At 45.6% G+C, this 210,239-nt stretch overlaps 1 protein-coding gene and 1 non-coding gene across 3 annotated transcripts; both read left to right on the top strand.

Annotated features, from left to right (window-relative positions):
- The first annotated feature begins 59,928 nt into the window (after window positions 1-59,928).
- Window positions 59,929-60,001, top strand: TRNAS-GCU (transfer RNA serine (anticodon GCU)). The gene has a single exon. It is a non-coding gene; the product is annotated as a tRNA-Ser (tRNA).
- A 33,186-nt stretch (window positions 60,002-93,187) lies between these two features.
- Window positions 93,188-207,310, top strand: LOC119176332 (uncharacterized). 2 transcript variants are annotated; one of them, XM_037427558.2, is made up of 7 exons: window positions 93,188-93,340; window positions 147,900-148,000; window positions 157,856-158,122; window positions 193,176-193,291; window positions 201,145-201,301; window positions 201,926-202,232; window positions 202,709-207,310. In XM_037427558.2, exons 3-7 carry the CDS (start codon window positions 157,862-157,864, stop codon window positions 203,449-203,451), a joined length of 1,584 nt encoding a protein of 527 aa, XP_037283455.2. In that variant the 5' UTR covers window positions 93,188-93,340; window positions 147,900-148,000; window positions 157,856-157,861; the 3' UTR covers window positions 203,452-207,310. The 2 variants fall into 2 exon arrangements, with proteins under 2 accessions (XP_037283455.2, XP_037283456.2); XM_037427559.2 differs by lacking the exons at window positions 93,188-93,340; window positions 147,900-148,000 and having other exon boundaries at window positions 157,545-158,122.
- Window positions 207,311-210,239: the final 2,929 nt, after the last annotated feature.

The following is a 210,239-nucleotide window of genomic DNA, read 5'->3' as shown; positions in this document are numbered from 1 at the left end:
TCACCTCCATGGAATTTCGGCCACCACGTCCTGGATTATTGGGACACTTACATGAAAGAATCACTTGATTTAGACCGAGAAACTTTATTATGAGAACTCTGATGCCACATTCTTCACCATCATAGGCTCATTACTAGTGGAGAAATTCAAAATTCAGTTTAATTTTTAAATCTAGCGTCGAAATTTTCGCTCCTGTGTCACTAATTTCGAAATTTAGTTTCCGTAGTTTCGCGACATGGGCTCGACGAAATTTTCTGGAAGTTGGTATATAAAGCCTGTGGCACTCAGAGATGGCAATCTACTTCATTTTTACTGACTAGAAACTGCGCAGGGCTATGCAGACGTCATCGAAATCTATGTCGTCAAGGTGTTTGGTGCGGGACTCCCAAGATAGCGCCTCCATCCGCATTTTCTTTTTGCACATTTTCTGGCTTATAAAGCGTCGTGTCGCGGTAAGAGTGGTGTTGTCTGGACTGTGACATCGTACTTTACTAAAGCGAACAAACGTTTTGGTCTTTAGTGTCCTTTCAAGCTGTCCTCTTCAGAATCATCAGCCGAGCACAGTAATCACTGTACCACCAAGGCGTACAAAGTAATTAGTAATCATTCGAGAGATGATTAATAATCCTTTTGATAGCTGTGTGGGCATTGTAATTGCACGTGTGTCTTCGACTCTTGAGGGTAACAAGTTGAAACTGAAAAAGTTGAGCGACGCAATGCGTCTGTTACCATTTATGAAATGCACATAAATACACAAAAATAGGCGAACACTCTAAAACGTATGTGGGCGTCCTGGAAAATGCACCTAATCTTCCCAATGTACAAAATAATCAGGTCTGTGTAATCCTATTTGCCTATATCACCTGAGCGTGGCCACTTAATTGACTGCGCGTAACATACCAAGATACTGGAATCTAAAGCTAGATAATTTGATTTGTGGGGTTTAACGTCCCAAAACCACGATATGATTTTGAGAGACGCCGTAGTGGAGGGCTCCGGAAATTTTGACCACCTGGGGTTCTTTAACGTGCACCCAAATCTGAGCACACGGGCCTACAACATTTCCGCCTCCAACGGAAATGCAGTCGCCGCAGCCGGGATTCGAACTCGCGCCCTGCGGGTCAGCAGCCGAGTACCTTAGCCACTAGACCACCGCGGCGGGGCTCTAAAGCTAGATAAGTCATTGTTGCTTGCGAATATTCCAGAAAAAGTAAATCGGAACGAAATTGGGCAATGGCACCAAATTGCGTACGTTTTGCATCTTCCCAGTATTATAGAACAGAGATTCTCATTCGATAAATATTCTTTGTTATGACTGTGATGTAATCAACAGAAAGCGAAGCCTAAGTAAACAACAACAAAAAAAGCGTACGTAAAAGAAGGAGAAAATCGAAGAGGAAGGGACCGAAACAGAAAGGAAGAAGGAAACGAGAAACAATTGAGGGGTAAACAAAAAGACACATCGAAAGGGAGAGAGAGAGAAAGCGTTGGAAAGAGCGAAAGAAGGAAAGAGAGAGAGAAAGTAAAGAATCGACAAGAACGGCAAGATGCTTGGCGCAGTCTCACAGAGATGGCGCTAGGCGTCCTGCGACGAGCGCTTTCTGGGGGCGGAGAGTGGTGCTGAAGGGTGGCCGGGGTTCGCGCAAAAACAGAAGTACGAGAGCAAAAAGCTGGCAAAGACGGTGGGTGGGACACGCAACCGCGGCAGCAAGTCAAACCAGTTGTCTGAGGTGACGTCGCGAGTGACATTCCACCGCACGCAGCTATCGCCGAGACGTTTTCGCGCTGTAATTAATAAATGTCAAAAGGTTCTTTTCCCCGATAACAGCCGATAGCCTTGTCTGGTTCCCGGGGCCCCGCGAAACGAGAGGAAAAGAAAGAGAAGAGAATCGGGAACGACAGACGTGCCACTGAGTCTGCGTACCTGGCAGGTACGACGGTGGCCTTAATGATACTGCTTTCTCTCCCAGGATGTCTCCGGGGATCGATCTTCTATCGTTATGACCTTAGTGGCGCTGAGCATCTTTCCCGCTTGCTCGACGGCCCGCTTATCTCGTCTCTTTATCATAGTTGCGTCCTGGCTCCTCCAATGTGTGGCAAAGATCGCTTTTCGTCCGGGGACGAACCCCCCCTTCCACTGACTTTAAAATAAAAGATTGCACCTGAGCCAATACTGGCCTCGGCGCCGAAGTGCACAGCGACGTGAGCCACATCACTTAGCGTCCCTTCCGAGTCTGTCAGACGGCAGGAAGAATTGAGGATGCCACTTCTCAAAAGGTAATAAACTGGGCCTGCCATTAGGAACGGCGAATCAGGCGGGACCCCGCCGCGATCAAGCAAATGCACACAGGCTTCATGCCGTGACTCATTCGTCGCGTACTTGATGAATCTTTGCTCAACGCCGAAACACTTCAATCCAATTCTCTCCCTTCGTGCCCCTGTGGATGTAAGCTGATATGAGGAATACGACACGCAACCTGAGTGTTTTACAGCCGGTCCACAACTTCGGGGCATCATTCGTCATTTCTCTAGCGACATTTTCCGAAGAACGCGAGCACGTCGCTGTAGGCAGGACATGCCACCTACACATGCTGTCTGTTCGGTGTAAGATATGCTGCTGTGTTTGGTGTCCTTGACCACCTGAGCAGCATAATATGACGCTGACACTGGTCGCTCATTTTAACCATCATTTAGCGTGGTTGTCATGGAATCAAGCTGTATTTTACATTTATATGTCGCACCATTGCGAGTCTACATTTGTATTCACGGAGAACAGCCGTTGGTTACCAGCGTTGCCGAACAGGATATTATAAAGGGCAATTATAATTTCTTTTTAAGGCTTCTCGTGATGGAAGCAATTTGTGACTTTGGCACTCACATGTAACATTTATTCAGCCATCATTTAATAGCAGAAATGTCATATTCCAGAGTCGTTCAGTATATAAAAAGATAGTTTGCAAAATATTTATCTTATCTTGCGTGAAAATACAAAAGTTCACGGATATGCGTCGTTACTTGGATGTGGTAACATTGTTCAAGAAACACGCAGGGAACACATTTAAACTGCGGTAACAGCAAACAACAAACCTGTAAAATTTTAATAATAAGAATAAGTCCAGGTATATACCTCTGAAAATACGCTATCTTGACTATCACTTGCATCGTCGTATGGTGAAAATGTCGAGAAGTGCAGGCTGAAGCTTGTTTGGAGGGCGCTACTCTGGAGGCTCACTCACGTTGTCAATTGCACTATTCGCCCCGGCACGGAAGGCTTTCATGAACAATGGGAACAGCCTTGACCGCATGGTTATAATTGTTGGTCTGTTGGAGTTTGCTTTTGTAAAATGTGTCTTTTTTTTTCACCAACAGTTTGTGTTCTTGGCTGCATCTGTTTCACCCTGTTTGAAGGAACTTCAACTGTCTTCATTCATCTGTATAGCGAATGTGCGCTCAAATGCAAGTGTGACACCAAGCGACGAAGAAAGATATGAACTCGCCGAGTTACGGTTGCGAAAGTAATTTTGTCAGAGGAAAGCATGTTTGAACGCTTTTTTTTTTTCATCAAACACCATGGGCGTTATTTAGCAACATGCAAGTTTAGCGCCAGTGCATGAAGTTCGCTAACAGGAACCCGCTTACGCGCAGTGTTAGAGGCATCTACCGGGGGTAACTCGCAGCGGGGAGTTCAAGGAATAATCGATCGCCGCCTAGCTTTGTCACTAGTCTCGCCATCTCGTTATTCGCTCTCAAACTACGTGCGTGCTGCCTTCAACTTTAACCAACACCTTCGGAAGGCTGGCTTCAGAGGGCACGGCAGAAGACGTGCCTTCTCATCACACAGTTGCGATATACCCATGTCGGAATACATCACGCTCAACAACAGATGAAGGTCGAGTTATGTGCGTAACAGGCGAAATGCAGAATGCAGGGTCGAAAAATGACAACGCACTTACAGCTGCTGTGAGGTCGAAGGAAGAAAGAGAATGTATGATCGAAACTGGCATGGAGGTAGCTCATATTAGGCGGATATTTGACTACTGCAATGAGCTTGCAAACAAGGCACGCCAAATCACACTGAATAAATGCAAAGCTTGAACAAGGTGCACAAGCGTGCCTGATGAAAAACCCTCAAAAGTAGCAAATACTTGGATGAGCTTTCATGCACGAAGTTCTCAAGTCAGAATATTCAGCATTCATTGCACGCATACGCATCGACTTAAACCTGTTTAGTCTCTTTAAAAACAAAACAGGGAAGTAGGCACAACTCAATGGCAATATTTTACTTGTAACCAGTCTTTTTATTGTTTCCAATCATCTCAAATCGTTATTCCTCGCAGGCACGCACATCATAATGTCTGCAATGGCGTAGCCAGTAGGATGGTTCGGGGACTTCAAACCCCGCAACCGGAAAACAAGAAGAAAAAAATTCATCCTCGCATAAAAATAACACAATCGGCATTTTGCGCAATCGGCATTGCGTTTGTGAGCAGGTACTGCTGTGGACGACCGCTGACTACTTTTCAAGATTGGGCAAGCTGATTTGTCGTAATTCAACGAATAGTATCACGGAAGAAGCAGAAACCGCCGAGGCCACCCAGACGAAACGACAGTAACGACAGTTGGAAGTGTGTGCTTTGATTGATTGATTTGTGGGGTTTAACGTCCCAAAACCACCATTTGATTATGAGAGACGCCGTAGTGGAGGGCTCCGGAAATTTCGACCACCTGGGGTTCTTTAACGTGCACCCAAATCTGAGTACACGGGCCTACAACATTTCCGCCTCCATCGGAAATGCAGCCGCCGCAGCCGGGAATCGAACCCGCGACCTGCGGGTCAGCAGCCGAGTACCTTAGCCACTAGACCACAGCGGCGGGGCGTGTGCGCTTTGTCCATTCGTCCGGCCAGCTCACCTGTTTCTTCTTTTCCCGTGACAATCTACCAGTTGAAGTGCGACATATTACAGCGCGAACGACAAATGCACGGAACCAATTACACGCTTCACTGGAAAATATAACTTCAAACGCATGATTTTGAGACTAGTCGTAAAGGGAGCCTCAAAATTGATTTCGACCAGTGCATGGTGATACTTTAGCGTGAACCTAAATATACGTATTCAGGTGTTTTGACGTTTCATTCCCATCGAAATTCGGCCGTTTCAGCACGGGGGTCAAATCCGCTCTTTGGCACATAGCATTGCAACGTCGTACCATCTAAGCCCAAGGTCGCAGCGGGCCAGTTGGCTCTGTGACATGATGAAACACTGCATAAACAGCAAAAATTCTGACACGAACGCAAAAAACAAAAGAACACAAAGACGTAGAACAAAAAGTGGGGTAAATCCGGGGGTACTTCTCCACGTCACATGCATCATTACAATTAAGGGTGAATGAATGTGGAAGTGAAAATACCTAACGCCATAGTTTTGCATGTACAGACGACCACTAATAGTGATATCAGAAGGTTGCGGACTCAAGAATTTGTGAGCTATATGTTATCTCTCCTGCCAGGGCAAGCCCAACAACATCCGCATGGCATCCGTCAACACCTATTACGCGCATTGTCGCTATGGTACACACAGAGTGAACTCAAAGTGAGCTGATAACTGCAGCGACGACAGCCGCCAAAAAGCATGCCACCGCCGAGGTGGAGCCACCAAATGCACTCGGCTTCGTGTTCACCGGCGAGCGGAAGACCCGCGCAGATAGAGCGCGTTTCCGCTCGGCAGCTCGTAAACATCACAGCCCGCTGGCCCTCCGTTCGCACGCGTGGCCTCCTTTGTACGCGCACACGCCTCGTATCTGCGTCCCCGAAAGCATTCTTACACTGCGGGCTCGGAAGAGCCGACAAGTTTCGACATCCGCAGCTCGAGAGCGACCTCGACGACACTCGAAACGCCGTCAGCGGCTTGAATCTTTGCCGTCACCGCGTGATGTACGAACAGAGAAAGACAAATGTACTGCGTTCATTCGTGGTGGTGCTCGCGTAAGCCTTAATACAAGAGCTGCTGATAGCGCCTAGGCGAGCAGCTTGTCAGAGTGGGACAGTGCGCGCTCGACGGGCTTTCAAGTTCAATACCTGCCACAGATAAGATTCACATGTCATGTGGGCGTATGACGGCGGTGCACAAGCTTCCCTTCTCGCGAGAAACCTCATCCCTTTTGACGTCGATCAGGTGCTAAGTAAAGTTGCCGATAAGCCCCACTTCACGGCTCATCTCCACGCTGCGGGCGCTTGCTCTGTGGCCACGCAGGCCCACAGATGAGGTAAACAGCAGCCTGCCGTTCCTGGTGGCGTGTCCAAGAGCTTCGCTTTATCTATGCCACAGCGACGCTGTGGCGTACAGATTCGCGATACCCTTTCCGTTAGGTTATAACTGGCGATTTTCTAAGCGAGGTGTCTCTTGCAATAAAGGTAACACGTCGTTCGCAGATATTCCTTCAGTGTTAATAAGTTTGACCTATTACTTCGGCTATATGCATGAACTCTCAAGATAAGAGTTCGAAGGAAGACCGAAGTTCAAGGGAAGATGTTGTTGTTTGGCGTTGTGCAAAGTCGACAAATAAAAAAAAAATGTCGCTTGCCTTCGTCAGGCGACGAGTCCCCTTGTAAAATTGCGTATATTTAAGCTCCAGCGACATACTTTAATTAGGATCAACACCATCCCCGTGGTGCACCAAGGCCTCCAGGTCTTCGTTGCCAAGCGCAGCACGTGCAATACCGTCACCTCTGCGTATTGGGCAAAATGCCGTCAGGTCTAAGGATGAAGACTCTTCAGCCAGCAGTCAGCTGATGCTTCATATATACCACCCAGGCCAAACGTAGCCGTGCCTACGTACGAGGACACTTCTACCATCAACGTGGTTGAAGAATGGCCTGAACTCCCGAAAGTACTTGCACCTGACGAAGGACATCATATTTTAGCAGTAATGGTGAGCTCATCTGCACCTGATAAACTGACGAACAAAAATGGACAAGTTCTGGGCATGGTCAGCACCCTATAGTCAGTGCTATTCGTTTGCTGCTGAGCAAGATGCAGACGCCGATAGCTCGGAGAGTGTTGCAACTGCTGGACACCATCACTCCACTTCTCACAAGCTTACAGAAGTCTATTGCTTCAGAACATCAGCAGGACCACCACGGCTTCACGTGGCAACATGATTTTGGAGGTATAGGGCTGCGCATACAAGTTGCGTAAATCAATGACCCTTGGTAACCATTATGTCGCTCTTACTGTCCACCCGTTGTCTGTCCTACGCATTACATAGCCAGCCCAAATCTTTTTTTTTCGCTTGATGTGAACTATCTGCAACTCTTTTTTGTTTCCTTAACCATTCTGCCATACTTCAATCTCTTAATCTTATTTTTATCATTTTACGTTCCATTTCACGCTGCGTTGTACACAGCTTTTGCTAGCTGTCTTGTATTCACCATGTTTATATGTTAGAACTGGCAGTATACGATATTTGTATACATTGCACTTTAATTATAGGCACCTACTAAAAAAGTACTTGCAGTTTCGATCACTTGGGTGAGTATTAATTTATTACACTAATCAAATAAACTACTAAGAACCTAATCCTAATTAGATATTCGCATATATAGAGTCAGAAAAAAAGTTCTATGCGCAGTTTTTCTGATGCGCGTAGCCAGAAATATTTTTCTAGGGGGGGGGGGGCACCACTTAAATTTCGGGAAAATCACCCCCCTAAAATGGCCATTTTTCCCTTTCTCTGCCATGGCAAAAGAAAATTTCAGGGGGGGGGGGCACGTGCTCAGTGAGCTACCCCCAGGCTTTTTTGGCTTTTGGCTGCAGTTCAGTTCTATCGTTGCAACAGGGTAGAGCTCCGCGTCAAATATCAGATCTCTCTTTCCTTAGCAGAAGCATCTTTTCTACGTCACCGGTATATGCTGAGAGTGCTCTAATATTGATGGATTTGGCATAAGCTGCACCGCAAATTTGAGCGTCCACAGCTACACTGGGTTAAGTAGGAATGAGTGGTTCGCTTATACCCAGCTGTCCTGTACCATATCTTTACCTGCTCAACGAAGCTCACCGGGGCTACAGGAATGATACGTCTATAGCATATGTTAATGACATCACGTCTTCAATGCAGCCGCTAAGAAGCATAGAACGAGCAGCGAAGTTGTTAAAAAATTGTGCAGGATAATCGTGCCCTGTGATGTCCTATTTTATGCTTGTTTTTTTTTTGGGCTGCTTACTACGAACGTAATCCAGCTGTCCCACTTTTCCCTCCTTATTCCATACGATATTTGGTCTCATGAGTGTCCCCATGTGCTCCTTTGTGAACCCACCCAGACTCCTCAGAACTGAGCCTTGGGGAAAATGAACCAGGAACTTTAGATGCAGTTATGAATAATTTTCGACTATTGAGGGCTCACTAGTAAATATATTAATCTGTTACTCCCGTGTATGCCCTTTATGAACGGAGAGAAAGAAAAAAAAACGGGAACTGGACGAACTGTTGAAATGAGATGGCAACGTCGTATTGCCACGTTCGCCAATTATGTAATACGCAATAGAATGACAAAAAGTAACAAAGTTTCACCGATTTAGCCAAAAACTAGCTCTTCTGGTTGTTCTTCTATTTAAGTACGTTTCGAGGGCCAATGGAATGACGACATGGCGTTCTTCAAAAAAAGGCAAAACACGGACATCATTGTCATCAGTATCACGTTTGCTATAGGGCTTAAAAGAGTGAAAAACTCGAAGTCATTGTGAGAAATCTCGGTAGCAACATAGTAAAATCTCGTATGCAAAGGAAACGTAGATGTACAGCGATTTTCGGATACGCAGTGGGAATCTCACCATTATTTTCCGTGCGACGCCTGCATTGGCGTTTTATGTATACCCCTCCGTCCACGTGCGCATCGCCAGCCGCTGGCCGCTTCACGTTCGACAGTGCTTAGCAATGCAACTTCCTCGGAGCTCTGAGAAAAAGGACCATGTAGCTCCCTCGTCTCACATCAACTCACACTTTGCCTCACGCCACATTGTCTGTTCGCGACGAAAGGCTGGAACAGTGAAATACGACGCGAAAGAGTACCATACACGAGAGCTACTCGGTAACGTGTTTTACAGCCCCGCAGTCCACACAAGCCGCTGCGCGGCCTATTTACGTCGCCGGCTGACAAAACTCGGTGGAGGATGGCCGGAAGTCTCCTGGTGAACAACTGGGCCCGGTGAAGCCTGCAGCACGCAGAATACTTTGAGAAGGTGTTGCAGTTGTTGGCCTCCGCTCGAGTGGCAGCTTTACGACAGCGGCGAAGACTTCCACTATTTCCTGCGCACTGCTTGGGAGCCGCTCGCGGAAGCCGAAATGGCACACGCGGGCGCAGAGCTTTCGCCTGAACGCTAACGCTCGCGTTTCAAAAGTCTCGAGCAGCATTCTTCCTCGCTTGCTTGTCATTTATTGGACTCATTTCCCTGTGTAGTCGCCCTTAACTTGACGTCCCTATAGCGTGAAGAGATGTCACCTTCAGGTGCGACAAGACTTGTAATCACACCCTAAGTGTAATCCCCCCCCCCCCCCCCACCTGGCATGCTAATAATTTGCCTATGCCAGGTCGAGTAACTTGCCTGTACATACAATTTTTTTTTCAGTGACTGATATTCAAGGGAGCTCATGTCGTTCACTCCTTGGCCTCATCACCCTAGCAGTCTTTAAATAGTTAACACTGTGTTTAGTTCAGTACTCGCGCTGCTTATGAGCTGACCTAACTTTACTAAAGTGTTTACTTAGAGCACTGTGGGTGAAGTGGTAAAGGAAAATACATAGACCAATATGACAAAATTCCCGCTAAATGAAAAATGCATGGACTGAGTACAAGTGCACTGTTGGCGTAACGACACATGCACGCGAGCGGGGAGAAAATGAAAGTGAGAATACCGCCTTGTCACCTTGCTTCTTCTCGACGAAAATTGAAGTGCCCTCTCGTCCTTGTCTGCCTTGCCAACGCTCTTATGCCCCAACCATTCACTGACAAAAAAAATTTGGCAGATCCCTCATACAGAGGGGATCGATGATACGCGAAGCACGATTGAGGAAGGTTGATATGTCTCTTTAAAATCAGTACAACGTCACGAGGTGGATGAAAATAATGTCATACATGACTTCCGTGTCATGATTATCATGTTTGCGCCTGGAATTTTGTGTTCATCGTCCATTCACGTCACGTATCACGAAATGTGGTATATGTGAAGCTACCGAAATGGCCGCGAGCACGCTATGAGTGTAGCATGTAGTCATCTTTTACATGACACGCATAACATGATTATCATGTTTGGACGTGTCATTTACCTTCGTAGCCTATTCACGTCACGTAATACCAAATGTGGTATATATGAAGCTAGCGAAACGGCTGCGAGCACGCTATGCATGTAGTCTTGTTTTACATGACACGTATGTCATGATCATCATGTTTGGACGTGTCATTTACCTTTGTCGTCTATTTACTTCACGTAATACCAAGTTTGGTATACTTTAGGCTAGCGAAACGGCCGCGAGCGCATCATGAGCGTGGTATGTTGTCATGTCCTTACGTGACACGCATGTCATGATTATCATGTTTGCACCAGTGATATACTTCATTCCTTCACGTCACGTAATAGCAAATTTGGTATATGAGAAGCTAGTGTAACGACCGCTAGCGCACCATGAGCGTGGCGTGTAGTCATGACTTACATGACATGGATGTCATTATTTCCACGTTAGGGTCTGTCGCTTGTGTCCGCCATGCAGTCATGTCCTACCATACCAGTTTTGCAATATGCCATGTGAACGAAACCACCACAACATAGATAGATAGATAGATAGATAGATAGATAGATAGATAGATAGATAGATAGATAGATAGATAGATAGATAGATAGATAGATAGATAGATAGATAGATAGATAGATAGATAGATAGATAGATAGATAGATAGATAGATAGATAGATAGATAGATAGATAGATAGATAGATAGATAGATAGATAGATAGATAGATAGATAGATAGATAGATAGATAGATACGCTCAAAATCGCCGAATTTTGCTAAGAAATGCTTCGCACTTAATGCCACACAACGTTTTTGTTGTTAAATTTGTAGATTTGCTCTATAGTATAACTACAGTCTTATCCAGCGCTTGTCCAGGTTTGCCACTCCTTCCTGGTTTACCAAAGGACATAGCACTTTTTCACCTTCACTACGGACTTTTTAACTTTCTGGTTTCACCAGACGATTTCGGAACGCCTGCGCCTTCTTTGTTCAGGAAATCAACCACATCTTTAGCAAGAAGTGGTCAATGGAATGATTTAGCCGGAGTAAAAAAAAGTAAGCACTCTCTTCAATTTGATACTTGAAATAGATCACCTGTCCCGACGGACACTTGTTATCTGTGATAGGGACACAGAAGTTCAGCAACTGTTAGAAAAACAAAAGCAGAGCACAGCCGCGCACGCAGAACCGTAAAAAGGGATCCCTTTTCGACTCCTGATTGCGCATTCACATGAGTGCTCCCGGACATGCACTCGACGAAGGCATTCAATTAAACATGTTGGGTGCTGAATCAATCAGGCCGCTGGCTCGCCAAGCATGCGGATACGGGACAAAGGCGGGCATTCCTCGCCAGTGTCGCCCACACGACGGGGCTCATCTGTCAAGGCGGCTGTATGGCTCGCCTCGAGACGCGCTGGCGAGGAATGCGTAAACGGTTGTGAGACAACATGAAACTTGCTTGTCCAAGGCGTCGCTATGGGCGCTTGAGGCGGACGAGGAGGAACGGGGGAGGACAACGCTATTCGCAGCGTTCATGGGGACGAGACCAAGCGAGAATGGTTTGGATTCCAGCGCCTCATTTCTTCCGACACTTGGCAGCACCGACCGCTGCCGCAGCCAAACATGCTTAGTGGAGCAGGGCCAGCGCAAATGAAGAAATAATTCACAGACAACTGACTTGTTCCTCCGCGTAGCGTTCGTTAGACCAGCACTGCGTTACAACCGAGGGAACACAGGCGACTGCGAAGCGGAGGGGTAGTCTGCCAAGATTTACGCTCTCCGAGGTAGCTCATCAATCCATCTATGGGCTCCGTCGCGCGAGAAATACACGTCGCCCCGGAGGCAGCTCGGTCTATATAGCTGCAGCAGCGCGCGGCACGCCGCTTTACATGCATGGCGCCACCGGCCCTGCCGCGGCGTCAAACGCCGTTCCGAGTGAAAGGTAAAATTAGCAGAACTTTTCTTTTCTAAAGCCACAAGCGTGGAGGAGTGAGGCGCTCGCGTTCAACAGAGAAAATATATAGATCTCAGCCTGAACGTGAGCGGGATACATCAGCGAACGGAACCCGCCCGAAATGGGCGCTAAGAGATGCCGCCACTATTCCTGGACAGGCTCTCTTGGAAACCCTCCTTGAGTGGAACGAAGCGCTGATTTCATCACCTTGTTTTCTGAACCCACTTTCAAACGCCACTGCACTGCAGCTTCTCAGTACAGCGAGAGCTGTGATGCCGCAGTTCAAAGCGGCGTGATTTTTTAAGTGGGCAGATTTGTACCCGTGCTCCTCGTTTTTTCCCCTGTCGATTTCAATTTTCACCTGTTCTGGGGTCGTGTTGGATAGTCTCGATGGCACTGCATTTTTTTACGTTTCAGCGTACTGTACTATATGTTTGATTACGCCTGTCTTTTCCTCCATCTTGCTAATATATTGTTTCTCCTGCTGGTAGTGATCTGCTTTAAACACAACGGCATCATGACCAAATTTGTGTCATTGTCTGAATCCGGGACTAAATCCGAAAACGTCTTATGTGATAGTACTTTCTTCCAATGGCGGAGAGGCTTTTCTAATGACTTGTCCATCATTGGGATAGGCTCATATACTACGCAGAAATCATGCGTAAGACGTGTGTGTGTGTGTGTGTGTGTGTGCGTGTGCGTGTGCGTGTGCGTGTGTGTGTGTGTGTGTGTGTGTGTGTGTGTGTGTGTGTGTGTGTGTGTGTGTGTGTGTGTGTGTGTGTGTGAATAAGGGCGCTATAGGTAGGAAAAAGTAGTGCACACCGTTATCCCTCTGCTTTTACGTATGTGCCCCGATACGACAAAAAAAAAAAGAAAACATAGAAGTGGAGTGGTGGCCTTGGCGTGGTATGAAAAACAACCAGCTTCAATACAATGTAGGTTTCAGACCGAATTCTAAAGTGACTTTCACTCAGTCAACTCCCTTGCTTCAGAAAAGAAATACTGAAGCCTAAATGAATGCTAGCCAACAACTGCAGAAAACAATGCTCGACGATGAGTCAGCTGTTCGTCAAAGTACAGGGGACAGCCGGTGGACAAGCTGCTCAGCGGCACCAGCCCTGTAAGAGCTGGGGCCTTCTTCGTCGGTGCCGGAAGTGATAAGCGCCGAGTCAAGCGCAGCGCGGACATTATGCCTGGCAGTGCTCACCACTAACGTAGACGTCCCTCCGAAAATAACAGAACAGAGCGTTCACGTTGCAATTGCGAGCGTGGCCCCGAAGACTGGCGGCCACGATACATGGAAATCCTTTCGGAAGCTGCCGTCGAGGGATGGGCGAAATTGGGCGCAGCTCGACGGGGAGCGCGTCTATTCTGGGACAGCGTCAACCCGCTGGCGCGACTAGGACCCGCGCCAGGCTGCCTGCGGGACGAAGGAGGTGTTGGACAAACGCTTAACATTTGTTTTCAGCGTGCACCACCTACACACTCTGGGCTGGCCGATTTTCGCGGTTCGCGGCTCAATTCCGGGAAACCCGCAGCGACAGCGCTGTTCAGTCGAGGGCCGCACTTTGAAGGCCGTTAATCACGCGCTGAAAAGTGAGCTCAGCCGGTAACTTTGGCGTGAAATGTATGTCCGCCCGGGCCAGCCCTCCGCGCGCGCCCCCCTACGGCTCGTTAGGCACGCTGCTGTTTCTCGCCCTCTGTTTGCTGGCGCGAATGCGCGTGTATCCGCGGCGAGCGTTATTTATCACGTCGGGAATGAGCTGCTCCGCAGGTAGCGCGCCGTGTTGACGGAGGCCTGCTCGGCGCACCGCGGGCTGGAGGGGCCGCGTGATAATTGGGAAGTTTATGTGGGCTGCGGCAAGGAGCGCTCAAACTTTCCCTCCCGTCGCTGAACGCAGCCCGTGGGCCGCGGAGTTATAGGGGACGAAACCGGTCTGGCGCCGCGCACGCTCGCGTCAGAACTCGGTAGAACACCGCCAGAGTTTAGCGACTCGGTGACTAAATGTTTCGCACACCGGTACGTGGACTCGCTTGCCGACGAGTTGGTGACAGACAAGAAAACGCGCAGCAATAGCGCTGTGCCGCTGCAGGAAGTTACTCGAGACAACGGTGTCTAAATACTGCTGTGGGAACTAGTGTATTGCGGCATAGTGCTTCGAAGAGCTGAGGTACGTTAAAGGGGCCCCTCCACAATTTTTCATCGTGGTCAGAAAACGCTGATAATAGGTAGTCGAGGCTTCTGAGAAAACCCACACCAAACATTATAGCACAACACGTGGTTTGGTCTTTACAATTAATTCTCCATGTTAGCTGGAAATATTTCTCTCTTTTTTCTACGAATGATGTCTTATACCTGAATTCACTGCAATTGGCTGATTTGAGCATGGTGGGATAGTTACTGCGACCGCCGCGGAAGGCCACCACGTGCCCGCGCCTGCGATCACACGATAGACTGCGCGTTCAATGAAAAAAAAAAGAAGACAAAATAAATGTGCTCAATGATTATGACGTGCGTGTGACGCAACTTCTTTGCCCCGTACTACCTTTCCCTGCTTAGCTTCCAGCGCGCTCGTCAAAACTATAGAAAATAGAAAGCAAATACAGCGTGCGGCAAACCTCTCCAACTTTTCTCGTGCTTGACGGATTCCAAAATAATTTCCGGCAGTCAATTCCTGAGGCAATAAACTGTTTTAGAGAAAGAGAGAGATAATAAAATGACACAAATGCAGGGAGGTGATCAAAAACTGTTTTAGAGAAAGAGAGTGAGAATAAAATGACACAAATGCAGGGAGGTAACATCCGGTTCGCTACCCTGGTCTATGTGTGAGGGGAAAGAGAAATAAAGCGGGGGAAATGTTGCAGTGCTCCTTTAGGTCTGACTGTGAGAGCGTAGGAAAATAGATCGTTAAAGCACACCAGAAATGACAAATTACGCAACAGAGACGCACTCACGCGCACGCAAACGCGCTTGCACACGCACGTATAAGGGGCCTGGTGTTAAAATTTTTGCGTTTCCAAGCAGAAATACTTGACTCTTGTAAACGTGGTATACCACACAGTCATGCGCGGGACAGCTTCGTTCTGTCACATAGTCATATATATGTTGAGAATGGGAGCACATGTCAGGCCAGGAGATAACACAGAAGAAAGATTGATGAGAAGCTATGCCCGTACTTCAACCGCTTAGTACATGTGCTATATTAAATAAGAAAGAAATATCGAAGCCTACCATCTTCCGTAATGAAGTTAGAACTACTGGGGAGGCATACACCGTACTAAATAGCGGACACATCATGTTCTATAGAGGACTTCCTGACAGGAGAGAATACAGTGGACAAGTTGGGAGGGTATAAAAAATTGGAGTGTTTTGATAGCCGCTCAAAAACATGTCCGATCACTCCACTGCAGAGTGAACCAGGAGCATTTTGTATCGATTGTTCTTTTGAATGAAAGGCATGTCGCGGTGTGAAATTTCAATATACTTTATCGGAGCCCCAACATGCTGTTCGCCTTGAGGCGGTTGCTAATAAAGATACATCCAGTGTATTCAGCACGTTCACACGTCGAAGGCACGCACGTCGAAGTGCAGGGACAAGTATCGCGTAACTTATCACAACGCAGGTCGCGCATGAAGTATCCGCACACCGATTCCTTTCGTGCTAAGTGAATACCTTCAGCATCACGCGCCACGACAGGGAGAGTAAGAGCCACGCCGTAAAATCAGGAGTGAAGAAGCACAGGACGGAGGCCGCCCGGCGCGCAGTCGTAACCGGCGCGCGAAGAAGGCCCGGCAGGCCTCGCCCCTATCTCGGCCAGTCGGACCGATTCTATCGGCACTGCTGCCCTGGCGCCAGCACTGTCCAGCCGATGGAATGCCCCGACGAAACACGAGCCCCCTGTCCCAACTGGCTGGGGAAGGCCCCGGTGCGAAGAGTCTGTCTGGTTTGCCAAAAACAAAACGCCAAGCGGAGGGGAGGACGCGCTCCATCGGTCGGGAGCGTGCTGCGTGTTAACGGGGCGCCGCTGAGACGGCGCCGAAGTCACGTCGCGTGGGAACACAGATGCGACGCAGGGAAGTCGGGCCGCGCGCGAGGAAGCCGGCTGTCACGCTGAGTCGCGACCACAGCTACGCCTGAGCTAATCCGTGCAGGAGAGGGGGGCTCCTCCCGGCCCACAGTGTAACCTTCCGCTCGGGGGAGTCTGGGTGCGCGATTCGTATCGAGCCGCCTTCGCTCGTCGCGGGGGTAATGAGTGCACACTGATTACGGAACGTGCTAATCCATGTGCCCTGCTCTCGCGTAGGGTTCGCTAAGGCACGGAGCTGCACGGAGTAGTCCGTCCTACACCGCTCCCGGCGCGTAATTAAGACCAAGCGAGTAGTGTTTTAACTGTCTGCGCCAATATAGGTGCGTGTATTTGCGTCCAGAACTGCGCGTTTGAACTGTGCAAAGGAGATGGTCAGCGATGCTGATAAATATACACAGCTCACACCCTGAATCATTGGTCAGCTCGATGACAATATTATAGAGTGCCTAGACACGATATATGCCGCCGGATAAATGTTTATTGGTATATTTGAGTTAGTCAAGGACATTGCCCTCGTGGTTAATATTTATCGTGACTCACTCCAGTTGCAGACACTTTGGCACTTGAAGCTTCCCGTTAAATGTCCCCATATACTGGCGTTACTGCGCACATAGAGTTTCCTAAAGTTAACTGAAGGGGACTCTGGTGCTGCGATCGTTCAGCGACCGTGGGAATGATGGGTAGTAGACGGATTAGCCTAGTCTTTGTACTTGTGGGCTTTGTTCATTGCTGTGTTTTGGTTTTGTTTCGAATTAAAGAACGAACCGTTCTGAACTTCTTGGCCCGATTTTAATTGGTTAGCCTAAAATGTTAGTGGGGGGGGGTGAAGTGGAAGTGCAGAACATTTGTCGTATCGTGACAAAACAGCTCCAAGCAACATGAATGCAAACAAAGTACGAAGATTAGACAAGTTCGTGCACTACCCATCATTCCCATGCTCGCTGAAGCGCCGTCGGCTTTGCAGCTCCCATAGACACTAATGCCAGAGTTCCCTCTAGGGTATTTATCGGAAACTCTATGACTGCCCATTTGTTTCTCTTCTCCGATTATGCGAAAACGCCTTTTACAGATCAGCAATTCCTGTGTATCCAGTCAGCTCCAGAGAATGTCGAGAGGTATAGAAAGACAGCGGAGCCAAATGATGTACGATGGGAGGGAGCAAAGCGTCTGCAAAAGAGTTTTACCTTGCTCAAGATCTGCTCTGGATTTGCGGCGGTCACTTCGCCGATTCGCAAAGTCGATAATACGGCAGCGCGGTGCCATCCTACGCTGTATAAGCTGCAAGAGTCACCTGCTACGATGACGTCGGGAGATAAGTCGACGGTCTGACTCCGTTGTGGGAGAGGGATGGAGGCGGCGGAGTCGGGGCACAGGCGCTGGCGACATGCGATGGGTGGGCCCGTGACTGGAGCACGGCAGTGAAACGATAACACAGTCCGGATCACGTTTCCGACGCGAACGAGTGTCAACAGCTGCACTCGGCCAGACACGGCGCCGTGAACACATCCATTACTGTTTAGAGGGGAGCACCGAAAGGACGAGCAGTAAAAGCGCACGCCCCTGCCACAGCGAGCAAGGAAGCGAGGAGGACCGCTGTCGCCGCACAGTTTAGGCCTCGTTTAGGCGCTCTCAGATAGACTACCAGTAGTGCGAGGGGCATAGCAGAAAAGGCTGTGGAGAGTGAAGTATCAGCGCACTGCTGCGTGACTCGGATACATGCCCGAAATTGATTAGACTTAGAGCTCACCGCCCTTAAAGTGCGGTATGGACCACAGAGGGTTGCGTATAGCATACGGAGGACCTTGAAAATTATCCCTAGTAATATAGCTGTAAGAAAACGCTGTTGAGGCCGTCGCTTCGTACACACAGAACAAGAACAGAAAACAAATTCAGAGGGAAAATTCAAAACGAGAAAATGGAAGGACGATGGTCAACGAGACAATAAATCTAGTCGGAGATAGTATCCTCGACGTGCTTCTAGTGTCTTTTCTGGAGGTCGCTGTTTGTTTATTCTTTTACGGCCACTAACCTAGAAAACTAGTCGGTTGGTTTTTAAAAGCAAAGGTGATTATAAAGTGGTGTTGGGGTTAATGAGATCCTGTCTATGTGCTAAAAATTTATTCTGTTCTTTTTCTATCTGTCTAAGCACATAGCGTAATACATAACTCCTATTGGCTACGCTATTAGAGTTCTCACAAACCATACACTTAAGCTTTGTATTTGGCCCAAATTCAGTCAGATTGTTGGTGCCATTTCATAACCTCGTTATGGTTGAAACGATACGTTGCACGATCTATGAGATAATAGTGCCAAAGCACACACATCTGTTGTGCCTAATCAACACGAAAGAAAATAATGGAAACTATTAGGGGCCAAGCTACTTAAGGCGTGGGTCTGTCCATCCCCCGTTGTCGTACCTAGCCACCGATGGCACATACCCGCTCTAGAGCGGGTATGTGCCACAGGTGATGCGAGATTGGAGATGGCGGTGTTTCAAGTGTTCACTAGATGGACGCATGGACGGACGTATGGACGGATGGACAGACAAACTAGCAGACAGGCGGATGGATGGGCGGACGCGCGGAGCGGGTATGTGCCACAGGGGATGCAAGATGAGAGATGGCGGTACTTGGAGTGTTCACTAGATGGACGTACGGACGGATGAACAGACAGACTAGAATACGGACGGACAGATGGATGGACGCGCGAACGTACAGACGGATGGACGCATGGATGGACGCACGGATGGACGCACGGATGAACGCACGGATAGACGGAAGCAAGAAATAACGGGCTGACGGACGCTTCGCCCCACCCATCATCATTCACTCCGTGGATATACTGTGATTTTTTTTTTTTGTGGTATGCTGTTACGCGCAATAAGTACGTTTGCTCGTAACATGTTTTTTTTTTTCAAATGTGCAGCACACTCGTGCACTCTGTAAAAATATACCATAGACAAAGAACACCACAACAGCACATTCACTGTTTCACCCCCTAAGCCATCCCACATCTGTGAAAAGCTCATCCAAGAACCCAAATCTACATCTCTCTCAATTTCCACTCGTGTTGCATACTTGCCTATCTTCTTGGACATAATCTGGTCGGTAATGACAATCTAAGGTGACTGCTGAGACAAAGGCTTAAATTATTTTCACTTGTACTCTCTCAAGCTTTCTATCTTTTGTGCATGGTTAAAACATTCTGAAATAGTTTCAACGTCTCGAGATTTCGCAACCACAATATTTGAAATCATTTAGAGGCAAGCTAAACAACCACGGTTTGTTCGAAGCCCCAACATGTCCTTTTCAGATTTACATTAGCCCCCTCAATCACGAATCAAGATGGACTGTCAGAAACGCGTGAAATTTCCATGGGATAGTTCCAAGGCATTCAGTATTATATTCCAAGCAGTGAAATGAAGGAATGTGTTGTTTTATCTGACTTTCAGTAATTACATTTAATAAGTGTGTTACTAATTATATCATTCTTATGCCACCCGTAAGCTTTAATTCTTGTATGAAAAAATGTGCTATTAGGCTAGAAATGCATGCACAGTTTGTTTTTTGGTTGTATTTGTTGCGAGCACAGCAAACAAATAGTTTTCACGTTGGTCCTGGAAGGCGGCCCGTCGAACATGGTAATGTCTGCTGCGAAGTCATCATCTGCAGGAATACGCAGCATAAGATTAAGTGATCGCTAGTTTTACACTCAGGAAGTCGGCAGGAATGGGCTCACCGAGTTTCAAGCTATTTGAAGAAACAGGCGGTGTGATACGCGCCTTCGAAGTTTGCATGCACAATTGTGCATGACGTGACTGAAGGAGTTAGGGCACAAAAAGCCGATTTTTTGCGTTCCCATGTAGCTATATGTAAAACGTTTGGTTATTATGTGAGTTTCTGGTCATTGTTTACTATTAATAGTGGGAATAAAGTGAAGACGTGTTTACTGACGTGCTTAAAGTTAGTCTATTTGAATTGGAAGTGGGTGTGCTATGAGCGAGGAAGAGGAGGAAGAGGGGCAAAAGGAAGGGAGTTCAACCAGACGCGTTCACGGTTTGCTATACTGCACTGTGAAGAAGGAATGAATGTATGAAAAGAAAGCAAGAAGGGGAAGAAGGTGCTATGAGGAGGTACGGTCGATCGCACGACTATAGCGATCGCTTAGCTCGACCGATATTAAAAACACTGCAAGGCCCGCGTTACTTCGCTTGTCTGTGATGCGCGGAGCAATGGTACGCGAATATTTTTTTTCTAAAAATGGACTATAGTCTAGCTTCAGCGCAACGCAAAAAGCATCAAGTTCAGCGTCAAAACAAACACTAAACCGGGCATTTGTTCTTTCGTATCGTCAACGTTAGGAGTCACATCTGGGGATGTCCGAAATTCCAATGTGAAATGAATCTGCCGTTTCTGACCAGAGGTGGTACAGCATGGTTGCCTCACAGCGGGAAAGGTGCGATGGAATCCGCACCCGTTTCTCAGTGGATCGATATTCACAAATTATAATTCCAGACAGAGGTTGCTCCACCATGCAAGCTTGCAGCATGGTGTCAGCTCAGTAGAGAAGGAAGGTTGCGTCATCATAACGTAGTTCGTTATCAACGATGCCGCAGTGTCCCGAAAACCAGTGGAATAAGACATCTTGTTCCCTTGAAGTTCAACAAAACTTTATGAAACACTTCTTTTCTGTCGCTCACTGACTGTTCGTTCATCGTGCGTCGCAACACTCCGAAGAGGAGCCTCGGTTAATCAATAGAAGAAGTGAAATAGATCCCTGCTTTTTGTTACACACAACCATGTGATGCCAAGGGCTTATGAAGCTTATGAAAGCATACGTGACCTTATTTGCAGGAATGGAGTGATTGTTGAGTGCATTAGATAACCATAGCATAAGACACTAGTGTTATTAAACAAAGGGAAAGTCAAATAAATTGGTTTACAAAACAACCCGAACGATATGGATCAGTTTCTTCGTCCATCAGAGCTCCATATACCTCGGAGCTATGCGTAGTCTGGGGGTTGCGCTGCTAAGTTTGAGAAGGTGACTCAGTACTCGGAGACGGCGGTCAAATTTCGATGGAAGTGGAATGCATATGAGCTTCGATTAAGGTGGGCATTCACGCAACCCAAGGGTTAAAATTTATTTGGAGTCTCTTAATGAATCACGCGTCCTAAGCGTGCCGAGGTTTTGACACTGACACTTAAAATGTACCTTAGTTTTAATCTCTAAGGTAGTGCTTCGTTTTTGTGGTGGTGCCGCGAGTTGGTGTCCAGAAGAAAGCGAGAGGGAGAAAGCCTGCATGCGCACATGCCTGCTACAGGCGTGGACCATGTTATCAGCTTTCGCACGCACCAATGCACCATACATTGCGGTGGACAGCCACCGCCCTTGAGGAGTGCTGTAAATGGCACACCATGTCCAGAATAAAGCGAGAAACGAGGTCACCTGTAGTACAATCCTCGCAAGTATATGACGCACTTGTCAGCGATGATACGCATCAGTGCGCCAGCACCTCAATAATGGCCATGTATGGAATTCCCGGCAACGTTGCCAGGTGGTGCAGTATGTCCAGGTGGTAGCGCGAGAAAGGAGCCTTAGCACGGTGCACGCGTCTACTCCAGACATATTTCGGCTCTGGCAACATGTTGTGTCGCCACAGTGCCTTCTAGGGCTAGCCGCATTACCGCCGGCATTCTTCGCGATTCGGAATTTTCGGAATTTTCTCAACAGAGCTGTTTGATCCGAGCATCGGCCCGCGATGTGTGAACAGAAATGGCATTCATAATGAACCGGTGCGCCCTGCCTTCTTCCTCTTGGACTTTTTCATCGTTTGCTTCCCTACCAGATCAGGTGCGCGGCTTTTTTCAGCATGGGATGCGATAACTCTGGTGGGTGAAAGAACGAGTACGGAGAGATAGAGAGTGAAGAAAATAGATAGAAAAAGAAACAGAGAAATCTTTGATGAAAAAAAAAATTATTGGCAGGATCTTGCGTACTCACGATTCGAAGGAAAGCATGCTATGCACTCGGCTCTCCAGGCAAGCTAGCAGATCATAGCACAGGTTCTTATAGTATATCAAGGGGGTAAGAAAGGAAAGGGAGCGTGAGGATAATAATAATAATAATAATAATAATAATAATAATAATAATAATAATAATAATAATAATAATAATAATAATAATAATAATAATAATAATAATAATAATAATGTATGGGGTTCTACATGCCGAAAGCACGATATGATCATGAGAGGTGCCGTAGTGGAGGGCTCCGGAAATTTTCAGCGTCTGGAGTTCTCTACGTGCACTGACCCCACACAGTGCACAGGGTATCCTTTAGCCTCCATCGAAAGGTGACCGCCACGGCCGGGATCGAACCCGCGACCTTTGGGTGAGTAGCTGAGCCCCGTAGCCACGGTTCCACCGAGGCTGACAGCGCGAGGAGCCGGGAAAAGAGAAGGGCGGAGAGGAAAGCATAGCACAGAAAGAACGAGAAATAGAGAAGCAAAAATAAACAAAGTACAGAAAAAAAATGAAAAAAGGGAACGAAATAAAGACAGCCAGAAAAACATAGAAAGAAAGAGGAAGCAAGCGAGAAACAAACAAAGAAGGAGAGAAGGGAAAGAAAGCGACATAAATAGAGAGTATACATAAATAAAGATATTGAATAAAATTATCACAAATAGAGAGGAAAGAAAGAAAGAGAAGGAGGAAAAGAGAAAACTTAAGAGAACAAAGGCAACCCCTCTCCACGTTTCCTTCAAGCTTGGAATCACTAGTGCGAAGGTCTGTAAATTTTTTATTATTATTGACTTTTTTTTTTCATTCGTGTCCTTGCCCGCTTTCTTCGGGCAGGCTCTATGCCACGGCATGCCCAGCAATGACGCAGCAACCACGATAGCGATGGTATCTTTTCCCGCACGCAGGTTTGCCGGGTCTTTACGGTTGGCATGTACACTGTTGTTCGCCAAATGGAAGTTGTTGCTTGCAGCCTTTTGAGTACTGAGCAATGTGAGAGGAAACACGCGAGTGCGTGGCGGATAGCCTATAAGACCCAATGCATAGGTATTCGCGGCGCCCCCTGTCGGCAACAAAGTGGTAAAGTTTCCGCGGTCTCCCTAAATGTCGGCAACCCCGCATTGTCATAGGAGCTAAAAAAGCTGCAGCTGATTGCGTATCGCGGGACACTCGCGAGAACTAGGTGGTTATGCTAATCAGATCGTGGTAGTGTGCTGTCTGCAGCTTTGCGCAAAAGGCTGCCATTCCACGCACCAGCTTGTGTGTGCGTCTAAGACATAAAATCAAGGTATACATGTAAATATGACTAAAAAACGGTATGCGGCTCCTTGTTGTGCGTGAGTGCTGCAACAAGCGCTACGATGTCAGGCTGTTACCCGTGTAATATATTTCGCGCATCGTATAAAAACAGACGCGTCATGGGAATGATGACAGTTTACGGAAGAGCATCGCCCTTCCCCCTTTACTTTGACAGCGCGGAAGGTATATCGGCAGAATTGGGGTTTGAGGCTATTTGGCACGAGCTTTCAAGGTGTTCGCGTTAGCAGACAGCATGTGGAAATGATACTCTCAAATGAATTCCCGAACCAATTCTCCTTTGTAGTTCAAGCCTTTTGAGTTACTGCAGTATAGCTGCTTTCTTTATAAACGTTCTCTCTATAGTGTCGTGAATGAAAATAGGAAGATGGATCGTCGGGATAAAGGACGCTCTTTAAATGATTAAGGCTTGTATATACTACGAATAGTCCGAGGGAAGAGCAGCGCTACCAAGCTTTAAGAGAGACACAGTAAGAATATGAGCACCAATCAGGATGCAGTGAGTTTTGATAGAAGCAAGCAATCAATCTGCTTTTGTTAGGTCATTCTTCACCAGAGCGGATAAAATTGTTTTAAAACAATAAGCAGCACACTCAAGAGACAGGCACTAATTTTCTAAATCGAATGTGTCGCATCGTTCTTTATCAGTGCATCCCCGAGCAGCATTTTTTCGCAGGCACAGTGCATGTTGTACGTGGTATCTAGCTTAGGGCTCTTTCTAGGGCGCTTTCCTTGATTTGTACAGAACGCGTCACACGAGGAATTCTTATATTAAAGCGACACTATATATGTGGACAGTCCCGAGTATTTTTCCGGTAAGTTAAGAAGAGCGCATGTGTCACACTAATTGGACAAGTGCCGCTACTCACCACCGGTCCAATAATAATGAAGAGAACGCACGGGCGACAAACACCAATTAGGATTGTTGTCTAAATACTAATCATGCATGCGCCAAGCCCGACAAAACGACACGTGTCACAAAATGGCGGGTGTGGCCAAAAGACCAAGTATATACCATGCTTCTCAAATGGTAAACTTCGAAGGAGCGCACGACAAACTCAGAAGGAACTTCCTGTGCAGATATTTCGGTTTAGTTGCAGGGTGTGTGAATGGCCGTGGTTTTCATACTCTGTGTAACCTCTCTGTCGGATGCTAAATAGCTTCGTGGGTCATCCACGTTCAAACAGTGGAATAGCTCACAATTTTCACTTTCCAGTAACATTTTTTTTTTCAGTTTATAGCACCGAAGACCAATATTCACTGCTTTTATCAGACAAGTGTTACCTCCTCTATACCTTGTCATTCTCACAAACCTCAAAACATATATATACACCTTTTACCTCGCACCTGAGGGGGCCTCCACGTTTGGTCACGTGGTTTATGATTCAATGCGCGTGTGAACGGGTGCAAAAATGTTCCAAAAGCTGGGTCAAATCATAATGAAATATACTGCCACTAGCACAACAAATTAAAACAAAAACTACACAGACGTTTCGCCACCTATGTGGGTGGCACCTCAGTATGCACTGGCAAAATTATGCACTGGTGCCAGTGCATAACTGAAGATGCCGTCCGCATAGGTGGCAAAATTTCTGTGTAATTTTTAATGCATTTTGTTGGGTTCAGTCGGAGCATATATTTTAATCAGTGAAAAGGGGTTGCACACTGGTCCCGTGCCGCCCCCCCCCCCGCCCAGAGATGTTTTTCGCCATGGCATAAAAAGCAAAAAATGATCATTTTAAAGGAGTGCTATACCCCCCCCCCCCATACAAATTTGTGGCTATACGCTCCTGCCTTCCACGTAGGAGTTCCTCATAATTATCTCTCAAGTTTAATTATCTCCCAGAGCAGCGTCTAAAAGTATTGGGTTCCTTTGGTTCAAAGGAATACAACGAAATACGAATTGCACTTGCATTTTGAGCCGACGATTTGATTCTCTGTAGATGTAAAAATGGAGCGTGACTGCCTGCAGAATATTTAAAAATTTACTTACACGCTTATTACAAATATTTACGTGATTAAAACAAATGAACTTGTTGATTCATTATCTTTTTTGAAATGTAATATCGTGTGCCTCAGAATCGTGTTGCACAAATTTAACACGTTTGCAGTATGCATCATATTTCGGGCCAGAAGGCGATAGACATGGCTCACACTCTCTGGAGAGACCGTTGTTTAAACCTGCATTACTGTGTATAACAATTTTTTTTATTTTACTTACTATAGCTTTGGAAAGAGAACTTGTCGTTTTACCATCGATGTTACGTAATCGTGTGCAATACAGCCATATTAAAGTCGCCTGATCACTTCCGACCACCTTTTTTTTTCTGTAATATGCCAAAACCCAACTACAGGATGGTCAGTTTCTCATTTTTGCGCTTCACACCTGTTTTCGTGAGCAGGAAGCGACTTCGATGCCTCCAATATACTACCGTTAATTTTGAGGCATTGCTGATCTCGAATTACTTACTGTACAGCAGCAGCGTAAGCATAACGATTTTATTTTCGAGGGGTGGGTGGGGGGATGAGGGGTAGTTAAACGATACTTTATGTTTGTTCTTCGCATGTGGTACGTGTGCGCATATACACATGTATGCATGCCTACGTATATATATATATATATATATATATATATATATATATATATATATATATATATATATATATATATATATTTCCAAAGGGCCAAACGTACATATACCTTAGAGGTGTGGCAGCTTGTTGGGCTAGTTGGTAGTTGGTATGACACGACGATAGTTATGGCGCGAGAACAGAACGACGACACAGTCCTTCGTGTCCTTCTTGTTTCTGTGTCGTCGTTCTGTTCTCGCGCTATAACTATCGTCAAGTACATATACCCCCTTTTCTTTCTTCACATTTACATTACAATTCGGTCAAACACCTTCCCCCGTACTTTCCTTGGCATTCTTGTCTGTTAGATCTAATTATTCTTGTGTCAAAACATGGTAAAACGAGCCCTTAAGTATACACTTCTTCTTCTAATTCATTACTGAGGGTCTCGTACTGGCAGACTTGGTGCCTTTAGGTTGTATACGAGGGACTATTGGTCAGCTGCCATCTCGTAATAAGTTCACGTGCTACGTGACGCCAAACAGGCTAATAAAGAGTGCACTACACTCGCCGCCACGGCTACTGGTGGCGCTGACTGGCACTCCCATGTTTAACTTTACATATATACACAATAAAAGTGACTGGAGAAATAACCACCATGGTAGCTCAGTGGTAGAGCATCGAACGCGTTATTCGAAGGTCGCAGGTTCGGCTGCCCACGGCAAGTTATGTTTTCAACCACTTTTCTTTCTTCACATTCACATTACAATTGGGGTTATAAGTTCCTCTATACTTTCTTTGGCATTATTGTCTGTTAGATCTCATTATTATTGTGTTAGAACACGTAAAAACGAGCCCTGAGGTATTCAATTGTTTATCATATATATATATATATATGCGTGTGTGTGTGTGTATGTGTGTGTGTAAAAGTTAACTTTTAAGGGGATGAGAACCGCTTTCTGTCCATTTCAGGATTGTACAGTCTCCCTTTACGGAGCCTATATATGCTGTAACTCGAGTCTGAGAGCGCTGAAAGGCTATCTTCTTCGTACTTTACCGTACTTGTTTATTTGTGAGCGGCTCAGGTTTTGTAATACAACATTTAAAGCTCTTCAGATGTACTTCAGCCAACCAGACAGACTCACCCACATGTGGATACCACCGTGTATGTAGAAAATGCGGCGTAAAGATTCCCAAGACTATGGCAAAAGCTTCGAGTGTTTTCACATTTAAATGAAAGAAAATGAAGGGAATCACCCTCGTTTATTTTGTTGTTCCCCCACCAATATTTTGATACTGCGCGATGATTCTTGAAAGAAAAATTAGTTATGTCGTGTGAAGTACTTACACGCGCACACAGCAGTTTGACAAGTGGGCGGCAGAGGTACACGCATGCATACCTACAAAATGTATATCAGCCAAGCAAAATGCGTGCATGCGTGATTTTAACAGTTGGCCGCATTACAGTCATCCTACTTACATGCAGACCCCCCCTCCCATCCCCCCAATAAAAAATCAATTTTGAAGTTTTACGTCACAAAGCCATAATATGATTATGAGGAACGCGATAGGGGAGGGCCCCGCAAATTTCGACCACCTTATGTTGTTTAGCGTGCACCAACATAAGATTACACGGGCCTCAAACATTTAGCCTCCATTCAAATGTGGCCGCCATGGCTGGTATTCGAACCTTCGGTACACACAAGACACGTGTGTCTTTTTTTGAAGAAGCCATGTCGGGAGCATTTGCCTCGATGAGCGGCCGAGTGACCCTCCACACTTGCCGGTTCCTGTGTGTGGCCATGGATCGAGATCTCTCCCCTCAGTTAATCGAGATCTCTCCCCTCAGAATCCGAACTGTTTGTGATACACGAAGAAGAGGCTCTCATTTATGAACAAACAGTGAGCGTGATTCAGCTATAATTCTCAGCTACGTTCAAGTATGCACCGACCTTTTCCTCCAGCAAACCGGATGCCAATATCTGGTTAAACTTTCGGCAAATCTCTTCATCTCTTTCTCTTTTTCTCACACCAACCGCTCTGTTTCTTGCCAAGCTCTTTATTTGCCGCTATCACCGCGGCCAGATATGTCGTTATCAAGTTTGCAGTGTACCACACGCAGGTACTCATTATGACTCAACTTTTCGTTGTGTCGTGTTGATTCAGATGTTTCACTTTATGAAAGTGTCCATAGATCAAGGCATGATCTGAAGTAAAAGATCGGTAATGGGATCGTGAAACGCGCAACTTATGCATGTTAGTCTGAGAAGAAAGCTCGCCATGGTGCAAGAATATGGCATCGTTTTTTGAAAGAGAGGGAGAGAGAATATGAGGCAGTTGCGGGGAGGCTTACCGGAAGAGAAGCGTCTGATTTGATACCTTACAGTATGAGATGAAATAAAAATGGGAAACACTGATGGAAGGAACACGGGAGAAAAAAAGCAGGCGCACGAGCAAGAAAAGTTAAGGAAGCTTAACAGCGCCAAGCCTCAAGGAAGTACGTAGGTGGGTAGCGTTTGTTTCGCTTCGGTTCTCTCTTTCCTTCTCCTTTTCTTTCTTTTTTCAATTTTTTATGTCACTTGTCTCTTTATTTCTATTTTTTTTCCTTTTTCTCCCTGTCCATTTCTCACTTGCTTGCCTCCTTTTGTTTTCTATTTTAGCACGTGGTTTTGCCTGTCTTACGCCAAACGACGCCGACTGGATACAACAGCATACTGCAGCTCGGGCCCCTAATGAGCTCCGCACTTCCAATGATGCGATGAGGAACAGGAGTATTATAGTCTCTCTAATAGGCCACTCCGATGCAAAAACTTGCATGCACAGGTCATGGCAGCGTCGTTTATAGTGATTTGGCCGGCTGATTTGCCCCACGATGATACCCTGACACCCTGAAGGGTGTAAGGCAGGGGGACACAATTTCCCCAATGCTATTTACCGCGTGCTTACAGGAGGTTTTCAGAAGCCTAGAATGGGAACAGTTAGGGATAAGAGTCAATGGAGAATACCTTAGTAACCTGCGCTTCGCCGATGACATTGCATTGCTGAGTAACTCGGGGGACGAATTGCAACTCATGATTACGGAGTTAGACAAGGAGAGCAGAAAGGTGGGTCTTAAAATTAATCTGCAGAAAACGAAAGTAATGTACAACAACCTCGGCAAAGAGCAGCGCTTCTAGATAGGTAATAGTGCACTTGAAGTTGTAAAAGACTATGTCTACTTAGGGCAGGTAATAACCGCAGAGCCGAACCACGAGATTGAAGTAACTAGAAGAATAAGAATGGGGTGGAGCACATTCGGCAAGCACTCTCAAATTATGACAGGTAGATTGCCACTAACCCTCAAGAGGAAGGTATATAACAGCTGTATCTTGCCGGTACTTAGCTACGGAGCAGAAACCTGGAGACTTACAAAGAGGGTTCAGCTTAAATTGAGGACGACGCAGCGAGCGATGGAAAGAAAAATGGTAGGTGTAACCTTAAGAGACAAGAAGAGAGCAGAGTGGATTAGGGAACAAACGGGGGTTAAGGATATCATAGCTGAAATCAAGAAGAAGAAATGGACATGGGCAGGGCATGTAGCGCGTAGACAGGATAACCGCTGGTCATTAAGGGTAACTGACTGGATTTCCAGAGAAGGGAAGCGGGTTAGGGGGAGACAGAAGGTTAGGTGGGCAGACGAGATTAAGAAGTTTGCGGGTATAAATTGGCAGCAGCAAGAACAGGACCGGGTTAACTGGCGAAACATGGGAGAGGCCTTTGTCCTGCAGTGGACGTAGTCAGGCTGATGATGATGATGATAATGATGATGATGATGATGATGATGATGATACCCTGACAGTTCCTAGCAGTATTTCTGCATCGAATTCGGCAAAATACTAAACTTCACTCGTCCGTAATATTCCACTTGTATACAGGACTTACTGAGTGCTACCCCCATAACGCTGTTACGTTATGGTGTCAGTATGTCAAATGTGACATGCTCTCCTTATTCCTGACAGTTGGGCAACCGATAATGAACATAGGGCTGTGTCTGTTGTGGATCTTCTTCCACTAACAAATATAGTGCTATATCACGTGTTAAAACGTGCCAAAACACTACAAACACTTTTTAGGAGAGAAACTATACACTGACAAAGAAAACAAACAAAAATATGTGTTATATTTACAGAACAATTACACTGTACTATTAATGCGTCGCACACATCTTTCAGGTGTCTTGCGCGTTTATCTGCATATTTATTAAGCAATACATCAAAGGCCGCTGGTAGCAAGAAACGGTATTGCATTGTCAACAGAAATGGCAAGATGATAATAATATAAAATATTTTTGTATTTATATGTGGTGTGTAATGTCCCAAAACCACCATTATTGGGAGAGACGCCGTAGTGGAAGGTTCCGGAAATTTCGACCACCTGGGGTTCTTTAACGTGAACCCAAATCTGAGCACATGGGCCTACAGCATTTCCGCCTCCATCAGAAATGCAGCGGGATTCGATCCCGCGACCTGTGGTATCAAATATTTTTACTTGGCCGCTACATGAGACCTCTTGTAGTTTCAAAACCACTACTGGTAGAGACCTCTAAAATGTCAGCGTGAATAAGTATTATGACCATGGAGTTTCTTCACTCAGCGAATAATTTTCATGCCGTATATCGTACCCTGAAATCAAACATAAGGTGAATGTAACGTGCAATCACGTTACAAATGTCGAGCGTCGGGGCACCTTTAAAAATGGAAAAGGGCAATGTGAGGAGTACAAGCTATAACTTGAGAAGTCTGCGTTTCAAATCGGGTGAGCTTGTATTGGAGGCACATTTGAATTGCTTCAACCACTCAGCGGTCACCGGCCTCCTTGAACCCTCCTTGCTAACGGTCAGAGAACAAATACATAGCCTTGCAATGATGGCATTCAGAAGCCGTCGGAGGTGCTTGTTTTGCTTCCGGAGTACTGCCAGTGCGGGGCACTAAGTTTATCAAATAGACACTTAGGTTCACACCACAGAGAGAGAGACAGAAAAAAAAAAAGAAGTGGGAGGTTGCTATCGGGTACATTAAAACTGGAGTGCTACAACCGTGTTTCTGAAAGAGCAAGCTTATCGGTATCACGCTCTCTCTGATAAGGGCGTCCCAAGCGCGATGTTTCTTGCTCCGCAATGGGCACGCCGGCGCAACCGCCCAGCGTGCTCAGTCTGCGGATGAGCCACTTCAGCGTATCCTTGCTTCTGCTGATTAGAAAGCAATTGACGCGTCCATTACGCTTTTAGGGCGGCCCTTTTTGAAGCTGGGCGCAGTGCTATCACCCTTCAGGAGTGTTATGACGAAAAAGCTTGCTTGGCACCTTCTCCTCGCTCTCATCCTTATCATGTACGTGACTCTCCCACACCGCAGTTGAGCGCTCAGGTCCTACCTTATCGAGAGTGTTTGGAGACACCTACTTCTCACTGAACACGCACCGCAAGCAGTCGGATCTGTATCAATGCTTTTGAGCGAACACGACTGTGGAACAATACCCCTGCAGAGATAAGGGTGGTGCGAAAACTACAACTCTTCGAGAATCATGTGCTGTTGGCATTGCTCAATGCACCAGTAGCCACAAGCAAGCGTTATACTTTTTAGCTGAAGTTATAGATTCAAATTGGTTCCTGATTTTGTTTTAAGATTCTGTTTCAGTTGCAGTTGTTTAATAAGCGCAGATGCACGTATGATTATCACTGAGAAACTCGACATAAGATGGCAAGGCAATGTGAAACCACTTATGACCATAGGCATGCAGAAGAGAGAGAAAGGAAGTATTTCTCTCCTCCTCCCCCTTATAATTCTGGATACCTTTCGTATAATAAGCTACACAGCTTCATTTTTTCACAGTCAAGTCCCGCCTATACGTCTGAAATGCTGTTCAGTACAGTCACCCTACATTTCAAGTTATACACCATTACTAATCGTTCCGGCCATGCGACGGCACTAACAAAAAGGCTGCCTGTGCTGGATGCCCCCCCCCCCCCCCCTAATCGTACATGTTTTCTCTCTCACTCTATGATCAGCGGGAAAAACACTGCCGGAAGGTTCTCCTCTCGTTTGCACAAGCTTCCACACCCCTCCGTTATCCCCACTGTCCATTTTTCACCTGCATACACTAAATTCACTAAATGTAGCACAGTGAGTGCCATCGTTTAAGCTTCAAGTATTGAAAGCATCCGTGCTATGTTGGCTACAGTGGGCAAAACGCTTCACGTATTCGCGATTCGGCACAACAGTGATTTCACTGTGGCCCGGCGAATTTTCCCGCCAGTCAGGTGGACGACCCTGGCGCCACTTGGCGACATCTCTTTAGAGCAATCTGGTTCGCACCAAGACCTCGAGATGGCGGTAGCAGTCTCAATAAGGGGAGCAGTGCGGTGTTGTTTGTCGGTGACTTGAACGCTTGGCTACTTCGGTTGCTCCGCGGCTGTTTAGTCGACTCCCTTGATCCGACGTTGCTGTGTGCTCCGACAGTGGACGATACGTAGGAGTCGCTGTCACCTATCGCGTGTTTTGGAGCGAATTGAAAAGAAAGAAAGTAGTTCGTCGAGCATCGTTCGCGAATGCCACATAAAATAAGCTCAAAAACTACTGATGATCCTTTCTATGCCTCCGATTCACGCGAAATGCGCGTGCATACATCAACTCTCAATGCTGACTGCACACCAATTCTACTTAATAGAAGACATTTCCTCGAAGCATTAAAAATGCAAAACAATTTCTCTAAGTCACCTTGAAAGCAAATGGAACTTGAACATCTAGTGTTAGTTGAAAGATTCAACTCATGATATGCAATACTAAACGTGTGCTTCCAATTGATAAATCCTTCTTTTTAATTGCTGAACGGATACAGTATATTTTAAGAGCTGTTGCACGCAAAAGGTGAAGAAAGACAAAGCAGATTAGCTCAATTAAAAACTAAATTCCTTTAAGCCATGTTGCTGACTCCACATTTGAAAGCGAATGCCTTTTCTTTATATTTAAGTTGTATATGCTCCCTCTAAATTGGGTACAAGGGAAACCTCCAGCGTCTTGTCGACTCCCTAGAGGGGCAGCTCCAGCGGGAAAGGGGGGGGGGGCAACCTAAAGTTTGTGTCTACTCCCCTTTGCTTCCTTAAGGACAAGCACGTTCAAAACATAACGCATAAGTTCCACGCTGGCCTGCCACCCTGAAAAAATTGGCATGGGTGCCTCCCTCCCATAAAAAAATCTTGACAGCGTCCCTCAGTTCCAAATGGGTTCCTGCAATGGAGATCTCGTACTGTCGCGTGCACCAAGATTTTTTTTTTTCACCCGGGGGGGGGGGGGGGGTCAATTCGTTCAAAAGCACTGCTAGTGAGATGAACGAAAGAGAATAACTTTTTTCGGAGGCACTCGTTTATTTGTTGCACACAACCAAATGAATTGAACATACAATAAGACTAAGAAAAGCAAAGCCGACATTAATTTCAAGTGCGTAGCACCTTAAGTACTAAGCTGCTCGGCGTCCCCTGTCATCATAGTGCTTCGTGTAGTCACAGGCCACTGTAAAAACGGGTATGTGCCACAATCGGTGAATCCTACAACTCGCTACTGGTCCACTAAAAGGAAAAAGGCAGCAGTTAGTCTAACAAATAGCCGGCGATGGCAATCGTGCTAGAACACCCATCACTACATGCTTCGCCCCCCACCCCCCACGGATTTTGTCTTTAACTGTATAGTGTGGCATTGTTTAATTATAGCTTTATTTGGGATGACTAGCTCCCCCCCCCCCCCAAACACACAACTCAAATAAAGTTAAGATAAATAAACATTAAGTTGAGCTGCAAACAATTGCAGGTTGATTTCATGTAGGAGTGCAATGCCATTTCAGATTTGTTTTGTTTGCGTAAGTAATACGCAGGGAAAACTTTATACAGGATGTTTTTTCACATAGCTTTTAGACAATAGAGATTTTTTTATAAATATCATACTGTTACGGTTAAGGTGGAAGTGTGTTTATTAGCAGGGTGAGGTTGATGGTCGGGTAATAATGGCGTCGGTAGGCTGCACAAGTTCACGTCCTCTCCCTCTTCTCTTTTCTCGGCTCAAACCCGTTTCAATATGACAGTAAGGCTCCTGTTGTATTCACACACAATGTCTACGTCAAGGCGGAAATACTTTGCCGCAGCTATTATAACACTGACGTGATTGATTAACAAAAGTGAATAAACTTACATTTTCGTAATTGACTTGAGTTCAGTGGTCGGCCACGGTGGTGTGGCGGTTACGGTGCCTGGCTGCTAACCGGAAGGTTGCGGGTTCGATCCCGGCCACGGCGGTCACATTTCGATGGAGGCGAAAAGGTAGAGGCGCGTGTTCTATGTGATGTCAGCGCAGGTTAAAGAATACTAACCCCTGTATTCGCAAACTCTCCTCCACTCGACTTTCACCCTTTACTTGACAGAGTTGGGCCCTGCGCCACCACTCGGCTGAAAATGACGCTGCGCTACTCATGAATCACAGCAGACTATCGCTGATATGCAGAGACTTGCCGTGCCTAGAAATGGCGCCGCCATCGGCTTTCTCAAGTGAAGGCGAAGCGTTGAGTGAAGGGAAGAAGCTCTAGAATACGGGGGTAAAAGGTCAAAATTTCCCAAGTTCTCCACTATATGGCGTCTCATAATGATATCTTAATTTTTCTTCGTTCAACCTCAGATATTATATATACTTGAGTTCTGTGGTTGATATTAAAAGTTGTACAACATAACAATTTATAGTATACCCATTTTCTAAAAAATTCGTAAAAGTGGCACGTCATTTCAAATATTATTCATCTAGTTTTAAGGGTGACATTGAAACTTGTCGCGCCCAGCGCTCAAAAAATGTGACCCCTTTTTTTACGTCAAATCGGACCTGCCCATGATAAAGAAGTGACCAAACTTGAATGAAGACGCGTCATGACCATATCTTTTTGGGAAAAGCGACAAGTTGACTGGCTCATACCTGCATGTCGCCTTATCACTTCCTCTGGGGTATTCTGTGCTTGTCTGTTTCTTTCGAGCTGCTCGCAAGAAAACTACACTACCAACATTTTCTTTCTCTGTGAAGTATGATTGATATGTGGGGTTTAGCGTTTCAAAACAACCATATAATTATGAGAGACGCCGTAGTGGAGGGCTCCGGAAATTCCGACCACCTGGGGTTCTTTAACGTGCACCCAAATCTCAGCACACGGGCCTACAACATTTCCGTCTCCATCGGAAATGCAGCCGCCGCAGCCGGGATTCGAGCCCGCGACCTGCGGGTCAGCAGCCGAGTACCTTAGCCCCTAGACCACCGTGGCGGGGCCTCTGTGAAGCATACTCTTCAAGGGCAGCCGCTGCGGTGGTTTTTCTGGCAGACAGGCGAAATATATTTTCCCGCCTGCTTATAGTTTAAGAAAAAAGTACAGATAAACGTCACTCATCGGATGCAAAAGAAAAAAACTGTCTATTTGTGAATTTCACTATGATTGCCAATTTTCCTGGTCAGATTTGCTGCGGGCCAGATATTTGTAAAAAAATGTTCTTTGTCTTAAAAAAAAAACACCACGTGTACTTCTAGCTACCTATTATACTAAGAATGATAGATTTCTTCGAGAAGGAGAAACAAGCTTCTGCAGGAAAGCTTGTGGGGTAAATGAAGGCGGATGCTTCATATCAAGGCGATAATATCATGTCAAGGCGATAACCCTCCATATCAAGGCAATAATCACGTGCCGTGGGGGTCTTGTAGCGCTCGACTGCTGATTCGGAGGTCGCGGGATCGAATCCCTGCCCTGGCGGTCGTAAGTGGATGGAGGCGAAATTATTGAGGCCCGTGTACTTATAGAGTTAGGTGCACGTTAAAGAACACCAGATAGTCAGGATTTCTGGATTCCTTCTCGACGGTATTCGTCATGAACATGTTGTGTTTGGAAGCAGAATTAGAAACTTTTTCACGCTTTCGCAGAACGGTTCGATGGGAAAAATAGAAAATTTGAAGGGTGTAGTATAACAGCAAATGCATAACGGCAAATGACAAAAAAAAAAAAAAAAACTCCAGGCCTGCGCGGAAGACGTACCGCAGTCACAGCGAGAGCTAGAAGAGCGGCTTTTCAGAGCCTTGCAAAACACTCATTTGGTAACTACTGCAAGCGCACTTGCTTGATACCCACTAGGGCATTAATGACTAAATTTTTTTTGGGTAGTAGGCCTGCATTCACTATGCTATTTTTCGTCATTCTTCTGAGAAGCGTGGTATTCGGCAACACTTGCAAGGAATTTTTTGCCAATGGTTCATGCATTGGCTGGCGACGATGAGGAATATGGCTGAAATGGGTATGCGCCACAGTTAATAGGGAAACGAGAACAAGCTGTTGTGATGGTTTGGAGCATTGAACGACCCATTCGTTACGCTATTCGCATTGTGCGACGACTGGTTGCTCTTTCGCTGTTTTAAAACGCTTTATAAGTTGTAATAACGCGATTTCTATCCCGACACCAAGACTGCCTATGGCAAGTTTGCCAACAAGTCCCGAGCAGTGTTGTCGAGACTTTTGACCCCGTTCCGGAGTGGCTTCCCGTTCTTGACGCTTGTGTGTGTTTGTCTGAATTCTGATGAAGTATGTTCTGTGTACTTTACTGGTGATAATGTCATTCATTAAAGAAAAAAAAAAGTAGCGATGTGGCTCAGTGGTAGAATTCTTGGCTGGCACCCAGCGGACTCGGGTTCGAGCCTTACGCCTTACTGTGTCACTAATGCTGGTCTTTTTTCTAAGTTCACGCGATGTGGTTACGGACACCGGCGGCGGCGGACAACTCTATCTCAAGGTGTTGGAGAGAGCCGGTTCAAGAGGAAATAAGGAGGGAAACGGGTATCGTCTTCCACCGCGTACCTCACCAGCCTTAATTTGCGGGTGAATTTTCTTCCATGTACGTTAAAACAATGTTCGAATTATCCTACTGTAGACAAATTTCCATCACAACAATGACAGGTGTATTCTGTTAGTCCGGCTTGGACACTCAGCCCTCCGGTTATTGGGAAAACCTTCGCCTCTGCTTGTACGAATGAAAAGTGTAGTGCATTGATGTTTGTGTCCAGGTTGTCTATCCCGTTTTTCTTCGAAATTCAGCGCGAGGCAGTAATTGCATTAATGAATAAATGAATCAATGTGTTCCATATAATAGTGCTTGGCTGTTAAGTATCTGCATTGTTTCTAGGAGTACACCAACAAGGTATGTAATTCGCGTTTTGCTTTAGCTACTGGTAAAATAAATGTTCAGTTGCAATTAAGTTACACCTTAGAAGTGTGGAAGCTTGGGCTAGTCTTTCGTGTTCTTCTTGTCTCTGTATCATCGTTTTGTTCTCGCGCTATAACTATCGTTAAGTTACACCGCAATGTAATGAGCGAAATTGCGCAGTCTGGGCTAATTAATATATTACGAAAATAGAAAAAAATCAACTAACTACTGTACCCCAACGTTTTCTCACAGAGGTTAAGCTTCCCCTGAAGTGACTATGTGTCAAAAGCAAGTTTAAACAATAGACAAGAAAAGCCTAAAAATATGTGGCTCTACACGAAAAAATAAGCACCACCGTTGTTTAAAGTGTACCCGTTCGGAAATATCAAGTTAATAAATGTGCTACGTGAATTCAAAGAGTGCGCGAAATTGTTGTAAAATGTGTAAAGCATTTTCCCTGCCAAGTTAAATTTTTCCAAGCTTGACCGATCAGTTCTCTAGAACAACTTATAGAAAGTTACAAAAGAGCTATGTCATTGACGACCTACAAAAAAAAAGTGCGGCTATAGGTCTTAGAGATCAACAATTTTTAAATTTCATCAGCAAATCTCATGATGTTTCCTTCAGTGTATCCTTTAATTTCTCATTTCCTGTGTATTTCGATAGGAGCTACTGAGCAAGAGATTTTGAATATTGTGTGTTTAATTTAAAAGTGTTTCGGATGAGACACAATGAAAACAAGGTAACTTCTTTATGGAAATGTAGGTAATAAACTTTAAACACAACCATAAACTTTTTTTTTCAAATGTTTTTATGGTTTTGAATCTTCTGAGTATTTTTGTGAGGCAACTGGGACTAGGAGCAACATTTTCGAGAGGGAAGTGTAGACTGATATTCCAGCTAAGTTCCTTCCTGCAGCATCTATTGCTAAAGGCTGCAGCTATTGTAGCCTATAAGTACGCTTTGTACCTGTATATCATGCCAGTATTGACGTGCATGTGCGATCTAAAATAATTACATGGACCTCCACAAGACTTCGGGAAAACAAGGAATTGCTTTTAGCATTCTATCACGCTCTGCATTAGTGTATCTTGCCATCGAGGTGCAATTGGACACGAAGTTAAAAAAGAACAGTACTTAGACGGAAGAAAGAAAGAAACAAGAAAGTTAAGAAAGGGGGTTGTTCTTTTGTCTCAACCCGGAGCAGTTTTTTTTTACCTAATGATATCTACCAACTAACTCACCTTTTGACGCTAGTTCAGTGCAATTAGAACTGCAAGTGTACGAATCGTAGCGCTCGATGCATTCTGCCTTTACGCTCCAGTAAAGCACGTTATCAGTGTGACGCATACAATCCGCATTCGTTATAGTTGTCAGACTGAGCCTCAGAGGTCTGTGCAGTGTTGTGTTCATTATTAGGAGGAGGTGGTTGGGGGAACAAAGCTTTAGAGACAGTGCCCTCCCCCCACCCCGCTGTCATTGGTAGAGTCAACAAAAGAATATGTTGCATATTGGGTAAAAAAAGAAAAGTATGTGATGAAGTGCTTCTCCTAACGGCCTGCATTTGATCCAGGCATTTCCTGGAGTAACAATTAGAAGTAAACAGTTATTCAAATCCAACATCAGGCGACCTCGTCAGCCATTATTGCCACAACTTGCAAGTCATAACCCTGCTTCTGAAACACTGACGCAACAGTTCCTATGCTCAGTAAAGCTATGAGGCAGACTTTGGGACACCTTAATAGGTGGTTACTATCTTCATAGCATTCTCTCCCGTCTTTCTTTCTTTCTTTCTTTCTTTCTTTCTTTCTTTCTTTCTTTCTTTCTTTCTTTCTTTCTTTCTTTCTTTCTTTCTTTCTTTCTTTCTTTCTTTCTTTCTTTCTTTCTTTCTCTCTTTTTTTGCTCACAAGCTTGATTGTCGACATTTGGGGGTTGAGTATAGAGCTACCGAAGCGTACATAAACAAACTGCTATGGAAGGCAGTTGCCGCCTTGACGAAAACAAGTTCACTTGTTGAAGCATTGACTCCCTGTTATTCGATTTTTTCGTCGCTTCTAGTATCGACTTCTTTGAGGCAATACTTCGAAATCCACGCGATACGTATTCAGGCTATGTTTTTGAGCACTAAAATGAAACTTTTCATTCATTGAATAACTGGTCAATCAATAGAATGATTTATAGATATGTTGATTGATTGCTTGGTCAATTGATTGGTCAATTGATTGATTGACTGACTGATTGTTCATTTATTTATTGATTTATATATCTATTTACAGTCACTGTAGCCTTATTCATTCAGGGATATTGCAGGAGTGAGAACTTTCTTTCTCCTTCGTTCTTTCTTTACTCATTTCCGATGGAGGCGGAAATGTTGTAGGCCCGTGTACTCAGATTTGGGTGCACGTTAAAGAACCCCAGGTGGTCGAAATTTCCGGAGTCCTCCACTACGGCGTCTCTCATAATCAAATGGTGGTTTTGGGACGTTAAACCCCACAAATCAATCAATCAATCTTTACTCATATAATTTTAAAACTCCCCTACTCCTCTCTTCAGCGTAGGCTCGCATACAACATTCATTCAAACCTGGTTAACACCACTTCCTTTCCTCTATCTCCTATTCTTTCCTTTTTTTATATAATACCAGTGAAATAACTAATAAATGCTAATAATAGTTAAAAAGAATACCGACACCAAAGAACAATTATTAAAAGTGAAGTATTTTGCACGTCAGTAAGGAGCTTTCCAGAGTCAACTAAATTTTTTCAGTGGTAGGGAGCGAGTGTGAGCGATGAGAAGGAAAGAACAAGAGAGAGAATAAAGGCGGGGATGTTAATCAGTCTGGAAAAACTGCTATGCTATCCTACACTGGCACCCCGCCGCGATAGTCTAGTGGCTTAAGTACTTGGCTGCTTACCCGCAGGTCACGGGATCGAATTCCGGCAGGGGCGGCTACATTTTCGATGGAGGCGAAAATGCTGTACGCCAGTGTGCTCAGATTTGGGCGCACGATAAAGAACCCCAGGTGTTTGATTTTTCCGGAGCCCTCCACGACGGTGTCTCTCATAATCATATGCTGGTATTGGGACGTTAAGCCCCACATATCAATCAAATCATCAATGCTACACTGGTGAGAGGAATAAGGGAGAGAAATACAAAGCTCTATTGTACGTTGCAAAAAAAAAAAAACTCTATTTCAGTGCATTTAGTACGACCAAAGAAAGGTGGGTGTTACGTGCAAGGCGTGTGACCTACAGATACAACTTTCGTTAGTAAACAAGACAAAGTTGCCACCAGGAAGGCCGGATGAGGATTTAATCATGACATATGAAACTTCTAAGGCTCCGATTTTCTGGTTCAGTTTTTCTGGATAATGTATGTGGGGTGACAACTTGGATGATCAAGAAGCTATAAGGTAAGAATAGAGAAATGAACCCTTTCCCTCCCGTCGAACGAGTATAGGGATCATGAGATTTTGCAGCAAAATGACCGAAGACGACTATACTCGTCATCGGTGCAGGCCTGGCGTTTTCTTGAAACCAGATGGCCACACTTGTCAATGTTCTGCCGTATGTGTCTCGGATTTGATTGTATTGCCATTGTTCACTGTAATGTCATGCGGAGAAACTGTGTTCGAGCTATGTTTTTCCCAATATTAATGAAATAAAAGAACCCCACTGAGTTGAAATAATGGTGCCGTTTCATTCACTAAAAGAAAGAAACAAAGAAAGAAAGGAAGACCGGAAGACAGAAAAAGAAAAGAAAATGAAAGTAAGCTGAGCGAATAAAATTTCGGCAAAAAGGACACTTCTTCCCCGTTTTTACATGGAGGGTGAAGTTTTAATTTATGAATGACAGAGTTCGTATGAACGCACGTGACCTAATTATGCCAAAAATGGAAGTTCCTGATCAGTTTTTCGAAGAAAGCTATTCACGTGAAAGAACAAATGACAGTTCTGTGCTTGTGATTTAAAAGAACTGAAATAAGTGAAAGTAGGAGCAATAAGGTGCAGTTTTACGTTAACTATCGGTAGACATGTCGATAAGAGACGATAGGAATATTAAGACGCGTGGGTGGTATACTATTGCGCGTAAGGGCAAGGAACTCACAAGACGCCAAGAAAGAAGGATGGTAGAGGGAAATAAGCACAACCAACGTGAGCACGTGGGTATGACCATTACTTCTAAAATTGGTCATTTAGGCTAATCGATGTCACAAACACGTTGCTTCCCTTTGTAAAACTGCAGCGCATGTGGTCCTTTTCCTAGAAGCTTTTCGTTCGGCAGTCGTGTATGGTCCCGTCAGTTTTACAAGGTGTCATCCTGTTATGCTGACGCCACAGTGGGGACAAATAGATGATTCGTGTTGGATTGTCTCTTCACATTTACACGAGTCACAGATGTATATGCATGTCTAAAGAAACCAACAGACAGCGAGGAGGATAACAACAACACGAGAGAAGGCAGGGAGGTTAATCAGGCACATGCCCGGTTTGTTACCCTACACTGGAAGAATGAGAGGGGAGTGTATAAAAATGAGAGAGAGGGGGAAGGGAAGAGAAAGATACAAAAAAAAGTAGAGCTAAGAAAAGTACAGGGCACGTTAGTTGTAGAGTAGTAGTTGGGGCATAAATGGAAAATAATAAAAGAGAAAAATGAGTTTTTCCCAGGTAGGGGCGACATATATGCCATGATAGGCATCGCAGCTAGACGGGACAACAGAAACGAACGGCCGAACCCGTTCGCCTGTTTCTTTGTGTTGAGCTGCCTATAGTTGCGCGTCTTACGGTAATATTTATGTCGAAACATAAAACCGCCAAACACGGGGACCGAACCTACAACCTTCGGATGACGATTGCGATGCTCTATCATGTAGGGTTACAGCAGCGGTGCACGGCTCTCAGATCAACTTTATTCGCTGTTTATTTTTGTGAGATCCTGGGAGTGCTAGCCAGCGACGCTTGTAGCTATGGTAGCGTGTGTTAGCAGCTGGTGTCACGTAGCACGTGACAAAAGAAACGAGCCCTCATCTCTAACCCTCGTTTCTAAACCATCGTTTCTAAACCCTCATTTTTAAAGTCTAATGGAATAAACGAGTCCTCAATAAATCCCCCTTCTTTCATTCGTTCATAAAGAGTGTCTTGTTCAGGCGACCTTTAATGTCTTAGGTGAAATACAAGTATGTACAAGTCAGTTTACAGCTCGTATTAAGATCACGTGCTACGTGGCGTCAGTTGGCAACACAAGGAGTGTTCCACACTCGTCGTCATGACTGCGTTCGGCGCTGGCTAACACTCCCAGGATTACTCATGCCTAAATGCACTATAAAGTAGACGGGAAATTGGCTACCACTGTATCTCAATCGCCAGACTCGAAGGTTGCAGGTTCGGTTCCTACCTATTGCAACTTGATTTTTCATTATCATTAGTTCATTTCTACCTGTGTCGTAATTACTACGCTACCGTTAAAATATGTAAAAAATATCGCTGGCACCTTGATTGTCTGTTGGTTTCTTTAGGTTGCGTACAACAAAAGAAATGAGCCCTCAATCAATTCCCCCCCCTCCCTCGCATGCACGCTCTTTCCATCAGACAGATATGTCTGGCATTCCATTAATGATTGCGTAGGATGCTTCACAGTTGGATATGTGCGATAGCATTCGCAGCTTCAATAAGGGTCAAACACGTGGAAAAGACAGTTCGAGCCAGCCGTGGCGTTCCACGAACGATATCGCCGCTGTCTTCTTATCCTTTTGTTCCTGCCCATACCTGGGCTCTATAGATTTCCCCATACATCTATACTGGCTTGAACACCGACTTCCAAAGCGAAGAAATATAAAAAAGGAAAAAAAAAGAACGAAGGTTGACATACTGTGCATTTAGCGACTGTAGGATATTGTCAATATGAGGGTCGTGCATGTACCTTTGGCACTTCAGTTGAGCTGCCTTCAGGATAAGCGCGCGTTACAAATACCATCAAAGCTCCTACGATGACACACATCGTTCCCACCAACATCTTTCTGGGCCAGTTGCTTACTCCCGTATTCTAGAACGCCCTCAATGTTCCACCTTAACTTGAGAAAGGCGATTGGAGCGCCATCTCTAGGCAGAACAAGAAACTGCATATCAGTGATAATTAGTTGCTATTCTTAAGTAGCGCAGCGACATTTTCAGCCGAGCAGAGGCGCAGTGCTCAACTATGTCAAGTGAAGAGGGAAAGTCGAGGCGAGGAGCGTTTCCGAATACGGGGGTTAGAGTGCGTCGTTACTGCGCAAACAGACGACCACAACTTGTCTCTATTAGACGCACAGAAGCGCTAAAAACTGCATTAGTATCGGTAAACGGCGCGCCTGCATAAAATTCTAAAGTGAAGCATGGAATATAGGTGCGACAACTTGATAAACAGGGTCAACGCTTAGCCAACGAAGCAGAACACGGCAGCCATGCAAGGGTGTAATATATAACACGTGTGTATTTTCTCATACTTAAATCTGACAGTTTTATCTCCTGGATAAAACTATCGACTTTATGAGTGCAAATATGAACTAATGAGCATGATTTGTCCTGATACAGCTCGAATGGATGTTTTTTCGTCCTCCTTTGTTGGCTGGGTATCAACCTATTTCAACCGCGAAGCTATCCTTTGTCAAGTCTTTCATGCCCGGGATTCTTTGTGACGCTTGCTGGCACCATAAACCGGTATGTGCCACAGACATTGGGTGAATTTCACTACTCCCCACTGGTCCACCAAAATGAAGACAACAGCTAAAAAAAATGGGTACGTGCCACAGAAATCTGTGCAGCCTATATGAGAAGACTATCATCGTCACAAACGCGTATTTGCTGCAGAAATCGGGTGAATCCCACTGCACGCAACTTCCACTTAAAACGAAGAAGGTGACAGTTAGCCCAACAAATGGCATGCGCGCTTTATCATAGTCGCATCACTGTCACGTGGTACTTTGTAGTTACAAAGGGTGGTGGCTATATACGACCACTTGAAAGTTCAACCACCATTTCGACTTCATCGAAATGCGACCGCCGCGGCCGAGACCGAACCCACAACCTTCGGGGCAGCCGATGAACACTGTACAACCGCTACACCACTCCGGCAGAGAATGAATTACATCTTTTAACTAGCTTATTAAATATCGTGTGAGGCATTTGACACATGCTCATCTTTATCGTGTATTAAGCAGTTGTACTCGTGGCTTCTTGTTTTTCTTTATTCATATAGTAATAAAACATGCCAAAAGAGCAAGTCATAGTATTAGACAATAATGTTCGACAAAACGACGTCAACAATATTAATAGACATTCAACGGATGCGGGGGTACACGCACGCACACAAACACACACACACACATACATGCACACACACACATACACGCGCGCACACACACACACACACGCACGCACACGCGCACGCACGCACACACACACACACACACACACACACACACACACACACACACACAAGTTAAATGAGACAGAACTGTCGGAATACAAATCGGTCAGTCTTCTTACCATACGTTTACTTATTACAAAAGATGCCTGCACACGTTCCTTATCAAAGGACGTTTGCGATTAAGAAAGAATAGAATGAAGTTTGTAGCACATTAATGAAGCGGCTGGTCGAGTTTAGAACGAAACATGGGGCGTATCGTCATCAAATGCAGTAATAAAGTGGTTTTCATCTCGAAGCCTGGCAGCTACACATTATAATTCATACTTGCCAACCAGAAACGCGATGCGCCACCGGTAAGCCGTGCATGCCCCTCGTATTATCACAGTACCTGGTAAGCCAAGTTCAAGAAAGATACACGCAACATAGATGGCGGCTATACTCATTTGCCCAGATAAGCTCTGATTGACTTATATGCGGGGTTGAACATACCAAAATCATCCTATGATTATGAGAGACGCCGTAGTGGAGGGCTCCGGAAATTTGGACCGCCTGGGGTTCTTTAACGTGCACGCAAATCTCAGCACACGGGCCTACAGGATTTTCGCCTCCATATAAAGTGCAGCCGCCGCAGCCGGAATTCGATTCTGCGACCTGCAGCGGGTCAACCTTAGCCACCAGACTGTCCAGATCAGCTCGAAAAGGCGAACATTTTATTATATTCTCTATGAGCTACATTCATTATATATATATATATATATATATATATATATATATATATATATATATATATATATATATATATATATATATATATATATATATATATATATATATATATATATATATATATATATATATATATATATTTATTTATTTATTTATTTATTTATTTATTAGCTTTCACGGGATGAAATCGCCAACTATATTAATTCCAGAATACGTGGGAGAACGTTTATGAAGATGCATTGTCTTTCCAATTAATGACAACCACCTTGAATGAAAATACATGTTGTTATACATTACATGATGGCCAATATAGGCATCCGAATTGCAAAGCTTTAGTGGAATTTAAGACGTAATACAACGTTCGATAATTTCCTCGTAAGAACGAGCACTTTGCTAGTCAATAATTATGTCAAGGTAAAAAAAAAAATACTGCGCGTAAATACGAGATATCACCCTTCTAACGCTTAAAACTATCGCTGAATGCATTACTTTTAAAAGAAAGAGAAGCAGTAACATCAGTGGTTTGAAGTTATTCGGACAAGTCTCGCGGTACCCATACTTTTTTAGTTTACTTCGTTCGCAAACTTGTATAGAAAGATGACGTGCAAAAGAGCTGCAGTGTCACCCACGACGCTAGAGCACGCATATACAGCGGCCGTTTCATCAAGGAAGGTGAGTAGTGAGTGTCACATAGCGGTCGACAGAACATCACCTGCGCATATAAAAGCGGGGAAGGGCGAGCGTTAACAGAGCGTAGGCAGAGCGCTAATATTCGCCCGTCGCTTGGGAAAAAAGTCGTGGAGCTTGCGTATCGCTGTCGGGCCTTGCGGTGCAACGCGGAACTGAGCGCAGACAAGCGGCGGATAGCGGCCCCATTTCATTCATATACGCGCCGCCAACAGTGCTCCTCCGACAGGGGAGTAAAGATTTCCATTCCGTCAGTGCGAACCCGGTAAAAGGACGCCATGTACCTCTCGAATTCTTACTGACGGCCAAGAAAGAAATGATCCCTTAAATGTCCATTGAGCGCGGGCCTTTCTTCCACAAAGGACGCAAACGTTTGTGCAACCAAGAAGAAAAGAAGGCGTCCAGTGAGGAAGAAAGACTCGGAGGGGGACACGAGCGATGGTGACGATTCATCGGCAACTTTCGAGAGAACTGGGTTGCCGCAGCAGCGCTAGACCGATGCGCGCTCCCAAAACGAGCAAATGGTCCGAAAAAAGAAACCGGCCCGAATGATTACCGACGTAAGCAGCGCCAAAAGCGATGTTCGGGATGACTTGGGTGGGAGGACGACGGCGATCTTTTTCAGCGCCATCCCCGGCGCGCCGTAAAGCGCGCGGTCCATTTGTGCGCGCAGGCGATAATGAAGCGCCGGCCGGACAATGCGCAGCGGCCGACCACGCATTCTGTATACACACGCCATTGTCCCGAGTCACGCTCGTTTTCGGAACATCGCAGCGGGTCCGCGACACTCGAGGCGCGACCTTCTCTGGCTCAGAATGTCCTTCCGCGCGTTCGCGCCCCGGGTGGCAACCGACGCGACGTTGTCCATTGAACACTTCCTCGCGGCGGTCGCCAAAAAAGAAAAGCTACGCGGCCTACAAGTCGTCCACAACGCGCGAGGAGCCGGGATGTGCAGCCGTCAAAAAGTGCGGCTAGATAATAAAACTCACCACCAAAACGCATAAACCAACCTGTCAGACAATGTGGGCCCGAGCGAGCATAGCGTATACGGCCACGTAGGCGTATATATGGACGCCAACGCGCTCACTACTTGCGTGTGTTTTTTTGACACCCGGCGTCAAATCTGCCATCTTATACCATGAAGAAGTGGGTTTGACAGGGGCGCATCGTTTTTACGCCCCAATTGTCCATGGAAGAAGCCACATCTATACCGCTGCAACGAAGTATCTGGCGCTTCAGACGCGAAATCACGCGTCTGCGTGCTATGTATTCGACACGTGTGCAGCCACGAAAGAGGACCCGCGACCCTCAAAGCATCTCGAGTTTTGGCTCCTGCAGGGTTAACTCCTCCTTGTGCACGTGCCAGACAAAGCGGACGGAGCGTGTACGCTGATGCGTAAACACTGACTTCCTGAGCTGACCCGCGAGATTCCACAGACCAACAAACTTCGTCCAGCACTTCTGTGAAAAGAAATTAAAAAAAAATGGAGGCATGGCAGGCTCCTTCGCGCGAACTCTTGCAGCCGCAGCCCATTAGCCTATACAGCGCATGCAGTCCGTGCCAGGCTCCCTGCATGCGGCACTTCACAGCGTATTTTGATCTTCAGCAGCAATTTATGACGAAAAGGTCGTGGCGTGTATATTATACGCGCCGCAGGAACGCCACGTCACCTAATGCATTACGTGCTTCGCGAGGCGTTCGGCTCTTTTTTCGCGGAGAGAAGAAGCAAATGCGGAAAATTTAGCGCGCATGGTCAACCGCGGCTGGCAGCTGCGGGTATAGTGCGCGCTTGCTTGCGACAGGGCTGAGGAATCGTCCTCGGGGGACGCTCTTCAGCCGTATCGAAGCCGTGGGTCAGCGCATTACACTATGTGTAGTATAAGCCTGGACCACCGGCTCACGCACCTCGCAGTGGCGCAGAACGCCGCGCCCCGTGCTATACGCGTAATCACCTCATCCACTCTCTTGCTCCGATATATATATATATATATATATATATATATATATATATATATATATATATATATATATATATAGTGCACTCTCTCCACCTTAGTTTCTATAGCCCAGATCTACTCAATGGTGGGGCCTTTCGTTATTTTTCTTTTTTATGCGCGTCCTCTTACGCATATATATATATATATATATATATATATATATATATATATATATATATATATATATATATATATATATATATATATATATATATATATATATATATATGCGTAAGAGGACGCGCATAAAAAAGAAAAATAACGAAAGGCCCCACCATTGAGTAGATCTGGGCTATAGAAACTAAGGTGGAGAGAGTGCACGGCTGTATGAGGTGTTTGTAACGCCTGCTTCAACAACATGCAATACATGTGAAACACAGCGTTCTTACATGTTCCATATATTCAGTCAGGCGCCTCAAAGCGGCCCATGGGACCCATTCTTTTCTTAAAGAGTCGCATTTACTGTATACTTGTTTGCTTCTATTGGGCTTCGGCACTGTTTTCGTGCTGCAAGCCCAGTACTTTGTGTGAACGATGCAAATGTATTAAAGCTCTTACCGAGTAGACCAAAAATCAATGTCTGTTGCGCCTGAGCAAAAAAAAAAAATGGAAGGGAAGAAGGCGTGAGAGAGTGCAGGGAAAGAGACTTGGGGGCGAAAAAGAGACAAAAATCTATTTTCCTTCGTGGATGGCAAGAATTTACCGCTTTCATTGCCCATCGCGGGCTTAAAAAAAAAAGCAAATCACAATGATGACTTACGTTGCTTGCTGACGCACAATTTACTTTATATGATAAAGAAGTATCAAAGCTAAACAGAACTAGAACGTAAGTTCAAATAACAGTGTCAGATGTAGCTCTATTAAGCGAGCCTCATAATATCATCCTTGTGCACCTGTGTATCGGGTGTAATCATAAGGCTTTCAATACCCAGCAATACAGGACATCGCTTTTAGTTCACTGTTTTTTTTTTTTACACCACGTGGCGTACAGACCTTCATGCTCTACATCATAATGTACATCATAATGTACATCACATCTGCAGACTCTTGCTGGGGTAGTACCATGATAAACGTCCACTTTCTCATCGATTTACTGACAGGTGATTTTTTTAGCCCTGTAATGCTAATGCTGCTTTTCTGCAGTAATATTTTGAGAAAGCTCTTCAGGAAAACATACATCGAGCACAATCCGACGACATTGCAAACAAAAAAACAGGTTGCCCTACCGTACATGCCACTAGAGTACAATTAACGAATAACTTATCGTTACGCTACAATTAGCTTTTCAAAAATCAATCAATACATTTTCAATGGATACACAGAAGTGTCTTGGGGGGAAAATCCAGCCGGCTGATGAAACTTAATCGCTTTCTACAGCATAAGGGCGTTGTCTGCATTAAGTGGCTGAAGTGTAATTAGCACCATAACGACAAAGCGAGCGTTCCTTCTGTTCCCACTCTATGTCACCCGTTTCTTTCGCCGTTTGGAGGCACCATAACAACACGTCAATATTCTATATGTGTGCCTTTGTACTAGAAAAGGTATAAATAAGTAATTCTAAAGACCGTATTTTTTTATTTCACGGGCATTTGTAGTTAGCAGAAAAATACTAATTAATAACACGTATCAAGTTCGAAACCGTCTAATCAGCTGTTTTGAAAGCCAATCTACAACTTTCTCATTCAATCTTGTTATCCATCATCGTGCCTTCAAAGGTTAGTTAATTAAACAGATCTAACTAAACAATATTTAGAGCACAAAAATAGTCTGGCTAACTCCAGGCAATGGTCAGCAACATGCATTTATTCGTGTTGTAATTGGCTGTATCGGCATATTTTTAAACTCTGGCTAAAGATAGCGGGGCACCCTGTATACAGGTGAGGAATTGAGTTTTTGAATCTGTAGAAATTACGATTGCTTTTCATTAAGAAGCTGACCTTTACTACTCTACATATATATGGGAATTTCCTTTCTATCTTTTGAATTGCCTTCATTCAGTAGTTATTCGGCTCCCAAACATGACCACCTTCAAGGAATGCTGAAATGATGCTTATAAAGGAAAAGCTCAACTACAAGCGTAAGGGGTTGTGTTCTGCTAACTGATGTTCTGACAACACTTAATGATCTATGAGCAGTTGATCTGTGATAAAACTATACGAAGTCCGTTGAGCTCTTAAAATGTCGCATGTCCAAGCTGATGGCGACGACGGCAATTTTGCAGTCATTAAAAGCAACAGACCTGCACAAAGTGCATGCTCTAGTCTGCATTGTTTTTTTTGTTATGAACAAGTCATAGAGTTTCTCACAAAAATACCTAGAGGGAAATGTGACGTCACTGTCTACGCAAGTTTCATAAAGTTGGAGCGCTGGGAACGACGGTACAAGTGTCTGTGAGGCTTGTGTTGGGGGGGGTGGGGGGTGAGCGAGGGTTCAGCTCAAAAGTAAGTACAACTGTGTAAATAAAGCCTCTCTAAACAAAATGTTTAAAAGCGGATCTAATCCCCGCGTATTATATACTAAGATAAAAGTCCAATTACCGTAACGGCACAACCAAACGGCGAAAGAAACTGGTAGAGTGGTGGCAAAAGGAACGCTCGCTTTGTCGTTTGCCTGCCAAGTTTCGCGTATATTGGTTACTTCTTACGCGTCTTAAAATTCTATATCGACGCAGAAGATTTTAGCGTTAAATAAATCACGTTTCTGCGCAATGACAAAAAATATATAGCTTATTACTTGCCGTTTTAGCACGAAATCAACCATTTTAACGTAAATCCAAACGCATCTTCTAGATATACAAATCCGAGTCAAGTTCGAAGCTCACATATCCCGGCATTCTCTTGCACCCGACAGCTCACTAGCGCCAAACTCTCCTCTAGGAAATTACGTGAGAACCTCCATGGAAGAAGTGCTACACAGAATTGGGAAGGGACCGTCAGCTGCAATAGTAGCCGAGTATAAGGGTGTGCTTGTGCTCCCTTTCTCTTTTAATATCTTGATATCTTTCAACTTCCTCCTACTTCCCCCCCCCCCCCCGTACACACACACTTTAGTGTAGTGTATAGCAAAGTGGATTTTTCTTTCTGGTAATTCCTGCCTTCACCAATGTTTATTTCTCTGCCCGTAGTATACTGACAACATATTAATCAGAAACTATCACTGACAGTTGTCAGTGTAAGCCAATAGCTCAATGTTTTAAATGCAATTCACGTTCCTAACAGGGCTGCTCACTTGAGGTTTGCATTTGTTTCCCGAAAAAAAAATAATACAACGTTTATTGCTTCACGCATTGCGAAATTTCGTAGCGAATAAAAGATCAACTGGGACATTTGCGGCGGAGATATGCCAAACGGCTATACATGCGAACCGATTTGTGGCGCGTGTATCGTCTCAAGCGGCCATCCTGCTCCTCCTCAGCCATTACGGGGGAGAGGATGGTTGAGTAGGATGAAAGCTGTCAGACCTGAGGGCTCCACAACAGCAAGTAAACCTTTGGACATCTCGCAACTCTCGCGCGACAAGGCTTCCATCATCAAAGAGATGAATGTTTTCTGTACCTCGATTCTATCCCCTTTCAGTCACGGCGTACACAAATGTGTGCGCGAACTTCGGAGGAGTATCACAAGTCGCCTGTTTCTTCAAATGTCCTGAAACTCGGTGTGCACATTCCTGTGGGCTTCCTGAGTGAACAACTAACGATACTTTAATTTCATTGTACTACGTATTGCTCCAGAGGATGACTTCGCTGCAGATACTACCATGTTCGACATTCGTTCGACGCGCCATGTTTCTGGACCAATGTGAAAAGTTTTTTTTTTTCTGCACTCGAAAAGAATACAGATAAAAAACAAACTGTGGATGCATCTCGAGCCTAATGGTTGATTCTTTTTAAGAAAGTACTGAAGCTGACTGGTGGCAGAATAATTAGATAGTTAGTTGCACACTCGTTAACGTTAATTATGAAGACTCACATAAAACAACACATTTCTTCATTTTCTTTCTTTGAAGATGGATATTGAGTGCCTTGGAATTAAGGGATGTGAATTTCAGCCGTTTCATTTTAATTCGTGATAGCTATACAAAGGCGCCCTTTGTACCGGTGGCTTCAGCCCGACCACGATTTATAACCAATAACCAACTATTGAAAGGTTAAAAAAAACTAAACAAACCATCCGCTACATTTTCTACACTGCACGTTTCGAAGCTTTAACGCTGCGCTTAAGGCCTCATTTTCCGAAAATTGTGAACATCATCAAGGCGGTCGTCTGTCAAACTGTACCCCAATGAGTATGTCGAACTTCACGTACATTGGGTGAAAACTGATGACAAAAGGCCAGTCGCGTTTGAAGATATGTTATAAACTTGAAGAGGATGCCTTTCTTCTAATAGCATCCGAATTAGTCACGTCTATTTGAAACATTCCGCCTGCGTTACAGCATGTAGTGTTTTGATCAGAACCAAATAAAGAAATTGTGGCGAATGTGGGATTGTGCGTTATACGTGTTCGTCAACTTATCTTCAACGCTTGTGCCCTGTATCGGCAATTATTTATTCATCTCTTCATAACATGATGCAATAGACAAATCAAGCGTGAAGGAAACATTGAATGACTAGTGCTTATATTGCGACAGCCTTGTCTGATATTTTCGTATTTTTGATGATGCAGAAAAACAAAAAGAACACTTATATGCACTAGCGATATATTATGTTTGGTGTATATGGTCGGTATTCTATGTATGGGTGTTTTCTGATGTACCTTCTGGATGAAGTATGTGTCATTCGGCGGCACGAGTATAAGGAAGTCTTTATGTTTAGCAGTCTGTATATGTTTCCACAGATAAGTGAAATAAGTTAGCTAAACAGAAAATTGCGCATGCCACGAAAAATTCTCTCACAGACCACCAAAATATTTACGTCAAAAAAGACTGATACAGCATAACTAACTCCTCTAAGCAGTCGAGGAAAACGCAAATATGACTCGGCAGTTTTCATTTTTGATTCTGTTGACAGGATGCGCCTATAGTTGTTCACTGCGGTGCGTGCACCCATAATCAGCAGAATACAATAAAGACGAAACACTTTATTTCAGCGCTTGCCGTTGCAACGATGCCATAAATAATACACATGTATACACTGTATACATTACAACGATTCCCAATAAGCTTTGCAAAAAGATAGCAAGTATGGATGCGTAGTTGTTTTTCTTTTTCAAAACACTCCTAAAATAAAATAGCCCATGGCGTGATTCTGCTTGAAAACAACTGGCCTTTTGGAAGGCTCAGTTATGTTTTATACACGACGGTACAAATGAAGCATACGTGCATAAAGATTCTCCCTGCTGTTGGGGCCAGGAAGCGCTTATGCCGTGCCCCGCCACGGTGGTTTAGTGGCTAAGGTACTCGGCTGCTGAGCAGCAGGTCGCGGGATGGAATCCCGGATGCGGCGGCTGCATTTTCGATGGAGATGAAAATGCTGCAGACCCTTGTGCTCAGATTCGGGTGCACGTTAAAGAACCACAGGTGGCCGAAATTTCCGGAGCCCTTCCCTGCGGCGTCTCTCCCAATCATATGGTGGTTTTCGGACGGTAAACCCCACAGATCAATCAACCATCGCTTATGCTGTACAAATAAAAAAAAAACAGACGATAAGAAAATGAAATCATGAGGTTCCTCTCTTCTATAAATTTAAATTAAGTTATGCACTTGCTGTCTTATTCCATATATATATATATATATATATATATATATATATATATATATATATATATATATATATATATATATATATATATATATATATATATATATATATACTGAAAACAATTGTACAGGCATATGTGCATATAAGAAGTAGTTAATGAGGCGTTATATTTCGCAAGGCGAAACAAAAGGTGTGTTGCCTAGAGCGCGTGGGCGCTTCTAACTTTGGGCACCCAAGTGAAACTGTTTCACGTTAAATTATTTATATACTGTTAGTCGTTCGAGCAATCACTCCGAAACATTTTTTTCTTAATCACAAGGTGCTACTTTTTCATGATTATATTAGTTTATTCATCTTTCTCTTTTAAAGGAGCTCTGAAACACTTATTCCATTAACCAGGAAATGAATTCAGTGGTAGAGCTTATTGCCTCACGAATTAATCGCCGCAAAAATTTTAGGAATCCGTCCAGTGCGAGTGGAGTTAGAAAGGTTTGTCGCATGCTGCTATTGCATTCTCTCTTCTCTCGTCCCGACGAAAGCGCTACAAGCTAAGCGGGGGAAGATGGCAGGACCACCGTGAGAAAAACGTCACGCGCACCTCGTGACCTTGAGCACTTCTTTCTTTTTTCTCTTCGAATGCGCGCGTCTTTTTCAGTGTGATCGCGCGTGCATGCGGGGACAAGGAGCGGCCTTCCGTGGCGATCTCCGGGGTGAGTGAGCGCGCCATGTTTGAATGGCGCCATGGTTTTTCGCCATGACAAAAAATTGCAACGTCCTGCATGTTTTTTATTAAACAAATTTTTCGGATTCAATGTTTTCTTTTGTTTTATATGTTCCTATATTACGTGGTTAAAGTATTTAGGAAGCGAATGAAACACGAAAGTTGCCAGATTACTGTGACAAATCAGGGGACAATAGCATTTTGACTCATATTGCGCCCTAATTTTCACCAGGTAGCTTTCCTGGTAAAAAATGTGCTTCATATATTGTGGCATAGTCTGTTTTGTTATTAAGACTACAAGTCGAAAGTTTCAGAAGAGTAGTTTTCGTTTTAAGTTAAACTCTTTTTTTTTTCATCTGAACAACCACAATGTATTAGAAAGCCTGTTTTCCTCAACTTCACTGCATAGCACTTCAGCGCAAGTTTCCAGCGGGGCTTTTCGGCAGCGATTAATGCGTGTCATACAAGTGCTTGACACTTGTTGTGGTAGTACTGCTGTATAAGACATCGAAAAAGGCAATCGTGCTTATTTTACGCCATGGTATTTCAATTTCTCCCTTGGACCATCAAAGGGCAGGTCATATTCAACCAATTCTTTGTCGAATTGGGCAGAATTATAAAGCATTAGCTGCTTTGCAAGACCGTATTAGGGCGTTGTGATTGGGTTCTAATAATTATTACACGTGATCTTAAAGATAATTTATGACATAATTTAGGTAAAGTTTACTTGAGGTGTTTTTCTGATATTTTAGGTATGGAATGATTCATGATTTTTGGCTACTGGTGAGCAAATTAAATGACGTGTCCTAGGTGTACACGTTGGAGATTCGATGTCGTGCCCCGCCGCGGTGGTCTAGTGGCTAAGGTACTCGGCTGCTGACCCGCAGGACGCGGGTTTGAATCCCGGCTGCGACGGCTGCATTTTCGATGGAGGCGGAAATGTTGTAGGCCCGTGTGCTCAGATTTGGGTGCACGTTAAAGAACCCCAAGTGGTCAAAATTTCCGGAGCCCTTCACTACGGCGTCTCTCATAATCATATGGTGGGTTTGGGACGTTAAACCCCACAAATCAAATCAAATCCGATATCGTGCTCATAAATGACATTTCTTCACCATTTCCGGCTGCGATTTAAAATCTTCATGCGCCTTTTTTGATTTTCCTGAAGTGTTGAATATGCTAAAAGCTCGTCACCGCCCCCAGATGGGCTTTCAATTAAACATTTTCAGCACTTTCGGATCATTAAGAAAAGGGGGAATTAAAATGCTAAAATTCTTCGGAAGTAGCGGTGGAAGTTTCATTTATGGACAAGATATCACATAATCTCTAACGCGGACAACTAGGATACATCCATAGGTGTGCAAAAGGTTCCCGTTAAAGGGGGGGGGGCAACAACGGCTTGTCTCAGTGCCCCCCTTTTCTATTAGAGGGGCCCTGCAACACTTTTTGAGCATGGTCAGAAAACACTGCTGATCGGTAGTAGAGGCTCCCGACAACACGCGAGCTAAATATTATACCACAGCACGCGGCCTGGAATTCACAATAAATTATGAAAGTCAGCTGAAAATTGCTTTCTCTTCTCTCGACAAATCACGTTATATACCCAAAAATCACGCGTCAACGACCCATCTATCAACCATTGGCTGATTTGAACCAGCGCCTCCTCTGTAGAGGAGGCGCTGTTTGAACAGTGCACACTCGCTAGGCACAGAGATCCCCGCGGGAGGCCGTCACTTGTCCACGCATGCACGCGCGATCACACTGAAAAAGCTGCGCGTTCAAAGAAAAAAATGAAAAAAGTGCTCAAGGTCGCGAAGCACGCGTGATGGTTTTCTGTGGCCCTGCCATCCCTCCCTGCTTAGCTTCCAGCGCTTTCGTCGGGACGAGAGAAGAGAGAATGCAATATCTGCATGCGACAAACCTTTGTAACGCCACTCGCACTGGACGGATTCTTAAAACTTTTGCGGCGTTGAATTCGTGATTCAATAAGCTCTTCCAGTGAATTCATTCCGTGGTTACTTGAAAAAGTGTTTCAGGGCCCCTTCAAATCAATGTATGATGCAGACTTTGCGCCCCCCCCCCCCTTCTTAGGTGACTAGGGGTGACGGCCCTCTTTGCGCGCAAGCCCATAGATGCATCATTTCGTGATGCTAACCAGGGCTAAAAGATCAAACATCAGCTCATACCTGAAACATCATAAAAACACCCTAAGTATTCTGTGCCAAAATTATGCAGTTATTTATTATTAAGACCATTTGCATTCATAACCAAAACTCCAACACAACATCATAATACTGTCTTGCAAGCCTTCGACAGCATTATAGTTTGAACGCCTTGGGACTAAGAAGCGGTTGAATATAACCTGCCCTTTGATGGTCCAAGGAGGAAAGATTACGTTCCATAAAATAAGCACTATTGCGCACTTTTGACGTTTTATACAGCAGTATTACTAAAACAAGTGACAAGCAGTTGTATGACAGGCGTAATTCGCTGCCAAAAAGCCCCCACTGGTACCTCGCGCTGACGTGCCATGCAGTGAAGTGCAGGCAAAGGCAAGCTTCCTAGTGCCTTGTGGTTGTTGAGATGGATAATTATTTTCTCCCTTTAAGGAAAAACGGCTCTTCTGAAACTTTCTGCGTATCTTAATAAGAAAGTATCCTATGTAAGAATGTATAAGTCATATTTTTCCTTGGAGCGCTACTCTGCGAAAATTGAGCCGCGTTATGAGTCAAAATACTACTGTTCTCATTTTGTCATAATATCGTGGCAACCTCTGTGCTTCTTTCGCTTTCAAAGTATTTGAATCACTCGATATAAAAGCATATAAAAGAGAGAGTGTGAATGCATAACTTGCGAAACTTTTTCCGCTTTTTACAACAAATGCTTTACGAGTAGCATGTTGCCATTTTTGCGAAGACGAAATAGCAAGAAAGTTAAAACAAAAATGAATAAACTATCATATTCATGAAAAAGTTTTGCCATGAGATTAAGAAAAAATTCTTTTGTAATAATTGCTCAAACCAGCAATGGCTCGAACGCTGTAATTGCTCTACGTATATAAATAATTTAGTGTGACAGAGTTTCACTTGGGTGCCCAAAGTATAAAGCACCATCCACAGTTTTTTTTTTGCGAAATATAAAAAATATAACACCTCAATATTACTTCTCACATTCATACCTGCAGTATTTATTTAGAGGGATCGGAAATGATCAAAAATTGCAAGGGTACCACGGATATAAAACACAATATACATATATATATATATATATATATATATATATATATATATATATATATATATATATATATATATATATATATATATATATATATATATATATATATATATATATATATATATATATATAATAACTTGGCACTTGCCCATGACCCGCAGGTCGCGGGTTTGAATCCCGGCTGCGGCGGCTGCATTTCCGATGGAGGCGGAAATGTTTTAGGCCCGTGTGCTCAGATTTGGGTACACGTTAAAGAACCCCAGGTGGTCGAAATTTCCGTAGCCCTCCACTACGGCGTCTCTCATAATCATATGGTGGTTTTGGGACGTTAAATCTCACATATCGATCAATCATTAGCACTTGCCCACGGCAAGTGCTAAGTTAAAAAATTGGCGTCTCAGGACTTCACCACTTCACCTGTCGGCACACTTCCACAGGTATACCGTGGTACAGAGCCGCACCAGCAGTCATTAAATCGCTGCATGCGCTATGAAATAATCGGAAAGCTATAGTCCGACATTTTCCGAAGTGTCGACAACGTCTTCATAAGTTGCGTTGTCGTAAGTGTCTTTAATTTGCAAGAACATTGTCTCAGATAATCTCTGAAGGTTTTTTTATGTGTCAGTGATTCTTAAAAGAGAGAAAAGAAGATGAAAGTGAGCCCCGTAACTGTCTCCATAATAAATAGCGCGACACCTCAACAGTGGCTCACGAGGGATGGTGGTAAAGAGGGATTAAAAGGGATAAGAAGGATTAAAAGGGATAGGGATAGAGATAGGGGCAGGGACAGAGAGACACACGGACGAAACAAAGTCAGTGACGTTATCTGAAGAGAATCGTCTGCACCGGAAGCCGTCCCTATATAGCTCCAGCGTGTATCTCGTAGCACTCTATAGAAGCCACTCTATAGAGTCGGCATCATACTCCATATCAGCTTTTGTGGACAGCTTGCCAATATGCGATGAAACAACCCCAGACCAAGTCCCGGAGTTTTTCATTTTGTTTGAGCAGTGGGTGTACATGTGACTATGCTTGCAAAAAAAACAAAGAATGAGAGGATACTAAAATGAACTTTTGTTTACAGATGATCAGTATGCCTAGCCAATGCATGACCGCTCACATAGCCCGTTCAGCGAAAAGCAAGCACCGCCTTAAACCACTCGCAGAAAGCAGGTCGCCTTCACTGCTTTAGTATGCCAGATATAAAGCAGAAAAAAAAAACAGTATAGTGTCTCCGATTCGCTAGTTTGCCATTTCGCAGCCAAGCCATCCACGCACTGCACGTGTATTAGAGACAAGGGCTCTTCAAAAGCGCTCAATAAACGCTTCAAGGCGGAAGTATACAACATGATCGAATTGGACCCTAAGAAAGGTAAGCCGAGCCTTTACCTTAAGCGTTATTGCGTGCGTAGTAAATATATTATACAAATGCTCTTCTTTTGATATTCCCTAAGTAATATTTTGTTAGAATGAAATCGAACAGAGCTGGAGACCATGCCAAGGGAAGACGGTATGTCCGGCGCTTGACTTGTTTTCTCTGAAATGTAGTTCGATTCGCATTACCATCTCCCAGATTAGCACTCTTAGGTCATTTTTTATAAAGAATGACAGTGCAGATGCTCACAGGAATCATCTTTAGGGAACCAATGCCTTGCATAGAAAGTATAAAAAAGTTTATCTAAGAAATCAGCAAAAAAACTTTATAAACATTCCTGTCTCACAACGCCTAACAATACGACTAACGATCTGGAATCCGAATCATGTTAGCCGCCATTTTATAAAAAGCATGATGCGATCTCTTCCACTAGGTGAGGTAAGAAAATATATACAGCCAAAAATAAATGTAGACTGGAAACTGACAAGACGACAGGAAAGCTGTTAGAGTAACAACTGTTTAATCATGAAAGCGAGGCTCAAACACATACACTCACGGGGTCACGTGGTCATGTGACAACCACCTTACCAAAAAAGCAAAAAGCAAGCCCCGCCGCGGTGGTCTAGTGGCTAAGGTACTCGGCTGCTGACCCGGAGGTCTCGGGTTCAAATCCCGGCTGCGGCGGCTGCATTTTCGATGGAGGCGGAAATGTTGTAGGCCCGTGTGCTCAGATTTGGGTGCACGTTAAAGAACCCCAGATGGTCGAAATTTGCGGAGCCCTCCACTACGGCGTCTCTCATAATCATATGGTGGTTTTGGGACGTTAAACCCCACATATCAATCAATTACCAAAAAAGCAAAATGGAATAAACTGATGTGCAATCAGTGTGTGTCACCTTTGCATTAATATTCACTCTTTATTATTATAAGAAATATTGTGGGAAACTTGTTCCTTTATGCACCACGCCACAAGGCTATCACTGCAACAAGCTTCACCACTCTTTGCAATGGGAAATGTTTCAAGTATTTCACGTGCAATTTTGTAATTACTTCTGCCCGAAATCCTCATTTCGTTCAGCACTGCCTCACATTTGCACTGTTTACAATGAAAAGACAAATTCGCGCCTGTTCTCTTTTAAAATGATTTAAAATGTTCCCAGACCCTAATGTTTACACAACGAGCCGTTTTAAAGCCTATGTTAACCATCACGCATGTCAGTAGTATTTCATACACGACGCCAACAACACATTTCGTGAAGATCTGGCCATGCTTCGTCTTACATTGTGGCTTCTTCTTTCGCCCAATGCGTGCGCATAAAGGACTCAGATTTTTTGGTGTGGAGAACACCCGGTACGCCAAACCTGAAAGCAACTTTTTTGCAGGACATGCGCAACATGGTGCGTATAGGGAACCACTTGCGGTTTCCTTTGCTAAGGCCGAGCCTGTGTGATTTAAATGCGAAGCAGCTTACGGTGGAGTTTAATCCGGTGGTGTGCGGCGGGACCACCCTTACCTCGCATGCGCAACAGCTGGCCCAAGTACTGCCAGAACGTGGTCACGCGCTAGCGCGTTCCGGCCTGCTTCAAGGGCTGGGTAAGATGCTGTGGCCTCTCTCTCTTACACTCCCTCAGCCATCACGTGATGGCATCGGGGAACAAGATTCTGTAGACGCGCGATGAATCCACGTGTTCCCGCTTGGGGTACGTAGCGATGGACCCGCTTAGCGTGCCCCAACAAGAATTCGGGACGAGTAACAGCAACATACTACAGCGAATTCATGGTGTGCTCCACTTGCAAGGACGCGTTAACATCGGGCAAGGCGTCCGTAATGAACGGATTTGATTGATTGATATGTGGGGTTTAACGTCCGAAAACCACCATATGATTATGAGAGACGCCGTAGTGGAGGGCTCCGGAAATTTTGACCACCTGGGGTTCTTTAACGTCCACCCAAATCTGAGCACACGGGCCTACAACATTTCCGCCTCCGTCAGAAATGCAGCCGCCACAGCCGGGATTCGATCCCGCGACCCGCGGGTCAGCAGCCGAGTACCTTAGCCACTAGACCACCGCGGCGGGGCCGTAATGAACGGAATTTTAAGGCAACCCATGCGCTGCTTCCCATGGTTCCAATGGTTCCATTTAGTGGGGGTATGACGTAATTTTTTTCTTTTTTTCTTTCATTTGTTGTAGCAAAGCTTTTGTTACAGCAAACACGACAGATCCAGAAAAGCTGGCATTTTTCATTCTGTCAATCTCGACCTAAAAGCTCGTCTCAACCATGTGCTCACAGGACTTGGTCAGGGCAGATTCAAGGCAGAGAACTGATGACTCTCTTGATAGTTTTAGGGGCGAAGCTCCTTAAGCAGTGGGTCTGTACATGCATGTCTCTCTTGGTTCGTGACCACCTAGTTCTGTGACTTACTCAGCAGGTGCAGATGAAGGGATGGACAGACGAACAGACAGACCGATGGACGGATGGATGGACGTACTGACGTACGCACAGAAAGACAGACAGATTGAGAAACAGACAGACAGACAGACAGACAGACAGACAGACAGACAGACAGACAGACAGATGGGCGGACGAGCAGACAGACAGACAGACGAACGGATGGACGGACGGATGGGTGATTCACGGTTTACCGATAAACCCCTCTGAAGCTTCGCCCCCCTCATCATCATTCACTCCATGGATATGCTGTATTTTTTAAATGCGAATGCATTGCTTAGTCGGGCTATGTCAGTCATCCGGCGTTGTCCGCGGTGGTGTCTGCGCACCGGTATTTGTTAGCTCTCCACTCTCACTCCCTCTTCCATAGCAACAGCTGCGGGCGCGCGTGCTTAACCTCGCCTCTAGCAACCGCAGCATGTATTGCAAGAGAGTGTAGGAGATGGTAGGTGCAGTGCTTCGCCCCTCCTTCTTTCGCCGTTCGCTCTCTCTCCTGCCTGCGCCAATCTCTACCGTCTGCTCGCTCCTCACTCTCGACCGTTCGCTGGCTGGGCGCCTGTCAAGAACATCCGGAAATGTGTGCTCGAGACGGCGCTGCGCAACGCCAACCTTGAGCCGAGAAAGCCTGCGCCTTACATTCCCGGCCCCTCTCTCCTTACTCTCGACCGTTCGCTGGCTGGGCGTCTCTCAAGGCGATGGCAGAAATCGGTGAAGGCGAATGTCTGACGGAAATGGTACCTTCTCTCGGCGCAAGAAAAGCCTTCGCATTTCTTCACGATTTTCGTCAGAAAGGTGGGGGCATTTTTAAGAGTATGCCGACCCATACGATAACACCTATTTCTTAGTTCTGGGTAAATATATTTAACACACGTGCCTTTTCAAGACAGCTGATATTTATGTTTGAAAAAAATGCCGGAAATCGTTCACCGGCAGCTCATGCATGAACTTCAGGCCTTTACACAGCTTTCTAAAGAAGCACAATACGCTTTGCACAGTGTTAATAGGCCCCTTTGAAATCAGTTCCTAAAATCACCAAAGAATTATCAATGTGATTAAAAATGCGTGAGACACCACCGTTTTCGAAGGTGGATTCTAAAGCCCGATCTATAGAAGATAAGAAATCACCGCATACCCATGAGGAGAATGATGATGAGTGGGTAAAACAGTGGGATCGTTCGGCGTGACCATAAATCACCCGTGACATTCACCACTCACGCATTAAAATGAGCGCCAGGCAGTGTACAGTTGTATACAATCTTTATTGGCCATAACTGGTATGTGATGTTGAATTTTAATTTTCATTTTTCCATTTATTATTCCTGCTTTGTGGTATTGAATCTAGCCTGAAGTTGGCAAAGACGCGGTCTGGGGACGTTCCTCTGGTGGTTTTTGATTGTTTCCAGTCATATACGAAAGGCATCGTAGAGTATGCCGAGACGTCATCTTCTGCACAAGCCTGTTCGTGATCATTGTCATAAGCGCCTTTATCATAGTCATAGCGTATATTGGGTCCCTTGCATGTGCTGTGCCGCGATTCCAGAAAGAGAAGGTGTGGTCTGTACCGAGCTTGTTCTTCATCGTCATGAGCGTCATTGTCACCGTCATGACGTATAGTGGGTACCTTGCATGTGCTGGGCCATGATGGCAGAAAGAGATTATGTGGTCTGGAAATCGCTCGATCTTCACCATCATGAGCATCATCGTCAGTGGCGGCTATGGCACGACAGAGGACAGGCCTTCTTCATGAGCTGCCTCGCATCTAAAAATATCACACGAGACTGGTTCAACACAGGTGTCCCGTTGTCTTTCCGCTGAGACACATGTAATAGCTTGAACAGACTAGCCCCACCTGCTCACGCTGCGGTTGTCTATGCCCTGATTCGATGAAACAGCGGCATCAACCGTAATTTTTCTCGGAAAATAAATCATATCCAATTCGTGTATTCGTTTGTTTATATTTGTTGTATCTTGCTTTGGTGTTTCTTGTTCATGTTGTAAATAGCATCAATTTATGGCAGCACGTTCTCGGTACATGCAGTTCATATTTGTTTTAGCATGCCATATCATTTGTCTTAGCATACCACGAAGCATACCACATCGTCTGTGGCGTGCTTCGCATGCCGTGACACTGTCAAGTCAACGTAATGTGGCTTGTTACTTCGCTGTAAAATAATTTCGTTTCTCATGTATTATGAATGTTCGAACGCATGAGGAACATCGTGAAATGAAAAACCCATTTTCGTGTTGCCTAGTTCTGTTAATAATTGAAGGGCAATGCTAGTTTTGCATATCGTGCATCTTGAATTCCAAGATGGTCCTTGAAGTAGAATTGGTTGATATGGCTGGTGACGTCACGGACGACAGAATGACATGTGCAGCGTTCAGTGAACCTTCACTTGATTATGTTACTTTGCATAAGTGCCGAAGTCTCGGTGCACATATCTGACAGCACATGTCCTTATTCATGGAACTATATTCGTTTACAAATATACATTATATACATGAGCCATGAATGTCATGTTTATGCACCATATCATTGGGCTCTTCGGTTATCTATCCAAACTCCCCTATCCAGTGCCTTCAGCCCATCTGCGTTGCATATGCAGAGTCTCGGGCAGCCTGACACAGCAGAAAAGGAATAATTGAAAAGGCTCACCGTCATTTACTTGTAACAGAGTTAAGGCATAGATGTCCTTATTCCATACTTTTTTCAAAAGGGTGTACGGATGCTATAGCGTCCTTGCGAATAGGACCTCTGGAAGAGCGTACTGCATGGTGGTGAAACAACCTCAGTAATGTCTCAATACTTTTGGTTATACCCATTTTATGAGCTGTATAGGTGAGAGTTAGACATCTAAAAAAAACAGAGGATTTCAAGTGGGTCATAGTGTAGGGAAAGCATCAGGACGTGACACCTCACGCAATAATCTGTTCCCAGCGTTGATTTCACTTATTTCTTCCTTTTTGTTCTTTTTCTCGCAGTATGTTCTCTGTGATCCGAAACCAAGTGATTCAGTTCACTCTTTAACAAAAAGAAAGCAACCGAACAAGATGTAAGATTACGTTGAACGACTATAGAAAGAGTACCATCACGTATAGTTGGCGAACATTGGTCGATGCGACAGCGCAAAAATAGCAAGCGACTTTCTGGTGCTTCACAGCGACTTTCAATGTGAAACCAATAACCGAGAAGCATACTGCCCTCAAGCACTATTGCATTCTTAAATATGTCCTATGCAATGTGCTAGCTCTATACAAGAAACTAAACATTTTGGTATAGTTTCAAGCTTATAGCTCGCACTTTACGAATGATCAGGTAAGAGATACCACGGAAACATGCTGATGACACGACGCCCTTCACCACGCGACTAATAGGAGGGGACACATGTTCGACTTCGTGATTTGCTAGCTCCTGCAAACAGTGCAAAATACCTCGACTCAAGTCACCGACTCTGCTTAACATGAAGCTTAATCTCAGTGGAACCGAAATGTACACGGTAGAGCGAGTGCAACTTCGATTCAATGACACGCGGACTGCAAGTCCAATCACACAGCGTTCTTTCTTGCACAAATAGGTGAACCAAATACGACCCTATTATCGATCACTTTTAGCAACCTCACTGTCCTGGAGTCCATAAGACTTGCGTGAAAAGTCGTCTTACCACTACCCATGCTACCGGCTTATACTCAAGGCCTAAAGATTAAAATCGCCACTATCTCATGGGATACGATCAAACTAACTTGACATGAACAGCTTCAGTATGCCTTGGGAGGCTCAGGTGTGAGCTACTCAACGAACGACGCTATCAGACAACTACAAAAGCACAGACTAATCACTTCAGGCTGACATCTTCGTGATTCGGCGCCCCACCTGTGGCATTTCATGACATAGATCAATGCCAGCCCCAATTAAACGCAACCGCCCACACAGCGAATGTAGATGCTGTACGAGGAACAACCCAGGTGTTGCTGAAGTTCATTCAGCCGCAAAAGGACTGGAAGCATCCACCAAAAGAGCCCTGCATTAGTGGCTTCGACAGACAACATCGACAAGTGAACAAAAGGTTTACTATCTCTCTTTCCGCCACTCAGTGGGCAACGGCGATGAGCAGTGAGCCACGCTATTTAGTATACGATAACATCTTGCGAATCAGGTTTTGCAAAACGAAAATAATCGTTGTGACGTATACATTCCCATTTTTTAGTATGCGTGAGCAACTGCCGTTTTGAGAGGCCAAACGAAGACGATGCCGTGTAAAACTATCTGATCTTACATCATCTCGATCAACGCGATATGGAAGTGCCACATCCACCTACAAAGTCTCTAATTTGATTATGTAACTAAGATCACGTCCCTACCTCAAAATAAAGAAACCAAAACATGCGCATGCGCACCACTAGGGCCTGATATGATAGTCTGGTGTTTGGGAGCAGTTAGGCCAAAACGAATACGGTGTTCTGGTAAACTGCGAGGTCAACATTGCCACGATTTCACGAAACTAGTCATGGACAAATACTTTCTAATAAGGGAGTGTCCAAAATTACATAGCGCTGCGTCAAAACAAAACGATGACACTAATAATAAATACTAATAATCCTGGCACATTCAACGTATTTGACATTAACGGTAATTGAAAATGCGTTGAATCTTCTTAGTTTCGTTGAATGAGACGCATTATGCCTTCAGTGTGTTTTATTTCAAACTAGATGCTTATTTACAGCTACCTCAATACCAGGACAAATTCACACGGCACCACCGCGTATATACGATACATGTGGATGCTGCGACGACTCTCTTGCTAATAGGAATTTTCGGCAATGTTGAAGGCAGTCTTGTAAGTAGCAGTGTATCTACAGAGGCATATGTAACATCTAGCATGTCATGAATCACACAACATGTAGTCTCAGAGACCTAGAAATCACACTAAGTTCACCCGGCTAGATGTCATAGTCTCATTACAATCAGTAAAGGATCTGCGTACTTTGCCCCGCCACGGTGGTCTAGTGGCTAAGGTACTCGGCTGCTGACCCGCAGGTAGTGGGATCAAATCCCGGCTGTGGCGGCTGCATTTCCGATGGAGGCGGAAATGTTGTAGGCCCGTGTACTCAGATTTGGGTGCACGTTAAAGAACCCAGGTGGTCAAAATTTCTGGAGCCCTCCATTACGGCGTCTCTCATAATCATATGGTGGTTTTGGGATGTTAAACCCCACAAATCAATCAATCAATCAATCAATCTGCGTACTTTCCTTCTGAACGATTGAGCTATGTGGAAGAACCTACGTTAAGTGCAGATGGCAAGACACCAACGAAAAACATGAAAGAAATGATATCCACTGCCCTTGTTGGTTTGTCATTCATTACTCGTAAACTGTCGCACGTAACAGACGTGGTCACTAGCAAAAGAAAGGGCAAATCGACACACTACATCTGAGTGATTGCAATGTGATAGCATCATAAGGGTCGGAACAATATGAGGCGCTGCCTACGGGATAGGGTGGACTTGCAAACCCTTCTAGAATAATGACTAAAAATCACGTAAATACGACACGCGGCTTACATGAACATAAATAGCGTGCTGATAACACAGGTTGTTCTAGTCTCTGTAAAGCAAATTAATCGTGAAGTAGTTGCTTTTTTTACAAAGTAAATGCATCGCGTTTCACTTTTAAGATCGAAGCCGTGTAAGATCAAAGCCATGTGTAATCTCACAAAGTTTCACCACTAACGGGATACGAGCGGACAGCGCTCGTTGCCCATTCAAGAGCGGATCAGGCGCCAATTCTGTCACCGATTAATCTCGCTCTCGTGAGAGGGCGCCAGCTGTTCGCAAAAACGGCGCTCTTCAAAAGCTATGCTAAAACGCGACCCTCTGATGCTACTGTTAGGGAGAATGGAATACTTGACACACTTCTTAAGTTCGATATTAGCCCTTTAAGAAAGACGGCCAGAGGCACACAACACCTGTTCACGGATTTTTTTTTTTAAAAAACTTTTCTCTTCCCGTTCCTGCTACTTTTTGATTATCTTTTAGAAAATCATTTCATCATGTTCCGTAGAAATAACTACTTCAGGTTTATTTATGTGTCATCAATATTCCTTCTAGTTAAGTGACTATGTTAACCACACTCTGGCAGTTCACGTTAAGTATATTAAGCTCCTGCGGCTATGGCTTACAGCATCGATTTCGATATATTTTTAGCTGAACACGTGCAGCTTTGTTTTCATCCCAGTCAAAGAAAACATCTATCTATCTATCTATCTATCTATCTATCTATCTATCTATCTATCTATCTATCTATCTATCTATCTATCTATCTATCTATCTATCTATCTATCTATCTATCTATCTATCTATCTATCTATCTATCTATCTATCTATCTATCTATCTATCTATCTATCAGTTTATTGTGCACATGTTTTACTTTTGACGCTTTTAGCAGTTACTTCTTTATAGAGTGGAACTGCTCCAAAGATTCTTTCAAATTCCTCGAACTCTATGCACGAAATATTCCGATATTGAAACAGCCTTCAACCTAAGAAAGCTTTAAAATTCACATTTTTTCGCAATAGCTGAGCAACGTAAGCATGACTGGTCGAGCATGGTTAGCATTTCGTTTTTTTTTTTTATGGCATCTTTCTGTATTCGCCACAGAAACACACCATTTGCTGTGAAACTAACCTTTTACCTGCTCTTCTACTCTGAAAAGTTTCATTGCTTGGTTCATCAAAACCGTAAATAACTGAGCTATTTCTTCGACTATGATTTTCTAGATCATCGCCTTTGTAGATTGAAGGCTAGATCTGCTCTGACTGAAGATATTGTTGTCTCCATTTCTTGGACCCACTTAGTAACCACGCCTTAGGTTGCTTGGTTGGCGCTATGAACCATGAACCTAATCGGATAATGAACTGACTTGTTTGCTAATCTCCTTCTGAGACGCCTGTACATTTTTAGTGGCTGTCTTTAATGAATTTTGACCAGCAAGAAGTTCCATCAATATCTCCTTCTCGTAAGGGACAGGGTTGGCCTCAATGCCACCACAAAGCAAGATACTTAAAGAAACACATTTGAGTCATAGTAACATACAAATGTACAATATAGTTGGAAACATAAGTTCGAAGACCATAGGCCATAACAAAATCATTATTTTGGTATATTTCAATGTCTATAATACATAAATTTTCCTTTCAATGAGGAGTAATTCAACCGAAAAAATATCTCTGGAGGCAGCCATATTTAACACACCCACGTGCAGAGTAAAGATAACTTTGCATGGAAGTACACACCCGCGATCAAAGTAACGTGGTAGTACTCCAAGCATTGCGGGCAAGCACCTCAGTTAGCTGAAGGAGATTTTTTCTCCACATAAGTTAAAAACAGGATAATAGTAGACAGAGGCTAGGGTCAACCTAGGAGCAGACCTTAAACCCGCATTCAAAGTAATGTCGAAGCGTTCCAAGCAGTGAAGCGAGGTAAATTATTTCTTTCAAGGAGAAATATTTAGTTCCACATAGTTACGAGAAGGCCACGCGAGCTACGATGAAGGTCAAGTTGAGAACTGATCAGCAGGCAGTTTGGAACTAATGAGTGCTGAGAAACTTTGGCAGAACCAGAGGTTCCTGGTTTGAATCTTGAAGCCGGAAGATTCGCAACCGGACTTTTAAAAATCCGGGTGATGATTGAATCGCGTTTTTTTAATTACAATATGTCAACAGAAGTAAATTATGATGAAGAAGCTTGCTCCTGTATTTAAATCCGGTAAACCGTAAATCATGTTTCCATTCCCTCGATTATCATACAAAGACTTGACGTGGGAAGTGTGGTGTGATTGTATACGCACACACTATGGACGCAATGTTTTATTATTTACGTATTGTTGCAGTATGTACCTATTTTTCATATTGTTGCAATTATTTCTACGTGATTTCACAGATCACAAGCTTTCCCCAGATTCTTGTTATTTATATGACCTGAAGCTCAGGGTCGTTTTCCTTTGAGTATGATGTCTTTGTGGTCCGTGAAGTATACAAAGCTAATGGATCTTGAATTATAAGATATAGTGGAAAGGTGAAGACCGCAACGTCTACACAAGTTCCCCTGATGGTAGTGGGGTGCTTTTATTCATATGAACTGCACCAGAGATCGTAACGCGACATCCTGCGTTAGACTAGCCAGTCGTCACGCTCCAAGAGCGCGCGCTCAATACAGGTGTGGGCCTCTGGTGGTCTCCTCTAAAATTAGAGCACGCGCCCATTCTGACTCAAACAGCAGATACTCCGGTTCTGACCTCCCGTTCTGACCTCCTGAATACTCCCGTTCTGACCTCGAACGGCAGATAACTACACCGAGAATCATCGTAGATCCTTTTTTTTTTTGCAGTTTCCTGCTTGAACGTTTGGTAGGTGTCCAGTGATGATTTCGTATGCATTCTAATCTTCCACGTCTCCCTTTCTGTTTCTTTCACCTTTTTCTTAACCGATGTTTCCTTTTGACTTGGTATTCTGCTGTTCTCTAAATACTTATATGACAATTTTCGAGTTGGCTTCTTACATTTCGTATCAACATTCTCCATGTGCAAGTAGCTCAAACCTTCCCTAGCCCAACGCTCCTGTCCCGGTTTTCTCAATCGCTCCTCAAATTCTATCTTGATGCAAGCTTCCCTGCACTCAAACGATGTCCATCCCATGTCACCCTGGACCCCCTGATTTGGGGTATTCCCGTGTGCTCCCACAGCAAGCCTACCTATGCCACGTTGTTTATTTTCCAATCTTGCTTGAACCTCTGTCTCATGCACAAGACCGCATTGCCGAACGTCCAGCCCAGGACCATGACATCTTTCCAAATCCCTCTCACAACGTCATACCTGTTGTAGTTCCATAGTGCCCTCTTTTTCACTACAGCTGCATTCCTGTTACCTTTAGTCATTACGTATCTTTAGTGCTCCATTAGGTAATCAGCCCCGTCGTTTACGCACACGCCCAAATATTTGTATTGATCCACTATTTCTAGCATGACTTCCTGTATCTTACGCCTGAATCTTACGCCTTGGACGGTGGAATCTTACGCCTTGGACAACAATCCTATATATAGTGAGCATTGTTGGAATCGCCGGAGAAGGGACCGGAGAGGTGACCTCAAGTGGCGACCTTAGAAGTGTACAGTGACAACGCTGGTGCACACACCTGTGGCCGCCGGACTAAGAGCGAGCTTTAGGAGGAGGCTCCTAAAAAGCCTTAGAAGGAATGAAAAGAGGCAAAGCCGCTGGTGAGGATAAGGTAATACTATAGCGTCACACGGGCATTTTCAATCGCAATGAGTGCCGATCCGGACAAACCACGATCCGGATTAAGTGCTGCTACATGGTCAGTTCATTCGCGATCATGCCCAATCGGGATCAGGACTATCGCGATCCGCGCATCGCGATCTGGCTGAGTGATCGTGATTTCTTGTCGTCTTCACCCGCGGCCGAGCTTGGTGAAAGCAAAACAAACAAGGAAATCAAGCATTGTTCTGTAAAAACATATTTAAAAAGCTAGATATTTATTTTAAAAAGAAATTTTAAACTGTTTCAATTGAAAAAAATATATGTAATATTGCATATTTTAATATTCGTATTGACCGCGCATGTAGTTATGAGAGAAATAGGCGATAAGCAGACGACAGGTTCAACTCTCGCGCCGTCGGTGCAGTTGGAGCACCCTGAAGCAAATAGATTATGAGTGTCGCCAGCCTTTCGACTACGTCACAGTACGCGCACTTCGTGGTCAAATGAAGACACCTTCAGAGGAATCGACCGCTGGGAGGAGCAACCGGGAGACTTGAGACGCCAGAAGTGAAACTCCAGCGTGTACAACGAGATTTCCGTTTCTTTGCGACCAGACGGTATACGAGCAGGTGCCATCAGAAGTAAAAGTGAAGATTAACATTCCCACACAGGGATACAGGTAAGTGGAAAGAAAACTGTACTGAATGATGGATTCATGAAATTAATTTTGTAGTAGCATGCAAAGTTTTTGACGTTCGAGCGGTTGTTGCACGAATAACATATTGCTGATAAATGGCTCTATTGAAATATCGTACGCTGAGTTTTGTCAACGGCATGTTTTACGGCGCGCAAGTGCCACATGGTGCATTTTATCTGACCCAAGCTCGAACCGGAGTAGCTTGGGCCGTGTAGCAGCGGTCATAAAGTTGATCGCGGTCAAGAAACAAATCACCCTGATTGCGAACAAAAGTATACCCGTGTGAATCCGTTATGCCATCAGACCTGTTGAGAGATGGTGGTGAGATTGTGATAGAAAAACTGGCCACCATGTATACGAAGTGTCTCTTCATGGGAAGGGAACCACAACCTTCAAAGAATGCCAACATCATCTTAATCAAAAAAAAAGGGGGGGGGGGAATTCAAGGGCTCAAAAATTACAGGCCGATTAGCTTACTGTCCTTTGTCTACAAGCTATTTACAAAAATAAGAGGTAATACAAATAAGACAACTTTAGAGTTGAAATAACCGAAGGATCAAGCAGGGTTTCCTACAGGCTACTCGATACTAGACGACACTCATGCTGTCAGTCGGGTGATAGAAAAATGCGCGAAATACAACCAACTCCAATGCATATGCTTCATAGAATAAGAGAAGGCATTTTATTCAGTATAGATATGAGCAGTAATGTAGACACTGCGTAATCAGGGCGTCGATGAAGCATATATAAACATCCTGGATGAAATCTACAGCGGATCATAGCCACCACGATTCTCCATAAAGAAAGCAACATAATACCAATAAAAATGGTGTAAGGCAGGCAGAAACGATCTCTTCGATGTTAATCACCACTTGTTTACACGAAGTTTTCAAGCCCCAGACAGAGAAGAGTTAGGAATAAGAGTTATTGAATAGAAGTCACCAATCTGTGATTGGCTGATGACATCTCATTGATGAGTAAGTCAGGGGACGAATTCCAGCTCATGATTACTGAACTGGACACGGAAAGCAGAAGGGTATAGTCTGAAAATGAACATGCATGAAGAATCCTGACAGAGAACAGCGCCTTGCGATAGATGGCGAGACCCTGAAATTTGTAGAGAAATATGTCTATTTGGGCCAGGTATAGTAACCGCGGATCCGAACCATGAGAGTGAAATGACCAGAAGAAGAAGGTTGGGGTGGAGCTCTCTCGTCAAGCATTTTAAAATCATGAATGAATGTCTACCACTCTCCTCTCAAGAGCAAGGTATATAACCGCTGTATCTTACCGGTACTTACAGAGCAGAAACCTGGAGGTTTACAAAAAGGGTTCATCTTAAATTGAGAATGACGCAGCGAGCGATAGAAAGAAAAACAGTAGGTGTAACCTTAAGCGACAGGAAGATAGCGGAGTGGATCAGGGAACAAAAATGCGTGTTAAGAATATCATATCATATTATATATATATATATATATATATATATATATATATATATATATATATATATATATATATATGTGTGTGTGTGTGTGTGTGTGTGTGTGTGTGTGTGTGTGTGTGTGTGTGTGTGTGTGTGTGTGTGTGTGTGTGTGTGTGTGTGTACTTGAAATCAAGAAAGAAGAAGAAATTGACATAAGCCGGGCACGTAGCGTATAGACAGGATAATTGCTGGTCATAAAGGGTTACTGACTGGATTTTAAGAGAAGTCAAGCGCGTGAGAGAGAGACAGGAATTTAGGTGAGTTAGATCACATTAAGAAGTGTGCAGATATATCGGGCAGGTAAAGTACAGGACGTGGTTGATTGACGGAATATAGGGGAAGCGTTTGCCCTGCAGTGGGAGTAGTCGGGCTGGCACACACACACACACACACTCATATATATATATATATATATATATATATATATATATATATATATATATATATATATATATAAATGAGATCTAACAGACAATGATGCATGGAATGTATAGGGGAAGTTATTAGAGCCAATGTAATGTAAATAAGAAGAAAGAAAAGGGGGGGGGAAACAACTTGCCGTGAGCAGTTTTTTCCCCACTTGTTATTTTTTCAACCACTTTTCTGTCTTCTTATATACATTACATTGGCTCTAATAACTTCCCCTATATATATATATATATATAGTGAATGCAAAATCACGCGACCCCCCCCCCCCCCCCGAGATAGAATAAGAAATAGGGAATAACGACTTTCGTTGGTTTGGCAGTGTACATTTTCACTAACGTTTCATCTGGTAAATCAGACTTTGCCAAAGTCTGGTCTACTAGACGAAATATTAGTGCACCCTTCGATAGCGCGATGATTCGTAAATACGATAACTAACTTTTCTAGCCGCTCTGTTTTATGTCGCCTCCTTTTTCCCCGTCACACTACTCCACCCCTGTGCGCCCTAATAGCCTAACTCTATAATCATAGAGTAAAAGTTAAACATTGTTTGTTTTCAACAGCCATCAATGAAGGAAAGAGAGAAGAGGCGCGGTGGAGGCAAGTGACAGTTTCCAGTATTGCTACCTCACCGTATATATGCATAGTGGTCAATGAATGGTTTGAAAGACGTAAAAAGACACAAGCTTCTGCTCCTACTAAAGAGTGTTATAAGTAATCACCTACCTAGCTTCGCATCTTAAAGATATATCATTAATACAAATATTACCAGGGGTCTGAAAACCACGATATGGGTATGAGGAACATTGAGGTGGAGGATTCTGTAAATTCGGATCATGTGCTATTTTCTAACGTGTACTGAATTTCACAATACTTGCGAACGGCTATATCCTATATAGTATATGTGAAAGGCTTTGTTGTGTCTGCCGTAGACGTGCATGCCCACCAATAACCATATTTTTTCTTTTGACCCTTTTCCTAATATATTTAAAATCTTGTTATTTCCTTTCCTAATTCTGAATTTACCACGAGCTTTTATGCCTGTCTTCTATCAGCTTTACATCTTCCTCATTAAAAAATAATTAAGGCAGCTTCGCAGTAGTGGTTCGAAGCCCGAGGCATATTTGGAGCTGGGTGACCTTCTTTGTACTTCATTATTTATCTCTTTCTTTGATCTCTATCTTGCATTTTCTCTGTTCTCTCAATTTCTTGTGTCTCTTTTTGTCTCTGTCTATTTCTTTCTTTCTCTCCCCATGTGTAGATATTTATCTCTTTCTCACTCTTTCTATCTTTCTCTCTCTTTTTCTCTTTTATCCCTCTCTCTATCTGTTTCAGGGCTTCTCTTCATTTTTTTCTCTTTCTATTTATATATTTTCGTCTCTTTCTTTGATTATCTCACTTTCTGTCTTTCTTGCTCTTTCTGATTTACCCTCTGTTATTTTCTGTATTCCTTGTTTAGACTTCCTTTCTACGCCGTGCTTTACAATCTCCATTACTTCTTTCCATTCTCCTTACCCTCAATGTTCTTTCCCATGCCCCTTTCTGTACATATATAAGGCTATGTCCTTCTCTACTAGGTGTCTGGTTTCGATGCTCAACAGTCTCAACTTTGTATCATGGGTTCACGGTTTGGGATCCCGCCTGGTCAAGAACTTTTTTTTTGCAATAATTTATCTCTTTCTATCACTTTCTTGATTCCCTTTCTCCCTCTATTTATACATTCAACCGGCGAAAAGCGCGCCGCGGTGATAGACTGCCAGTAGCCCGTTCTTCAGTGGAGCTGGGAGGGCGCCAACTCTGCCAGCGATTGACCTCGGCGTCGCAAGAGGGCGCCAGAGGTTCGTGAAAGCTAGAGTAACTGTATAGTAAAAGCCGCGCATGCCTCTCGTTGCGAGTCATCCGCGGCGCGCCTCGGAGATCCTACTGAAAACTTGCGCGCTTCTGCTGATGCTGCCGTTTGACGCAACGGTTCGACTTCCGGCGGCAAATTGAATTGCCCAGCCAAAGATCGTTTCCCGTCTATTCAGCGTTCGGATCCTGAAAACAATTACGAGGTCAACGTTTGCCTTCTTCTCGTCGATCCACTTTATCGTCTTATCCAAGACACGGCGGCGCGTGTCCAAGCTCTCAGTGTGAGCTTTATCGCGAAGAGTTATGCATCGCCGAGATCGTGCACGCGCGCGCTCGACTCTTGCGTTGAATGCTTGTGAAACACTTTCATCGAATACAGACATCAGACAGCGCGAGGGGAGAAGAGGGGGGGGGGATGTGCTCCCTGGGGCTGCTGCCGCTCGGACGTAATTACGCGGGATAATGAGCTTTTCTTAGCTAGGGCACTCTTCTGTCCTGCAGCACGCGGTTGTGAAACGACACTTACATGACTGCGCGCCTTCAATTCGGAGAGGGAGAAAGAAACGGAGGAAGCGAGGACACGTGACTACGGAGCTCGGGGTGTTTAGTGGGCAAACGGAGGGTGAGGTGTCCGGCGCGCCTTAATTGACACGCGTGCAGCACTTTCGTAATAACTCCGGTCCAGATATCGGTAAGGCCCATCGCTTTGCGACTTCAAACACCGAATTGCGATCTCTGGCCGCCGCCAGCACGGGCAGTTTTATTCAGCTATGAACATTAAATAATTCGCTTTGCTTTGCGGGTACCGAACTCTTGGCATTAAATTATAATAGTAAATGCTGAAAATTTTTCGCTGCAGGACGATGAATCATTGGAGGCGCGCCGAAGTGGGAATACTCCGCATTAATTTTGACCATTTCAAGTTCTTTACCGTATATGCACCTAACAAATATGTTTTGCGGATCTTGCCCTCCACCGAAACAGGGTCGGGGAAGCTGGGAATTGAAATCGTGTCCTTGGCAGCCTTGTCACGATCAGTTTTAATATTGCTATAACTTAATTGCAAGTATAATATTAAGTTATATGACAGCTTTTTCTTCATTTTCTTTCTGTTATTCCACGGCTAAACGCAGCTCTTTGCTAGTAAACATCGAGGAGCACCAACAAGGGCATCCAATTTCGGTGTCAGTCCAAATTTGTTTCACATTTTCATCAGTTGCCTGTTTATGGGACTGGTAAATAAATACTAGCATGAAACAAATTACTTGCTTCTCTTTTTGCACTTTACGTCACAACAAAGGAATAGAGGGTAGTAAGATTAGTGCGAAAGCAGTCATATTACACGATCAAATTAGCCTAATTTCATAGCTGTGGAAGCAGTCATGAACTATGCGATATCAGTCATAGTAAAGACGAAAGACTCAGAATTATTGCTTTCGCTTTATATATCGGAGCAACTGCCAGCTATAATGTCATGGTAGCATCGTTGCTACTGAGAGAACCTGACTGTATGGGCTATGGCGTTTATTTTCCACTTGACATACGTATGATACATATTTCAGTTCGTGTTTTATAAAATTTTAAGTAAAGCGTCAAAACAATTCTACTTTCAGGCAAGACGCCAACACATTTATAATCATATTTATGCAAAGCAGCTTTGAAAATTTCTGCGTTATTTTAACTATTTTTGTATGAAGTTAGTCCTTATTCCGGGAAGCGCAGTTCAAAAAGACGATGAAGGAAATATAATCAAGTGCTTTTGTCGATTTTGCTCGTAAGCTATATGCATACTTGAGTGGTACCTGATTGCAGAACTTCAAAAGAAAACTCATATATTTCCTACACTTTCATCTGACCTTGAACTCTATCGACCCTCACAGAACAATGCAAATAAAATTGCTACATATTATAAAGAACCATTCGCGACTACTGCGCGCATACTTATTCCAAGCCAACGACTGCAGCTACATGTTTTCCTTCCATGCTCTTACCTCGGCCCCGATTGTGGCACCATCAACGGTCGCTGCAGCTGCAGCCAAATAGTGCACCCCGAGTGCTGACAAACGCAGAGAGCAGAGGCGTAGGGAGAAATTTTTATCGGTGTGCGTGCGTGCGTGTGTGTGTGTGTGTGTGTGTGTGTGTGTGTGTGTGTGTGTGTGTGTGTGTGTGTGTGTGTGTGTGTGTGTGTGTGTGTGTGTGTGTGTGTGTGTGTGTGTGTGTGTGTGTGTGTGTGTGTGTGTGTGTGTGTGTGTGTGTGTGTGTGTGTGTGTGTGTGTGTGTGTGTGTGTGTGTGTGTGTGTGTGTGTGTGTGTGTGTGTGTGTGTGTGTGCGTGCGCGCGCGGGGGGGGGGGGAGGGACATGGGCCCATTTTGCCACCCCATGACTACGCCACTGGCCGAGAGTGGCTGCTACTGTCTGGTTATGTACTTATTCATTTTCTTTATGAGAACAATATCTCTAACTTCTCCGGGTATCATCATCATCATCATCATCAGCCTGACTACGTCTACTGCAGGACAAAGGCCTCTTCATGATCCACCAGTCAACACGGTCCTGTGCTTGCTGCTGCCAATTTATACCCGCAAACTTCTTAATCTCATCTGCCCACCTAACCTTCTGTCTCCCCCTAACCCGCTTGCCTTCTCTGGGAATCCAGTTAGTTACCCTTAATGACCAGCGGTTATCCTATCTATGCGCTACATGCCCGGCCCATGTCCATTTCATCTTCTTGATTTCAACTATGATATCCTTAACCCTCGTGTGTTCCCTAATCCACTCTGATCTCCTCTTGTCTCTTAAGGTTACACCTACCACTTTTCTTTCCTCCGGGTATACAAGTCCACGAAACGTCTCGTTTCGTAAATCTGACCCTCAAGCTCAACCAAGGCCATGCCAGCGTGAATGAGCTGATTCGGCGCCGCAGAAAATGGTTCCCACATTGCCCTCGAGATGGCGCAAAGTCCGCAACGGAGAGTGCACATGGAATGCACGCTGAAGTTTCTCCGGGATATCAGCGCCTTGATCCGAGACTTCGTTCGTTTCACGCGCATGCGCCGCATCACGTGTTGTCGGGGAAAAAAAACCCTTTAGCGAAGCGCCAGCCGTGAAGAAGAAGAAGCACATTCATACGCGTGTCCGCAACCAGGAACAACGTGCAGGTGCGTGTGAGACATGCTGCAGGTCAGCGCCAGAGGTTACTGATTTTTATTTGCTGATAGGACTGATGTTTATTTATTTATTTATTTATTTATTTATTTATTCATTTGTGTACTTTAGGTCGGAAACTTCGCAAGCGTATAGCTGCCCACACCTGTGGTGACAAAATACTGACTACGTCTAGCGATATGATGAAAACTTCACGATGTTCCATATGCATAAACTTAAGACGGCTTGAAGCCATCTTCTGATTATTCTTTTGAATCAATCGTACTGATCGTATCCCGCCTTCCTCCGAGATATTTCTGCCCCTATGGTTTTCCACTGCCCATGAAAACAAATGCCTGCACTTGATGTTGCAATACCTCCTTGATCAGACCACCGTTCACCGAGCGACGATGGTGTTGATGGTGTCATCACGTGAAGTCAGAATGATGTCACAAGTTTTGGGGATTGGTGGTGTCGTGATGACGTCTTACAGTGACGGAATCACATGGCGATATTATTTTGGCACCGCTCGTATTGATGCCAACGCCGTGAGGCGCCCCGGTTGATTTTTGCATTTGAAGAGGCGTCTGGGGTGTTTGCCTAAAGATATATAACGGAAAACGAAACGAAAGAAACACGCCGAAGGAATGACCAAGTTCAAATAAATTTAAAGGAAAAAAAGGACATACATTTTGTCGGATGCGATACACATTGCAAAATGAACGATTGAAGCCGCAAAATAATGAAATGCAAAACATTTCGTCAATTCGGTGCCATGCCATCACCGACCTGCTACTGGGGCCTGGAAGATTGCGATATTAGCCATGAACTCCTCCAGCGCCACGGGTACGCCATGCACGAACCTCGAACGACAACATCAAGGAATGGGGGTACGCCTCCAATTTATCAATCGTTGATGTCCTGTGTCACGGACACGACAAGCCGCAAAGCATGAACTATTTCACGCTCGCTCAAACGTTCTTGCAGTATACGCTGTCATTTCCGCTCTGTACTAAAGGCTGATGAGATTTGCAGAGCGTACATGCGGATAGGTAAAATCGCCCAGCACATGACACAGCGTTGTTTACAGACAGGCATCTTGTGCACAACATACCTTCATGTTTTGCGTGTGCGTGCGGGTTTATCTTTGTGGTGGGTATCGTTCTAACAACTGCCATTTTTCGGTTCGCGTACGAGCGATATGCACCTTTGGTGTTAAAGACGGGAAGTATATATATAGTGGGTATCGCATTCCTCGCTTGCATGTATTGTACTATGCTGCACGAATTCTTCAAGTATAGTTATTAATTTATACAGCCACGTCGAGGTTCATCTAGCGCTCCTGTTTTACGAATAGAAACCTACTTGACATCCCTTTTCCAGCTTTTTTTTTTTTTAATTTCTCCGGTGTTTCGCGGGGCACGAGCCGTGGAATATTGTCGTTTTTTTTTTACGTTTGTTCCGCCGCATGACTTACAGCAGTTTTTTTTTTCCTATTTCTATTGCCACATCCGAATTTTTCTTGTAGCTGTTTTTTTAAATGTATGATCTGTAATCTTATTCCTTCCATTGTTTCTTTTTTCATTGCTTTTTTTATACAATTCTACCGATCGTTGCACCCCTTCTACTCGGAAAAGTAGTGTTAATTGTGGCCCTTGCGGTGTAATAATAATAATAATAATAATAATAATAATAATAATAATAATAATAATAATAATAATAATGGTGATGATTTATTTAACGTGCCCTGGAACAACCATGAAGATTTAGTGCAGGTGCACGTAAAATTGAAGCAATACAAATACACAATATAATGCAGACACCCTTCTGAAACATTAAATAAAAAAGAGAAAACGCACAGCCAAAAAGAAATTGGCGAAAAATGGGAAGAATAGAAAGTCTAGACGAGAATCATGGAATGGGAGTGAAATATAAAGGGGAATATACACAAATATGTGACCTCCCTGATGGAGGCGAAAATGCTGCCAGATTTAGCGATTCCGTTCCAGATCACAGATGCATATTCAAGTTGAGGAAGACATATTGCGGTGTGCAATTTCTACATGGCTACAGGAGAACTGAATTGGCCAGGGATTCTGTAAACACAGTCAAGAGAACAAAGGCCATGCATGAAAGCACATTTAGGGTGAGCAGAAAAATTTTGCATGCTATCAAAAAGAACACCAAGATCACTGAATTCGTAAACCTTACATAACTACATGGTATTAACGGTGTACGGAAATGACACAATGGATATTTTTAACATACACTCATGACTTTGATCTTCGAGGTATTTAGAGAAATTTATTGTTGTACTACCATTCTGAGAAAGAACACAAATCTGAATGCAGCAAGCGACAGTCGTTAATTAACTGAATGAATTTCTCTAAATATCTTAGTGTCATCAGAATACAGGAGAAACGAACAATAACGAATGGCAAAAAAAACATCGTTAACGTAAACTATAGATAAGAGTGGTCGTAATATACTAACTCTTGAGGGACTCCACTATTCACTTTGTACGAGGAAGACGTTTGGCCATTTACGCTAACATAACATGAGCTATTGAGCAGATATCTGTGCAGGAGATTCCCAACAGATGAGTCAACATCAAAGTTTGTAAATTTAGCAAAATAATAATAATAATAATAATAATAATAATAATAATAATAATAATAATTGTCTGCCCGTATATATGTGAATATCTTGAGTCTTCGTGTATCTTTTCAGCTCCATCAATCCATCCTTTCAATTCACCCTTTTAGGGTATAAAACCGGCTATATTTTGTTAACTTCCCGGATAAGTTTGGGCATCCTTTCTCTTGTGAATCCACATATTAGGATAGTCAGAAGTTTCATAATGAAGTGCTTGGTACGTATAAAATATTTCTTTTTAAGCCAGCTGGTTGCATTGGTAGTGAACCTATATTTTTATTCTATCTTCAATTTATTCATAATTACTGCTGTCTTTTTACAAGACAGTGCAGGAGAGAGTACATAAAAAACAAAAAACTAGATGGTTGTAAAGTTAGAATAGTGCACACAAAAACTAAAACACTCAGCAGAACCGAGGTCAAATTAAATGTTACGAAACAGAAAGTATAAAGCTGACTAGTATAGAGAAAGTTGTGATGTTAAAGCAGCAGTATAGCGATGTTCGTATGTGGAACTATGGCGGAAATGACATTGACAAGTGATTCGTTTGACAATTCACGTAGTGTAGAGGTTGTTTCATATATAGCTCTGCAGTGTGAGTGCTAGAAAATATGCTTAAAGAGGTCCCGAATCACATTTTCGAGTAATCATAGAATGATCCCTGTGTTGAAGATTATTGCTTCACGAATAAATCGTCCGAAAAAGTTCTCGTATCCGTCAAAAAACGAGGAGAGTGAAATGATTTGCTGCACGCCTTGAGCGCCTCCTTCATTCGTCCCGACAAGCACGCTGGAAACTGCAGGGATGACACGGAGGAGACAAAATATGAGAGCGCTCGTGCTGACCTTGAAACTCGGTCACTCTTTCTCGTTGTGATTTGCGTGCGCGCTATAGTGTTGCTGTGTAATGTGAGCACGTGACTTCTTGGCAAGAAGTGTACCACCTGATCCAAACGCTGCTCCTGATTTATGCCAGCTATCAACCAATGACAGCAATCTGCTGTTTGACGACATACAGCTGATCGACGCCCGGACCATCGAGGTGAGCGAGGATGGGGCCTCTGCATGAAGATAGTGCACTTGATAAGGTGGCTACTTCGCGCTCCACTTGTAAACGTGCCGCGCACGATTACAAGGTTACGACGCGGCCGAACTGGTCCCAACCGTGAATTTCATTCGTAGAAGTTGTTTTCCTTCACTGAGCCCGAGAAGTGGTTCATGACCTATTCAAAAATAGCTGTGAAAGGGACGCAGTACAGCCTGGACTGATAATTTAGTTATGCAGCTCACATTGTTGTGGAGGCATTCGACTGTATAGAGTGTTACACAAAAAAATCTTACTTTGTATGTTATGATATATATACGGCAACAGTCAAACCCCGATTACAGCCTGCCGGGGTAGAGAAGTGGTTATGGGGCTCAGCTGCTGGTCGGAAGGTCGTGGTTCGAATACCGGCTATGGCGTTATATAGCATTTCCATGAAGCAGAAATGCAGAAGGCCCATGTAATGTGCGATGTTAGTGCACGTTAAAGACGTAAAACCCCAGATGTTAATATATAACCCCGATTACTATTCTTTGCTGTCTTACTTTTTTGAATATTTCGTAATTTGTGAAATTTATTTTTGTGCTACTATTTAGAACATACTGTCGACCATAAATTAACACAACGTCCGAAGAGCACCAAAAAATATTGTGGAAAGCATTGGTTTCATCTCAAAACGTGCTCAATGCTTTTATATCGCACTAGTGTTAGCCTGTCATGTCCTCCTAGCTGGAAGACATGAATACATACGTATAGGGGGCATGCAACAGCCTGAACACCACTTCCACTCCCTTCAAAAGACAATAGCTTATAGAGGCCGACAATAGCGACCTGATCTCACTTTTCGGTGAAAAGCATGGAAGAATTGAAGAACTATAGTCGTCTAAGTACATTTCACGAATTATAGTGTTTTACTTCTCGCGTTGCGTCGATTATTGTTAACTTGTTTTAATATGGCACTGCACACTATTCCGCACAGGAAAATGATGAACTTAATTCCTGAACTCAGCAAACGTCGTGAAAGAACAAGTATATTGTGCTTAAATGACACGTTCATCGGGAATAAGCAGATTGCACTTCAAAAAAAAAAAAAAAGAAACGTAATAACTGCTGTGTACTTGTTAATTAGTTGTGGCTATTTTTGTCAATGTTAAAATTTGGCAAAAGTAAGCAAGATTTAACATGGTAAATAAATGGTCGTCGGATTTCTTTTAAGGGTACGAATGATTTCACTGTACATTTAAACCCGTAGACAACTTCTCTAACTTCGAAATTCGGTTATGTCTATACGCCATGTTGCAATCGGAAAGCATGCTAACGTTGCGAGGGTGGCATGAATATAGAAGTGTGCGTGTGTGTGTATGTATGTATGTATGTATGTATGTATGTATGTATGTATGTATGTATGTATGTATGTATGTATGTATGTATGTATGTATGTATGTATGTATGTATGTATGTATGTATGTATGTATGTATGTATGTATGTATGTATGTATGTATGTATGTATGTATGTATGTATGTATGTATGTATGTATGTATGTATGTATGTATGTATGTATGTATGTATGTATGTATGTATGTATGTATGTATGTATGTATGTATGTATGTATTTATTGGGAGCAATTGTTACGCTATGTCTACAAGTGCTAGGCCTCTATTCAGCAAAATATATCCTTTCAAATTTTACCCTAGCTGTCCTCTCCGTATATTGTCTCTTGCTCCAATTAAGTATTCCATTTTGTAATATACATTTACAACGTCTCTACAGCTTGACAGTTCAACGAACAGTCGCTCTCTCTTGCTTCCTGCGCTCGTCACACGATGCACTCGAGCGCAGGTGAACGAGGCACGCTGGCGACATTAAGTGGTCGACGTTATAAATATACAAATGAATGTCCATAAACTCTGAGTTTCTGTTCCCCGTTGTAATCACAAGTATAGAGAATCGTAAAACATGCATGTCGCGACCGATCGCGTGTTCACGTCCGTAGCAGCAGCTGGATGGTTGCAGTGTCGTCGCATAGGCCATGAAGCCGGCATATACAGCTTCATGCTTCATCGGCCGGTGATGTTTTTACCGCAGAATACCTGGTATACAAAGCGCCAATATTGTTTTCATAGGAGCTCCGAAGAAATTCAGGGGCCGCCGTATATGGACCTGCTCGCTTGCTCACTCATTATACGAGGCATCCTTCAATGAAAGCGCACTGCTTCTGACAACCAAATGCAGTGAATGCAAGTTTTAGCGGTCCCACAGCCTTTTGTTGTAAGCCATTCATGAACGTAACCTGTAGTTGCACGCAAGACTAGCGCACGAAAAAAATAATAATGGGCGGCACAACCTTAATCACCCGTGTGCTCAGATTTGGGTGGACGTTAAAGAACCCCAGGTGGTCAAAATTTCCGGAGCCCTCCACTACGGCGCCTCTCATAATCATATAGTGGTTTTGGGACGTTAAACCCCACATATCAATCAAATCAACCTTAATCAGAGGCATGAAAGGCTGAATATTCGTTTCTGCAATAATTCATAGGTTCCAGTAAATGGTGACTTAGAGCCGAAGGACAATACTCGCGGTTTCATCATATCTTTTCACATTTCCTCCGTTCCCCCTCTTGCGATGACATTGAATGTCCCGGTAAGCGACACATGCATTGAGTGAAATGTACACCATTCGGCATCAAGTGCATGGCCGTGGAAATGATGTTACTCCGTGTTAAGACCGCAAATGTCCGATGGGAAAACTCATTTATTGTGACATGCGGAAAAAATAAAATACGTTTATTTGTTACACGTATCTTTTTTTTTTTAAGACGTTACTTCCCAGTGCCAATTACCGAACACCGTCGACATAATTCACAAGACAGAAAAAGTTGCTGCATTAGTGTATGCAATGATCCTTCGTACTGGCGTATGTGAGATGCTCAGTATTTGGCGATATTTTTTTCATTAAGATGAGAGGATTTTATTTCTGTGATGGCTTCTCGTGTGTGCCATTAAAAACTTTGTCGCCGCTTCTCGCTCGTGCAATGACGTAATGGTAAGATCCGTGGCCCCGCCAAGGGCAAAATTGCCACTAAGAAAATTCATCACCGGTAAATAAACTATAAAGTTAAATTAATAAGTGGGGTTTAACATCCCAAAAGCACCATACAACTGTAAAGTTAGATGTCATGCAAAGAACGGTGGTGACATGCACATAGATTATCGCTACATAGAACAATGACAAAATGAATTGTACGTATCCATCAGCTATCGGCACAAAAGCATAGCAAATACGTTTCTTTTTGCACTGAATGTTCTCTTTTGTTTTGTTTTTTTGTGTTGATGTACTTGAGTTCAATCAAATAATGAATCAGTGTTTACATTTACATGCAGCACCATTAAATATTCAGATGTTCTTCATCATTTCAGTTTGACGAAAGCAGAATTACAGGGCGAATTGTTTAGCCATGGTGCGCGCGTATATGCCTTTATGATCTGCGGGTTCGTGTCTCGAATTAATTCATGCATGCTTGGGGTAATTTTCCAACGGAAAATGTGATCTGGCTTTGTCCATAGGTATACTGTGCGCAATCGACATGCAATAGACGCAGCGATAGTTAAACCCTTCGCCGTGCATGGAGGCCGCTAATATTGCCATGTAATATATACGAGCAGCCATAAATAATATAGTTTTGGAAGACGATAAGAAAGCCGTTATTAGGGCTAACAACTTGCTAGGAGGCATGTAAAATTCTGACATCATTCGCCAAGTTTACTAACAGGTATCAGAATATTGTTTCTCGCAAAGTTAACTGAGTTTAATTTTTGGTTTAAATGTTATGCCAGGAGCACTTGTATTCCTCATCATTGAGGGCGTGGGTGTACGTGGTATTTAATGTGACAATTGACTAATTATGTGACATGAAGGCTCCTTCAGTGTGTCTTTCAGTGTGCGTTTGATCCAGCCCCGACAGTCTCATTTCGATACCATCTACTGCGTCATGTCAGTGTCCGTATAAAATACGTCAGGTGGTAGGAATCACCCGGAGCCCTTCACTGCATTGTCCTTGATAGCATGAGTCACTTCGGGGCGTTAAAACCCCGAAAGCCAAGCCAAAGTGAAATATGCTTGCTTTGGACCAACACACGAAATACTTTCAGTGTATCTAAAACTCCAATATATAGTTTCGATTTTTGAGGTCGACGAATCAAACGTTCTGAAGATTAAAAAAAAAGAAAAGAAAAAAAACTTGGCAGACGCTCGAGCTTCGCCTTCAAGAGTATAGGCCCCGATATCGCGTAATCAGGCCCGCGCATCGCCTTCTCCGTATAATGGCTGACCTCGCTGCGGTTCTCGGTGCATGCTCTCACTTGTGCCGTGACGCAACAAATGACTGTGGGCGTAGACATTGGCCTTTTCAAACCACCCTGCAATGTCTACTGCAAGTACAGTTTTTGAAAGCCCACTAAGCCATAATTGTACCTTCTGTGAATCGGCGAAGGGCCCACTGTGCTCTGTAATGTAATATAAATAGGTGGGTCTTAAAACACCTACTCGTTGCGTAATTCATTTGTTTTCACACTTCCGTGGCTTGATTTCACGCTTCTGCCACAAAATATTGCGTGGGTTAAGGAGACTGCTTCCGCCGCATGCCATTCTTATAGCGGGGTGCTTTTTTATCTTATTTTTTTCAAGCGTATCGAGCAGTATTGTGGCTCCGTGTTAGCACGCCCGCTTAACACGCTGCAGACTGCCCGGGTTCGGTTCCCACGTGGACCGAAGTGTTCTTTATTGTTTATTTTATTGGCATCCTTCCCAATTTTTCGGCCACGGGCAAGATGAAGAACCAATTACGCCGACAACGATGCCGACTCCGGAATTTCTGCGAAACGAGCTTAACAAAAAGGTTCATGGTGCATTTATCATCATATAGTCACCTTAGCTAGGAAACTATATATCTTTCGCACAATAATTTTTGATATCAACACTATGCATCGCACTTACTGTCATATTGGACAAGAACTTGCTATTACCAGCCACACATATTTTTGTCGTACATGTTTACAGTTAAAATCTTGTGCGCGCTATGCATGACGTGACACAAGACACGTAGCCATGGCATATACACAAACGCCCTATTTTAAAGCTTCGGCTCACCAACAGAACTTCTCCCCATCTTCTTGTTATTATTTCTCCCCTTTTTTTACCGAAAAAAGTAATTATTATTAGGATGATAAAAAAGGCAGAAAATACTCCAAAACGAAGCCATAAATTCCAGAAAAGTGACAATACCGCATTGTTCATAGATTTTTTTTAACATTAACCAGCCTGGACAAGGCACATTAATCACTTGAGTTGTTTTTGTATTTGGTACACTCGAATGAGAACTGGAGGGGCTTGATGAACGGTGCTTTAGCATGTCATCATATACAAATACGATGACAAATTGGGTGCTAATTCATTTTCACATCAAATGCGTACTGTCATACATAACGTATACATATTGCGGCACGTACAAATCCAGCAGAAGAGCATCACGTTTATCGTGCAGGTATACTGCGGGAGATGACAAAACGTACAGATAGGTCAGCTGTGTTCATGCCGAGCTCTCTAAATAGAATTTCTAAAGTTAATTAATCACAGATCTGGTAGCGAGGATGTTATCTTACTGCGCTCGTCGCTTGACACAACGTATAAGGTTTGACACCTGTGCTTCGCGATTATTCTACGACTTGGTCTGTTATGAAGCTTTCATTTCCTGATGTCAACGTCACCTGAGCAGACGCCGTTGAGCGCCGCAATAAGTGGGTTCAGCAACGCAACTTGCGACATGCATCGAGTATATATTGTTAGAGTGCGCAGTAGAAAAACAATGCTTATAATGCTTGTGGTGCATCGATCCCTTTAACATCTGATTCACCTGTGTGCGTCATGTCGATGTTGTGGTGTTTCTAGCTTTTCAGAACGTCCTCTGGTACTATAACAGCTGTAAACATTTGACAAATATTGCAAAAGTACCAAACCACATAAGGTTTCTTCACAGGGATGTATTTGAATAATGCTATTCTGATTTTTTTTTTGCTCACCTCACTGCTGTTCTTGTTCTCACACGAGCCGGAATGTACAGGCCTTGTCAGAAAACAGTTCTGTCTCTTTCCTCCTGCCGTATATTGGTGACTTGTGAAGTTGTCTTATGCACACACGCAGATGAAAAACATTATTTTATTTGTTTATATGGCCACGTGATTAGCAAGCCAGGGAGCATGAGAAGCATTAAGAGAAGAAGGAGAGCTACGGAGGTCAACAAGACGCACGACCAGTCTGCTACCCTACGCTGGGCGAAAAGCATTAAATTATGCCAAAGAAAAAAAAAAGACAAGAGAAACGTTCAAGTGGAATTCGCCAAAGCACGAGTGAAAAGTCACCAAAAGTCAGCATTTCTCTTCAATTTCACCACAAGTGTCACCAATCTACATGCGCGACGTTCCTAGTAACAAAAATTCCTAATTATATATCGCCCCGTGTACGCTACTATCCATAAACCCTAAATTATATTGTCGTTTTTCAGTGCTAGTCGCATCACGTGCTCCACCATATAGGAGGGCATAGTGAGCTTCGAGTCACATCCCTCGCTTCACCATGGGGGGCACAGATAAAGGGAATGGGTGCACCATGCAGCGTCCCTGAATGCTAGCGCCTCGTAACAAATGTTTGTGATGGTTTAAATTGTAGCGAATACAGGGCGAAGCAGTCGCCACAACAATATATAAAGAGATGGTGTATACGTCGCCTTCCAGCAGATTTAGAGCATATTACTTCAGTGGAATCATGTGTCCAATAATAGAACAACTTACTTCGAATGCAACGGAAATACACTCGAATGCATACTGCTCGCACCACGCTTTCTGTGCATGCCACACATACGCTTCACTGCAGCTTCTGAAGTCCGCACAAAGAGGCTGACTTCTTGGTCATGCCCGAAAAGTATGTTAAACACAAATTTAAATTCCACGTACCGAATTGAAGGGTGATACAGTAGTGAAAATGTCGACCAGATAATGAGGACAATCGGAGCTGTAGTTGAAACACGCGGCGTAACCACCACCTTGCCACTTCAGAAGCGAAGGTTTAAAGAATAAAGTTTAAAGCTCTTAAAGGACGTAAACAACTTTGTATAAAACCAACACCTCGCAGCACGCGAAGCAGTCCGCTCACCTGAATTTTGCTGGGAGGTTGCTGGCGGACGTACCAGGACCTCCTGGATTTAGGTGAGTTTTTCGAGATACTCACGAGAACGAGAAACAGGACAGACGCGTACTGAATCGCGCGTAAAGTGTGCCATCTACTGGCGTGTCTGAAACTACGAAAAGGGGGAAAGGTTGTTGTGGTTCATTCTTTGCGAACACACCGATTATAGAAAGCATAACTCAGTCGAAATCTAAGCCAAAAAATCCTGAAAAATTCGCCGTATCACCATTTATACTTTTAGGTCGCCAGGGGCCTCTCAAATTCGCCAATTTGTCGAAAAGTAGCCACCAGTGACAACCCTGATGTGCTATCAGCGTGGAAGCCCTACGACAGCTCTTTGCGTATACAATCGGTCACTGAGACATGTCGCAATGCTCGCGTCGCATTGTAAGACTGCGACGCGTGGGGCCATGGTCATATTGAGTGAGGATCGTTCATTCCGAATGTGTTCTGCGATCTCGTTCGTTCATTTTTGAGGCGGCAAAACCTTTACGCACGCATGCTGTGCGGTATAGCGCAATACCTCTCTCTTCCGTCTCATCTCCCATTTCTCGCTTAAAAGTGTAGGGTAGATAACCATGCTCAGTCGTCTGCCTCGGTGGAAAAGCGGTTATATGGTGCTCGGCTGCTGACATGAAAGTCGCCGGTTCGATCCCCGCCGCGACGGTCACATTTCGATGGAGGTGAAATGGTAGGGGCCCATGTTCTGTACGATGGCAGTGCACGTTAAAACAACACCAGATGGTCGAAATTTTCGAAGCCCCCTCTCTATATACCACGGCGTCTCTCATGATCACATCATGGTTTTGAGACGTAAAGCCCCGGATGTTATATTACTGTCCCCCTGCTCAGTATGGTTAACCTCTTTGCATTTCCCCAGTGGTTTTGCCTCCCGCTCTTTTTACCGAGCAAAAAAAGAGGCAATGACAGTCGCGCAGAAGACCACTGCGAGTACTAAGTTCGCAGCAGTCGGCAACAAGGACAAGATATTTCAGCGTTCTGGCTTCTTTCTCTTTCAAACGTTTAGTGAATGGAAGTTGCATATTCTGGTTTAAAATAATGCAGCATGAACCCTTGTGCTGATCTCACATGCTTGTCATGAACTTTAAACAGTGAACAAAGTCCACCAGTCCTGCAGCATGCCTCGCTTGTCCGACAGATGCCAGGAGGAGTCTGCCAGATCATCATCGTCAACATTATTATTATTATTATTATTATTACTATTCTTATTATTATTATTATTATTATTATTATTATTATTATTATTATTATTATTATTATTATTATTATTATTATTATTATTATTGCCATGCTTAATATTAACCATAATATTGATTGCCCAGTAAGGAGCCCGGCAGCCTCAATATATACGAAAACAAATGTATAAAAAAAGAATTAAACAGAAATGCACCAATAAAGAAATGTAGTTTCAAAAGTTAACTGTCCTCCCCGCACTACGCAAAATGCACATCTATGTTTTAAACTATATGAGAAAAGCACGGATATGAAGGTCTCATGCATGAGAGAGAGAGAGAGAGAGAATTACTTTAATGGGCAGCTGGAGAGGTTTGTCCGGCTTTTCACCTGACAGGCTACTCCAGTTGCCGGGTGATGACAGTGATATATACAATGATAAACACACAACACATACAGTTACATACACACATAACAGTCACATAACACATAGTCACTCACATGCACTGTACTATTTACAACGTTTCGTTCAAGCCTGTGGCCCGTAAGAGCGTCAATAGCGCTTTAGTAAAGTCTAACGCACAGCAGGTGTTCTGCCATGGGCCTAAAATATTTTTTACCTTCAAGTTTGCGTCCTCCGTTGTATATTTAAGGCCATCTTCAGAGACTGCCTCTCTGATGCGTATTTCGTACACTCACAGAGGACATGATTGATGCCTTCAACGGCGTTACATTGGGCACAAAATGCTGACCGCTCAGATCTTTTCTCTGCTGGTCGCATCATTCTTTGGCTTCATGCATGAGTACGAGAATGTACTCACCGCATATGAGCGACAGCACGATAAAAGACTCTGAGAATGAAACTTTGCACATGGCTTTATGTAGGCGCGGTATCCTACTAAAAACCTACGATTCTAAAGAAAAAGTGCATGGTGGGTGGGGAGAGGGTTCTATATACAGCATTACTTTCAAGCATGCGAAGAACTGATATGTGGAGTTTGCATTTCAATTGAAGGTTGTTTCCTTCTAGATTTCTTTTTCGTGTGCGTGTTTGAGAATTCATTATGAAGACGTATCGTCTAGCGCATTTCCCCATCTGTTTACTTATTACATCATATACTAACGCAGTTGAAGTGTATCACCTCAGAAGATGTGAGTACCTGCGGTAATTAATCTGTCCCAGAACATTCTTTCCCGCCTCTCTTCTCTTTTTTTAAGTAGAGGATGGGCGAAGGGGACACCACGAGGTCTCCTCCGGTTAATCTTCTTGTCTTTCATTTATTTTTCTGTCCTTTTCCATGACGGAAAGGTGAATCAGCTAGTTTCTGACCACTACGGAAGAATCAATAAGAACAAACTCAACATGTCTCCTCTATCAGCTCCTGAAACGTATGTATACTTCTTTCATATGCTCTCTCAGGATGTCCGCTCTCGACAAATGTAGGCGCCATGTTCTCTAGGAAAGCTCCAGAACAAATGTGAAGAAATAAAGAAGAATGAGGGCAGCGCGCACGCCTCGACGTAATCCGAAAGGGAAACTGAAGACCATGGAAACAGGAGCCGAGGCTGCGTTTTATTAGGGGCTGCTTTTCATCCTGCGACAGAGCGGTGCGTGCATGGAAAAAGGGCATCTGGCCGACCGAAAACGCTCCCAGGCAGCAGCGGTTGGCGTGTACACATGGGGAGCCCATGTAGACGAGCTGCCGAGTTATCTTGGCTTTGTCGGAGGAGAGGACGACAGTGGTGCTAGCACCCGCGTGTACCACGGGGTCCATGAGCACACAAAGGCGTCGCGGCTGAGACCTAAGGTATTTGCACAAGTTGGCAGCACACTGCTGGTATAAACAGGGAAACCCCCGTCACGGGGAGCAAACCCCAGGACAGGGGCTCGAGCTAGCCCCCGGGAGAAAAGTCCCCCTTTGTGCGCGACAGCCCCCGAACACAGGTCGCGGATGCCCTCTCGGCGGTTGGTGTTTAACCGTGGAGGCAGTAACAAAAAGGAGCCTTGGAGGAGGAGGACAGCCAGGATCGGTTTTTGACAACTGCGTACCGATGTTGGCGCGGCTTGTCGACAGCGATGCTAATTTGTTGCCCTCTCTCTTGCGGGGCTGCTCCGGGGCCGGCCCCTTGTATTATTATTACTTGCCAGACTAGTGCCGGGATAATAGTTACACCGCGACCGGCGCCAACTGAGCGTCGGCGGGCGGGCGCGGAGGCCGAGGCGGAGTTGCGCACAAAGCGCGGGCCGGGGCCGCCGGCGAGGCGGAGTTGAGCGGCGCGGAGGCCTGCGCTGCTGGCCGCGCCGGGCGGCCGCGCGCTGCCATTGGCCCGACGCCGCGCCGCGCCGCCGCCCCGCGGCTGGGCCGCGAACTGGCCGCAGGGGAGAGGGAGCGCGCTCGTCAGACGAGATCGGGAGACTGCACAGCGCGCCCAGCGGCCGCGTTTCTCTGTGCGCGTGCGTGTGGCGTGTGCACGCGTGTGCCAGACCGACCCCGAGACGACAGGCCATGGCCCTCCCTGGATTGCCCGCTGCCTGAACCGCGGCGCGGACCAGCGTCGACTGCCAGGTAGGCCGACGGCGCTACCTACCTGGGCCTCCACGTGGACAGCAGCAGCCTGCACGCTGCTATTTCGGTCGCCAAAATAGCAGTGCGTATGCAGCCGCAGTGTCTTGGCGACGACGTGCGATCAAGTGCCCGCTCGGCCTCGTTTTCGCTGCCCCTCGGGCGCTTGTCGACCGTTGTCGCTGCTCGCGAACGCGCTCGCAACGCGACGTGCCAGCCGGCGTGTAAACAGCGCTTCTTTCGAGCCGCTGTCTGCCTCGTCGGCATCAGATGATGCATTTCAGTGTGTGTGATTAGGGCTGGACAAGCGTGGTCGTAAGCGGTTTAGAAGGCGTTGGAGGAATGTGGATATACTGCCACGTGATTGTGATTACCGTGCAAAGCCTAACCGATGTTGGTAGACATGTGTCATTTCTAGGTTATTCCCTACCTGTCATGTTTGCCCGAGGCGTGCGCGCATGAAACTGTGTTGCCCGTGACTCTCTGTGGCATACTGCGTGATATCAGCGTGCCCTTCGCAAAGATCCGTTGCATGGCGGTTGCGCTTGACGAAGCGCACGCTCCCTCTTAGATTAAGTGGCCCACGTGGGAAGCTCTCCTAATCAGTGACCCATATTCGAGTGCTTATATGGTTATCTTGGCTTGTTCACTCATTAAGTGGCATTATGTTTCGAAATTTGTGGTGGAAATAAGTTATATAAGTAACACCAGTGCGCATTCTCATGTGACTTCCATGATTCAGATGCTCTTTAATATGTTGTAACAGTATGACTGGTATTCTTATGTGCTGCTAATGTGGAAGCCAAGATAGACCAGGAGAAAATGACATGTCTATATCTCGCATTCTTCGGTGCCGTGCTTGTTGATGTCTGTGTGGGTTCTTGTAAGTTTACACAAAAATGTGGTTTTCACGGATTGTAGTAAGCGTCAACATGTCACGAAGTAACAAGCACCGGACGTCCTTATCTCACCCTCTTATTGAAGTCTGTGACGCCAAAAAAAAATTAAAAAATACGTGCGAAAAGTATAAATCAGCATGCAGGAGTACCGTCGACAGCTCTGTTCAGCGCTTGAGCAGTGATGTCCTAATGCTTGGCAGACATGACAGTGTGATCATGACAGTTCCTCAAACGTTTCTTGATTTACTGCTGACGAGATCAGACGCGTATACCTTTTCTCGCGCTCTGTCGAGAACGAAATGTCAAAGTTCTGAAGCCGTGCATATGGACCGATTGTCCTCGGATATCAGTTAACAGCGTGAACTCGGAAACTTTAGTACTGGAAGTACTAAGTTTAGCGCTCGTCTCTGTACAGAGAATCAAATAACAGTAAGCTTACCGTTTATAATCCTAGTTTCTTGTCACGATTGTTATTCATCATGTAATCCGAACCACTTTCACCGAGGTCATCAAGGTGTTCATTTCTGTAAAGATTGTGTGCACAGTATCTAAGTGAACACAGACTTTTCACACGTTGGAATTAATGTCAAACAGTGCAATGCTCAGTTGCGTTTTGCATGTGCCAAAATGTTTTTAGTATTCTCATCCCGATTCGAATATCAGGCCTCACACGAAAGAGCAGTTCTTTGTGTTTCTTGTTTGCAGTTTCTTTCAAAGAACTACCAATATTAGAATTCTCTCATCCCAATTTCTTTTACTCCTTACTGCACTATATATGTAGTTAAACATACCATTCGCAACAAAGTACACATGTTTGAGTAGTATAGTGTGAAGCAGAGCCTGTAGCAACACACATACATGTGACAAAGCAGCAAACATGTATAGCGTGGAGCAGAGCCTGTGGTGACAAACAAACATGTGACAGATGCGAAGTAAACTGCTCAGTTACCGCGTTGAGAAGAGTGCAACACATAAAGAATCTAACTTTAGTATTGTGGAACGACACGCACAACCACATTCTACAGGTAGACCGGAATTACTCCCACAGATGCGTGATAATGAATTGTGTCTGCATCGTAACCACGTTTGTGTTTCGAATAGTGTCATGTGTTGAATACTTTGGAGGTAAATATGAATCTGCGTGGCGCATGCAAGATATCTCCACGTAACTATCATGTTGTCAGTTGATTGATTGATATGTGGGGTTTAACGTCCCCAAACCACCATACCATGTTGTCAGTTTGAATGGCGTGTCGATACGTTTGCAAGAGCATCGTTTGTGAGTTTTCGGCGTAAACATATATCCGACTCTCATGCAGTTCACTGGTACGCATACATCTGAGACGTAATGCTTTTCCATAACGCACATATATACACTGTCAATAACAACCCAATTCAATTCAGTGTTCGTTGATGTAAACCAAACCTAGTTGATGTAGGTACACCACGACTGCAGGCGTAGAATAATTAACATGCGCCGCATTACGTCCTCTGAAAATGAATGCGCAAAACACTTGCAGGACTACACTTAAAACGTTTGTTATAAAGTAAAAGAAGCGGCCAATGTGAACGATCCTATACTGACATAAACCAATTAATTTGACTACAGGTTTAACCAGCATCATTATGTGAGTTTCAGAGGGGGGGGGGGGATTTCAACTGCTTAAAAGGAAAGAGTTCCGCATACTTCCTCTTATCGTCGAAGTCTTTGAGAACCATTTTAAAGTATAAGGGCTTTATGAGAGATCACCAGCTTACTCTCACATTACTCTGAAATATCACATTATGTCTACCGAATTTTTGAAAAACAGTTACGTGCATGTACATTTTGCGTAGTAGCATTGTTTATTACACGTTTGCGTCCACATCTCATGTATCCGTTCTTGTACAGCAACTTGAGAACTAACGTATGTGGAAACGCACACATGAACATGCCTGATACTTGTTTTGAGCGTAGTTTACAAAATATGCGTGACGTATAGGCTGTGGGCTCGATTTACCACAAGACCGTGCCCACCTTAGAGCACGCCATCTATGTACAGATGTTCGTACCGTTACTATACTCCTAAAGCTTATCGACTAACATTAACTATGTCCTTTCTGACTTTTTTGGCAATATAGACGACCCGGTGAAGGATGGAAGGGGAGTATAATTGCAGTCTGCAGTAACAATAATGTTAGCGTTCTGGCCGCATGTCTCCGTTAATTTCCCATTTTTGTTTGCGAATATAGTTCACTTCTGCTGTTGCGTATACTGACGTTGAGCGGCAAAGCACGCGTGGTCTTTCGTGGAGCACAGAAACAGAGCCTGTTCAATTTTTTACCATATTTTTTAGTTATATCGAGCATAATATCCATGTCTGGGTCCGGGACAAATTAACAAATGCTGTACAGATGGCTAGCGACATGTACATGTGCGAGCACTATGGGGAACAGCTGTTATTACGTCCGTAACATGTGTACGCACTGGTATGACATTCCCCGGCAGAAGGTCGTCTATTTAAACGACGAGTTCTGCGTCATATTTGCTGGAAAACAAAGGGTGGGGGGGGGGGGTTCAGATGCCGATATTCGTGATGCAATAACACGAACGCATAATGAATCTGCCAGGCCACCGACGTAGTTACTCCACTGTATATAGGTTTCCGAACGGACATTAACAACCTCAAAACTGAACGACTGCATGCACCGCATTCGGGCATATGTGTGTGCCGGCTTCATGTTATATAGTTATAGCGGCAAAACGAATCATATGAATGGACAAAGTGTTCGCAACTGACAAGCGCGAAATTATTTGTTTAAGGATGTGAAGAGGTATACTATTACGTCAATACGTGTTAACTTAGCGAAATCGTGCTAGTATATAGCTCACATAGTGCAACAAAAGAATCTGTAGAGTATGTGCGTATAACGAAGATCATCCTAAAAAGCGAAAAACTCTGTTTAGCGGGCGACAAAACACGAAAACCTTGCGCACATCACAGACACACAGACAAGTTTGCAGATTATCTATTACGTGTTCAATTATCGCGTTTCTATTTTGAATCAAAGTTTAAAGTGAGATCCGAAGTTACCTCAGGAGAGTAGCTGATGCAAGAGTGCGCTTGGTTTACTCCGCTTGTTTGATTCGTTTGGCGGTTTGTTGAGCTGGAAGCAGGGCATTGGCTTGCCCTCGAACGAAATTATTCAGCAGCGCCACGAAGCATCGTCTGCTACAAAACAGCTGTTTATCCGTGTTTCGAAAGTCTGTACGAGACCTCAAACAGGAAAACGCATGAAGTTTGTGCCCAATTTATCTACAAAACAAAAGCTTCGACGACATCACGCGCAAAGCTGCAAAGTGCCCTCTGCAATCTCGTGGCTGAAAGAAAAAAAAATCCAAGAAGAAATAAAGCGTGAGAGACGCTAACGACATGATCCCCATAACACCTGGCAGGCGTGGCGATGCGATGCTGCAAAATATTTCCGGTCAGGAGCGTACACGTAGTATGTGCGGGGGGCACCACCCGATAAGGTATACGGCGTTCATATATATAGTTTCTGTCCATTTTATTTTTTGACAGCACCCGATGCTACGCATTTTGACGGCTGTCATCTGGGCGAGAAAATGCTATACAAGGCCTCAACAGGAGTGTGTCCACATAGCGACACTGACTTTCTGCTGCCGCTTTTTATAGTATTATAATCTCTGCATGCTTGTGTCGCGTAGTGGGAAAATCATTTAAACGGTGAGAAGGGACGCTGAATAGAGTGCTATGTACGCGAAGGAAACATTCTGAGTTGTGCAAAGCATTGTAAGCCTTTGATTGAGAAGCTTTTTTATGCATCATTAAGCATAACATCTGGATGTTTACGTGCCGCAATGCCATTATGAGGCACGCCGGGATGGGCTCCGGCATCTAAAGCATTTCGCCTCCTTCGAAATGCGACGGCCGCGGCCGGAAACGAACCCGCATCTTTCGAGTCAACGGCTGAGCACCCCGACCTCATGCACCACCGTGGCGGATTACATTATATATTAAACACTTCTCGGTTGGCTTTCAGTTTTATATTGAAACTATAGCCGAAATAGTTTACAATATAACGAGCGTAACAAAAAATATAGATAAATACGTATACTTGCACTGCCCCGGACCCCGTCCCCCATTTTATTTTGTTTGTGTGTATACGGAAGAAGCACAGATATAGCGAGTGGTGTGCATCCTGGATTAGTGATGCCTTGAGTCAATTATGAACGAAGGAATTTGACCCGCTCGTTGCGCGCTGTGTACGACTTACTTGGTGCTGTCATGTATTCTTTCGGGCATTTCGAGTTGTACATTGTGTTTCAGTCGTCTATATTCTTTCCCAGAGCATACGTTTCAGAGCGGGCAATATTTTACTTATTCACGGCAAAGCTACATCGTCATGGAGGCATTGCTTACATAGAGGGGCAGAAAACGTAACCAACAGTAACATCAGAAAAGGTATTTTACGCAGATATGCTCGTCATACACGCAGTGAACACTGGAATGCTATTTAGCGAATTACTTGTGAGAATTGTGAGGAAATGTAGTTGACAAAATTCAGCACATCGGGTTAGAATCTCAGTTATATTACCAGCATAAAATATGTGTGTTGGGTCAGTTGGCATGAACATGGAATGCCTTATTAAACGTATCTATATGCTCGTATTCGCTTTAAGGATTATCAAGCAAATCTATACCTTAACTGTAGCATATCCATTATCATATTCTCGTTATACTTTCCTGGGCTTGTTTGTTGAACGCGTAGTGGACGTGTTTACAGCTATAGTTTGCAAGCGGTGAAATTCATTTGACATGCATGCGCTAACGTCCTCGGGATCTTTCACGTGTTTGCGCTGCAGTGCATGCGTTAAATGAATCCCTGTAGAAAACAGTGTCGTACCTTTCTTCTTGTTGAACGGGTGTGCGTATGCCACTTTTGTGAATCGGAAACATGGGCACTCGCCTGTGTAACAGTCAATCAATGGGCAGTATTTGAAATTGTTGAATGCATCAGGAACTTTGATAAGTGCACATGAGAAAATTAAGAAAGTGCACAGGCCTCATCGCTATATATGCGAAACTTCGTACTTTCTAATTTAATTTAGGCTTATAGGTCGGCGGTGCCGGTATACATTGCAGACATGCCAGTTCTTTGTCAGCAGTTTAAAATGAATAGAAAAAGTAAAGTAAGAAATCTCAAGAAAGCAAAAGAAAAAAAAGAAAAACGTAAAGCCTGAGCATGAATTTCAAAATCGGGCTCGCAAAGTTTCAGCCGTAGGTTATTTCTTTTCAGGTAGCCCCTTTAGACATTTTTTTTCCCATTTAATTAGGCGTGCCTTGACCTGTTAGAGACATAAGTGACACACACTTATTAAATTCACCTAAACAACATAAACAAAACAGAGTAAAGGTAGGCAAGAAACAAATCCACTGCTGACCTTGTCTATTTGAAATTACTCTATATGTCTACCAGGAGTTCCAATCCGTGGTTTCCAGTAAGGAACGTACACTCGCATTTTGATTTCTTTATCGTACTGGGTGCCCCGCCGCGGTGGTCTAGTGACTAAGGTACTCGGTTGCTGATCCGCAGGTCGCGGGATCGAATCCCGGCTGCGGCGGCTGCATTTCCGATGGAGGCGGAAATTCTATAGGCCCGTGTGCTCAGATTTGGGTGCACGTTAAAGAACCCCAGGTGGTCGAAGTTTCCGGAACCCTCCATTACGGCGTCTCTCATAATCATATATGGTGGTTTTGGGACGTTAAACCCCACATATCATTAATGTACTGGGTGATGCTCTCGCTAGATAGCAGGCATGTGGGTTGCCCATTTATGCCGTGTAGTGAAAGTCGACCGACATCTTTTTATCTCTCTCTTTACATTCATTTTAGCGCTCAAATCACTTGACGGAAGCAGTAATAAACGTGCTAATGAGACGTTGATACAAGTACATTAAATGGAGAAGAATACCAGGAAGGCAAAATACCGCTTGTAGCTGAAGCCACGCCTTTTTTCTAGTCTATAAACTATGCAAATGTAGTGAGCAAATGTAAATGAATCTGTACTGTTTTTAAAAGCAAACAGTAATTAAAAAAGTAGCATGAAGAAGAGTCGCGTGTTTTCGCTTATTTGTCCAATACATCTTTCAGAAGTGATGAGATCAAATCGACAATGAAGAGTGCTTTATTTTCTTGTGAGGTTGATACCTCCTGCGCGGATTATATTTTTAGACCATTCGATACGAGACAAAACAATGCGAGGCTTTCTGCGCGTAACACTGAGGATCCAACTAAGTAGCTTCTCTGATTCGCAATCTGCATGAAACTATATCGTCGTTCATCTTTCTTTTTTATTGAAATAGTGAAATAGGAGATGTTGGTGCCATTATTGTTGTACCGCCAACTAATTTTCTCTTAATAGCAAGATACGCCGTAAGGTAAACAACAAGAGCACAAAATGCAAGACAGTGCCACGTACAATGTGGAAGTACACAATAGCCAAACGTCAGAGGTCAGTTCAGATATGGCTAATGGGTTCCTATGTACACAAGTTCCACACACAAGGTCAGTTATTCACACAGAGACAAATGATTGAACATATGAAACACGCTATCTACGTACTACACGTTTTATTTAGCATGAAGGCGACATCGCATACGGTTAGTCAATATTATTATAAAATATTTGATTCTTCAAGAAACTTCTTGAAGGCGACAAGCGCTCTGTTCTGTAACGAATATATACCTTCAGATGACCATGGACTTATAGTATTTTCGTCATTGTTAAAGGCCTCCTATCTAAAAGCTGCAAACTTGCCCGTAATACTTTTGTTTGTGTCTCATAGTTCGGGCACTCGAGAAGCAGGTGGCGTACATCTTTGTCAGGGTGGCCGCAGGGACACTCGGTACTAGAGGCGCACGTTTTATCCTGTGTTTGGAAGTGTCGCGTAAATGCTGTACCAAGACAATGTCTCAAATATCCTATTTAATCTTAACTCTAATGGAATGCTTAGTTTTATGCAAGGGTTTATTAAATAAATGTCTGAACTTTTAGGGCTTTGTAACACTTCTAGAGAAACAAGTTTTATCAGCCTACGTTTACATTAAAATGGAGGCAGCTGGTGACATTGACGTATACGTCAATGTCACCAGCTGCCTTTGAAAAATACCAAAGCCACAGCGCCTAAATGTTTTGTGTTGTAATGCTGTACAGAGGCAAGCGCACACAACGCAAAAATTAAGGCACATGTTTCATGCCCGGCTGTTGTGTTCCCACAAAGATGTGGTTGTTGCTCGTCGATATGATTAATAATACATATAAATAGAGATCAAACATATTTTCGGAATGGACGCCTGTGACTGACTTATATGCTTGTAATTATATAGTGAGAAGCGTGAAAAGTTGAACCGGTTGGTTCAAGTCTATAGATGCGAGAAAAACCAGCGAAAACTAAGACAAGGACAACGAAGGAGCGCGCATTTATGAATAAATGTGCCTAAACGAATGTGCCTTCTTCGCCTTTATTGTGAGTTTTCGCTGGTTCTTCTCACACCTAAGCTCGTACAGTAGAATCAAGTGAATCAGCAAGAAAGAAGCGCTAATATATCTTGTTCATTTCGTCTCCCTATGCCGCCCCCCCCCCCCCCCCGATTTTTTTAAATTTTCCTTTTCTTTGCGCACCGTTCTAGGCGATAGGTTAGGTAAACTATATAGTTCGAAAAGGCTGCATATAGCCTTGTACACCTATTTACTAAAATAAACAATTCTTGATATATAATTAAGCCTAAATGAGTTTGCGCAATGCATACTTTCCTTTTCTTGTTGAATTCAACATCAAGTGCTGTCACACAGGCAATGACAACCGCACGTATACGAGCGTCTAAGTTGAAGCTGCACCATTGACAAATATGCTTTTAGGGTAATTGTTTCTGTAACCTGTTCTCCTGCGAATAACTTGCTGCCAGAACAGAAATCCCATATGCTGCTCTGTGGATGCACGACACGACGAATTCAGCCGACAAATGACAGAAACGGCAAAGAGAAAGCACACATGACATGCTGCTTTCGGTATGGCACCTTCTTTCTTCTATTAGTGCTGCCTGTACAGAATTCGTCGTTAGCTGAAAAAAAAAAGGAAAACGAGGAGAAAACGGTGGGAATCCATGAGGGTGATTGAAAGTTCTCGGCTATACAGGTTAAAAAAAAATATTTTTTTTGTGGTGTCTGACTATTAGCACGCACAAGCTGCCTGTCAATGCATCCAGGAGCTGCCACATGCCTGCTTATACAATTGCTACTCCATGCACTGTGTATGTCTGTCTGTTGACTTCCATCCTAATAGTGCATGGACGGACTCAGTGCGGTACGTTGCTTCACTATTCATAATTATGCGAAGAAATGCAGTTTGTGTGCGGGTTTTCGGTCCGGGTTTTCGACGTCAGACTTTGCGTTAGCGTCAACGGATCGCCACAACAGAGATACATTATAAGAAAACGATAAGGTTGGTCAACCAGAGCAGGGTAGCTGTTATACAGGCGCACGTTTACTGCTGAAAGTGCCAAGTGTGAGCTAATTAGGCAAACAACCATCAGGATACAGCTCGAGGCTCTTTGTTTCATGCCTATATTCGTATACATAGTGTTTTTATATGTTTCGAATTACTGCCATTAGGAACGCAGTGCGAGCGCATAGAATAAGAGTCAAAAGCGTATACAATAGCTTAATATGGCTGGTATATTTATTGGCAGAGATATGAATTACTGCGATATTTCGGATATGTCGCGATCGATCTTTTCGTGATGTCTCGCTGTGTTCAAGATGCAGAGGCATGCCTCAAGTTTTCGTGCGGGGCTGTATAAATGCGATTTCACTCACTTATGCAGTGCCCTTCTGTGGTGATAAGTGCGATTGCTAAATACATACAAATTAAATAACAGAATAAGTGAGTAAGTGAATAAACAAACACATACAAAAGAGTATCGCTTGTTCGGCCGTGTTCTAAATCGCTATATATCGCTTACGAAAAGCACATCCTGTGCATTCTTATTCAGTTCAGTGGCTGTATTTTTTTTTTTTCATTTCAAGGACAGGAGCATCCGGTAAAGACTACTGCACTTGGTCGCCTTAACTAAATTGGTGATTTCGCCCTCTGCATGACAGAAAAGAACACAACAAATACACAGTATACTAACATAGGACACACACAACACTGTAATCAATAACAACACACTGAGGCAGAGGTGGAATAGACGAGTAAAACGATGAGCACGTGAAATTACTGCGACATACTAATACACGCAGATGTTTAAAACTGCGCAGCAGAGAACAGCCATTAAACGCAATAAGCATTTCGACAAGTACTATCGAAATACAAGATAGCTCAGTCAAATGCAGGCACATTATATTTCCCGTGCTGTATACAAAAAAAAAAACAAGTTACGTGAAAGACGTCGTGTTCAAGCCATACACTTGTGCTCAAGTGCAAATTTGTCGTTTTCCGCGCTGGGCGGTACCAGCGAATTGTCGAAAAACTACGGCAACTTTTTGATGGTGCGAGTCAATAATCAAAAAGGTCAGAAACTGAACACAAGAGTTTCACGAGACGTTCGTTTAAAGCCCTCGATAAAGAATTGTGGACACCAAGCAAAGCCTGCATTTGTTTTGTTCAGCACTGCGGGAATGTAGTTACGATTCCGATTCCTTTCGTTCAGAATAAACACATAATCCACAAGACAGATATGTGTGCGATTGGGCGTAATAAAAATAAGGAACCACGTTAGCGAAGAGTGTGCACAAGAATTATTGGTATAAAATTATAATACGAAAATATTAGTACATAATACACTGCGATGCCCTAGAATCTATAGATAGAGTGTCATAGCACACCATGACTTTCCGTTTTTTTTTTTCAATAACGTTTATTTGTCTTCACCTTCTGTAGTGAAATGTTCTTTTTGTGTTACTGCGAAAGCAAACATAAGTATAGGCACAAACCTGTATAGCACAAAGAGACTCTATATGGCTAAATAAGACGCTTTGTTGCATCATAATGTCAACTCCTTCAACCTATAGACTCATACCACACGCCACTGCAACATACATACTGGCCCACTCAAGCTGTACATAGCTGTGGATATAGCTTAGAAGTGATGTTGTGTTCCTGAAAGGCATTTGAATAGTTTTAGACAGGTCCAGTTTCTCCACCCTGATGAACGCAAGGCCCTTTTCAGTGTACAGTGGAGTGAAGATACAAAAATTAATTAAAGCAGCTATAGTTTCTCAACGCTTTTTTCTTTTGCAACCTGATTACAGGAGTACTAACTTGTAGTAAATTTTGTGCGGGGCTTTTATTTATTTATTCGTTTTTTTGTGACCACGAAGAGCGCCTATGTTACATGTGTTGTACGAGTCTTTTTCTTTTTTTGTTATCCCCGCAATGTGTTCACAGGCAGATGAGCTAACAAATGACTTCGTCTTCTATTCTATTGACACAGAGCGTATACATTGCCTTCCAGATAAATTCAGCATATTTACGGCAGTACAGTTAACTGTGTGAATTGACGGTGAAGAAAAGCGATCGAACTGGACTTTGTAGTGTCTATATCACGTGAAAACGAGTGCCGAATATCCAGCAAGTAAACTGCAGTTACGAAAGACGTGAAACGCGACGCTAACGTCCTGAAGTTGGCTTACACATGCTCGAGTTGTTTTCAGCCGTAGCGTCTGTCACGCTCGGTAACAGAAAGATTATGCAGAATGGCAGCGCGACGCAGCAGCGTAAGTCCTACAGGCAGACTGAAACGAGGCTCATATAAGGGCCGAAGTCGCAGCTGTCAGTCAGTCGGAGCTGAGCTTAGAAAGAGAGTAGAATAGAGGTATAGGTGTTCACGCTCGAGTCATCGCCCCCTGCATAAGCATGCCACATAGGCGAGTTTTCAGAGCAGATAGGCAAGTTTCCAAGGCATTGAAGAGTAGCTTTGTTTCATCGCAGCGTTGGCATTAGAGCTTTTTGTGCTGTTGGTATTGTTGCGGCTCTATAGGGACAAAATACTGTGCGCGTGCGTTTGTGTGTGTGCGTGAGAAAGAGAGAGATTGATTGATATGTGGGGTTTAACGTCCCAAAACCACCATATGATTGAGAGACGCCGTAGTGGAGGGCTCCGGAAATTTTGACCACCTGGGGTTCTTTAACGTGCACCCAAATCTGGGCACACGGGCCTACAGCATTTTCGCCTCCATCGAAAGTAAAGAGAAAGAGTGAGTGAGTGTGTGTGTGTGTGTGTGTGTGTGTGTGTGTGTGTGTGTGTGTGTGTGTGTGTGTGTGTGTGTGTGTGTGTGTGTGTGTGTGTGTGTGTGTTTCGCATGGTACACATTTCGCGGTATACAGCCATCGAGTGTATACGAATGCTTGATCGATCTATATCAATGTGTTCACTGGAACAAACGCATGTAATACTGCTAAGCTGAAAGTGTCTCAGGGAGGGTTTCCGCCAGCCTATCGCTTATGTGTTGATGCTCCGCCACAGTTGCACATGACCCGATGTTCAATTAGGATGTCGCAGACAATGACGAGGTTAGCTCCGAGGATACGAACGCGTCTTTATTTCGTGCTTCATGAGGTAAGGATCGCGCGTCTGTTGCGAGTTCCCTTTTGATTTCAGATGTGATGAACTCGTGTGTCCCCTCGTTTGGTGTTATTGTTTTTCCCGTCTTGCCTCTTCGTTTTTCTTATTTCCGTCGTTAATAAACCCGCGTGCCTGCCCGCAGCTGCGTCGCACACGCCGAGCCTCTCGACCGAGCATATTGTCTTGGCTGAAACAAGCCGCGACGCTATATTGAAGTCAAGCGAGCTAGCCGCCGCGTTCCCGACACCTGTAGGCGTGTTTATAAGTTTGTCTCGGGGGGGCAAAAATGATATGCGCGCGCACCGTGTATAACGCTAATCTAGCGCTCGCGCCTGGCAAAGGGCCAGCGCTGTCGAGCAGCCACTCGCGTCGCCGCGACGCTTTTGTGTTGCGGGCTTTTCTCTCGCGTTCAATTTTTCGCCGCTGCTCTGTCTTTCTCTTTATCTTGTTTCCTGCCTGCAACCTCATGTCACCTCTTTTGTTTCGCCTTCCTCTGCCCCTTCCCTTTTTCCCTTCCCATTTCTGCGTTGTTTCCCGCCGATGCTGCCCCCCCTAACGAGCTCAATGTCGCTGTCTTTTTCTCTTTCTCTCTCTCGTTTTTCTCAGCCCGTCATGGTTTCTTCCTAGCGCAGGGACTGACGTTAACGAGCTATGTCACAGCGGCGCCCAAAATCGGCCCGCCTTCGCTCGAACCGAAACGCCCATGTATTTGGGTGAGGAGGGGGGGAGCAGGCACGGCTTGCAAGCCGCGCTTTACACCTCGCGCGGCGCCTCCGGTGCTGCTGCTGCGCCGTTCTGGCTAACGCACCGCCGTCGTGCGGGAGGAGGCGAAAGCATGGCAGCCGCCCGTCGTGAACAGCGTAGGGCGTGATTCAATTACACTACGCCTCGAAAGTAAGCGCACAACTTGCGGAAGTACACGGGCTTGCACATGCTCCTACTTAGCGCCAACGTGGCTGTTGGAAAGGCAATGAAAATGACAAGGTTAATAGGTGGAAGAACGCGGGTCGGCGAAGTTTAATTTGGCGTGAAAGCGTTCATGTGCGCGCCTTGAAAAGCACCAAAATGATGACGCGTTCGTGTTCTCATTTTTTTCGTCGCATGTTCTTGGCCGTGCTTTCAAGCAGCAGAGGCTGTCAGCCTGATTTTTTTTTTTTTTTGAATCAGCGAGGTATCACGTTCGCAGCATTACATTTTGCTGAGATGTTTTTACGTATATCGACAAGTTCACTGATAATGATAGCGGAACTAGTTATGAAAGGATGACATAAACAAGAAATGATCATGTTATCTTTTGTGTAGTGTTATGGCGGCCGAACCTATCTCATTGTTTTGCGCAATGTAACGTCTTTCATGAGTCAGTGAGTGAAAAAAAAAAACATCACGTTCTTCACAAAACAAATACGAATATGAACTTGCGTTGCTGAGTGCCTCAACCGACTTCAAGCTTGATGCAATATTTAGTTATGCGTGTAGCTCTCAACTGTGCGCCAGATTGGAGTATTACATGCTGCTCGAGAAGGACAGGATGAGAATGTCGTGATTTATAAGTGGTGGTCCACAATTCTTCTTGATGAGTAGCATTAATCCGTTACGGATATCGAATGTGTACAGTACGTCGAGTGTATCCAGTAGACATGCACGGTACAAACGCAGCTGCTGCGTCCAATGTTTCAATATAGTGGACACGACGTGTGTGACGCACTTTTGCTGCCTAACAGTAATGATTTAGTGGGCAGAGAAAGCCAACTTGTACGTGTACTATATATGACATAATATACGGGTGGTAAGCGGTAAAAGAGAGAAAGAAGCACGTGAACCGATATTTCTCAATGTGATAATGATAATGAAAAAAAAAACACTTTTAACGCGTTCTCTTGATTGAAATAATATTTGCAGTTAGTGCGCGCACTAAGGATTCGGCGGATACTTGAATTCAGGAAGTGCCACGTAATTTATGCATGTTGCCCCAGAGCTCTGCAGTTCCACTCAGTGGTCAGACCGCATATTTGATATCGAACTTCTGACTTTTATACGGCTTATAGCTTGAGGTGAGACAGAACATCGTATAGGAATTCCGTCAATAGCGCCGCTGTAGAAGAAACAACGATTCCTCTTTTTTTTTTTCCTCTCCCTTCTACGAAAATGAACTATGGAATAGCTCTTATTTGCATGAGACAAAACCACGGGCTATAGATACACTGCTACATCGCGCAAGTATATATGACGTCTCTTTTGAAAGTTACTACAGACAAGACTAATGAACCTATGCGAGACTGCGGCGGCATGCACGCTGCTGCGCTCTTGCGAGAAGAGCATCTGCACCCCTGCTGGGCGCGCGGAGGCTTGCAAGGCGACTTGCGTTGCTGGCCGCGTTGGTTCATCTGCTTTCTTGGCACGCTTGGCACTAAGCGTAGGAGCACGTGTTGCACCGAGGAACGTCAATTTATCTTTCTAACGCGAGCTTTCGGCGTCTTAACTATTGTGTCGTGGAGTATGCTGATCTGTTCCGGCCTCCCAGCCGTATGTGCGCTTCGGCATGAGAACGTAGCAGGCTGGCATGTGAGTGGGGACCATTTATATACATACATACATACATACATACATACATACATACATACATACATACATACATACATACATACATACATACATACATACATACATACATACATACATACATACATACATACATACATCATCATCATCAGTAGCAGCAACAGCCTAGCCAAGTCCACTGCAGGGTAAAGGCCTCTCCCTTGTTTATTGAACTAAACGCCGGTCCTGTCCTTGCTGCGACCACGTTATCCACGCAAACTCCGTAAATCTCGTCTGACACCTAACTTGCAGCCTCGCCTTCACGCGATTCCCTTCCCCATCAATCCAACCTGTTTCTTCTGTTTTTCTTACTGACAGTGATTATCTTGTGTTAATGTGATAGCGTTTAAGGATTCGCTTCGCAGACATTATGATGTCGGGTTCGGCATCATGGGTTACGTGCGAAAAATCATCATCTTGCTTGTCATCGAAGAATTGAAAAAGATTCAAAGAAAATAAATAATAAAATGGCTCGAGGGAGTATAGAACCCAGGCCATGCCGTCGGCGCGGTGAGCAGGTTTTCTGCCATAGAGCCACACTTCTGCTTGAAACAGCTTAAAAAAAAATCTGCATATGAACGACAAATGTGAAGAATAACCTCCTTAACGCACGTAATATTCCGTGGCGGAAGCATAGAATCACGCCAGGAGTCAAATCATGTGACTTGTGCAACGAGTGGGTGTTTTGAAGGCCCACCCATCACAATATGCTTAGACATGTATGATAAATTCATTCTAACTATAGTATAATTCACTAGTCACGTGATTCTTATGTGATCACTTTTACTCATAAATTATTTGCTTCTTGGCCAATCTCCCTGAATGGGTGTGAGTCCTACATAGCTGCCATCCTCATCATCATCATTATTGTGACCCCCGCTGTGACGGACGGACGCATCTTCTTGTCCCCGTCTCTGCGTAGTCGTGAGCGCGCTCACTGATACGAAAATGAGAGAAAAGTGCTTGATAGCATGCGACAAATTGCTGTAACTCCGCTCGTACTTCGGATTCGGGAAAAAATCGCGGCAGTCTATTCGCGAGGCAATGGGCTTTTTCTTTATAAAACTATACTCGATGATTACATGAAAAATTGTTGCGGAGCCTTTTTTGAAGATTTCCACTTTAACAGCATGCGTATACTTCTGCCACGACATGCACCGTCTTTTCTGGTTTATACCCCACACGCTTGGCGTTTCGTGCACGACCTTAAATGGTCTTTGGTCCTGTTCCCTTCTGTAAGTTTGCCGTAAGATTGGTGAATGGTGATGGCTGGACAAAAGAACATGGGGTCGCTCCCATGTAAGGACCGAAAGACCAACCCTGCCAGCCGCTTCGCGGATCCATTGGACTGCCCATAACTGTCCTTCTAATGTGGGCCTGCGTATACTTCTGCGTCCCACAGTTCCTTAGTATATTCCTTGTCGCCGCGTAACGTGCAGCAACACCGTGAGTTTCGCGCGATTTCTGCGGCGCACAAATGCCCTACAGGAGCTTTCCACTCAGGCGAATGCCCCAAGATATATGCGCGTTTCCTATATACACATAAAAGAAAAGGCAGAGGGGCATCAAACGCAACGCGCACAGTCAGTCCGATTCTCGAAGCCTTTCTTTCATAAGCACATTTCGTCACGGCTAAAACCCACCCGCCATCTTATTCGGTAGCAGTGCTATCGTACGAGGTCAAAAGAGCTGCTGCTTGGGCTGGTTGGTATTGCATTTCTGAAAGAAACATATTTCTTAGACCGCAGGGAACGTTTCGTGCACCCCTTGTGCACGAGGAGAGAGAAATGCAATACCATGAAGTGTTTTTGATTCGCAAAGCAAGGAACTGAGTGTGTAAGTGCCCCGCCTGTTTGTATGTTGGACAACGAATAGAAGTACCTTTTCAGTTAAAATATCAATTCAAGATTCGGATAAGATGTTCTGGCGCATATGCCATCATTTTTTTCTTTTTCTGTGTGCCATCTCCTCGTCCTCCTAACTGTGTATTGATATACCCGCCATCTGTGCAATGAAATGGTTGTAAGTGTGTGCAATGTGCTGTCTGTCTTCTTTCTTAAACGTTCTCTGCGCACTAAGAAAATATATTTCTTTAAAAAAAATTGTACGAACGGTTTCTACCCGTGCGATTTCTTTAGAGAAACGGAGCTCCTCTTTAACACTCCTTTACAAATGTACACGAGAGACGTGACATGCATGGTTGTTTAAGACCTGCGCCAGGTTGGCCGGGTCTAAACTCCCTTGTCCTCTGATCTGCGTAATATTTATTGGGTAGCGCTACACATTGGTAAACACTGTTGCGTGTCTATATGCGCTCTTAAGAGCGTTTTACTCCGCTCTTCGGCTTGCTTTAATCAAGTGGCAGAATAACGAGCTGTATAGGACGTGAATAGCCCCCTTCCCCCCACTCTTTTTCGCCACCCTCAACGAGAAAAGTGAGGCTGGAGCAAAACTTAGGCCGTCCGCTCGTTCCGCGCAAGCAAGCGTGCACGTAAAGCTAATAATCATTTGGCGCCCCGCGTACATGCAAAGAAGCACAAAATGCTAAAGCGTGAAACCGTAAAGGCGAGTCCACGGCGGCAGGCAAGGCAGTCACGTTTCTGGCGGCAGAAAATAAGCGGAGGAGTGGCCAGCACCGTTTTATTGATATTGCTTTATCACCACAGCCGTCTTGCGATTGTTGTGTGCGCCCAGTCGGTGTCTCTCACGATGGCGTCCGAAGAGGCGAGCTTCTTCGGTTCGTCCTTATATATAACGGGTGTTCGTAGCACGCGTGTGCAAGAGACGCGGGCGCCCATGAGCCAGGCGTTCTCGCTCTCTCAGTCTCTGACGGGGACAGTGGAAACAAAAAGAAAAAGGGGGAGGGTAAGAAATAACCGAAAGAAAGAGGTGCGATGCACAAGTATACACAGACGCAGCAGATGTCGCCAAGCATTGTGTCGATCGATGTTGCGAAACTGAAGCCTGTATCAAGATTTTGCGCTGACACTGAGTTCGATACCGCGTCGTGTTACGCACATTGTAGAAATATATAAAATGTTTCTGCGCATAATAAACATTATTAATAATAATTCTTTGAGTTCAACGTTCCAAAATGACCATTGACTATACGAGATGCCGTATATTGGAAGGCTACGCAAATCTTGACCACCTGGGGTTCTTTAACGTGCGCCTATAGTGCACTGGTTTTTAAGTATTTTTCTCTCCATCTAAAGTGCGGTCGTCGCGGACAGGATTCGAACCCGCGTCTTCCGGGTCAGCAGTCGAGCAGCGTAACCACTGGGTAACCATGACGGTTCGCGCAAAACAAACAATTCACCGCCCAGTGAAGGATCTTCACCGTGTGGCGTTAGCTTTATACACACAATGTATATCTATATTCGTTTATATCACTAACTGCATATAACGCAATGACGTGTAGCGTTATCGACACAGAATAGCGAAATGGAGGTCGTAAGTGACACGGGGGGCCGCACTCCAAGTATATACCTTTTCAAGATCATAGTGGATAAACACAATAAGCCACCGCGCAAAAGGGTGCGCGACGCTAAGTACTCGAGCGACTATCTCTGGCAATTGAATGCATCAAATTCACATCCGTACGTAACGCTTAATCGTTGGAAAATTCGGCAGATCCCACGTGATTAGGGAATCGACGTTATGCGAAGCATGTGGATGGAAGGTGACCATGCTGTAAATTTTTTTATTGAGCGACTATGAAATGACGCTAATATATGTAGAAATGTTGCACGCACAGACTTATGTTGAAAAGTTACAGATGCTTATGTAACCAGTTTTTTGCACTTGCACAACGATGCCAACATGAACTTGAGCATTAGCAACACCAGAAGCTATAAGCTAAATAAAAAGCGCTGGTTCTCGCGAGGATGGTAGCCCCCCCCCCCCCCCCACCCCTGGGCACTTCTACACAGATCAACTTAAGTGAATGTCGCCTAACTACAATTGATGTTAGCCCGACGTGACGGCTATATCAAAGGAGCACGCATGTAATGTTCATAAATTTCGATAGCCAGCACTGCAACCACATGACGTTTCACGAACATTATAGGGTCTATTCGAAAAGTAGTTCCGAGACCTGGTGTGGCTCTGTTGTAGAATGCTTGACTGCCATGCAGATGTTTGGGTTCAATTCCTGCTGGGACATTATATATTATATGCGTTCGTCGGGTCAACATTGTCCATGTCAGCTTTTTCTTAACGCCCACGCCTTGAAATTACCCATGTGTGCTCTCGCAGATCCGGGATACTAAGTTTCAATCACCTGTGGCACATACCCGCGTACCAGTGGCACATACCCGGCCGCGGTTATGTGTCAGTTTTGCGCGAAGTGTTCGATGATATGCGCGACGAGATTGAGACATTGTTCATGTCTTGACCAGCGCGTCATATTCTTCAAATGATCTTACCCTCCCATACTAATTTTGGTTCACGCCAAGTTTAGGGGGTGATCACGAGAGCACCTAGTCGTAAGCGGATAGATAGATAGATAGATAGATAGATAGATAGATAGATAGATAGATAGATAGATAGATAGATAGATACGCATATAGACGCCAAAAGTGTTTGCAAAGATATGCTTTGCATTTAATAAAAACATTAATTGGATATTCAAGCTCATATTGCTCACGATGGTACATTGAACTTAAGCCATGATCATCATCAGACTGAGTACGCCTATACTGCAGGGCGAATACCTCTCCCATGATCCGCCAATCAACCCAGTCTTGTGCTTTCTGCTGCCACGTTATACCTGCGAACTTTTTATCATCATTGGCCCATCTAACTTGCTGTTTCCCCTTCGTACGTTTGCCTTCTCTGGGAATCCAATCAGTTACCCATGATGACCTATGGTTATCCTGCCTACGTGCTACGTACGTGCCCGGTCCATGTCCAATCTTCTCCTTGATTTCAACTATGATATCCGACATAGTTATCAAGAAGTGTGTGCTGCTGACACAAGTATGTTATTTAGCACAATATTAAAATGGAGACCACTGCAAGAGAAAACAAAATTTTTTGTTTCACAAAAAGCTCTTGTGACACAAAAAGCGGCGTTTTCTCGCACTGGTGTGTATAGTCGCTCATAAACTTTATGGCCTGAAAAAAATGTTAGTACTGCGTCTAGAATAAACCATGTAGCCCCCGTGGGCGCATCTACTGACTGCACTGCCGGTATTTATATTGGTATATTTGGCAGTGGTTCTTAAATATTCTAGGTTGAAGTTGAAATCACACACCTGAAAACCATTTAGGAAAGCGCTTTACCGTAATCGTCAACAGGATCTAAAGTTCAAGAAAACATATTAGGCGAAGGTGCTGGCGAGACTGGCGCAAAATTATATCACCGCAATAAAGTGGCTGGAACACCGCCAGGAAAATACTATATGCAGAAAACTGATGCACTAAGCAATGCAGCAGCATTCCTTCCTTTTTGCCTCAACCATATAATAGGGGGTAATGCAAGAGGTCCGCGGTGCGAATTGCCAATAATAAAATGCCTTTCGACGATAAAGGAAAAAGAAACCTGTTCTGAAAGTTATTGCCACGTGCGTTTAATATTTTAATGCCAAGGCTTACGCTAACAAGTCAAAAGCACACACGACACCTTTATTTTAGAGCAAGAACGAAACATGGTAGAGATGGTGCCATCGGAACGACTTCGAGATATGTAGTACGGACACACGTACCTTCGGGTCACGAAGAAAACGAATGTCGACGTCAGCTCAGCGAACGACACACTCACATTTCGTTCTTCGGTTGTCCTTAGGAAACGAGAACACTCGCAACTTCGGTTTATTTGCTGCGATAATTCGCCCAACCGTCCGGATTTGCAGCCGTACACATTGCGAATATCCAGTGCACAAAGCGCACCACATATCCACCCATGCTGCAGACCGCGGACGCAGAAAAAAACGGTCTTCTCGAGTTGCCAACAAGCTCAACAGCACGCCATGCAAACTTTCGTCATGCACGGCAATCCATGTCTGTCGAGCGACGAGAGCAAGCGTATCTCCTGTGCAGCGAAACATGGTGGTCTTAACGGAGTGACGTCAGAGCCCGCGGCAGAAACACGGAGCAGGCCTGAAACTGCTCAGCGGCAAAGCAGGCCCAACGAACGAGCGGAATGCACACTGCGCATGCGCGGCACACTGAGCGGGCTATAGCAATTACGGAGCGAGCCACTCGCCGCTCATTTCGACCTCTCAGCGGAGCGTGCGGAGCGGACCAGCGTACGAGCGTTTTCCAAGCAAAGCCACTGCTCGATTGACAGTAGCTTTAACCATGTTCAACAGGTGGCGCAGCAATGCACTCCACTGTAGGGAGCCTACATACGCCGCGCCTTCGTCGACGAAGGCGCGGCGTATGTAGGCTCCCTACTCCACTGTCTCTGCTGAAACAAGCAGAGCCATTCTTTATCTTGCATTCGCTCGCAGGATTTCAAGCTGGACGGTTGTGCCCTCGCGATCTCCGACTTCAGCGTAGCTCCCGCCGACTGGTTCGCCCTCCGCGGTCTCCTGAAGCCGTGCAGCTCTCGCATTGTGGCACCCCGCCCTTGGACTGCTTCGACCGGATCCCCACTTTCCTATCTCCTTCTTTTTCTCTCTCGTTGGCTGGCTTCTTCTCCGTCTATTTTCCTTCTATTCTTTTTATCCCTCCTTCTTTTTCCCTATATCTTTTATTCCCCATATCCCATTCCTCTGCTGACCTGTTGAGGTGTCCTCGTAAGGAGAGACAGTTACGGGTCGGCACCTTTCTTTTCTTTTCTTCTGTTATAACCACTTATATATCTTTATCTTGCGCTCCGCTCACCCATCCGCTCCACCGCTCGGCCCGCTCACCTATTACTCTCTGTTATCTATGTGGCATTGGTTCGGTGCGTCGACGAGTTCAAGAGTGCGATGACGTCACGGCTTCCTGCTTTTTCTAGTGACATAACTGAATGCTATCCGCCAAAATAAGTTGTTCATTAGATGGATACATCGAGAATAGCTTCCCTAAAGCTTGAAATCGGTGACAGACAGGGACGCGTCTCGGACCAAGCATTTGTGACGAAAATCGGTATCGCTGAACCACGTCATACTCGATCTTTCAGCTAGTATAAGCTATATCTTAGGTCATACGAGACCGTATTGCAGTTTGAGCATGTGAACAGAGGGTCCCAGCTAGATATATGGTGTAGACTGGACCCAAGGGCTTAGAAACGGCGGCTGAGTCACGAGTGGATGTCTATGCTCTGCCGGCTGTCGTTAACGACATGCACATCCCCAATCTCGACATGCTTTACTTTAATGTTTTTTTCTCGTGCATGGCATTTTGCTTTTCAGTTGAGAAAATGTAAAAACCTCAGCAAAGGAAATTTTCAGTTAAGACAAAGAGAGAAACTTACGACGTCGGTTAACATTATCGATACTGTAATTTTTTTTTTGCAACTCACAACACTGTAGCGGGAGGGTCATTCTAAAAATATCATTCGGTTATACATACGCATTGATTTGGCAACATATATTCGAAGATGAAGGCTTTTGTTTGCCGGGGGGTTCAACCCGCAGGCACAGGCGTAGGCAAGTTTTACTACGCGAAACCTCTTTTTATCTCAAAGCCAAGAGCAAAGCAATACGACCGCACGCATTTGATTGTTATCACATCGGCCCCGTTCCGATGAGGATGGAACGTAAACAAGATAACTATCAAGAAAGCTGCACACTTAGATTTAAAGGTGCGGACGAAACCGAAACGGGGCGTTCAGAGCTCGAGGCAGCCTTACATGTTTGGTTAATGTGACGTTAGCTTGCGCGTATTGCCCGATATCTTGCTCCGTTCATGCATGTCCTCTCATCGATACGTGCCTCAGCTAGCAAGTGCGCCTTTCGAAAAAAGAAGAGGGTCGATGGTAATTTCGCTCATCGTTACGTTTGATCTCCCCGACGTGCCCTAGAGCAGATACCATTAAGCGTCTTCCCCCCCACAGCTTCAAACATTCTTTTCGCGCACGCGCGCACTGCGTCTCACAACACGACGCGCACGTTTCCTGAACCGCATTCACTGCGAAGTCAGGGAGACCCGGCTATCATTGTTTTCGCGGCGGCCCTCGTAATCGCTGCGCTTCCTGTTGTACCTCTCACGTGAAACGGAAGATTCGCGCGTCTGGTCGGGAGCGCGCTTCCGTCGCATGAACTATGAGGAAGGCAAGGTGTAGCACGTCGCGCGTATACAAGCGCAATCACATGAGCGTCGAGTATCTTGGAGATTGCGACGACGTCTCTGTTTTTCTGTTTTTGCCTCTCAAATTGGTGTGGATACCCGCTGTGGTGCAAGTCCTGCCATTGTTTGCCGGCCGCGCGAGACGGGCGGTGGACGTGCTTCTGACAATGACAGGCGTCCGGCTGTCGTACATGTGTCTTCTGCCTCAGCACGATCACGCGTCCTTGGCTGTTCGCGCGTCTCCGCCAGAGACAGCGGGGTCCGGTCGCAGTTGAGCGACGCTATAAAGACGACTGCGCAATGTGCATGCGCCGGCTGGCTGAGGCGCGGCCGCCGGAAAGGAGGCGAGCCTCGCGCGGCGTCATAAAAGCGTCTGGCGCATTGTCTTCGACAGCTGTGCTTCCCCGTCCAAAGAAGCCCGACATCACGAAAAATTTCCGTATTCCCTATATGACGCGCGTATTCCCTATATATTCCCTATATATGACGAAAATTTTCGTATTCCCTATATATATGTAACAATGTGCACGGCGGTCAACGCACGGCTGCTCAGATGAGATGGACTAATCGCGCAAGGTTGAAACCGCGTGTGGGCGGATGTATGATTACGAATAGGCAGCAGTGGCAGCACTCGTTGGCAGTTGTCTATAAAAGGTTGTCGCTTAACGCCACAAACGGAGGAAGGTTGCGCAATATCTGAATGACGTGAATGGAACCGATATAGAGCGCGAGTCGTCAACATCTCGCAGTGCTTACACGCAGCAGCACAGTGTCGACGTCGTTGCCCGTCGCTTACCTCACAGGCATGGGTTTTTCGGAACAGTTTGCCTCTATCCACAAATACAAAAGATGCATGCAAGTTCGGAATGGGAATCAATTATATTTCCGTCTCAAGCATTCTAATGTGCTTGCTCTCTAGATAAAGCTAATGCAACGCAAATGACTTCGGTATTCTTTGCTCCTTATCCAGTGTTGTTAAAGTGCTGCATATCGTGCGAGTGACTGTCACACTGGCGGGTCGCGCGAGCACCTAAAATTTATTCTGCGTGCACAGACCAGGCTGATTTGCAGCTGTTCTGGCGATCTGACTGAAAGATACGAAACGTGACTGCGGACGAAAAAGAAACGTGCATGGCCCGTACAGCACGTGCGATGAAAATTCGAGTATAGACACAAACTGACAATTCCATCGACCATCCCGGATTTGCACGAGATAACGCCGGGTAAAGAAGTCCATGAGTCTTATATACATCGGCGCAAACAAATTTACAGCGCTGTTTTGGTTATCAAGTGACTAACCACACGTATGTGGCTTAGTGTAATAAATAACGACATCACTGTTTTCGGCATGCGCTGTGTAAACCCACATTGCACCCTGCCCACCTCTTCCCAGGACCGAAAGTTTAAACAAACGTTTTTATCCATCCTATCCACGTCACGAACTCTATATGTAGTAAAATCAGGTGGGAATAAATAACAGCCTGTGCGTTGAGAAACAGAACGTGAGTAAACAAGGTATACACACCGTGTGAGTTACTTTTTAACATTTCTTTATTTTTATCTTTTTCATCGCTTGTCACTCGTCTTCAAAGGAATAGTTCGGCATTCACTCGCGAAACGAGCTGCCGTGCACTTAGCGATACATATTCGTTTACATTATTCAGTCGATGTACGAAGTTGCAACGGAATTAATTATTTTCTTTTTCACGGCAACCTCTGTTAATATATCTGTTTGTTGCGCCCATCATTCTTTATAGCGCGCTTTTTTTTTTTCATTTCCTCACATTTCGCCTAAAAAAATAAGTTTCGCGAACAATAACCATCGGTAACAGGGCACTTTTTTTATGACGACGTTCACTTGCTTGTAGAATGCGCTAACTATCTCAGCTAAAATTAGAACTTGGGAATTCGTTTCAGGTTGTTATGTGCCACACAGACTTTGATGAGTAGCGGAGTTTATGCGTGGATACTTCGCCGCGGCCGAGTAAGGAAAAGTGTTCGAAGGCGTCGTTCTGCACGCGTCCCAAGAAAGAAGATAGTATATCGCGATAATAGCGCCGTTACTTAGTGAGCGCATAGAGTGCATATATGTCAGTCAATAAGTTTGCATATGACGAGCGTAAAACCGAGTATGCATGGGGGCGTGCACAGTTAGATTTCACTATTATCACACATAAGAGCCAGAGGAAACGCTGTAAAGTCTGCTTTTGAGTTCTCTATCAGATCATTAGATTGATTGATTGATTTGTGGGGTTTAACGTCCCAAAACCACCATATGATTATGAGAGACGCCGTAGTGGAGGTCTCCGAAAATTTCGACCACCTGGGGTTCTTTAACGTGCACCCAAATCTGAGCACAAAGGCCTACAATATTTCTGCCTCCATCGGAAATGCAGCCGCCGTAGCCGGGAATCGAACCCGCGACCTGCGGGTCGGCAGCCGAGTACCTTAGCCACTAGACCACCGCGGCGGGGCAGATCATTACATCTATGCGAACTGAAAGTTTTCCTAACCGTATAGTGTGCAGTGCACACAACGCTATATTCGCATAGGGTGAAAGACCACGGCCGCACTACGTCACGCACGTCCCCTGAGCGAGTGACAGAGAGAGAGAGAGAGAGAGAGAGAGAGAGAGAGAGAGGATACAACCAAAACACCAGAAAAAAGAGCAGGGACTTCTCCGATATGTATTGAAACTTTCGTGTGGGAACATGAGACGACGGTGGCAGAAATCGACCACTTTTCCGTGCAGCGTGTTCTTGTTTTGTTTCGTTTTTCGTGATGGCGCGGTTGCTCGACATATTCGCACCTTCGTTTATATTGGTTAAGTGTCGAAGGCGGGCGCGATTAGAGCACCCAGGTGAGCGTTGCATGCCACGGAATCGCGGCTCGAGAGATGTCTGCGCGCCGAAACATCCTGTAAATCTCGCCGCGATAAGTTATTCCGAGGTTTCGGCGGGTCGATAGCTCTCGCTCCCTTCGGCCGATGCGAGCGCACTGTGTGTACGTATGGCTTGGCCGAGGGTATACAGACAAATACGGGTGCGAGAACTTGTAGCGCGGTCATAGAGCCGGACTTTTTGCTTCTTTGTCGCGGCTTTTCGAGGAAATGCGCCGATCGCGGCTGCGATCTTTTGAGTAGCCGAGTAAAACGGTGCGCCTCGGAAGAAGTCCGGGCACTTGTTTCGCCGCTGCCTGCGCAGGGCACCGAAAGTGTCCCGCGGCAGCGACGCCGAAAAACCTCGCGGCGCTCACCTGTTTCCCTGCCGTCGAACAAGTCTGCGGCGATAAAGACGGGCGCTGCAGACCAAAAGGATGGGGCTCCTGCAGGCGCCTATATCGTGGCCAGACATCTCTGCAGCTTCTACGGCGCGGGTAGAAAAAAAAATGACCGAAATCAGAGAGAGAACGAGACGGAGAGCGAGAAACAAAGCTTGTCTCTACAATAAAGGCAGCCGATGAGCGATGCACGTGGCCGAGCGTCTTTTTTGGTTCTTAATATTATCACCACGCTCCGTAGGTGATTCAGATGCAGCCTCCTGAACGATCGACTCGCTTGTTGTTCAGGAACATGTATGTCCCTCAATTCTATCTTCGACGGATAAAAGGTGAACAGCAGCCGAAGAAATTGAATTGATCGAGGGAGGTCGGGTCTTTTCGTTTGCGAACGTATATCATACCCGGTTTTTGAAACATGGAACTAGTTCCCACTTGGAGCCCGGGCCGGTATTCATGAAGACGATCACGGTTTGAAGCGCTTGTTTTAGTGCTTCTTTCTGCTTTCTTTTATTTTTTAGTCGGTAACGATGTGCTCAGAAAGCGGTGCTTTGAAATGATTGAAAAAGGTTATTAGCGTTCAGGCGTATCGACGTTTATCTCAGTTGCTTTATGTACTACACGCACATTTTTCGTGTCAGTTTCAAATTATGCATTGAAGCCCTTCAGTGCGAGTCATGATTGATACAGGCTTCAGCGTGATATTTCCTAGAAAGGGGCAAAATGAATAAGGAGTGTAGTTTACTAGTTTGTATACTCTCATGGAATGGAATACTTTGTGTGAAACAGGCTCATGTAGATTCCGGAGAGTGAAAGTTTATAGCTTTTATAAGGAAATGGAAAGAGAGGGACATTGTATCTTTCATTCGAGAAAGTAAATATATATATATATATATATATATATATATATATATATATATATATATATATATATATATATATATATATATATATATATATATATATATATATATATATATATTATATATTTCTGTGAACGGCAAGAAAGGGTACACGAAATTGACAAAGTATATGTGCATTTGAGACAATGCAGGTGACTCAACAACTCTTGTATCATTCGCGTTCAATTATAATGAAAAATTACTAGAAAGAGGACATAAAATAGATTGAATGGAAAATTGCAAACAGTTTTGTTGTCCTCTTCAATCACTTTATGAGAACGATAGAAATAATAAAACGTCTAAAAACTTCAAAGATGTGTTTAGTCTGATAATATCGTAGCTTAGGTGCCCACACCAACAGCTAGCAAATAGTATAACTGCAGAAGGGAAAGGAAGAAAGACACTTACGCTATAAATAATTCTTTACGGGAGTTATTTTCATATCATAGCTTTTCTTTTTTTTTGGTTTCAGCGGCTTTAGTCATGTATTTTTTGTGGGATTTGCCATAAAGTAGGATACAAGCTTCTATTCGGGCATGAAAGCATGACACTGCAGCGGCTTACGCTTGATAAAGAAGCACATATTACGTAACGTTCAAGACGTGCGATATCATCTTGTGCTTCCATTTTTCTTTACCTTATTACTTGGTCATTTGGCTTATACGTGTCATTCATTTGCCCTTGTGCTTCGTTGCCTGTGTAATTGCGTATCTATTAATAAGAAAACGTCGATCTTATCAGTTTTCACTGATTGTCTAGCATTGAGGATTGAACGAATTCCGGTACTCACAAATGCACGGTATTATTCAAAGGTGATCTTAAAATTTTCTAAATAAAAAGTATATAAAGGAGCTCTTGTCGTCATTTTCTGGTGAAGGCTACTTTTGTGTATTTTTTTCAATTGCTTATTATACTGAGATAAAAAGCGATATTAAAAATATATAGGTTTGCTTTTGTTTACACACTACAGATTTTCAAGAAAATTGCAATGAGAGCATAAGGCACCTGTTGTCTTCACAGATGAAGTCAACGTTCAGGCTGAAGCATCTTGTCGCAGCTATGGTTGTTTTGAACGGATTAGCAACTGCACTTACGTTGACAGTTGTAGTGTTAAATAGCAAGCTTTATAATTAGGATTTCATTATGCCTCTGGTTGCAGCAGAGTATACGAGTATTTCCGCGTCTATACGTATTGCTCCTCTGCGAATACGACTGACGCCGTTGTTTATTGTTTAATTACTAACGTCTTGTATTGCGAAAAAAAGGTGTTTTCTTTATATAGTTAACGTCTTGCTTTCGAGAAGTTCGAAAGTTTAATTTTCATGGTATAAGCGCACTTCGCTTGGCTGCACTTCCGCAGAAAAATGACCTGCACTCCTTCGGCGGCAAAGGCAGCTGAATGTCGTTGTTCGCCTTGCAACTTATTTACGTGGTTTCCTCCACAATGCTCTTTAAGCCACTGCAGGGCACTACAATCGCTTCGTGAGCCCATGGCGGCGCTCATGAATCGTTCACAAGGCGGCTGGAAGCTGTCAGTGCAACTGCATGCGTGTGTGCACACGTTTCACGTGTAAACAATTGCGTGTATTCCACTGATCGAGATATGGCTTGGCTTGCCGGCTAGCGTGTCAGTCTGCCCATTTACGCGGTGACGGATAACCCCGCTGTATGCACAAGTCGTATCGGGCGAGACCTCGTTGAAAGTGTTTGTCTTCGGTGGTGCTCGAGATCTGTAGTATTCCAAGAAGCCTGGGGTCACTTACTGATATTAGAAGGTATACTGCATTCTATATACAACTTTTGCTTACATCGTTTTCAGTCACTGATTACGCGCTGTCATGCGTAGAGCGCGACCGGCGTTGGGCGATTGGCTTCTTTTGTATGTTTCCTCTGGCTGCTCAATCACGCACGCACGACGCGCTGTTAACTCTAATGTTTTAGTACTGCGGTAATGTGGGAAAGTGCCATTAGCTTGCTTCTGAACTTACGCGCAATTATTGCTATGTGCTTGTTTGTCCCAAACATTGATTTACCAACGTGGTCGGGCGCAACGTAGTTTACGTTCATGCATTAAAAACTATGTGCTGCGTTCAGATGTCGTCAAATCTTGTCGAAGTCAGTCAGCCTCACTCATTAAATATACTTTGCGCTTTGGACTCAGTCGAACTCAAGCTCACCAAAACATTACTCACGCGGACTCAGTCCCACTCGGACTCACTGCTTGATCTGAGTATATAAGTGTGTCCGAGTGATTGAACTCATGAGTCCGTTAGGTTGGAATTAACTTTTTGAAACCTGGTGTCAATGCTCTTTAACGCCGATATGTTATGTAATCAATGCTCGTCTTGGGGCTGATTGATATAATTCTATCGAATATGGGTTATAAATTATGGGTAACGTCATTTTTTCAGTAACGTACGTCATCTTTAATGTCAAATCTCTGAAGCAAATCTCTAAATCTCTAAAATTAAATCTCTGAAGCCAGATAGCGCAGCTGGATTTGATGAGATCAAAGTGAGACCGATCATTCATGTTGCTAATTTATTATGTGCCCCTCTTCGTCATGCGTGCAATAGCTCGCTGGTTACCGGGATTTTTCCTATTAATATGAAAATAGCCCTGGTAGTGATTTTGCACAAAGGCGGATCTTCAATGACCTAAGTAATTACAAGCCAATATCTGTGCTACCCGTTTTTTTCTCATAAGTATTAGAGCTAATTTTTCAAAGATGAGGTTGACCCGATTTCTGGATCAAAAGCAGGCCCCTGTCGACTGTCAGTATGGTTTTTGAAAGAATAAATTGACTGAAGAGGCACTGTTGGCTGTTGAAGAATAAATATTGGATAATTTCGAAACTAAACTACACACTGTCGGAGTTTTTCTTGATTTAAAAAAAAGCTTCTGATTTAATAAAGCATCACATTTTATTTCAAAAGTTTTCTTGAAATAATATCAGAGGAGCTGCCTCAAATATTTTTAATAGTTATTTTTCAGACAGATTTAAATTTGTAAGTCATAACAGCTGATGCTCAGAGTTGAAGGAAATAAAGTGTGGCGTACCCCAGTGGTCCATTTTGGGTCTCCTATTTTTATCATTTATATTAACGATATCGTGAACATACCCCATACACCTAAAATGGTCCTCTATGCTGACGATACTAGTTTGTTTTTCTCTGGTAAAAATTTTGCTCACTTAGAGTTAAATTTAGCTTACGCTTTGTAGAACTAAATACGGAACTGATAAACTTAAATGCCTGATACCTTCTTTTATAAATCAACATCCGCAAGTTCTAAATTATGTGATGAAGCCATATCAAAATCTGTGTTTACGCTTGTCGTTTAATCTTATTTCTTGTCCTGTGTGCTGTCATAGTATGAACAGGGCCTGAAGTTATATGTAATGTACGACATTTGTATATAAAGAATAGTACTTTTGTTTAAATTATTTTATGTGTGTCATGAACTGTTCCTGATAGCATTGCGTCATGTGTTTCTTTTCTCTTAGTGCTTCCACTTACTGTTTACTTATATAACTTATATATGTTCTAAACCCTGTTGAACAGTGGTTGGGTGGTAGGGCCATTGTCAGGCATGCAGTTAATCTGCCTTTAACCGTACCATCCCTTGACATGTAACAATTTGAGATGTAGCATGTTGAAAATAAACATTATTATTATTATTATTATTATTATTATTATTATTATTATTATTATTATTATTATTATTATTATTATTATTATTATTATTATTATTATTATTATTATTATTATTATTATTACGAGCTGCAGTAATAGACTTAATGGACAGATGGCAAAGTTGGGCTAAAGTACTTTGTGAACCGTAAGCCGCCTGCGTTTTTATTTTACACAGCCGCACTTCTTTCTTGTGATCTTTAAAAGGCTGCCCCACCGTGGTGGTCTAGTGGCTAAAGTACTCGGCTGCTGACCCGCATGCAGGTCGCGGGATCGAATCCCAGCTGTGGCGGCTGCATTTCCGATGGAGGCGGAAATGTTGTAGGCCCGTGTGCTAAGATTTGGGTGCCCGTTAAAAGAACACCAGGTGGTCTAAATTTTTAGAGCCCTCAACTACGGCGTCTCTCATAATCATATGGTGGCTTTGGGACGTTAAACTCTACGTATCAATCAATCAATCATGATTCACTGTATGGTGGAGGCTGAAAACATGAACGTCATTCGTATATATAGTTGAAACATTGTATAAAAACCTCAGCGAGTAAATTAGTATGCAAAATGCGTTTCGGTAGTAGTGCTGCGTCCTCTTAGGGCATGCTTCGAATATTTCAGCGCCGTATACCAAACCAATATATATGTATAAATAAATAAATATATATATATATATATATATATATATATATATATATATATATATATATATATATATATATATATATATATATATATATATATATATATATATATATATGTGTGTGTGTGTGTGTGTGTGTGTGTGTGTGTGTGTGTGTGTGTGTGTGTGTGTGTGTGTGTGTGTGTGTGTGTTGCGAGCGTTGAAGTGTAGAAATTGGGTGATTTACATGTCAACGATCAAGTACATTTTTTCAGTGAACTAGGTTTGAAAGAATTTCTAAGCCAATATTTGAAAGCTGTTTAAGCTTATTTTTTAATCTTGTGTTGCTTACTTTGTGTGATTTAAAAAGATTTTTCTCTCAACACTTACGTGCTCTCTCCTTTCTAATAATTTCACCCTTTTTGTGACAATTTCGCAGTTTCTTGCAATGTGCAGCAGAGTTTCTCTTTTTGTCTTTGTCAGTCATATCTCAATTTGGGCTTCTTTTGTATGTATGTATGTATGTATGTATGTATGTATGTATGTATGTATGTATGTATGTATGTATGTATGTATGTATGTATGTATGTATGTATGTATGTATGTATGTATGTATGTATGTATGTATGTATGTATGTATGTATGTATGTACGCTCACACTCGCGCGACACCGGTATTGACCATGAGTGGAAAAACAGCTGTGCCGTAGTGGATTTGCATGCATTTTGGAACAAACAAAAGGTGCAGGGAGGTGTATGTAATAACACGGGGCTCGGTGAGATATGCGCGCACGCTCGCGAACTCTGTGACACCTTATTTTCAGCGTCAGTCGACTCGACCCGCTTGGCTACTTCCGCATTGCGAAACACGACTGGGTACCAAGAAAACTCTCGAGGCGTCAGATAGTGTTGCGATTGTAGGCGACAGCGCGTGAGCATCATTTCCACGAACAGCGAGGGCCCTTGTTTTGTGAGGCGAAAGGCGAGGACGCGACACCCTGCTCCGCCGCAAGTCAACACCGTGGACACGAGATTGACCCTCTGCTAGTGGGCGCGAAAGTAACGGCACGGCGCGGCGTGCCTCTTGACCGGGCCGATAAATCAGGGCGGCAACGCTGCAGCGGCCCGATCTGTTCGGTGTTTTGTTCCGTTCGCTCGACCGCAAGAAGAGCTTCTCGAGGCTTCTTTCACCCTATCGCGGCGTCGTCCTGAATATTCATGGGCCGAGGGTTGCCGGAGGGTCGCATTCTGCGGGCAATAAGCTGCTCGCAGCAGCCGGCTAACATCCCCAGCGGACACGCTAGGTGGCGGCCGACAGTCGCTCTTGATAGCGGGCCGGGGGCACGTCGCCGTGCTTCCGCTTTGGGTAAACAAAACCTCGCGCCGAGGGGTCGCTGCACAATGAGCTCCGCATAATAACGTTATAACAATGCGAATCCAGAAAAGAAAAGCGTTTCTGGCGGAGCGCCTTCAACACCTCGCGTCCCATCGATCGCCTCTGCGCCCAGCCTCAGCGAGCGCCGCGCCGGAAAGCAATTAATTTGCGACCCCGGCCGCCCCTCACTTTAGGGCCCGCATTATTCCAGCGTGCGCGGCTGGGACCCGACTTTCTTGGCAAGCGGCGAAAGTCAGACCGCAACCTCGAGAGGCTTTCATTTGGGAAGACGTCGTGGCGTGCTCGCGCTTTGGGCTGGCTGCTGTCGCTCGGGCCCCAGAGGGTGCTACGGCGCCGTCTGGTGAATGGAAGTCGTCCTGCAAACACTACACGACTCACCGGTCTGTGAGCGTGCTTGACACGTACTATGCCAGTGACTTAAGTTTCTGAGGTATACTTTACACTGATGCATATGCCTTCATTACTGGCTAGCGCCATGACTGTTAAAGAAGACATGATGTAAGCGAGTTTATACATATACGATGCGTGTCTGCGCTTAGTATCATCGACGCGCTTTCTGGCACGCGGACTGGGGCGTCTCTCATCCAGCATTTCTTTTTTCTCTTGCACCCAGTCCTACTGAATATGTGCATATATGCGCCAGAAGGTAAATCTGGACTGCTTGAGTAACATGATCTAATTTACGATTCAGACCACTGAAGTGGTGTCTTGGTTTCCGACCAGAAACATATCCACCGTGCCGCAGAAGAAGCTATAGAGATTACGTTGGTTTGCGTGCCAAAATCACGATATGACTTGTAGGATTCCGGATCAATTTTTACCCCGTGGAGGTCTTTAACGCAGACGTATATGCAAATAACCGAGTCTTTCTTCATTGCGCCCCCATCCAAGTGCGGCCGCCATGGCGGCTAATCCAACCAGCATTTTAGAGCAACACGACATTATGCGCACAATCACGGGCGCCGAGGGATTCGCGTAATCAGCCGTTGGTAGAAATAAAAATTTGTTGAACCGGCAGATCTTGCAAGGGGGCATTGATTTATCTGAATTAGACTTGTCAGTGTGATGGTCCACATACATACTTTATTGTATGGCCAACACTTATAGTACACTTAATTAAAGTGATACGATCTCTCGCTATCATTTTCCATTTTAGTTCGGCAGATACTTATTGGCGTTTACTTTTATCGGGGAATTCGCCACATTTTGTTTTTCTTATACACTTTCGCATCCTCGACGCAGTACAAAGCGACAATACAAAGTGTTGTATCGTGCCGCCAACACAACCAGTGCTTGGGAAGGTGACCAGCTCACCCTTATTGTGCGAGAAATGTATTAAAAGACGTGGCACGAGTAAAGAAGATTACTTCACTCAGCCCAATCTTGAATGCTTTCAATTTCAGTTGTCGATGAGGGCTTGTAAGTGTACGTCCTATCAACCGACACGACAGTTCTACGGCCTAGGTTGACCGACGGTGGACATTATATGCTTGTAAACAGCCAAGCGGCCGTATTCGTCGAATAGCTGAGCCTCAAGCTCAGTACAACCAGTCACGTGATCACGCGACGAACATGATCATGGCGCAAGGAATAGGCACGAGTGAGAGCAAAGAAAGCCTGCATAGTTTCGCAGGCTGGCTCAAATTTCCGCATTCGCTGCACGTCTGGGGTGATCAGTCTCATGAGCTGCTAGTCAAATGCAATATTATGATTAGAATTGTGATGTTGTACTTTTGTTGCAGATATATCAAAAAGAAAGAGCAAGATGGTGTAGAAAATACCGCAGATCTGTATAGGCGTATACGTGTCGTGTATCAGCGTATCAGCTTTAAACGCGTGCGACGCAGATATAGATGCTCTTTTTACATATACAGCAACTCCCGTGTGTTTGAACTTAAGTGCATTATGAAAAAAAAAGTGTCCGGACTACTTAAGGAATCCACTCCTACGGTGTCTCATGATCATTATATAGAGATTTGGGACGTATAGCCCATATAATACAGGCGCCCATCCGAAAGCGTGCGATGACTTCTACTTGCGACCCAGTGAGTAACACTGGCATTTCACACTTTGGAGCGTCACAGGCGCCGATGCACACGCTGAGGCGCTTGTTCGTCCGATTGTATTCAGATATTAATCTGCTCCCGACAGACATGAGCTAACGAAGTCGCCCCTAGTGCATACACAATGCTTCTTGGTTAGTCAGCGGTGCAGTTCCCGTGTGACGCTCGCAAGCTCCTTGAAGAACAAGCGCATTATTTTGTCATGGCTCGACGCGCCTCATGCAAAGTAGGCAAGAGGAGAGCGGTGTAGTCTCGAAAGCCCAATGCAGGAACAAGTGCATGCGTTTGTTTTGCACATACCGGGGCCGATGCTTCTCCCGGCGGCGGCGCAAACAAATTGTGAACAAAGGTACTTTTTTTTTTGCCCGTATGTCTTTGTGCTTTAGGCGCGAGAGGTCACGGGGCTGCGGCGGCAAGCCGTCCGCGCAACATTCGAGCAGTTCAAGCCCAGCGCTTTCTATACAGCCTGTCGACAAGAAGCGTATACCTTGACGGCGCTGTCTCTAGTGTATCGCAGCCGGCTACACTGTATAGTCGCACATAGTCGTAGGGAAGCACTTAGTGGGCCCTTAAGTACGAGCAGAAGGCGGTCCTGTACGATCGCCGGCCACAAAACATGCACTATATAGCAGTCTTTACGGCTCCGACTCGCGCGGACGCGGCGCGTTGCTTGCCCCCGAACCGTGAGAAAGTCACTCAAGTTTACGACGCTTTCGGAGTGGATTTGTTTTGAGACGCGTTGGCTGGCGCCCGTGTTCGGAGCCTAGGCGCACAACACGGGCTTGCGCGCCTTTGGCGTAAATCGCGCCCGCGCAACAGCTGCGGCTGCCCCATTCCAGGGATGGCACGTCGCGAACAGCGACGCGTCTGCGCTGTTATTGGCTGCTGGGCGCTACTGTCGGACCTCGCCATTGGAAGAGATGGCGCAGCGCGCGATTTATTGCCAGCGCGTGCCACCATGCAGCGCGGCAGAATTCCGCAATCACTGCTCCGATGGCTGCTCCGGCGCGGCACAACTTCTGATCCCTCGCCCCATCTCAAGTGGCCGCCGCTGCTTCCTGCAAAGACCCGTCATTTTTCATACGCGCTCTCCTTTTCCCCGACAGGCAAACTCGCCGAGTCACCGATGCCTACGGTGCGAGACGCCACCGCGTGCGTGAGGTGCGGTAGTGGTTGTTAGATTCAGCGCCCGCGGTGCATAACTGGTCGACCGCCGAAGGCGGTGAAATCCGTGTACAGGAGCACGTAACAACATGACCACGACGCATACACTCTTGACGTATGGTCGTATACTTTCTCGAAAAGAAACACTGCCACGCATGGTATATCCGCGAGGAAAGCAGAGCCCGGAAAACACCGAAACAGCGAGCAGTATACATCTTATAATTGACGGTCGCCGTTGGAACGCTTGCTCATGCAACGAATAGTGATGATGACGTCGCGCTTGCAAGTCGAGCTTCGCTGGCTGCACTTTTTGACGATGCATGTATACGGACGTGCAAGAGAGGTTACTGTGTTACACTTACATTGCATCAAGTGACAATTATTTAAAAAACAGCAGGGAAAAAAGAACTCTGAACGAATGCGTCATGCGCGACTCTGCACTGTCTGCACGCAGTATGGATGGACGCATACAGCTGCTTGCATTCAAGAGGCTGAGTGGCTGACTTACTTTATCAGAAACGTAAGTTTCTTGTCGTTCTTGTTTTGAACTGTGATAAATACCAAGTCGGTGTAAATAATCGCGTATCTGTAAATCATCAGCAGGAACGAAAGAATAAAATACAGTTCAATAGCGGGTGCGTTATTTGGTATTTAGCGCACACATTCAAGTGGATAGGTGTGACAGGTTTAACTGGCGTGTTATCTATAAATGACAGTGTTTGTGACTCTTTCTCTTAATCATTACTTGCGTTTACCCGTAATGCACCACAATATACCAATAAGTGTAGTAATACTTATCATGCACAGATATCCGCTTAGAACTCACACGGCTATTGCTTCGCGTACTTCTTTTTGTATTCTTGTGTAACTGCAGCTGCTACTTTGTAACTGCTACATGGAACCGCTGTTACACTATAACAGGCATGTTAGATTTGCGATCTCTTTCATTTTAGGCTTCTGGGTAAATGTTGGTTGGAAAAATTCTGCAGGATAATTTAGAATACTTCGAAAAGTGCTACGAGGCGAGCAATGCGCAAATGCAATCTAGCGTTTTCTATTCACACTTATAGTGGCGGTGACACTGATAATCGCTCTAAGTACTTAATAGCGAGCTCCTTGCTAGACCACCGGAGCCCTGCTTCATAGTACATGCAGTTACCATAAAAGAGTCCTATCATACTGAGCTGACTTAAGCATTCTCGTTCGCTTTGTCTGAATGCTGCATGCGTATTCCGGTCGCAAGTACGAACTTTTTAAAGACGTGTCAGATTGATCACTCTATAGGCACGAACTGTAGAATAGTGTAACTGCATCATGTAGTGCGCTGCTTATATTCGATGGCAGTGTTAGTTCTGCACAAAGTCGTGAATTCTTTTCAGGATAAATAAATAAAAACCCAGGAAATGCTCTAACAATGCAGCACCGACCCGAGCACACCCCTTTCATTTAAATGCAATAGCAACAGGATCCTCGGGCTGTACCATGGAAAGGTATAGCTCAGTGGTATGTAAGGCACTGCTGGCTTTTCCTTTTTTTTCATTATTAACTACTCGGTCTCAAGTGCACGTGATAGACCATTATAATATGAACACTTTTCGTTTTGGTTTCATGTTTTTTTCTTTCTTTAACCTTTCTTTCTATTTTGACGATGCCTTTACTTTGTTTGACGCGCACACGTCCACGAAGCAATATTTTATAACTTCATTCCGTAATATGGCGCTGAAGGACAAGAAAGTGGCAGTTGCACACAATAGCTAAAGTTTTGGCCGATTGTAGTACTTTGTATTCTGTGCGTGCCCTAGACCTATAGCGTACGAAGTTTCGGAAATTTTAATTGAGGAAATCTCGCCAAATTACGAATAATACATTTTGAAATTTGCTACGTGACGCTGGGAAATTCTGGCGTGAACTTTAAAAATGAAACTTCAAACATTAACTTTTCCCGCTAATAATGAAATTCTGACAGTGAAGCTTATCGCATTAGAATTCTCAGACTGCAGTTTATCAATCTAAACCAAGTCATTATTTCTCTTTGGTGTCCCTGACCGCCTCACGCTATCTGATGTATTGGATTTTCTTCATTGCATGTTTACTTCAGGACATGTTTTTTAAACATTTTCTCTTTCATGCGCATATGAATACATCGCAGATAGTGTCGCTTAGATTGCTATTTAATGAACCAGTCTTCACAAAAAATAGTGGTTGTGTTCGACCCTAACTGCTCAGCGTTGTGCAGAAAACCTAAGTTGACGACATTTCTGTCAAGCGAGTTTTTTCCGAAGTCTACTGCTGTTTATTATACCCGTTGACCGAATAATGCGAAGTCGTTGTCTACCAATGTAGTTTTTGTTTGTTTGTTTGTTTGTTTGTTTAATAAATAAGGCCTTTGGAGAATATTCGTATACATTGTACGTATGCATAAAGGGCATGATTAATAGAAGGTTGAGCTTGTTTAAAAAAGTGGAAAATTTTTATAATCGTTTTTCCGCATTGTGTAGTTCTCTTTCTATCGAGGTAAATAACCAGATACAAATTATATCTATTTATTCAACAAAATCGAGGTAAATAACCAGATACAAACTATATCTATTTATTCAACAAAACAGGCACGATGTGAAAAAAAACAAATATAAAAAAATTACGCCATCTCCCACTAAAGAGAACCATGAGTAGCATGCGAAGCAGCGCATAGGTCGACTTAAAGTTCTTGTCATCACGAGCGCCTTGCCCGATAGTAATTAACGCATCCCCTTAAATGGAGCACGCCCGGAATTCGTTGTAGTTTCTGTTGCCGTTACTCGTCTCGAACTCTTTTTGGAGCACGCCACGCAGGTCCATCGCCACCCCACGCGGGAGCACGTGCGTTCATCGCGCGTCTGCAGAATCTCGTTCCCCGATGCTGTCACGTGATGGCTGAGAGAGCGTAAGGAGGAGAGGCCACAGCGTCTTACCAAGACCCTTACCCACGCCGAAACGCGCTAGCGCGTGAGCACGTTCTGGCAGTGCTTGGGCCAGCTTTTGCGCATGCGCTGTAAGGGTGGTCACGCCGCACACCGGATTGAACTCCGCCGTAAGCTGTTTCGCATCTGAAAGAGTAAAGCCATATGTGGTTACGTTTTTGAAAGAGAATGTATAAGTACCGCGGACACCACATTGTGATTACGAAGTTCGTGCGCCGCACGTATCACTAGAGGTGAATGCTGTCTAATCTATACTCATACGCAGTGGAACAAAACGTATTGGGAGATCTTAATATTGAGTTCACGTTAAACAATAGTCACTTGCATAGAAAGTAGAAAAATAAAACACAATTGCGGGTAATTCGGCTACCTTTATGTACTTTATTCACTGCATTCAGATTACTAAACAGACTACGTTTTAAATGCGCAGCATTTGATAGTCGCACGGTGTCATGCGTCGGCGGCGATGTCCACACCCCCACTGCGCATACTCGTGCCTCGCGTATCGGGCCGCATGCCTCCCCTCCTCCGCTCTCTCTCCTCGCAAAGCCGACGCAGGCAGCGTCTGGTAGCAAAATACCGACTGCCCGAGCTGCACAACCGTTCTCTGGCTACCCCCTATAAGTAGGCACTGAATCGCACATCATCGTCCCACCATTCTTTGAAGGCCACACTTCTCATTCATTTAATGAATAGTAATAATAAAGACGAAGTAACAATAAGCATTCTCAAACAATACCCATTTACGCAGCCTTCACGCGAGTTACAGTTTCGAAGAAATTGGAATCTCAGTGACAGCCTGAACTATATATATACGGAGCTTGCTGAACCTCGTAGCGCAGGCGATATGATTCACGAAGAACCGCCACTCAAGTGGGGTGTGCGTAACGTTTTTAAAACAGCTTTGAAATTTATGCTATCTGTTCCGCGGCGTCGCACACAGTACCAAGTCGTAGTGGAAGTATAATAAAGAGTATTGTCCACAAGCATCAATAGAAACATGCATGTATAGGACTTAGAATCCCTAAATAAAGTTCTTCATATTACACCGCATGTATAGCGTATTATGTAACCTTTCATTTACTTTCAGGCCATGCTCTGTCACGTCAGTTCCCTTAAGATGACACCAGAAGCACATATTGCCTTAATCAACAATTGCAGCAACAAAACTTCGCAGGATCATGAGTCGTATCGCTCCAGCATCTATCTGGGGCGAATCAGGTTTTCCGTCATACTAGTGTGCGCCGCGGCCTGGACCCATCCTTCTCAATGAGATTATCTGTAACCGAGAAACCTGGTCTGTATCGACTGAGGTACTTACAGAAGCTGATCAATTTTATTGCTTGACGCATTCGAATGGCCGACAGCGCTGCCTAAGGGTAGCGAGAAAACTGTGGAACATATAATCTACCATTGTCCTCGCTTGAGCTTTCGGCCACAGCCTCGCACATTGGCATTACTCGACCACCGACTACTTTCTGAGCCTGGAGATATGGATACGGTAGTCACATCAGAAGGCCATAAACGCACTACTGAAATGTCTGTTCGAGCTTCGAATAGTTGGGCCGGTCTGACTGTCCGATGTTCTTTTATGTGTACGTGTGTGTTCACCCTCCCTTCCCCACCTTCTCCCTCATCGATCTCCACCGTCGATTTTCGAAAGTTTTGTTTCCCTTCTCCCTTCCTCAATTTCTGGTGTCTTACTTCTGATGTTGTTTGAGGACTGACATCAGCTTTGAAAAGCACATGATTGGCCAGATGTGAACTACATATACCTGCAAGGGAACGTGAATATGTAAGTGTCCGATCCTCTTCCCCGCCCTCGACCATACGCCCCCAGGGCGCGCACCTGTGCCAGACAGTGGTGTCCCGGCTAGCGCGCGTAACACGCGGAAGCGCTGTTAGAAGGCCTCTGCGCGCTTGCCGGCTGCACGGGAAAAGGCGGTGGCCTTTCGCACAATCAGCAGCCAATTGATGTTCTTGAACTGGCCACTAATTGAAACCGCAACGGCCCGCACAAAGGTGCTCCGAACGGCACTGATACAGCGACCGTTCGAGCGTTGACGCAATCGGACAGCTGCCGCGGAGTGAGCGCGAGACATCTGGCAGAAGAATTTACATAACCGGTTTACGGCGGGTGAAGACGTGCAGCGGGAAATCGGCGGCCCTGGCCGAGCATTTGCATGTGCTAAAAACAAGCTCTTTAGGCGCGTGAAGCGGACCAAGAGTCAATACGGCCGCAAGCATGGCGAGCACAGAGCAAGATGGATGGTGGCTCGTTAGCGGGAGGGCCTCCCGTGCCGACGCCGGAATACGAAATGTCCCTCCTGTCCCAGGTCGCTGCCACCGGTGATGGTAGGACCCGATAAGCAGGACAGATCGCGTATACTTGCCACACAGTCCAAAACGCCACACTGAAAATGCATCGGATCCTTTCGTCCTGATACAGCGACCGACTCCGCCTGCCTCGTTGCGTGCCTTTGCCAGCGCTGCGTCATAGGGTTGGCTAGAAGGTGGCCATTGAGCTGGGCAAATAGACCTGCTCCATGTCCGCGGATGAGAGGGCCCATTCGCAGCGCGCTCCAGCAGCAGCAGATTCGACGCCAGAGGCGCTTCTCTTTCACCCCTGTAATTGCCCTGAGCAACATTCATCACTCTTGCATAACCGCAGATTTGTGCTATCATCTCCTCCCTGCGAGCGAGGTGCGGGTGCAGCCTGCAATTTTCCGGCAAGTCAATGGTACAATGAAAGACAGTTCAGCCTGGTAATATTTAAACGAACAGCGATCGTTTCGAACTAATGGCTTCGAGGTAGTATCTTCGATAATGTGACGCCGTTTACTGAAAGTGATATGCGTGTATAGGGAATAGCGGCGTATAACTTGAAGGGCTATTTTGCTGGCGTTGCGTTGACATGCATAGAACGTGTCTAATTGACTTTAAGAGACGAAACAATCAACATGATATGTTGGATAGTGATCTGACAGAAGTGATAAGCGGGCTACACAGAACGTGCCTAAGTGGCGCCAGGACCTGAGTAAAGCGACAGAACTAAATAACCTGTCAGGGTGGTCTGGTGATTATGGGGCTCGACTGCTGATCCGAAGGTCGCGGGATCGAATCCCAGCCGCAAAAGCCGCATTTTCGATGTAGCCGAAAATGGACGAGGCCCGTGTACTTAAATTTAGGTGCACGTTATAGAAATCCACGAAGTCAAAATTTCCGTAGCCCTCCACTATGGCGTCCCTTGTAATAATATGCTGGTTTGGGACGTTAAACCCCACCATTGTTGTTATTGGTGGATTGAGTAGCGCTTCATCTTCCCACTTATTTAAATCTACATAACTTTTTGTGCTGCTTGTAATTTTAAATGCAAAGTTGTGGCGACAGTCTTCACAGTGTATAATTCCTTAAATTATCAAAATACCTTGTATTCGAGCAAAAGCTGACAGTAATCGCTGACTTATTTTACATGGTGCTAATAATGTCACCATCAAAATTAGTATGTCGTCGTCGACATCTCCACAATGTTAAAACGCTGTAAGAGGGAACAACGCTGCACAACCTTCTTTCACAGTCTGCAATAACATACCTTACCGGCTGAAGGCGGCCCCCAGACTGCAATATTGCCGTCTTCTACAGCTTAACATAGCTTAACAATATGCTTCTGTATAATGCTCTTTTCGTATCAATAGTTAATTTTGGACTGCTAGTTTGGGGTACTAAACCACAAAACACTCACAATCTCGCAGTCTTACGAAAGCGTGTGGTTCGACTAGCAATGTTTCATACCTCTCAATTCTCACACACCAGTGATCTCTTTATAAGACAAAACATTGTCACGTCAACTAATTTATGTCGCCATTATAAATCTTGTTCAACGAAAAAAATAGTCTTCTACAATCTCTAGGAGGAGTACAGGCCACCTTGATAAACTAGAATATACGCAAACCAGAATAATGGCTTATTAAACAAGCTCGCACTAGTTACAGTAAACAAATGCTTTGATTCACGCTACCAGCATTGCTAAATAGAATAAGTAAATAACAGCTTCGTAGCCTAACACAATTCTAGTTTAAAGAACTACGGAGACTTTTTACCCCAATATCCTTAACCATGAATTCCCCTTCAAAACACCATCGTCTGTTTGTTCTCGCTATCGTTGTTTTTCGAAGAAAAATGTTTTAAAAGTTTCTTTTTTTTTGTCTATGTACGCACGCTGCTTTCTTGCATGCGGATTAGCCATGTGCTGTATATATTCTGTGAGCATTTTTCTTCTTCTTTTTTGGTTTGCAGCCATCGCTTACGCTAACTTATGTGTTGGGTGGCCAGGTCATCCTCAAGCGTACTGATCAGCTTGTTTCTCTTTCTTGTCTCCCGCAACATTATTGGTGTAAATATGTCATATTATTGGTGTAAATATATCAAACTTGTGACCGGGTTAACAATTTCAGTCTTACGCACACCATAACAATATGTTTGTAGTGGTTTGATCTGCTGAATTGTCGGCTGAGTACTTAAAGCTGCCAGAGACATCGTGCCTCATCATCTGAATTCGAAACCGCGTCGCCACTATGTTTCGTTGATATGTCGCCATTGATACACGAATGGAAGAGAATTATTTGTGCGTGCAGCCGCACCATAAGGTCTCTTTGGTTCCATCGAAAACTAATAAGATGGTAAAATTATACCAGTTGTGAAGGTTTTTCTGTTGATTTCGCCCCGTCGGAGTTGAATTTTTTTGTTTCTTAAGTTTGTCAGGCCATTATATCGGACGCGTTGTCACTGGCTTTTCGAAACTGCGCTATAGTCACACTTTACGACGCGCTAAGCCCGACCTGTGCTCCACGTGCAGAAAAGACTAAGGAAATTTTCACCGCGTCGTTGCACGTGTGCATCGCATTGTATGGAAGCGCGATGCCCTTGCATCACGCAAACACAAAGCGAGAAGTGGAAGTGCAAGGCTCGCTGCTCCGAAGTAAGGCGCACGGTATATACGTGCTCAGATTAAGCAATAAACGTGCAATACTCGACGGCCACCAAGCTTTGTTTGCCGTTGATTGTCATACAAATCGGTTCTCGTCCTCGGTTACTGTGATTACTGACGTTTAGCGCTCCTCTTGAATATGCTTAGACAGTATACAGTATACATGGTGAATTGGTGAGCTTGGCTTGTAGCAATGACTTCCGTAACATTTACTCATTAGCGAGTGACTAGGGTCCAATTCTTTGTTTTAATGGAGAATGGACTCCACGTCAACAAAACTGAAAGAGCAGAATGTCTTGTCTCTGAAATGTCGTTCGAAAGATCACCAATATCACCAACAATCGTTTTCGTGCAAAATAATCTGAGCATTTTTATTACTGCGTTGAAAATAAACATGAGTTATTGTGATATGTTTCTAATACTGCACTTTTTTTTTGCAAGATTGCGTACATGCGGGATGAAATTCCGAGAAGTTCTGCAGTGTCGTTCCTTAAGAAACGGGAAAGCCTGCAGACTTCCCAACGCAGCTGTTGCCACCTGCTTCTGAACAATGACGCGCATTGGAATAATGTTACCCATTGCTTGCTCAATGAAATGATATTAACCCAATTACTTTCCCGACATCAAGCCTGCCTAAGGCAAGTTTGCGAACAAGTCCCACGCACCGGCATGGCTGGGTGGTAGAATGCTGGGCTGGCACACCGCGGACCCGGGTTAGAGCCGTACTGTGGCCTTGGCAGTAGGTTTTTTTTTGTGTGTGGTAGTGGTTACAGACACCGGCAGCGGCGGCGGCGCGGACAACTACGGCGCCACGCGTGACCCCTGTTTTGATCTCATAACAGCTTTCGCTGTAAAAAAAAAAAAAAAAAAATATGGCTGACCCCACGGAATAGGTATAACACGAAAGGGAAACGTGTCTTCCCGGAATTCTTTGACTGTATATTGTGCATTGATGTATGAGGGCTTTACAATGTCTATAGGTGCCTGGCAGCTTTAGCAGCGTTTGACGTGGTTTCACCCATGTTGACGCCTAGTGGCCACAGGTCGGCGAACTCACTCATTAGTCGAATCACATCGACTCAGATCGGTTCGTGCGTCTGGGTGAGTAATGTTTTAGTGAGTCTGAGTCCAAGCGAGTTCGGTTGAACAAAATTTTTCGTGGGTGTGAGTCTGAGTTAGTTCGGCTCCGGAAAATTTCGGTGAGTCCGAGTCCGAGTGAGTCCAAAGCACGAAATATATATTTCTTGAGTGAGTCTTAGTGAGTTTGACTTTCTTTTGCAGACCTAAGGTACTATGTAGTCATGTTAAGCATTATTATCAGCCTTACCTGGAATCACTTTTATACTGACGCCTACTCACATGTATTCCAAAGCAGTGTCGCTCATAAACTGTTTCAATATTTAATCATTAGAGGCGTGAACTACGTCGGAGGTGGGGTAGGTGCCTTTACCTCCCCCCACCAACTCTTCCAAGGAAGTTTTTGATGATTATATCCTGTCATCTCTTTCAAGAAAAAGGACCTTACTGGTCTGGAAGCACTCAGAACTCGTTTTCGAAGATACTATGTCAAATGGCACAAAGAAGAGCACTGATTACAGGAGATATTGGTGTTAAAGAGCATTGGTACCATGGTCGAAGAAGTTGATCATAGGCTGCCGGGCTCATGAGTCGACCCACCCAGACTTACTGGCACTCAGATCAAACCGTGAGTCTGAGTCTGACTGAGTGTGGCTGAAGAAAATGTTCGTGAGTGTTAGTCTGAGTGAGTCCACTGCTCATAATATATTTAATGAGTGAGTCTAAGTGAGCTCCACAAGTTTTGCTGACCTATGCTAGTGGCACATGTCCATCCCGACGACTAACGCCCATCATGGCCATGATTTAACCGCTTCGATAGCTGAAGATTGCATTATACTTCGACGCAGCGTGTCGTGAATACTGCGCAAAGATGACATCTACAAACACATAATGAACACGGGTACTTCATATGTGCTCCTTCAAAGCATTGTCAATTGAAGAGTAAAATGGTTAGGTGTTCACTCCCGAGCAACGAATAACATGAGCCCGAAACAGTGCTCATACCGTACACTACCACGCTGAGCTTCAGATACATGAGGGGCAGAGGCTCGCAGCTTGAGCCATGAGCGCTCGAAGGCGTTCCACTTCCCACTCGCCTAAGTCTCGCTCCACCAAGGCACTGCATTCGTCCGTTGACATAGTTACCTTTCTGCCGTGCTTATTGTGGTAGATTTATTAGTCGGTGCTATCGCACTCGAAGCCGTACACGTAGGGTACAAACACCGTTGGTGCATCTGCAAACAGCACTATTCCGACAACGAACCGTTACACGCTTGCACGAATCGAAGGGCAAATAATGTAAAGGCGTCTAGAACGACTCGTCTATTAGCGCCGCCAGCGTTCCTCGATCGCCTCGAAACGCCCTAACTGCGTTGTCACCGAATCGCTCCTTACCCAGCGAAACCATTGAATACCATCTTCGACACTATTAGAAGGTTTAGTAACTGCAATTATGGAGCGCTACGTTGTAAAATCACTATGAATCACGCTCTAATGCGATGCTCCGGATTAATCATGACCATGCAGGGTTCGTTCATGTGCACTGAATTCGAATTTTTGTGCATTTTGCCCCCACCGAAATGCAGCCGCTGGGACCGAGAGTCGAACCATCGACCTCACCCTTAGCAGCGCACAGCCACAGCCGCTAGCAGCTACCGCTGCAAATTAGGTCAGGGCGCTTGAAATATTAATACATGAGGCAACTGCATGCACAGAAGTATACAGTTGCCACATACTGTTTTATTACGCAAAGTATAGATGTACCCGCTGGCCCCGCCGTGGTAGTCTAGCGGCTAAACCACTCGGCTGCTGACTCGCAGGTCGCGAGATATAATCCTGGCTGGGGCGGCTGCATTTTCTATGGAGGCGAAAAGGCTGTAGGCTCGTGTGCTCAGATTTGAGTGCACGTTAAAGAACCCCAGGTGGTCTAAATTTTCGGAGCCCTCCACTACCGCTTCCCTCACAATAATATGGTGGTTTCGGAACGTTAGACCCCACATATTATTGTTATTACATGTGCCCGCTGAGAATACTCTGCGTCTCAAGATACCGTGCTACATACGCCAATTCGCTTGGGCGTGCATTGCCTGAGCATAGCTAAAATTGCAGTCTTTGTCATGCTGAAGGTGGGAATGTGTCTGACTGTTGCCGAGATAAAGTGATAAAACGATGATGACTCGATCAGGACGCCTACAGCCATTTTCTTTCTTCGATTGGGCACAGCAAGTATCAAGCCTTCATCTGTCGTAGTAAACGCTAAACACCTGAGAGAAACCAGAATTCGTTATTCTACGCATATACATGACACGCAAGAAGGAGTTGCTTGGAGTTTATTCGTCTGCATCGCCACTATTGTCCGTTTTAAACAATAAAGAACAAGCCTTTATTCAAAGCTTAGAACATCAGGTCGTAGGTGTGTTTCGCCACCTCGCAAAATTGATGACAGGAACACTTGATTTCCGAGACCTCGTGTTTTGCGGCTTCTTACTTATGCAAATGACGAAAGAGAACCACGAAGAGTTTCCTGAAAGTAAATGAAGAAACTCTTGTGTCTCACTCCTTTAGGCTCTAGCCCCAAAGAAAAGCGAAACAGACAAAACATAATAATAAGGTAGGCATGGAGGGAAGATAAAGAGTGTGCAATAAGGGTTTCGTGAGTCAAGCATGGAGTCATTGCAAACTTATGACGATAATGTGGTGGTCTAGCCTGCGAGCTTTATTATTGTGTGGCATAACCTGCGAGTTTTTATGCGCGATCTGACAAGCAAGTTTTTTCTCTGTAATGCCCGTAGCATAAGACGCAAAACACAGGCGCCGCCTCGTATGGCGCCTCGTAAGGAGGGGGAAGCGTGTGGCCGACCACAACTGAGCTTTTTCTTTCGCCCGGCCTTGGGAGAAGAAAAGACGACGAGCTGCGGGCTCCTGATCGCGTGCGCCAACCGCTCCAAACACCCCCAGTGTTGGAATCAGACGCCGCCGGAAAAGTCATTCGCATTCATTGCTTCCTTGGCCAAGGAAAGAACTGGCTCGTTCTCGAGTAGAAGAAGGCCGCGTCAGAACAAGTGGAACGACAACTTCCGCTTGCTAATGGTACGTGAGCGACGACAGCGCCACCGCATAGCGGCTTCCGCTTCGTGCCTGGGCGCGATTAATCTCGCCGCCAAGATGATTCCTCGCCTTCGTCACCACTAACGACGTTATTATCGTGTGTGAGGCAGGAAGCCTCCCGCGCGCACGAGCTGTCTTTTTTTGCATTGTGTGGACACTGGGCAACGTATATACGAGCAGCGCCGTCTACGAGCGCGCGCACATGACGACTGTCGGGTGTGCCGCTTTGTTTTTCCATGTCACATCGCCACTCGATTCTGCTCGGCCGCATTAAGTGTGAAAGGGCGGAGCACCGGTCGGCCGGCGCAGCACGAGGTGCGTGACTCGACGGCTCATGAACGAAACCACGGAGCCCCCTCTCTGAAATCCTTGTTGCGGCTGCGTTATCGCCCGCTCCCAGTGAAGACGCAAACAACGGTGGTGGCGCTAAAGTGTACAGCAGTCAGATCGGGGCGCCCCGCCGCGGTGGTCTAGTGGCTAAGGTACTCGGCTGCTGACCCGCAGGTCGCGGGTTCGAATCCCGGCTGCGGCGGCTGCATTTCCGATGGAGGCGGAAATGTTGTAGGCCCGTGTGCTCAGATTTGGGTGCACGTTAAAGAACCCCAGGTGGTCGAAATTTCCGGAGCCCTCCACTACGGCGTCTCTCATAATCATATAGTGGTCTTGGGACGTTAAACCCCACATATCGATCGATCGAGTCAGCTCGGGGCGTGCACAGGATTGAAAGATAAAAAAAACAAAAAAGCAGTGCTCTCACACAACAGTTCATAGGTTACCCTACAAACGTTAACACGGAACACACATCTACACATACCTGCAAGGCGTATCGATATGACGTGCCGTCACGTATAGTCTTATGGAGCCAAGCCAACAAGTCCAGCGAGTTCTTATGCTTGGTTGATTTGTTGACGAGATAGGACCGCCGGAATGTGCGCGCTAAGTTTCAAATAGTCGCTCCCGTATACAGGCGATCAGATATCGGGGGAAAAAAAAAGTAAGCAAATAGATAAACACGTGGTGTATACCTTAGACCAGAACGCGCATACTTCGCCGATCTATAGCATACATGCAGTCGGTCTTTCGCAAAAGAGCACAGCGGCTCCCCCTTTGCGCAGTGTCAGCAGTCGCGAGACTTGTCTCATCCATTTACATTATTGTGGTGCCTTCCTACTTCCGCACATTTTTGCGCCTTTCACTTGATATGAAATGTGGTGTTTATTTATTTAATTTACACTGAGGATATGAAGTGCAAGTCCATCGATTATTTTCATGCTTTGCCCCACGGAAGGGGGGGGGGGTGAACGACTTATTCATTATATGTTCAGAACAGGCAAGGGATGCACACAACTAAAAAAAAGAAAGTTGTAGAGCAGTTTGATTACTTGATATGCTGAAACTCTACAATCCCGCCGCTGTCATCCCATATTTACTGACATAACGTCATAATATGCCCGAAATAAACAAGCGAAAAGTAACTTTTTGTATGCACCTGACGATGTCGCGTTATGTGTCGCTTTATCTGTGCGGACACTATATGTGTGAACTTTTAGTACTGTCGTGTAACTTGGTTTGATGTGTAATGGGATTTGGTAACATATTGGTACCCACGTTACTGTAGCATTTGATGGTAAATAGTGTTACCTGCCAGGACTGTATTTCGGGACGTCTTTAGCTGCACTTTGTGACTGGACATCACGTTTAGGTGAATCGCTGTGAGTTGACTAGCTTGCTATTGCTTGGCGTGACTTTATATAGCTCTCTTCTATTTATTTTTAAGCATCCTCAAATCTGTGAAAAGTAACCGGTACTATATAAAAAACGAATATCTAGTTATCAAAACGTAATCATAAGAGACACCAGCTGGTACAGTGTGAGAGAAAATTCATGTTTGCGTACATAAAGTGCCTCTGACGGACAGCTATAAAATCAGTGAGGACAAAGAGATAACAACAACAAAAAAAGAAAAACGCGGTCAGAGCAGCACCCGCTGGAGATGGCTCAAGTTAAAAGGCGCGCTCTTAGTCGGCCCAAAGCCGTGGAGACGCCGAAATCCCAAACACTCTATTTCTTTTACGGCCAGCGTTCGCAAATGGTTCAGCGCTCTCGGTCCGAAACAATATAAAGCGGCGAGACGAGCCAACTGTTCCCCTGCAGCACATCCCGCCGACGCTAAGAACAAGCGCGGCATTTAGAAACAAGCAAAACAAATTCATTACAATCTAACGAACACGACTCCAAACAGTGGCACCCCGGTCCAGCCTATTTCCGCAAATAGCCCGGCGTTAGAGGCACACGCAGGCGGTGGTTCCGACAAGCGGAAGAGCGGCCGATTGAGCTCCTTCTCGAAGAGCCAGAGCCCAGGGCTCAAGCAGATGAAAGAGCAGCGGCTCTTCGGTCAGATGCTGGAAGGAGAAGAAAAAAAAGGGCCTTTTCGGACGTCGACCAGCCGTCTTTTTGGCCAGTTGCACGGCTTTCATCAGGAGGAGGCACCTTCCTCGGACGAGCGCTTGCTCGGGGGACGGCGGACAGTAAAAACCACGGCGACTCTTCGCGCCGGCCGCACATAGATTCCACTTAGCGGGGTCCTACCGCGCGGCGCTGCGGCGAGGAAGTGTAAACCGCTCAGTCGTTAATGTCATATCCGCGGCCTGCAGCGGCTTCCTCGCGCTGGGGTTGGGGCTCGATTCGGCTCTTGTTTATAGAGATGGGCTCTCGGCGGCCGATTAAGGTGAGTGCGGGACGTAAAGATGTGTCGCGCGTTCAGCTTGCCGGAGCCAGCGTGCACGCGGTGGCGCTGACTCTGCTGCAGGGTGCGATACTGGGCACCGCGAGCGCAGTTTTTTCCTCTCCCCATTCTTCGACGATTCGTGACCCGCGCACGTCCCGCTTTGGTTTTCTAGTTGTAAGGGATATTTATCAAACTAGAACATACTATTAAGCGCACATATCGATCTGTGCTACTCCGTTTTCTTTTTCTTTTTTCTTTTACTGCTCATGGGATACCGTGTGTTCGATAACAGGTTCTTTTTGTTCTTCTCCCTCGAGGTCCTCCGCGGATCTGGGAATAGCTTAGAAGCGCCACTGCGGCGTTTACTGCATCTGTGCCGTGTATGTCGGTCGTGATCGCTACAAGTGATGTTCAAGTAAAATGAGAAAGACCAGGATAGCATGCGCTTTTTTGCCGTTTATTCGATTCTATATTTTTAGACGCGAAATAAGACGGTCATGATTTGTCTATATTAGGTTTGTACAAGGTGCTGACGAGAAAGAAAAACTCAACGCGTTAATGTTGCAGGTACATACACTCGACTAATTTTTCAATATTTTAACTACTTTATTTAGATCGCGTTCTATCGCTTCCAAACCGTGCACGCGCGTACGTGCGTGTGCTTGTGCGTGTATTAACTGCAGTAGCATTCTGTAGTAATGGTTAAGCGCCATGCACAAGCCTACGTAGGTACTTATTATTTTGCCACGGCACAGAAAGGAAGCGCAAAAAAATTCGAAATAAGCCAGACGGACGAGAAGACAAAGTGAACATAAGTGCTTTTCCAGGTATTTCGTCTGGTAGCCATCTTGCGTCTCTTAATTATAGCCTAAAAATTACCCACGTGGGCTTTGCGCTGATGGCTGGAAGGCGCCTTCAGGCACGTGTACAAGAATAGAAACAAGTGATGCTGGGATGGGCAAATAAACCGTGTGTGCTTCACACAAACCTGCATTCTTTGTGTTGTTTAATAAGCGGTGGTAGCACGCATATATATACCTGCGCACGCTATATGAATCTGCGCTGCGGTTCTGCAACATTATGTGGCGCTGCAGGCACGTACGCTTTCTTTTACAGCAGGGCTGTTATGCTGGAGGTTGCTGTGTGTCGTTGATAGAAAATTATCCTCATCGCGAACCGGCACGTGCTCTCTTCATCTTCTTCTTCATCATGTGCTTCGCTCCCCGAACACGTGCGCCGATATCTCTGGCGTGGGATGCAGATGAGAGAGAGCGTGGGATGCAGAGGGTGAGAGAGATGGGTGGATGCATAAAAAAGAAAGAAAGAAATATTACGATATGGAGGGGAAGTAGATAAATAAAGATGTTATAGGCATCTATTATGAGCTTCATCCTCATCTGGACGTCAGTCAATCGTCATCACCTGGCCAATAAACCTCGTTACAACCGAGTATGTCATAGTATAAAGAATGTAAAGAAAAAAAGAGAAAAAGAAGATGAAAGAACTACTAGAGAGAGAGAGACATAGAAAGAGAAGGAAAAATTAGAAAGAGATGGAACAAACAGGCAAAGGTAGATAAGCTGCGATTGAAATAACCAGAGAGAAAGAGATAGAAAGAAACAGTCGCAAAAAAAAGCTACAAAAGAAAAGGATAGTAAGTATGGCCTTGTATAAAGTATGGTGTGGTGCGGTGTGGTGAGGTGTAGTGTGGTATGGTATGGTATGACATGATATGGTATGGCATAGTACAGCAAGGGGTGAGGAAGAGAGAGGTGTGAGGAAGAGAGGTGAGAGCCTAGCCAAGACCAGCTATGCCCACGTGCTCTCCTGTGACCTATCCTTGCGTGACTAAGCGCAAGTTCAGCTTTTTTTCTTTGTTTATTTGTTTTTGTTTTTAAAGCAAAAGACCAAGTAGAATTAGGACACATTCAATGCAATACGCAGAACTCCTCTTGTAGAATCGAACAGCATGGGTTGCGATGAACTCGTGGGGCCTTTTGCGGGACTTGCCCCTCTCCAGATGGGTGGTGGGACTGACGTCGTTAAGGTAGTAAGACGTCGTTTGTGTTGCGCGCCTCTAACCGTGCTACGAGCGAAATGAACTGTGCGCTGAGACCGCGGCGAAATCAGTGGCCATGGCTCTTTCTATTGGCATGGGCTTAACGGTGCGTCAGAATTTTCGACGTTGACATCCGGCAAGAAAGCGCTGTCGTCCCTAGTAAGCGATATATGTTGACGGTCTGCGCGCACGGTTCTCTGGCTCGAAGCACGGTTGTCAGCGCCGCAGTACGGTCACGCCTGAGTGCAGCCACGAGGTTCTATTTCATATTTTGTGGACTTTTTTTTTCAAACGCCGGAGAAAAAAAAAGGTGTGGCATGTATATTGCCATAGAAAATAGGAATGGGTCGGTTTCGAACGCCCGTTGCAGCATAACAAAACGCACTTGGCGCTAAGGTGAATGGTAAAAATTTTGCATATATTACTTTATTTAGTTAACCAGTTAAGCGCAATGCAACAACACTTAATGAGCGCCACATGATGAAAACCATATTTTGTTGATAGGATTCAGTTGTCGTGAACCACTTTTGCATTTAATCCTTGAATATGGTTATTTGGAACACGCGGTATATATAAGCATTGTATCAGCTACTTTCGTCTGCACATATGTCAGTGCACGTAGCACCTTTAAGAAGCGCCGTGTGTTCATCTTGCTTAGTTACTCGTCACAAATTAGGCAAGTGTTCTGCCCATCTTGGTGGCAGTTGTTAGCCCTGCTTCCTCCCTCTCCTCGTTGTGTCCTTTTATATTTGTGTGTGTAAATCGAATAATAATAATAATAATAATAATAATAATAATAATAATAATAATAATAATAATAATAATAATAATAATAATAATAATAAATTAAAAACGTTCGGCTATCTGAGACCAAATTAGGCTGGTATATATTTAAAACAGCAAAACACAATCATAATATAGAAGAGAAACATTTAATATTTTGTAATATATATTTATTACTTTATCAACTGAGCACCTATTTCAACTGGGAATTCTTTTTTTATGTACGGTACTCGAAATAATTCTCTTAACAGCCCTAGTCGCACGTCACACAACTTCATTGTCTGCCTTGCAAGGTATACAGTGCTATAGTGTGCATATCCAGCAAAATAGGTTATCGTATTTTCGTATAGTACTTGCGAAAAAACGGGTTATGAGCGGTGTTTACATTGGGCTGTCTTCTTTGCAGGAATCTTAGATATGCCACGCCCAAGGATCTAGCGCTTTGGTTGACCATACAAAGGCTCCACCACGGCAGATAGCGGGGAAGAGAGAAATCTGTGCATCAAGGTAACCGCCACTTGATTTTCAATTGGGCTTCTCACACTTTGTGTCAGCACTGTGTAATTATGCTTGCCAGAGATTCACTGGTTGGTGCTGCTAGCAGCACGTGATCATTACTCGCTTGCCGAATTATACTCATGGACCGGCGTTTGCACACGGACTCAGCACGCAGCAGCTGTAAGTGAACGGCACTTTCCGGAAGGTTGCGATGACCTAAGCCTTCACCCTTTTCGGATGCGTCACACGTGCTTCTGGACGCGCAGACATGGTGACCGTGAGACTGCAAGCGCAACTGTTCTCAGAGCCTGAGGACGCTGAGGCGATGTGACACTCTATATCGAAATGAATGGCGCTCTTGAACAAAGTGGCAGAACCGCCTGCGGTGATACACAATGACATCCGATGCGTTCTCGAATAAAACTATATATACGTTGTCGTTGGCGTAACACCAGATAGCAGCAAACAAGGAGAATTGCCGCTTCCTGACCTCACTGTGCCTTTGACGCGGCGCACTATAAAGTATATATTTGTCGACGAAGGGCGTTCGAGGGTCTCGCGCGGAAAGCGCCTGCACTTGCTCGTGGCTAACGAGCAGCATTTCCCGCCGGCCAGTGGAAAGCGTTGGCGGCCAAGTAAGCCGCTCGCAATCAGTGGCAGCCGCGTCCGACCCCGTCGCGCTGACCGTGTGGCGGTGCAGCCGTAACCCGAATTGCCGCAATGGCTTGACCCCTTTAGTATTCCGCGGAGAGCGCGCCGGGGACGTGTAGCGGAAGGGGGATACGTGAGCCTCTCGTGGGCAGGGACGGCGCCGAATTGGGGTAATTTCATTTCCTGCCCGGCTGACACCCCGGCTGCCAATAACAAAGACGTTACCCTCCCCAGGGTGCAATGAGGCGACTCATGCTCACCACTGACTAATGAAATATCCCCTAAGAAAGGGTCATCGGGCGCCGTCTGCCGGGAGGCCGCCTCAAGTAGGAAACGTGTCCCGTGCCTGACAAAAACCAGCATCCGCTTCCGAAGCTGGCGCTCGACCGTCTCCGATCAGCGCGTGAGTGACAGTGCCACATGTACATCTTCTGCAGAGCTGAAACACGCTACATCATCACAGCGTCCCACCTTGCATTCAAGAGCTGCTGACGATACACAACGGCACCGACAGTATAGTCTTTGTTGTATCAGGTACACTCGCCTATACCGCGTAAGCGAGAAGCAAAGAAAGATGGTCTCTCGTATTTTCAAGTCTCCTCATTCATTGTGACGATATGTCATCACACAAGAGCAATATCTTCAACTTTTATCATGAGCAGCGCGAGATTAGGCAAAGGTAATCGTATCAAGGTATAAGTGTGCAACTTCTTGGACGAAACACATAATGGAGGTCAGTCATCTTTAAAGGGCAATAACAACTTAATTTGCTGGGGAGCTTGAGAGCTGTGCAGCTGTGTCTGTTATTGTTGTTGTTGTCGTTGTTGTGGTTATTGTTATTATTATTATTATTATTATTGTTGTTGTTGTTGTTGTTGTTGTTGTTGTTGTTGTTCTGCCTTAATGATATTAAAATTTCTGCTTACGTAAGCGCTTTTAAGTTGGTACGTAATGTTATGGTGGATCCTCAACCACTATGCTCTGCTGGTCAGCACGTTCTACATACGTCTTTGTGATCCGCAGTACACCGCGTAAAACTGTATAACCCGGCATGTATAACTTATTTTACGCTACGTAAATATCTCTGGATAAATGATCGGGGCATGTTATAGCGAGCCATTCGCGAGTACGCTCAGCTTCTGGTACATTTAAGACACTGGTGTCGTGCAGCTTTCTGTACTTCCCGTTTAACAGTGAACAACGCGAACATCTCAGGTATATACAGCAAGTTTTAAATTCAGCAGTTCACAAACGGCTTTGCGGGATACATTCGTGTTGTTTTCTCCATGTTAAAGAGGAATAGCTATATCCGTTGTTAAAGTACTCGAAAAGAATTACCACATTCAGATATATATTTCAAGAGTTTAATTTCGACCCACGTACACTGGCGTTAATGTAGTTGCATATATGCATGCCTACTCGGGTAATAAAAGCAGAGGTCTACTTTGAGGTACTTTCGTGATATAAAGATGCATCCGTAAAATGGCGAGCATGAGTGTACGATTCCTCTATGTTGAAGGTCTAGCTTGATGCGCAATGTACTTGGTGTTGCGTGCGAGCAAGTTCAGGCAAGTGTTTCACACTTATCACAAGCATAATGCAGAATAATTTTACGTTGGTAGTATATAATGTATATCGGTTTTACTGCACTATACAGTAACTGACTCGTAGGTTGCCCTATAGGTGACTGTCATGCGTTTACAATCATTTGTACTTATTAACCACTGCGCGAAATAAACGAGGCAAGAAACCAACAATGGTCACACTGAGTTCACTGTAGACAATTCATCGTCCATGACGTGTTGCGCGCTGTTGTAAAGAATAAATGTACGAACAAGCTCAGTGCGTGCTATTTTGAGCATGTATATAGGCGTATATAGCATGTTCTTTTCCGTGTGAACTTGCTTCATGGTGTCGGCATGAATGAATTGATTATGATACTATAGGGCATTTCACAGAGGCATGTGATTAGAGTGATCGTCACGTTGGAATGCAACGCTTGATCTGAACAATACAAAAAACAAATTACGTGCGTTCGTAGTGCACGAATATATCAAGCAAACACAAGGCTTCGTATATCCTTCGTGCTTTTTTTTTTTACCTCTGGCAACTCACTTACATCTGCGCTTCCAGTTTTTCCCCCGTCTTTTATCTCTTTTAATGCGTTGGCTGTTCGTCGTCAGCGAGTATGGAAAAACGAATGTCTATAGGTATAGAGAACCCTGTTCGTGGGTGCATTTGCGGTTTTTCGCTTGAGGTAGTGCCCATTAATTCTTCTTCAGTCTGCGCTGCGCTGTTGGCTTCCTACTGGGAGAGATAATTAAAGGTGTTTGTGTGCGGACACTCGCTGTGCAGGTTCCGTTTTCCTGTAACTTGAGCAGTTTATCTGGTCGACATCATGCGAGCCCTTAAAGCGAAGCTGCCGGGAAAAAAAAAATGCTCCGAAGGCTTTGCAATTCGCTCATTACGCCCGTCTTCTCGCCAAAGCATGCGTATGCCGCGTGTAAGCGAACCACGTCGTTGACAGATCGTTTTGTGAAATCTGCAGCACTGACCAGACTTCTGATCAGCCTGACTCTATAGATAAGCTATTCCCGCGGAGTACACCGCACAGGGGCGGGTCCGCAGCGCCCAGTATACTCAAGGAGCTCGGTGTGCTATAGCTGCATGCATGATGATGGCGATGCGACTATGGGCTGTCAGTGCTGAGCGGAGATCCTATATATATGGCGACGCTGAAAACCGCGTGCTTTCAAGGACAAGGCGCGTTCATCGTCCTTCGGCCCTGTAACAACGTTCGTGTCCACGCCTGTTCGTGTGTACACTCCTCAGTAGACTCGAAGCATGTGGTTCCAGTTTTGGAACACTCCGGGCACTGACGTGCTGGAGACATTAAAGAGCCGATGGCGGATGTGTCTCTGTACAGTATAGTGGAGTGCTAACATGCGTTTCGCGTTTCGCGAGGCGACACCTTAGCACGTGCGCTAGCTGGTTCTGATAAAAATCGAACAAGGATAAAACACTCCACTGAACTGCGACGTTCTTCAGCTCTCGCTACCTCTCCCTCTACATATGCGGGCGCGTGTTTGACTGCAGTCTTTTTCTCTTTTTTATTAGAATAGAGACATGTCGCGCCGCGAGCTACACCTCGCATCATCGCCAAAGAAACGTGTAAACAATGGAGAGAAAATTTTAAGGGTACATGAGTAGACGGGCTGACGCATATGAAATGAACTCCAAAAGAGTGGCACTGTTTGTAGGTGTTCTTATCATTTAGCCTAGATAACAAGATTTGAGTTTGGCGTTCTCGCGACCGGTACGAAATCGGTAAAGCAGCACTGCGTCCCCCTTTCTGTTTTATTGCCGCGCCTAATGGCATCATTTTAATGAGGCCTTCCTGGTACGTTGTCCTATATGGTATCGTATTTCACACTCTTGGATAAATACCCGTTTTCATTTTTTTATCTCTGTAGTTTAAATTTCATTATTGAACGGCGCTTCAGCGAGATGTTCCAGAAACAGGCAGTATAGGAGGCCATGACGCATGGGCTGGTTTTCTCATAAAACAACACATTCTCGCACGATTTTTCATTTGTTCACCCCCTGTCAATAACTGCGAGCATGTAGCCACAGTAACGATAACCGCTCACAGGGGGCGTCTGCTTCACACGCCTTTTTGTATTTTGTTTACAACATAGTATACATCACTTAGTGAGCACACTACCCACGTGCATATGACAAATTGATTGCGTGTATAGCCCCACTTATGTAGCTGCAAACATTGCAGTCGCAATAGAAGAGCTGTAATTTGTAACACGCAAATGTATAAGTTTGGTTCTAATATGAACCAACGTATGTAAAGCTATGCGCTATGAAACCTCATATCTCACTAAAGTTTGAAAGGAGGTCCATGTGACCAATTTCAGTGGACGTAAAAGCAGCATACTCCACAAAAAGATATCCACACTATATTTTTGCGTTGCGAACCGACAAGCGTAGTGTAAAACAGTGTAAGAAGCGCGTCTTTATTCTCATTAAAAATCAAAGCGGTGCCAGACGTCTGACCCGATATGCGACCTCACGGGCGCGGCTTTCAGTCAGCAGCTACGCATGGTGAGATCCGTGTAACTCGGAGTGCGCGAAACCGCCAAATAAAATGCATCGCAGCCCACGAACAGGATAGCGATCAAAAAAAGAGGCGCACGAGTTCATCGCGGTGCGTTACTTCTATAGGCTCCGATATGAGAAATGCGGTATGGTGAACGGTGGTTTAGAGGCAATTGAAAAGATTACATAACAAAGACAGCTTTTCTTTCGGCAAAGAGCTGTCGTTTTCGCACCATCCCGTCGCAACATTTTGTTATCTTCATCTCCGCTGTACTGAACTCTTCTGAGAAAGAACAGAAAAAAAGAGAGCATGGTGTGTGCATGGCCACTGAAATGCGTTGTACAATTAACATCGCATAGCAAATATTTCCTGTTAGGCTCTGGTCAGTGTTACCTAAAAGGGTACTGACACCAATTTTCGAATGTGAGTTCGCTCTGCCCTACAGAGACGGCTGTGAGCAAGCGTGAAGCTCAGCGAATGCTGATGAGGTATTTTATTCTGTCATTAAAGTTGATTTACGCGTGGCACACCTTCTGACATCGACGCTATTGTGACTTCAGGCTGCATAGTTAATTCTGGTTACTTCAAGCACCAGTGGCTTGTTGTGATGACGTCAGGTGTATGAAAACTTTCAAAATGGTCGCTTTTGTGTCACCAACGCAGCCACGGAGCTAGTCGTAACGGCCGTGGAAACATCACAAGCTCTGGTTTGAGCACGTGATGAGGAGCTCGTATACTACTGCGTTGTGACGTTAGGATATCATCATAAGAACCGAATGTGGCTTTTAGAAACATGCCATGATGACGTTTCCAGTGTGCACTTACGCTTAGCAGTAGATTTCATAGGCTATTGAGGGCTTTGCCTTCAATAGCCTTTTCATTCGACGCAAAATGACGGCAACTTAAAATGTTTGTGTCTGTATAACTCCTTTAGCATCGCATCGTTGTCCGTGCTCCGTATACATACATATGAAAAATATGGCTATTGTTCTAAACTTGCAATCACTGCAATTAAGCTTTGTTCACGACGTACCCCGACACTGACGTAATGTCATCGCGACAAGATCAAATAAGAAGCACCCAAGCGCAATTTTCCCGTGCTTCCATCACGTCAAACGCGCGCACGTCTTGTGGCGTCCGTTTAGTGGCGCGCATGACAGCCGCTGAATCCACACAACCGTAAACTGGTGCGTCGTGCACGCGCAGAAGCTATACTTTGTTTGCAGCTGTTCTCGGCCCGTCAGAAGGCGCTTCGTACGCGTGACCATTATCCAGAATATTCCTCTTACGCGTCACCGGCGCGCTTCAGAGCAGAGGGCAAAGCATGGCGTCCGAGGCACTTCGAGCCGTCTCACCCTCGTGTGCCACTTAAGCGGAAGAGCATTCAGCTTCCTCATTAAGAAAAAAAAAATTGCGCACGCTAAAGTGATGTTCTTACGGACTCGAGAACATCACGCTGGCTTGCCTCTTGTTTGTTTGTGCACAATTACGGTGATATAAACACGAATAATGCCAGTGGCTCCGCCGAGACGCTTCAGCGTTGCCAGGTATCCGCGACGCCGTCCCAAAGCTGCCATTGTTCCTCGGCTCTCAGATAGCCGCTCATAAAACCGGAGAACCGAGCAGCGGCTACAAAGCGAAAGAAGGCGGGAAAGAAAGGAATATAAAAAAAAAAGTGAACCGGCGAAAACGCGAAGCTGTACGAGTAACAAAGTGAGCGAAGACGGAGCAGCGCGGCCGCACAATAAGAGCAGTGCAATTACCGCGCCAAATTCGAACAATCACGGCTGCAAACAATCACGGCCAAATTGGAAGCGAGCGTGGCGCGCACAGTGTAAATGGCGCTGAGCGTATGTCAGGCAGCTCCGGCGCGGCTTTTGTTTCGCCGCTCCTGTTGTGTGTCTTCATCCCACTTAATTTGGTAATTATCACTGTGGCTATGTCAGCAAACACTGGGCACACATGCAGGACATGCAGACGACTCGAGTGCGGCTTGAACGGCATCCGTGGAAACGGCAGTGTGACCGGCGCGCCGTTTTTAAAATCGATATTCTACTCTTCGCGCGTTGAGTGCTCCTTCTTTCAGTAAGTTACAACTTTTGTCGCCTTAAGGGAATTCAGCGTGGCTGCGTTGACCTCATCGTTGGCCCGCGGAGCTGACTCTGCGTGGAGTATGGGAGGTGACAGGAGAAAGGTGTGGTCGGCGCTCTTATCGTGTAAGCGCGACGTAATCACGCCTTGCGAAACCGGATAGCCGTGATGTTCAGCTGCTGCCCTTGTTCGGAGCCGTACATGGTTTCAATGGTTCATGTGATTTTTCTTTGCCTCGCTTCGGGAGACTGATTAGTTGCAAACAGAAGGAGTAGCTGCCTTAGGCCCGTCACAATGAATGATCGTTACATAGCTACACACACTCGGGCCATACGCACGCCAAAGGCGCAGCGTGTGCCGACGGCGTGATTGATCCCCCTCTCGCACATACCGAACGTGACGCACAAAAGAACGCCCGTTTCTTCTCGCAGCGCAGGGAAGAGAAAACGTATCGTCTCGTAATCGGGGCAAGCCAGATGAAAGTCGTGTGTGTGTGTATATGTGCAGATGGGAGAACCTGCTCTCACGACGAGAACATCGCGTGTTCTCAAACACTGGTATTTGGCCCGTATAGTGTTGACTTTTTTTTTTCTTCTTTTCTCTTCTCGCTTTGTAACGGAAGAAAACGGGCCACTCTTCTGCAATTCTGGCCGAACCACCTTTGTTTCTACTACGCGTTTAGCAGGTGTATACATTTGTTTCAGGAATGCCACCAACCCCACTCCACTGCCATCTATGAAGCCAACTAACGCATAGTTCTCGAATGAACCCTCCCATGTCTTTATCGAGAGGCGCTGACCGCAAGCTATAAGTTCCGACGCGATAGGGTCACTCGTTGGTTTGCGCTGCAGTTCCTCCAACGGCTCCTAGTCGGCGCCCCTGGCCCACCAAACGCGAACAAACCAACATCACACGGGCGCAGTCCAGTCACAGACTCGTACACCGGGGAGTCGTTTGTGAAGAGAGCTTAGGACACTAAAAGCGGGGTAGAAAAAAAAAAAGAATCAAGAGGGCAGGAATAGACGCAAGAAACCGAGAAAGGAGGCAAGCGAAAATAACGGCAGAAAGGAAAATAAATATTAATAAGAAAAAAAGAGCACGGAAGGCAGTAGACCGACCATTGGGAAAAGCAAAGGGCAAAGCAGGATCACTGGGAGGTGACGCCCCGCTCGTAGGCCGCTCTCTTGAATGGGGAAGTGGTGGTGGTCTGCCTTGCTGGAGAACGGAAAAACGTAAATAAATCGGAAGAACACGACGCTGAGGGACCGAGAGAGGTCACAGAAGGGAAACGCTCTTTTCACGCGCGAGAAAAGAAAGCCCACAGAGCGCGTATACATGTCAGCTCCCGTCTGGTTGAAAACGTCGTATACATGGCCTCTCTTGGCTCAGCAATGCGCCTGAAGTTGTGGCCTAAAGATGACACTCGCTTTCTCAAAGGAGTTTATGTTATTAGTGACGAGTTAAAAGATATCTGGTGCTGCTATGTTATTCTTCTCATATTTTGGATCAAAGGAGGATAAATAACTTGGCGGGGCAAATTGTTCTTATGTGTGCGGGTTTCTGTGGACACAGTGCGTGCTTTTACAATGTGTATTCAATTGATTGATTGATTAATTGATTGATTGATTGATTGATTGATTGACTGGTTTATAGGTATTGTTTCTCTTTGCCTTCTTCTTGAGAAGTAGCTTTAATGTTTGTTTCCAACTTGATTAGTGTGTCACGCAGGTTTATAGCACTGAACACGCAGTGCGAAGCACGTCGGCATAGGTGCTGTGCCACGCCTTCAATATCAGCCACGGACGTACATACACAGTGCATGTGTGCTACAATGGTGTTTGAAAGGCTACATTGTCGTTTACACGTTTTGTCTTCCTAGTTTTATTTCATAATTTCGGCTTTGTTGGAACTAAGCTATACAGTGTGCGTGTAGTAGGAGTGATGCAAGACTACTATAATAAACGGGGAAATGATGGCGGGCTACAGCACGGTTGGTAAACATGTTAGGGCTAAATGTTAAACGATGCATGAGACAGGAGGAAATAACAGACGGACGAACTGCTCTTTCGTCTCTCCCTTGCGTTGATATTTTGTGTAGCTGTGGTTGAAAGATGCTCATTATACTATTATTGTATGTAATCGAATATTAGGGATGTTATGGTTGTATAACTATAACAATGTTCATGAAATGAGCTGCAAGTGAAAAGCTGGCCTTTTTGCGGTTTGTTTGAAGACCTTCCTTTTACCTCCCTGACCTAGAGCTGTTGTCCGCTGGTCACTCTGTTGCCGACTGCATGGGTGCGTCAGCACTGAACGAGTGTGTACGCCGAATTCTGAATGCTCCCACGAAATTTTGCACGTTACTGAAAACAATATGCTGAACGTTTGTCCAATTTTATTATTTTTTTTTAGCACGAAGAAGTAGCGCTGTTCATTCTAGAAGTGGTGGCGCATGGGTACTTTTCCCCTCGTTTCGGTTTGATCGCCGTAGTAGTTGACGTTAAGTCGCTACTAGGAACCGGGGGTTCATGAGTAACTCATGCCGAACGCGTAGAACTGCTAAACCCTTGCCATTCTTTTAAACAAGAAATGTTCCAGGCTAATTGCCAGAAAAGTGCCTGGGAGGTGCACAGCATCGCCTTTATTGTGTCCCGCTGCACTCAGCGTGCTGGCTAAGCGCTCGTGTGTGTGGTCTGGCTTTTTCGTAAGAACAGCGAAAGGTAGAGCATGTTTGTCGGTCGCCGATAGTGTCTGCCAGTGGGGCGTTCTGTCACGGTCGGCAACGCAGAGACAGAGCGATAATAGAGAAGGAAGCTGCGGGCCTGAAAGCGGTGGCCCTCCCAATCTCGGCCGGCGGCTGCCCTCCGCGGGAAGTCGTCAACAGCGGCACAGAGTCGCTCGCGAAAAAGCCACCCACACATGGCGCGCGCGGGGCAGCAAGGGGGCGCCCCCATAAGTCCCCCCGCTGACCCCCCCGCGGGAGAGGAGGTCACACCGCTTGCTCCCCTCGGCAGGTCCCGATGCCAGGCCAGACGACTCAGAGTCTTCATGGCAGCGCTCCAGCCGCCGGGACGCCGTGTTGCGAGTCCGGGCGCCCCGTCTTGACCGACCCGATCACCGGCCAGACGGTGTGCTCCTGCCAGTACGACGCGCAGCTGCTCAACTACCAGAGGCTCGCCGGGCTGCCCATCAACATGTACGGGACAGCGGCGGCGTACGCCGGGGACCAAGGCTTCCTGCCCCTCGGCGCCGCCGAGCAGTCCGCCTTCTACTCGCCTTCGGTGAGTGCCACTCTCTGCCCACGTGGGCGCGCGCATCCACGTGAGCACGCTCTCTTGCCTGCGCGCTCCTGGCCGCCCCGCAATTTGCTCCCATTCACAACCGCTATCACGTGCTGGTCGCGCTTGTTTTGTTTGTCGTGCGTGTGGCCCGTTCAACTGATATCATCGTATATGCTTCGAGCCCTGTAGTCTAGTTAGTCTAGTTAGTCACTAGCAGCTCTTTCGAAGCCATTGAGAGCTCTTATGTCACAGATTCGCTCCTGGCAGCGGCGATGGCCGCATTTCGAGAAAGACGACATGGAAAGAAATAAACACACTCGTGTGCTTAGAGGAAATTAGAGTGTCCCAGATGGTCAAAATTAATCTAACCTCACAAACTATGTGACGTGGCTCGCGATTAGATTGTAGTTTTGTCATGTAAAACGTTTGGATTTACGTAGTTTATAATCATTAAGAGCAGAAAACGCTTCCCCGGGTAGGCGAAATAAAAGCTTCAGGTATGTCTGTTTTTTATATGATACGATGTAGAAGCGGCCCTTGTTGACTTTACTCCTTATCTTAACGGACGTCGCCGTTGCTTCATTACGCAATTATAACACAAACATATGTGGCAAAATAACATTAGCACAGTGTTCAGTGAGGTAGATCTCTCTCATTGTGATGGGTACTACATGAAGCATATGCGAGTGAAGGGCCGCTATTGTTATAGAATGATAGAGCACACAAGGCCAATAATACGAATCACTGCGAACGGTCTTTTGTAGGCGTGTTGGCTCCCAATATAATATTTTGGTTCTCAACTTAGGAAAATGAGCTTATTTAGTCTAAATCGACGTATATCTTCTAGACCGTACGTCAGAGAGCGAAAAAAATAAATGAAAATTATTTGTACATGCGAGTTCACACTAGCTAATTGTCATATTTAGCGTCTAGCGATGCGTTGAATTATGAAGCAACAAAGAAGTATACGTAGTACTGTCTCTAAAATGTCACTGCAACCACTGCTAACATACCTCTAAGCATGGTAACTATGTAGCTAACGGAATTCAGCTGCTGAATCGATGCACCCATCTGCATTATGACAACACGTTCGACAAATGCCCCGTGTTCCGATGGATTCGATTCAGGACTATTCATGTTACCAAAGATTTAGCACACTTTGAACTTTTCGTTTTCTTTTGTGCATGTGTTGCGCCGGAAATTCTAACGTCGTTTACTGGATAACGGGTTAAGCAAATATTCCGTGTCCCATGGTGCTATAGCGACAAGTAACTGCATCTTCATAAAACTATTATGACGAAGCATCGAACAATGGAAAGGTGCCAAACTGATCTATAGCACTCGTCTGAAACGTTCTTAACTATTTATAGGCGTCATTTCGTGAAATATTCATTTGTACATTACACGGTAACCGTCTGGTCTCTTGTTTACATAATGATAGGTGTTTTTGTGCATAAACTAGAAGACTAAACTTGGCGGTTGGACGTACACAAGTGTTTGTATTTGTCTGTAACCCCGCATCTTCATCTTATACGTCTTAATGGGCTAAAACAATTACTGAAGTCACCCTCCTTCTCCACTTCTTCCATGTTCACGGGAGGACGAAGGCCTCTCCTTAAACTGTATCATTTTTCATATGTGTGAGCTGATTCTATGTGACCCCTATGAACTTCGCGATTTCATCGCTAGACCTTCGTACTTAATGTCGCTCTCTGCTGCGCCTCCCATCCCTTGGCCTCCGGTACGTTGCCCTGACCACCGGCTGTGAGAGTGTAAACATACCGTTATGAAATTATACCATTTCAAAGTACTTTACAGCAAAGCTGTTGTAATCGAGGTTTGCCGTACGTCGTAGATAAAAGATCCTCGTCATCAGTAATCGGCACTCGTCCAATGAGCACCCAAGAATTATGTACAGATGCTCAACAAGAGAAGCTGAAACATGCCAAGCAGCTCCGCTGTGACCCAGTCTTAGTTTCCGTGACTTAGTGCAACCTGGGTTAATTTTTTTTCTCAGGGCCCATCATACACCAGAACTATTTTTGAAAACAAACAACGTATTATCATCGAAGTCGACCGTCCAACGAGACAGGACTCTTACGAACGAAAGGCCCCCAGTTCGTTTCGATTTGTTTCGTATTACGTGACGCTGTCGTATGGAGAGCACGCACCATACGCTAAATTTCCGTTGCGACGGGGAGGAGTTGCCTGAACTTGTTCAGCCGCGATGCTCGATTTTGTCAAATGGCATTCAATGCCCCAGTGATTTGCTTTGAATTCGTCCCTCTGGCTTCAAAAGAGCTTGTGACGTTGCAAATAGAACACTTCAAACTAAATATCGCGTGATATTTGCTGGTGATACGCAGTTAATTGTGTGTGCACGCAGCCTCGTTGTCTGATGCATTTGGAGAAAAAAAAACAGGAGTGTTCTGAAATTGAAGCCACTAAAGTTAAATAAAGTATAATAAATATAATAAATAAATTCACAAATATGCCCAAAGCCGCAGACACTAATAAATCAATGGCCATAATTACCACAATAGCTGAAAGATCATAGCATAAGAGTTTGCTCGAGTACTTTTAACGAGTACTTTATGAAAACAATAACGTTATACGAGAATGTACGTCTCTATAAAGCTTATAATTTGAAATGGGTCCCTGAGGAAGACTTGTTACCCTTGCTAAAAACTGCATGTCGTGTTATCAGGCATTGACGTGCGCTTAACAATGCTTGAGGTGTATTCTGTGTTTCTAAATAGTAAATTACATAGGTCGCCAAAATTTGTGGCACTCACTAAGAATCACTCAAGAAATGTATCTTGCGCTTTGGACTCACTAGCTCGGACTCCCCAAAAATTTCCCGAGCGGCACTTACTTGGACTGAACTCGCCAATATATTACTCACCCGGACTCACTCACACTCAGACTCACAGCTGGATCTGAGTCTCAATGAGTCCGAGTCAGCCGGCTCATGAGTCTGATAGCCTAGAGGATGCAATCGAGTAAGGACATTCTTCTTGAATTTAAAACATATTACTCACTCACTCGATATATATATGAGTCGACGGGGCGAAGGGGGAGGGGAGGTCAAGAAGGCACCCTTCACGTAATTCATGCCCGTCTTGATCAACAAATATTGAAATGCTGTATGAACAATACTGCTTTCGAATACGTATGACGTGAGTATAAACCTGAATCGAGATAAGGTTGAAAGTAATGCTCAAGCTGTATAGGTAGGACAATAGATCCGCAAAAAAACTCGGAACTTACTCAGATTCACTCGCGGAAGATATTTGGCGCAGTTAACTCACTTGGAGATGGGCTCACCAAAATTTAACCGACCTGAACTCACTCTTGCTTACACTCACGAAAATGTTTTTTAACCGGACTCGCTCGGACTCAAGCTATATTACTCACCCGGACACACTCAGACTTAGACTCACGGCTCGAGCTGAATCTAAGGCACTCTGAGTGAGTCGACTAATAAGTGAGTTTGCCGACCTATGCATTCTATTCGCTTGATTAACTCCCGCTTTTCATTTGCAAGTAAGTGTTAAAGCAGAGTATTGGTAAATTCATATTTTATTTGTCTAACGCCATGGAATGTAATGCTATAGGGGATGTCAGTTGCAGTCTATCTAGTCTGGTCCTTGATACAGCCCCGATAAGCTTAACTAAAGCATAGGTGATATCAACAGCTCAACTGAAACTTAGGTAATACAAACGTAGTTAGAATATTTTGACAACCTTCGTCACTTCTGAACGTTTTCCCAGGCTGCCCCGCCGCGGTGGTCTAGTGGCTAAGCTACTCGGCTGCGGAGGCTGCATTTCCGATGGAGGTGTAAATGCTGTAGGCCCGTGTGCTCAGATTTGGGTTCACGTTAAAGAACCCCAGGTGGTCAAAATTTCTGGAGCCCTCCACTACGGCGTCTCTCATAATCATATGGTGTTTTGGGACGTTAAACTTCACATATCAAATTCTTCCCAGGTACGATATGGAATTTGAGAGGTGCGTTAGGCCTTTGCTGATTTATAAAGCGACCCATAGGAAATGATGGTGCCTGTGTTGACATTCGTAACTTTGTGCATATTGCACCGTCCCAAACTTCTCTTTTTCTCACTCACTCTTTCGAAGCCGTTTTCTCCTTCCGAAGTACAAGGTAGCAAACCGGAGTCTTCCTCTGCCTAACTTCCCTTTTATTTCCTTCATCTTTCACTCTCTCCTGCGCGCTTCCGGAGGAAGGGAAACATTCGCCCACGAGAGTATACGCTGCACTTTGTGGCGGACAAGCGTTAAATGTTCTCCACGAAGTAGTGTGTGCAACGTGTTTCTACTGCGCCGCTGATGCCATCGCTGCGTGCCGAGCCGTAGATGCCTTTGCTCATTTCGGGGCCGACTTTGTCGTTTTGTCCGAGCGAAAATTGGAAGGTGTGGCCGCCGAAAAACATCTTCATGGTCGCGTAAAGATGACAGCGGCTCGCGGGCGCGCGCATACACGGTGTCGACGTGTTCCTCCGCTCAGGGGGTCCGTGAGATGAAAAACGTCTCACCGGGGAGTGTGCCTTGCCAGGTCACGGTGAAGATAGTCGCCTAATCCGGAGATGTCGAGCCGCCTTGTTCAATATGCAGGTGTCACATGTTAACGGGGCTGGCCAAACGTCGGTTCAGCCAGCGTGACCATTTTTGGCTCAGTCGGTAGCGAAGGAGGGGGCCGGCCGCTCATGAAACGCGTAAAATGGTTGTTCACACTCGGGCACGGTTTTTGGGCAGGATCGAGAGAGCAGCCACAAAAGTCGCCATTGTGGTCCTTTGTGCACTTCGCACGCGGGATCATGTCGCGCTCAAGTTAAGCTCAGTTGACAGAGATCCCGTCGCACCCTTTTGTGGTTTTCTCCATGTAGGCGGTAGAATGGCTTCACTGTTGAAACCGAGGGTAGAAAAGAATTCAGAAGCGTTGCCTGGTTCGAGTTCTACCAAAAAAATAAAAAAGGAATGACTGTTAGAGGCGAAACTTTCTTGACACTCTGGTGTGGCGTGGGTTCCATGCTGGCTCTCGTGCAAGCAAGCATGCGTTCCGGCCACAAGGGATGCATTGTTCGCCGGCAGCCTCGCAACTGCCTTTTCACTATTGTGGAAACACCAAAAAGCGGCTCCTTGTTTGCTACTAACTCGGACCTCGGAAGTCCCGTTCGTTCCCCCACTTTTCTTCACTTACATGCGTACAATGCTAAAGCTCTTTGGCAATCAGTCTCGGGACATACCTGGCCGTGGAAGCGACCGCTTCAACTCTCCTTCGATTCCCCCACCCCACGATTTTTTCGACAGCTGATCTCGTTGTCATCCGCAGTCTTGAAAATTCACTTGCTTTCCTGATTTACTACACAGGGAGCAATTCCAAAATGCAATGTATACCTAGCAGCACATTTATAGCGAATTTTGGTTTTAATGCTTTTCCGTCTTATTAGAATCCTTTGGTAACGATGTGAGAATGTGGGTGCGACATTTCTCTAATGCTATATGGTTGCTATATGGTTGCTATTTGGGGAGTATCGTCCCCTATATATCTTTGCGTCGGTCTGCGCTTAAATTGACTAGATGCGTTCAGGTAAACGTTTTCTTGATGTTAGTTTTCATATGTTACCCACTCAGTGTTACTTTTGATATTAGTACTTGCTACAACATGGTCAATGATTTGAGTGTATGCTTACTCACACGCATTATTTCTGATGTAAGTTATTTTTTAATGATAACTTCGCCTCTCCGAACGACGGGCTTCTGCCAAGAGCGATGTGATTTCGCAATGCGGTTCTGGATCGTGTCGAGAGGAAGCGTCGCGGGAACAGGCGTGTCGATGTTTTGTCTCGCGGGACTCGTGGCAGGCCCGCGCGGCACAAAGCATAGAGAGGCGCGTCCACGATTCGGAGCTGCGCGCTGAGGAAGGATTAGGGCGCGTCCGGTCGCCGAGCCTCGTTTGGCTCAGCCGAGGATTGCGCGCCGGCAGCCGGCCACGGGTCTGGCGTCCACGAGAAACGAAATTGCAGACACGTACTCCTTGTAATCCTTCCTGGAAACAAGGATTTCTCGGGCCGCCGCGGCATGGAAATGCCCGCCGAGGCTGCCACGCAATCCTCTTTGCCCGGCGTCGTGTCCGACATTGTCGGTGCACTTAGCACTTCTCCAGATAAGAAGCAACGTGATCCATACCAAGCACGCCCCAACAAGAAGCTGCCTTCGCTTCCCCCCGCGTCGGCGCTTGTCGTTGCGCACTCTCAGCGAAAGCAAACCTGATGCCTGCTGTCGCAGGATTAGAAACACACGAACCAAAAAGCTTGCGCTTTTCTTTATCTAAGCCAGCATAGCAGCTGCTAGCTCGACGCCATGAATGAACGAAACATCGTCAGAGTTGCGGAGGACGGTCTCAGCAGTCGACGTGGCCGTCCGTGCTCGCTACGCAGTCGATGATTGCGGGGATCATAACGGGAATGACCTGCATGCCTTGTTGGCTGCGTCTTGGAGCTGCACCAGCTAAAAAGCGTTGCAAGGCGGAAGGACAGGCCACCTCTTTTTGTTGCACTGTTTGTGGCGCGATTGTATAAACTCCATTTGTCATGGCTGACGATCCAGTGCTATCTGTCTCATGGCATAGAACGCGGGAACAGAATGGTGAAGGGTTGCGCCCTGCCAAAGCCTTTCCCTTTTTCTTGTGCGCTTGGTGTGCGGGCAAGACGAATCAATTCAGCTCCATGCGCACGCGTTGGAACAGCTAATCGAGGCGTCATGCGGGAAAGAAAACAAGGGGCCGGGGTCCATTTAGACCAATCAATGGCATCACAAAACCGCGACGACCTCCCGCGTTCCTTCCGAGCACGCGGCCACCTGATTGGTCCTCGCGAGGCTTCCACGCTGGCGACCCGCGTTCGTCAGATTGACGCCGGCGCCGGGCTCGTTGAGTTATTTGAGCTCGCAATCCATGACGGACGGCACAGCCCTTCTGGCCGGGCTCAAGGGCCTGCAGTCGTGATTAATTGCTCTCTCTGCGAGCCGTCCCCGGCCCTGTGAATCCTGCCAGGACACTTGAACCCTTGCCGAAGCAATGCGCCGAATCAAAAGGGGGCTGCCTGTTCTGTGCACCCTGGGGAGACTGCACGCGCTGTCCGCGATCACGCCATGCATGCTGCTCCCAGCGTCGTCGCGAGCTTTTGGAGATGCGCGCGGGACACAAATAACCCGAGACGCGCGTCTACAAAGACAAGACGGTCGTACTTCACGACTCATGTCAGTTACGGCGGGAACGATAAAGATAGCGTTGAATGTGTGCCCTCCTCTCCCACCCTCGCTATTCTTCACTTTTTGCGATGGCGAAGAAGGGAGGTGCTGTGCGTGCCCTGCCGTTTATTTGCGAGTTCGTGACTATTACGCCGCGCCGCAAAGAAATGTTCTTGCTAGCGCGATGCCTGACTGCCACTGCGCCGTCTGTTTCAAAGGAACATAACAGAAGAGAAAACGGCCTGCATTTTGGCGCGACTGTGCCGGCAAGTCCTCTGCCGTCTCTTCACGGCTGCTGCACGCGGAGCACGAACTGCATGTGTATATATATATATAGGCAAGAAACAGACTAGCTTACCGCAGTCCGGCCTGTCGAAGTGCCAGCGATAATCTCGCGCTGTCAGAGTTCAGAGTCATAGAGCCATCCTTTCTTTCCCCACGCGCAAAGCGGCTCTCGCGGGGGCTGCCACCCGGCCACTTCAAATTCAGACTACGTCACTTCCGACGCTGATATCTGGCTTCTCCTTTTCTGCCCCAGACAGAGCTGTCTCATTTCCGGGCGGTCGGAGTTGCTCGCCAAGAATATCAGCGTGGGCTCCATAATCTCGGCCAGTGTAGCACACGCTGTCTGCGCCCTGCTTTCTGCCGATAGAGCCCATCGGGAGGCACCCCGCGCGGTGATGTGTGTCATTGTTTAGCCGAGGCATGCCGACCGTCTGTTGCGCCACCGTCGCTGAATGGGGCGGAAGACGCGCGCCATACAAACTGCCTGATTAGGCGCCACTATCGAGCCCTGACCACCCTTTCGGCCGCCTTCCCCACCCGGATGGGGAGCGAGATAAAAGGGCGCCCAATAAGAAGGGACCCTGGGCGTTTCAATTAAGATGTGCTCGCCGCATTCGAGAGCTATTTCGCCTGCTATCGCGCCTTTACGCCTCGGCTTCAAATCGCCCCGGGCTGCCTGACACTCCAAGGGAACTCCGCCACGCGACCCCAGCGCTTGTTGTACCATAATGGTCGGGGTGCCGCTGCCTGGATCGCTTGCATGAGCCGCTGTTTCACGCCTTCCTTCTCTTAGTGTGCCTGGTCGTCTAACGGCAGATGTATAACGGTACTTGCTATAAGCAGCCTTTGAACGAATTCGCACTTCTCACCATTGAATCCTTATAAGCTCCGTGAGATGAATCTATATGTACGCGTGCTGATATACTATTAAATTGGCGCTTGCTCACGTCCCAAGAGTTTTCTGTGTCTTTTTTTTTTCGGATTTGAAACTCAAAGGAGTACCGTCTCTGACCACGGCACTCCCGAGATTTTCAACCGATTAATTCTGTCTCGGAAGGATCAGTTAAAAGCTAGTTATTCTCACACGTACTAAAAGTGTCCCTGCAGTTAGGAAAACAATTATATCGAGTCACTATGTCTCTCTCATGTACGCAAGACAAACACGAACGAAATTGCAACACTGTGGTGACGCTATTGAACGTGCTAAGTTTACTTGAAAGCACATTCGCGCATTCATGCTGCGGTATAGTACATGTAGTAACATTGTCCTGCGACATCTAAGAGGAAATTTCTCTATTCGCGTGTGCAGTGGTCGCTGAAACGACTTCATGGAGCAGTGAGAGCATGAGCTGTGAGTGTTTACTGAGGTAGCTATTCATTCTGAGCGAACGTTCAACAGTAGACTGGAAGTCTATGAAGTTTACTGTTTTCATGCCGTCGCAAGGAAAGAACTACGAAGGAAACCTTTGGCAGGAACTCTAACTCTGCACAGGACCAGTTAATTTCATTTGCGTAGTAGTCAATTACAAGAGGCTCTAGCTCAACTTTGCATTGTGTTATTTCTGTGCTAAGCGCACAGCGACACCGATATCGCTATTATAATAAATGATGCAACGAATACGGCGTAAAATCTAAGTTTTTTTTGTTTTCTTTGAGAATTAGGTATGAACAGCGAGCGTGGCAATCCCACCAAATTATAGGCCCTTTCAGTGTTTACAAACACGGAACCTTGACGACATCCGGTTTCTCCCACCGATGTGCTTTAATGACATCGGTGAGCAAGAAGAGCTTTAGAAAATTGCCCGCTTTTTTCTACACTTTACACTTTTGTTCGTTATCTGGCAAATTATATTCAAATAAATGTTATTTTGAGCTACATAAAAATGAGAAAAAGATTTCTTTGAAAATTACGCACGTTCCTTTTATCTGAAAAACGAAAGAGAGACTTTCCTTACCATAAAAAAAGAAAAACTGAGATCGTGCTTTCAGTTTCGAAGTTAGGAGCTGGTAAATGTGGTGACCGGAAGTTTTTTTTTGGGGGGGGGTACAACGCTTGCAATCTTGAAACCGTCTATATTGCCCAATAATATAAGCTCATGTGCAAGCCCGCATTTTCCTGCGACATTCGTATCTGGCATAGAAATACCAACGCATGGAACACATGCCGTGGGCTGGTAAGGTGGCTGCAGCTGTTTTTCTTTATCGTTTACTATCACACACACACCACCATCGTATGCTAGTCACATTATTGCATCATACTGGTGGAGGTTCTGGGTGCTTCGATGCGACGGCGCTTATTCGAGGCAAGACCTCGGAAAACGAACGGGCAGAGCACGCACCCACACTATAACGATGATAATAGTACAGAGTGATGATGAGGACAGAGACAAACGGATGATGGTGATAATGATCATGCAGGGATTGGAAACAAGTACATAACAAATGTCCGCATTATATATATTGCTGTTGCTGCTGTTCCTGATAGTGGCTCACTGACAAGCGCATCTGGTAGAGCACGTTAGACGAGGCGCCACATGACTGCATCCGTAAGCATACACGGCTGGTGCCGCGACGTGCCCTCCGAAGCGAGGCCGCAAGCCCGGCAGCGAGAAGGACTGAGAAGCAAACAACAAAAAAGGTAGTTTTTTGCAAGTCTTCGTATCTGGCTTTTCTTTTTCTTTTTTTTTTTTCTTCCGTTGACCGCTGGAAATCTAATATGAGAGGAATCCAGATTTGAGCCTCTTGTCGCGCATGCTCGGCGGCCAAAATGTCGCCTACCGAGCGGCTGCAGAGCCCGTCGATTCAGCAGCTCGGCCAACGATACAAGCTACCGTCACTTTCCTTTTGGCTTCTTCATTCTGTTTCCTCGCTGTCTGCGTGCAAGTGATATGTTTTCTTGTCGCCTAAGACCGCCTCCCTCGTCTTTTTTTTCTTCTTCTTCTGTTTTCGCGTGTCGGTTGAACTGTACACCGCGCTGACGTGGCCTGCAAGTGGCGGCATGCGCTGTTTTTGCTCTCCCTTCTTTCAGACACGCGCACGTCTTGATGCAAGCTCCTGGCTGCGGACCGCAAAGTCGGGCTAAAGCAACATGATGTACTTCATATGCATAAGTGGCTTATTGCGAGATGGGATGCATGCCATCTGGTTAAGCCAGTTAATAAACGAAAGAACAATGCGCCCTTTAAAATTGTCAACATTGTAATGGAATCACACACGCCTGGTGTGTGTATAACAGACACGAAGTCGTAATGGAACGCAGGGATGCGCTCTTGCCGCGTATACTATACTGTTCTTTTCATGAATAACTGAACGCATCGTTTACTTGCCATCAAGTAGCTAGCAGTGCCCTTGTCCGCCAGCTGAAAAATGTTGAAAGCCTCTTGGTAATTTCGGCGATGCTCGTATTGCGCAGTTTTAGAACAGAATGCAGAGTCTTTTCAAATAGGTCGCGAAAGTTCGGGCGAGAAACTCTTCAGGAGCTATTGCCAGCGACATCAGCATGGGGAGTTATGGGAACTGCGATTGAAGCGTGACTATCTGTGGAGGGAACAAACACTAATAGTGGAAAAAAACCAAGTCTGATTAAAAGTCGAAGCAATCGCCATGTTTTACAAATGTCATTTCTTTCCACCATCAACATTATGTATGTGTAATGAGCAAAGAATTTATGACATACTCAGATTTGGGTGCACGTTAAAGAACCCCAGGTGGTCGAAATTTCCGGAGCCCCCCACTACGGCGTCTTTCATAATCCAATGGTGGTTTTGGGACGTTAAACCCCACAAATCAATCAAAGAATTTATGACAGTTGTTTTATTATTACTAAAAATTTTTTTCTAGCGCCTTCTGGTCACGCTATTATATTGCTCAATACAGCCCTTGCACTGCATGGAAAGGCACGATCGTAAAATTCGCCTGCAATCACGCACCCCCTCACGTATTTTGGTGTACCGCACTTGCTTGCGTTCTCTGTTCGCTTTATTGTGAAGTGCGTTTTATCGTTCGTGAACGCCTTGAGTGCAGTGTCCCGCAGGCGGCGGAACGATACGGATTACATTTACCGCCGAGTGCTCTCGTCGGTGCCTGCGTAAAACGATGTGCTGTGCAAAGATGCAGTAGCAACAAACGTATGCCTGGTGACCCCTGTCTTCTACATGAGAAACAAGAGCAACAACGTTCGGAATACAGTGCTCGCTGGATTTTCATACATTCCTGCAGCCCGGTTTCTTTCATGAGCATGTAGTGCCTATACCATTATTATTCGCGTTATCGGTGAGCAGATCCCCTAGTTATCTGTCGCACTACAATTCGCATGCCTGCATTCGCATACGTAGCGATAATTTATCGCAGCGTAATGCAAAAAAAAAAAAACATAACGCAAGTAGTGTTCGCAGACTTTTTCATGCTTATTATCATTGTGTGCAGTGTAATGAATTTTAGTTGTTGCGGCCATTGAATAAAACTGAACTATTATAACTTTGGCGTGACTAGGCGTCATTTCTTCCTGTTAAGAGTGAAAAACACGTGCATCGTGCATTCTAAACAACCCCCCTGTGAAGCTAATAAGCAACCCTGCAGATATGACAGGTATACGCTGTTGGTTGCTTTAATCCACCTGCGGAAGATGCCACGAATGCCGAATAAAAGTTCAAAGAGTTAGTTTCCTTGTAAAACGAGAAAAAGTGAATCCTAGTATACACTTACACATCACTATCTAGTCATGAGTCTGAATTAGATTAGCACGTTGAGTTGACGTGCACTCGTGTAGGACTCGCCGGTGATCGCCTTAGCGCGAGTCATTAGTGATCAGGGGACTATGAAAAGTAATTTGAGATGAAATTTGGAGCTAGTGCACACAAAGTGACGTCACTTGTTTCACATCCGCTTTATTTATTTATTTATTTTTTGGTTCCGCTGGAAGTGTTCCCTTCTCACATAGATGGCGCTAAGCATGAATGTGCGGCTGATCAGCCGCCATTTTCTGAACGTATGGGCTTCTGTAGAGCCTTCGCTACCAGTTTTACACCTTGCAGTATACTCGCCTTATCGCTCGGTTTCAAGATTGCAACAGCAGCAGCACGTGTTGCTTTACAAGAAACTTCCAGTCACTTCATTTACCGCTTTATAACGCCGGAGCAGAAAGTTTTGTTTTTCATGTTGTGCTAGAGTAAGGATTTTCCGCTTTCAGGTAAAAGGAAGACGCTGAAAGTGGAGGACTTTTGCCCCGCCGCGGTGGTCTAGTGGCTAAGGTACTCGGCTGCTGACCCTCAGGTCGCGGGATCGAATCCCGGCTGCGGCGGCTGCATTTCCGATGGAGGCGGAAATGTTGTAGGCCCGTGTGTACTCAGATTTGGGTGCACAGTAAAGAACCCCAGGTGGTCGAAATTTCGGGAGCCCTCCACTACGGCGTCTCTCCTAATCATATAGTGGTTTTGGGACGTGAAACCCCACATAATAATAATAAGTGGAGGACTTAATTTTATAATGTTGTGTTTATATTGAGGGAAAATAGATTTGAAATATTTGGCTAGTCAAAGGTAGAAAACTGTAGAAAATGAGGTGGCTACTCGCTAAGGCTTCTTGTTCCCCGCCAATACTACAATAGGCTGTGCCGGCGCGGAAAACTAGAAGTCGTCCAGGACCTGTGTTTGAAAACTGTGAAAAAGTATACCCTAATCATGCAATCGTCTTGACTTGTCTCCAGTGCGCCTGCATCGAAAACAGGCCTCTTGAGTACGCTTTTTTTTTATATTTAGCGAATAGCGTGCGTACTGCCTTAGCTCGGAGAAACCAATTATAGAATTCTCGAATTACACCCTCAGAGACGAAGTGCGAATCTCTGCTGCCGCTCGGCTGTTGATTCGAAGCGCGAGAGTTTGATGCCGATTGTGATTCTCGCGTTTTGATGAAGGTGAAATGCTGGAGGCCAGTGTACTCTTGGTTCTCAGTGCATGTTAAAGAATCTGAACTGGCTGCAGAAGTTATTAGTAGCCCTCCACTACGCCGTCTTTCATGGCGCAAGGTATTATGGGGCGTTGAATAGCTCAAACCGAGCAACCGTTGCCATTCTTTTTTTTTTTTAAAGTATAGCACAGTATTATGTGATGTCGCAGAATCCTGTGGCCTAATCCAAGTACTAAAACGTAGCCTCGACGTTTTGAGAGTCTTATCGTACATTTTACCATCGCAATTGGTCTTGCTTACTTTTCGTCCGGTCGTTTTTCTAGTTACGGCAGCCACTAATTTTATCGCTACACGCATCGTATTGTTCATGGAAGATTCGAGTCATTTGAACCGTGTATGGCTTGCTGTTAACACATATGGTCATTCGGCTTTCTCCCCCAATTGCTGCGCTTAAGACGATGCTTTCAGTTTTGTGTCACCACAAAATGCGGTTTCGTGCTTTTTTCACTCTTAGATTAGCAAGCATCACAACACAATTTGACGACAATTGCAGTCTATATGGTTAACATTCACTGCATGCACTGGTCCTCTTCAAATTCAGATTCCACCTTAGACGAACTAAAAGAAATTTATTATAGCGCGAAGGCTAAGATAACACGCATTACAGAGCAAGAATTTCTTTGCGCTGTTCGTCACACGCGTCATCCTATCTTTTGCAACTTTGCGTTAACCTTTAAGTATTACACATCGTAGTTGAAGTGTACATGCAACGCACACTTCCACTCGAAATCATAATTTAGTATCAAAGAAGTCAGCAAGACCAGCAAAGAGGTGTTGAAAGACTGCTTAATATACGAGCTGCGAGTTCCAAGTGACTTGCGAACAGGCCGCACTCAGTACGAAATGTACTCGCTATATCGCCTTAGCGCAAAGAGAGGCAAATGGGAGTATTGTTATATATGTTGCTTTTGTAGAAGCTATACGTGATACGTTAGACGCAGACAGATATTTCAAAACCGCGTGGCCATCGTATTTGCGTTCAACTGCACAAAGCTTCGGAAACGGTTCGAGCCTTCTTTTCCGTTTATCGAGAGGTAATATAAACCGTGATTACACGCGGCGGCGTCTATACACAGCACTCTGCTGAAGAGCAGCGTGGCTGCAGGGGCGCATCCGTTAGGCGCTTCCTGCGTCGCTACCCATTAATCCGGCTGCTCCAATCGAACAGATGATCGGCAAACGCGTCGCGCCGGCTGCGTGCCGGGGTTCACCCCGCTGCAGTGGTCGTCTCCCGAAAGGGGAGACCTTCGTTGCGCGGAACCCTTTTTCCCCCGGCCATAAAAAGGGACTGAGGTAAGAACGAAGGGCAATTTCCTGGGCGCGGAAAGTAGCCATTAGAGGTGCAGGTCGGGAGCCACTCGGCGCGGGATCTTGGCGAAGGAACTCTTTTCAATTGGGGCGTCTCCACTTTGCGCGCAGCCCTACAGGAGTCGCACCGATGAAAGGTACAAGCTGCCGGGGCCCCCAAGGTGACGGCTTCCTGCCGCTGATAAAGGCCTCGCCATTGCGCCTTATAATAGTGTCATGCCGGCGTTGCTCGGGGGAGGGGGCGTAGGAGGCGCCCGGAAAAGAATAAAGTGCGAGAGTGGGGCACGCAGAATTCGCCAGTGAAGGCGAGAAGCGGCGCCATTTGCATAATCCCCAGGGGAGCGCGCGACGGAATTAACATTTTATGACAGGGGCGCTGAAAAGCAAGCCGAGGTGGCGGACTCTGTGTAAGCACTCGAGGGCTCGCAGGCTTGAGGCAGCTGGGAGACGGCTGTGTTCAGGCCTCGTTGAACACAGCCGCTGGCGCGCGCTCGCACAAAACGCGGCTCAAACGGGTTGACCTGATATTGAGCCCTTTCGGGCTGCATGTTCACGCGAGGTTACACCTGGCACTCTCTCGATGGACTGCTTTTCTTCGATACGCCGTGGTCCGCGCGCAGTTCGGTGCAGGCAAAGGACTCGCTTGTGACGAAGCCGTCGAGTGACGCGCAGTTTGTTGTTTGCATAAGCTCCGCGGCGTCAGATATCTACACGCCGCACGTTCGATCACTACCGAACATCGACCGCGCTACCTAAAGCACTGATCGAGACTGAGACAGACCGCAGAGCTCCGCGCTGTGGTTGTACGTCGATGTCATTTATACTCGATGTTCTGCGCTCCTGTGCGCATCTCGCAGAGATCGAGCAACGCGCGGCATTCTCGCAAGGCGCGCATTTGTCTTGTAATCGCGGCGCCGGGAAAACGGGACTTGTTTTCTAAGCGGCAGGGATATGTCTGACTCGAAGAGATTCGCCCCTTGACCTTCGAAAACAAGGCCTGTTCCCGCGAGCGGCTGCCACATCTTTGGCGGCAGTAAGAAAGACGAATCGGCCGGCTTTATCGAGAACCGAGCGACCGCACCGAATCAGTTCCGGCGTCGCTGTCTTCTGGAACGTATGCGCCCGGTTATTAATACAAACACGCCAGCCGGCCAAAGACGCCGCGCCGTCTCGCATGTAATGTATCGCTCATGGAAATAAAACAGACTTTCGTTTCGCGACTGCAACTTTTCTCTCATACTTGGCGAAGAGGAGGCGAAAAAGAAAATTTCCGCTCCAGGAAATGTCAGGAAGTTAATGTTTCTCTTTGTCTCATGAGTCGAATACTAACATCGCACCGATTAGGCAAATCGCTTGGCCCTGATCCCTGGCATTGGCGAGCTCGTTTTTTCTTCGCTTTTTTCGTTTTCCTTTTTTTTTTTTGTAATGCTACATTCAAAGCACTCGCAGTGTCGTCTCCCGTCGTGGTTTTTAAACTTCGATGTTTATGGTCGCATCCATGTACGTGTTCTTACTCGTCGAAGCGTATATACCGCAAACGTTTTCGTTCGCGTTTTTGAAACGATATGGATGGTGCTGCATGGTATTGCAAGTAAGTTTATGTGCGCGTGTCTCGTTACTCTTGCAGAGAAATGCAGACCCCGCGTAAGCAAGCAGAGCTATCGATAAACCTTGTAGCTCTCATAATTGATGAAGCATCTCGGGTCTGTAGAGAGTCTTACTCGATAAATAAAAAAGGAGACGAACAGGAGCGGGAAAGGGAACCTAATGATTATCGGCTTTCCAACTCGCCTGCTCAGGGTCGAGCATATGCACTGCTGTGTTACAGTGTAGTATGAAAGAAACAGCCCGCCTTGCAGAATTTCGCGTGCCAAACGGTTCTTCAGCGTATTGTAAACCGTAACAATGTATACTCTGTAGACAGGCCGAAGTAAACCACGTGAAGTTTCCAAGAAATTTGGTCGATAAACGTTCGAATATATAAGGAAATAACTTGGTAAACAACATCAACGACGACCACGATGGTGACAGCAATAACAATACGTATCGCTCGAAATACCAAGTTACTATTCCTATCATGGATTTCACGCCTTGTTCAATCTCTTACGCCAGTATTATGACCATAAACGTGCTGGTTTCATAAAAATAAGGGAATAAACTGCAGCCACAAAACTTGCCATGCATAGCTTTAGATTTTTAGGAACCACTTCCAACGGAAAGCGATATGCTGTGGTCTTGCTTATGTACATGAAGTGAAGGGGGGGGGGGGGGGGGCTGTCTTTCTTTATCCCCCTTTGGCGTTCATGCCATGTGGCAGCCCGACCTCCATCAGATTGTGTCCGGCGGGAGTGCAGGGCGGCGCCTTTTCAGACATGCTCTTCTGCGCTGGAGTCGCATAAAAAAAAAAAAAGAGACCGCCGCATACGTGAGCAGCTTGGCTCATTTCATTTCGCTAACAATGCTAGGGCATGCCTTGTGGCACCCTCTGCGTATAGATGCCAATCTCACTCGAAACCCGTCATTTTCATGCGTTGTGCGGCTTCGGCTGCCTAGCTATCTGCATGGACATCCCTACGTCGTGTGACACCACGGGGCACCTTCGGACGGGTGCTGCCTTTGGGCGCACGTGTGGGACGGCGGTGTGACGACTCTGTCGGTGCGAATACCAACTATGGGGCAACCGCGGCCACTCCGCCTTGCTCCCGCAACCGCAGGAAATGTACCCTCGACAACCTTTGTCGCAGCCGCAAATGGTGAGGCCGTTTTAGATTAACGTTCCTCTTATACGGCATGTATCCACCTAGCTATTCCGATTACACAGACGCTATCTTTTCCTTTCCGCATTTAAGTTGCACGACTGTTTGAAACTGGCAGTGTCTGCTGTATAGGGATGAAACAACGGCGAGCCATTCCAGTGAGAATCGTGTTGCTGCTGCTATTTTGCATCGCGTATACGGCGAGTGCGTGTATTTAACTCGCACATTCGCGCACCTATGTGTAATACATGAAATTCCACACGAAGGTATTGTACAACGGTGCTGATATTTCGTACTGCTGAGCAATCGAGACGAAGAGTGAGAAAAAAATAATAAGTCTGAAAGAATCTGTGTCCCATTGCGTATTTTATATTTCTCAAAACACGCTGACTTATCGAGAAGAATCTCGGTCGCTCGTGTCGTGTGAATCACTTTTGCGAAGAGGACTGGCACGGAGCTTGCTGTTACCGGGAAAAAAATCTCAACGCGCGAATAGGAAGCGCCCTCATCATTATTATTATTTTTTCTTTGTCTCTCGGCGCTTTCCATCTGCGCGTCGCCTTTTCTCGCTTCTCAATTCTCGACGTACACCGCCGATGCTGACGCGATATATATGCTGCTACGAGTACTTTAAATTCTGTCGGCGTGTCCGTGATCAATGCCTGCAGCTAGTAGATATATTTCGCGCCAACTGCGGAGCTACTTCTTGGGTGTTGAGGTGTAATTTAGCTAGCTACCTGAGAAATAAGAAAGAATAGAAGGAAACACGAGGGTGCTGGCCTTAAGTGTAAAATTTGCATATGCCTGATATCTTGTCTTGTACGCTGGCTGGATCAATTTGAGCGCGGCTCTCCGCGTGTTTTTCCTCCGTTTATTTTAATCTTCCTGGTAATAGTTTCGACAGAGGTAGAGAACACCTTTGTGGATGCCGGGCCGATGAAACAGTTTCCAGATTATTATCAAGCGATAGCTGCTTGGCGTGGAGGGGAGTAGAAGGAGATGCCGGTGGCGGCACCGCCAACAACAATGATCACATGCATATAAAGTTAAGAAATCTTGCGGCTCTAGATTACCGTTCCGTTCTACAGTAAAAAAAAATACATGCCTGCTTTTCTTTAAAGTTTTTTCTTAGTGTCGATATACCACGTTGCAAGTCCGTTTAACTTCATCCCGGCTTCGCAGAGCCGTACAGTTTTGAATAAGGGGCGCTGAGCGGCTTCTGAAAGCGTCGCACACAGCGAGTTGTTGGGCCATGCTCGGACAAGGGCGCACCGGGTCAGCTCCTCTTGTCTGCGGTCAGCCCGTCGCCCGCCCCGCCGAGGCCCGATCGATTGCCGTGTCAAGCAGGAGGAGCGCAAACTCCGTGCTCAGATCCCAGACTCTGGTGGCCTGCGCCGGGTCGGGCAGATGAATCTGCGCCGGCTCTCCGCTCCGCCCATCCGCTGTTCGGACATCGCTGCCGACCTTCCCCGTGGAGAAGGCACTCGACGACGCTTTCCTTTCTGCCGATACGCCGGAGAAATGCTTTCACCGTGTGCTCAGAAAGGAAGCGGGTGAGCGCGCAAAGCCACTCGCAGCTGCTGCGAGAGGTGCCTGGCGTGATTAAACTGCCCGCCTGTATGGAAGGCACCGCGACGCGCTGACCCTCGTCTGCGGTTGATTTACTTGCACGGCCCGACAATCGTCGCGAGCCCTCTGTACCCAGTCTATGGGACCACTGAATAGCTATTAGGTGGAAGCGCACTCGGGAATCTTTCTCAACGACATACATGTGGGAATGGTAAATGTCCCGATACTAAAGTTATTCCACCCAAGCGCAAGTTCACGATAGGGAACCTCAAAGTGTCATTCTGTCAGAGTCGGTCAGTCTAATAAGGCACTTTGGAATTATTTTCTCCTAATTAGCTACGATTTCTCGCTGACCTTTCTTTGTTTCTCTCTGGATTGCTCGAGAAAGCTGCTACCTTTCCACGAATGCGTTAAAGAAGAAAAAAAGAAAAGGGAAGACAGGACATCCATAGCGTTCTTTCTGCGTATCGCCGGCGTTATTGCTACAGGCACGCCACTGATGTTACTACAGCTTTTATTGTATAACTTAATTTAATTAAAAGCAACTTTCAGAAAGCTTTGATATAACCTTACTACTTCTGAAGTGTACTTACGAGGCTAACAAAAAACAATATGCATAGTTTGACTCAAAAGACTAATATTTCGCATATACCTTTTTTGATAGTTTTCACAATTAGCGAGCTTATGTAATTTAAAAGTTACTACGTAGATAAAATAGGTCTGTTCATATTTTCTTCGCTAATGTTTGTTTTACGCACTCCTGTCGAACGAAATATTTGGTTTACATTCTTTATATCGCTTTTATTGTGGTAAATAATATATAAAAACATATAAATATACCTAATGCTGTAAAAATGTTCGAAGTCGATCCTCCGCGAGAACGGTAACAATGGAAGCGTTTATTTCGACAGTTTCGCCAAGAGTCTGGCCTTCGTGACAGCACCGCCACAACAACAATGCCCACATACATAAAGTCGAGAAATTTAGTGGCCCTAGATTACCATTCCTTACTGCACTAAAAACAATATTTAATGCCTCATTCTTTTTAAAGTTTCGGCTTAGTGTTGAAATTCCGAGCTTGAAGTCCGTTTAACTATATATATATATATATATATATATATATATATATATATATATATATATATATATATAGTGTGAGCGCTGATTGTGTTGCTCATCATTTTCACTTTCACCTGCGCATACAAAGCACCGTGATCATCATCATCGTAGCGGCTCGCTGCTTGTTCGGTTGCTGGCTCGCGCGTCTGGGTTGACAATAAAACGGTCGCTCCTTCGTACCTGACGTCGTCTCACAAGTGGTGGAGGTGCTGGGTATGCGCAGGTGAAAGTGAAAATGATGAGCAACTCATCAATATATATGTGAGCTCATCAATATATATATATATATATATATATATATATGCCTTTGCTTTACTAATTGATTGCAGCGGAAATTTCTCGAATCTGCTGTCAAGAACGAGTTCAGCTCTACAGGCTTTAAGCGCCTTCTCTCTTCTTTCGTCGCGACTACGACGCTGCAAGCTGAGCAGGAGGGATGACCCGCGTAAACAAAAAAAAAGTTACGTCAGTACATGTCATCAAATGTGATCGCTCTTTCCCGTTACGTTTTTGGCCGAGTGTGGCTCACTAAATTTAGCAGACTGTGGCGAGGTGCTGCGCCAGCGCGTCGTGGCAAGAAGCGCATCTGTTCCAAACTCCGCACTTGATTTATGCAGACGATCGGCCAATGGCACGCTACGTCGAACAGCGGGTGCCGGAAGCTCTGTAGTGAGTGGGCACGATTCTCTGTACATGAAGAGAAGGTGCCTCCGAAGATGGTGACCTTTGCCTTCCGCTTGTAAGCTCTCCTCGCAGCGCTCAACTTCAATATTTGGCGTACATGTTCACAGCACTGTCCGCTATCCGAAGGATGTGTTTTCTCACCAAGCCCGAGCGACAGCTCATCACTCCTCGGAGACAGACTTTGTCAGCATGCATTCTGAAAGTTTCATCTCTGTTGTGGTGAAACGCATGATGAACCCGAAGTGAGTCGCAGCCGTCAAAGGCAAGGTACTTTTCGCGCAAGACCACCCTCGCCTACCTATTGCTTAGGCATTAAGGAAGTGTCAAGTAGAGAAGAAATCATGAGGAAGAAGATTGTTAATGTATACTGATCAGCGAAAACATGCAAAGCTACAATTCAGCGGGTGCCAACAATGATTTGCAGAAGAACCAGATAAACCTGTCCATATGTATGGGAGTTCTGCTGAAATCATAACCCACTTATATAGTTATTGTTCTTGGTGCCCTTCACTTGTGGCTCATATATCAGTGGGTATACCCACTGCAGGGGATCGGCCAATAATTGAGTGGTCTTACAAAGTATTATTCGATTTTAGAGTAAAGAAACTTACAAATTGAAAACGTTACAAATTTTAGAATGAAGTTTTGATGATCACTGTTCTGTACTTGCTATAAAGTTTTTGTATTAGTAATAGATAATAGCCTAGATCAACACCTAACTTAAAAAAATAAAAAAGGGAGAAGTTATGCGTATGTCGATACAGAAGAATATTATTAGTTTGTTAGTCTTTTGGTTTCATTCAGATAATTCCGCACTGCCTCGCAAACTTTCGCACTGGCAAACCCAGAAAGAGAGGCTCCAAAGGACAGAATCACGGGCATAGATAAATTTATTCCAAAAGCACGTAAAGGATTTCCTAGCTTGGATCTACGAGCTGTAGTAAATCGCCTACACGTGAAAAAGTTTAATCCATAGTTTCTGGCATCCCCACAGAAAGCGCACATTGAAGAAAGAGCCTGACCAGATCCATACGTGATTTTTCTCGTCGCCTCTTTTTTTCGTCTCGGCACGTGCTCCCAATACCTCCTTCGTTAATTTCCATCTTGCATTGCGCTACTGACTGCCTAGACAATCTGGAAGTCGGGTGTACAGCGATCGAGTATGTACATATAACTGAACTGGCAACATTACAGAAACGGACGCCTCCCATGCGTATATAACGATAGACCATGATGGATCGCGTGCTTCCCAACGCTATGAACAGGTTTTTCCCTGAGAGGTCGCCACGTACTTCGCACTAGGTCATCGTCGCTTGTTTTATGCAGCCTTGCGGGAGGCTTAGTTGCCAACAGGCGTGGTGTATTGGACGGAAAGGAAAAACCACACGAGAATGTCGCTCACTGCCGCCGCTGCCCGTGTCATTGTTGTTTCCGAAAATTGGCAGCCTATGAATCATGGTGATACTTCTTTTTTTCTAGTCCTATATAATGCTGCTGAAGGGGTGAAAAATGCGGGTTTGAATCAGCTTACCTATAACGTAACTATAGATAATCGTTCCACATGGAAAGATGATCTTCGTTTTTTCTCATGATTTCCAGACAGGAACTGCAGCATCGTTTTTGGCAGCTGAAAACGCTTGATCAGGCTATTTCTCAAAATCATGTTGGGTAATAACGCTTGGAGGAAGTATTGTAACTGTGTTGCGCACTTCTTGTATGAAAGTATTCTAAGGACTTACGGCTTTGTTCCTTTCGCAAGGTACGACTCAATTGATCTTTGTCTTTGCCTTGACACTCACCTAAATAAAGGAATGCATGAATCCAAAAAAAAAAACGAGGTTACAGCACTCTAATTATCGCGGAAAAGTGAGACATTATGTAGCAAATCAATAGTCAAGCCCGAAAAATTCAAGATGAAAACGACAAGCTTACTTTTTGGAATGGGTAGTGAAATAGCTGCTCGAGAAAACTGTGCATGAGAGGAAACTACAGAATAAACGTGTCTTTTTTGTTTAATTTCATGCAGAAAGAAGAAGGCTACGTTGTAGCCGGCCTATCTAAAATCTCATATTGCTTTCTAAAGCAACCATATTCTGTCAGTGTGAACTACGATCATCGGAACAAATGGCTGTCAGCCTCGCCTGCTTGATAAGTTCTCACAAACTTCACCAGGATACGCATCAGAAGTACTTCAGAAAGAAGCAGTCCCGCGTTTTAGAACAACTGAATCTGCCATTGGGGCAAATAGTCGAACGAAACGTTGATGCACGCTAATCGACAGAAACATTTTCGCAGTGACAACGGAAACTAGCTGCGCAACAAAATAAATACATTACCCATCATTAACGACGTTATTTCTATGCATAATGTCGACCTCTTCGAAGCCACCAAGCAAGTTTGTGTGGGAATGGTCTTACTCGTGGTCATTGACAGTGGCTGTCAGAATGTCATGAAAACGCTCTTATTCTATAGTTTTATAACCAGACTTGCCAGCATGAGTAAGCTTTTCCCGAACCTTCGAGCACAACTTGAAAGTCAAGTTTATTGAGGGATTTTTTATGCCTACATCACGATGAAGCTGAAACGATAGTTAGGCACATTGTGTATGCTAAACACTTTAGCGCTAAAGAACACATTTGTTGCTGAAAATGCTCAAAGCGAAATATATGGCAATTTAACGAATTACAAACAAAAAAGAAGCAGTAGACCACCAGTTGCGTAGCCAGGGGCTGGAAAACCGCCCCCTCCCCCTTTCTCTTGAAATATTTTCGCCATGACATCTGAAGGTGATACCCCCCCCCCCCCCCTTTCTCCACCGTCCTGAAAATCATTTCTGCCTACGCCCCTGTAGCCCACACAGGATGACAGTTAATATATGAGCGAAATCAGCCATTGAAAGTAGAATGAAATGAACGTCTGTAGTTTAATCCATAGAACAGGCTTGTAAGAATTGACTCGCTCTCTGGATTTCGTGCCGACCGGTTGTGCCCCCGCGATTTCCGACGACAGCGCAGCTCTGGCCGACTGGGCTCGCCTTATGCAATCTCCTGACGCTGACAAGAGCTCTCACTGAGTGTTGCCCCGTGACTCCTGCGACCGTGTCCATCTTTCCTATCTCCTGTTTACTTCCGTCGTTTTTTGTCGTTCGCTGTCCCTGCGCCTCGCTGTCTCCTTCCTCTCTCTATCGCTTTACCTTTTAATCCCTCCTTTACCCCCATCCCTCGTGAGCTACTGTTGAGGTGTCGCACTCTGATGCAGACAGTTATGGGGTTCACTTTTCTCTTCTTTTCTCTTTGGGAATCAAATAAGGTTGGCAAGAAATTTCAAATAGGTAAATAAATAAATAAATGAACAATAACAGAACAAGCATTTCCAACATTTTGAGCGACAAGGATGCCAATAAATCAACACTTCGATGGCTTTCGGGGTACACTAATGGATGTTAAAAACAAAGTAAAGAAACTATGATGTAACAGCTACTTATTGGTAATACATAGAGTATCTCAATATTAATATTTGCTCATCGGATCTAAGACCATGCACAAGCTGTTAGGTCGCAAGACTTCCCCATGATTATAACACAGAGCATGGATACAAATTGCTATCAGGGATATGATTTCTTCAGAAAAACAAATCACGAATGCGAAAAAAATACTGACAACCACGCCCTATTACAAGCCAGGACGAATGCAAATTACTATGATTAAAACACAGAGCATGGTTACAAATTGCTATCAAGGATACGATTTCTTCACACACACACAAAATTACGAATGCAAAAGAATACTGTTAACCACGCCCTATTACAAAGCAGAAAGAATACAAAGTACGCACTCGACATGCACCGTTGTAAGACGACAGACACGTCTCGATCATACGGTATAGTATTGAAAGGATTGAAAAGTTTAAGCTGCATATCCTGCTCGCATAATAAATGCCTACTTTGAATACAAGAAGGTTTATCTATCAGAGATATCAAGCTGCGATTACAGCCTGCTTTACCGCCAATGACCACCACACTTTTTCTTCTTTTTATTGCTGCACGTGGAGCAGGACACATGCATAGACTGTCTAAAAGCAGAAACACACAAAAAAGATTTTGTCTCTGGACTAATACAATTTAACCTACCTATAAAACCCAAAAGCTGGGCGTTGTCTTTGGATGGCCCCATTGAACAAATGCGCTACAGCTGCTTATCAAGCATGAATTAGCCCCATATGTATTTTGTTTTACTTGAGTAAGTGATATGGCAACCAGACTAGCAGCATATATTAACGAGATAATTGAGCTAGAGAACCTAACCCCTCCAGCTCTCAATATACGTAAGCCATCTCTTTATTCAGAAATTCCACCGTTCTGCCTGGTTCACATTCAGCGTACGTTCACGACTATTAGCTCCCTTTGCTTTGTCACGAGTTGCACTTACAGAACTCTCGCAAGAAGTCAATTTCAAAGTTTAGAGTTGTACGGTGTCTGCACTTACCGTGCCAGATTTAAAGAAAGGAAAGATAGCCAGCCTAATCGACAGGTGTTTCGAATTTCTTCATTTTTTCCCTTTTGCCCTTGTGGTGCAATTTCAATAAATTATCGTGAGTCATACGAGCTCTAGTTGCCTTGATGGGCGTTAGCCTCTTGCGTGAAACTCGTGCATGATCGTTCGTGCTTGCCCGAAGCGGACACTTGCGTTAGTGGCTGTAACAAAAACAGCGTCAAGAAAAAAATCACAGCATATTCGTGGAGTAAATGATGATGAGTGGAGCGAAGCGTCCGTACTTCCATCTGTGCTTTTGTTCGTCCACCCGTCTGTGCATCCGTCCGTCCGTGAGTTGGTGCGTGCGTCCATGCGTCCATTCATGCGTTTGATCGTGCGTCCATTCGTACGTCCCTCCGTGCATCTTTCCGTCAGTCTGTCTGTCAGTGTGTCCGTCCGTTCATATGCGTGTCTGTTCGTCTGTGTGCCTGTCCGTCCGTCGGTTTGTCCGTGCATGCGTCGATGCGTCCGATCGCGTTCTAGAATGCAGATAGTGCGCGGGTAACACCGACGAGACGCGAGCCAAGGAAGCTGAGCGCAAGCGTCTTGAACGCGCCTGCCGCTCTGCTTCGTCCGTGCCCCACCAACGATCGGCCACGTACGGCGACTATGCAGGAGGCTGAGGGAAGCACTCCTTCCTCGCGCACCCAGGCACAACCCGCGCAGCAGCCAATTGGAGAGTAGTGGTACATCCTCACTCAACTGTAGTTTGTATGTAGTTTCATGAGACAGCGCCGTCTATTATACTGTTCGAGAGAGCACTGCCTTCCTTTTTTCTCGTCTCTTCTTTCGGTTACGCCACACGCAGGACAAGGTAAGACTAAGAGGAGGTTCGCCCTAAAAAGAAAGGTTATGACAGTCCATTAAATTACCGCTGCTGTTGACCGCATCTCTAGCGTGAGGTCTGCAGCCGCTTCCAATGTGACGGGCCGCGTTGACTCAGTCGACAAAGCATTGTTTGTTTCTTAACCCCTGAACTGAATGTCGTTGTTGGTCATCGAGTACGATGAGATGACGGCGGCAGTGTTCCTGCACTTGCGTATAGTTGGCAGTGTTGTGACGAGTCCGCGAATGAAGTAAGTTAAAAGGCCCCCGTTTGCTCGTTTAGGCACTCCTCGTTAAAAGCCGGACGCAACGTGGGGGGTTTGCGTGTGCTGAGGACGCGGCCGGGAAAGACAATGGCTCGAAGGAGGAGGCGTCCGTCGAGGCTGAGTTTCCCGGGGAGGGGGCACAGACGACAGACGATGGCCCCGTATGCTGTGATTGTCACCCCGGATGGTTCGCGCGCCCGCAATGTGGGAGGGGAGTCCTTCGAGGCGGGCGTGTGGCAGCCGCAGAGAGGGCACTCGACCTTATCACCAGAAACAGGTTGCTCTTTATTTCTACCTCCACCAGTGCGCGGCTTTTTTTTTTTTTTTTTTGCCTGAGCTCGTCGTCTCCTCCGTAGGACAGACGAGAGACTTCAACTAATGGACTCGGCGATAAGAGCGACAGTAAGAAATCTTTTAGGCAGAATAAACGAGAAGCACCGAGTAGACGAGCCCGAGTGACTGGAGCCAAGAATAAAACAAATCCAAAAAACGAATCTGCAACAAAAGCGACGGGCGTGGTGGGTGGGAGAACGACGGAAGAAGTCCTGTTTATGGCGTCTCCTTCCCAAGCTGAGGGCTCAACGCGAGGCATACGAATGGTGCATTTCGAGATGTCGCGCGGCCTGGGGGTTCCAGCCGTGGCGACCCGCGAAGCACTCATTGCGATTTCTGGGCTTGCCATTTGAACAATTTAGCGATAGCTCCTATCTTGATGACAGCCTCGGCTGCGGTGCCGAATCGCTAGTATAGGCAACCGTGGCGAACACCGGGCGGGGGGCGATTGCTGTTCGCGGAGTTGTCGTCGGCTCGCAAGTGCACCAGGCGCAGTATGAATACTACGCCCATCTTCGGTGAGCCGCACATTTCTGCAAGCGGCGACTGCGAAATGTCATCTTTGCGTTCTCCGTTTCGTTCATTATCTGGTGATTCATTATATTCGTTATATGGTCGGACTAACGATTAAAACAAGGAAGGCCGCAGCCTGGGCGTTCACAAGGCGATAGATAACTGACGTCTCGTCCTGTAGGTGCCTGCAGTAGCTTTGATTAGCGATGTCTCTTGATTGGCGTTCAGTAGAATTTTTTTTTTGGTAAGAATAAAGAGACAGAACGAGTAAGGTTGGTTGACAACGTGAACACGGATGTGAGCCCCACGAAATTCTTGTTTAGGTAACACTGAGGAGTCAACCGAACCAAGGTGCATTTTCTGTATAGATTTTATCTGCGTAGGCACAAAACAGGTATAGTTGCTTTTTTTTTTCAGGGGTCGTTTCCCTGTGGTAAATAGCTTAATTTATTCGGTGATATATTTATTATACTTAAAGTAAAAAGGGTGGAACTCATTTTCAACGTTCGTGAGCGTTGGAACCATAATAATGGGAAGAGTCGCTCGGGGGGAGCAACTGCCGGCTAGGGTTTGCCAGGCCTACACCGCCTGTGGCATCATCACCCCCACCACCCAGAGCAACATTCACATGATGGCACACAACCACTTTGGTAGAGCTTTTTCTTTGTGGCGACACATACTATATTGCGAGGGAGCGTGAAGAAAAATAGTGCCCCCCCCCCCCTTTTTTTTTTATTTTCCTATGCTTTAGCGATATGCAGCAAGATCGATCATATCGCATTTTCGCTTCATCGCAAAGTGACAACATTTCATTTTTCTCTGCCGGCACTTCTTTGGTGATTTACTACCGGCCGGTGTCGCCCTGCTAATCTGTATGCTCGTACCGATCTGTGAAACGGCTTTTCGCAACCACCTGTCCGTACAACAGGAATATATTAATATCTATATCGTTGAGTTACCTCGCTCTCGGGCTCTGTTTGCCCAAAGAAAGATAATCTGGAGCCCGATTGCAATCGTAGGTGACCTTCGGCTTACGCCGAAGAGCTTACATGGCGTGTATCCCATGATCGGGATCGATGTCAAGTGATTTGCGCAAGTTTAAAAGGCGTACTTGGCACCGTCCTCCGACGTGCCGCGGCTCCATTTAACGCTGCGTGACGTACTCATTCGCTGTCACGCTGTTTGTGCGACGCATGTATCCGAGCAACATTTATTACATTCATTACAACATTCATTACATTTTTTTCTTCCCTCCTGCCTTCTCTTCCTCTATGTCTTCGTGTTTTCTATGTACACAAACCAAATATTAATACTACTTCATTACACTCATGTGGTATAGAACACATTCAAATAAACACATGGGGTTCTAACGCACTTGAAAACAGTAAAAATAGCCCTGTGAAATGCCGCGCACGAAGTAAAATAGTTCGGACGTCTCAGTCAACCGTATCGAAGGCACACCGGTGGCTCCTATCAGATGCTTTCTATTCAGCGCAGCCTTGTTGCGAAAAATGAAACGTGGAAAGAACAGTATGGGAAGAAAAACTGTAAAACGTAGCCTTTGTTTTACGTGGCCGGCGGAGAATTAAAGGGGGCAGGAGGGAAAGAAACAAAGGCAGAAGGCAGATAGGTTAACCAGAAAAGATTCCGGTTGGCGACCCTACACTGGGGGAGCGGGAAAGAGAATAGAAACATGAGAAAGGAAGGAGAGAAAAAAAAAAGCCCGTCGTTGTCGAGAAGCCCAAAAGTGGCTTCACTACCCTTTTGGGCCTATACATGGTGCTCCAGCAGCACCTGCCGGGAGAGGAGCCGTGCGTTTAGTCTTCCAACGCGTCTGAAAGTGCGTGTTTTTCTGAGGTGAGGGCAATGTCATAACAATGGCTCGATGCTTTATTCGTCGCTGCAGACAGCGCACTGTTGGTCCCTGCAATTAATGCTGTGTAGGCCTTCGTGAAGCTGACCCCCAACTAGGGCCGACAGTGAAGCGAAACTTCATGTCGACGAAGCGCGGACGCTGGTCGGAACTGCAATGAACGGTTCATGGGGCAGGATTTTATTTTTGTTGTTTTTAAAGTCAGAATCAGCTCATGCCGTATGTCGCAATTCTTTTACGTGTCCGTTCTTCTTTCATGCGCACTATACTCAAAATTCTAAAATAAATAAAAACAAAAGGAAAATCGCACAAGCACATTAATGCAACACATGATTTTGTCTTCGATCTGCAGTGCTTAAAAACGATTTTTGTTTATGGTCTGGCTTCTAGTTATCAGTTGTGATTTCGTTGTATACGCTCGTGAACGTTTTTTTTTTTTTAGCTTTGCCCATCGTTGCACGGCCGGACTAGCGCCGAGTGTAAGATGGCGGAGCGTGATTGTCACCCTGTGGCTTTTACCTCTGGCGCATAAAGTGGGCCTCGGCTCCACCGTAAGTGAAATCATAACTGCGACATGCGAAAAGACGTAAAACGAGTGGGGAGAAGTCGTGGAGCTGAGAGCAACAGGAAGGAGAAGCAGCGTCCGGATGGAGTAAACGCTCGTAAATCACCTCGCAGACGCTATAAAACAATGCAGCCGCCAGTATTCCTGTCGCCAGGTTGGTCACGTGATCGGAATGCACCAATGGCAATGCGCCTTGTTATGGCCTGCGAAGAGACGGAGCGAGAGCTGGGTAGCCGATGCGAAGCCCCGATAGGCGCGTCAAAAAGACCGGACCAGGTCTCGGCGACCGCTTGTTTCCACACTGCCCAGGAGGAGGCTCTTTGGCTATGGGCTCGCGCAGATAAGAGCCATGGCACTCTGCAGAGAACTTTGAGAAGGGGAAAGAGACTATCGGCCCATCGGCAAGTCCCCCCCTTGCCGAAGAGGACGGATGGCCAGGTATGTACAAAGCGGCCTCGGCGGCCGTCGCCAGCACCGACGCTCATTTGTTTTACTGCAGCGACCGTTTTCTTGGCGTTTGCTTTGACGAGCACGTGATGACACAGCAACTCCAGGCGGCAGGGGGGCCACCGCGAGCGCGAGAAAGGGCTGCGGCCGGCAGGAGGAGGCGCGCAGTGCAGCCTCTCCGGGGTAGCACGCGGCCAAAGCGCGGTAGCGCGTCCGATAGCGCGAGATTTATGCTTTATGGCGCGCTCTAGATGAAAAAGACTTACGGAGCCCTTTAGGGCGCCAGATTGCGGACTATCTGGCCTACATTCGGAATATATCACTTGCCCGTTGGTTTGCTTGTTTTCTCCGTGCGTCGGCGCACTCACCGCCCCTGTTCGCGCGATTGTAATGAAGATGTCGTTCAACGGAGATAAGACATTCTAGCACTCGCTTGGCCTACACCGACGGCTAGAGTTGGCGTAGCTGCCAGAATCGGCCATCCCACGCCTCGAGCGAGGAGACGTTTTATACAGTCGGCGTCAGGAGCGGCGCCGCTGCACGGGGGCCGTCTTGTACTCCTTCCTCGCGCAAGAGGGGGAATCGTGGGAGCAGAGGGGGAATCCCAAATAGAGCGACGCTTCAGAAAGTTGCCCGCTCGCAACATTCTCGCATCTATGCACAAGTGGGCTTTGTCAAACCTACTAAGCCTTCCAAGGAGGGTCTAAATCGGTTGCGTTCTCTGTTGAGCTGCTCGATCTGGAGGGGCAGTTTGAGTTGGTATGCAGCAACCGTCGCTGCTCAGATACGTTCATGCACGTCGCCCAAATAAGTAAAAGATAAACGCTACTCGTTGAGCGTCTGCTCAACGCGTTCCTCCTCTCCTTCACCTGTTGGCCGCCATTAACCAACTACGCAGTGTTGCAGCTGGTTACAAACAAAGTATTTGCATTTTATCGCGCCCGCTTTAACGAGCCGTATGCATGCTAACACCGTCACGCCTGTTCAGCTGGTCGGCAATACGCGGAGAGATCCACAAAACGGCTTCGACTGGGGACAACCGGGCAATAAAAGTGAGCAGCCAATAATCACGTATGCGTGCGGACAGAGTTTGCGTGGTTTCTTGCTGCACCGAGTCGCGTTTGTTACATTGAACCCTCTTACTGTCCCTGCTTGTTTATGCTGAAATGTGAGCTAGACGTGCCAGACAGCACTAATCGGAAGTGACCGGTTCGCGGAATGGCAAGAAGGTGGTGGAAGCTGCAAGAAGCCAAAAATCTTCTGAACAGAAACAAACGTGAATGCCAGAGAAGAGGGAAGGGGCGGAAAGCAGGGGTTGCACGTCTCTCCACCAGCGTGCGGCTGTGCCCGCAGTGACATCGTATATACAGTCGCCACGCCATAGGAAGCCGTTTTTGCATTCGGGAAATGTAAGCGGCGCGGCATCTATCGGCGAACAAGCCTTCGGCGGGGAGCCTTGAGAGGCACACGCCGCGCTGGGTTATGGCGCCTGTTCACGCAAGGGCGACTGCACGCGGCGGCAGCGCGTCGCCGATTCCGCCTGGAAGGCCTTTCTTTGTGCGCAGTCCGCGAACTGTGATTTTAATCGCCACCCACAACCAAGCCGCCCGATCGACCCGTTACGTGTGCGCGACATGTTTTCTCGCAGCGGCCACTTCTCCTCAGAGACGCGCTGACGAGAAGGCCGCACAATGACCGCTCTGAACAATGGTCACGCCGGCGGATGCCATGGCCCAGCGGCGTGCGAGATAGGGGCCGCTCGGTTTGCCTCTCGGGCGTCGTCGCCCTCCAGACTCGCACTCTCCGAGGACTTCATAAGCAGCGGGTGCAGTGGCGAGGTGCGCAAGCAGCAGCAAACCGCAGAAGTGAGCTTCCGCTCCTGGAAGTGTCAAACCTACTTAACCTGCGGTGAGCACTGAAGCAGAGGCCCCCTTCTTCGTCCTGCTTGCCGCCTGCTCTGCGCAGTGATTCTTGCGTAATGTATACGTAACTGGCGTGTCAAAGTCTCCGTACATTGCTTTTCTCCAGGGGCGTAGTCAAAGGCGGTTTGACGCCCCCCCCCCCCCCAAAAAAAAATCAATTTTGCTTGCGTATACACACACACACATACAAACGCACGAACAGACATAAAGTATATATGGTGGAAATCCCCTGCCCCCCACCTCCGAAAAAGAATTTTTGCTAGGCCCCTGCTTTTCTTCGTATACAGTGCTGTTGATGGTGTGATCAGCGAGTTATGGTGTGATTTTGTCGCCAATTCTGTACTAGTGACTTGTAGTTATGATCTTCTGCCTCACGATCTGTAAACGCTTTCGAAATGTCCTAAAGCACCGGTTATGAATAGAGGATTACGCGCTGGCATATACTCATAAATAATTAACGAAAATTCTAAAGGGCGGGCCTCTAACCGACGAGAAATTCCGCGAACCAGTCAAGTCATGCCGTCGCTACCAGTGTTCCCTGGTCATTAATTAACTTTTCTGGCGACTTTCTCTTTCGCGGACAACGTGTGCTTTGTGTAATTTTTTTTTCTCTCAATACGTGTTCGAGCACAAGGCCCACTTGGCTTTACGATTGTTGGCATTTCTCGCAGAAGCAGTGCATTAGTTTTTGCGATTTAAACTTTCAATGCTGATTTGTATGCGAAAGGAGCCTTTTTTCTCTGTTTCCCGCAGCAGCCCAAGTGCGCTGTCTGGTTGTCGCCTTTGGTTGTTCTCGCGGGCAGTTCTGCAGCGCCGCCACTCCTCAGGGCTTTTCCTCTTTTTCTTACTTGCCGGGCTTTTCGAACGGAAGCCTCGTTGCTCATTTGTCCGCTCCCTGGATGCACTTTCGGAATGCCAACGAGGAGCCGGGCAACGGCGACCAGCAGGGACGCGGCGGGAAAATGGAATGAATAAAGAAAAACAAAGGACCGCCGTGGCTGTTGGCGCACAGACGCCTAGCAGGAGGCGAACGTCTTTTTCAGCACTTATTCCCCTCAACCTCGAACAATGTCCGGTTGTTATAGGCTACGAGGGAGCGCACTCGAATGCACCGCGCTGCATTAGAGCATACCCGTGAACTTTTCAGCGAAAGTTTTACTGCATTGAGAGATGATTCGCTGTGTATTGTTTGCATTGATACACTCGTTGAAGAATGGTAAAAAAAAGGAAACGTTTCCGACTTGTCAACAGCCTGGTTTGCTGAAAGTCACCGCTGCTGATGTTCAGCGTGAGGCTGTTAGTATTGTTTCCTATTAAAAATGGGGCTTGACGCAGAATGGGTATTTGGCAGATGTGCTCATGAGATTAGACAAAAATATTGAACATTGTGTGTCAAAAACTGTGAAAACTCAAGAAACAAACAAACAAACAAACAATTTTTAAGACTACGAAAAAAAGCGAAAAACAAAGTAATACTTTAAAATTGTTGTAACGATGTTCCGTTTAGCGGTGATCTTTTCAGTGGCATTCGGATATTTTGTAGTACAGTGAATGGTAATCTTGTAAGAACAGCTCCGCGCTCAATTCATCCGCAACACGTGCTTTTAAAAACATATTATCGTCATCCTAAACAATGAAGGTTGTCGTGTAGAAGGGGGCGGACGTTTATATTGTCGTCGTTCTGTCCCAGTAAAGAGACGTGGAGAGAAGGAGAAAGGCTGCAAAGTGGCAGGCCGCCAGCGCTGCACATGCATGCTTAGAAAACTTACACCGATCCAGCTCCAAGGATGTGTCTGGTCATAAGGAAAAAAAAAAACAACTGAAGCAAACGAGGGGCCTTGTGCATTCTCTTCTGAGTGAGTGGACATTGGAAGAGTTCGCTGGTTCTCGGTGTGTGCTTAATGAGAAAGTAAAAGTTGCTCGATCATTAGCAAGCTGATTGATGTAGATGAGAGAACCGTTTGGCGCACGCGCAGCACTCCATACGCTGCGAGGCGGGATTGTTAGTTTTCTGGCATCACTTCATTGGCATGCTCGCTTCGATGAAAGACCCCCGCCGTTGTGGTCTAGTGCCTAAGGTACTCGGCTGCTGACCCGCAGGTCGCGGGATCGAATTCCGGCTGCGGCGGCAGCATTTCCGATGGAGGCGGAAATGTTGTAGGCCCGTGTACTCAGATTTGGGTGCACGTTAAAGAACCCCAGGTTGTCTAAATTTCCCGAGCCCTCCACTACGGCGTCTCTCATAATCATATGGTGGTTTTGGGACGTAAAACCCCACATATCTATCTATCCGATCAAAGGCGCACTAAGTGACAACGAACGCATGCTTGGCATGGACACCTTTTTGTTCACCCGTTCAATAACGACAACACAAATCAACTGAGAGAAAACTTTCAGCGTGCGTCACACCGATGATGATGTTGCATTTATTTCCACTCCATGCATCGCCCCGCCGCGGTGGTCTATAGACTGCTAACCCGAAGATTGCAGGACGGAATCGCGGCTGCGGCGGCTGCATTATTGATGGAGGCGGAAATGTTTCACGCCCGTGTACTTAGATTTAGGGGAGGGGGGGGGCACGTTAAATCACTCCAGATGGTCGAAATTTCTGGAGCCCTTCACTACAGCGTCTCGCATAAACGTATTGTGGTTTTTGGACGTTACTGTCCTGGTGTTAATATTAAACCCCATACATCGGCAGGTAATCAGTTCCGTAATAACTGCACATATCCCTCGCTGAAATGGTGGTGCGCTTGAGTGATATTCAGCACACTGTGGCAGGTAATGAATCAATGACACAAACTCAAACAGCCCATTTCTCGCAGGCAAATGGTTTTGACCTGAAGGAGAACTTGGAAGCCTGGCGAAACCTCCCGTACGCTGCGTCCATGTACTACCCGTACGACTCGGCTGCCATCGCCGGCTACCCTTTCGCAAATGGGTAAGTACTTGCCTTGTGAAAGCGCGCCGCCGCTAGTAAGCTACGCCATGGACTGTCGTAATTGCAGTGCATCATGCGAAGCCAGCGTGTTTGGACGTTCAGTGCATGTTTTTTTTTTTCTTGTTCACCCACAATATATATGGGGAAAGCACGCGATAGTGCGTAGCTTTTTGCTGTTTTAGACGCGGACCACGTAGGATGTACAAACTGTTGCTCTACAACGAGTGCCATTCATAGGTGCACATTTGCTGCGATTCGTCGAACACGACATGTTTCTTCAAGTCCTAGTGACTCTGTATAGAGTGTGCACTAGATCTGGCACGTGTGTTCATGAAGGAATATAGGAAGTCTAGACTATATGTATTTGGATCTCAACGCTAGCCAATAAACATCAGCTGCTACGAAAACGAAACAAAGCTGTGACACTTTGATGCGAGGGTTGATGCTGTTTCCATGAAGTCGACAGCCTGGCAATGTAAAGCTTGCACTGTTCCGTGTGAGTGCATCTTTTGCAGTTTTCTTTTAGCGTGAAGAGCTTACACATGAGGTGTGGGTGGCCACCGTTTGGTTGATGGTCAAATAGAAAAAGGGAGAGCTGGAACAATGCAAGGGAGTGAACGACGCTGGCACCAGTTAGCTATCTTGGATGAGCAAAGCGAGGCAGGGTATAACAAAGTTGAGATCAAAATGCTTATGACAGGCAGAGCCGTCTCATTGCTCCAATTTCTATTGAGGGCTGAAAGCGCATTGTCGTTCATATTGCATAACACTTTTTGCCCGGTAGAATGCTCAGGGGAAGCATCGAAAAAAAGAAAATACGCAGAGCATTCAATCGTCGAAAGGCATTCTTCAGTTCGGCGAAGCAGCTTTCTCAAACCGGCGAAGGCAGTCATCTCGCAGCATACCGTGGATTCCTCGCCACTTCTACTGCAGCCTATACAACGGCTTCGCCTCGAATGTGGCCCGTCGCCTTGGGAACTGAGCAGCAAAAAGTGCGGAATATGGCGGCACCTTTCTCTGCTCGCCGGTTGCTTTCATTGTACAGGGCCCTCTGTTTCTCCGGGAGCGTGTCGTCCTTGCCTCTTCGCGCTGTTTGCATGAAACCGGTCCAGGGCTGCACGAGGAAGTGACGCATGTGTAGGCAGACGTGCGCGCACGCTGAACGCCATTCAACTTCACGAAACGCAGCGACGCAAGTCGGCACGCTGCATTTGTGCCACTCGTGTAGAGGTGTGACGGTCGGAGCTGGCGGCAACTAGCGCCTGTTCAGAGAGCTTACCCGAGGGAGGGAGGGGGAGGGGGGGGGTATTTTTTTTCCTACATCTATTTACTTGTTCGTTTTTTGCTTTGCTCTTTCCTAATGACAAACACGAAATTCGCGTGCCTCTTGGTCGTCCGGTTTCCAGTTGAGTTCACAGCTTGGAAAATTACGGGGTATCGTTGGCTCAGTTAAAATAAAGTGTATCCGGAAAAAAAAAAAGAACGCAGACAGGCAGCCGTCTCAAAGGAGGAAAATGCGGCAAACATTGCGCCCCACCTTGACTTTCCCCTCTCCCAAATTGGCCTGAAAGGAAATACGTGTTCATACGTCAAACAGCCTGTGGGTTCGCGGCTTGGCCGGCCGGCTACTGAAAGCACGAAATGTAGCGCCCACATTGTACACAGGCACACGCATTGATACGCCTGAATCACGCAAGCGCCTCGGCGGTGGCGGCGCCTGGCGCAGCTTCCGCCGGCCGGCAGGGCTGCGTGCGCGCAACGGACGCACTTACCCGCTCGCACCGGCTCGGGAGCTGCTGCAGGCGGTAAACGATATCGGAACCCCGCTTGCATTAGAACTCTCCGCCAGTGGAGCGTCACTTGCGGCGTCACGCTGTTACGTTTTCCGTTTAGCCCGGCTCGAATGCACCACCGCCGACGTGTAATTATAATCGCAGTGATGTCGAGTACGTGATTACGGTTCCTAATTTAATACGTTACTCGTCTTTCAGAGGTTTCTTGGCGCATATAGCTAATAGCGACGTTTCTCCAGAAGACTTTGGCATACACTGCCAATCGGTAGTGACTGTTCTAAGCACGTCTGCCAACCCAATATCAACGCACTTATAGTGAAGCGTCTGGGTGCTTCTGCAGTTGCCTTCCTAATGACACGCCGAATGAATCAGTCGTACTTGTGCAAGTATACATATCGAAAAAGGCATCAACATCACCGATTCACGCAAATTCAATGTCTGCTTTCAGTTTTTATTACGAGAAGGTGTGCACCTTTTCCCCCTTATCGCTTGAAATCATTTCGCGTACAGTGTACCGGCCTTGTTGCTGCGGTAAACTGCTAAGTTGGTGTTCTCCTCAAAAGAGTTTATTTGAAAAGCTAAACGCGTAACAAACGCCAATGTTCACCTGCTTAACCGGCTGAAGAACGGGGGAGAGCATTGAAACGCCCGAAGAAAGCAGTCCTCAAGTCGGGTTATAGCTTCGCAAAAAAAAAAAAAAAAAGACCGTTTCTTTTCGGGCGCCTTGTATACATCCAACGAACGACACTTGCGCCACTTGTAGCGGCCTTTGTTCCGGCCTTCTGTCGTCGTCTCTCGGGTCTTGTCCGCGCGGCATAACTATGCGCATTCGCGACACTTCCTTCTCGATTCTCCAGTGGCAAAAATAGTTCGCGGGATGTCGTGGAGCACGCCCGTATGAAAAGAGCTACTTGACGAGGCTTAAGTTTAATCCCGCGTCGGGAGCACAGCGGCCGTATTTTACACGTTCCGTTTCATTTTCCGTTCTTCCTGGCCTTCGTCATCGGGAGGGTCACAGTCGCGCTGGCGGTATTGCTGAAATAAGCCACTCTAGGGTGGAGGGGGGGGGGGTGATGCGAAAAGTACTGAAAATAAAATGGATTATAATAAATCCGACGCCCCCTTGATCGGATCACTGAGTGCCTGTTTCTCAAACGTTCACAACCTTGGTCATTCCAACGACTTCGATATTCCATGAATGCGTTATTATCATTATCAATGCGGGTTACAAAAAGGAAAAGAGAGGTAATATCGTATATATTAGTAGTGCATAACTGACCGCAGTTTCACGCACAGATTGAGGGGTGAGAAAGGGTTAGGACATAGTTGATTTCTTCCAGCAATATTAGAAAAAGGTTATAGTTTGGTTTGTGTCACCGGAGATGCATTCCATGACCTGAAATGTGTGCATGCGATCGGGCAGAATGAAACTTCAGAGCTGTTTCATGACATTACTCAACAGTTTCGTTTCCGCCTTGGAGAACGATAGACACCACGAAACACCCGTTTCCTTCTTCCCTTAATGCGTTACGAGAAAGCACGTCAAGCGAACCTGCATGCTGAAAGTGCCACGAACGCTTGGCATACAGACAATGCAACGCTATAGTTAGGGCACTGACAACGAAGCGCAACGTGTCGGCACGAAACTGGGACGAAGGCACACACGCGGTCGAGCGAAACTAGCAATAAGCCCGCTGCCGCATGGGATTCAGCCGGAGTGGCAGCGAGCGATGAGGGATGCCGAAGAGACCTGCGGAGCAGGGTTGAGTCACCACCCCTCGAGCAGGAGGGCACGTATATCACAAAGGCCGCGCCATAACAACAGCCAGGGAACCAATCATCTAAGAGGCCGTCTAGAAGGTGGAGGAATCGCGGGCGCCTCGAAAAGGGAAGCCACGTTGCAGCAGCAGCACGAGGAGGAGGAGCGCGCCGACGCTGCGGCAAGATGGACGAAGTTCACCTCTCGCGTAATCAACACCTCCTCCCGGCTTTCCCATCTGTGGAACTCGAAATCAATGAAAGCTGCGCTGGGGTGCTTCGCAGCACGCCGCCAGCTAAGTGCAATCGATGAAGGACCCTTCTCTTGCGTCAAGGGATCCCGTGCGCGTTAACCGGTGTGCGGGATATTAGTGTAACCTCTGGCGCCATTGATCCTCGACTGGCTTCTATGCTTATCAACACTTATTAGGGAGAGGCTCGGCCAGTGTGCCACCTTCCATGTGCCTGCGTTGGCTCATCTTCTGCAATGATGAATAGCTCCAGGAAGATTCCTTTGTGATTTATGCGGGCGACGCGCCGGGCCTTGTTTGCGGCGCCGTGTTCGTCTCTCAAGTGGCGAAGAGAGGTGCGCCGTAAATATCGGAAGCTAGGCGCTCTGTTTTATTCCCAGGCATTGTTTGCTGCGAATAACTCGCCGTGGCATTGATCAGAGTACAGTTTAGTTATACGAACGGTCTGCGAAAGTACAGCTATATTGCGCTCCTTGGCCGAATACTCCATTTGCGTGTGCCTTTCCTGCCAAAATGTTTTGGAGAAATGCCGCTCGAGCTGACGGGAGAGCAGCATCTCAAGGAAAGAATCCCCCCCCCAAAAAAAAGAAAGAACGGACAATAGAAATATCGTCTTTCAGTTTGACATCATTTGTGAGAGCCTGTTTCATGCAAGAGACCGCCGACGTACATGAGGACGAACACGATTGATCTTGTGAAGTGGCTGCTAGTTGTTAATGAGCACGATATGCAGCAAAGTTGCCAAATATTTCAGGTAACAAGGACAAGGCTTGTTTCAACGCAGCGAAGCATGTATGCGGTACACCATTATATATAGGCAACAGCAGAGACATCAAAAATAAATTTTTGAGCATACGTGGACCAAGAAGGAGCTGTAGGGCGAACATCGGCCCGTCTTTTCTTTCTGCTATTATCCGTTGTCTTGTTCTTCGCACGCGCACTTGTGTGATCCATCAGCATTAGAAGGGGCCTGCGCAAACACAAAACGACACACCCTGGACGAGCAGCGCAGGGGCGAAATTACGCTGTCACTTGGAAACGCGATGGAACTAAAGCACGTTAGAACACCAGTAATTGTGAGCTTCCGGCTGTCGAGGCTGCTCGAACCCGGTGCCCCCTTCGAACGCGGATTCCCCCGGGATTCGACGTGGCTGGCACGCTCTTTCCCCGGGACGTGTTCAACGAGACTCTCGGATTTCCAGAATGGCTGTTACTGATCAGCCTCGCCGAGGCTAAATTGGAGCCGCGCTGGTGTCGTCGTTCTCTGTTCTTGTCGGTCGGGAAAACGGAAAGAAAATGAGCCACCCTTTAAATTGGAAGGACGATTTCGAAGCAAACACGCTGAGCGAGCTGAAAATGTGTCGGATTACTTAGACGGCTTACGAAGTCTCATTCTACTTCTCCTATGACGTTGATCATGGCAGCGAAGCTATTGGCTTTAGCAATCTGGCGGTGTGCCGGTGTTGACTTGGGCAGGCCGAAAAAAACAGGACCATGGCATAATTTTGAGTCACGAAGGGTGTCAGTATGTTGCACCTCCTTCAGCCATGTCAGCGAAAATGCTCACTGCGCTTTGATCGCAACCGAACGCGTCTTCTTTTTTCGAGTGAGTCGGCTATGGAATGAAATCTGTGTCGTGTGCATCTTTTTTTTTTTTTTTGCGTTAACGCTAAAGTCTTTCATGAGGGCCTTCATAGGCTGAGGCAAGAGGGTATAAATATTTATCTTTTAGGCGTTAGAGTGTAGGGAAAACGACGTTTGGCTCGGTTGTTTATGTCTAAATTGAACGCAAAGTTGGCACGAGACGATTGTGGAGGGGCCTTATTGATATGGCTGTTATAGGCAGATGTACAGCTTACTTAGCCTGAGGAGGGGCAAGCGTAATACCAACGAACGTCGGTGGGTTTGGCATGTATGCGAGACGCACCTGCGTGTTGTAACTCCGTGAATCTCCCAGAACAGTACATATGCGCTTGCTTGCTGGCCGATATTTTCTTGGTGAGACAATGAACAGCAGTTCCAGCTCAAAATAAAGTACAGGAACTTCTATGAATTCTTTCTTTTCCATGCGTGTTGACTTCGTACAATGGACAGTTCCTTATGTGTAGTATTGTATGGTCAAGCACGTTCCCATTATAATTTAGCTGCCCGCATCTGCGTGATGTGAGCTGCCAGTGAAATACGAATTTTATGCATTTGGAGGAGGCGTACCTGTTTCATTTCACAATGCGCTAACGCCAAGATAATATTTTGAATGCTGTCAGCGCACCTTCTAAGTAACTTGGATCGCATGAACAATGCTTCTTGTCTGTAAGACCTCCTTGCCACTCCCTTTGCCCTTATCCCACTTGCTGATTTGTGTAGTCCTATTCGTGGATCATTATTGTTTATAAACGGCTTTCCGTACGCAGTACGGAAAGCTCGTACGCAGTACCCATAAACACGCGCTATTTATAGCTCACCTATGAATACACTATTCAGTGCATATTGATACGACCGCGGGAAACGAAAAGGAAGACCTCGGGATTTGCAGGGATATACCTTCACAGATCTTTTTGACTCCGCCGGTCGCCATGCGCAGTATAAACGCTGTGGATACGCGCGGAAAATGTGGCACGGTCCAAAATGCAGAACACTCATTACTCTAGAATAGCATCGAAGCATTTTGATGCGGCTCTTCGCAACATTAACGATTTACACTCAGGTGGTTGTGATATTTACGTGACGTCTCATGTTACGCCTTTATGCTTGCCAAAATTACAGGAACAACAAAAAAAAAAGCTATCTTGAGCTTGACTGTTTTTAGCTCCAAGGTACTTTCTTGCCCAAGGCTCGAAGAGCTTGTGTTGCAGTTCCGTACCATGCGCATTAGCTCCACGCCCTATAGGTACGCTGTAATGGTTTCACAAGATCGTACGCGAGTAATAAGAATTGCATGTACGCTGTAGCTTTCTGGGTATTGTCGCACACGGTTATACAACGCAGGCGAGATATGCAGTGCGATTCTGACCGCGAACTACCGTTCGAGATTTGCTAAACAGCAGCCGACACCGAACGCAGATTCATTTTTCTGAATTAAGTAGGCGCGCTGTGTTTCCCCTAGCTGCTAATGAACAATCCTCTCTCCACGGTGGTGTGGCGGCAATGGATTCCTGGGAGGAACGCTATTCATTTCCCAGCATGAAGTAGCCCATGGGAATCGCCCGCGTTTCTAATGAATGAGGATAATCGTGATTAATATGCCTCGTCGATTGGCACCCTGATCGTTCCCAGCCCTCTCATTGTTTTGTGTAGGATTGCGGACTGCGCTGGCGCGCGTTTATAACCAAGTTTCGTTCGGCATCGATCTTTCCACTTTCACTTATTTTTTCTCCTTCTCAAGAGAAGAGGGGCGCATGCAGGGGCCTTGGGGGTTGTCGTAGCTTTATAAATTTATTTATTTTTCTTCGAGTGCATTTGTGCTGCTTTCACTTTCGGGACAGTGCTGCCTTGTGGGAATTGCGGTCCGAACGACGCCGCAAATCGAAACGCTGTCGTGGACAGTCGTACACGCCTGTATACAACGCGGCAGCCAGCCCGGTTTCGGCCTCTCGTCTCTTTATGCCGAGTGGTGGGAGGCCAGCTTTTCACTGGCTTTGAGACTCCCTTTGTTCGACGATTTTCATTTCCTTCTTCTTGTTTTACTCCTGGTTTCGATATATGACAACGTTCTTTAGAAGTCTGTATTACACGGTAAACCTTTATTTTGTAAAACTCTTTGTATACTGGGCTTGGAAAGAATGCTCGGTGTTAGATGAACCTCCTCAGTTTCGTTTCCTCACACGTATGCACATGTCGTTAAACATCGTCAACTTTTCGAAGGATTTACTCCGTGCTTTCGTTTTATGCAGCTCTTGTTTCAGCGGGTCAAGGCTCGGTTCAACAATTCGGTAGTCGCCGTATATGCGTGTTGTAGTATAACACGTGAACACCGGTGATGCTATGAAATCGGTGGCTTCGCTTTCCAGCGTCTTTCATGTTACAATTTTTATTTTTGTCTTTGTGTCTATAGGTACGGCATGGACCTCAACGGCGCCCGACGCAAGAACGCCACCAGAGAGACCACGAGTACGCTCAAAGCCTGGCTAAACGAGCACCGAAAAAACCCCTACCCTACGAAGGGCGAGAAAATTATGCTTGCCATCATCACGAAGATGACGTTAACGCAGGTGCGTTCTTGATCAATTTTTCGTGTCCAAATGGGCAATCACATCATCATTCCTTTTTGTTGCGTTAGATTTTCCGGTTAGGTTAGGTAGGAGTCAAGTTTTTAAAGAAAAAAAAACACCTGCAAGCGGGTATTTTGTGATTTACTTAGATGAAGCATGTATTGATATTCTGTGGCAACATCGGAGCAGCTTTCCTACTATAGTACGATGATGTGAACTGACGTATACTCATAAGATTTCCATGGACATTCAGTTCAAGAAGAGTAGTTGGAAGGTCTGATGCAAATCGTAGACCCTCGAAGCAACTTTCCGCGCTTCTTTTCAGTTTGTATTTAACAATTCCACGTGGGTGTTGTCAGATATTTTCATTCATTTATATTTTCAGCCATTCCGATTGTTCGCTAGTAGCAGTGCTCTCGAATTTGCATGAAAAAAAAACAGAGAGAGAGAGGGAGAGAGAGAAAAGTCATATGGCCGAGAAAACGAAACTTAATCTTTTTTGCTGGTCTTCATAGCTAATCCATGTTGGACATTTAGCCGACGTAATGCGAGACTTTGACGCTTTTTATGCATGCTTATAATACATTCCCCTTATACTGAGGCTAGTCGCTTTCCTTTGGGCAGGTGTCCACTTGGTTCGCGAATGCCCGGCGCCGGTTAAAAAAGGAGAACAAGATGACCTGGTCGCCTAGGAACCGATGCGACGACGACGACGACGCGGACGGAGACGACGCGCCGCCCGCGCGACACGACTCCAAGGATGGCCAAGGATTGGCGGCCGCATCGCGCCAGGAGAATTCCACCTCTTCGTCGGAGGCCGCGGCCAGGGCGGCTGAGGAGCTGGCGCGCCGGAACCACCAGCTGATGGCGGCTGCGGCCGGCACAGCGGGTCTGTCGGAAAGCCGCAAGAGGCCACGGGATGAGTCTGACGGTTAGCAGACCCCTTACTTGCAGAAACGTGCTTGCCCTTGCATGAATGCCGATTCTAAGCGAATTACAAACAGCTTGTTTACACAGTTTGTCTCTGTCAAGCACACATTATGTTGCATGCCGGGTGGGTGCTGCGGTCCGCCAACGCTCTGCATTGATTCGGCGTCAGTAACGTTACACGATATGAGTGGATGAGTAAGTCTGCGTACCATTATGTTTACGAATACATTCAATCGACTTTGATAAGAGGGTTCCAGAAGCTGTTATGAGTTAACGTGATCGAAGGAGGCAAGCTTTACGATGGGAACCTAAATCTAATGAGAATTCCAGTGCGTTCATTTAGGGACCATTGGGAAGGCAGTGTATTGCACTAAGGCTCACTGGGAAAGAGAATGTAAAGAAACGGTTGTCTTATACGTACTCAACATGTCGGCGTTCAGTTTAATTAAGCTAGAGAAAATGCTTGGCGTTATGCAGATCTCGTGGACGTGGACGATGACTCTCGGTCCTCGGACCTTACCGACCTGCGGCGGCCGAGCGGAACGTCGCATTCTTCCGAGGAACCTCGACATGGTCTGCAGCAGGGCGGCGGCAACTTGTCGGATGCCTCGCTGTCTGACTCAGAGTCTTCGGCGAGGACACCTGCAGCGTCGCCCAACGGCCACAGCGACGTGTCTTCAGCTCCGAAACCTCGCATATGGTCCATCGTGGATACGGCGACGTCCGGCAGCCCTAGCCACAGCATGCTGTCGCCGGGAGCGCCGTCGGCAGCTGCAGTGGCGGCGCGAATGGCGTCGCTGCAGCGCTCGGCGCGTCTCGATTATCTGTCCCCGTACCACAAGACGAGCTCGTGGTACGCCAGTACGTTGGGCAGCCTGGGTGGCGGCTCGTTTCCCCTGTCCACTGTGTACAGCGTGCCAACCATCATGTCGCCAGCGGCGGGACTGGCGCCGGTGTCGGCCGGCTCACCCCTCACGGACTCGACGACGGCCGCGTCGCTGAGCAGGTTACGAACTGCCGCCGCCTTCTCTGCGGCCGCCGACATGGTGCTGCCGAAGCCGGCCGCCGCTCCTCCTCCGCCGGGACCCTCGGGTGCCTTCAACCTGAGCCGACTGGCGCCTGCGCGCTCCTCGGCTGCCGCCATCGCGGCCGCCGTCGCCTCAACCAGCAGCAGCCCGTCGACGAGCCAGGCGAGCGCGCCGCAGCCCAGCCCCTCATGAGACAGCGCCCGGCGACGTCTCCGTACTGCTGCCGGTCGCAGCGCCGCCTTCCGCGCGCCGGGCCGCCAGGGACACGCTTCTCTCGAGGGATGAGCGCTTCGGACTTCGTCGCCGTGTTTTCCCCGCGTAGTGTGTGTGTGTGTGTGCGTGTGTATGTGTGTACGTCCCAGCGTCGTAGCACTGCATGTAGACTGTGCCGTCACAATGATGTGCGCGAGCACCTTAGAAGACCTCCCTTCCTCTGGCTGCTGTGCCGTGCGTGCAACTCGTGAAAATTTGGACAGCACGCCGACCTTGTGCTGAACTATCATCATCTCGAGCTTCCTACTCAAAGCATGGGGCATTTACTTGTTATCACTTCGCGCTCACTGGGCACCGCTTGGCCACCGAACAGCAAACCGAAAGATCCCAGCGCCACCTGCGATCCTGGCACTGGACGTCACGCAAAGTCTGCGTAGCACCTACGCGGACTGGCTGGCTTTTAGACGAATGGTTTGTAGCACTCGCTCATCACTGCGAAAGAGAGGACACAGTGCGCGGAACTCTTTCATCCCCTTCGTCCCTTCCCCACCATTGTACATAGAAACTATGAGAGAAGGAGAAAATATCTCGTGTCTTGTTTGCTGCCGCCTCACCCTACATTGATGTCATCTCGCATCGTTCACGCAGAGATCCTCTCGACGAGCCTCGCCCCCACGCCCTCTTGCTGCTCTTGTGTACTAGAATTCAGACAGATTTTTTCTTCTTTTGTTGTTGTTGTTAAAGCACGTCAAGAAAGGTCCAGTGCGCCAATATTTTAGAATGTTCGCGTATTTTGTAATGACCGAAGTGGCTTCAAGTATCTCTAACGTAGGAATCCCTTTAACGTCGTATTCTTTGAAGAAATGCTGCCCTACCAGGCCTGTGGGTTCACAAGAGTCGTGGTGCATTTTTTAGTCAAATACACAAACCCTGTGCCGCCTGCAAGCACACTGCAGCGTTTGTATAGTTTTGTCAAATGTTCTTTGTTAGAAGCTGTACTAGCTCATGAACTCATGCTGAACATCGTATCCAGCTCTGTATTGATCCTATCTTGCTCATAATTGCGCATGTGAATCAGCGGGAGTATTTTGTGTTTTCTGTGCATTTGGTCGTTAATAAGAGCCTCTTTAAATGGCTGTAAACTGCACAGCTAGCGTGGTTGTGTGTATTCGTGTGAAGGAATTTGTTTCAAATTTCAACATTATGATTTTTTTGCATGTTTAGTACCTTTATTTGTCCAGAGTGGGCACACATAATTTTCCATTGCAATCACTGTTTTCTTTTTGACGCTAGCGTCCTATTTATTGTAATCTCTGAGGCACAGTTTCTCGCCAGCAGATGGTTAAATTTTTGCCTGTCGATAGCTTTGAATTGTCAGCTTTGCTATAGATAAAGGTACTCCTGGTTCAAAACCATTTGGAAGGCTGGTTGTCGTATCGAACAGTTGTGTTGAAATGACAGGGAAAATTTTGAGATCGAATATGACTGTCCCCCAAATATTCGGTTAAGTGGTTGAAGTATTTGTCACATTTTAAATCCTAAAATTTAATTTATTTATATTTAAGGCTTAATTTTTTATCCTAGCCAATAAGTTTTTTTAACGCCATTTATGCTCGTCTGGATACTTCGGAACAGCGGCTGATGGCGTTAACTGAAAAGCACTGGCGTCTAATTCGAAAGCTTTCCGGCCTCATGAAAAAATTCAGCTCAGCGCATGACAATGAAAGTGGAAAGGAATCAAAACATGACAGTGCATAAAGTTAATTTGGAATCTACGCTGTGATTTGCGAAGTGAGACACCACTTGAAACATATCATAATGAAATGACGTCCGGTGTTTTATTTGGGCTATTTTAGGCTGTCTTAGGCCAACTTGGGTGCAGGCTATACAGATACAATGCATGATTGACAGGAAACAATGGATGCTTACGAGGGGTCACGATGCACAAGCGATCATAGACGTTTTCACTCCCCACCATTTTGCAGCAATTATCAAATGTTTCTCAAAGCCAAAGTGATAAATCCTCCCTACAGCAGAACTCTCTTTTTACTTAGAAATATTTATTTTGTTGTATTTTCATTTCTCGTCATTGTGGAAGTTGTCTGAACGTGTGAGATCCGGGAAACATATCCACGTGGCTATGTAAAGTTAGATTATCGACAGAAACAAATCCCGGCACTTACCTCTGTGCGGGCTGACGCAAGTTTCGTGGTTTAACGGGAGCGTCACATTGAAAGATGTCCGGTGGTACAGGATGCATTTGCGAGTTAATTTAACGTCGAAAACTGAAGTATGGGGATGATGTATTAAAGTTTAATATCGTGCAACGAGAGACGGCATGCCGTAAGGCGATGTTTGGGGCGGTACAAATTTATCTTGTTGCGTTCAGTTGTGTGAAATACCGGTTCCCGTTTAGATGTATGCAATTTACTTTCTTTTGAGTGTTTTTGATTTAAATCGTGAAGTGAATGTGGACCGGGTGGTTAGGTGGTCATGTGAGCTCACTAAAAGATAATTTCCTAATGATCATTCGCGAGCTACGCCAAGGACTTTGTTCATTTATGTAGTGATAATGTGGCAGTTGCTAGTATAGCCGAAACGTCATTCAACACGCACGCGAGTAGTGTGCTCGTTCTGCCATACGAGGCTCCCTTCGCTGTCTAAGGCTGAGTTGGACAGATATAGTAAAAGTGTGCGAGCAACGCACTTAGCCAGTAAAACAGTAAAACAAGTTTGCTCGGGTGCATGGTTAAACTCGACTCGTCGTTGGTATACGAGAAGGTGTGCGCACTTCAAGCCAAGGCATCGTCATAGAAATGCGATAGAGAACACATTTAAATAGGGACGCGGGATATTGGGAACGAGCAGTCATAATACTCATTTAGCATTTCTTATTTCCTCGAAAAAAAAAAATGTTTGCGAGTGGCTACCATCACACTCGAAGCGCGCAGACCTTCTGTAGCCTATAAGGTGGTCATATTGTGTGTAACGAAGAGTTAAATACATTTCATTTATTATTAGAACTTAAGGATGTACATTTGTTTTCGAACGTGACACGTATGTACTGGGAGCGAAAAAAAAAAGTTCTGCGGTGGCTTCGACCACGCTGATTTTGCATTTCCCGTTTGCCTGGTGATATTTTTGATGCGACTATTGAAGAATGTAAATGTGAGCCTATTTCGTGTGATGAATTAGACGACAGCTTGTCTGTCGTTTCGAATTCTGTACTCAGTCAGCTCTGATGTGTTGTTGTTGGCGCTTTGCGCCGAACTGTTTTTTCTTTAATTTTGTCAACGCTCCCTGTGCACAAAACAAAGTTAGAGCAGCTACCATCCCACGTGGGCTTGGCGTTTTTGCATTGGCGTTTCTATTCCACTGTTCTCATTCTAGTATGGTGCGTTACTGTGAGTGACGCGCGAAGTTATTATTTAGAGCTGCTAAATGAAATAAAGAAAGGAGAGGAAAGCATGGCTTTAACAAGAGGTGGCGTGGAGGCACAATGAACTTCCCTCTGTAACTTATTCAAAGGCAATGGTGCAAACGGATTGTAAATATTTAAAAAAAGTGAATGGTGCAGTTTGCGTAGAACAAAACAGGAACAAAAAGCAGGATGGCGAATTTCCGACGCTGCACGCAAAATAGGATGTAAAATCTTCTGTAATATTTTATTGCTTTGTTTTGCGTGTCTTAGTTGTTGATTTCGCGTCCTGAACTCTTTATTTCCTCTTCGAGTCGCTACCGCGCCTGGTTCTTTGGCAACCATGACGGTGAGAGACTGCGTGTGTAATACAGTAAAATACAACGTGTTGGATTAAAATATAGTGATGATAAAACATCATATGCAGCTGTTTGTCTCCCTTATTCACTCTTGGTGCGCTTGCCGCACATTTTCGCACGCAACCTCCCATAGGAGGTCGAGTGTTAGAGCCTGTGTGTATAATACCCCGAAAATGTCTAGCGTGAAATAAGACGTCGAACTCACACTGGGTAGGTATTTTAATAAGCGACACCATTTAATGTTCCAAGTACAGGTAAGAAGGCAACGAATGGGCGCACAAGCATTTCGTAGGAATAAATGTCTAACGACAATTCAAAATGTCAGTTTCGTCCGAAATGCGAAACACTTCAACAGCGACAGCAGGGCAAAGTATACGAGTTGCAGCTACGCAAGGTAAGATCCGTAGATGTATTTTTACATACGGCAGTAAGCGTTCGTGTGCTAACTGAACGATCATAAGGTTGTGCGCGAATGCGTCTCACTCGATGAAAGTGCCCAATAGCTGGCGTGATGAATACCACTAACAGAATCGTAAGCGAATGCACCGTGCTACTTTTCGCTTATTTTAGATAACGTGGGCTGAAATATCCCCCCACAGCGAAAGCGAACCTATGCCTTAGCTCAGCCTTTCTAACCATGCACAGCAAATCATTTACAAGAAAGGGTGCGTGCACTTCGCCTTTTACAGCCATTGGTATACGAAGAGCAACATCCCATCCAAAAGCACTTTGACTTGGGCGAGTTGGACCACTTCCGCCTGTGCTGAGAAGAATCGCGCATGACCTGTATTGAGACACCCCTGTCTCCCTCCCAACCGATTTTCCTGCCCAAGCGTGCCGACCGTTCCCCCCACCCCACCCCTCCACTACAGCACACATCCCTAAACCTTCTTTTGCTGTTGAACCGCGGGATGCCCATGCACTGTCTCACTGTTTATCTTGCAGTGAGCCTGATAGAATCCCATCGCAATTGAGGTGTCCTTTACCAATGACAGTCGTGTTTTGTTTCCCTCAATAATTCACAGTTGGTACAACTCGACTCCGGTCCACCTCTTCCTGGGGAGGTGGCAAACCTACTCATCTGATTATGAGGTTGCTTCAACAAATCGCCCCTCTCTGCACCTAATAGTCGCTGCTCGGCAAAACCTGAAAATTGACGACGGCCGTGGGTGTCAAGTGTTAAGAAAAAATGTTACTGAACAGCGCGATATTGTGCGACGAAAGGAACGCAGGACAGATCACCTCCCATCGTCAATGAACACGCTGTTAATACTACCTAGCGTTACATAAGTAACATTGTGTTTATTATTTATATCATAACAGCAAACTGCTTCAGATCTTGCATGCAGTTCGGCTGCGCACATGGGTCCCTTTGCTGAGGATTGTGAACCTTCCGCTCAATCAACTGTTATTCGAAGGTCTCACTCTTTCAATGTTCCTAAATTCAAATGAAATGACTGAAAAATTCAGTTATTCGGAAATATCGGTACTCTTGACAAATTTTAAACAACGGAAGAATGTTCGAGTGTTTATTCAAGCATTTAAGATATAAGTAAGAATTCAAGCCAGACGCATTCAGACCTGTTGAGGATGTCGCTACATTGTCAACCTGTCGAAGATTAGAATGTCCCGTCTCGTTACCAAGAACGTGAGAAGGCAAATTATCCCAATTAATGGGAACAAGACACTCTACGTTTGATATCACCCTTTGTTGGGAACTGCTTGCTTTCGCAAAGTTTTCGTGGGTAAACACCGCCCAGGTGGAGCTTAACAACAGCTGTCAACAGCTTAACAACAACTGAAATTTCAGATCTCCAAATAAAGTACAAAAAAACATTTCATTTGTGGTACGCATATACGTGACTGGTATGTACTCGAAAGTGCCCGCACACTATCGTTTATCTGTTTATATGTTCCGCATGAGAAAAAGGTTGTTTGCACTGGTAGAATATTTTAGTATTCCAGAATACGAGATTTCTATGAAAGGCAAGTTGTTTTCCCTTATTTAAATTGCCGTACCGACTTTTCTCAATATTACACATTTTGCAAACGCCTTGTGCGTGTTGGGCAGCCGAGGGCGGTAACCGATTAATTATCTAAACAGTAAACTGATATTGAACTGACACCTGCGTGTAGTCTGTTTGTACGAAAATGATTGCGTGTTATATGGTAAATACAGCAGAACTTTAAACCAGCAGCTACTTCGTTGGGGGCTCATATGGGGCTGCGACATTCAATAAAGAAACTTTAAGGCTGTCCATTGCATTCTGAATGAGTTTCTTTCATTTTCTCTTATTCACATTCATTGTTGTTAGTTTGCACAACGCCGCTAAGATCGCACACTGGACTGTCATAAGCGACATTTGAATCTTTCTCTAAGCGCATCGACCAGGTGCCACTGAAACGAATTCAAGGGTTATTGAAAAGTTATTAAACAATTTCAGAACGCAGATTGACATAACGATCCTTCAGTGGCCGTTCTGACTATGACTATTCACTTTACGCACGCATGCCCCGCCCCTTACCAGCCTATTTGCTTAATTATTTCCTCGTGCAATAGCAAGCAAGCATGGATACTACCCATAGTTTGCAATGTTTTTTGTCGTGCCGGTCCATTCCCGCACATATCAACTCCCAGCCAGAGGACTGGCACGCATCAAGTCAAACTCGTGGCGTATCGTGATTTCATATCGCTGTTTTGGGACCTAAAACTCCAGGTAAAATTAACTCTTGGTGTGACTGTAAAGAAGGATTAAAGTTTCGCGTATACGACGCATAGACAAACGCGTGGCTAGAGCGTGGTGCTGGCGCTGCTCGCCATTTATGCTCATGGTGCATTCCAGTCTCCAATAATGATTAACAGTAAGTGTTGTCGTGTGCACGAGACAAAAAAAAAAGGGCCTCTACTAAAGTAAAACTGCACTGTTCGTCACCAACAAGACTTCACTATATACTTGAAAGTGGAATGGTGCTACAATAAATACTGATGA

Source organism: Rhipicephalus microplus, chromosome X (assembly GCF_043290135.1).
Source record: "Rhipicephalus microplus isolate Deutch F79 chromosome X, USDA_Rmic, whole genome shotgun sequence".
Lineage (NCBI taxonomy): Eukaryota > Metazoa > Arthropoda > Arachnida > Ixodida > Ixodidae > Rhipicephalus > Rhipicephalus microplus.
The sequence above is the reverse complement of the archived record's forward strand: the minus strand, read 5'-3'. Positions and strand labels throughout refer to the sequence as shown.

Coding starts and splice junctions, on each gene's coding strand:
- LOC119176332 (XM_037427558.2), top strand. CDS start 157,862: ATGCCAGGCCAGACGACTCAGAGTCTTCATGGCAGCGCTCCAGCCGCC. Junction 193,292..201,144: donor GGCTACCCTTTCGCAAATGG/GTAAGTACTTGC, acceptor TTGTGTCTATAG/GTACGGCATGGACCTCAACG. Junction 201,302..201,925: donor CGAAGATGACGTTAACGCAG/GTGCGTTCTTGA, acceptor TCCTTTGGGCAG/GTGTCCACTTGGTTCGCGAA.